The sequence below is a fragment of the Centruroides vittatus genome, unplaced genomic scaffold (assembly GCF_030686945.1).
Source record: "Centruroides vittatus isolate TY-2023 unplaced genomic scaffold, ASM3068694v2 contig_10, whole genome shotgun sequence".
Classification (NCBI taxonomy): domain Eukaryota; kingdom Metazoa; phylum Arthropoda; class Arachnida; order Scorpiones; family Buthidae; genus Centruroides; species Centruroides vittatus.
Window position 1 is genome coordinate 5,359,439 of NW_027120658.1, and position 288,358 is coordinate 5,647,796.

A 288,358-nucleotide genomic window follows, 5' to 3' on the forward strand; every position below is an offset into this window, starting at 1 on the left:
TTCAGTATATACAGCATGCATTTCAAATTCGTATATAATCCAAGCTGATAAAATTCTTTAAATATATGTATATATTTATATTTTAAATTATAAAAAATGTATTTATTTATATTTAAAGACTCAAAATATATCTTTTTGAATATAACTTTCTTATAAAATTATAATATAAACTTATCTAAATAAATAAGAAAATCTAATGCAGATATTCTTTCAGGAGATATCTGTCAACTACAAAAATAAGAATATTCTCATAAAACTTTATTTTTCTACTAAAAAAATTATTTATATTAAAAATTTTAAAAGAAATTTTCATATATTTGCATTATTAAAATCTAAACAAAAATTTTTTTAATGTAATAACTTATAAATAAAATAAGAGTATATTTTACTCGTTTAGTTTTTTAAAAATCATTTAAAAATAACTTTCAGAAAATTAATGTATTATACACCGCTTTACCTCATAAAATAGAAAATTTATGACTCATAACAGAGTTTCCCATTTAACATAATCATTTTCTTAATTAACGATTCGTCATTTTTTCCCTCCTTTCATTTCTCCAACTTTTATTATTATTATTATTATTTAAAGAATAATATATATTTAAAAATATATAAATTTAATAAAAATATGATAAAATAAGTAAAAATATTTTTTAAAAATATATTTTCCCTTAATTTATACGTTTACGAAGGGAATTATTTAACTAATTGACAAATTGAAGCGTTTATATTGTGAATACGTCGGAATCACAGAACTACTTTAATTTTCTCTTTACTCATTCTCTTCTCATGCTAATTGGCCCATTATTTGATTTATTATTCTGACTCCTTTACCTCTATCAACAAAATAATTTAATTAATATACTACATTATTTTATATATATTTATATTTAATTTAAATTAATTTTTTTACAATTAATGTATGTATACACAAGTCTATTCTTTAAATAAAAAAATAGCCTACCTGTTCTATAATTTATAGAATTAATTATAACTTTTTATTCAAAGTTTAAATATATTTTTTAAACTTTAATTTGTAATATAATATTAAATCAATAAGTCATAGAAGAGATTAAAATATAAACAATTTTTTACTTTTTTCCTTGCTTAATTTTAATAATTTTAAAGCATTATGTTAACATTTTTTGGAGTTTTTAATAAGTTTTAACACAAAAAAAAATCATTAAAAATTATAAAAATCTTAAATTTTCTTCCTTACATCTCATGACATAAATCATTAAAAAAATTTAATATCCAATAAAAAATATATTAAAATAAATTATTTTTTTGTGTAAAGCGCTCATTAAATGTAAAATATTTGATACTTATAACAATTTTTAATGCTTAAAAAATAGTAAAAGACGATATGAAATTTAAAATTAATTGGTTTTTTAATGTATATATATTTCACTCACCTAAAAATAATTTCAAGTAGATTTAATTTAACTTATATATATTCAGATAAGGATAATAAATATACGAACGTGAATTCATAAAATTCACACTTTTAATAATGATCTTAAAAAATTATTTATTTTTATTTATTTTTTTTAAGTATTAAAAAATATATTTTTTAATATAAAAAAATTAACTTTTTAATATATTTTTTAATTCTTGGAAAATTCATATTAAAAATAACTTAAAATTAAATATTAAAAAACTTTAATAAGCCTTATTTCTTTTTATTTACTTCAAATTTATATTTTAAAAAATTCAAAATAAAAATCTAAAACATAAACTAATTATCCAGTTGAATTTTTATCAAGTAGAAGAATCATATTGATAGAAATTAAGGAGGGGAAATTACAACATGTAGATAATGTTGGATACTTTTTCATTAAAAATGAATAAAAATTACAAATTAAATAGTAAAAAAACATAAAAAAACTAAATATATATTGTATTGTAAATTAGTAATTTTTTATTTAAAGCATTGCCACTTAGAAAGTATATCAATCATTGTATCCTTTGAGATATTTAAATGTTGTAGAAATCAAGTCAACTGATATCACTTTAATTAATGAATAAAGAAGAAAAAAAAGTAAAGAAAATATATTTAAAAATAGGAAATAAATAAATAAAGACTACATAAACTACAATTAATGTTTCTTTGATTGGTCTTCATTAAAATTGCTTAGAAAAATCCAATAAGTAACACAGAATTTTTGTGTTTTTGAATGGAAAAAAATGCAATACAATTAATTTAGATTTTATTTTAATTAAAAAATATTTTTGTTAATTATCTTTTTAATTAACATTTAGCTAAATGATAAATTTATTGTTTTATAATTATTTTAATTTAAAAAATTAATAAATGTAAATTGCTTATAAAGTAAGGTTAATTTTCTAATTATTTTTTTCTTTTTAATTAAAAATTTATTTTAAAAAGTAATTTATCTTTTATATATTTATATATATTAAATTTATTAGTAAAAAAATCGAATATTAATAATTAAATAAATTAAAAACTTATAGTATATACAATATATAAAAAATATATAAATTTATAATTTAAATATTTTAACAACATTAATCAATAAATTTTACACAAATTTCAATAGATTTTTAATCAAATAATAATCATAATTATGTTAAATAAAATTCATAATATGTTATAACAATTCAATTCAATTCAATTCAAAATTTATTCGTAATAAGGCGATAGCCAGTTACAAAGGATGTTTTTGACAACAATCGCTTGTTATTAATGTTAAAAAATACACTAGCAACACAAGTCAAACCAAGCATTATATTCCACATTTAGTTACCAATTATAATTAATTGTTATAACATCATAATTTACATTTTTAATCAAATTTTCTGTTTATTAAACTCGTAATTAAGCAACAAAAGCGGATAATTATAATTCATTTTTTAGTTTTAAAAGTTTAAAATTTCATATTAATCATACTTGACTAGAAACAAAGAAGAGAGAAGAACATTCTCCTCTTATAATCCTTTTGATACAGATCCGCATCAGATAAGCAACTTTTTATGCTTAAATTATTTATTTAAAATTTAAGAAGGAAAACATGAGTTTATATAACTGATATGTTTATTTTCGAATATATAAAAAATTTATTTATTTATAAAAGACTGAACTACTTAATTAAAAGTAAAAAATTAATATAAAATTAATTCTAATTTAAGAAACAAAACATAAATTTATATAATTGATAAATATATTTTGAATTTGTAGAAAATTAATTAATTTATAAAAGAATTAAGATGATAAACTTATCAATTTGAATTTTTCTTTCCATCATATGACATTAATCTTTCGTTAGAGGAGGATGACTTCTGAAAAAATACCAAACTGTTAATTATCTTTTAACTAATGACTTTGAATGCTCGCAACAATTGAATATAAGCGAGAAGATATTCGTTATCTTTGATATATGAACGATCATCATTATCATATTTGATAAACATTTTAAGATATTATGATGATAAACTATATTAAACAATTGAAATATTAAGAATGATTAACTACTTGATGTTAGTGAAGTGTAATTATTTATTAAGCAAATTGTCGGTTGAAAAAAATAATCACTTAATATCACTAAATTTTCTTTTAAAAGATTAAATTAATACATAATCCTTCAATTGCAGTTCGAGAGTTGCCGGTTGGGAATAAATGTAGAATATAACTTTAAATATTTCATTAATAAAAGAATAAAATTAAACTTCTGAAATACCTTATAAATTATATTGACTAATTTGTGAAGATTATTAAAATATTTTAACGTAATTTTTAAATTTTAGCCATTAATGAGCAGCTAATTAGGTTTAACTTTTGCAACTAGTAGATCGCGACCTACCAATTTGATACTTTTATAAATTCGAAGATACGTCTAGATTCTTAAAAAGGAGTGTAGTAAATAATAAATTATTATACGGAATTAACTATTTATAACATTTATTTTTGATTTTTATACATTAAATCAGTGTTTTCTAAACATTTTAATTCTAAAACATCTCCCAACATCCTTACATAAAAAAATGCAGTTTGTAACCACAAGGAGATCGTGATCCCTCGATTGAAAAAGCTTAGATAATGCAATTATTTAAATAACTTACATTAATAATTTGATACTCCCTTTTATGAAATTTTTTACCATTTATTAGCATTAATGACTTTAATGAAGAGAGGAGGGAAAAAAACTAATTAATTGGTTTAATTATCAGTTTTTTTTATAAAAGATAATCGATTCCTTAATTATTACTACTAATTTAAATTTTGATGCAGTTAGAGTCTAAAAATAACTGCATTATTATATAGCATATTTTAATATATATATTAAACATAAAAGAATTTTTTAGAAGAGAAATTTCGATTTTTGCGTATAAGTAGGACAGAGTACGGCGAGGAAAGTGACAGGTATAGAATTGTTGACAAATTTTCTTCAGTTAGTTTCATAAAGTCGAATTTTTTTCCATTGAATAACGTTTAAATTTATTTTTTAAACATTTTCTTTTATAGTTATTACTGAAAAAATATACGCTTTATCAATAAAAATACTACTTTTATTCACTCCAGAACTTCCCTACTAAATACGTAAATACTTTTGTGTACAAGTTATTTATTTACAAAATATTTTAAAAATTAATTTTTAAAAATATTTTTATATATTTAGCTCATGCAATAATTTAAAAAGATTATTTACATAAGAATTGTGTGATGTGAGGAAAAATTGGAAAAACGGGTAGGTTCCGCCATCTGTTGAAGATAAAATAACTTAAATAAGTATTATATATATATTTAATTTTATTAATTAAATTAATAAAATATTTACTAATCAGATCTTTAAAAAAACATATTATTTTACTTTATATTATTTTAAAATCACATTTAAATTAATTTAATTAATTGATTTGTTTGTAAGTTGCACTATAAACGTTGATATTAATTAAAGTCCTATAATAATTTTCCAATTAAAAATGAATTATAATTTTAAATATATTTAATTTATCAATTAATAAATTTATTTTTAATTAATTTATCAATTATATTTTTAATGTTAATTCCTATTGGAGCCAAAGCATCTTAGAAATTCTAGTAAAAGAAAACTATTGATAACTTAACTAAAAATATTGTATTTTTTTTAAAGAAAAGAAAATAATATCATTAAATATTTCTTAAAACTTAAAAAAAAGTTACTAATTTTTTATATACCTTATTTTATATAGGAGCAATTCCTTTGTTTGCCTTTAACTAGTCTTTAAAATTGATCATGTCATCACTCATAATATGCATAAAAGAAAAGAATATTTAAAAAAATACTTTAGAAAATGAAAACTTTCTTCATTAACCATGTGACTGATGAATGATTATAAAATTCTTCACCACAAATCATGATATTGTCGTCTATAGATTATAAATGTCACTGTTTTCTATTATTCATTATTCAAAGGATTTTTAGCATACATAAACACAGTACACTACTGAATTGGTGTTGGAGATTAATAGTTCAACTTCTGTATAAATTCTTTCTGTCTTACTTATTATTGATTATTCTGTCATCGAAATGTTATATTCATGAAAAACTATGAAAGCTTAATTTGTAATGATTTTCCAATAGGAAAGGAAAAAAGGAAACAATCTTTACAAATTAAGTTTTTGTTGTATTTTTCTTTTACATTTTTAAATATAAAATTACTAATATTCGTGTTTAAATCGGCTAAAGTACAGTCAAACCTCTGAACGACGGCAACTGACAAAAAAATAAACAAAAATGGCCGTTGTTAGAAGGTTGTTCAGCATGCATTTTAAATAGAAACGTTCCTAATAAATGGCCGTCGTTTACAGGTGGATCTTATTGGAAGTTCGACTGTATATTATGTAGTAATTAAGTAAACACAATATCTTAAAAAATAATTAATGAAATAATTATTTAAAAATTATTTTAATAAAATTAATTATAATATATTAAAAAGTTGTATAATAATTAGTTTTTATGACAATTTTACGTTATTTTCTACTGTGAATAACATTGAAATATTTATAATTTATATACGTGTTAATTTTAATTATTATTTTTCCTAATTTAAATAGAAGATTTATAAATAATTAAAAAATGAAACTTCTTTCTTAAAATATAACTTTACGGCATAAAATTATTTTTACATTTTAATTATTTACTTTAAAAATAATTTAAGTGTATTGTAATTAAAAATAATGATTATTTTTTCAATTATTTTGTCAACAATTTTACTTTATTTTCTATCATAATTGTCATAAAAATATTCATAAACTATGTTGTAACACATATATAATTTAATCTTAAATACAATTTAACTTTTTCGGATGGTTATATAAATAATTAAATATATAATTTAATTGAATTTTCAAATTCATAAGAATAATATAGAAAAATTAATATATTATATTTAATTTTTATCTGAGAGATAAACTTATTCATCCTAATACTTCCGCATCCTCCAAGGAGTTTCGAATATCATAATTATTTATACATTAAAAACTGATGTAAATCTAAATTTTGTGTGGCTTTTTTTATTTTTAATTCGATATTTTTTCTTAATTTAGAATTAGAAACGATTCTTTATTAATTTATTTATGATTAATTTGAGTAATTGCTTCCTTCTAACGCATGTTTAACACTTTTATAAGAGTAATTGTAAGTACATTATTTACAGAAAAAACTGTGTAAACCGGAATTCAGTTTGCAAGGTTTCCGCTTTAAACAGGTTCCACTGTATTTTATATTATAGTATATGTTAGAATGATATCGTAGATCAATAAACTATAACAGGAAATTCAGTAGATCTGATAGAAAATATAACTGATACGTATGAATAACCTAGTTCATATACTAGAATTCTTTAAAAAAAAAAAAAAAATTCATAAGTACTTAAAAGTCATAAATAATAAAATTTTATAAGTAGAAGTTTATAATAAGTAAGAATTAATTAGTAAAAATTACTAATTAATTAAGTTATAACTAACAACTTATAGAGTAAATTATGGCTTTCGTATTAATAGCATTTTAGGCTTGTTTACATTAAAATTTCTACTTCAATTCATTCCTTTCTTTAACGAATGTTTAAAAATTATTTTAAAATTTCCTAAAGTGTATAAATTATATATAAATATTAATACAAGTTACTGAATTATCCGTCAAATTTGATGGAAATCGTGCGTGCCAAATTGAATAATGTATATAAGATAAATGGAAGTGAAAGTGATTTCCACGCTATTGTTTTGATAGAAATGTCCATCGGGGTCTTCGATTGTTCTCATTGAATTTAAATGATCCGTATGACATGTAAACCCAATGTAATGTTGTGACAATTTGATAATTACTTATTTTCATGCGATTAATCAAGTTTGTTCGATAAGAAAATGAATAATTTGCAGAAAATTAATAGACTTATACAACCAACCCTTTAATATACAGATGAAACTTATAATTATTGATCTGTATAGGGATGGTAAAACATAATAAGGCTCGTATCGTGTGGATAGTAGATTGCTTTTTTATAATGTAAAATAAATTTTCAATAGAAATAATTTGAAATTACCATGATGAAAACTTTTATATCTTATGAACTGTATACAACTGTTAAGTTACATGAAATATGTATACAATATTAATTTTATAAATACTATATTTTATACGTTGCATACTATTCTATATATTAATTTTTATAACGTACAGTATTCTACACACAGTCCACTATTCATATATGAATTTTTTTACACTATATGCAATTTTATATATTTCATTGTAAATAGTATAAAATTATATATCCAAAAGAAAATTTATAATTATATTTTATAAAGAGCAAAAATTTAATTTATTTAAAATATTCTTCAATTAATAAATAATTTTAATTTAAAAAAATACACTTTATACTATAATTAGTTTAAAATAAAATTTTAATTAAATTTCTCAAAACTCTATCTTCTCTTTATACATGTTAATCTGATAAGTGTAATTTTGCAACTTTTTAATGTTAAAATTTTACTTTTACTTTACGTCATAAACTACAGGATCTCATATTTAATAAATTAAATTCGTCTGTCTGTGCGTGTATATAAATATTTTAACTTTAACAAACTAAAGAAGCATACAAATAAATAAAGTTGACTTTTGGAAGTTTAAAATATATATTTATATAAAAAAAAGTATTGAGAATTTTTTGAAACTTTGAGTAAAGAGTAATCAATAGTATAGTGATATATGATTCTGATGGTTTGAGTTGACATATTCTTCCCTGAAGAGCGTTATTCTTTAGAAAGTTTATATAAACTCTTAAATTTAAGCGCTCTCTTTCATCACATGCAGTTTGTTATATTAAATAAAAAATATTTGTTGAGATTTATCATAATACTTTATCACTATCTGCTCAATAAGCAGTTCTGCAAACGTAAGGAAAAAATTAGAGTAAATATTTCTACAATTTTCTTTTTATTAGAAGTCGGAAAATAATGAGAAATCAATTTAATTTAGAAAAGATACCTCGAGCGTATTATTATTAATGCATTCAGTGTGTAAACTTCCAAATTCATACATTATTTTATAAATAATTTTGTGATTTTTTTAAAAAGAAAGTGGCCATAAATACGAATTATTATTCAACTTTCTCTCAGAAGTATTTATTTTGCAATGAAAGATGTAATATTATTTACCTACATAAAGATATATTACAAAGTTGTAAACGGTTTTTGTTAGAATATTTAACTAATTTTCTTACGCAAACAGTTGTAAAATTTAATATAAAAATTTTTATAGTCTTTTCTCTACTCAAATGTAATTTTCTTGATGTAAATATTTTATTTTATTTATTTATTTATTTTTTTCATTTACTTCATAAATGCTTTTCTATCTAACTGAAATGAATTTTTGTTTTGATTATCTTCTCTAGGAATCTGTACAGAATTTTAAACAAGATTAATTTTATTAAAAATGTTAGGAAATCGAATTAAAAACTTTACTTTTAAATCTGAATTTAATATTTATTTGTTTAAAAATATTTGAGTCGTTACAAAATGCAGAATTTCGTTCTTCCACTTCTTGAAATGAAAGAATATTTGATATTAGAATTTATCATCCTTATTTTCAAAAGTATAATTTTTAAAATAAGGTAGATCAACGGGAAGAATTAATTTACAAGTTATTCGATCATATTTAACTTTATTATTGAGCCATTAAATCATAATAATAATAATCTGAACGTATAATAGGAATAACAGCAGATATTACCTTAAATAAATACAAAAAATAGAACGTCAATATTTTAAAAGTAGTGTAATTTTATAGTTTTTTAACATTATTATTTAAAAAATTTCTAGATAATTAATTCTAATGTTAAATGGCTATTCTAAATCATTATTTGTCTTGTATCGATAGATTCTAACGCCTGTAAATGGGTTTTCACCTCTTAACACAGCTGTCAAGTTGTGAAGTAAACAAGTACTTTTCACTATACTTAGTTGTGAAAATAACTTTATATGATTTACTTAAATAATACGAAAACATGTAATGGTAATTAATATTTAATTTTATTTAACTTTGGCTAAAACTTCTACTTTTACAATATTTTTCTTTGTTTTATCCAATCGATAACATAACGTTAATACAGGAAAAACTTTTAAGGAATTAATACTATTTTTTCACTTTTTTTTTGTATTTGAGCTAGAAACAAGATTCATAAGTTACTTTCAGTGTTTCAAAGATAACAATTTTATGGATAACGGAGTATAATGTCACGAATCTTGACATTTCAAATCATTTATTTTCCTAAATTCTCCCTTCGTGAAGAAACTTTTGTAATAATTTCGATTATTTAATGTTTTTTATGACTTAAAACATAATTTTAACTAAAAAGTTAGATTTAATTGCATATAAAGTTTAAGTTACTAATTAAGGCTTTTCAAATAATATAATATTTTAAATTGTTTTGTTATTTCAGCTTTTAATAATCGATGAAACATTTAAATTTAAAAAATTAATGTACTCATTATAAAATTAACAAAAAAAATTCGATTAATCTTATAATATTTTATTAATTTTATCAATCTATAATTTAAATTTAATTTAATAAATTTTATCAATTTATTTTATAGACTGATAAAATTATAAATTTGAGCCCAACCGCAAGCAAACTTGAATTAACTCTCGTAGAATTTTCCTACATTTTTAGATTAAATAGTATGTTTTTTTTAAATATCTGTTTAAGATCTTTTTTTATTTTTAGTTTCCTATTTCATTTAGACTCCTTTTCCTCCTCATAGAATAAACCAGGAAAATCCGTCTTGTCCTATGAGGAAGAGAAGTAGCTAAGGAGAGGAAAATAAATCTGAGAAAAAGAGGAACTTAAATTAAGAAAACAGAATCTAAGAAAATATTTAAAAACAGAAATAATTAACTATAATAATTTAGAAAAAATTAAGGAGGATTTAAGAGGGTCTAAATACTACAGCTAAAAATATTTTACAAGAGTCTACACAAAATTCTGAAGATTCCATAACCAACAGGAACATTAAAATGCTTCAATTTAGCTTTTCTTCGCCTCCATGTCATTCGATTAACATAAAAACAACTTCAAAAAACATGTTTATCATGAAATATACGAAGGTTATATATCCATCATCTCTATCTCTTTAAAGTATGACAATACGTGTATATTAACTATACATCTACTTAACTCATTAATGTATTCCACGTTAATGTATCATTTTTAATGGATAAAAAACTTTTATAAAGGCAAAAGTTAAGAAAGTTTATTATACCCCTGATACAAAAATACGTACTGAGCTGTCATTTAATATAATAATTTTTAACAATAACAAGGAAACCATCAAGAAAAACTTCAATGATTCTTATAAATCCAGATGATCTTTTGAGAAATCCTTAATATCATAGATTTATAAAATATTATTAAAAATAAATTAAAATATAATTTAGTTAAATCAAATGTTTGGAGAATTTAAGAAATCTCTTTTTATTCTGTTCAAATTTCACTAAAAATAAAATTTTTGGTGATTTTAGTAGCTAATTCATTTATAAGGATACTTTGTATTTAAGTTTATCTATCGTTTTATAGATTTGTTGTATCAAATGATTGTTTAACCTATATATAGAATAAATCATTATTCAATAGACTTATATGATCAAAACTGAGACAGGATGATCCAGTTGTCTCATATCTTCGACAAATCTAAGATAATTTTGGCAATTTTCGAATTATTCTAATCAGAAAAAGTGCTTTAAAATTTAGTTTAGAAAATTATTTTTGCTTTGAATTTTTTAAAAATGTTTTTAATGAATTATTTCTAAATTTTTTGACTAAATTTACTGTGGAATTTCTTGTAAGTTGCACATATAATTTTCATAGCAGATACGAAAAAAATACTTAAAATTTCAATAAATTTTTATAAAATTCAGTATAATCTTTATTACTTTAAAACAAAAAGCTTGTTTAATTTATCAGTGTAAAGTTGCGATAAAAACATATTTATTTTAAACGGGAAATTTAGGTTTTCATCTTATTATTTTGGCTCATAAAAGAGAATTTATCACATAAATATGAAATTGTTAATAAAGTAAGATCTATGAAAATAATATTTAATTCTGCTTTACGATATATTGAATTTTACTGAAAACATTATCTATAAATATTTGTAATTTTACGAATATTATAAATCAACGAATACCTTCATCCTTCTAACAGCTTTTTATCCTGCATCCTTCATTCTATGCCTTCATCTTTCATTCTTAATTAATATTAGTCTTCAAACCTCATGGTAAGTCCTTATACAATATATTTCTTACTCTCTTTTATATTAATTAAATTGAAATAGTTAATAAATTTATATATATTAGCTGATCTATTTAAATTAATAATATAAGAATCATTTCTATTGGAACTGTAAGAATATGAAAAATTATATTAATGACTCGAGTGAAATTATTTAAATTTCTGTTTTATGTTAATGCATTTAATAAATTATTGTCTTTAGAATTTTATGTATTTTTAATTTATTATTACAATGAAACTTATTTAAATACGTCCACAAGAAGCTCTAACTTCACTCCTTGAAAACAAATTCCTTTATTTTCACTCTTCTTTGTGTAAAAATTACTATTTTTGTGCATTTTTCAACTTTCAGGATCGTATTTAAATGGATTTAACAATTATAAATTCTATAAATAATTTTTTGTTGTTATATTTTCCAATTGTTCTGCCTCTAGAACGCATTAGTACATTAAAGGAATCTTTGATCTTCTGTGAATTACGCACCTGGAGCTGTATATATTTAGTTATTTCAGTTTGGATTTATATTTAGAAACATGTATTTTTAATTTCAAATTAATTTATTGACTGGTTTATAATACAAACTTTCTTTAGAATCGATTTTAAATTAAATATTACTAAAAGCTTTTTCATAAACATTTAAGTAGTGCATTAGGGTGAAATGAAAATTAATTCATATATTACATTTAAAAAAAAATGTGACCTCATATAACTATAAATTGTGTTTATGTAAAAGTGAATAGATTCGTCCGACAAATGTAAAAGATATGCATTAATAACGGATCTACTGGGAAATTAAAATGAACATTTTTAACATGGTCACTGCATCACTCGATATCTTGTGTATGAAAGAAGGGAAAGATAAGAATAAATAAGAAGAAAAGCCCTCCTTTCTTTGAAGAAAAAGTTATTTTTGGAAAAGAAAAGTGCATAAAATCTAAATAATCTTCAGAGAATAAACAGAATCTTTAAAGACATAAGTCATTAGAATAAGTTTTAAATTAGAATTTTGTTTCGAAGTAAACATTTCTTTCATTGTGATGCAGTCGAGATTTATTCTTATTTTCCTGAAATTTTGGATAAGAAACGAATCATTCTTATAGATTAATGATAAAAATTATGTTATGTTATATCGCATTTATTTACAATATTCTGATACTTAAAATGAATTATACAGTAATATAAGATATAAAATGTTACAAAAGCACTAAAATATATAATACCGGAGTATTTAAAATACAATTTAAGTAATGCTTAGAATATATGATGGCTGATATATTTAGAAAATGTTTTAAAATTAAGGAGCAGTTATTTATTGTGACATCATCACAATACTGGGCTGGAAGTTTTCGTCACAATGCACTTAAGTTTAGTAGCATCTTGCTCCTGTACATTATACTTTCCTGTTAACAATGAAATCAAGCCGGCCATCTAACTAACTCCATTCATGAGAAAATTTTGAATTGAAATAACGTGACTTTTGACCAAAACCAGAAGTTCGTATATACTTTCCCCTAAGCTTTCAGTATTTGGTCTTCACTTTCATCTATCTAACACCGTTCTCGAGATGAAGGAAGGACAGATAACAGAAGGAATTTAAAAATCTACAATTTTTTCAAATTCCAGCCCAATATAAATATGTAATAACAAAGAATGGCTATTTCTTACAATTATTCGAACACGTGCACACAAACACGCCGGATAACTCTGTTTTCTGGTGTGTTTGGTGTTTTCTGTACAAAAGAATGATATAATGCTAGAGGTGCGCCACCTTTTGGAAACATGTTTGTTATCCTAATACCTCTGATGCAACAGAATTGATGTTTTTCAGTTTTGAAAGTCCTTTCGTAAACACATTTGCTATCATTCCATTTGTTGGCAAATATTTAATCACTATGTTTTCTCTACTAAGAACCCAACGGACGAAATGGTGTTTGATATCCATATGCTTGTGGTGAAGACATGATTTACAAAGTTGTTGTCTAGGCGTTGTGCATCTTGACTGTCATTATTTCTGTGTTCTGCATCCCTAGTTCATTTAAGATTTTGTTAGTGTTATGTATTCCTCTTCGACACTAGAAAAAGTGCATTATTTTCGTGCTTCCCACAATGTAGTAGCATCATCCAATTTGAATGGAATCTATCTAAAATAAGATACATTAATCGTGCAATTATCCCAGTTTATATCTACGAAACCTTCAACCGGTTTCCTATCCTTAAATATTAGACAATAGTTTATTTTTTCACACAGATAATATAAGACCCCATTGTCTGTTCTCCAATGATCTTTGTTATAGCAATTTTTGAATGGAGGAAGTTCGCCGATTGTATGCTCAAAATATTATATTTATTTCAAATTTCTTTTCTTCTACTGCCTTTCTTTTTAACGTAAGGCCACAGATTTTCGTTTGTACCATTTTATGTTCTAGAGATAAAAATGTATTGTTTAGTCTTTTACATCACTGGCGTCAAGACTTCTTAAACCATTTTATAGTTTATATCCTTTATTATCTTAAGCTGTTGTAACACTTGTTCTGCTTCCTTTTTCATAAACTTGTCACTATGCCTTATTAACTCAGTTAGACTTTGTGATCTCAGGGTCGGTGTCTCTTTGACACTACGTCAGGATGTTTCACCGCCGAGTCGCTAAGGACCCGGAGGCCGAGACGGCGAGTTATTACGTCACGCGAGAGGTCGCGGGTAAGCGGTTAAATTAGAGTAGAGGTAAGGAGAGAGAAACGAGGAAGTGATTTACTTGGGATCCCTTTTAACTAGTAATAATTATTTAATATTGACAAAAGTAAATACAGGTATACAGGTGGTATTAAACATGGTGACCGTTTTCAATGGTCTTAGCGCGACCGGTCATATTTGTGTCATTCCGAGAGAGAGAGTTTACAAACGAATCGTGTGTTGATAAATACCTGGTTAAGAGACTTGATAGGGAGAGACTGGATTTCTTGATTAGAGGTATGGCAGACGAGTCCGATCAATAGTCCGATGGAATAGTCCACAGAGAAGTGTCCAACGACTCACCAGGTTGGGGATCTGAAATACGCTTGAGTTTTTCGGAGATTTTTTGCGATTAATTTTTTCCATAAGATTGGAGCAAGATTTGAACAATTAGATGACGACTGCCTGGGTTTGTCATCGCCCCCTTTTTATTTGGACCTTCTCTTGGGTTTTTTCCATGAGATCAGGAGAGGGTTGTTAAGGGTCTGGCGTCCAATAGTTGAAGTTTATATCGAAGGTTCTGAGTGATACACTAAATGGGTCATCTTCAACAAGAAAACAGGTTCGTGGGAATTAATTTTTATGGATTTTAACTTTGCTTTTTGATAAAACGATGGAATTTTAAACGGTTGAAATTTAGAGTGATTAAAGTTTAAGATAAAATTTTCGTCTATTCGCTCTTCACAACTTACCTCTATAGAATTTTGTATTTCCATATACTGTGCAAGAATTTCTCTAGAGCGCCATTTAAGAACGCTGTTTTCACGTCTTGCTAGTTGATTTAGTTATTCCTAGTCCAACAGTTAAAGCCACAATTTTTGGACTGAACTTAGAAGAAAACAAGCGCATAATTTTCAGTGTTTGCTACTTCTTGGATGATCAGCCTTCCGGAAGGTCTTTTAACGATAAATGGCTCTACTGGTGGGCCCTTTGATTGAATGGCCTGATATTGTGTTACGCAATTTTCACGGTTTCCTTACCGGTTCTAAAAATTTTTGGTCTTCATTTGACTCTTACCTTGCGCTATTGGTCTCGTTTTTTTTCCGAATTATATTTTCTGTAGTTTCTGTTTCATTGGATAGATTCTCATCATCTTTTAATTCGTCATGATGGTCTACTCTTTCTTCCATTAAAAAATATTTTAATGATCTAACGTTTATCAACTTCATCAGGGACTTTTGAATCACACATCTTGCATATTAAGAAAGGAGTGATATTTTTTCCGCAACACTGTTTTGTTGAGGCGTATGTAGGATGCTCAACTTCCTTTCTGTTCCACTTTTCTGGAGGAAGCTAGAGAATTTGTTTTTGAAAAAAATATTTTTACAAGAATCCGATGCCACAGGGACTTTTAATCAATTTACATATTCGTGAGCAAAGAAGAGCCTCAAAAGGAAGGTCAACTCTGCTCACGTTAATTGTGATAATTGTATAATTAAAAGTAATACAATTATTTGTCCTTCCTAACGCCACATGTTTGAATGGGCAATCTCTACTAGTGGTCATCTTCTGTTCTACATAGGAAAACAGATTTTGTACCATTTACCCATTCAGACAGGTATTACAAGGGTATAAGTTTGCACTTCAGTTTCAATATGGCGTTACGTTTAATTAATTTCTGTTGGACTTACTTTGTTTGGGTGAATCCCCGTGCCATAACTCAACCATCAGCCTTTACTACGAATGCCATCATGTTTTGTACTTGATAAGATTGTTTTTTGGCCATAATCTTGCTTCTGAAACGTTTTTATTGACATTTTACTATATGTTACTAGCATTATTTCTAAAACTTCTGATATTGCAAACGTTTTCTGAAATTAGAGAATTACAGGAGTTCGTCGATTCTTTTCCATATCTAGAGTCACTCTCTTCGATTATTTTAATCGAATTAAAATAATTCAAGAGAGTTTTGGTTTAGATTGATCGTCTAGGGTCTACTGTAAATTTTCGAATTTCTCCAGTAGACGGTCAACATATTGTCGTTAATGTCGGGGTCGAGTCCTACAATTTGTCTACAATGTTTGAAAAACAGTTTATTTTTTCATGGGTATCGTCTTTACTTTTCACTTTAGGCCATTCAAAGTTAGTTGCTATCACAAATTTGTCCCTCGAGCAGGATTTTTCGATTGTTATATATTCTGGAGTTTGCTTTGGATCTCTTTCGACATTCTACGGCCCTTATTTGTTTTAACGATGAACGACTTGTGGATAAGATTAATTTAGATTTAGACTTTTTTATCGTTGATTTCTCATATAAAAATTTCGTTTATTCCTGCTGGTCTTTATTTGCACCATTTAAATAATACCTAAGGTAATTCTTTATCAGAAAAGTTTGAACCCGAATCTTTTAAGTGTTGAAGTTTTCTCTCCCCAGAGGATCTATTCTCATGGACATCGTTATCTTTCAACGGCTGTCAACACTTATTGGAACAGTCTTTTCCCAAAAAAGGCTTTTCTTTACAGTTTAGGCGAGTCCTGGGTCTACAGCATGTTTCATAATGTTAATATAAAGAATAACGTCTATGGCTTACACGATTCGATACACTTAGGTATGTGTTGAGGCACAGACACATACACACCAGGCAACACTTTCCTCCCTTACATAATACATATTAATACAAGTATTAAATACAGGGATTATCACTGTTTTATTTAGAGCTTTCTGATATTTTCATATCCATATCACCGTTAACATAAATGCACATTCGATCACTCCTGCAATGTGTTACGCAGAAATGCACTGTTATCAGTGTATTGTACAGTGAAGCACTTACCTGTCGTATTTGCCGATCTGTTCCGGGATTCCACTTGCTATTTCTGAATGTACTGAAAAATAATACTACATATTTATTATCTACACTGATTGCCTCATTACTTTTTGAAATAGCTAGCAGGGAAAGACTTCGGTTACCATCCTGTACCTGTATATACGATTCTCACATATTCAAAAGGCTCTAGCAAAGAAACTAGCCATTTTCAAGCTTCGTGCCCATTGAGACTTTTCATGAGTTAGTTAAGAACTATAACATAATAAAATCTCAGCCAATTTCATTGAGGGTCAAAACTCATAATAATTGTGTGGGGTCCTTTATAATCTTAATATAATAATCGAGTTTAAATTAATTTTGTATGTTTTAAAATATTAACCATGTTATATTACACTAATTTTTAATATTTTTCATAAATAAGTTTAAAATTAATTTAATTTTAAAGAATTTGTAATAAATCGAATTAAAATAAATTATCTATTAATTTATTATATATAGTTCTTTACTTATTAAATTCTATTTAAATGTAATTTATTAACATCATTAAAACCTTATTTGGGATAATAATTTAATGTATTTAACAAATTTTAAGATAATGACGAATTTATAAACTTACAAACAAACAAAACATCGAGATTATATTGTGTTTGAGTAATGAAATTATAGTTTTAAAATGTTAATATCGCAACTTAATATCACTTTAATGCTATTAAAATATATGAAAAAAGAACTCTAATTAAAATTATTTTTTTTAAGTATTCTGAATATCGACGTAATCAAAAAATACTTTTAATTATTTATTAATAAAACTTCTCTTGTTAGGCGATCTAAAATGGGAAAAATAGTAGATTTTTTATGCTTTTTTATAACAGTAATTGCTTATTATAATAATTGGAAATGTTTTAACGTGTATTAAACACTCACGTTCACTTAGTTTTATTAAATAGTTAGAAAAAATCCGAAATATATGAAGTATATATCTACATATTTGAACAATATACAAACATTTTCAAACAGTTATCATCATCAGCTACTGTTGTTGATGATAATGATGATGATGATGACTATGGGGTGCTTCTAAGAGACAAGAAAACCAATGATATATTCGGTTTCATAAAACCAACTATGTCATTGGTCTGCTTACTTAGTTGCTTGACACTTAGAAGCAACTATGATGATGGTTATGATTATCGTTGTCATTATCAACATTAATGGTAAAATTGTCACTGTCATCTTTTTTAAAACTGTTACCATAAACATCTAAAAAGTTATCATTCAAAAATGAGATACAAATCATTAAAATAAAAAATTCTTTATTGAAATGTTACAATTTTTCAAATTTTTTGTAGGCTAATTTATGTAAACTCTATAGACTCAGAGTTCATTTCACTTTCATTTCCTCCTTTCGGACGTATCACTCACGTTCTTCTCTTCAATGTTTTTAAACTCAAGTCGAAAACATTCTTTTTACTTTTTCCTTAAACAGAATATAAATAAAAGTCCTTGCATTCTGCTACGATTTCCTGTTTTAAAAATTTGCCAATGACAATTGAACAAATTCTGAAACTTGAAATAACAAAAGAAAATTCTGCAATGCAAAAACAATTTTTTAAAATTATCTGTAACTTTGTCGGCTCTTGATCTTCAGTTACAATATCTTAAACTGAGATAAAAGTTTTTTGAACAACGTCGGCATCTTCTCTGTAGCATACAGTGGACTTTTAGTAATTCAATAAGATTCAGTAATTGGCTATCCTCACTGAATACTATTTGGATGGAATTAGTAAGTGAGGTACTGAAGTCCCTATAATCGATTCTGTAATTGTTTCTTTGTGTGGGAAGTTTTGGCATCATCAAAGCTTCTATTTTTCTATGATTAGATCTTCTCTATTGACAATATAACCTAAACATATAATCTCTTTTATTTCTCATTGACATTTCTTTGAAGAAATTTTAAGATGAGCTTTCTCGAGACGGTTGAGTATCTTCTCTACCAGCGTTTTGTCATCTTCAAAATTGGAGATGTATAATATCAAATTATCTAAATAGATGAATACGTCATCTTGCGAGTCACAAAATAGTTTCTCCGTCGTATGTTGAAAACAAGCGGGTACATTGGTTAAACAGAAATACATTTTTAGGAATTCAAAAAGTCCGTCGGCAGCTTTCTTCACATCTGGAGCCATAGGAATTTGCCAGTATCCTGATTTTGAATTCAATTTTCGAAAAATATTGGGCATTGTGTAGACGATCCAAAATATCATCGATTCTAGGCAATGGATACGAATCTCTAATCAACTTTTTATTTAACTCTCTATAATCTATACACAAACTTATAGGTGTAGTCGAATGCGGTGGTTGCTTCTCTAAGATTACAGTAACAGCATAAATTGTTTTAGATTTACGTATGATACATAGTCGTAATATCTCTTGAATTATTTTTTATGAATTTTCTCTCAGTCCATATGCAATGATGAGGTGGTTTCTTAAAGAGTTTTTCATCAGTAAGTTTTTTGTAATTTAGAATTCTAGTATATGTTCCAAAATCATGTATCATTTTTTCCAGTCGTCTCACAGTGGACAAGAGAGCTAAAGACTGGCAAAACATCAAAAAACGAAATGCTAAATACTGAATGAATTTCAATAGACCACAAACTGAACATTAAAAAAATCCAGCAACGAGTTGCCTAACTTTCCCGGCAACATTTAAAACTGTATGTGTGGAGCCATCTGTTATGATATTTTATTTATCAAGTTTTTATATTTTTTACTGTTATAAAGTGGAAAAAGCTTAATTTTCAGGTAGGGATGGATTTTATAAAATTGTAAATTCTAATAACGAGTAAAATCGTCATTAAATTCGACCCCGCTCGAGATTTGACACATAATCTCCTTTAATCCCCCTCGACCGTTAATCGCAAAATTTAATAGCAACAATCCCCTAATACAGAAACTTTCCTGCAAAATTTCAGAAATTTTCGACAAAAGTTATTAAGCTTCAAACAGGGTAAACAAAATCGTGCCCCCCACACAGGGAAAAAAAGCCCTATTTTTTGATTTTTTTAAACTTGTTTTTGTGGTGTGTTGAGGCAGTAATTTTTGAACAATTGAAACATTTTTATGAAACCTTCCTGTTCAAGTATGTAATTACATTTTATTAACCTGAGTCTGTATTTAAGAGTATTTATATATATTAAAAACAGTGCATAAACGTAAAGTTAAAATTTTAACATTGAGAAATTATTTTATGGACATTGGTCTTATTATGTTCCGAGGTAGTCCACGTGTTAATTCTTTTATATCAATTAGTCTTTAATCCCTTTTTAATATATATAATACAATATACTTTTTATATGATTTAAATATTTTATTGGTTAATGGTTTTTATCATTTTATTATTATTTTAATGATATTAATTGGTTTATAAATGTGTGAGTCCATGATAACCCTTCAATAAAATTATGTACTACGTATTTGTAAAATGTATATTGTATTATATGTTGATTCTTTGTTTTCCGAATAAATGTTGATTATAGCGATAAAGTAACGTTTATTTATGTATTTATTTATAAATAAGGAATCAGAACTCTAAGCATAAATAGATTATGGAAATAAAATTTGACGCAATACATTTGATGCTGTAGTTAACGTTTTTAATTTACGTTTAACTTAACCAAAAATAGTGTAAAATCCCATCTCGCTTTCTAATTCGGCTGCAAATCTGGTTTCGGTTGGACCTTACCTGTCTGTGAGAAATGTATCGATATCGAAAGTAAAGTACCGATACCAGTATCGGTATCGAGTAGAAAAAGTATTCGGTACCGAAGGAAAGTATTGATTCTGTATCGGTATCAGTAGTATCGGGACGTCCCTAAGCTTAACCCAGGTTTAAGCATATGAATATTTTTGACTTCTTTCACTAAAAGTCTTACCTGGTTCCTTGTATTCTTTTTTCATAGATTTCTCTATCTTGATTGACTGCGCCATTAATATCTATTCATTCGTTTTCTTTGTACTTTTTCTCCTCTCGAACGTATCTATCGCATTCTTCTCTTCGTTGTTTCTAAATTCAAATTCGAAAATATTCTTTTTACCTTTCTTCTTTTTCTTTGAACTAAAATAAATAAAAATCTTTACAATTTTTTAAGTTTTCCAATCTTAAAAGCTCTTCTTTCTGTATATCAAGTAAAGAATTTATAAAGTGTTTTAAAATCATACATGAATAATTTTAATTTTTAAAATAATTCAGTAATTTTAATCATAATAAAATAAAGAATTTTATCTCTAAACACTTCACTCTTAATATCTAAAAATCCTTTTAAAAATATATTTATAAAAATATTTTCAGATATTTAATTTACATAATTTATAAATCTATTTATTTGTTAAAAAATAAATTAGATTAAATATTAATTTTTTAGAGAAAAAACTTAATAAGTTCGTGAAGTTTTAATTGAATTATTTCTTAAATTTTGTGAATAAATATTATTCCATATAAAAAACATTTATATATTAATTTAATAATACGAAAATATTCTTTTGACATTTCATTTACTTATAATGAAGTACTGTTTCCATAAATATTCCTTAATTTTATTCATTTTATTTATTTATATTAATTATTAATAGTTATTAAATAAATAAAATTCTTTAAGGAAAGGCTTAAATAAATAAAATTCTTTAAGGAAAGGAAATCAAATTACTGTATCAACAAACAATATAAATAATTAAAATTAAATATTGAAAGCTTCCAATAAGGAAAAATATGAGAAAAAGTTCATAAAATTTTACTTTTAAAATTCTTTATACAATACTAATTTATATTTTATATTTAAATTTGAATATTTAAGTAAATATTTCTTCCGGATAAGATTTTTATGGAAAAATTCTGTCGTGTTAAATATCAATTAAACTAATTAATTTTTTAGTTAATTTTTAAGAAAATTTGTCAATAAAATTAAATTTTAGAAGATTCTCTTCAATATGATTTACATAATTTTCGAGATTTAATGAATGTATAATACATTTTTTATATTAAAAATATGTTTTAATGCATATTTTTATAGTAGTAAGTCTAAAAAATTTAAATGTACACAAATCTAACATTTTAAAAAGATTAAAAAATAAACTTTTAATATTTTTTATTGAAATAACCATATAATATATACTCATTTCATATATCGTAAATCTATTTTCTAAATAAACTTCAATAAATAGAAATAAAATTGAACTTTTTATGTAATTCTAAGTCTTATTTTTGTTTTTAAACAGAAGATATTGAAAGTGTATGAACCTTATGTCCACTCAGGAAAAAACGAAGATCTAGAGAAGAGGAAAATAAATACATTCGAGTTATTTGAGAATCAAACCATGTTATAGTAATATATATATATATATATATAATTCTATTATATTCGATATTATTTAGTAGCAATGTTGCTGTAGCCATGGGTTCGGCTCTCATTAGAATTGGTGCATAAACCACTTATTTACACTATTTATTTATTAATAAATCAGGTTTTTATTGAGTTAAATCGTATTTCTTTCTTCTTAAATTTATATTTTCTGTAAAAAATACAATTAAAATGCTTTCATTAAACCAAATTACCAAATTTTATTTAACTATTATACTGGTTTTTTATAATTAAACCTCAATACGATTTAAACATAAAAGAATTTAATTAAAGTAAATTTTAAAATAGAATTAATTTAATTTTAGTTTTGCTTGAACACGAGCTTCTAAGGCATTATCTTTACTCGAACATTTGCTTCAGAGCCTATCAGAGGTGTTATCTTCACTTGAACACCTGCTTCACAGATTTATCTTTACTTGTATATCTTCTTTAGACGTGTCATATTTACTTGTACATCTGCTTCAAAGGGTTATATTAACTTGTACACTGGCTTCAGAGGTGTTATATTTATTTGGACACCCGCTTCAAATGCGTTATCTTTATTAGAAACAACAGAAAACTTCAAACTGTTTCCAGATGCAATAGAGATCATTTAATTTTTTTCCAAATATAAAATATTCTTAGAATTTCAGTTTTGTTTACGACTTTCAGAATAACATAAATTCAGAAAATATTTCAGAAATATTTATTTTAACTTTTTACATCGACGACATTGATCATTTCACCAAAGTGAAAATGTTTATTTAGGTTGTAACATTTTATATCACTCTTTATTATCACAATAAAAAACATTCTTATAGAACTATTTATATATGTTTTCGAAATTTCAAATAATAAAATCCAATAAATAAAATTAATTACTCGATAGGTTTTGTGATTCTTCTTCTTTCGAAAACTTTCATGATGTAATCATTCTAGAAGAAATAAAATTTAAGTTAAGTTTATTACATTTTTAACTGTCAAGATTTATATTCGAGAATTGCATTTTAACATTTTTCATTCTCAGTGACTATATAAATTTTTAATAAAAATATTTTTGTATAACATTAAAAATTGTACTTAACCAAATTTATTGTTAAATAACCTTTAAATTATACTTTTAACTTACAGACAAATGTATCAACTGGGAACTGAACCCAGCATTCATCTAATAAGTAAATGCAGTGGGTTCGTTTCCCAGTTATATTTATCTAACATTTTCACATTTTGATTGATTTGGATAAATAAAGATAGCCTAATTATATAGTAAATTTATTTCGATTTTATTAATTTTTATATGAAAATATATAGCAATTCTGTTTAAAATTTCATGTTTATGAATTTTTATGTACGTTATTCTGCGTGTACAGTACATTTTGTATTATATGCATTATTGCCATTATTTTTTTTCCTTTAGCATTATAATTTAAAATTTCACAGTGGCATACAAAACTTTAAATTGGGGGCCGCAGACAAACAAGACATCTGTCTAAGGTCCTTAAATCTAATAGGTTACAAATGAATTTCGGTTGACTTACTGCTTGATAATGCATACATTTCAAACATTAGCTCCTGTATTAAAATCAAATAATACTGTGATATTAAAAACAGTCATTTAAAGATTAGTTGCCCCAATAATTATTATTCCCTATGCCTTCTATGATATACGTCTAGCTCAATTGTTTATTCCTTAAACAGGACCGCTTTGAAGGGAAGGTTGTTATGGATTTCCCGAAGAACCGAAATCAGCAGTGGAATAGTAACTTTAAAGTGTTGATAATATTAGAAAATGAATAATTCAATGTAGGTATTTTTATATTAATTAATAAATTACAACAAATAATTGCTTATTAGTGTTTTGGCATGTCATATACGTTTTAAAGCGATTGAAAAAATTGTTACAACACATGTAGGCTATCTGCAATTCTTTTCCCGATGCAGTACTACCACCATAATCTTTATACTACTAACATCCTAACAATAAAATGAGACACTATTATAACCCTACTGTATGCAAACCGAGTGGTCATCCACTCTAGCAATTTTACAAATCGCATACAGCTTTAAATTACTTTAAATTATTCACAATCACTTACTTGAAGGCCATAAAATTGGTTCATTTAAAACCCTAAATCAGGGGTGTCCAACCTTTTTGTTTCACTGGGCCACATTGGAAGAAATCATGGAGTTATGGGCCACAAGTATATTTTATATACTTGTGGCCCAATCTTTAAATATATTTGTATATTTAATTTAAGGATTAACATATCTAGATTATAGTAATAAGTATTAAAATTTTATCACGAAAAAGGATATTTAAAAAATTACTTTTACAGACACTTTCAATTTTTACTTAGAAATAGATAAATTCATTTATTATAAAAGAGACAAACAAAAATTAATCTGAAAAACACAAATATTTGTTTTATTTGGGTTTCTAATTAATAAAAAACGACGAAACACCATTTTAAAGTGCATTTTTATTCAACTAATATATTTGTAAATAATATGTAGCCTAAACAGTAGCCAATGCACCAAATGATTTTTTTTTCGCCAAACTAAAATGAAGGGTAGCCAAATTTGGCGCAAAGTAGCCAAATCTTGCAATACTAGAAGGAATACTAAATAAAGCTGGAGTTGAAACTCAAAGGATTATAGACTCAAATGCGGGGAAAAGAGAAGAAAAACAAAAGATAAAGAAGTGAGGAAGGTTGGAATATTAATATTTGCATAACAGATCTATTTAACCTTTCTCACTACTTTTTATCTTTTGGCCTTTCTCTGTTTTTCCTTAATTTGGGGACTATAATCCTTTGAGTCACAACTCCTGCTTTATTTAGTATTCCTTTCTCATTCACACATTTCCAAATATTTGAAAACATTTCTTTTCCACTCAAAAATAAAATATTTATAAAGGTTTACAGCTTTGTGAAAGTTCTTTGTTAAATTTATGCCGTTGAAATAAATAAATGATAAAAAAATTTAAAAATTTGTCGGTTTTGTTTACACGTTTATTGGGCCGCATTGGAACTTGCCTTGGGCTGCATGCGGGTTGGACGTCCCTGCCCTAAATCCTAGACGAAATGATGTCTACGCGTCATTTTTATTTTGATTAGTAAATAAGCTATATGTACAATTTATGAAATGCTCAGAGGCTTGGTGATACTTCCACATCTCTATCTCTTCTCGGTATATTACATGGTGTTGTCCCACAGACTACCGAATGGGCAGCTTCCCTGTGCATTGGTGAGTCATTCTTGAAACCAAATATACACTCTTGTAACTCTCTTAGTGCTCTTTGAGCGGAAAGAGAGTGTCTCCTTAACTGCCAACTTTTACAAAAAAAAAAAAAAAAAAAAAGATGTCTACGCGTCATTATTTTTCTTCTTGCTCATTCTAGTCCGCGTGCTAAGAGGGCTTTTTTTTCCAATATAATTGTGGGTTTAGCATACCCACAATGGGGTCTGTCTGTGGTGAGAGACAGGGTCAAACTTTCATCATCTGGGACAGACCATTCTCGAAAGATTCGTATAGTATTTTGACCGCCTGGATTCGATCCCAGGACCCCAAAGCAGTAGTAACCGCCTCAGTCATTCTGCCGTCACAATTATTCAGTGGTCAAGTAATATATTGATCCAGTGATTCAATTGAAACATTAATTCAGAGATCATCCGGACATATTTTAAGATTTCATGGAATGAAATCTTAAAATATATATCTTCTTATACTTTTGATTAAGAATGGGTTTTTACAAATAAAATTCCATATCTTTATTCCATTTTTGATAAATTTATCTAACTAAATGAATTATAAACTCTTCTAAAATCGATTATATCGATAACAAATTTCTAAATGCTTACATGTTGATTAATAGACATCCAATATTAAATTTACATGATACGTCATAATTAATAATTATTGTATCATTTCATTCTAAACGGAACTTTTCATCTTCTTATTTATTATTTAGAAGAAAAGATAAAAGTAAGAAAAATATTATTTTTTCATAAAATATAATTTTGTTTTTCTTGAGTATATGTTTGTAAAATTTAATTTCTTAGTGGATTTATAAATATTCGAAAATTGAGAAATATAAGAATTGATGAATGTTAACATCGGTAACAATGTGAGCTTTCATATACTTTATGTTGTTACCAATGGCAAAACGCCTATAGGAGCTTTTGAAGCTAAGCCACCATTTCTAAATGTTAAATTTTATCATAAAATTGAAAATTTTAATCTAGTATATCGAAAAGACCATAAAATTCGCGAATTGTGATTTACATTTTTTTCTGACCAATAGATGGCGTGCGTGTGAGAAACAAGGCTAATCTTCGATAGCCTCATCTGGTAACAGCTACCAAATTTTTTATTTTATTTGAAGTTCGTTTAAATTTCATCGCGCAAAATTTTTTTAAAAAAGAAAATAAACTCCAAATATTCAAAATGCTATTTATTTCACTGCTTTATTGGTGGAATTAAAAGATAAAAACATTCACAAAATTTTGAGTACTTTCAAATCTTTCTATTTATTACCAGGAAAATATTAAATAACGTTAAAACAAGACAACATTCGTATAAATTTTCATGAAATTAAATTTTAATTCTAAAATTTTCCCTAATGATAAATCGAAAGGTTTGCAAGTACTTGACTATATCTTGTGATTTAATTCCGAATTTGATATATGAAACGGCGTGTTTCGAAATACATTGTTTGAAATACCGTTTAACAAATTATATAAATTTCATTAATAAAAAAATTATCAATTGATTTCACTATATTTTTTGCCTCCGAGACGATAAACGTATGCATTATTTGACGTGTTCAAAAAGTACTGTATTCAATACTAACACAGTAAAACGTGTGTAAATATTTTCAATAAAAACAATTAAAAACCTCACAGTTATATGATGTAACGGCTGGATGATCGAGCAGGTGACAGCCTACCGCTTTGAAGAACTCTAGATCAAATCCTTACAGGTTAAAAACTCCAGAAAATTTTCAGGATTAGTCTATGCAGATATGTCGGGTCTCGCTGCCTCCATTGTAAGCCTGACCGAATCCATAGTGGTCTTGCTAAAAGAGATCCTATCAGTGCCCACGGGACAGAGAAAGTTTAAAAAACATCATAAGATGTTCATAAATTTAATCTTTTTACCTTTTATCTAAGTTATAATTTGGCGAGAATGTTTTAACCGAATTTTGGGTTAAAACAATGTGGGTCATTGGTTAACATTTCATAAAAGTTGGCTTGAATATTTAAGAACGACAAGAGATTATAAGTCGAAACCATTACAGATGTACTCGTTTTGATGAATCGGTGTACACTTTTACTTCAGTCTGACGTCACTTTGAAAATCTATTGTTACAAAAAGTAAAAATGACGTCAAAGTGACATAAAAGTATACAGTACATTTTTTCAGAAGCAATACTTTTTGAGATGCTATAAATTAACTGTAGTAAGAAATTAAAAAACGTTAGTGAAAGCAAACTTTTTAGGCATAAAGAAGCGCAAATGAATTTGTTTTTCTTTAGAATTTGATGTAAAGAAACCAAAATTCATCTTTTGTTTGAACTACAATTTGAATTAAATTTTGCGTTTTAAATTATTTCACGTTAAGGACTATTTTGATAAATCTTATAAAAGTTTTCACTTGTTTCTCCGATTTTGTCCAACTCTTAAAGGTTAGTTTGAGTTTTATGTAAGTAAAGTATTATCTCATTGAGAAATCAAATCTTCGTTTAATCTACAAAATATAGGATTTCTTTGGATCATTCACAAGAAAATACCATAATTTTTATAAAGGGCTCTTTAAAAAATACAAATATAGTCAAACCTCTGAATTACCGCCAAATAAAAAACGTTCTCTGTTTAGAAGTGACCGTTTTTGGAGATTTAACTGTATTGTAAAAAAAGGTTTTAAACACTACGAACCTAAAAATGTTGATAATTTGTTTATAAATATGAGACAAGGTTGAATGAAGGTCTAATGATATTTAGTAGAAAATACATTAATGTTGCATACACTGAACATTATTTCTATATTCTTTTAACGTTGCATAGTATTTGAATCTCCCGAAATGAAATAAAAATTTTTTAGGAAAATATATGGTTTATTGTGAACCATTCAATTGAATATTCTACGGGATGGTAGAAAGTAAGTAGGCATTGAGAAATCGCTGTAATTCTATGCTTCTAACTCAAATAAGATGAAAATTATTTGATTTGTACTTTATTTAGTGAAAATTTGAATGCATGCCTGAAAATTTAATAAAGGATCCGGAACTATCCCCGTTCAGATCGTGATATAAATGGATGGCCACTTCTCTGTGCTTCTGCAATCGAACCTGTAGTCATTTAGCTTCGAATGACAATTCTTGATTGTTTACAGATGGATTGTGGTATAAAATCTCTTTTCCATACGTCACCACCTCTGCACAGCAGCCACTGATTTCCATACCTCATAGTATGCAGCGATTGTTTGCTCGTTTCTGAACAGACAAGCAGTTGGCTATTCTCAATCAGTGCCCCGTTAATGAGGAATTATAAAGTTTCATTGATTGATGTACATGAACGTATAAATGATATTATGATTGAATTATTATTGCAAAAATTATAGTGATTTCTCAATGGTTAATTTGTTTTCATTCGTTTTATATACTGAAATATAAGATGCTACTAATCTACCTGATGCTAACTAGAATGACTATTTGATCAGGTAGAATGATCTACCTGGTGCTAACTAGAATGACTAGAATTGTTATTGAAGGAAGTAGAGAATATTTACTCGGTATTTTTCAACATAATTTTCTACTTATATTTTTCCAACACTCAAGATGCATTAAAGTACCTTGTTTACGTAAATCTTTGATATAAGATATTGATTTTTGCACGCTTTAATAACTCCTCATCATATAAGATGATCATCTTGAAATCCTTTTCAAATTGTTTCGTTTATTTGTAAATGTTTTCTAAACTTTCTAAAAACACGAATTCTTTCAAACATTTTTGACATTTAATTTCTCTAAAATATTAAAAACAATAAATCACTCGTGTCCATTTCCTTTTTTTCTCAATTACTTCTTAAATCTACAATTTTCTTTCCAAGAAAACAGTGACTTTAATGTATTTCTGAATTATTTACTTGTTGTGTAAAAACTTTATTGTATTTTGATTGTATTTAAATTGTATTTAACTGCATTTTAATTATATCTGGTTGTATTTTAACTGTATTTAATTTAAACTTTATTGTAATTTATTGTGTAAAAACTGTATAAATATGAAATTAATTTTTAAAATTTGTTTATAAAATATTATTGTATCTTGCTAATTAAACTCTCGTTTATTTTTTTAAATCTTTATTTAGTTTTCTATCAAGATTATCGACTAGAAATGCTATAATTTTTTATATTTTTCTCGATTAATCAAGACAAATTTTCCCCAACATTCTTTCGTCTTGGACATTAATTTTTCTAAAAAAATCCTTTACAATTAACCGAATGTTTCATTAGTTTCTTAAGCTTTTTTACAACTAAAAAAATATTCTTCTATTTTCTAAGAATATTTTCTAATTTTCATCATTTTTTTCTCCATTAATTTACTTTAAATTTTTTATATTTTTATATGGTTTGTTCCATAGAAGCAATTTCTGTACCCGAATTCCTTATAAATTTTAATGGATATAGAATTGAAACTCGTCTTATATTTCCAAATTATAACCGTTAGACCTAAACAAAAAAGAAAACTCGAAAGTAATTAAATAGTTATATCTCGTTAGACTTAACCTCTTGCTGATGTCAATAGAAAACAACAGGATTAATACTTAATGAAAAGACAATCTCTAGACATTAATTGGCAGATAAACTTTTGCTTTCATGAATTGAAGAAATTAATGGCAGAACTGAATTCATTCTGTAAAGAAAAATAGCAAAAATATTCTTACTTTTAAACGTTTTTGGCTGTAATGTACGTTGACACCATTCTCTAAATTGCTAAAAATTAAATTACTTATGCATGCATACGAAATTATCCATGTAAAACCTATCAAATACGGTGAAAACCTTATCTAATCCCTATTTTATATAATCAAAATCGCATATAATCTCTACTTTATGTTACTAAACCCTACTTTAAATAATCAGAGCATTATTTAATCTCTGCTTTATCTAATCAAAACTTGATGTAATCCTTACTTTGTGTGATCAGAACCTTATGCAAACTCTACTTTATACAAATAGATCTTAATGCAATAATTAATTTTTTTAAAATCTTTTACTGTTCAGTACTATGTCGGTCCAAAATAGGATTTATGTCAGCAATTATCACCAATTCGCACGTGAAATTGAAGCGTACTCTCGTGAAGTTTGCTGGTTTAGTTGACCCATTTTGGCATAAATCAATCGAAACTTAAAATAGGTACGCTTAATTAATTAATTGTTATTCGATCTTCCATTTAAGCGCCCAAATGGCGATTATTGATAATTCTTCAGTGAGATTCTCTAATATCTGATACACGGCCAATTCTTCAGTATTTATTCCTTCATAAATATCAATTTTTTTTACTCTTTAAAATACTCATTTTATTATTTAATAAATATTTTAAGATTGTAAATTATATTTTTTCCTTCTATCATTAGAAGAGACGATAGAAGAGAGGAAGAGAGACAAGAAAGAAGAGAGAATATCCCTGTCTTCTGCTTCAAAAAAATACTATTTTAATAGCGATTTTGAAATTATATTTATAAAATTTTCAACAAATATTTCTGTCTTAATATATTTTTAATTTTTTACAAGAATATTTTACTGTTATAACGATTTTAAAAAATCCGGTTAAGTATAATGCGTGTTGGAGAGAAACATTGATCCAAAATGGTGTATAATGATTAAATATATCATCCGCCATTAATTTACAAACATTTACTATAGTTCATTTACATAATATTATGTATGACATAGGAGTTACATATAGAGTTATAAGGCCTTTACGGGACTTTATTCCACATTGCTGAGTTAATACTCCAAAATCCATTGCATCTGTTGGTTGTTGCATCTAATCCATACAAGAATATCCTTCCAATGCAAGTAATGAAATCAATTTTATATATTACAGAATTAAAATTTTTAACAAAACTATAAAATTTCACGTAGAGACAAGACATATAAACCTGAAAATTCACTAAAATTCTTCTGAAAGTTTTTGCCCTTGAGACACTAATCTACATTATTGTTTTTAATAAAACTTAAACAAAATAAAGAATATTGAATTGAATTTTTGTTTTTATTCTTGTAATATTAATTTAACACGAGACAAGATATGAAAATATTTATATTTTTATATACATTTGTATTCAATTTTTGTAAGTAGTTTCATCTTATTTGATTTGAAAGGGAGAAATACTTTTGGTATTTTTTTTTCAATTACATAATCTATCCACATACATATTATCCTTTTGTTATAATTTCCAATAATATCAGAAAATTTCACATTTGATTTTATTAGAAAAACAAATAAGAAATCAAACAAAATAAAAAATAAAATCTAAAAAATAAGGGACACGTTTTTCTCTAATTCTAATAACAAATTATCGATTAAAACAGATTTTTGGTAGTTTAGACCTTTTTAAACAGAAAAAACACCCTTTATACGTTCTAATTTAAGTATAAGACAGTTTTTGAAAAATTGGGGTGGCCCAAGAGTCACGTAACCATGTTTTATATTTGTGTTCGGGTGTAAAAGCTTAAAGAGTTATATCTTAAAAAGTATACCTCATGGTTTTACATTTTAAAGTGATTACCATTTAATGGAGGGCCTCCATTCAGTCACGAGTCTAAATTCACCCTTCCCTAGTGTTTATTTGAATATAAACTGACACGTGAGTTTTAGAACAATGTAATTTTAGTGTTCACACCATTAAGTATTTTACAAGTTTTACAGCAGTTAACTGACGTTAGGACCACCCTACAGTTTATTCAACAATCAATTAATAATACCGATTTAATAAAATTAATTTAAAAAAAACCATTAAATTCTCATTTAAATATTGACAATTAAGGGGGAGGAGGGACAGGAAAGAAATTATTGTGACTTAAAAATACAGAAATAAATTAAATCTATTTAATTTATTTCTGTATTGTGTTAAAAACTTTCTCGATTTTATTCGAATAAAATATTTTTCTATTTATATTTTATTAACAATAAAAGAAGAGGGGAGTAAAAGTTAATTGAGAAAGACTAAATGTGTTTTCGTTTAAGATAATGCTCGGGGCTGTAAAATTAATTTTCCCCTCTCCCCTCTCTTTTTTTTAATGTATATAAACTAGAAGATGATTATCATGCATAAGAGTTAGTCGCGTGCAAATTAAATTTTGTAGATAATCTTCAGTTGTTTTATAGTTTGTGATAAATTATTCCTGATTAAAAATCTATAGAAGTATATGGTAATTCTTAAAAGTTTTAAGTTAACTTTTTTTTTTTCATTTTTCTTTAGTTTCTGTGCTTAGAATTACATTATCTATGAAGCTTTAAGCGCTTTAAATTCCTCATTTATTAATAATAAATGGGGAATTTAGAGCATTTTTAGAAGCACAATTTGCATATTTTGCAATCTGTTACCAAATAAAAGTTGTTTTAGTATTAATTTTCTTTTAATCAAATAAACCAGAAAATATTGTTTGGTTGCTTTTTTTAAAGTTAAGACTATTTTATGGGATTTAATTTAAACTTTATTATATTTTTATTGAGAAAATTTAAAGGAAATAACTCTTATTTCGTATAAAACAACAAAATAATGCTTATAAAAATATAAAATATTGATTAAATCAGTAAAAAAAAGTAATAGTTCTTTAATAATGAAGTGTTTTCATGTTACAGTCAGACCTACAATAACGGCCACTTCTAAACAGCGGGAAATTTTTCAGGAATTTTTGAGCAGAAATGCATACAAAATTACCTCCAAACATCGGCCATTTAAGTTTCTATCAGTGTCCGTTGTTCAAAGGTTTGATCTGCAAAATTTAATTAAATAAGCAAATAATGCTTATAAAAATATATCAAATCCTTATTTTTATCATTGGTAAAGTTTAAATTTAATTATTTACATAATTTTGATTAAAAATTAATAATAATAAATCGAATTTTCTCCTTAAAATTCACTTAATTTCCATGTAAAAGCGGCAATCCGAGAGACTTCAACATGGAAGAAGTATTGATAAATTTATATATAAAATAATATACTGCATAAAACATTGCATAGATTCGTACTCCATGACAAATCTATGAATTCCATGATTTATCATCGAAATTTTTTCCGATTTTTTGGATCTTTCATGTCAAAGAAACATTCATAATCCAATATATAATAAATCTTCTTTCCATCAAAGACGTGTCTCTTGTCTGGATGTTTTGGCATGTCTCTGGGTTGAATCAAAAAGACATCTTTCATCTCTCTACTCGCCCCCACCTGACTTTATCCCAAATAAAAATAAATATTTGTAATTATTTTTCACGTGAAGAATACAAGGGAATGTAAATTCTTGATTACATTTTATCTTCATTTTTTGTGTAATCAATTATTTTAAAAAATTAAATAATATTATGTACATTTAAACAGTGTAAAAATAATTAAATGTTTTGAATATATTTCTCCATTTTTTTAAAAAAATATTCTAAGTAATCGTAAAGTGTCGCCCTCTAGTAGCGATAAACGTAAACGTGAATGTCCAAAATTAAAATTTCTTTAAAAATTAGTTTAAAATCTTTAATAACTGAAAAAATGTATTTAGTGATTTAATTCTGATTATTTTTAAATTAAGATTAAATTGTTATAATATTTAATTTTAGTTTAGAAAATTATAACTTTTGTTTTGTTTATTTATTATTTTTTTACATTAAAATCTTTAGAAAATCAGAAATATAATTTTTTGGATTTTTCAATGATTTTTTAAAAAGTTAACTGGATCACTGCCAAAATTCTGACAGTTCAACGAAAAGTAAAGTATCTTGAATGCCAGCGTGTCACTTGATACAAACTGACTTCATATTTCAGTTCAACTACCGAAGACAAAATCGTGTTTTTTGTTTCATTATTTACAAAATATCAATTTAAATCTTTTAAATTATTAATTTTAAATTATATTTATTGCTTATATTTTAATAATTTATTTTTCTTTTTTAAATATAATTTTGTTAAGTGACGTATAAACCATAATTCGAAATTATTTTTTCAAATTAACGTACAAATTCAGTCAATTTGACGTCACATCTTATTTCTACGAAACGTAATAATGACGTCAAATTTATTTATTCAATGCAATCTACATATTTACGTCAGACGCGCGACATTATTACATCAGTTTTACGTCATTATTACATTCTGTGAAGATGAGATGTGACGTCAAATTGACGTAAATGCGTGAGTTATTCTGAGCAAATGAATTCGACGTCATGTTTCATTTCAGTTAAATGTAATAATGACGTCAAATTGACGTAACTATGCGAATTATTTGAAAAAATTTTTCCTTAATTTTAGATGCATTAAAATTGAAAAACAATTTTTAATTATTTCTTTATAAATAAAATTCGATTTTAAAATTTTTAAAATTTAATTGCTGGTGTAAATTTATTATTTACAGAAATGATCAAACCATATTTTTTTATCTGTAATTTTTTTTTCAGCAAATGTTCATAAATTCATATAATACAACTTTTTTTTGTTTACATTTAATAATTTTATGTAAAAACCTATCATATAATAAAATCCAATACAACATGTAAATATACAAAACAATTCTATAGGATCAAATGTATATGTATATATATATATATTCATATATATATATATATATAAATGTACAAAAATTCACTCTTGTCTATCATAATTCCCCTAAAAGTGTCACATTGAAAAATTTGAGTCAAAATTACGAACACTGTGAAAAAGCCAAAATAATTAACGTCATATATATATACATATATGTGTATATATATACTGTATATATATATATATAAATGAAAAATCATTTTTGCTTCATATTTTTGGTACTTTAACCAAAATTTCTGGGGGGTTTTTTACTAAAAAATGTGCCTTTTGCTGTTACTAAATTCGGATTATTTCTATTTGTGTACATTGTTTTTTTCTTTTTTTTATATTCTAGAAGATTTTTAATTCTATTTTTCAGTATGTTCTATTATTCAGTTCTATAGTAAACTATATAATAATGAAAAGTATGAATATCATACAAAATGAGCAATAATTATTCTTTTCTCTTGTTGTTTTTTTTTCCTTTGTTGTAAAGTACAAAGCATCATAAATTTCTTCTTTTTTTAAAGATTTAACTACCCGTAATATATAATTTTGTGATCTTCTTTAATATATTCCCTCTTGCTTCGAACTCAATATATGTGTTAAAAATTAAAAAATAAATGAATGAAAATGGCTGACACTTCAATTCTTTCGTAAACCATTAAGATAATATTTTGGTTTCTATCGATCCTTTTTTTTTTCTTCAATGCATCATAGTTTCGTGTAGAAAATTAAATGGTTTTTCCACTTCTTTTCCGCCATAAAAGTTGACATATGGTATATTATATAGTAATATGAGTAGATAAACAACTGTATAGATAAAACTTTTATATCATACAATTTGGCCAATCAACTGGAATGGTAACAATCATGGAATGAATTAAAGACTAGTGGAGGAGAAATAGTCCATAGATTGTATAATGTGATTTATGAACAGAGCAAATATATATATGTATGTATACATACATATACATACCTAAAAATCCTGTTTATATGTATATATACATGCATATATATACATATCAAAATTCAAACTTTACATCCAAATATTTTGTCGCAATATCACATATGGTAGTTCTTGTCTTCATTTTTTTGTTTGTTTGTTTGTTTTTAAACATCACACAACACTTTCTCTTCCTATTTTCATCAGAGGCATTTCATACGAAGAGCATCTTATGTCTTCGTCTTCTTCAATGTTTCCGCTTTGTTGCATATAACATTTTGGATCCAGTTTTCTATATACAGTAGGCTGTTCTTTTCTCCTGATTGATAAGGACGAAATGTGATTTTTTGGAGAACTTAGTTCGACGTAAGTTACTTCTTCTGACTGTAAAATTTAAAAGAAATTTAATTAATATATTTTTCTTTAACAATAAGCATTAATTTTCTTTAAACAAATCTAATATTATGGAAATAACGGTAAATAATTTTACAGCATTTACTGTTATTTCTCTATTTTTAAGTGGGATTTTATTTATTTCTCTTATTTTATATCGTGTTTACTCTTATACCTTATTTTTTATCTTCAGTTTACTGTTATTCCGTTCGTTTTACGTTCATTTTACTACGCTTCTTCTTTTTTATGTTCAATTTAATCTTTGGTTCCTACGTTCGTTTTACTGTTAACTCGATATATTTCGAGTTTACTGTTATTTTTCTCATTTTTATGTTCAGTTTACAGTTAGCATTTTATTTTAAGCTCAACTAAATATTTTCCCTTTTTATTATATACATTTTACAGCTATCCCCCTTCTATTTTTGTTGAATTTACTGTTACCTTTTTATTTTCGTGTTTAATTTATAATTATTTCCTTATTTCTTTATTCAGTTTACTGTTATACCTTTTTCTTACATTCGGGTTACTGTTTACCGTTTATTTACTGTTTATTTACTGTTATTCCCTCCTTTTTATATTCAGCTTACTGTTATCCTTTTATTTTTAGATTCAGTTTACTGTTATTCCCTTCTTTCATTCAGTTATCCCCTTATTTTCATGTGGAATTTACTGTCGCTCCTTTCAGCTTCATACCAAATTTACTGTCTGAACAAATCAATGAGATCATGAAAGGTTAAACAAGAAAATTACCATTGCATTACCTTTATTAATTAAGTACGCATTTTAATTGTATACAGTGTTCATGATGCATGTTACAATATTTCATTCCTAAATATCCTAAATTTATAGCGATTAATAAATTATCGTTAAAACAGCAATTTAATGAACAACAGCAAACCACAAAATGCTGTTTTCCAAATTAATAATTCTGTATTAAATTCCAATATAAATATATACCCTATTACAAATTATCCTTTCAAATGATACAATTATAATAAGGGAAACAAGTCGAGAGCATCGCTTTTATAGCATCATTTATATAATAATAATAATTAATTATAGAACCTAATAATTTATTAATATTTTGTATAAATTATTAATAAATTTGATGTTTTATAAAATAAATTAATAATAATAATAATTTATTGTGATACACAGACATTAAAGACAGCTTACACTTCTCTAATAATTCGTCAAGAAAGCTTATTATAATTTCTAGTTAAATATAATTAAATTCTATCAATTTAAAATCTTAAATATGAATTTCAAAGAATAAGAAAATGAAATATTAAAATAAAAATTCTCATTCCCCCTGAAAATCTGATTGAACCAAGAGCTTTATCAGCAATGTGCATCACAGCAAATAATCGAATTTTGCATATTCCAGATAATTTTTTCGACTTAATTTCTCTTTAAATTGAACATTTAATAATATTTTTAACCGCAAACAATCTGATGAAATAATATAACTTTTATTTTGAATTAATTTAAAATAATAAAACACTCCTCAGTTTACATTAACACCCATTTCACCTTACATTAATTAATTCTTTCTGAAAAACACACAATAAATTCTAAAAAATTCTACTTTTAATTGTAAAAAATAAAAATACCATAATATTTATAATATTTTATGTATATTTTTCTATAAATTATTTTATAAATAACATAATATATGAAAATTTAAATATCTACGTTTTATAATTTATTATTTATAAATATTTATGAGTTATTACTCTTTTAATAAATTGTATTATAAATAATATAAAAAGGAATTATTATTATTCATTTACATTTTTTAAAGGTAAATTTATAAAGTTTCGTTAGGATCAGAAGAATTTTATTCATTATTTTAAAATAATTCATGAATATTTATTATAAAAAATATCATCACAAAAACATAAAAATTTCTTAAAAACTTAATAAATTTTTTATTTATTCTTCATAATAAAAACTTAATAAAAAAAATTACTTTTTAAAATAATTTTAAAATTTTTTATTTAAATGTTTTCCCTGTTATTATAAGTATTTTTATATCTAACTTTATGCAAATTTTTTCAATTTTCATAATTATAATATTGAATTAATTATTAATAAATTATATTTATTTATTTTAAACAGAAATAAATCTTAAGGAATGATTTTTTTACGATTAAATTCTTTCTTATTTTATTGAATTTTTCAATAAAAAAGCAGTAAAAAGTATAAGTTTAATAATTTAATATTAAAAAAAATTATTTTAAAATTTAAAATTAAATTTTCAAACAAAATTAAAATGTAGAATTAGTAAATTCTAGAAAAAATTAATTAAAAATATAACATATACATATTTTTTTATTAATTCCTTCTAGAATTAAAGTTTTGTTTTAAAAAATTACTCTTATAAAATTAAAATTTTTACATAAAAATTACACAAAAGTGTTTAAAACATTTATATGAACTAGTAATTAATAAATTCTTTAATTTTTAGTAAAAATATCACATTTAATTTTTTTTAATTAATTTAAATAGGGACATCTTACAAGAAACTTTTAGAAATTATTTAATTATAAGTTAGTGCTTATGCATATATGAATTTTATGGAAGTAATACAATATCCATTTAAGTATTGGCTAATTTTAAAAGTAAATAACATATAGCAGAATCCATCGAAGAGAATTGATATCACTCTTGTGGATGCGTGACAATGATGAAAGAGGTGACAATGTTGCTTTTTTATCATTACACAAAGCTGTCTATTGATCTTAAAACTCGGATTACTCTTTGTCTATATCTTGTATCGTGTTATATTTGCTTTTAAAACGAATGGTTCCTTTTAAAGTAGCATATAATCATGTTTCAGCTTCGATAAATAAAAGTACAAATATATCTATATTACAACTATTATTGGCTGAAAAAAGAAGTGTCTCTACCGAAAAGTACTTACAAATTTAATTTTATATCTTTAGTAGAGCAATTTATCAAAAAAATGTAGAAAAAAATCTTATTTTTCTTTCATATTCTGACGTGTTAACATCATCTCGATTTCCTGCTAATATTGCTAAATTTTTGCTGTCTTGCATTCTTCAAGTTAATTTTATAAGCGAAATGTGATAGAAATTTTATTTTAAAATATTATAAGAAATTTTCCACACTTGTTAAATTATAAATAAGCTAATCCTGATCATTCTCAATACGTTTAGAATTACTTTCTTAATTTTTCTATTGTGCTCTAAGTTAATTTATCAAAAAATTAATGGTGTTTCCTTTCCTTATTTTCTATTTTTATTGTTAAAAAGCGCTTATTATCTATCTAAAATGGCAAACTAATCCATAAAATGGACATAAAATAGCAAACAATGAAACTGGAGTAAGAAATTGTAGAGCAAATCACGGAGTGAAATCAGATATGATGGCAATAGTTCCTTCAATAAAACAATATTTATTGTAATTAAATAGGTTTAAGATACTTTCTCAACTTTTAAAACTCACTAGAAAAAGTATTTCAATTAAATAAATTTAATTTATTGGTAATAATAGCAATTAACTTACATTTATTTACGAATTTTATGGTAGTATAATGATTTATTTATCAAAATACTCATAAAATATATGTTCGAAAATTAAGAATTGTTAATATAAACTAAATAAAATTAATTTATGTTCGACGTTAAGATTTCATATATATATATATATATATATATATATAATACAATAGTAATGAGGAGTAAGTGTGTAGAATAGTAAATTTGCAAATCTACCTTCTAGAGCAATTCAAACTGCTGGCCATTAATTCAAAGAAAGAATTGCATAATATTATCGAGGATACAAATCAAAAAATTTCTAAAAACAGACATTTTGACTAGTATAATAAATTGTATAAAATTTAAAACTGGTCTAAAAGAAATACTTCCTTCGTGAGATTGATTTCTCTTTCATTACATTCGTGGTTCTGTTGCAATGCACACGCGATCAATTATATTTTATAAAATTACATTGGAAAACGAGTAAAACAGTTTTATGTGGATGAATATTATAAATGAGCCTATTTTGTTTCAACATTAAACACAGAATGATATACAGTAATATTGCATTTATTAATGCAGCTTATGAGTAGTTTCACGCGATGAATATCTGTCACGATTATAATCCAACTGTGTAATGTATTTACTAATGCACTAAATTCTGCTTTATTCCCTGTTATAGACTTTCATGTAGAAACGAGACCCTATTATTCCGTGTAATGTAGTGCGATCGAAGAGGGATTATTAACATATTCTAATTACTGTCAACTTATTAATACCCTTAGATTTTCAGTGCAACAGTTTAAATTTGTGCATTAAAAGTTTATTTATTTACTAAACGTGTGCTTTTTCTGACACAAAAACAAGAAAAACACATTCATGTCCCCTATACACAAGCATTAAGATAGAAGCCTAATCTACATGTTAGCATGTGGATTAAGCTTTTATCTTAATGCTCATGTATACATTCTAACATATTTAGTTTTTCTAATGTCATATAATTAGAAATGATTGCGTAATTTTGAAGAGTATACACTTTTAGATCTTTTTTCATTATTTTTAGAAATATTTTGAAAGAAAAGTGTTTATTCAGTATTCAGACTGATACACCACAGCATATGTTATACAGCTTGGTGAAGGAGAAGTTCAGGAAAAACCAGAAAAAGAAAAACATCTTATTGTGATCAAACAGATGGATATGGAAAGATTGGAATGGTAGATTGAGGTAACACAACGTGGGCGATGTGCAAGGAGAGGTGCCTCCCGGAAGGACCTTCTATGAAAAGCTGTTCCCTATTTAAGTATTAAATAAGTGATGAAAACCTGAAAAACCCCACGTGGCCAGCACGTTGGTAAGCGAGAACCAGCGACCAATATTCAGTGGTTATACCCAATAGGTGAGAGGATTTGGAAAAAACACGCTGCCCACCAGCCATAGGTTGAGGAAAGATCCAAAGAAATAAATTTAAAAAATACTAATCTAAATGTACATATGTAAAATAATTTATAAATTAAGAATAAAATATAAAGAAATATAAAACTTAATAATTTATATATTTATAATAAGCATTTCATTCTAAATATACTAATCGATAAGAATTCATTTCAAAACTTTTAACTTATGAAAATACATTTTACTTTAAGTATAATTTTACTGTAAAGATAAATATAATAAATAAATGTAATATTAAATCTTATTAAACTCGAAAACTTTATTAAAAGTTAATTTTTAATAAACCTTTTGAATTATCAAAGATAAAGAATTAACTTTTACTTAATCTTCTTTACTAAAAATTTATTTTATATTATTTAAAATTAACGTTTATTTTTTTAAATAAATATTCTTTGTTTTCCTAAAATAGTGACTTTATTTTACTTATAAAAACTTTTAGAAAGAAAGACATATGCTAGAACTTAACACACTTGACACTGGAATATATTCTTGAAGACATGCTTTATATAAGCAAATAATTTATAGATAAAAACAAGAATTTAGAAAAAATTGCGTGCATTAAAGTAAGAAAGATGACAGACTAAAAGTTAAGATTTTAAAATTTTGACAAGGACTATCAAAAATACTATAAACAATGATGCACTACATACTTCTTAATAGCTCTTAATAGTTCTTAAGCATGTTTAAGAAACAATTAATATCCTTAAAGATTTTATACTGAAAATTATAAAACTTCAACCATTAATTATGTTTTTAATTATATTATACCTTAAATTTCTTATTTAGCGAGTAAATAAGTTTAATTTTCAATCAAAAATTTAAAAAAATGAAGTAGAATTTAAAATTTTAATATTTTTAGTTTGTAAATAATTTATTAACAATTTTATAACTAAAATTACTAATGTTTTTTAAATTCTTCATGATGAACATTATATTTATATGAAGATAAAGATTTACACGACATTTCCTCAAAAAAATTGCTTTTAAAATAATGTTCCATCGATTACCATTCAACTGACTTATACGTCTATCAAGGCCACGCTGTACAAATTAATTCATTTTTTCTACAATTTGTAAAAAAATATATATAAAAAAACAAATAGGCGGCTCAACTTGTCTTAAATTTGAATTTTGAATTTGAATTTAACGAATTAACATCCGTTAGATTCAAATTCAAAATTTAAATTTAAGACACGTTGCGCCGCCTATTCTGTTTTTTATTTAATTATTACGTTTTCAGTATAAAATTCGCTTTACAAATATAGAATTTATTACTTCAATTATAAACAAATATTATTAAAAATGATTAATTATTTAATAAAAATTTAACTAACTTATATTTATAAACAAATCATTAAAATGGTTATTTATAAGTTTCATAAAACAATTAAAAATTATAATGTTCTACTAAATAAAATTAATTTTTTAAAAAATATATACATAATTTTATTTATTAAAATTTCATTGAATTTAATTAAAAATTTGATAAGATATTTTAAATATCCTATTTTGTTTTCGAAAAATTTCACATTAACTAGGTGCTATATTTAATCGTTTAATTTACTGAACGGTTTTAAAGTTTATCTTATTAATTATCGCGTGTTAATTCGTTTGATTATTTTTTTATTTAACTTTTATAATTATAATATATGTAATGTATTAAATAAATAAACAAGCAATTTTAATACATTCTTTGGTATGTCATGTAATGCAATGTACCGTAGTCTTTTGATAGAGTCGGCTCATCAACGTTTCGGTGTAATTGAAGTCGGTGCTTCAGATATCGACCCCTTTGATTTTCTTCTTTGCTCATAGAACTTAATAATTTTATCATATTAGCAAACAATTTTCTCTCAGGATTTTCTCTTTGTTGTTTTACTTCTTAAGTAAAAGGGGTAATGCATCAAAAGTTAAGCGCATGATTTGAAGCTAAATGTAACATTCTCTATGCAATAATGACTGATTGATATAGTTTACTATAATAATAAATCAAATAAGAAGACATAACTATTGTTTCCTTAAGAGGAATTAGTTTAAAATGATGTTCAAATCGATTACTACCCAGCCGACTTATTTATGTAAATGTCGCGCTTTAAAATTAATTAATTTTTAATCATTTTCATGAAAAAATAAATTAAGCTGCGTTGTTTCTTTTAAATTTTGAATTTTAGTTGTATTGTTGCCAGATATTAAAGGGTCTCAACATTAAACTGTGCTGAGGCCTGTTAATTCTGGCTTAAATAAACATACAAATACGTTGATCTGCTAATAATATAAGAAGAAAAATTTTCTACAGTAATTGACTTATTTTAATAAGATTTAAATCGATTTTATTTAATTATTTTATAAAATGCATTTTATATACAAAAATTCATACCATAATTATCTTTTCATAAACCACTTTACAAGATTATTTCTTAAATAAGCCAAATTAAGGCAAAAACTCCAAAGTTTCATCAATATCTTTCACTTTTATATACAAAATTTAGCTGTTTTATACCTAAATTATTACAGAAAATTTAGTGAGCAGCGAATATTTGAAATTTTAAATTAATTTTATAATTTAAATATCAAGTTAACTTGAGATATCGATTTTATCAAGTGATAAATGGTGAATTTTAACAGTAATTTCTCATAATTTTAATAAATATATTGTAATAATTCAATATTTTAAAAATATTTGTATAAAACTAAATTACAAAATTTTATTTTAATTAAGTGAACGTAGCAAAATAAAATAATTAATTAAAAAAAATAAATTCTATTTAAACTGCCGCAATTTAAGTATTTATGTGTAAAAAATACTGCAAAGCATAGTGAAAAATATTAATATTTTCTTTCAAGTTTAATACAAATAAATATAATAAAATTATAGATGCTTTTTAACCGTAAAATGTCAAAAATTATTTTAAAAAAAGTAAAAATAGTGTAATAAAAATAAATATTCTGTTAGTGTATTAATTTAAATCTATCGTATAACCCATCTACACTTTGTATGTAAATTTTCGACATTTATAGTGACAGAACTATATTAACGTCATTAACTCTCTATAGGATTTGATAGCACTACAGAGTCCTATACAGAGGTTAGTTTCCTCTATAATGATCCGAGTTGCACGTAACAAGAGCTCGTTAACGTTACAGCAATAATAGTGAACACATCAAATTTACCTCTAAATGTTTAAATGCAATATTCAATCTCTTTTAAACTACTTTAAGAAAAAGATACATGTACATTTTTATTTATGTTTAGAAATCTTTAGTTCAATTTATTTTATTTTATTAATAAAATAAAGTAATGAAACCTGAAATGTACTGTGATATATTGTGTGAATGTCTTAATATACAGTCCATTAACTTTTTAATTTTTTAGATTCGTTTCCCAACTGGTAGGTCGTGATCTCTAGAGTCTACATGTCTTGATGATTGCAGAAGGCTGCAAAGGGAGGTGATTTAGTAATTAAAAAAAAAAACTGATAAACACTGTTCTAGGTAGAATACTCTTTGATTTATATTAATTAATCTAAACGATAGACTTTATATAATTAAAATATTTTAAAATTAACATCAAATTATATTTGTTTATTTTATAAATTTTGAGATATTTGTAACGACTTATACGCAACATAAACACGATTTTCTGTATCGTTCCGTCGTTTAATGGCTTAAAAGCCTCACTTAATTAAATTTGATTTACTGATTACACTTAATTTACTAATTAATAAAGTAAAAAACACACCATTAAAAAATTTATATTAAATTCTGTTTATTTTTCGGTATAAAATGTTAATAATCAATTTAAAAAACATGAAAATATATTGGAAATTTTAGAATTAGTATTATTATTTTATTAATTTATTACTGAAGTAATAATATAATCAGAAAGTTTCATTATATTTTTATTTTCTGATGGTATGAAAAATAAATGATGTACAGCCCAGGATAGCGAAATGACCTCATTAATTGACTAAATGTAATGTGTCTTGGTAAGCGAATTTTTTCCCCTTTATTTTTTCTTTTTTTAAGATCAGAAATCGATGGCGGATCTTGTAAAGGAGATAGGTGTCTTGGTTAGCACATTTGGTAACGTGTCAGTACAGAAAAGTGATGCGCTAACCAATACATTGTCCTATGGTTGAGAAGATAATTAAAGTTTACAACTTGTTGTTACAGTAAAGACTTCATCAAGAAGCTCCAAGATTTAAAAAAAAATCCAGAATTTTCTTTTTTTTTCCTCAAGAAAACTATGTAATCCGTAACAATAAATCATTTTTTACATATTTTTTTCATTTAAATTGCCGCAATTTAAGTATTTATGTGTGGAAAAATACTGTAAAAAATGAGGGTAAATGTTAATATTTTAAACTAAATTTAATACAAAATATGGAATTAGAAATTTAAGTTATATAAATTCATTTTATGACTTTTCTCATACGTTGAATTAAATGTACTGTACATAATATATGTTCAATATGTAAATGAATTTCCATGCATAATTTATACGCTTTAACATCTTTCTAACAAATTAGAATATTTTAACTTAAGAAAAATCGATATAGAGTATTAATTTATTAACTTAATAATTTATTTTTCACTTAAAAATCTCTTTAAATTTATACTCGTCAACCTCTAAAGTTGTCGACATTAGTCCAAATGCCATTACGGGGGGTCGCGACCTACTGTTTGAGAAACACTTCTGTAAAGTATTTCGTAAAGTCATTCAAGGTTAAATTAATAATAATAATATTAATTTAAATTTAATAACTTACATAATATTAAATCAGAAGTTAATTAATTAAATTTCTTTCAGACTACATTAATGAAAAATAAATGTTTTTATATAAAAAGTAATTAAGATTACATTAATTGAAATGTTTTTCTTTTTTTTTTAAATTAAAGAAATTTAAAAAAATCTTATTTAATTTTATTTTTATACGTAATTTTTAATGATTGAATCGAGTTTATTGTAGCAACTAACACTTAAACAAATGTCATAACTAATTTAATTACTTTTAATTAATTATTAAAAACTATAATCAAAATGTTGTATAAAAATTAAATTAAATTAAATTAAGATTATATTATTGATATCATAACTTGAAAATAATACAAATAATGAACTACTTATCAACGTGTAGATCGCGAACTACATTGGAAAACTCATTAATATCTAAACATGTATAGATTATTAATAGACGATTAAAAATATTAAAATTTTATACAAATTCTGTACTAATTTAATTATTTTTAGTTAAATATCATGTAAAAATCTATTTAATATAATCTAATCAACTGCTTCTCAACACGTAGGTCGCGAACTACATCAGATATGTCGGGAAATAAGGTACGATTTTACAGTTTTATTGTGAATAAAACAATTTTAAAAAATTTAAAAAGTGTTATTAATTTAAACAAAATAGTAAATTTATATTTAAACATTAAATTCATGTTTAAAAAATTGTTTTGATTGAAAATATTTACATTTGAGAAACTTTAAACAGAACAAATTATATTTAATAAGTTAAATTAAATTTATAAATGTTTTTAAAAATTAATTTATTTGTTGATGATAATTAATGGTTTAATTATAAACTTTGCAAATGACAAATTGAATAAAATATGCAAATGACAAATTGAATAAAATATCAACAAATAAATAATAAAAATTCGTCACGTGTTTATGTGGAAAAATTTTCTTTAATTATATAATTATAAAATTAATTAGTAAATAAATCAGGTATTAAATTACTCAAAACTTTAAATATTCTATTTTAAAATAAACGGAATTATCTGTGAGATATTCTTCTTTAAATCTTCTTATCAGCTACAAATTGAGGAATCGGGACCTCCTAGAATCTTGTATATACCTTGGATTATTTTTATGTTTATGGGACTAGTTAAAGAGTGTAATTCACTCGATACCAACCACAAATACTGTATTCAGATTATCTAGAGTATTGAACAAGCACACTTCAGAAAGTGATGCATAACCTATTGTTAGCTCACGTTATAAGCAAAGAGATTATATTGATCAGTTTGTTTAAGTATCGAAATTTGTGGATAGTAATGTTTGACTTTAGGAGATATCTTAAGGTTATTACTAGCGATTTTATTTCATTTTTTTCTTTTTATAATTTTACTCTTATTCCACTTTACACAATCGATTTAAAAATTAATGCTGTTTAATTATAAAATAAAATGCAGTTTCATAAATCATTATTTATTTAAATAACGAACACACTAATTTATTTATAGTTCATGTATTCTGGATATTTTTAAACTAAAGTTTATAACTATTCAAGTATTAGTTCGTGATCTACTGGGGGTGGTAAATAGTATAAGTAATAAAATAATGTTTTTGTTGTTATAAAAAATTTGGTATAATTTACAATATTTTTTAAGGTTGGAAATTAATTCATATTCGGGTTATTTTATAGAATTAAGTTTACAGTCTATCAATCAATAGTTCGCGATCTCCTTCGGGTTTCAACTAATAAAAAACGAATAAATTAATAATTATTTTAACATTTTTGAATATTTACTAATAATTTAAACACTTCTCTAGCGATAAACCATATCCGTAAGCTAATTTTGGTTAATTTTCCAGCAAAAATAATAGATATAAACACCTTGCATCTGTTTTAATATAATAAATAAGTATAAATTTAAATAGAAAGAAACAAATGTTTTTATTGATAGAATGGATTTAAAATATGTTTTAAATACAGATTTAATTTATATGTATATTTATTTTAAGAAATTAGAGCGAAAAATTGTTTAAAAAAAAGATTTAAAAATGAGTTAAAGATAACATCTTAAACAAGAAGTACACTTGTGTGAAGTAGAAGAAAAAGAAAGGAGGAAAGGAAAAAACGTGAAGAACGAACAGGTTGATGATAACCACAGAAAAGTTGTAATGAGTGAAAATCTACAATAGTGCAAACTAAGATAAATGCCATTATCAACATAAAATCAAGAGCCAATTACGTTTGCACGAAAATTATCTTAATCTATCGTAAATTGGCTCTTCTATTATCGAGTCACGTTTCGATAAGAAAACTCACCGTCACTTATTGAGGTTTACAAAAATATTTCTTAATTAGATATTTTAATATTTTTGTATTAAAACTCTTATCTTAATGAGGATTCATAACGTTTGTATAAGTATATTCGAATTTATTTATTGTTAAAATTATTAACAATTTACTTTACTTCTTAAGTTAAATTTTATATATAATTATATACTTAAACGCTTTATTTTATTAATTTTTAAAATTAATTAGAATTGCTTCGGAATAATGTCAGAAAAAAGAGAGCTTTTCAATCTTTTACCACGTCGAAATACGTGATTGTATATTAGTAGTTCGCGATCTACGATTTGAGAGAATTATGCATGCAAAATTAAATATCATAGTTGGAGATATTGCCATAAATCACTGTCATTTTAAGATAAATGAATAAGGAAGCATTTAATTTATTTATAAGGAGTTATATTCAATGATACAATTTATACATATTAATAATTCATTTAATTCCTTTTATTGTATTTAACTAAATGTAACTTATCATTAAATTTCTGTTTAAAATTTAACATATGGCTGAGAAATTATATAACAAAATAACGTGGAAATTAATAATATTTATTTTAAATATTTTTCAATGAATTTTTATGAAAGTTTTATTTATTTTAAATTAAATTTTTCTCTCATAAACACGCTTAAATTTCATCAAATTACGAATGATAAATATATTAAAAAGTATATTTTTGGCAAAGTTTATCACCAAAAATGTATTCAAATGTTATAATTAGCGTTATAAAAGTCGAATTTATACAGAATTCATTACGTAAACATCTATATATCATTTAGGAAGTTGCATTAATGTTGTTAAATTTACTCAGAATCTCTCTAAGATATCTTCCTTTAAAAGTAATAAGACTTGTTACTCGTTGTATTATCCTAATTAGATGAATCTAATTATATTAATAAATTGTATTCTCTTCATTCATTAGCTCATACATATAACTATTGATTTCTAATTAGTGAAATGTGAAAATAAATACAAAAAATATCCTTTATTCAATTACAATTTTTCTTTTTTCTATAAATTATAAATATAAATATTTTAAAAATCAATTTATATTGTTGAAGTTTATTAGATCAAAATTTCTTCTTAAAAACATAAAATTTAAATATTTATTCTATTAAAACTGCCATTTTTCAGCTTTAATTGGGCCGCAATTTGAAAATTTCAGATCTGTGAATTTCCACTGTATGCGTTTGTCTGTCTGTTCGTTCTTCATTAATCTCGAGAACAAAAGTAGGTAGGTGAAAATCAATAATAGATATGGAAAGCTTAGGGGCAGGAGACCCCGATTAACTATATGCTAATTTCCGGTTAATTTAATAAATATATTTCTATACGAACAATTATTAACTGTGACATTGTTTCAAAGCAAGGTTGTAATTTTTCATGTTCTTAATTTTAGTAATCCCCTGTCTTTCCCCTGTAAATCATACTTTTCCTGTTAACAATACAGTCATGCCAGTCATCTCCGTTCAAGGGAAAATTTTTTAATTGAAAGAACGTGATTTCCGGTTCAAACCGGAAGTTCTTATATAGTTAATCGGGTCTTCCTGTCCCTAGTCTTTCCATATCTGGTCTTGACGTTCATATATCTAACTCCGTTCTGGAGATTAAAGAAGGAGAGTCAGACAAACGAACGGACGCCAGTGAAAATTCATAAGTTTACAAGTTTTAAAAATTGCAGCCGAATAACTAGTTTATTTTTAAATTAATTTTATGCATTAAAAAAAAAAACATTATTCTGACAAGGGGTCAGCGACCTTCACCTGACTGGAAAAGGATCCATGGAACAAAAAATAAATAAATAAATAAATAATAAAGGTTAAGAACCCCTTCTTTTTTATCTTATTTATCAAAATCTATTTTTTAAACTATATATATATATATATTTAAACTTAATATTAAGTAAAGTTATTAAACATTTTTAAAGATAATCTAAAAATATTATTTGAAAGATAGCCTTAAAGAATAAAGAAATTTATCTGAAAAAATTGCCTAAAAAGTTTCAGGGAAAAATTTTTATGAAATTATTCAAATGTTATTCTGTTAGTCATTCAGGCGTTTAAGCAATTTATGCTACAAAATTCTGCCAACAAGTTATAAAATAGCCAGTAAAATTTATATGCAAATTATTATTTTTTTAAATAAATGTATTTTATCCAAGGAAATTTGTAAGCTGTATCAATTATTTATTAAGAAAAATTATATTTATCTCTCTATTATTGTAAATTATTGTTGTTATTATTATTATTATTATTATATAATTAAACAAATATTCACTATTGAATTGTTAATATAGTAGCTAGAGGTTAGTGAAAAATTTATATTATATTTATTAAATAAGAAAAAATATATATATAATAAAATTTAAATGCTTAAATATATTTTTTTAAATTTTAAAAAGTTAATCCATTTGAAGGGGTGATTCATTGAACAGCTGTATTGTACAGTACAGTACATTGCAAGTGCTGCCATCTGTTGTTAGTAAGGAAATGTTTGCCTTCCTTACATTAATTTTCTTTTTATTACAAATATAAAAAGTATACATCATTTACTTAATTGGAAATACATTAATTAAATGTTTAATTTCTAAGTTTATAATAAAAGAATAAATAAAAATGATTAAAATTAAAATTTTATTATTCATTTTTTAAATGTAATAAAATAAAATTAAATTTATTTTGCTCAAAATATTATTTATAATACACTTTAAGTACTTATATAATTGATAAGATGAAATTTTATAATTGGAACATTTATTATAGCTTAAATTATTTGAAGTCATTATCTAAAAAGGTTTATATTTAATTATAAACTCAGCATTTTTTTATAATTTTTTTATTTGATTTCACAATAAAACAACAATTTTTCTTCTTCCTTTTTTTATAATGAACTATTAAATAAATAAAAAGTTTAGAATTTAAGTTAAAAATAAAAATTTAACTGAAACTTTTCAACCAACCAAGTTGAATGTTAGTTCTAAAAATACAGAAAAATATATAGAATTTCTTTTTTTCCAGAAGTTTTAATGATTCTTTTTTGCTTTTATTCCATAAATATTTTTTAAAAATTTGACTGTTTAAAGGTAAATAAGCCCTTATTTGTATATCGTTTATTAAAGAATCACTATCAGGTGAATATATATGTATATATATTTATTTTTTCTATTTTAATGTTTACTTTATCTGATGATCTCATTTTTTGCTTCAATAAAGTTATATATATATATATATTAAACTACTGTAAATGTTTTAAAGATATACATTAAAAAAAATTTAAATTGTTTTCTTTGAATACTTAAAAGAGAATGTCAACTTTATTTTCTTTTAAAAAATTTCAGATACTTTTCTTTTTTCCTCTCCCTCTCTTACATTATCATTTTTTCTTGATTTATCTCTCTCTCCTGTCTTTCTTCATGGTCTACTGCATTTTTGCCAATAACCCAAAAAATCAATTTTTATAAATTGATTTTACGAATATATTATAAAAGATAAAATATTTTATGCTAGATAAATTATAACTAAATTGTATCTAAATTAAAACTCCTTCCTCTTTATAAGTTTTGCTGTATAATCACTAAAATGCATAATAAATAATATACATTTATATTCATAAATGCTAAAAATATTAATTATTATTTAAATGGTAAAATAAAATAAATAATTTCTTTTCATTTTAAATTTTATTGTACACATATATAAGTATACAGTACATTCAACTGTATATATTAAATTCATTATTCTCATTTAAAACATTTTAAAATGTATATAAAAATAATATATAAATTATATACATATTATAAAAATGGGTGTTATACTAATGTATAAGTATGTAATATAATATATTTATATATAATTGTATATTTGTTTGTGTTTGTGTGTGTTTATGTGTGTGTAATAATATAAAATATAATAATATTTAATATATATATGCATGTATATATATGTATATATATTTTTTTATTTTTTTTTATTTTATTTTTATTTTTATTTATTTTAATATTTTATTTTATTTTATTTTTTATTTTTATAAATATATTAAACATATTCTTATTTTAAATTAAATTTTTTAAATTAAAATTCTATTGTTATTTTAAAAATTTGAATATAGATATTTAAAATAAACAATAAAATATAAACTTATATGAAATTCTAAGGTTATATCTTATGCATATACGCTTGAAAGATTATAAAGTCAGGTTTTATAATTTATTTTATTTTAAAGTTTTTCTTATGTTTTGACTAGAATTATTTTTAAAAGTAATTTATATTAAAAATAAATTTTAAAAAATATATATTCATTAATGTAATTTTGTTGTAATTCGTTTGTTTATTTATTTTTTTTAATTATTAAAATTAAATGACAGAAAGGAAAGACAGTAAATTCCCGAAATAAATAAATAATAATAAAATTTTTAAAATTTTACAAAAAAACAAATATTTATTTAAATTAAATTTTCTAAGAGAAAAGTTTTATTTAATTAGAAAACAATTTATTTTCTTATAAGAGTAAGAATTTTTATACTTTTTTATTAAAAATAATAATAATAAAAATTAAATGAAGTAAACCTGGATTTGTCACAAAAGAATTCATATTTATATATTATTATTATTTGCTTAACATTTTAATTAAAAATTAATTTATTATTTATTACTATAGTTTATTGTTCTTGAATATTTTAACATTTATCATATAGGATTAATTTGTCATTTTGACTTTTAAATTGTATATATTTGAGTAATTATGACAAATGCATTCAGAAGAATTTAATTTATAAATATTTTTTAATTTATTAAATTCCATCGTTTAAGCTAATATTAAGAAATTTCAATTTTATTAAATATACAGCGATAACAAACTTCACAATTAGGAAATCGCGATCCCCAGAGAATTTGTAATTTCTCAATATTTCAAAAGGAAATAAAACTTTAAAATATTTCTATATTCTTTTTATATATAATAATAAAATAAAATTTTTAAAAAATTCACGTATTGATTATTGTATTTTTAAAAATTTCGTTTATCTATAAGAATATTTATCCAAATAAATTAATAAAGTATATAAGAAAAAATTCATTGATATATTCATTTTTTAACTATTTTTAAAGTACTGTGCAACATTTATTCGTGAATAAATATATTTGAAGAGCACAGGTACTATAAAACGTCTTATTATTTAAGTAAATCCGTGAACTTACCTATCTTATATATATATAAACGTTTGTGTGTGTGTGTGTGTGTGTGTGTGTGTGTGTGTGTGGTGTGTGTGTTGTTGTGTGTGTGTGTGTGTGTGTGTGTGTGTGTGTGTGTGTGTGTGTGTGTACTGTACATATATAGAGCTGTATAAAATAGCAATTCAATGGTTGTACCTTCCACTATTTTAAAATTTCCAAAAAAAAGTCATCCTTCAAAAAAAGCTGAAGAAATGAGATGAAAGGCAAAATGTTGCTTTATCTTCAAAACAAATAAAAACAAGTAGAAATTCTACTGTTAAGGCGAAACAGATTGCCTATTTTACATACAATTTTAAATTTTCTACTCTCTCTTTATATATATATAGCTTCAATATATTTTCAATATTAAATCGAAATTGAGATATGAACAAGGTAACAAAAAAAAGAAAAAAAAATGAAAATGAACAGCAACTCTACGACGTTTATTTTTTATTTAGAATATTTATATATTATTTTATAAATATTTGAATGTACTTCTTTATTAATTATTTTATAAATTAACTTTTTTAATTATTTTATCATAAAAATATATTTTATTCTCAATTTAGTAATAGTAGGAATTAATAATAAAAAAATTAAACAATTTAGAATTATCTAAATTTAGTATTCTGTATAAAAATAATTTATAATTATAATTAAATTATTTATTAGTTTATTTATAGTAATAATTTCTTTAAAACTTCATTATTAAAAATGATTAAATTACTTTAGTAGCTTAATACTTTTTAATTTTTTTATAAGTTTTAATTATTAAAAAGGCTTATTTTTTAATTAAATTTTATTAATTTCTTTATTTTAAATATCATTTTAACATATATTTAATTTGTTTATGCTGTTGTCTCAACCAGTCGATCGCGAATTACTTTGCTTAATGTGTGTCAGTAACTAAGAGAAAAGGGTTGAGAAACATTGTTTAAACTAGATTATCTTCTCTTAAATCTCTTAATAACTTTCAATGGTATTGATTATTTTCTGTTTAAAATTCTATGAAAATTAACTGAAAATGTTTGCCAAGAATAATCAACTGGAAACTTTGAAGTTAATTGATTGCTAATGAATTATATGATCCTATGTTTAACTTTTGCTTACGTTAAATTGAAGTTTTCCTGATTTAATATCACGATATTATAAAACTTCAATTCTCTATTAACTATGAAAAGTGTGAATTAAATAATTAAATAAATCCCATTTAAATATTTTATAAAAACAATTGATGATGAATTATGGCATCGTGATGAGCGGTATGTTTCTCGATTTTTGATCTGTTAGTTTGTCTGTCCAGCCACAATCAAACTGAAGCATGGTTTATATGGCTGATATGTGAGGCTTTGAGGGCCTCATATTTTTAAATGTGATACATATAAAATAAAAATAAAAGGCTTTGAGGCTTTTATATGTATCATTTTAGTGGGAGAGACCTGTTATATATTATGGCTTAGGGCCAAAACAAGTCTAAGTCTAGCACTGAAATGTTTCAGATGCAATTTGAACAACTGTAAGAGGTAAATTACTGAAAATTTTATAAGTTTAGTTAAAATTTTATTATTAAATATTAATAATATAGAAAATATTTATGTTCAAGTAAACATTAATTTTTAAAATCATTCCTAATTTGAATTGAAGTTGGCTGTAAAGAATTTACCAATGTAACATAGAGATGCGCATTATTAAATCAGATGTATACGTATATCAAAGAAATTCAGAAAATGCAAAAAAATTTATATACTAATAAATAAAAAAAGTTGATTTTACAGAAATTTCTTTCTGTAACAAATGGAAGATTGCTGTATCTTCAACATTGCTAAGTTATTCATATGACCTTCCCATTGGAAACATGTAAAATAAAATATCATACTCTATATATTTATCAAAGAAGGGAAAAGTTTCCTTTCTCTTTTCTAGACGAAAGGAAATTGAACTTAGTTATTATTCTAATAAAATTTATGATGTACTCCTCTACCACCACAAATAAAAGCACTGTACTATAATTTCATATAAATAAGTTTGATAAATTTCCGGAAGAATCTTTGTTGATAGGAACATACTTGGATTGAAAACTCGTTACTTTAATAATTTATTATTAAAAATATTTCTAAAAAATAACTTAAAAGTAGATTTAAGGCATAATTTTTCGATTTAATTAATAAAATTGCTTTTTTACCAGCATAAAAGATGTGCAATTTCGATTACTTAATTATTATTTAACCGCTTTAATTTTCTAAATAAAATTTTAATTAATTTAATTAAGAATACTTATAATCATAGAGAAAAACATTAATTTTATAGTAATCTTAAAATCCTTTTTTTATGGAAAGGAGAGCTTTAATAAGAGGATGTGCAGAGAATCTCAATAAGCTCCTATCTTACCTTAAATTCTAAATTCAGATGGCAAACAATCTAGACTATATTGGTACATGAACTGTTTGAAATTTTCAACATTTCGAATTCTCCTGGTTAGATCACAATATACTGTAAGTACCTTATTGTCAAAGAAGAAAGAAAAGACATAAGAAGATATATCCAGAGGATTAGAAATTTTTTTCCAACTTTAAACAGTTTGTGTGTCAATACAATTTTTTTCAGTAAAATTTTCGAAAATTCTAAAAAAAAAACTGAAAAATTAAATTTAAATACTGTTATTCTATATTTTTATATATTACTTCTTCCTCGGGTTTATTCTTATTCCCTAAAATATCATAGGAAAATTGCTTTCTATAACAATACATCTATGGGTAAGATAAAAAATAAATAATTTTTTTATTAAATAATAATTTACATTTTATTATACAGCCAAACTTCGATAAAGCGCCACCCCGATAAAGCGCTAATAAATACTGGCGAACGGATCTTTCCCATAAATATTAAATAGACCACCTTTCACTATCTGTGAATTACTAAAGTTCTGTTCGATTGGTTGAGATATTGCACATTTTTTACGTAAGTTTGACGTCATTCTTTAGAATTTCTCAATATAAAATTGAAGAGATGACATCAAATCGACGAATAGTGTATTGCAAACAGCATTGTGACTATATCGCATTGATTTTTAAACTCGAACTCGTACGTAGACCTCGCTACTACATATAAACTCTTATCACTTGAGGTTACTCAGTATAGCACCACACTCGATTTAATACCGGATGGTGCTATATCGAGTTATGACTATATTTTTTTGTTATAAAATTATAATAGAAATACTGTATTTTAATTTTTAAAAATTTAAAGCACAATAAAGATAAATAAATATAACATTAAATTGTAAGAGAACTCTCTTGCAATTTAACGTTATATTTCTTTATCTTTATTGTTTGCTCAGGAGGAGACTCATATTGCGTGCGGCATCCCCCTTTCTAATAGTTTGTAAATAAATAGATAAATAAATAATTGTTAAATTAATTTTAAAATGTTAATAAAATGCAAACTAGAGTAAAAATTAAACAATCGAAGTAAGCATTTTATTCTGATAGGCATATAAATAATTTATTTAAAAAATTTAAGTATTTAATATCATTTAAATGAATGTTTTATTTGAATTCTTATCTAAAGTAATCATTCAAATAAAAATCCGTGTACTCTTCTCATCTCCAAATCAATGTATTTGATTAATCAATTCGACTGTTTGTTAAATTTTAAATTCAATCAACGGGCAGAAATTAACATTATTACTCGATTTCTAACAATTGGAAGAGACCGTTGATATGTTAAAACTTGTTTAAACTTGTTAAATCTTGCATATTTTTGTTTTTTTATTTCAAATTGTAAAGTTTATTGCGTAATTTTTAGAAAAACTATTAAAGAATAATTCATTTTTCTCTGCTATTCTTTCAGAATTTGTATTTAATTAACTTGCTGCTTGTGTATATAAGTATGTATGTATATTATATAATAAAACATCGATAATTTAATTTTTTGATGAAAAATATATAATAAAAATAAAATTTCTTTAGTATTATAATAAATTTCCAATTGCTAACTTTCTTATTGAATATTTCATACTTTTGCAGAAATAATAAATAAAATAATCTTGTTAAAGAATGAATAAAGTAATTTTCAATTCAAAATGGAAGTTTTTCATGCATAGACTCCTTTATATAACAAATGTAATTTCTCCCCACTCAAAAAAAACAAAAAAATAAAATTAATATGTGGCATTCTTCATTAAATATATATTTTATAGAGTGATCTATTTAGAATTTCATTTTCTTTAGAATTTATATAAATAAAATAAAATGTTATGCATCTATCTTTCAAAATTAGTTCTTTAAAGGTTAAAATAGTTTATAAACTTTCGTGTATTTTGTTAACTTGTTTAGTTCTTGATTATATTATATGTTAATGAGAAGCACCAAAGTAATCATCGATCGATGTTTAAAGTTGATTAAATTTAATATACAAGTAAATTAGAAATTCCTGATCTAAAATTTTGTATATTAATATTTAAAATGTTTGATATCGTTCTTTAGTTTTATAATAATGAATTATATTGTGATTTTGTTTTTTAAATTTGTTGTTCTGCATGAATAATTAAGTTATATTGGTTTTTCATGTTATGGATATTTTAATACAATGTATTTAAATCCTACTGTTTTGTTATTGTATTTAACAGCAATAACCAAGATATAAGAAGTATATTCTAGGTGTTGCTCTTAGTTTGCTGCAGAAACACACTAGAATTAACACATAATAATGTAAACATACAACATTGATATAGTACTGTACATATTATTTGCACACGTTAACACTGGGTATGTGTAAAGAATGTCCAGAAATTTACTTTATCTTTATTAGAATAGTAAAATAAATATGTAAATATAGTGTTTAAATGCACAGCAAACGAGCAGATCACTTTTCACTTTCCCGGCTGTTATATACAGTATAATAAAGGGAAAGTATGGCCTCGGTCAAAAATGACTCAAGATTTTTATATTTTTGGATTCAGGAGACCTAGAAATGTCGAAAATGCAAAAAATTTCGTGTTTTTTCTGTATGAATAAATGTTAGTTTGTGGGACATGATTTTGTTTATTCGACTTGAAGCTTAATAACTCCTATGCCTTTTGTCGAAAATTTACAGGAAGATTTGTGTATTAGAGGCATTGATTCTATTAAATTTTGGTGATTAAAGATCAAGGGGATAGGGAGATAGAGGGGGGTCACTTGTATGTCATCTCGAGTAGAGTCGGACTTAAACGAATAAAACAAAACCATTTTGTTTTATTCGTTTACGACAACGCGACATAATGGGCGATTAGCAGAGGGAAATGCCTCCCAGGAGGTCCTTTATGGGAAATTTGCCCCTATTTACATGTTACTAATACGAAGAAAACCCGGAAAACTCTATGAAGCCAGTTCGCTGGCGAGGCGCGAAACCACGACCAAATAGCTAGTGTTCAGTGGTTTTATCCACTCGACCATGGTGGTTGGTTGACTTTAGGAAGATTTTACTAGTTATTAGCATTTATATATATATTACAAAACTCATCTCTACCCTTAAAATTAAGCTTTTCGCCATTTTAAAATAAAATCTTACAATAGATGTGCCACACACACAATTTTTAAAGTTTGGCAGGGAAAGTTACACAACTCGTTGCTGGATTATTAATATCGATAATACTGTAAAAGAAACTTTTCTAAAAAAATAATATTGTATTACAATTAAATCTGATATTAGATTTTTAAAATATTATAATGAAATTTAATTTAATTTAAAAGGAATCTTTAAGAAAAACATAAAAAAAGTATAAAATTTCATGGATGTTTGAACACTGTTTCTACTTCTTCCTATTAAATTAAGTAGATATCGGGAAAATTTGAGCCTGGAGAATAAACAATTGTAATAACTTTGATACTCAATTTTGAAAGTTGAAGCACACTGACCTAACACGAACAGGGGATCACTTTTTTATTCTGGACCTCGCTGTTCTTTCACTCTTTATAACAGCACAATGTCTAGAATAAAGAATTGGGTGTGTGAAACGACTATGTCACCTGTTATCATCATCAGTAAGAGAACAGCTTTAGATGTTTTTCCTTTACAGGAACCATAGAACTACGTATTAAACAAACTCCTTATATAAAAAAGACACCATTTAAAAAATTAAAATAGTAAAAATTTAAGACAAAATTCGATCAGTAAGATAATTTAGATTAAAAATTTTAATTACAAGTAAAGATCATTTCACTTCGAATTGATTTTTCAGATTCTTTTGAAGTATTTTCATAATTTAAAAGCTGGGATTTCATCATAAATTGATTTTAATTAAATTATTTATTGAAAAAATGGGAAAAATTCTAAAAATCTTTACAAAAAGAATCGATCTTCTACTTGTTTTTAAAATTAATTTACATATTTAATCTTTACATAAATTCAGAAACTTTATTTAAAATTTTAAAAGGTGTTTAATGTTCTTCCCATCCGAAACTACATTCATTTATCATAATTAAATACAACAGTCAACCTCTACTATAAGGTCATAAAAGTATTTTTGTATCCCAATTTAAAACAATGTAGCACTAAAATTACTAAAGTGATGATACTGTTAAACGTTAATATTTTTATAATGTAAAATTACAATAGAAATTTAATAAAATATAAATAATCATAATACTTGTAGCATTATATTAAAGATAATGGATGGATGTTTGCTACTCATTTTAGATAATTAAGTCGTCATTAAACAGTTATACGATATGAGAATTATGCTAATATGCATATTGCATAGTTTCAAATATTTTCAACTGATCGTGTTTCAACAATAAAAATTCTTTCCCCAATCAATATAAACATGAAAAATTTTATTAGAATTGTGAAGAAATTTTTCTGTATTTTTCATATATTCCTCAAGATCTAACTAGTGCTTTGAAGAATATGTAAAATTCCTCAATGTTGCTGGATGATTTCAATTTTCAGGGTGTAATGCTCAATAGGAAAAATATACAGGAATTTTTGTTCTTTCTATGTCGTGTTTACTTAATTTTGTTTTAATTTTTAAAGAAATGGGTATAAATTTGAATGTTTTCCCTTCAATTTTGTTTTATTATTTAACTCAATTAACACTTTTTAAGTATAAGATAATATTGGTATATGTTGTTCAACATTTATACAATATAAAAAAATTCAGCAACAAGTTTCTTAACTTTCCTGGCAACATTTGGTGGTGCCATCTGTTGCGATATCTCATTAAAAAGTTTTTATGTTTTTAATTATTATAAAATGCCAAAAAAAAACTTATTTTTGAGGGAAGGGATGGATTTTATAATAAAAAAAATTGTAAATGCAAATAACGAGTAAAATCGTTATTAATTCAGACCCCACTCGAGATATGACACGCAACACCGTTTATCTCCTCACTCCTCGACCTTTAATCACCAAAATTTAATACCGTCAATATGTACAAATGAAACGTTTGTTGCTTGCAGCGCAAAAATGCCACAGTGATAAGGTTTTTTTTTTTGTATTTTATCTCAATGTAAAGAGCCTTAAGTTTTCCATTAATTTATTATATTTTATACTGTAAAGATATATACAATATAATAAGTATAGGCCTATATATGTACATTATAGACTTATCCCAAAGTAAATAAGCATAATTTCGAGTTAAAGTTTTAAATATTTTACTTTTATTTCATATATACCGGTTATCGCGATTAAAATACCCATATTCAACGTTCTACAGAGATATTTAGTAGTTCAAGTGCAACCAAATTTGGTACGGTGACATTTCAGGACAATCGGAAGTTATTAAAGTATAATAGTACGAAAACTCACCACTGTAGCATTTTTGGCGCTGCAAGCAACAAACGTTTCATTTGTACATAATAGCAAGGTTGCGGCCGACGTTTTCAGCGCGAAAACGTGTACGTCGGACGTTCAGCGCACGACGTACACGTAGCCTAGAAGTTTGACAATGGCGTTTGGAACATCAGTAGGATCATGCTCGACGTTCCAAACTTCTACGCTTACAAGAAGGCAGCACTGAACGTCCGACGTACACGTTTTCGCGTTGAAAACTTTAGCCGCAATCTCACTAATACTTACGCTATACAGACTCTAACGATGTTCAATCAGTTTCCCATTCTACAGGTGTAAAACCTGAAGGCGATGAACAATATGTTCAACAGCCAATGTAACTCATCCTGTGTGATGCTTCTCACATGCAGTGTAATACTGTCTTTCATGGTTGCCAAATTTGCGGCATGTCCTCGATAAATTACACTTTTTAAGTGCCCATATAAGCAACAATCACACGGATTAAAAACAAATCTGACTTATTTTTCATAACATGCAGCGCCAAAAGTACCTTAGTGGAGAGATTTTGCACTAATTTTTTATAGAAATGACTTCCAAGCATTCTGAAATTCCATCATGCCTAGTTTTATTACGTTTAGACTTATTATTCTAAATATCTCTCTGGACAGCGTTAAATAGGGGTAATTTAATTAAGATTATCCGATATATTAAACAAAATGGAAATTCTGATTTCAATGCAAACATTTTTTTTATTTCATAATGAAACAGAAAGAAGTTAAAAGAAATTAAAATTTCATATATTTATCCCTTCATAATTAAATTAAACTATATAAATAAAGAATAAAATATATTTTTTGTAAATATTTTTAATAATTAATTATTTAAAAATATTAAATTTCTAATAAAATAATAAGTTTCTAACATTCTTAAACGATTAATTCTTTTAAAAATGTTAGAAAATTAGCTCAATTTTTTTATTTTTATTGTTTAAATTTAACTATGTACAGTATAAATCGAATAAATCCATCCATTTTATAAAAATAATTATATCTTAAAGTAAATACGATTGATGTACACAAGTTCCTATAATAATCTAAAAGTTATTATTTTCTATTTGAAATAATGGGGGAGGGCAATGTACTGTTTACTCTAATAAACAAATAAAATAAAGTAGAATTTGACCAATATATTGAACACTTTTTCCTTGATTTTTCTTCCTAAATTTAACCTCAATAGCATATACAGTACAGTAATACAACAGAAGTTATATTGAAGAAATTCTTTCGTGATGGAAGAAAAAGATAAATATAAAAATATATAATGATTTTTATAAACTAAAAAAAATAAATTTATCTTTATGCTTTTTCATATAAAAAAATGTTTTTCTTTCAGGAATTTTTCACAAAGAATTTCTAATTTATTTTATTTTATTTTTTAACTTAATAATATTATTTGCAATTTAAAGTTACAAATAACGAGCAAAAGTTATTATGACATCGTCACAATGCCGGCTACAATTTTAAATTATATCTTTAATTTAAAAAATATATGCTCTTTAAGATTAAGGAAGTCCAGACTGACAGACAGATGACAAATTTAAGCCCAATTAGTTTTTTCAGGCAGAATTTATATATAAAATAAAGCAAATATAGCTTAAGGCCTCCTTCTACAAAACCATAAAACACCAGTCGTGGGTTCGGGCCTCACCAACGGACTGGCCACGTGAATTTTTGAAGATTTTCTGTGGCTAACACCTAAACAGGAACCAGCTTTACATAGAAAGTCCACCCAGGAGGCAGGACTTTCTATAGGAAACTGAGGCCTTAAGCAGTAGACTCGTAAGTCTTAAAATCCTCATTCATTGAGGCTATATCTTAAGGTCTCATGCTACGAGGGTACAGATTAAGGCCCCATTGAACGAGAAATGCAAGTTAAGAGGTTACACCTTCAGGCCTTGTGTTTTTATATTTGTTATTTATTTGGTTTTACATGCTACAGTTTAATGTTGCAACAAATCTAAATCAACTCTGCGTTAATTAATAACATTAAAAATAAAATAAATAAATAAATTAGAAAAAAACATTAAAATAATTTATACCTTAACACAAATTACATAAATTTTAATTCATATATTTAACTCCCCAAAAATATTTACTTTAGTAATTAAAACTGATATTTTTTCTAATTAAACATCAATTAATTTCAATGATTTCTGTGTAAATTTCATGTCCAATTAATAATGTTATTTGTTTTAATTACAATTAAGGAATTAATGAATTTTAAAAATATTTCTTCCCTCTCCACATTATTTACTCTAATTTTTATATGTAAATATTTTCTATAAATTCATTTATCTTAATAAATTTTATGGTTAAAATGCGTTTTTATATGTAAAATTTAAATGTTTATTTTGTAATATTTTATTTTAGAAAAATAGAAATTAATTTTTTTTTTTTTTAATGTTTTTAAAAATAGGTTAAGACAAATCACCATGAAAGTTAATAGTTGCCAAACGGATATTTAATGATTTCTATATACAAGAAACTGGAGATGTCAACATAATGAATAGGTTTAATTAAAATATTCCCTGGGGTTGTGACAAGTACCTTATTATCAGAAAATAAAAGTTTGAGAGAATCTTTTACTAAAAGATTATTTGACAATCTTTCAGGAAATTTACTATTAAGACAATAATTAAATATAATAATTTAGTTTCTCCTAAAGGAATTTGTAATTTTTCTGTAAAACTGAGGGAAAAAATCGCCTTTTTTTACCAACAAAAAAAGCACAAAATTGAAAAAACGAGTGTTTCTTTTCTGTAGAATTTCAAGATTTTTTAATAATGAAATTAGCATAAAATTAAAATTTCTATGCTAATTCCTTAGAAAATTATTAATTTTTTAATACAAATTTATTGAAACTTAATATTACAAGAGATATAATAAACAGGGTGACCCAAAAGTTATTTAAACGTTCTCTGCTTTGTGTGTTACAACTTGTGAACATGAAGGTTGAAATAAATTTGGAACGACCTTTCTCTATTTAATTATATCAATTTAATAAAATTCTAATTAATTTTGTAAAAAAAACCTGTAATTATAATAATATATTATTTAGTAATAAATACAGAGTGAGCCGGTGATCCAAAAGTCTGTAGCAAAGACTGTGTTCCTGTCTTATTTTCTACCTAATTCTATTAAAATTACATTGACTATGCAATTATTTATAAAATAAGATAAAATTTAACTATTATACTAGTTAACTGGCTTTTGGGAAACCCTGTATTTAATGACATATACTACATTATATGTGAATGCAGGCTCAAAATTAAATTGATGTAAAGTACTTGTTATGTAAGTTTATGCAAACTATTAGGGATAATATACACACAAGTTACTAATACTGATGATGATGAAGATGGACGTACGCAAATATCTCATCTTGTAACACAAACAGCAAACTACCGAACTATAACTTTACTATTTAATTCATTTAGAGTATATTAAATGTTGAAAACAATATTTTGAACTTATTTGAAAATAATAATAACAATAATAAATATTTCAAATTATTGGTTTTTATTATGTAAAACCGAAAATGTGCTTAACGATGCTTTTTAATTAAATATCAAACGTGAAAGCAATTATAATAACAAAAGTACATATATTTATATATTTATAACTTTCTGAACTTAATAATTTTAATAAACTTTACAAATTTTAAGTATAAACTACATATTTTTGAAGTTAGAAGACAATATATAGGAAGAGAAACACGTTTGATTCTATATAGGAACCGAACCCCAATGCCTTGAAAAAAGATGTGAGTTAAGTTCCCATTCGGAAATTAAAACAATAAATTTGTTTTCATTGCTTGAATAGTTCAATTTAACCTTACTCAGGGAATAATAATCAAAAACATAGACCAAGCATTCCTTTTATTATCATATTCCAAGATTAAACTTCGTATCTTCATAATATACAAAATTCTCAAACAAACACCTGACTCAAAACACAAAAACCTTAAATTAACAAGTGACTTAATATATTTATAGAAAGGTCTTAAAAAAGACTTGGTATTTCTAAAAAACTAATAACTTCTTTGAATGTCATACAAACATATAATTCTTATTCCTCCAGCTATATATAGAACCAATTCATTCCTAGGCACGTTATTTAAAATTTAAATTGTATTCGGGCACAAGTTTAATTCAATCCTCATTCTTCTTCAAGTGTACAAAGATTATCATTTTATATCTGACAATCCGACTTTCCATGAAGATATTTGTCGTATTTGATGTTTTCTCCCCTTTTAATATACCATTATTTGTGGTCAAAAGTACAACGGTCTTGAATAAACACGTGACTTGTATTTTTGAATTTTAGTGTTTTATTAATAAATCAGGTACTCATTAATTTTACAAAAAAATTTTCCAATTTTTAAAAATATTTCTATTTTAATTATAAGTATTTTCCAAAATTTTATGTACTTATAAGATCTCATTTAGATTTTGAAATTATATAAAATCTTTTCTAAAGTATTTTAAAACTACGTGTAAATTTAATTAATAGTAATTATACTTTTATTCTAATTACAACTACTTTAGAATTGTATTCAACTCCACTCTTTCTCAATTATACTCCAAACCATCACAGAAAAATAAAAGAAACTTGAATTATTCTACAAAAATACCCACTTATAAAACTTTTTAAAAATTTAATTTTAATTAAAGTCTTTAAATTAATTAAAATTAGAAACATATTCAATCACTTCATTTATATATTTTAATGTCATTAATATACAAGATACATAAATAATATAATAGTTTAAGAGAGAATATTTATTAGAAAATTTCAAATAAATTAACGAAATTTATCGAATTAATATTTAAATAAGCTTATATATAAAGTATTAACAAATATATTTTGTTTAAATTTTAAATTATTTTACGTGTATTTTAAAAGTTAAACAATAATTATCTTTTGTAAATTTGTTAGAAAATTTCATTTAATATGCTAAAATTCATTGATTTAAATCATTAAAACTGATGTATCTTTGCATTGATTTTATGTATTAGAATCGTTTTCATAAATCAAAACTTTTAAACAAAATTATATTGATTTTCCTAAGGATAAAATAATAAAAATAATTTATCTTTCCCCAAAATATATACATTCTGTTCGATCGAATTAAAGTAAAATTTATCAAATTCAAAAGTTTTATTTGTTTATTTTCATAATTTAGAATAAATTAATCTGAAAATTGTTCACAAATATTAAAAATCCAACAAACAGTTGTGTAACTTTCCCGGCAAAAAAAAATAAAATTGTGTGTGACGCCATCTGTTATGACATTTTAAAAATTTTTTATATTATTAATTATTATAAAATGGCAAAAGCTTAATTTTAAGGGTAGAGATGAGTTTTATAAATAATTGAAAATGCTCGACCCCACTAGAGATATGACACATGACTCTCTAATGACCCCCTCTATCTCTCCACTACCTGGACCTTTAGCCACACCAATATTTAGTAACATCAATGCCCCTAATACACAAACCTCTCTGCAAAATTTCAGAAATTTTTGACTAAAGGCGTAGGAGTTATTAAGCTTTAAAGAGCTGACTCGATATAGTGAATTTTCAAAAGACTGTGCTAAACTATTCACCATATACATAGAGAATAACAGAAATCAATAAAAGTAGTTTAGTATAAAGTGGAAATTTGCTATATCGAGTGGTTAATTTATCATGAGCCCCAAAATAGTGAATTATTTTGTTGGTCCTTGCTGTTCTTTCTGTATATAGTCAACTCTTGATAGCGAATTGTTTAGCACAGTCCTTTTGCGAGTTCACTGTATTTTATATAAATTATTCTGAGTATAATTCAAGCTGATATATATTAAAAGGATTTATGAGAATAATAATTGTCCCTCGTATATTCTAATAAATTTAAAATAATTTTTTCTTATTTTTTCCCTGAAAATTCACGAATAAAAAATAAAAATCTACAGTAAAAATATCGCCTAAAGGATTGAGATGATTTCTAGGAAAAAACTTTTAGGAAAGAAATTAATATATAATAAATTAAATTATATATTAACTTAACTTATTAGTTTTTAATATAATATATGAATTATTTTATTATTCAGTTAAAATATAATAAAAATTAACTTCTTGAATTTTCTCTAAAACTTTGAAAATAAAAATAAAAAGCCAATTTCGATGAGCAACTTTAATTAATTAAGAAATAATAACAATAAAACAATAATAGAATGTATACTATTATGACGTCGTCACAATGTCGGGCTGCAATTTTTAATTATACGTTAATTTTAAAAAATCACTTGACTTCTGGTACAGACTTGGAACCATCGACCTCTTAGCTTTCCGTATCTGGTCTCTATTTTCATCTATCTAGCTCCATTCTCGAGGTTAACGAAGGACAGACAGAGGAACAGACGACGGCGAGAATGCGATTCGAAAATTTCAGTCCAACATTTAATAAATAATAAACAGTTTACAACATAAAAAAGTTAGTAAATCCTAAATCCAAAAACACCATTTAAAAGTTTATATATTAAAATATAAATATTTATATTAATAAATTCTGTAATTTTAAACACGGAAAAAAAAATAATATATCGACGATATTTGAAAATACATTTATTTTTCAAGATATAAAATGCGTTTGAGATGACATTTGATTCTCATGAGTAATAAAACATGGCAAATCCATTTGTATTCGTTCTTATCTGACAAATACTCAATTTGTGTTAGAAAAATAGTTCTATTTTCTCAAAAACATTATACTAAAAATAAACAAATAAAATAAAAAATAATAATAATAAAATAAAGATTTTATTATGCTATTTTTACATAAGTTTAACAATGGAATTCATACAAATCATTTATAAATTGTATTACTTTAAAGTATTTAAAAATAATAAAACAAAATAGTATTAATTTTGTATGTGTGTCCTGTGAATTTAAAATCGTTTAGATGTATATAAAATGCTTAAAATTTTATTTAAATAATTTAATTATTTTGATGAAATTTTCTTGAAAATGAGTTTTAGGTTTTTCTTAATTTATATGCAAATTATTATTTTTATTTCTTATTTATTTTTAGTTTTAAACTATGTGAAAGTTTGGTGTTATCTGATAGTTTGATGCGATACGTTGTGTTACAGAATATTTTATTAATAAATTATTTATGAATTTTTAAGTTTTTCCTTGGTGGTGGACTGTTTTTTTTACCTGCTCGTATCCTCAAAAATTCATTATTTGTGCATTTTTTAGAAATATCAATATTAGCTAATTTTTAATTTTCTCTCACTGGAAGCATAAACATATCAATTTTTATTAAAAAAAAACATTATATCGGAGATTCGTGAATATTAGTTGTCTGTATACAGTTCCATTCAAATTAGTTATCTGTACATAGTTCTGTGCATTCTAGTTACCTGTATATAATTCTATGCATTTTAGTTGCCTGCACAAAGAGTTCTATTTAAATTAGTTGCTTGTACATAGTTCTATTCATCCTAATTGTCTGTACACAGTTCCGTACATCTTAGTTGCCTGTACACGGTTCTATTCTAATTAATTGCCTGTACATAATTCTGCGTCAGTTGCTTCTATATTAGTTCCATATTTCTTAGTTTTTTTCATATTTAGTTCTAATGAAGCTTGCAAATTAAATATAACTTAAGATAAAGAAATATATAATTTTACTCCTATGCTGTAGTTTTTAAATATAGACTATAATATAAAAATAAAATATATTATTAAAATTCAGCCTATATCTTCATAAAGAATGTACAATATATATATTGTAGACGTGATAATTTAATAAAATTGTTTTAAAAAAATGTAATATTTAAAGAAAAATTTCATATTTTATTACAATTTTATTTAAAATAACAAATCTCAAAAATATAAATATAATTTCTAAATTAAAACATTAATTTTTAAGCGTTACAATTAATTAATTTTAAATGAGAAATGTATAAAATTAAAATTTATTAAAATCTTCAAGAAAACATTTAAAAATACATTATTTAAACTAAATAAATGTTTAAATTGAGAGCAATACTCAAATATTTAATAAAAATTTAATAAACTAATAAAATTTTTATAATTATAAGCATACTTTTAACGTAAATTTTTAAGCATTCGACAGCAAAAATATGACATTTATAGATATTAGAATGCTATAAAATTGTATTTTTTAAAATATATATATATATTAAAATAATTTTATATGTAAAAATGATTAAATTTTCGATTTAACATTCCCTTCAGAAAATTTATGTTATTTAAAGCGTAAAAATTGATTTATATATCTATGAATCCTATCGCGATAAATCAAATTTATTTAAAAGATTTCTGTAACATTTCTTGACTCACATCATGACTACGTTTTTAGAAAAAAAATTCGAGTAAAGGAAAATAAAAAATAAAAAAAAAGTCGAGAACCGTCAATAAATCCAAATCATTCCGATTACCTTCCATCATATTTTTGTGTCCAATAAAAAAGCTGTTAAAGTTGTTCAGCATTTTCAAGTAGTGAAAAGAAGACTGGATAAGATAGATAACTCGACATCAGACATAAAGATCAACAGGGAGGAAATACAACATTTTTAGTTGAAAAGCAAAATTGTAATAAAAAATAAAAAAATTCTATGGCAATAATATATAAAAATACTCGATAAAACAGAAATGAATCTTAAAAATCGATTGTGTAAAATTGTATAAAAATTGAATTTATATATTTTACTTAAATTATTAAAGATAATTGTACCTAGAATCTACTATAAAAAATATAATAGGTCAGCAGTCCTCGACTGGTGGTATGAGTATCTTTTGTGGTACGTAAGAAGGATCAATTAGTGCTTCGAGTCCAAAGGCTGAGAGAATAAACGAGTGAAAAAGGTTGAGAATAGCGTAGAAATACAAGTTTTAATTTAAATATTATCCTTAAATTTTCAAGAATGATTACATTCCAGTTATATTTAATGACAATTATCCTTAAGAAATTTAAGGATAATTGTCATTAAGTTTAATTAGAATCGACTAGAAAAATGAAATAATAGATCATTAGTTCTCAACTGGTAGTACGCGTACTCCTTGCGATACATAAGAAAAATCAAGTACTGTTTCGAATCTACAGGCAGAAGGCTCAAAGGGTAGGCGAGTGAAAAAGGTTGAGAATTACAGCATTATGTAATTATTCTAGAGTAAGGAGTGTCAATGTGTTTTGCCTGTCGACCCCTTTCCAAAAATACATTTAATTATCTGGTCCCCTTCTATATTGATAAAATATGAATAAATTATAAATAGGATGAAACAAAATTCGAAGTAGAAATTAATTATATATATATATTTATTTATTTATTTTAATTAAGGATAAATAAAAATGTAAAATTATGTTTTATTTGATAAAATGTAAGTATATAGTGTATGAATTACTATTTTTATTGTATTTTTAACTATAATAAAAATAAATTTGTCCAGTGACCCCAAATGACCCCTAGTAATTTATCGATCCCAGATAACTCGTTTGATCTCCCAAGGAGTCAAACCAGTTATCTGGGGGGTGGGTCGATAACTCATTTATCCAGATTGGAAATACCCAGGATAGGCCCAGATAATTCGTTTTGAGCAGGTTGGGAACACCTGTTCTAGCCTATACAATTATACGTTTGTATTAACGATAATAATATTTTTCTATTGAAAAATATAGCAGAAATTATTAAATTTTTGTAATATTTCGAACAGGAAAAAAATTTACTTTATTCTCTTCTTGTATCAGCATCAAGAACTTGTTTTTCTGTTTACGCTTCATAAATTTTCATATAAAAGAAAAGATTTATTTACTTTTCCCCCCTTAAAACATGCAAAAATTCTATTTTGTATATAAAACAGATATTCAGAATATATGAAGAAGAATAATTTAGCCACTATTTATACTTTTTACAGCATAAATAGTGACTAAAATTACACTTCTTCACAAGCTAGATGTAATTCAACTTGTATTAACGCTGTGTTAAAGGCAGCATAAACAGATAAAAACTTCCAATTTCAATAAAAAAAAGTAAATAAATAAAAAATAAAAAACTAATAAACAAAATAATTAGAAAACACAAAAAAAGACAATAAAATTACATTATTTTATTAGATTTCTGGAATAAAATCCATTAAAAATGACGATAAAAATTTACGAGGATGGCAAAATGTTTATATCTAATTAATAAAATCATTATAAATATTTTATATAAGGAAAATATATATATTACGTTAATATTAAGGATAGTTGCACAACTAATTAATTAGTTACGAAGAACATGTGCAATGTCCTTAATAATCAATTAATTATCAAACTGCAATTTGTATTCTATATTACAGGATCATATCTTTCCTTCTAATATAACATATCGCGGAGAAAATTGCTTAAGAAAAAGATAAAATATGTCGTCTTGCCCATAGCCAGAGGTAAGATGACAAATTATGTATTTTATGAAAGTTATGATACGATTATATCATTCGTGAGAGCAAAGAAGACATCTTTTCTTGTAGAATTTCTCGACAAAAATCCTTTAAGAATGCATCAACCAATTGAAAGAATCTCGATGTTTTTGTGTAAATTTATAATTTAATTAAATTTTTTTTTAGTAAAATCACGATTTTGTAATGTTTTTAATTAGTAAACATTTATTATAATAAAATAAAATAACGTTATTTACTACTTAAGTAAGAAACTCGCAACATAAATCTATAAAAATCCAACAACAGGTTGTGAACATTCCCGGCAAGAGTTAAAATTGGGTGTGGTGCCATCTGTTACGAAATTTTATTTTTAAAAGTTTTTATATTACTAGTTGTTATGAAATTGGTAAAAAAGATTAATTTTGAGGGTAGGGATGAGTTTCATCGAGTTTTATCGAGTTTTAACGAGTAAAATCGTCATTAAGTCCGACCACAGTCGAGGTATGAAAAGTGACCGCCATTATCTCCTCACCCTCTTGACCTTTAAATAGCAAAATTTAACAGCATCAATTCCTTTAATACATAAACTTCCCAGCAAAATTTCAGAAATGTTTGACAAGAGACATACGAGTTATTCAGCTACAAAGCGGATAAACAAAGTCGTTTCCCCATACACATCCGCACTAACATCTATACATACAGAATTTCTTGACGTTTCTGGATCTACCGAGTCCAAAAATGTAAAAATCTGGGGGGGGGGTGATTTATCTTAACTAAAAATAAACACAATAAAAGTTATTTTAATTAACTTTAATTTTTTAAAAGGTTAAAACTTGTACGCGAATACCTCGCAAGATAAGATTTTCAATTTACAAAGACTTTTTGCGATTGCAATTTAAAATTTATTTAATTAAATTTTTAAAAGTAGCTAAATGTAAATAAAAATGTTAAAGATTTTTATACGAATAAACCAAGTTAAAAATGTATAAAAACGGGTTTTGTATCATATAATTTATTAAATTCTAATACTAAAAGATATTGTTGAACGATTATTTGTGTAAATATTTTATAATTGTTTTATAGTGAATTTTATGTATTTTTTAATACATAAAATCGATAAATTCATTATGAAATTTGTTCTAAAAGTATTGTACTGTGCTGAATTTTTAAAAGTTTTTGTCAATAAGATTAATTTTAAATAAGTACGTGGGGAAAATACTTTTATACCAGCGTACATGTTTATTCGTAAATAGCATTTTGAATTTAGTTAGACTCCCTTTAGGCTCTCTACCATAAAAATAAAATACAATAACATAGAATACGAGCAATTATTTATTGTAACGTCGTCACAATGCAGGGCTGCAATCTTATTTAATTAAATTGCTTAAATTAAATATGGGTGCATATACTTTTGGAATCAAACTGATCCAAGATTACTTTGATCGTTGTAATCGTGTATACAAACGAACTATAGCGATTTGACCAATCCCTATCAGCATAAACAAACGCCAACTAGGATCAACTGGATCGCGATCAAACTGATCCGGCGGAGAGTAGAATAGTTTGGATCGGATAAAAATGATTAAAGATGACGGCCTCCATGGTTAAAGTCAAGCTTACAGTTGACAGCAAAGAAATGTGTTTAAATATTGATAATAAAAAGTATTTAAAACTTATAAATGGTAAGTAAAAACTTTCCCATGCAAGAATGCATGGCTGCACTTTCCCATTTTAACGTTTTGTGAACAATTTTACTCACAGAGTAAATTCGATTCGATCCTGCTTGTATACTTTCTACCAACTAACACACATAACAGAAGCGATCTGTATTAAGTGACAAAGATTGATCCAATCTTATAGATCGATCCATCTGAAATGAAAAGTATAAGCACCCCACATTTAACCTGAATTTCAGTCTTGTATATCATACTTCTCCCGATAACAATTGAGTCATGCCGATTATCTATCTAACTCCATTCTAGAGAAAATTTTGAATTGAAATCATCCATCTGATCTCGATTTTCACCTAACTCTGTTCTAGAGATTAACGAAAGACACACAGACGGTCAACAATGGGAATATACAGGTCTGAAATTTGAAAACTGCAATCCAATAATATATGCAGACGCTTTTCCCAAGTGAAAACAGCCGCGATTACTAAAATATTCCGTATACAAATAGTCTCATCAACGAAATTCATCGTATTAATAGTTGGAGTAGTTAGAGAGTAAGGTATGTAGCCATAATCTCGTCCACAGCACAAGAACAAGAACAATACATTTATTCTATTCAAGTCTGAAGTACTGACAGCCGGACAGCAGATACTGCAAAACGTCATTCTACCGTTCTGGAGAGACCTGATCAAATTTGGAAAATCGAAAATTCCAACCATTTTTCTGTGTATCCTGAATATTGTTGGTCTCCATCCTCACCACCTCCATTGTGGGTATGGCCGAATCCATAATGGGTATAGGAAATTGAAGTGGCGGCAAGATCCAAAGTGTAAAAAAAATTGAAAGTATTGGTTATTAATAAAGTGCCAGGGTGAATTTAGGGGGTACAGCTGAGCTCTAAATCCACCCTTTGAAGGCTTTGTACCGCATATTGTACCCCTCTAAAGATTTCTGAATCCACTGTTGACTGTATCCAAATGGATAAAACCACTAAACACTGGTCATGAGTTTGCGCCTCACTAACGTCCTGTTCACGTAAAGTTTTCCGAATTTGTTTCACTTATCTAACACCTAAAGGACCAGTTTCTCATAGAAGGCTCTCCAGGTGGGCGTTGCTTTACTGTATTCCATCACTCCACTCGTAATTAATAAACTTGCTGGTAAAAAGTGTTCATTGTACGTGTATTTTAAACTTCGTCCATCAGATTCCTCGTTAAGATTAATCTATCTACGTTAAAATATTTAAAAAGTACAGAAATAACGTTTATTTAAAGCTCTTTCTATCTACAAAATCTAAAATAAATTCCCCAAAACTTCGACATAAGCCATTTTTTGTTGAAATTTTTTAGTAATTCTCTCATTATTATTATTTTTTTAATTTGTAAGAAGTTTTATACAATATAAGGCTCGTGTAGTATCATTTTTATTAATCCCCACGGTCATATTCAGTGATAACGTCAATAATAAAGTACTGATAAGCACGATGACCAAAGATACAGCACGAGATTACTAGAATCTGAACCGGATTCGATCTTGGATTCCCCATTGTTGAAAGCAACACCTTATCTCTATCTAATCGATAGTTAGTCGTTAACAAGAGCAGATAGGATAAACGTGTTTCAATAATGTGCTAACCAGAGACGTGGGTCTTTATCCCAAACAAAATTTAATTATTTTCATTGGAATAAGAACTCACATCTCTGGTTAACTTGTGTTTAAAATTTAATTATCAATTTTAAAAGTTTATACAGATGATGCTGATTAAAATAATTAATTTACAAGCACAATATAGCACCTCTCTAAACACTCTAAACAGTGTTACCCTCATAATGCGCCACTGAATACTGTAAACAGATCTTCACAAACGTTAGAGAATCCTTTAGTATCTGCAAATAATTAGAGATCTGTTCGATTGGTTGATGTATTGCATATTTTTTACGTAAATTTTACGTCATTCTTTACACTTTATTTTTATAAAATTGAAGAGATGACGTCAAATTGATGCGAATGTGTTCACTATTAATGTATTGCAAACACCAGAATTAAATCATGTGACTCTCATCATCTCAAACTCGTGTGTTCACCTCGTTACTGTAGTTTGTAATACTTCAATTTAGCGTCACAATGTTTTTAGTGCTAATTTCAGAGCGCTAAATCGAGGTTTGAATGTTTTAGATTTAAGAAATTCTCGTAGAGTATAGAGTTACACAAGCTATCAATTTAATATCAGAATCAAAATATTTTATTAAACAATCTTCAGAATTGTAGAAGAGTTTTTATTAAGTTCTTGTAATTTTAATTGGAAATGTTTTCTTAAATGCACTTTAAATCATTCTCGGTGTTTTTAATATGCTACGAAGGAACACGTACTCTTTAATATTAAACTTTGATATCGACTTCACATTTTATTTCTACAGGAAACACAGAATTTTTTTATTAATTTTGTTCAAATTTAATAATTTTATTCTATTATATCAACTACAACCATTTATTAATTTAATAACAGCTTGAAAAATCCGTTGTTTCTTTAGTTTATTGTACAAAATCTATTGTTCTTTTGACATTTTATTTTCGATATTTATAACATTTTAGAACTTACCTTTTGTATAAATTTCACTTAAATTAATTACTTACAATTAAATAAATACAGCCAAAATCGATACTGAGCCCCCTGAATAGCGCTATCCTCTTAAAGTTCCAAGCATCCGTTAACGAATCCTCCCCGAAAATATTAATTAAATAGTTCTTTAGTACTTGCCAGTTACTAAATTCACTCCTTTTCGATAACTTTCAAACGTTAAATCGAGGAAACGGTTTCTCTAAATCGAAATTTGGCTGTATTTATTTTTAATGCTTTCAACAAACACCCGATATAACATCAGAAATAAACGATAGCTTATTTAATTAATTTATAAGTATTATTACTTGAAAATTAATTAATACTTAGTAATTACAGTTCAATCATTTGATTTAAATCATTTAATCCTCCATATAACGAAAAATTATTTAATATAATGAGCAACACTCTACAGTACTGTACATCTATTATCTACAGCCTATACTATATAATGTGATATATAATTTTTACATATATAAACTCATGATATGTATATGTGAGTACGGTATACTGTAACTGCAATTTAACGTCTCTAAAATTGACATTAAACCTAGGGTGACGATAAAACGAAACACCTCAAATGAAACTGTTACGTCTGTACACGTGATTTGGTGCTAACAAAGCGTTTTATAGAAGATACTTTGGCGCTTTACCAGGATGGCGTTATATTGAGATTTGACGTTATTTGTGCATTATTTAAATTTAAAATAAATGTTATTTTTCTTTATTATATATTTATTTATTTCTATTTCTTCGCGTATCTGTGTATAATCTTCTCTCTTAGACAACAGTAAAGGTATAAAAATATTATATTTATACAATAATTTTATTCAATTTATATTATTTTCTACGATTTAAAAATAATTTTAAACGTCATTTTTCTTATAAAAAATACGTTTTAAAACACCATTTTATTTGTCAAAATGTCTTATTTTCATCTTATCAATTTTTTCTTCTCTTCGCCATTGATTTTGGTTTAGGAAAAAATAAGTAAAAATAATAAAATTGATTTCAAAATATTAAAATTTTTATTATATTCTAAATTCTAAATAATATTATTTATAAATTTAATTTTATTTAAATTAAATATACAAGTAAAAATTCCTAAACAGGATTCAATTCTTAAAATTCTGTTCTTATTTAAATTGTTGCTTATAAACAAAATTTCACTGAAAATTTCGAAAATTAATAAGTTTTTTATTATTATTATTATTTAAAAAGTTTCCTTCCTGGGTTATCTGTATGGCAGGAAATTTGCATTTTAGTTAATAAAGAACAATAAAGAAAACAATTAATAGCTCGAATAAACCAGATGGTGCATGCATTCTCGGCTCTTACATTAAAGAAAACAGCTATTAAACAGCTTTAAATACAGCTTTTAAAAAAACTATTTAAAGCGTTTAAATAAAAATTAAAATATAATTAATTAATTATAGATATTATACACTAAAATTTCATTATTATTCTAAAATTTTAATTAAATAATACACTAGCTTATGTTAGCTTAACTTAGGTGTATTGTACCTTTTAATACTTTATTTCAGCCAAAATAAAATGTAATTTAAATTATTTAAATTATTTTTTTCCTATTTTTTTTCTTAGTAAAATTTTCGTTTTATCGAATGTTTAACCTTTAAAAATTTACCATTTCGGTTCGGTTGTTAAGGAAAATGGACAAAGTTAAAGTGTTTACAATGGTAGAAATTTCGTGAAATTTTTTGTTATATCAAACATTCTCTTGATATAGCAAAATATATTTAATGTCCTAAAAATATTTTAGTGTTATTTGCGAGGGAGGCATGCAGTAAATTGCCAATTTTGTAGAGTAAGGATGATAATGAACAATCCTCCATCATCATTGAATGTTCGTGAGCTTATAAATGGGTTAATTATTAAAAAAACAAATAAAGAAATTTATTCTCACATAAAATATAAAATTAGGAATCTCATCTGAGTTTATATATAAATATTTAAACTTAGATAAAAAAAACTTTACTAAAAAATTCCTAACTCTAATAATCGGGAATATGAAATGGGCAGGTATGTATTTTTCTTCTAACAGAATTCTTGACTTTATCTGGAGGTCATTTAATCATATCTTGATAAAAAGCGTATATATATAATACATATTGATGTTGGAAATCACCAATATATAATACATACGTTTCTTGAATCGTTATGAATGTTATATTAGAAAAATCCAGGAATAGATGACATACGTTAAATATTTATTAAAATCATATAATTTAAAATTTAATTAATTTATACTATGATATTTATCTACAAAAATTTCGTAGGAAACATTAATTATTCATTAAAAATACTTTTTTCTAACATATTTAAGCAGACTGATAAACAGAAATTTTTCATCCTCCGCATCAGAGGAGGATCAAAGGATGTAACTTATCTTAGATAAGTTTGGCAATTTACTGTTGCATTTTTTAGTAACATTATTTTATTTTCCTTTATAATTTAATAAATATAAAATTTTTAAACTCACATTTTATATTGATAAGTACACATTCGATAATTCATGAAATTTCTGATTACAAAAATATAAATAAATTATTTTATGTTTAATGTTTCAGAAAAAATAAATTCTGATACAATAAAACCTGTCCAAAACGGAAACTGAATGGAAACCTGTCTAAATGGGTAAAATATTCCGGTTTATGCAGGTTTTATTGCATTTCTAATTTGTATATATTTATTTACGAATTATTTATAAAAAATTTGAAATTTTAGCGTAGAGAGAGATAATTCTAAATTAAAACTTTCCTTAGTTGGTATCGATTTGCAAATATTTTAAAAAGATCACTATTCATTGTGTTTTTAGACTTAAAACACGAATAAATTTTTTAAATTCCCCTAAATCTATTTTAGGGGCGATAAAACAAACTGTTAATATTTTTTCTCTTGACATGCAACATTATCAAGAAGAAAAAAAATATCAGCAGCATGCTTTATCGCCTGGCAACATTGTCAAGGAAGAAAATTTTAAAGGTTAAATACGATGTATCGTCACTAAATTACACATTATTGTCTGTACTGAAGGTTTATCTTTAACATTCATTGTTAATGTTTCATATATATATATATATATAGCTTCAAATATTTTGTATTGCACAGCATAAAAGAGATAAATAGTTATTCTGTCGTAAAATTAGTTAATATTTTAAAATTAAACACAATCTTAGACAAACCTTCCTTTGATAAATTACAAGTTTAGTTCGTCGAATTTAATTATAAAGCATAGTGTCGCTATGTTTTTTTTTTTTTTTTAATGTATAGAAAGCCAACTTTTTACATAGATCTGGAATTGATTTTTCTGAAATATTTTAGAATTTCATAAATATAGCTTATCATAATAATAGCTAACAATATGTAAACAAAACATTGTACAGTCTGCTTGTAAATTCTGACAAAAAAACCTGGAGAACATTCCCAGAAAATAGAATTTTAACAGAAAGAATAAAAGAACAAGCACCACTATTGTGATATTATTAACATTTCAGTTCATAACATTAAACATACAGAATTTATAACGAAATTCTACTCGTATACAACCCCCTATACGTCCTTAAAAGCTCAGTTAATATAGCAAGAATATACATTTTTATGTTAAGCAAATTAAATAAAATTATTTAAAGAAAAAAACATGTACTACGCGATATCTGAAGCATTGATACACGTTTTTGATAAATATAATATTTGCATTTATATCAGATGTGTTGAAAGGCATTCTGTTGACAAGTATATCAATGCTGAACAGAAAGATCTTGGTTTCAGCATCCAAGTCACTTATCAACCAAGATCTTGGTTGATAAGTGACGTCTGTTTAACAAATACTTTTACATATTAACACAAAAAAGGTTCAATAAATCACAGATATCGCTTTTAAATAAGCACTTTTGATATGATAAATCCATTAAAAATGACTGAGAAAGGTAAATTCAAGAATTTCATAGAATAATATGCCAAAATTTCAAAAAAATTTCCTCAATAGAGCATTTTTATATCCTTATATTTGAGGAAGTATTAATATTATACATCTAATAGCATAATCCATAAGTTTACTCTCTCGTATTTAATGCTTTATTCATACAAAAAAATTAGTATTTTTAAATATGGCATCGCGAGATGCCTGTCATATATTTACAATTATCTTTCAATAAACAAATTATTTTAAAATTGGCTTTTATATACAAAATAGTTTTTTCTAATTCCTCACCTGGAATTACTTATGCTTGCATACTTGACCTAGGATATTTCACGATATAGTAATAAAATTAAGTAATTATAAGTATTGTTAATATTAATTATACAGTACATAATTATTTAAATTTATAAATATAATCTTTAGAAATAATAAAGTATATTTCTCTCTCTTCATTTAAATAATAAACCTAAAAAATGAAGCCATTTTGTTATTAAGAGCATGCATAATTACTTAAATATAACAGAATATGCCATTGACTTATTCATAGTGGGCCTATGCTTAGAATATATCCCAAACATATTTAGTAGTAAGTCTGTGGGCGGATATATTGTATTGTACTTGACTATTGACATTCAGGTCAAGTACTGTATATCAGACTATTGACATTCACGTCATATCAGAATTTAAGTGTACAGCTTGTCGTTGTGGCAGACAAATTTGTATGTTTATGCATTATTCTTACATCTACATATTTTTGCATACACATCTTGAATAATATTACATTTTTAACATTTTTATTTAATTATATATATACTTTAATATTTATATACTGGCCAAGATAGCTTATAATTACAAATATGTATCAGGAGACTAAAAATTTTAAAATTTATATTTTTATTGCCTTTTATGAATCATGCATTAGGTATATCTGAAATATGTAAATCCTGTATATAATATTATTGAATAATATGACCCAAATTACGTCAAAAGTTATACTTGTTATTTGTTCTATTCGAATTTTTTCAGTTCCTTTAGTATTCAACTCAAGATTGTGTTTCCTGTACAAGTCAACGAAATAATATATAAAGTAAACAAAATACAAATAATAAAACGACTGTCATAAATTAAATTACACTCAATATAACTCTACTACGAGAAAAAAAGAAAACTTCTGGATATCTTTCAGTTTATAGAACAAAATATAAGACAATAATCAAAAAAAGTTTATAATATAATAAATTTATACTAAATAAATACATTTAAAATTTCTTATATGCTCATTATGGACAAGAGAATGCAGTTTTGTGAGAAATTTCCTTGAATATAGTGGATTCTATTTGAGAAAGTTATACACGAAACTGTATATAATTTCCTCAAACATTAAAATTGCAGAAAGTATATAATTGTAATCAGTGTAAAGTATTTTATGAGTGTTGAAGCATAGATTTGTTGGTATGTATTAGTACATAATCTTAATATAATATATATATATATATACACACATACATGAAAAAATATGTATGCATAATATTGTGTGCTTGAGTTTGGATGTGCACTATGATACAATATGTAAAATATAGAATATATACGTGTATGTATGTATGTATGCATGTCTAATGTATAATATTTAGTGCAGATAGCGTTAACAGAAAATACTTTTAACATTACAAATATAGTGAATATATATATTTCAATTTTAATGATTCTAAAAAAGATAATTGTATAGATATTATATATGTATAATATCTGATATAATGATATATATATATATATATATATATATATATCCATACAATTACTTGCATAAAAATTTGGATAATTTAAACAATAATTTATTATTTTTTTCTAAGATCAAATTGTTCTTCTGGACAAAAATATCTTTTTTATTGGGTACTCTCTTCTACAGACTTAAGTCGTTAGATTGTAACATTTATCCTCAAAAACTTACATCATTATATGATACTTATCTTCAAAAAAAAAATACGAGAGGGTGGAGTTAGAGCTGTGATATATGAAGGGAAAAAAGGCTAGAATGTCATTTGATACAAAATTTGTAACATAGATAAATTAATAGAAAACCACCCCAAAAAAAAGTATTAAAAAAATTTATGATAAAATGAAGCAATTGTTAGAGTTCAAAGTATTTTATTTTTGTAATTTCTTTATCCTCCCCTCAGTTAACTCAATCATGTAAAAGTAATAATGACTTTTTGGAATTTGATATATTCGTTTGATCATACTATTGGAATGCAAAAGGAGGAAACAAATAATAAAATAAAAGAACTTAAATTAGATGAACAAACGATCAATGATATTAAACAAATAGAAGATAAATTTAACTGATATTTTGCAATATAGAATAATAAATACAGAAATTTCATCGATTCATACATAAATAAAAATTTGAAAATTTCATCAATGAGTAATTTTATTATTGAGAAAATAACAACTCTAACTTATTTACTTTATTTATTTTTTAATATAAAATTCTTCAATAAATTTTAAAATAATGAGTTCGAGTTACGATAAAATGTCATGTTTATATTTTAATCAATTTCCAGACAACGTGTCTTCCAAGTTTAACATTTGATTATTCTATCAATAAACCAAACTAAATTTTCTGTTCATCTTGGAAAAAAAACCAAATTTATTATTGTACAATATTAAAAAAGACATTTATACAAGATTATAAACCAATATTTCTGATCTGTTGTTTTTACACAGTCATATGATTACTTCTACACAGTTTATATGATCGATTTTCCAGAAAATAAATATAAATTTAATTAATTTATCGATAATTTAGATATTAATTTTTCTAATTTTATTTATACATATATTTTCTTAATTACTATAACAATATTCTTTTGTTTTTCTATTATAGTTGGGGAGTTGTGAACTCCTAGTTGGGTAGACTTTTTTATATAAATGTTGGTGCTTTTTTGTAATAAATTATTTACATCTATATAAAAACATAAAAAACATTTAAATTATTAAAAATATTCGCAAAAAAATCTTAATTTAATCAAAGGAATAATTAGAAAAATAATTTAGCAATGTAAATATATTTTAAAAATTCTTCTCAAATTATTAACTACTAAATAAATAAATTTGTTAATTTAAAAACTTTTATAACATTTTAAAATGATAAAAATGTGATATATAAGCATACATAAATGCTAATTTTTTAAATAAATTATTTTAGTAACGGAGTTAAGAATTTATATTTCCTCTTTCTCATCCTCTCACTCTTCTTATCTTCAGCCTAGACCATTGAGTAGGATCAACCCCCTAATATATAACATAAAAACATGAAAATAAAATATAAAAACATATAAAATATATAACAAAACATAACATAACATAAAAACATATAAAATAAAATATAAAGCTTAGAAATATGTTACTTATACGAGAACATTTATAAGTTTATATAATAAATAAAGGTTTCCAACATATTAAGTTTACTTATATATTTAATATTCCAGTGAATGAATTTACTATTCCTGAGTAGACTAATATATATAATTCTTACTTTGACCTTTCCTACCTGATAGACTAATATATATAATTCTTACTTTGACCTTTCCTACCTGATAGACTAATATATATAATTCTTACTTTGTTTATATGAAAATTAGATATTTGAGACAAAATATAGTAGAGATGCATTCCATATTCTCAATATAAGTTACTGTATAAGTTCTAATAAATTACTCAAGATATACATGTTAAAAAATAAAATATTTATATAACCTATGCTCTTAGCCATTCGGCGAATATTTTGTAAATATTTTATCATTTGCAATGTATCGAGATCATAAAAAATACATTCATTCCAAAAATTTGATACATAACTGTCCACTTTATTTTGATTTATTTTACTTCTAATGAAAGTTTTCTTTGAAAGTGATAATAGGATTTACTACTACCGAAAATTACTGACTTTTATAAAATATACTTTTTACTACTTTTACCGAATTCATTTATTCACTTTATAGCTTTGCATTAGATTTTTAAAAGAAGGAAATATATAAATATAAATATATATATACTTTAAAAGTTATCTACTTTCTAACAATAAAAATATATAAGAAAAGTTTTTCTGTTGTTGGTAAATTGGCCAATTTTGGTTAAAGGAAACCATTTTTTCAGTTGAAATTTGGTTTTGTTTGAAGTTCTAAATTACCCCGAATTTCATTCAAAAACGGTTTATTATAACGTGAATAAGTTTCCAAATTTTAGAAAAATACTACATTATTTTAAATTTATTATCTTATAAGATAAATTACTTTATAAATCAAGTTAACTGACGTATATTTTACTTAAATACACCCCTACCAAACGGAATAAGTTACTTCCAAACACATTCTGTTCGGTAAGAGTTTACTTTAATATTTTGTTTTATTAAAAAAAATATCTTTGTAAAAACGTGTTTTTAAAATATGAAATTTAACATAGAGTTGTTGTTTTGCTAATGGATAAGTTTAATGGCAAAGAATTTCTATAGGGACTATCAAATAACACATACCTTATCGAAGGTAGAGTGGTTAACTTTTCTTGCTTCAATGCTACCCTCCGTCGATGGATCGCTCCAATGTCTGCTAATAGTCCTGCTGCCTAGAGAGATACAAAACGAATTTGATTTGATTTCATAATAAATGATTCCAAAATAATCGTTTCATTGAAGTTTCGGATCACTTCTTAACAACTGTGTACCGATATGAAAATCGATGCTCTTTATTTATCTTTGATGTATAATGCAACATCGGGATTAACTTGCTTACAAGAAGGTTGCTCTTGATAAGATATTTACATGAAGAAAATAAGGACTTAAGAGGATTTCCCCCCTCTTATTAAAGACAAGAATTCTTTATATTTTACGACAAACAGCACTATAGTAAGATGATCTTTAGTAAATTATATTATTATTTTTTTTCGTGTTTTCTATTATGAATTTAGTCGTTTTTTTCATGAAAAAGTAAGTTATAAGAAGTTTATTATTTGTTAAAAAAATTATTTGCATTTTAGATTAGTATTGAAGTAACATTTTTAATATAAAGAAAAATGTATATGCTATATCCTGAAGATATATATATATAACAACATAACAAAGAATAATAGATATTTTCATGTCATAAATCTAAATATATAGTATATATTTCTATATGTACAAGTAAGATATGACATTTTTCTTGAAAAAATTTACCATTGTATAGATATATTTTACTTTTAAAAATTATATTTTAGAGCAGGATTCCCAACCTGGTTGCTAGTGACCCTTGAGATGTCATTCGATTTATCTACACAGTCGATAAATTACTGTGGCTCGTTTGGGGTGGAAGATTTACTTTTATTTTATTTAAAAATCTATTCAATTCTAATTTTAATTTACAGTATACTTTTTATATTAATATAAAACAAGAATAAATTACAAATAGGTTGAAATAAAACTAATTTGGCAAAGGGATCGACAAGCAAGAAAGGTTGGAGAATCCTAATTAGAGGATTTAAAATCGATTATTTATTTATATTTTTATCAATTTTCTATGTAAAATAAAGTTAAATTATAATTTATCATTGAATATTTTTTAGCTTTAATTTGTTATAAATATTTTAGGGGGCGTTTTTCACACTTGATTTAGCAATGTGCCTCCCTCTATCGATAAGTTTCAAACATATATTTGTGAAAATTAATGTTAAAAAATACTATATATACTTCAATATTTAAATATTTTAAAAATTAAATTAAATTAAATTAAATTTATAAAATTTATTTATTAATTTTTAAATTCTTTTTTTAAGTAAATAAAAATAGAATTGAAAAATTTTAATTCAAAACATTTTAAATTCGCTTCCACCTTTTTGAATCTTTTTTATTTTATTCTTTCTTTTAAATAAATAAGTGCAACATTTTTTTAAATTAAAAATATTAAAAAGTGTTTTATTTTCTAAAATTCAGATATTATTTTGAATAATTTTAAAAAAGAATTATTTAAATTATCATTTTTTTAGTGTTAATAATTACAAATTTCGAATTAATGACGTTTAAAATAATAAATTTTTATTAAATCAACGAATAGATTAAGTTTTATAAATAAAATGAATATTTTAATATAATAAGATTATGATCAGGAAGAGAAAATTCATAAAGCATTTAAATAATAATAATAATAAAAATTAAAAAATAATCGATAGAATTAAATGAAAAAAACTAATTTATTATGACCTACATAAGAAAGTAATTTATACGATTTACATTAATGAATATCAATATGATTTACAAGTAATAATTCAACTTAAACGAAATAAATGTTAAGTTTTTTTAAGAAAGAGCAAATTTATCTTCGAATAAACCTTCGAATTATCTACATAAACCTTTCGAAATTCTTAAATTTTTCTATATTATAATTAATGGCACTTTACGTCTTCAAATAATTGATTCAATGTGTACTAAAAGTCAATATCTATATCCTCTTTAACTATTGTACTAATATTTTAAATGAGTTCCAAGAGTCGCCATCAATATTATATATGGAAGCATTCACCTTACGAGTGTCATTTTGCTGGAACAATAAGATTCGACCGTCTAAGAAATATTTTTCTCTACTGGATCGATTCCTTTCTGTGTAACAAACAGAAAATATGACGTCAGTCCTGACGTCATTCAGGCTATTGGCAATGGATTTCCTTTTCCCACAGGAATAAAACATCCCAAGCCGTTAAGTGATTCTCTTAATTCCTTTTCTTTCTTCTTTCTATACTAATCTCTTAAAGCAGTTTCTTCTCCCTTTTTTTTTAAAAAAGTTAGTTACAGTTATTAATTAATAATTAGAACACTAAAAGGATGTGTATGATTTAGTTTAATTTATGATCAATACTTATAATCATATGCAAAATGAGTTATTTTAAGAGCTCTCATACATTTTGAGTGTTTTAGTTAATGTTTATATTACACCTATAGTTACATGTAAATATGAAAGCGGTGTAATGATTGGATTATATTTACTTACAGTTCACATCCACGCAACATAATCTTGTGAAATGTCACTAAACATTATAATTGTATTAATCACTCGACTATCATATGTTTAGATTGAATGTCACACTTAATCATTATTAAGTATCTTTCGTTTTACAAGAGGGTTTAAACCGATGACTTTCTTATCAGAATAATTATATGTTTTCATTAAATAATTGATTTTTTAAAATTCATTTTTACCTGCATAGTTAGAGCGACTATCTGTATTTGTTGGTATGATGTCTGGTCCCTTTTCTTCACCTTCTAACATATCATCCGTATCTTTTTTCAATGGAGTTTCGCATCTAAAAAAATCGAATTGATAAAAATATAATCTATCAAAAAATCCATTTATATTTTATTTACTTTATACATTATATTAATTCATAATAAATTATCCATAAATCTCGAAATATGTTTACGCACGTCTTAAATTGTTTATATAAATTTCTAATGGAGTGTATTAAAGATTAAAATGAGTAATCCCGTTTAGAATCTATACATTGGAAGATTATAAACATCAAATACGAATTATAGTTATAATTTATTATCGTAAGTTTATATTATGCGTAATAATAATTTATATGATCCGCCGTGTATATAAATAATTTAATTTTTTATAAATTCCCAAGATGTTTTAATAGTTACAACGTAAATATACTGTGTACCTTTTTATGTAATTTGTACTTTTAAAAAATAAGCAATTGAACGTAAACATAATGCTGGAAAATAAGCACAAAATAATTTTAAAAAATCAAAAATATAGAAAATAAAATAAAATTTTTAATATTCTCAATAGGAGAAACTTGATTTTTTCTATCTTCAAGTTATTTTTACTATTAAATATCCTTCTTAATAGATTTAAAAACTATTAAGAAGTGTCCTAACATTTAAAAAACCTGAAAGTTTCTTACATTACAAAATGTACAGTCATACAGACGAACTAAATTTAAACATTTGTCTCTATATAAAATGCAATCTTTAAAAAAATAAAGCTTAATAAATTTACAATTTCCTCCAAATGAACGAAATAATTACAAAATAACGTGCCTGAATACATTAAAATTCTGTTATATAAATTCTTTTTTTTAGATATATTTACAAAATATTTCTAAGTTAAATTATTAAAGTTCAGAAGTAGACATAGGAGAAATCTATGATAGCTTTGCCTATTCACAAAATTTTACACAGGAAGGCATCACATCAGTCAAAAGCAGGGAGGCTGTCCTGAACAGATGCTCCATATTTGTTCGATAAATAGGAGTGGTGCTTATGGCTATATATCAATCAGATGGGGGTTATGTGAATGGCTTAATAACTTAAACTATAGGAACAATAATGAATTTTTATTGTCAATAATTCGAACAATAATAATAATAAATGAAAATTTATCATCATCAATGATAATATAAAGCATTAGAGACTTGACACAAATGTTTCTCTAATGCTTTATATGTATCTAAATGCATTAAGAAAATAATTTGTGACTAAATTATTCCAGCAAATATCCAATTTATTTATTTATTTAAATCAAGAATCGTATTAAACAATACATTCATCATTATTCATACAATATATTTAAGTCATTTATTATAATTTTTCTAGTAATAAATGATTTAAATAATAATTAATTATATATTTTATTTAATAAAATGTATTTATAATTTATTATATTTTAATTAAAATATTTCTTAAATATTTCAAAAAGTTTTTATTTAGTTAATTAAAATTTAATTAAATGTAAAAATAAAATAATCATTCAATAATTCAAAATAATTTATTATAATTAAAATTATTATCATCTTGTTTCTAATTTAAATTTAACAAAATGCTTATATTATTATTCTTATTAAATAAAATAATTAATTAAATAAAATATAATTTAACATTTGTATAAAATAAAAAATATAACTTTAAAATAAATAATATAATTTTTTAATATTTAAAGTCTATTTAATTTATTCTTAATTTTACAAAGTTATAAAAAAAGAATTTTTATATTTTAAATATATTAAGATAAAACTTTTTAAAGTTTATGTAAAGTGCCAAAATATTTAAAATTTTAGAATAATTAATAAATCATTAGAAGCATAAGTAATAATTTATTATATATTTTAGCACTTAAAATAATTTCTACTTACTTATCTGCAACTCCTGGAGAATTTCTGGTGCCTAAAAACATTAGATTGTTAGCTTTTTATCTTTTACGTTTATTAAAGTAAATATTTAAGAAAAAATTTTATTAATTTACGTCGAATTTTTTATAAAAAAGTAAAAATAAAAATAATAAAAAATATCTTAATCGATCTTAAGTGAAAGAACAATGAAAACATTTCTCATCTGACAATGTTTTTTATTAAAAAAAATAATATAATAAAATATAAAAAATTTTTTTGATTAATGTTCATGTGTTTTACATGAGTATACACTCCACGGATTAATTACCATCAAGAAATAAAATATTCTATTTTAGCAACTTAAAATGCAAAATACTTTCATCGCACACCATCTGTTAATACTATCGACATGTTGCTAAGCAACATTAATTTTGATTTAAATATGGAAGCTCAAGAAGAAAATTAAGAAGGTGGAAAAAAATAATAATAAAAAGAAGAAGAAATGCTTTTGTAATCAATCATGTAAAGTATTTGTTAAATATTCTTTAAAAGTTGTTGTAAAAATGTTCTTCTCTTACCTTGTCTCTTACGTTTCTTTCGTACTTGTAGAAAAACTGTGATAATTACTGTTATGATAACTAAAATGATGACAACAGAAATAAGGAGACCTAACACTGGTCTAATAATGATGATACCTTCCATTCCTGAAATTAAAAATCAAATAATTTACTGTAAAATCTTTAAAAAATTGATTTAATATTATTATTATTTTTATAAAAAGAACAGAAAGAGTTAACAGACTGTAAATAAATCCTTTCTCTATTGTAGTAAAACTTATATAAATTATATTATTATTAGATTTAATTAATTCAGGAATGGAAGGAATCATTATTATTGGATTTTATTCAAGTGTAATTAATAATAATAATAATAATTCCTTCTACTGTTTAAAAACAAAAAGTAAATTAAATAATTTACTAAAAAGTTCTTTAATATTATTGTAGAAAAAAGAAGAGTTAATTTAAATTAACATATTTTAATAGAAATTCTCTTTATTTTAGTAAGCTTTATATAAAGGGATACATTATTATTGTTACACTTTAATTAATTCAGGAATTATTATTGCATTTTTATATAGGAATAATAATAATCGCTTCCATATTAAAATTAAAGAAAAAACATTAAATACATTACTAAAAAATTCTAAATATTATTATTACAAGAAGAAGAGAAATCCATTGAAATCAACAGATTTCAAATGAATTCTTTATATTGTAATATGATTTATATAAAAGATATTCTGTGAAATAGTCCATAAAATTGTAAATTACTCAAAAGACATTGAATACAATTTATTAATATTATATTGTTAGAAAAAAAATTTACACAATTGAATTTTTTACATAACAATCGAATACAGAATATAGATAGATAACATAAAAAAAAAATAAGTGAATCGATACCTCTCTCACTCACTCTCTCACTCTGGTTATTTTATCCTATACACTATTCAGAATCCTAACAGAAAATCAGACTTGAATAGAATACGAATATGAATCCATTTGCGAATTTTCAGTGATGCAATTTTCTAAGTTATAAAAAATAAGAAGTAAAAAAGAAAAATTTCGCTGACGTTTCTGATGATATCTTGACTGTGCGACAACAAATGTTGTAGGGATTTTGGGGATTGAGACTTGTATAACGTCTGCATATTTCAGTCACATCTGGAGATGTGTCTCTAACGTATCAGCAGCATTAAAAATCGGTCTTATGCTTTTGGTATCTGTTATGTTTCAATAGAAATACAAATATTTCTCGATGGTTACCGGATACTTACAATATGAAAAGGGATATAAAAAGAAGAGTTTTCGTCTAAATTTTATCAGATAAATGTTGATTTGAATTATAATATATAAATTCTACAATTTACACTTGGTAATTACCTTCATAAATATTAATTTCACGAAACAAAACTTATAAAAATAAAATGAATTTCTGTTGAAAAATTAAAAAAATATATATATATAGAAAGAAAGTACACTCTGCACATTAATAGGACTGGTAAGAGGAAAGCACTAGACTGATGAAAATATCAAAGATGCATTAAATTAATTTAGAAAATAGGCTAAATATTTAAAATATTTTCGAATTTCTACCTGAAAACATTTTATTTTATAATATATTACTGTCATTTTAATGCATTACATAAACAGTTGCAAGTTAAAAATGATGAAGAAATCTGACAAAACTACTTTTCGTAGCTATAATCATAGTAGTAGTAAAGGCAGTAGTAGTGAATGTGGAATATTGAATACATAATTTTGTCATGACTTAGCGTGTTCTGTCGCCAGATATTTCGTTTCATTAAAGATTTTAGTAGATTCATAACTATTTCGTAAGTAAAAGAAAGGAAGGAAGTAAAAGGAATATACATAATCTGCATTTAAAGAATGTAAATTAATATATCATGAATATATTATCATCACGAATATATCACGTGTATGTCACGAACAGAACCATCATGAATTTCTTTTTTCTCCTGTTTAAATTAAGATTCCGTTAGAGATATTTTATTTTAAAATAATTTAATCCCGTTCAGACGGAACTTAAACAAATTATTCGACATCTCTTTCCCATTTATCAATTTTCTAGAAAATTATCGAGTAATCTGCCGACAAAGAATTATTATTTTAGATAAATCAAAGATATTGTACATACAGATTGACACATTTTATCAATTCTTATATAAATTTTCTTTGATTTATTAAAATTGTAATTTATAACTTCTAAAACTTATTTTTATTTTTTATTAAAAATTCTAAATTAAAGTTATTCTACGTCTAAAACGTCGGATCTTAATTCTAGTTGCAGACACGGTAATAAGTCTTGCAAATATTTTTTTTTAATGGTGTTTTCTGAATTACTTAATTTAATTACAACCTTATTAACATATCTGGAGTATTTCCAGATTCAATTTATTGATTAATATAATAATAAGATAAATTGTAATATATTTAAATTATTTTTTCTATAATTTAAAAATAAAATGACATATAATTTGTAATATAAAAATTAGTTTTATACGTGTTAAAGGGGGTGAGAAATGGAGGGATGAAACTATAAAAATCGCAATTTTCCACCCTTGATTTTGTTTGTATTTTATTATTAAATTTTATAATTTTTTACATTATTTAATTAAAAGTATTCTGTAGAGACAGCAATAAATAATAACTTAACGTATTGTACATGGTGAACAGAAGCAATAATTCAATGTTTCACCATATTTAAACATTTTAAATGTAAGCTATTGATTTAATTTTAGTATATAAAGATAAATATAATATATTTGACTGTAAGGATGCTTTATCCATTGGATGAAAGTAATGGAATTACATCACCAAATTACAATAATTGATTGTAAATCTTTATTCTTTATGTTAAAATAAATAAATATACGGGGAAATTTGTATAATATTTTGCTTGTAAAACAGTTATATTTACTTATTTTAATGGCTGATAATGGTTTTCTCTTTGTTTTTTCTAGTCATTAGCTGCATACAAAACTATAAACATTTATTCATTTAAATTCTTTTTGAAGTAATTATAACGATTTTAATTATCAAATAAAAACCAAAAAATCGCTTAAAACATTCGACATAAAATAATTTAAACATAATTCCAAGTTAAGTATCCAACATAAAGGATTTAAACTTAAAATTTGAATAATTATTCGTGATTTTTCGTGCCTTAAATTGATATAAAGTATTGATTCTTTATTAATTTAAATTTAATATATAAATATTTAAAGATATTTCCTTAAAAAATTATCAAATAATATAAAGAAGTCGTTAGATTTTACGAGATTTCTCTTATGAATTTTCTGCAAATTTCTTCCTATCAGAGAAAGACTTAGAAATGAAAATTATCATTTGACAAAGGAATGATATTAAATTTAATAACATGACGAAAACAATCTCATTAAACTTAATGCTTATTGATATTGCCACTATAATTATTATTGTTAACAATATTCGTTTCCTCAAATAATAAAATGCAATTTTTACAATGAGAATATCTTAAAAATACACACATATATATAAATAAAAATATTTAAATAATATTACACAATATTATTATTATTTAAAATTTTTAAATAATCGAAATCATTATACTTAAAGGGGTACAATTATTATCTTTTCGGCCAACTTCGTTATTAATTTAAACATAAAGTCTATCATTAAATAAGACATTAATAAAGTTAATTTATATATTAATTTATTAATTTTTGGGAAAATAATTAATTAAAATGATTAATTAATTTTGTGAATGTCTTAATTACGTAATTTTTAAATATTTTACGTTAAAATTTTAATATTTTTTTAATTAAAAACTATGTAAAAATACTTGTAAAAATCTGTTTTCTGTAAGAAGAATCGTGATAAAATCTATTGACATGTTTTTTTTTTAAATTTTAAAGTATGATTAATTACATTAAAATCAAGAAAGAAAATGTTGGAAAGTAAAAATTTTCTTGTTGACTCGAAGCTTCGAAATCTTTATTTTCTATTCAAACATTAACAATTCAATCTTATTCTTTTATTAAGATTGAAAAATAGAGATTGAAACGTTAACGATGAAAATTAGAAAAATCTAAATTAAGTTCCTTTAACTTAACATTTATTTTAAGATAATTATTTTTAAATTAAAAAATTAGAATTAAATACTTTTTGTAATTAAATAATTAACAATTCAGTTGTATAATTAAAACGTCTTTTTTGAAATTAATTTTATAAACAAGACGTGAAAAAATGGTAGTAAGTACGAATAAAATTATAATTTAAATAAGAAACATTCCTACTTAATATCAACCATTTATATTTAAATTATAAGTTTATATATATATATATATATATATAAACTTATAATTTATTATATATATATATATATTATTATTATTATTATTTGAGTTACAGTTACAGACAGACATTCGTACTTACTACAGTTCATAATTTAACTAATTTCAAATTTAAACATAAATAGCTGTGTTGAAGTATGATTTAACTAATAAAATATATGTATTTATAATTTAAATATGAATTTTTTAAATATATTTAAAATAAAATTGGAAAGTTTTTTTTATATTAATTTTTAATAATATTTTAAAGTAATATTAATGTTTGTACAATGCTCAAGAATTGTTTTAATGTCCTCTTCTAATTTTATTGACTCATAACTTTAAATTATAAAAATATATAAGATTATTTTTAATGCTTAAAATTCACATCGTAGGAATTAATTCTGTTATTTTTTTTCGGCTTCTTATTGTTTAAATTCATTGTAAAAAATGATATTATAAATGAAAAATCATGTATATTATTTTTTCTCTTACAAAATAATACAGTTATTGTTTAAATTCGAAACAAATTACTATTTTCGAATTATTACTTTACTTAATTCTTTTTTATTACCTTTAATCCTATGTTTTATACATTTTTTTTTTCTTTTAATAAATGAATTTTTGAATATTTAATTTAGTAGATTCTTATGTATTAAGGTTTCTTCTCCAATAAAAAAAACAAATTATCTTAAAATGCTTATCTATTTAATCATTGACATCCTTATACACAATCATTTTCCTTAATGGAAAAAACAAAGAATTGCCAGACATTCAACTTGATCAATAGAAAGAACTCTAACAAGTATAATTTGAATTACAATAAATTTTGAAAGAACTTGTATGAAAGAATTTCTGTGATTTGTTACTTTTATAATATTCATATATGTTATATATATATATATATACACTTTTATCAAGCTTGAAAATTCATATATATGTATGTACATAGAATAAACGTGTATACTTATATTTAGATACATTATATACATATAAGTGTGCGATTTGAAGAGGAATTGGGAATTTTTCCTTCTACTTTCATATCCCCCGCTGTGCAGAAATGGGGTGTGCCAACCGTGGATAGCTTCTTTATCAAACTCGTCAGTGTGAAGTTTAATTTTACACAAAGTACAAACTTGTTTTCTAGGTGTAAGTATGTAATCATCATTTGTGACGTCTAAATTGTACGTGTTTTTTCAACAGAAATGGTTAGCAGCCATTTTGTTTGCTCTCATTCCTTTCGCTTTGTTCTTTTGACTACTGTTGTCGATACTACTGGACAGTAACGTTTAGAAATGTTTAAGATAAACATACCTAATGATCTCCTCCTGGACTAGAAACCTGGTGGAGAATTGCTCAGAGGTGTCCTTTTAGTGTTGAATGTTTTAAAGTGGTTCTAAAACCTGTTACAATACACGTAAGCTATCTTAATTAATTTCTAATTCTTTTAGAACTGCAATAGTAGTATTACCATGATCTTAGACCCACCTCCCCTAAATGAGAAACTAATTAGGCCTATAGGAGTGATCATCCCCTCTAGAAATTTCACAAATAGCACACTGTATATACGTGATTAAAACACTTGCATACACACACTCACTACGTATATGTGAATGTATTAATTAATATATATTGTGTATGTATCTGTAAGTCTGCTTGAGTAAACATCACATGTAACTACTGTATATATATTTTAAGTCGAGACGAATTTCAAGCTTGATAAATATTTTAAAAACTTATTTTTAATAACAAATAATTTGAAAAATAATATTTTAAAAGTCATAATGATGATTTATCAATAATTAATTTATAAAAATAAATAAAATACTTATATTAATTACGAAAACAATTTTTAAATCTACGAAAGGTGTGTTACGTAATTTTAACTATTAAAAAAATGTTTTATCGTTAATTATAAATAATAAAAATCAATATTGTTAAAGTGTGTCGACTGTATTTTTTGAGGTTTTTTAAAAATAATTTAAGTGAATTTTCAGGTGTAAAAAATGTTTGAAAGTGAAGCAAATTTTTGCGAATAACGAAGTGTCACGTACAATACTTTCTGCGAGAAAAAATAATAAATAAATAAAGATGTGTAAAGAGCATTTTAGCATCAGCAAAGTCATTAAAATTTAACACACATTAATAGAAGTTATCTTGCCTGTTAATTTTGCGGCACGTTGTAACGTGCTGGCTGACAGATAGTAAGGCATGCTTTTTCCTTTAGAATTGACAGAATAGATCATTATTCTGTAAGTCCTTCCACTCGATAAGCCATGAAGTTGAAAAAATGGATGCACCGACGTCGTGTTCATTTGTAGTCTAGACAGCAATTCGTCGTAAATTTCTATGTTAAATATTTGCATCAATCCACCATCGTATCCCTCTATGCAATCAATAAGCAATGATTCTTCAGTTTCGTTTAAAACTGTACAGTTCTGTACAATGTCCGGTGGTGCTGAAAAAATATCCAAAACTATATCTGCAATTCCTATACTCTTTTTTTTTATATTGTACTTTCTACTTCTTAAATATAGTATTTAATTTTTATTTTATTTCAAAAAAAGACGAGTAAACTCTACTCACCCCTCCCTAAAGAACACCCGGAATAATACTTTAATAAATATTTTTAAAAATAAAGAAAAATACTATACTACATGCTAAATTTTGTAATTATTTATGTAATTTATTGGCTTAATTTTTGTTTTTTTTAATATTAAAACATTATAAATTATATTGCTGTATATAACACAGTGAAATAATTTATCATTATTAATGACTGTCTCTAAATGTTGTCAAATCAGACATTATTTTTCTTAAAAAAAAAAAATAAAATAAATTAAGTCATAGTAAATGATGAAAGAAGGATGAAGGAAACAAAATGTCTGTATCTAACTGCTATTAATCCCCATGGTAAGATATTTGGCTTAAATGTTTCAGTTGCAAGATTCCATCTCCTGAGACCAAAATTAATTCCACTACTAGGTGTAATCAATTTACTTCTAAATATATTATATATTATACTCCAGGAAAATACTGTAATCAAATGATAAATGATTACAATATATCTTTCATATAAAAATATATATATTTAATAAAATAATAAATGTTTAGAATGTTTACTGATTTGAAAATTTTTAAAAATTTATTGATTGAACAAGGTTATTTTTATTTGTATTTAAGCTTCCGTATTAAAATATATCATACAAAAACGAGCAAAAATTATTGTGTCATTATCACAATGCCAGATTGCAATTTTTAATCATGTTTTTAATTTATTTAATGTAATATATAAGATCCAGATCTCACATTTTTAGTGTCTTGCCCCCGTACATCATGCTTTTCCTATTAGCAGTAGAATCGTGCCTGTCATCTATCTAACTCATTTCAGGGGAAAAATTTTGAATTGAATTCACGTGACTTCCGATATAGAGCGGAAGTTCTTATACAGCTAATCGGGGCCTTCTGCCCCTAAAATTTCTTATCTAATCTCTATTTTCATCTGCCTAACATCTTTCTTGAGCTTAAGGAAGGACAGACAAACAGACAGAGGGAACTTATAGATTTACAATTTTTTCAAATTTCATCACAAAAACTGGTGACGTTTTAGTAAATATAAAATAAAAAAATTAAATGATTTATTTCCAATAAAAAATAGTCAAATATAATAAAATTTTATATACATAAAATGATAGATACGCGATTTATTTCCCATTCAATAGTACATAAATAGTAAAAGAGCGCCATAAAAAATATCAGAATATTTATTTATTTTTTATGGACGTAGATATGTATAGAGTGGTATATTATATAAAAATGTTTACCCACTCACACTATCGTACAGAATAACTCATCTAATGATGACTATCACAAAGAAACATCGTAAGGATCAGAGGTCAACAATCTATAAATATTTATCAACACTCTTATTGGAGAAAGGCGTTTCTGAAATCAGCCATGGCAGAGATAAGAAGCAACAACTTGACCAATCGGTTGAACGTCAATAAACTTATTTTACTCCAGCTCACTATTAAAGAGCAAAATGCAACTTAAGTCAATATGATGTTCACCAAAGGAACATAGGAAACAAATAGCACAGCATCGATTTCCAATAAGCTGTTTCCTGGAATGTTAGCCTCGGGTTAGATAAGAACCAACGAACAATAGGCGTTGATATATCTTCGTCGTTAGACTTAGTTCCGGACTTCACCTGTGCAAGTGCCTATAAATGCTGATCCACAATTTCCTGATTTCTCATCTCGAATCACCGTGTTAAATAACCTGTTCTTTATTTATTTTTTCGACATTTTGTGTAAATTTAATGCGATTTCAATCGATTTATTACGCTCAAAATTAATGTTTTCTTCGATTAGAATAGTAGAAATTAATTAATAAATCGTTTAATTTAAAATTCGGTGTTAAAATACACGTATGAGATAAATGGAAGTGTAAATACCGTTGACGTGGATGAAGAAATTAATCAACAAAATTAATTCGTTTAATAATTCGTAATTAATAATATAATTTATCAATTCTTTGAATGTTTTAAATAAAAATACAGTCAAACACCTCGATATAGCGCCATTTTTACAGCACGCTCTCGAGTTATTAAGTGTACAATTTTGTATTGTAAACGATATCAAGTGTTTTTCAAATGTTTACGTGGATCACTAATATATAATTTATATTATTTTATATACTGCAGTTTGATTTAGCACAAATTTCAGAGGAGGTAGCGCTAAATCGAAGTTTGACTGCGTGTAATAAAAGATACAATTACAAAAAAAAAATATTGACTTAATTTTTTTCCCTTTCACTAAACGCAAGTATAAAGATTTTACTTCTTAAAAATAAAATTACGATATTTTTCTTTTTTATATAATTCAATACTTGCTAAATAACGATATTTTAGTTAAATATTGAAATTCTATAAATGCAGAAGCACGTGTCGTGTTACGCCATTTGTTGGAAGACAAAGCGCATAGAAAATAAAGAAATTTATTAGAATAATCAAGTATTTGTCAAAGATAAATATAAAAAACGAAAAGATAAAGATGAAGGAATTTAGGACCGAGAAAGAACAACATGTAAGTGTAAAGAACAACATGTAAGTATTCTTGTCAATAAACGAAAAAGAACACCAAGTGTGAATCAAATAGCACATGACAGACGATGAGAGATCTGATCAATAGATGAGGTGTTGTGTAAGCTCTGAAAATTCGGTTGACTCTTGACCTCGGGTCATTGATCTTTTATCTTTCCATTTTTCTATTTTTGACATTAAACACTATTTACAACAATACAGCAATTTACAGTGAATAATTTATAATTAATCTATATTAAAACACGAGCAATGATGTATATCATTTATTAAATCATTTATAACCGAAAAATTGAAAAAATTCGATAGTAAAAACTGTCCTTAATTTAGTCTATTGTATAGGAATTAGAGTAAATAATTCCCTAATTCCTATACAATAGAGTAAATTAAAGACAATTTTTACTATCAATTTATTTTTTTTAATAAAAAAATATGCAAACCAGAATAACTTCCTACAAATTTAATGTTATAAAAGCGGGATTATTAATTATATATTATATAAATTCAGATAAAAAAAATCGTTAAATTTTTATCAAAGAAATTGTGAAAAATATATTAAAATTTCCTTACAGATAATCATCTTTTTCTAGATATTAAAGGGAAAAAAGGCACAAAGAAGTGGAAAAATTGATTGTTGTGGAAAAAAATAAAATCCAATGAGAAAAGAAAATGTTCGGATGATATCTGGTGTAAATAGTTTTTTTATTGACCTTTTTTTATATTGCTGCAGTAACTATATCCAGACAAGACAATCCTATTCTATCTAAGGATGGAATCGTGTAATGAAATATGGCATTTTCTAATAAACTCCAGATAGAAAATTTCGCATTCTGCTATAATTTATGATATATTTATATATATATATATATATATAAAAATTTAACAGTTCGTCGTTCTTTACAAAATAAAACTAAATATATTTTTTTTGAAATTTTAAATTTATCACCGATTCATAAACATACATCGTCTCGTGTATACAATACGCAAATAAACAAAATTTCCATATTGTATACAATACAGTAATTCTTGTTTATTTAAACAAATTCTTTTTTAAACTGTAAAACTTTTTATCAAATATTTTAATAAATAGATTAGTAAAATTTATCCATTCGATATTTCAGAAAATTTAAGATTTTCTAAAATCATTAAGTCTACAAAAATTCGTATCTTAGCAATTATATATGTTAATAATATATGAATTATTTATAAAAATAATTTAGTAAAATATGGAATTTTATTTTCTGATTTAAAAATTGCCATTTTTTTCGTCTTAATAATTAATAAATAATTCATCTCTTATACAATTTTCCCTTTGTTAAACGTATATATTGATGAATTTTTCATCTATTGATTTATCTGACGATCGATTTTTCATCTAAATCGTTAATGAAGAGATTGAGCAAAGTGGAAGTTAAGAAGAAAGAACTCTTGTAATTGCATTGATACAAAAAACATTATCCACATATCAAATGAATTAGATTTATGATCCATTTTGAAATCCCCTTCTTTACGTTATTATAAGTATTAAATGGAATTCAATACTTATTAAAGAAGCATTAAATAGAATCAGTAAAATAAAAATCCAAAAAAATATATATATTTTGTTTTTTCCCTTCTTAAAGCTTGACCAGATGTGTACTAAGAAGTGACATCCTCTACAACATGCTCTACCATTGGAAATACATTAGCCCTTATAGAAAATATTAAAATTTCAAATTATAAATCTGTTCTTGACAATTATATTAATTAATTTATCAAATTTATTAAATTTATAAATCATAGAATTAATTTGCACTCTATATATTATCTTATTTTTAGGGAGCAATTTGAAATTATATTCATGAAAGGATACAAGGAATGGATTACTACATTCTGTTGAATTTGTAGTTTCAATAGAAATAATAAAAATTTCTTTTAAAAATTGTTATATAGTGAAAATATAGAAGAGGATAGAACGGATCGAATGGAAAAATCTCATATTTTTACTTTATGAGCTGGAAACATCAACATGTGAGAATGTGATGCTGATAGAGTAGCCACGTAGTCAAAATTTATTTTTTTTTTACTAAAAATTCGACAAAAATTTCAAATATTATTAGTAAATTTTACAGTTTCTGCTTTAAAAATCGAATTGTAATTTAGTAAATAATTATTTAATGTTATATTTTTATACTGTTATAATCATTCAGTGTTTTAAGCAACGGAAAAGTACCATTATAATTATAAGAATATTAATTATATATATGAAATAATGGAGAAAGTATGACCAAAATTACAATTACGATAATGATTTATAGCTTATGTAACTCTCTTAAACAATTTTTTTCAACATACTCAACATTTGCTGGTGTACAAGTAAGAAAAAGGTATTCGATTACTCCTGTATAATGTTTAATCATGCTGCACCTTATATAAATTAATATAAACAATTACTTTAATTTATAGCATAAATTTATATTATGTTAGAAAAATTTCAGACAAGGAAAGTATCTGTTTAGAATCGATCGTCAGATAGTCTGATTGGAATTGACCACCTAAACACCTAAGCTGATGCAATCTGATTGGAACTGCACTTAGAGACTTATAAGTTAGATTAACAAAACAATTATTTTGAATAAAAATAATAAGAAATCCGAGGATTATATTAACTAAAGAATTTATATTAAAATAATAAATAAAATTTTCCATAATGTCATGCTTGTAGAGTTACTTCATTCTCAATTGTCAGTTTTAATTACAAGAATTTTTCAATTTTGTATTAACAATTTCAACATTCATTATAAGTTACTGGTATTTTAAATCTTTCAAGCGAACAATAAACTATCTACAATGATACTCAAAGATTAAAATCTCAGGAGTATCAGAATAAAATTGGTACTCACAAAATTAATTATCATCAGAAACTTCTTTTAGTGTTAAATCTACCTTTGAATACAACATCTTAAAATTAGTTGTTGAACTAAGAAATCTTATCCTAGTGAATGGTATCTACTGGATTACTTTAACTTTGTTATCCGTTCGTTTACTGAACGGTTAATAATATATTGAGAATAATTGAAAATTTCTATTTTTAAATATATTATTATAAATTATTTGCTTATAACCTTTGAATTATTATTAAAATTTTATTTTATGTTCATTTTAGTTTGGTTTGATGGGATACAACAACGCAACACATGGGCAACCTGCCAAAGGGGGAGACTTTCTATGGGAAACTGGCCCCTGTTTAAGTGTTAGACACGTGAATCAATCTCGGATAATTCCCGGCTAGCCCGTGGTGAAGCAAGAACCCACCACATTTAATGATGCAGAACTTTATAATTCACCTATTGACTTAACTAAGGATTTAGTGTCGTTTATTGCTTCTTGCCCATCGTTTAAACATAAATTGATGAAGTTTAATAAACTAAGCATAAATATAGCTATGCTTTTTTTTAGAAAAAAATAATAGATTTTTCGAGGTCGGACGTATTCTTTTTGAACTCGAACCAATCGATGTGGTATCTTAATACGAAATTCTAGACGCGATATCACCAATTTTGAAACATGATATTAAAACATTTTATGTTTTTACTTAATTGCTTTTCTATCTTACATACACTTTATACAGTTTAATATTACTGTTATGAATTCAGTACACTACTCTTATTTATCAATCCAAACTGACGGCATATTATTAACACTTGAAGAATATAAAATGCTTATTTATTCATCTTCTGTTCTATTTAAATGGTTCAGTTCCGGATTACATACGCACGAAAACACTAAACTTTATCCTGTTCCAGACAATTATATCAAAAAAATCATTTCTCAACCAAATTCTGTTTTGTACTTTGTTCTACTCTTGCATAATGTAATTCTAAATTCTGCAACTCTCGGTGGTATTCAGTTACTAACAACTTAAGGATTTGGGAATTTCTTTGAAACTGCTAATATCCTCTTCTTTAAATTGATCTCCTTCCTCACTTTTTATATTAAGAATTCAGTTAGTCATTCATGAAAACATATTTCACTTCAAATATTTAGAATTTCTATTTTTTATATTTTTCTTTTCACGAAATTTGTTCTCTAACATCCATCCAAGAATTATGCCCCGAATAAATTGAGGGTAAAAATGATTATTGCATGTATTAAATTAACAAATGATGGAAATTAATTTAAAATAAATATCATGAATAATTCAATTATTCTAAATTTTTATTTTAATGGTTGCTGTCCGCAAGGAGCCTCGCTGACAGACATCCATTAAAATTAAATTTTCAAGACCGTGATAAGCACGATTTCCTTGTGTGACTACATACCGTCGCATTTATGCTCGTTTCAGGTATATAATTAACAATTTTTAATAATAAACTACGTCCTATCACAGTAACGTCACTACTAACGTTATAAAACGTAATATTTGTGAGCCATACGTGACAACACGTACGATGTAATGCGTATTATTTGAGTTATATCTCAGAATTTCCGGATACACATACATACAGATAAACGTTCTGCTATATATTTATACATGTTTAAGGATTTATGCAATACATTCGAGTAGAAAAACAGTCACGAGCTGGAAAAAATCATTCTAAAATTGATTGTCACGCAATTCAATTTTGTTTTCATACTTTAATTGCTTAAATTATTTTCGATATTTTAAAACAAATAATTACTCAAATTTTTAAATTTATAAAAGTTATTTAATTATTTCTAAGGAGTAAAAAGCATTTAAAAATGAATTAATCAATCGAAAAATCGGAATTTTTTGATATTAAAACTTAAATTTATTAAATAAATAATATAATATATTTATACAAATTTATTAAAATTATTTTTTTTGTAAGTAGAATGAATTTTAAAATATATTTTTCTCGTTATATTCGAGTAGGAAGGGTGAAGTTATGGCTATTTTTCTCATATAGGATTTCAAAGGGTGTAAAATAACATCTCTGAGAGAAAATTCATAGAAAATTATACTTTAAAAAAGTAGTAGATCCATATAACAAGTAAATTAACCGGTCGTTTATTCTAAATAAAAGTTCGTTATAAATTAACTGAAAAATTATGTTTAATTATAATATAATAAAACTTTCGTATAGTTGTAGTATTTCCTTAGGTCAGCACCCCCCAACTTATGCTACAGTCTGGTAAGTAATATACTGTAAACCTATCATTATGATATATGATCACACTACATTTGAAGATAATACTATAAGTAAGACAATGTATGCAACTGTATTATATGTAACTGTGACTGTAACCGAAGCTAACACTATATGTAAAGATAATACTTCGTGCTATACGTATAGGGCCTTCATTTACAGATCCTGACATTTAAGGGGCCTTATACATTTTCCAATTTTATCATTTAACAACATATAACTTAATATTTATTTATTTATTACTTCTAAAAATTGAAATTATGGTTCATATAATGTTTAGTGTTGATAGATTCATAACCAATTAGTGTAAACTCCCAATTTAATTAACACTACTCTACACTTTACTATTAAGTTTCAATAGTAAATTTAACTTGTATATCATCGTCATCATCATCAACATCACTTAATTACAAATATATTTCAAAAGGTAATTAGTTCAAAGACATACCAATCCACAAGAATGTAACTTATTGAAATCTAGACGAAAAGCACTTTCTCCTAATTATATCATAAATTCAACATCAATACGAATTAGTCACGTACGTTATACATAAAATTGCTGATGTTTGAATATCATACTTTGAAGAGCATTTTGTAAAGTATTCACTAAGTCGAACCCAATATATATATAATAAATTCATATTAACAGATTGATGTAACTTGCTTTAAATTCGGAATATGTTTACACTATAAAGTCCTTCAGTCACAGTGTTCATAAAGCATAAGAAATGTTAAAACTTCTAAATTTAAATAATTTAATATTAATAATACTAATAATAATTCTTTAATATAATATTTTATATGTAAATGACATTTTAACCTCTTTGTGAATAAGTGCAGCGGCATTAACATTAATAGCACAATTGTTCATCTTGCAATATCTTCTGATGACTTTGTCCTAGTTGCTGCCTAATAAGAAAGGAAAATTAATGAATTATCTGATTTGCTGCCGTAATAATGACTGTTTTTCATCAATCCAAATATATTTAAAACTGATATTTATAACGAAGGAAATTAAGATTTTTTTATGGCTCCTATCGTAAAAATATCGCATCTAGAACTGAATTTTTTGAAGTTTTGTTTGTAAACCATCTCAATTATCGTCACTTCGATCATAAAATGAATTATAACGCTCTAATTATAATTATTTTTCTTCATTATACTAAGCTCACAGTGGCTGAATGGATTGAACATTGGGAGTTGGTCGCGGGTGTGCACCTCACCACAGGGTTGGCTACATGAAGTTTCCCGGGTTTTCTTCACGTGTGTAACACTTAAAAATAGAAAACCCTCCCGGGAGACACCACCTTGACAGATCGAACGCTTTGTTGGAAGATGGCAGATTCTTCACAAATCTAAAAAAGGTCTTTATTTTCATCAAAAATCATGAAAATCAATGTCAAGTATACATTTATCTTTGTAATTGAATGTCGCTTATCCTTTAATAAAAGTCTAAACAAATTTAATTGTTACACTGCAGCAATTCTGAAAAGTTTCGATATTGCTTTCAACACACCATTTAAGCATAACGTCGACTGGAATAAAATTCAAAATGTTCTAATAGTAAACACTATAACTCATTCTAAATGGGAAAATATCACAAAAATTCAACATTTATCATTCGCAGTTGCTATTCTCTTATTTTTTCCATCAGATACTCCAGCTCACTACGCTTACAATCACCTTAGCCATCAAGAAAAGACCCCATATTTATGCTCTTTCTTTCACTTTTTTCAATCGAAAATAATCATTTGTGACGAATAATTAATTATTTTCTTATTTTGGCTCTAATCATCGTTACATTAACCAAGTATTTTCGGACAATTAACAATTCTTAGCATTAAATACAATCAATCAATCACGCCAATTCTTCCGTTTTCCTTCACGACATTCCGAAAGTCCCCATTTTAGCGATTCGTATTTTTTATGAATTATTTTTTACATTCAATTAAAAATTATCATCGTGTAAACAATTGAAATAACTCGTGACAATGTTATAAATATTATAAATACAAATTTGTATCTTGACTACAGTTTAATCTCTGTAAGTGTATACATATCTTGAAAATATATATAAGTAGAGGGATAGCCCAAAAGTAGTTAACAACGTTGTATTGGCCGGAACAAAGACATAAGTTAACAATTTTATTACTTACGAACTTTGCAGAGTCGTTTGAATACGATAAAAATTTAGCATTTAAAATGATTAACTGATTTTTGGCCACCCTTTATTGTGAAATTATTTCTCGTCCTTTCCTCAGAAAGTTGCAATTGTTAATGAATATGCTAATTAATTCATTCATAATTATAGAAGCACGAAATTACCATACCCAAAAGTTAAAATTGCCATATTTGCATCGGTTTTTTATACATTTTTTTTTTAAATGACAAATTATATTTTTATGTGTTTCTATTCAACTTCGCAATCAATTTTTAGTGTGTTGGATTTGGAGCAGTCTAGAGAATAACGTTATCCCGAAATTCGGGACCATAACGATTTGAAACACATTACCTGTCACAAGAAAATGATCTTTTCAAATCCACAGTATAGTGATGATCTCAGCCAAGTCCATTTCCAAAACTGACTGATTTGCTTTTTCTAAAGGAGTAAGGTTACATCCAAAAAACCTACAATTTAACCCTGAAACTATTTCCCGAATCCTCTTTAAATAAAATAATTTCAAATAAAATCATATAAACACTTCGAGATTTGAAACTAGAATCCTTATTTTACCATACTTTCAACAGAATCAAATCATTTTCTTCATACCTAAGAAATATAATTGAAACCCGAGACACGTGTGCACCATAATTGACCATTTGGTCCTATATTTTATTGGGGGCAAAAACTTTTATAAATATATAAGAATTAAGTACAATTAATAATTTTTAATTAAAATTTCATAAAGGCACGTTTATTGATAATAATAATTTAATAAATATGCATGAATTTCGAATTAAAACGTGTATAGTAAAAACCTGTGTAAACCAGTATCGCACGGTACCGATTTTTTCCGGTTTGGCAGGTTTCCCTTTTGAGCAGGTTTTTAACAGAAAATTGCTCCGTTCTGAAGCATTTTGCCCATTTTCCGTTTTAAACAGGTTTTTTTAACGTAAAAAATTGCTTCGTTCCGAAGAATTTTGTCTGTTTAGGCAGGATTCCGTTTTGTACAGGTTTTACTGTATATTAATTAAACATGTTTATTAATTTATATGATTTTCTATACAGTTCATTTATAAAAATTTATTTATTATTGCATTTCAGTAAAGTTTATAACAAAAAATTATGTATTTTTCACCTGTTTTAACAAAATAAAGAAATTTAATTTACTTTTACTTGTTTTTATTTGTAAACACGCGAAAGGAAAAGAGAAATATTTATCAAAAAGATTCATTCGATTGATGAATCCGATGTGATTTGTTTACTGAAAACTGAAGAAAGTTTAATATATAAAAAAAAAAATTAAAAATCAAAATTCAATTTTTAGCAGAAGAATTTTAACACAAGAGAAATCTGTATAAGATTACTCTCATTTGAAATTCGACCAGATATATGAATTTCTCGGGGATTTTAAAGGAGAAAAATCTGAGAAAATTTCATAATAAAAATCACTTGTAAATAAAATTTTATGTAAAGATACGAGAGACTCGTCAATCATATGTTTAATGGGGAAGATTCAACGTTACTCAAAATTCGTACATGCTTAACAAGATCAAGAAGACCTTTTGTTGTTCTTTATAGGCTGATATTAAGATTATTCAGCTGCCAAATATATCTGTCAGTGCTTAGAATCTCTTCCTTGTCAAGGAAATCAATGGAAAGCTGCAATCGAATAAAGACGACCTGAAGCTTAAAACATGATCTAAACTGCTTGAGCTTCTCAAAACGAAAAGAGGTTAAAATGTATGGTTTACAGCGAAGAAAAGATACTTCAGAAACATCTGCTATCAAACAAATCACTAGTCATGTGATGTCATTAGACCAGATAATTCGCTAGATAATTTGAAGAACAACACGGGGAGTCTATTGTTCTTTGTACCACTAATAAAATCAATATGTTAATTATCATCTTTAATTTCATTTCGGGTTTCATCTGTTGCTACGCGTTTGTTTTAACATAATTATCACTTAATTCTCTTCATTTATATACACAATAATCAAGAAACTTTTAGTGGTAAACATTATTATAAAATGCATAAATTATTTTTTAAATTTTATTTCTCGAACGTCCAATAAAGGCAACCTGTAAACAACGGCGATTTTCAGAAACATTTTTGACAAAATAACCTCTGAACAACGGCCAGTTTTTATGTTCACGTCAGTGGCCGTCGTTTAGGTGTTTGACTTTAATAAAATAAATATTTTGAATTTGTATAAATGTGGTTTCATTATATTTTTCTTTCATTTTAATATATTGTACAATGCTTTAATATGTAGACATCTTGCATTATTAAGTGCAATATTTGTACAGTATTATAACATGAATATTTTAAAATGTACGCTTCATTTGCAGGATTGGACTTGTGGCCCTAATCTATAACATGTAACGGGCCCTCTCCACGTACAGTACCAAGTAATGATGCATGTAAAAATGCTGTAGATTCATAAAGCAAAGCCCTAAACAGAAGCTTTGTTCAGCTTATATGCAAATATGGCTTTGTGATTTTATGTAGGTGTACATAATAAATAAAATAAGAAAATATCGTGCCTAATTTTCATCAGAATTTCTTTTTTGCTCATTTACATTTCAATGAAATGAATTCACACACTTCGTTCAGAGCAATAAATTTAATTTATTCCAAAAAAATATATATGTATTTGTTTATTTACTTTAGAAAAAAATATTTGTCTACCTTAGAATAAAATATATTAAGATATATTGAAAATTTAAGTTAATACAGCATATTTCACAGCATATATATATATATATAAAAGTTAATTATAGTTATATTCCTCTTATGCAGATAAGTACAAAATTCAATCTACAAGAAAAATGAAATAAAATAATGAAAATTAATGAATATTTTCGTATTTTACTAAAATAAATATATACATGTATTTTATTTTTCTATTCATTTTTATTTTGAATACAAAAAGTACAGGATGGACCAAGAGTCAGTTAACCATCGTAGAACTAAATTCTAAAATTGTTTTTTCATTACAATTAATTATATTTTCTAAAAAAAAACAATTACGTTTACAAGTGTATATGCAGAACTGAGGGCCTTAATTTAGAGGCCGTTCACCCTCCACTAAAGTAGTAATAAGTCTGAAAGCGAGAGGCCTGAAATTTTGTTTTCATAGAGTGAGGCCCTAAAACGTAGCTGTTTAGCTTTCATGTAAATCAAATATTTCAAAATATTTTTATAAAAATTGATTAAAAAATTAAAATTTTAAGCGGTTAAAAAAACAAATTAAATTTTATCAAAAATTTTTGAATAAATTTTTATCAAAATTGTAAAGAAAAATTACATTACAATATAAATAATAAAAATGTTATTATTATATTAATATATTATTATAATTTTATTTTTTAAATAAATATAAAAATAAAATAACACAAAAAAATAAATATTTTGTATTATTTTCGTTAATAAATTTTTACTTTAAAAAATGTTTATAATTTTAAAAAAATTTAATAAATCTATTGTTTTTTAAAATAATTTAATAAAATAAAAAGAAATTAGACTAAAATAAATAAATATAGAAAATTAATTAATTATGTTTATTAAATTCAAAACTTTATAATTATAAATAAATAAATAAATAAATAAAAATTTAATAAAATTTTTATGAAATATAAAAATATTTTAATAATTTTAAATGTGAAAAATAATGCCTTCATTCGTTTATATTTTATAACATTGGAATGGATAAAATGAAGTAAATGAGTAGTCATTATCATTCTTTTCACTAACTTTAATCAATTATTTATAATAAACAGCTTGTTAAATTAATATTAGAAGTAATTTTCTAACTTTACAATAAATAAGTTGATTTATCTGTTTAATAAATATGTATATTACTATTGATTATTTCATTACTTTAGTACACGAGTAAAGAAAATGGGATTAAGCTATCTAACTCCTTAATACAAATGGAATGTGTTAAAAGGTTATCCAAGCTCAGGCATTGATCTTTGAAAAATGATAATGATGCCATTGTAACGCTTAATATGGTCAGCACATCCAAGTAAATCCTATTTTTGGGGGGTGTAGTCAATGCATTCCAATAGAATCACTACATTCCTATATTTTTGTATGTGCTGATCCTCTTGCCCTTTTATAATAGAAATGAGTTAGATTCACTGTAATAATCCCTAAATTTCTTGTTTTATTTCAAATTTATTCAGTGTTATTAGGACGACGTCTTTTCTTTGATGTGAGATAACTTTGTTATCGTAATTTCAATAGAACTCCTATAAATGTATCCAGAATTGATAGAGAAGTTTAAGCTATATTTATTGATTTTAAAATCTTTGATTCATTGTAGATTTCTACAGATTTTTTAAATTTATCTCTCAAATCTGTTTCAACAACTGATTTCTTTTTTTTAAATAAAGAAGTAAGTCCTCACTTAATGTGCACACCACTGGTCTAGTAGATAAAACCACTGAAACTGGAATTTTTGTAAATTCGCTACATATTATTGAATATACAGACATATATTAAATTGAACTATATTGTAATATAAACCACCATCTTCGAAAAATTCTAGAAAGTTCCCGAATTCCCAAATTTTAATTGGACATGGGTTTGCATCTCACCAATGGGTGCAGTTTTCCGGGTTTTCTTCACATTGGTAGCACAAAAATAGGAGCCAGTTTTTCATAGAAAGTACTCCTGGAGACATTTCCTCTTGACAGATCGTTCTCGTGTCGTGTTACCATACATAAACCAACCAACAAACAAACTCCTCGATTGATTCTGAATATATTTATTAATTCTAGATCATTGTGAAAAACCAAAAACTTCAGGAAATCTGTAGAAATTACCTCTTAACTCAGCTTTACACTTGTCATTTTTTGATACAAAGAAGTGTCAGTATCATAATTCGAAATAGAACTCCTCGATTAATTTTAAATGAAATTATATTTACAGATTTTAGAACTTTGAATAATTTAATAAAACCTTTATTTCAATATTTATAAACTTTTAGAATTTTTGAAGAAAAATTCAAGTAATACTCTGTTCACAAGTAGTGGCGTAAATGGTTTAACTATTCTCGTCCTAATAATAATTATTAATTATATTTACTGAAGAGAAGAGAATAGTAATATTTACTCGATTTTAACTTTTCATTATTTAATAAATATTGCAGAGAATGACATAAAAATATGATTTGTTGTATTCTATGAAGTTATTCTCATGCGAATAATGTGTCATGAGAATAACGCAAAGAAATCAGCAATAATAAATTAATTAAGACATGGACTGTAAGAAACTGTAATTCTTTTTTACATTTAAAATTTATTTTACTAAATTTTAATATATTTAACTCAAAAATCTGTTTAAATTATCAATTACTCATGCTTTAACGATTATATGTACGTATTTTAATTTATTTGCATACCTTATAAGCTTCTTTCCTTTTACTATTTATATTATTATTTTTTTTTATTTTTAAAAGTAATATATATATATATAATAGTGCATAATTTTTATACAACATGTATAAAAAATATTTTCGTGAAAATAAATGCTAGTTTGATTGATACGAATGTTTTGAATTGGACTAAACATCATTTTAAGTGGGATCGTCTGTATGTCTGTGACCCAGCTATTTTCTCCTCCATACCTGAAAAATGGCTTATCAAATTAAGACCATTTCGGTATCAAAAATTTGTCATAATCATGCGATGACATTTATTGATTTTTCGATACTGCCATACAGGATACGGAAGTTATTAACCAATTTCTTTCTCGCTCGTTTCATATTGCATCCATATATTTCTCTTTTTAAAATTGTTTATAAATGTTTTTTTTTCAATTTTAAAGCAATTTTTAGTACATTTTTTTAAAATTGTAAATTTAAGTCTGCTTCATTTATTTGCTGATGATTATGATTTCATAATTAAATTAAAGCTAATAAAATATAGATTTGTAGGATAATTTATTGTTTATTTTATAATTTTATTCTGGGATTATTTGTATGTATTAAATGTAAATCTTAAGTTTATGAAAATTGAATATATGGAATAAAAGATAATTAACTTTGCTTCTGGCATAAAACTTAAACTTCTGAATATAATAGAGATAAATGTAATGCTATTAAGAAAAATTAAAGGTAAATATTTTGGACTTATTAATAACTTCAACATTCTTCACAGAAATACTTAATTTAACCATTGTAATTTATATAACTTTATCAGTCTAAGTACAGTGTATAAACTTATAATAATAAAAAGACATTATCCAAAGTATATTATTAACTTAGATAAAGTATTTTGGATATAAATCTAATGTAAAAAGCCCTAGAGTAACGTCAAAAAATATTAGCATAATACATTGTAAAGAATTTTTATATGATACATAAAATACAATGGCTCTATAGGACTATCTTATTTACAAGATCGTTATATTTTTCAGAAAATATTAAAAAAGAAAAAAAATTTAAACATTGAAAAAAGTAATATTTAAATAAATACAGGAGTATTTTAATTCTATTTAATTTAATAAAGTCAAAACACCGGATCTATTATAAAAACACCAGAATAATGGATTGAATCTGAATGAATTAGTTCAATTGAAATAATCAACATTGGAATCAGTTCTTCTATTGAGAAAAATGAGAACGATTAGGAGTCACGTGTCTCTATACTTCTTTGTTGATCCATTGTTCAATTTGTCTGATGTATGTTTATAATAATTTTAATCATAAATCCTGAGATTTTAGGTTTGATATTTATTTGTTAGACTGAAATTTTCAAATGACAGACCTATAAGTTTCCAGTGTCGTCCGTCTGTTTGTCTGTTCTTCGTTAATCTCGAGAACGGAGTTAAATGAAAATCCACACCCAGGAATGGGAAGTTTAAGAGCTGGAGACCCGATTACTGTTTACGAAATTCCGCTCTGGATCGGAAGTCACGTGACATTTTTAGATGAAAAGATAATTAAACATTGCAACCTGGCACTGTGACAATGTCACAATAAATAATTGCTTTTATACTCACTTACACTTATATAAAATCCCTTGCATTAGTGAAATTCGCAAACACTTTTCAATGGTTCAATTAATGTTCAATGACCCTTAAATGCTGTAAAATTGTCTTTATAGAGAATAAATTAATTTTAAAAAAATTAAATTCTAATCTTTATTACTTAAATAAATGTATTTTCCTTGTTCAACGATTTCGATTCTATCAATTTACCAGAATTAAGTTTTATTTAAATCTAAATAAACGCATAATTTAACATATTTGAATTAATTCGAATTTGTTATTTTCTTCGTTCTCGAGTTTGAATCGGAAAGAAATTTTCATTTTTTAAATTTATTTTTTACAATTTCTTTCTGATCAAGAACTTCAAAACGACAATTCTTTATCATCAAATTACTTTTATTGAAATCTTGAGTTGCATCCTCTGGATATTTGGAATTTAGTTCTCTTCTAAACAATTTTAATGCAATGAAAAAAATAAAATTCTTTTCAGAAACTAGACTGCATACATTTAATTTTGTTTTAAATTGGAAATACTTGGATATTTCTGAGAGAATTCCTTGACTTTTAAATTTAAATTATATCTCAATTTTGAAACCATCACGGTTACTCAACCATGACAGTTACTCAAAGATCATAATTTATTCAGTAAAGAATAAAAAATAAAATTACATGACTTAGATAATTATTTATATATTACACTATTTATTTTTTGTTTTTTCGTTCAATTATCTTCATTAAGGTAGAGTCACGAAGAAACAAACATTTAAAAATTAATTAATTTAAAAATATATCTTTTCGATACATTTTTCGAACGCTAATTCTTATAATTTTCTTTATATTCTGTATAATATTTCAGCAATAACGATAGATTAATAAAAGAATATTGCCTATCTTTTGATATTAACTGACTGATACCTACTGAAAACAGCGCCTAATTTCAATGCCTGTTAAACATATATTTAATATTTGAATATTTAACACAAGATTAATAAAATGTGTGCTTAGATTTATATATTAAACGTTACTTTAGGCAATATTAACTATAGGGAGGCCCAAAATCAGTTAATCATTGCAAGGACTAAGTTGCCGACCACATTATTTACTAAAGTTGTTTAAAATGAGATCTTTCTCACTCAGTACACAAACTAAAATGCTTTGCTATATTTTCACAAATGTCTAACTTACTTGCACACCCTGCCCTTTATAAATACTTGCATATTTTGCAACTGACCTTTATGAATACTCGCACATCTTACAGTTTACATTGATGAATTATTTGCACATCCTGTTAATGACCTTTATAAATTACTTGCACACGCTGCAACTGACCCTTATGAATTACCTGCACACTCTGCAACTGACCATTTGACCACTTTTAAGAACTTTAAAGATTCTTTGACACAATATTGTGTGTGTGTAAACGAAAAAATCAGAAATATTCGCTATTTATTTTATACGTTAACTCTATGTATAGCTCACATTAAAAGAAGACAAATATTATAATAAAAATTTTAAAATTTAAATAAAGGATCTTGAAATTTTGCCAATAAAAGTCTTAAAATGTGCCGAAACATTTTAGAAACTTACTCAAAAATTATTACTATTTAAATCTATGTCCAAATATATAAATTGCATATAATTAATAAATAGATCGACAATTTTATATTATAAATTAATACATAAAACTTAATTTATATAACATTACATTCAAACATATCTTGATAATTATTAAACATAAAGTTAATTTAATTTCAAATTCATAAAAAATTTATTAATAATTCAAATAGTTAAATATTTATTAATGTAAAAAGTATTAAACTGTTTTTTTTTCATTCTATATAATATTACAACTTTAAAAAAATTAAATAAATTAGAGAAAAATATATTTAACTTTAGAAAAATTATACACATATTTTTTATACACATATATATTTTTTAATTTAAAAAATAAAAAATATGCGCTGAGTAATTCGTAAAGAAGTGCTCATTTCCTTTCAAGTATAAAAATGAGTAGATACCTAGAGGAGATACTCATTTCAAATAGGTCTAAGATAAAGAAGAAACCCGAGAGGCCTTAAAATTCTTTTAAACTGCACAAAGGAAGACCATTATGAATAACATAAAACGTTAACACATTTTTGGATGGACTTTTATTGGTATCGATGTTATGAAATAAAATGCTGAGAAAGTGTTGTTAAAATTCGAGATAAAAGAGTGATTAACAATTTTTCCCTTTTATCTCCATATCATAAAAACTTCACATATTCTACCAGAAAAACTTTTTATATATCTTTTTAATAATTGTAAATTTGTGGAAAATAGTGAATATTTCTAGCGCTTTATCCAGATATCATCGTAAGGATGCATGGGTTTTGCACATAAAAAATCCGCATTTAAGTATTTATTCTCGCTTTACCAGATTGATGCTATTCAGGAAGGCGCTAATCCAGGTTTGTATTTAATTTATATGTATTTTGTACGAATGTGTGTAATTACTTTTAGGTTTATATAAAAACAAACCTCGATCTAGCACCTTTCTAAATAGCGTCCGTCACCCTCGTAAAGCAACAATAAACACTTGTGTACGCATTTTCCTCAAATTGCATGATGATTTGCATTGTAAACGAGTGCTATCGCCGAATCATGTGACTGTCGAACGTTGTTATACATAATTCTTAATGTGTAAGATGGTTCAGTTTAGCGCTACACCCAATATACTACTAGTTTAAGAAGCAAACAAATGGTAACGCTAAATCGAGGTTTGAATGTACGTATATAAAAACACGCCTAAAAGTATATTTCAAGAAGAAAAACGTCTTATTAAGGTGACAAATGTCTCGTGCCCACTTCCTGAATGCTCCTATGAATATTTTACTATTGTAAACCGTTTCCTTAAAATCAGAATTAAAAAATATATATTTACATTTAGAAATATCAATCACTTTAAATTAAGTAATTAGTTGACTAATTTGACTCGGTAGCTTATAGTTTTCTTTATTCATTAAAGAGAAAATCCATAATTACACACAGTCGTAAAGGAAACAAAAAGAATTTTTAGAAAGTTGGAAAGAAAATTATACGAAAACGTTCTAATGATTACCACAACGCAATTTCTGAAAGAAATAAAATACTACTTTCTGCTACTCATCGTAAATTTTAACATTGGGAAACAAAGCTTCTAAAACGATAAGGTCTCTCCTCCACACACTGTTTAGTTCCTAATGAGAAAAGTGAGGCGAGTAGAAAGTAGTGTGACCAGATAAATCTTTACAAGCTAACACAATAAAGAAGTTAAAGAAAATAAGTCAATTTAAAGCAATTTAGCTTTTTTTACCTCCTTATAAAAACTTTATCTTATATACAATTGAAAACTTTTAAATTTGCTTGATTACCAAAAATATATTCATATAATTTATTTGAATTTTTAACACATATTTTCAACGCGAAGTGTATTAAATAAAGCTTAAATATAAAGAATAATGCTTTTTTTATGTATTTAAAATACATTTATATCATTTTTCAATGTTAAAATTTGAATAAGTAGAAAGGAAAACGATAATAATGATTACTTTTATAAGTTCTGCTTATTGGAGGGTTCATTTTACAATGAGTCTATTGTTATCTTTAAGCAATTTTTAAAAAATGTAGATCTATAAATTCCCACTGTCGTCTGTCTGTCTGCCCTTCCTTTATCTGAAGAACGGTATTAGATAGATGAAAACCGAGACCAAATATAAAAAAACTCAGGGACAGAAGACCCCGATTAACTATATATAAACTTCTGATCTTACCTAGAAATCACGTGATTATAATTCAAAATTGTTTCCCATAACAGAGTAACATGATTACCGGCATGACTGTTGTTATCAGGAAAAGTATGATGTACAGGGGAAGACAGTACTAATTTGAAATGCGAGAACATATATTTTAAATTAAATAAAATATATGTTCTCGAACATAATTAAAAATCCCAGCCAGGCATTGTAACGAAGTCACAATAATTTTTGCTCGTTAAACTTTTACCTTGTTATATTATATAATAAAACAATGAAAATCTATGTCCATTTTCTGTATCTATATTTCGTCATGGACATATTTTTGTCTTTAAGTTGTGTTCTCTAAATTATAACATAATACCTAGAATTCTATTTTTAAGTATATTTTTATTATATTTTCTAAATATTTTAGTGTTTAGAGATTTAACAGCAGCGTACGTAAGGGTTCCGTCCATTTGTCTGTCCGTATTTTCTCCAAGAATATCTCGAAAACTATTTCATATGATAATCTGAAGTGTTTATGTTAATTCTAGTGATCAATCTATACTATTAAAGTACAAGCTGTATCGATATTCAACTATAATCAAGAGAAAATGGTATCTTAGAATACTTCTCCTAACAAAAATACCTTTAAGTTGATATAAATATTATAATTCTTTACATTAATAAAAGTTTATTCCTACTTTCACACAATTTTCCCTCTTCTAGTCATAATGATTTACTCTTTGAAAGTAATTTTTTAAAAATTGACAGTGCTGATTTGTAATATATTTTTTTTAAATATATTTTAACAAATATCTTAGATTAAATTTAGGGAAAAAAATCTATAAAAAATAATCAAGATATTTAGGAAAATTTTACAAAATAATTTCGATAAGTGCATAAGAAACTAATATTTTTATATACGATAGCGAAAAGATGCGGATGAAAATGCATCCGGAAACAATTTATCAGGATTTTTTGGAAAATAATTCGTTGTTTTTCAATCCAAAACAAGCTTTATCCTGGAGATAAAATATTTTATTTGACAGTGAAGATATCGAGAATGATTAAAATCGATTCCAACTAAGCAACAGGAATCTTATCTTCCAACAGATGGCACCAATAATGGACCAATCAATAGTCATGGGAATCATAAAACAATATTAAACCATTGCTTATCAGAGAAAAATATCATATTCTTATTTTGAAATTATGTTTCTCTTCCAAGAAAATAACATTAATTTTAAACAGAATTTAAATCAAATTTCGTTTATTTTTAAGAGGAAAGTGTAGAAAACTCGAAATTTTCCTTCAGTTTTCTTCCAAGTTCAGTGTCTAAATTTGATTTTATAATCAAATTTTTTATGCTTAAATCGAAAATTAAGATATAAAATGATAATATTTACGTAAAATATATTCAATTTTGCATTTCTGACGTCAATAAATCGAATTATATTAAAAAATATATATATAGAAAGATTCGAGCTTAAATATTTGAATTTTTTTTTGTCTTCAAGTTTTTAATTCGATCTAATTTATTTAATAATTTAATTATAATTAAAATATTTTGATATTTAAAAATTTGCAATAATTATTTTAATCTATTAATTAGAAAATATTAACTTTGTGTTTTCAATTTTTAATACTTTGAATATTAAAATTTAAAATTCTGTTTTAATAATATTTAATCCCTAAATATTTTTTCCATTTTTTTAAATCAGAAAAATCAAATACAATGTTTAAAGAGTTTCAATCATTACAATTAATAAATGAATACAATTTAATTAGGTATAACTCGATTATATCTTTGCATAAAACTAAATTATAATACAATTATTTCTTTTTATAATATAATTTGATTTGAACACAGTTTAATTGGATAATAAATATTTTATTTTATTTTTTTTTCGTCGGAAATGACAATTTTCTTGTTTACTTCGCTCAATTATTTTTTCGTAACACGTTAGAAAATATTTATTTATTCATTCTACGTAATGTTAAATAGATCAGAGATTATTAACAATAAATTTATGTGAAAAAATCAATGTACAGAGTATCCTCAAAAGTCAGTTTGTGTTTCCGAGTTGTGTGTTTCAGTGTGAGAACGAATCGTTAACAGGGTTTAGAATAATGTGCTTTTTCGCTTTTCCCTTTACAAAATTCACGAAAATCACAAAAATTATTATTAAATATTTGAATATAATAACAGTTTAGGCTTTATAATATGTTAACTGACTATAGGTTGACCACCCTATATTTTTAATAACTATAAAACTGAATATAGTTAGATTTTATTTTACTTTATTATTATTATTATTTATCTATATAATTTACTGATTTATTTTTTTGTAATTTGTTGTAATATTAAAAATATTTATTATTTTTCATCGAGAAGACTTAATTAAATTAATTTGAAAATTTTTAATTAATTTTTTTTCCTCCTCTAATGTTAATTAAGTCGTGTAAAATTATCCGTAGATAACTGATACTTTCATGAAAAATAATAATTCGTATTTAAAGAAAATGTTAAATTAAATAACATAAAAATAAAATTTACAAATTGAATAAGGAAAGAAATAAGATTTTCGAGATTCAATTTTGATATTAATAATGATGTATTCGTTGTCAATTTAAATGGCATCTAATATATATCATTCTATAATTCATCTTAATTATATTTTATAATTAATATATATTATTATATTTATTTTAGTATAAACAGTTTAGATTTCTTTATAAATCACTGTATAATTTTAAACACAAAATAGAATTAAAAAATAAATATTTTCTGTACTCTTAAGAATATTTTAAATATTTGAATTATTAAAAAATAATATTTAAAATATTCCAAACAATTTATTAATCTTGGATAGAATATAACTAATAAATCTAATTTTATAACAGTAATTTACAGCATAATACATATAACTACAGCATAATTTCTGTATAAGTAGAATGTCGTGTTATATTATATTGATTTTCTTGAGTAAATTAATAAAATGCATATAATAATCGATAAAATGTTATTCATATCGTAATTTATTTATTAAAATAAACGTTAAAAATTAAGTAATAAACATATACCAAAATCGTTTTTATTCAGTTTAATTTATCAATATTATTATATTTAGTCTTTCAATTTATTCTCAATAATAAACACTGTAACAGTTATTGCAGCTTACAAGAATTTCCCATCATAAAATGATTTTCTAACGAAATTTTTTGATGAAATAGTGGCTAGAGTGTTACAATTAGGTTACTATTTTTATAGAAACTTGCTCTTTACTCCTCTGGAGTAATATAGACTTGGGAACTATTTTAGTTGATATCTCATAAGCTATTTGGCAATAGATTTTTGAAATTTTGAACAAAGATGCACTTTAACTCCTTACAAGAGATAAGTATCTTTCGCTCATCATTTTCTCTAGAAGGAGAGGAACGTGCCTTAAGCACAGTTGAGAACTCATTCTCTACTCAACCTGAACTTTTAGATATAGATATAGTTTTTGGAAGAAAATATACTCTTCATTTATTGACAACTGATGACATAATTCCGTTATTGTACAATTATCCGATTTATATTATTTTATAATTTAATTTATAATCAAATCTAATTTTCATGATTATAAATATATTAACACCCATCAAAATTATTTACAGTGTTAAGCATATAAATATTAATAAATCTTATGGGAAATTTATGGAAGAACGAGCAAAAATTTTAATCATATTTTTTAATTTATTTAATTTAAAATATATGCTCTCTATTTCAAATTAGTAGTGTCTTCTTCCTGTACATCATAATTTTCCTGATAACAGCAGAGTCATGCCGGTCATTTATGTAATTCTGTTCTGGGAAAACATTTTTGAATTTAAATCATGTGGCTTCCGGTATAGACCGGTATAGTTAATCGGGGCCTCCTGCCCTTACTCTTTCCATATGTGGTCTCATTTTCATCTATCTTACGTCGTTCTCGATATTGACGAACACACAAACCTACGACTGGAATTTATAGATCTACAATTTTTTCAAATTGCAGCCCAATGAAGATTTTTACCTAAAATATCCTTTTATCTGATAGTCCTTTAAAGATATTAATAATTTAAAAGTATTTCCCACGTTAATAACTACGTATCGACCTTTAATAACCTTAGTATATATAAAATAACATAAATTTTCAAAGAAAAAAATATTAAAAATTATAATTAATCTTTGATAAGAAGAAATTAATATGTACGTATTAATTTTTTCTCATAAATATAAAATTCTTATTTAATGAAACGTAAGCAAATATACGAATTGTTATTACAATATTTACCATATCGAATAGTTCTATTCAATTTTCTAAATCAGAATTCGAGTCAAATCTCTGCTATAAATGTCATATTACATCAGGTGTTCTAGATAAGTCATAGCTGCCTGAATCTCTTGACAATACAACCATTGGAGGATTGAAATGAGTTCGGGAATAGCAAAGGTGCATTTATCATACAAAACTGTCCATCTAAAAACAATATTTCATTTGTAATACTTGCTTATACAGGCACTTTATTAGCACCTATATATTACTGCTTTATTTGTTTCTGTAGTGTGTCATTAGTGACTTATTAACAGCTATATTTAGGGTTTAGATCAGTCCTTTATATATAATAAGTAAGACACTATATATATTTTATTAGTGCCTACGCTGTCTTGTGTAGCAATGATGTTTAATCAATAGAATGACTTAATAAAACTCGCTATATTAATTAAGTATTGGGACTAAATAAAGGCATTTTTGTTTATTCTTTCAGACTATTAAACATTGAAAAAATTGTAGTTTCTATATAGAATCCTAATTTGAGTTAATATACTGAAAAACTTAAAAATTTATGCGTATATTCTTATTGAAATTTGTCCTTAATTTGTTAATTTACGTTTATTATCTACGTATCTTAAATTATTTATGTAGGTGCATATTACAGTAGCGATATTGTAGGCTCCAATTAGAAAATGCAAACCTACATTCATCCCTATAGGGTTATGGATGAAGACTAAACTATAAATTATTGTACATACTTATGAATAAGTATGTTTGTCACATTCAAATTTTCTTCCTGTACTGATTTTTTTCTTAATTCTTCTGTTTACAAAATAAGAGGACCAGGGCCCCATGGTCCCCTCACTGGTTACCCTACTAATAATGCATATAAGCTATATCTTTACTTATGTATAATGAATACTTATTTATTTATCAACACTAAATTCATAACATTCATTTACTAAATGAAAAACTTTTCTACAAAAATAAGAAATATGAAAAGAAGTAATAAATAAATACAGTAAATATACAGCATTTTATATAGTCTCTATGCAGTATCTATATATAAACGTTCTCCTAATAAAGTTTGCTATACATTTATAAACTTATTAATCAAATTTCCATTTTTTTAAGTGAAAATTAAATTATTTCAGATATAAATATAATTTAGGAAGCAATAAATCAACAAAAGATCAAGTTATTTTAAGAGAAAATAACGACAGGAAAAGTGTTACACACCATACTTTTTATGAGTAAAAATTAAAAATTTTTGAAGTCTGATCAAGATTTAAAGTATAAATATGAATTTTCATCACCATAATCTTTCGATAATAAATTTTTAGAACTTCACAAAAGTACATCTACTATAATTAAATCCTTAAATTATCTCTCGTATTTTAAATAGGAATATTCATACTCACATTAAATATACCCTATAAACAGCATTCACGTTTTAATAATTTACAAGATTATGCTTATAAATAAACATTTTTTAAAGTCAAAAATTGACATGTATCTGTATAAAATAAATATATAAAGGAGATATTATAATATTTATTAAATAATTATCAAAATTTTGAGTTAGTGTATGAAACGGTACATTAGAAGAGCATTTTCTTGGTAATTTATTATGGCCAATATACATTTTCAAATATGTCTGAAATATTTATTCACGTTACTAGACAATTGTAATGCTCCAGTTATTTTCGATGTTACAAATTTTGTAATATTAGAAATTACATTTTCTATCAATTCTAAAAGCAATTCAAAAATATTTATTGAGTGATAAATATTTTCAATCAATTTTTTAAAAAATTTTCGTCAAAGAAAATGAAGAGAAATGTGTTTTGAATTTAAAAACTTTTAGTTTTAAATTTATTATATTTATTAAAATTTAAGTTTAATTTTGTTTTATTTTAAATTATATTTTAGGTAAATTAATAGGAATTAATTCTTAACTTTTTTTTTACTACAAAAATATATAAAAATTATTTTAGTAAATATATTTAATTTAGTAAAATTTACTTTAAAAATATTTTAAATTTTATTGTAAAATTGATAATTTTTTATTAAAAATAATTATAGTTTTCTTAATATAAAATTATCAATTTTACAATAAAATTTAAAGTAGATTAATTTTAAAATTAGAAATTTATAAGCTTCTTTAACATAAATATCTTTAGAAATTATTTTAGTGATTAATTCTAATTTAACAACATTTTTACAATTGTTTATAATATAAATTTATTAATTTTATAATAAATTTTGGTTTATCTAATTAGAATAATCAAACTTGCAATAAATCTTATACATTAAGGAATGCATATTTTAGCTAAATCCTCATAAAAATTAGGTTTAAATGAGTTAAATATGTTTTTATTATGAGAATTTATTATAAATTTTCTTTTTATTTTATTTTTTATTTTACATAAAAACAAAAATCTTGTTTAACTTGTTCCAAAACATCATAACTTACATTTAAATAAAATTACACATATTTATCCAATTTCTTAGATTAAATCCTGAATCAAATATTTACATTTATATTTCAGTAATATTTTTTAAAAATAAAATATAATATAGAAAAAAAAATTTATTCAGATTTTATGAATTTAAATTACACATTATCATAGAGTCGACTTAAAAAAATCATCTTTACTTTCATAAAATAGTTATTTTATTTTTATTTATAAAATAATAAATAAATATTATATATTCTTTGTTATACAAGACTTTTTTAGAACATTCTTAAGAAATTTTCAATTGATGAAAATAAAAATAATGTCTTTCTTCATTAATATTCCTTTGTAAAGTAAGAAATTAAAATTATATATTCCTTATAATATAGAAAATTTTTAGATATTTTTAAAATAAATATTTAATAGAAAAATATGGAAGTATTTACTTTTTATTCTTGTAATTATTTATAAAAATAAATCTTATAGTATTCAAGAATATTTTAGAAATTTTATGCATTTTTTCTTATAAATTTTCAATTGACAAATATAAATATCATGTAACTAATAAGCTATAGAACCTGTTTAATTCTTTTTTATGTTTAACTAAGAGAGTAAAAACAAGTGTATACTGAAAGACTTAAATTTATCTTTGTATACTAGTATATTTATCAATTAACAGGACTTATTATACTGGAAAATTATGGATGCAGATATTTAGTCTTACAGATCAGAAATAATATTTTTTATTTAGTTCATCTGGTAAATTTTTGCTGATACTTACTGGTAAGCTCAAAGTTAACAATTTTATGGCTTCCATTTTACATTTCTTTAAATACCATATTTCTGTTTTTAAGTTTATTATTTCTTCAGCTGTATTCCCCATTCTCTGCGTTTTCCAATTTTCCAGAAATTCGGCTATAGATTATTAAATATCATTCAATTATTATGCCTTTGTGTCTTTTATCATAACTTAAATTTATCTTTGTATACTAGTACATTTATCAATTAACAGGACTTAAATTAATATACCAGGTGAACTAAATAAAAAATATTATTTCTGATCTGTAAGACTAAATATCTGCAACCACAATTTTCCAGTATAATAAGTCCTGTTAATTGATAAATGTACTAGTATACAAAGATAAATTTAAGTTATGATAAAAGACACAAAGGCATAATAATTGTATTCTGAAAGAAACTTTAATTATAATATATATCTATCGTAAAAAATTATTATATGTAATTTATTTGCTTCCTGTAACAGGGTTATAACCTTTTGTACCACGAGCATCCACAAAAAGTTTTTCAGGAAGAGGCAAAGCTTAGAGACAAATAATTATTTCAATAAATTTTCACTTAATTATTTAAATTTTTGGGGTTTTTCACAAGTAAATTATAGGAAATAATACGGCAACAATACAAAAAGACAGAAACAGTGTCCCATAGTCGATGGTATTTTTTGTTTTATTTTATACGTCAAAGAGACACGTGGGCAATCTGCCGAAGGGGTGCATCCCACTATGAGAAACTAGTTCCTATTTAGATGGTACTAATGTAAAAAACAGGGAAAACTCCATGTTCGAAAGGCACGAACCCACGATCAACTACCAGTGTTCAGTAGTTTTCTTCTATTCGGTTCTAGTGTAAAGTTACATATCTCAATCACTGTTACGATTATAATTTGTAGAATTTTTTATTCGATTCCGGGGAGGGGAAGTGCCCCGTTTGCTCCCTCTACAGACGCCCCACTGCCCTTTGAATCATAATGGTTAGGAACAAGTAAATAGTACCTGTATATAGTAACTGTATATTTTATTTTACTTTCTCCCTTTACAAGCACCATTTTCTTTTTAAGTTTATTTTAACAATTTACCTTAAGATTGGCGCAGCATGACCCATGAGGCCCTTGAGACATAAAACAGCAGCAAAACAAATAAATAAATATCAAATCATCATTCTTCACTCCATTAATTTTTATATTATTTCAATCTTTCTCTATAAAGTAACTATTATTCAAAAATTGAAAAAAATAATAATAATTTAAGAAATATTTAATTGACAAATATAAAAATAATTATCTTTTTCCTCCAGTAATTTTTCTCTGTTATTTCATTCATTAACTAGGCTTATAAATAAAAATTAAATTGTTACTGATGCTGCATATACAAAGATATTTCCCTGGAGCTTACTAAATATCAATAAATAAATTAAAGTACTTTAATATATATAAATTTTTTGTAATTTTCTAACAAACTTCTTTTAAAATTTCTTTACTTTAATTCATAAATATTCACATAATGGTTTTTAAATTGATTGAAAGTAATTAATAAGAATTATCCTCTCCCTCTTTCTCTCTAAGAAATTTAATAATAATGCCTTAAGAGGAAATAAAATTTAATAACACTTATAAATCATCTTAAATTTATAATAAATAATTTAATTTTTTTTATTTTTAAGGAAGAGTATTTAAATGCCATTTTATTGTTTTAAAAAATAAATATATTATTGTATTATTATTGTTTACAAACGCTTTAATCCCTATTTAACACAATTAAATATATTAATTACATTCCATGTTTATATAGATTCTATTTATTTATAATCAATATTAATTTTATAAATATATATTTACATGAAAATTGTAATTATTTGAATATTTAATAACTAAAATATTATATAATTTTAATAAAAAATCCATTTCATTCTTAAGAAGTTTAATATATAAAAAGTTTATAAGAGCTTTAAAAATGTAAAATTATTTAAAAATTTCAACCTTTTTAAATAGATTTATTAATATTTTTATTAAGTAAATTATATTTAATTATATTAAATGTCAACTTTAAAATATTGAAAACACGTCATTAAAATATTTAATACTGTAAATTTAATATTCATTATTATTATTTTTTTATTACATTTAATTTAACGATTTATTAAGTATCGATAAATGTGTTTAAAATGTTTATTTTTATTTATTTAATTATTAATTATAATCTTTTATAAAATTTTTAAAGCTTTTTTACGAATTAACTTTGATTCTTATAGGTTTAAAAATGTCATTTTTTAATTAGTAAGATTTAATATTAATATTTAATTATATTAATTCTATTGTTTTTAAATAATATTAAAAGTATATCTTTGCTGAATTTAATAGAAGAAATTGTTCCAAACTCAGTTTGCAATTCATGTTCGCAAATGGGATTAGAACCTGAGCTAGATTTATGAATATTATGGTTCCTATGCCGAAACACACACTGAGGAGGCCTTCTGAAAAACTATGCCCACTAAAAACAACACAGTAATTCAACAACAAAAAAAAATATAATAATAATTTAAAACATTCAATAATTTTAAGCATAAATGTTATAAGTAGCATATAAAAATATACACGAAATGTTACAATTTTGAAAAGGTGCATATATATTATTTTTTATTTAATTTTTCTTCCACGAATTATTGAATAATTTCATTGATTTTCTTTCAACAGCTAATGAAAAATTTTAGCAACTAATGAAAAATCGTTTCTCTCTTAATGATCAGAAAATGAAATTTTATTGATTGTTGTTGCTTTACAATAGCCAAACATTCGTTCTGATATCACATAATTGTCTATGTAAATAATCTATAAAGATAATAGGTAATAAGGGATTTTCTTTTATCTTCTTCCAAAGTTTTTGACTCCAAATATTTGATTATAATCCAACAATTCTCTCGTTGAACTGCTCACTTGTCGAACTTAATTCTGCTATTTTCTTTAATATTTTATAAGGGGATACACACAAGACGTAACATTTTATTATAAATCTACTTAAATTTAATTTTATTTCTTTTATAAATTAAATTGTTAAAGATTTTAAGATTTATTTTAAATAAAACCATGATTATCTATGAAATAAATTCGACTTTTTTTAAATGCTGGATTTATATTTTTAATATTAAGAATTTAGAGAATATTATAAGTATAGTTTTCGATATTAAATATCGATTTTTATGAACTTGTTAACTGTTTAACTGATTAAAATGGTATTGAAAGAGTTAAATTCGTGATTTTTAATTACAAAATTTTAAATATATTAGCGAAATTTGTATTATTTAAGACTAAAAATACGAAATTATAAAGTTCTAATTATTATTTTTTAATTAAATTAATGATGATAACCGTAATATAAACCAATATTAATTAATAATTTAAATGATATTTAGCATTTATATTCATTTTTATCGTCATAAACCTGCACTAATTACATTTAATTACAATTACTACAACGTTGTAATTTGCTACTATTATGATTTTACATTTTTATTTCATTATTCTATTTAACTTGCAGCTTAATTAATGTGTGTGAAATGAAAAACAAATTGGCATAATAATGAAGAGATTATATTATTAAGTTGCTTAATGAAAAATGTTTTGATATGATTTCATGACATTTTCTTATTTTATGAGAATGATTTTTGTTTCGAAGATACTTTTTATGTAATAATTTCAAATTTTAATGTATTTTTTGTAGAGAAAATTGTTTAAAATAGTAAAATTGACTTTAATTTGATCACTCAGTTAATAATGAATGCTGCTTTTAGTACTTAAGAGAGTTACTTATTGAATAGTTTGTGTACAGGATGCTGCTCTATACTATACTATACTATACAGAATATACTATTGACTATTTTATATTGGAGATGCTGCTCAATACTCTCCTATTCTATACAATTCTATATAGAATATATCATTGTATATTCTATACAATTTACAATTTATAAGGAGGTTCGACACGTGATATCTCTCCGGAGCTCCAGATCTACTGGGTAAGCAATAGTAATAAAAATACATAAATAAATTGGAAAATATGTTGCATTGAAATAAACTTTTGAATTTAAATTCATTGCTAGTGATTTTATAATAAAGTATAAATATTTTACTGGATTTTTATACATAAGTATTCAAATTAAAAATTATTTTAAGCAGTTTCTGATAAAGAAAAATAAGTTGTAAATATAATAAAATTTAATTTCTTAACGGTTTAGAAATTTCAAATTTTTAAATACCTTTTCTTATTCACTTAATTAAATTTAGATTTAAAATAAAAGTAGATAATTGCTTTGGGTTTATAGAAGAATGTTTTATTATAAAGTAAAGGTATAAATTTATTTTCTTAACGAAAGCAAACACAATTTAATCAATAAAATAAATAAATATAATTAGATAATAATATTTTTAAATTTATTTAATATTTTTACTCTGAATTTTTATTTGAAAAATATCTTTTTAAATGTATTTTATTGTTTTATTAATAAATTGATCCAACTTTGAATAAAAATTAATAATTATTATTATTTCACGAATTATTAATCACATTTAGAAAATCGATTTTAATTATATTGTTCAGAAATTATCTATTTTAACAATTAATTAATATTCTACATAAATAAAAACATAGTTTTAAACAAATTAAGGTATTTTAAGTCTATATTCTTGTGTTGTGTAAGTGTACACGTGTGTATGAACAGTATACACAGGAGTGGATTTAGAATTGTGACTCTAAGTTATAACATATAAATGATCTTCCTCTTCGTCGAATAATGATAAATTTAAGAGTGTGATGCCCTATAGTTTAGCTATACATAAGCTAAGCTATAGGGCATCACACTCTTAGCTTATGTATAAATACAACCCCTGTAAAAAGGCAGGGTTAAATGTAAACTTGTTAGGCCCTAAACTGTAGGTCCTTTATACCCCACCAATAAATAAATAAATAAATTTAAATGCCCAAGGTCCTAAGCTGTAGCTTTTTAAACTTACATATAAATCTATCCTTTTACAAAGTTATTTATGACGCTACTAATATACATATTTTTTACATCAAAATATGCCAAATATTCCAAAATATTTGTTATTTTCCTAAATATAAAACCATTTCTAAAAATATTATTTTATTTTCTATAATTAACATTAAATATTTATTATCTATAATGTATAGATCATTAAAACAGTATATATACATATATGTTTATATATATTGTATGTATAATAGCCAAATTAATTTTATCATTCCTCAAATTCTGTTCCGAGGTAATTCATAAACAAGTGTTAAGCATTAATCAATCAAGAGCTGAATATGCAAGGTTTGTTACGTTATGTTAACTACTAAATGTGGAAATATAACATAACTGATGTTAGAAAATGTCATTAATTTGATTACTATACGAATTTAAATTGCTTAAACTAGAATATTTTCTTTAAATATCAAAATTAACATTATAAACATAATTATAACAGGCTATTATTAATAATTGTTAATTTATAGTCATTTAGCTTAATTTATATTAAACAGAAAGGATCTGCAAGTACAAATAAGTTTACTAAATAAATATTTACCGGCTGGAATTATGGAAAAATTGCAAGATTCGTGTTGAATTCCAACGTTGTTCTTCGCTTGGCAAATAAGGGAACCGTAATCATCGTCTGTCCTTGGTGTATAAGTAGTCACACTTCTCATTCCTTCTTTTGTAAAAGCGACTATTTCCATCACTCTAGCAGAATTATTGAACATCCAATAGAAAGTAACATCATTTGGATCAGCATCTACTTCGCAAACTACTCGAACAGCCTCATTCAGACTCACTCCATACACAGTTTTCGATGATGAACAAACAGGAGCATCTGAGAATAAATAGAATTTCATTCATCTTAAGTTTCAAAACTTTATTCAAAAAACTTTCCTTTTATCAATTTTTAATGCACGTATCAATCTTGTATTTGGAAGAAAAAAATGTTTTCTACATACTCTTACTACTATACAAATCAAATTTACTATGAAAAATAAATAAAATCTCACTCATAATAATAATTATTATTATTATTTGTTAGTTTAAGCTTTTAATTAATTTGTAAGTAAATAAATTTATAACTCAGTACTTAAAAAAAAAATTATATGTATATACATAAAAAAGAGGGAATTTGTTATAGTGGAAGCGTTGTTGAAAGAAGTCTTTTGTTGAATAGATAGCTGGGCAGCTTATGATATAAAAAAATGTATGAAAAGATCAATATTTTTCAACAAAATCTAGAATATTTGCGATTAGGTTTGTAGTACGTATCGAAAATACATCAGATATACAGTACGATGTTTCTTGCTTTTCTTATGAGAATATCCACAGCAATACTATGAGTAAAAAAAGCATTTAGATGTAAAATTCCAGAGAATATTTTCGTATAAATATGCATTTCAAAACACGTAAAATTTCCCTTCATATAAATATAAATTTCATTAGTTTCTTCATTCTTTAATTAATAATTTATATTTGATATCTATATTTTTTCCTATTAAAATATTAAATAGAATTCTTAAATTTGTATGAATTATTAAATAAATTTAAAGTAATTAATTTATTTAATAATAAATAAAAATTAATATAGAATCAGTTACTAAAATATAAAAACAAAATTATGTAATAGTAATCCAATGCTTAATAGCAAAATTTTAAATAATAAAATTAAAATCTTCATTAATTTTAATTAAATATTTATTTTTTCTTATTCTACTTTTTAATTTTTTTTTCTCATCCATTACCAACATCATTTCGTATCAGATCAATCCAATAATGAGTTTTCTATGAGCTGTTAATGCTATAAAAATGAAAGCATACTAAAGTTAAAGAGTATTTATTCCTACATAAATATTAATTATATAATTAGGAGGAATTAAATATATTTTGCAATAACTTTAAGAAATTAATATTATTTTACATGCTCATCAAGCTCTAAAAACGCACTTCAAAATACATTATTTGTTAACGTTTACTTGTTAATTTTTACCATAGAAAATCCAAGGGATTGTAAGCAAAGGTTGAGCAGAATGCGTAGTGTAAATCGATCGAAGGAGCGAGAGAAGAATAAGGATGAACGGGAATCGATCCCGGATCCTTCTGGAATGATATCAACCAGCTGACCTTAATGTTTATGAACTGTAAGAGTTTTTATTATTTTTTTTTCATAAAGAATCTTAATTTTTCTTTTATATTTTCCTAATTTATAAACATTATATAAAAGTTGGCATCTGTATATTATTTATTGTAATATTTTGATTTTTTAATTAAAATAAATTACGTATTTTATAAATTATATAGCAGAAAAATAAACGCGCAATGACAACAGTAAATAGAGAATTTTAATTAAATTTATGACTGAATTAATTACTCGTATCTTAAAATTGCTTTAAGGTTTTCTGAATAATTTGTATTGTTAATTACTAAACAACTATATTAAGTAATGAGTAAGTTGATAAGCAACAAATTACTTACTGCTTTTCATTTTATTGTTATTTTTACTCCAGTTAAAATTATTTAATAAGAACATTTTTTAATTTAAATATAATTATTACAAATGTTTAATTATAGAAAATTGATCAAATTTTTTCTAAATTATTACCAAATGATACTAACTTTAGGGCATTTTATAAGCTATTTTATAAGCAATAATTTCTTGTAAAATAATGTATTTTTTTAAAAGATATTTTACTTTAATAGCAATAAAGTTAATCAATTAATCTTCTTAATTTGCATTTTGATAGTATTGTTTAATATTTACCATCAAGTAAGAGAGAATAGGAAGATTTCTAATTAAATAGTATTGTAATTATTCTTTACAATTAATGCTTTTGTAAATCAAAAATTTACAAAGAATCTTGTAAGAACAATGTAAATAATTACAAAAAAATTTTAAAGAAATTAATTTACTTCTTTTGTTTGATAATAATTATAAAAATATACATTATAAAAGAATATAACTCAATTTATACTTTAGTTTTATAAACGAATAATTAAATATTTTAATTATAAAAAATTTACTTTTTAAAATTGTATTGAGATAAAATGATGTATAAAATTTAAAAAGAAAATTTATTTCATTTATTTTTTATTGCTTATGAAATAGATATAACTGTAACTACACATATAAAAATATTTGTATATGTATATTTAAAGATCAATTTGAATTTCTAGATATAAATTCGCGAGCAGAAGAACATTTTAAGAGCCGGATTGATATATATGTAGCAATATATAGTTTATTTTCTTTTTTTTTAATTTTTAATTGCTTTATTTTTTGAATAAGTTGGAAACTTTTATTCCTTATATCATCAATGTCAACTATAAAGTTTTATCTTTTAGTATCTGACCATTTTCATCAGATATTTTCTCCTGAGAATTTGGTAAATTCTCAAACCATTATTCGCGAAATGTAACCATCGATCACTCTTTTTCACGCATGCCAAAATTTTTCAGTACAGTAAATAGCACTCTAAAACTCCATTTCACTAAAACATCATATCCTTACCTATCATTACTCGCAGTAACTCGGCCCCAACAATATGCTATTCTCAAATACCTTATGAATATTTCCCTTTTGCAACACCTCCTGGCAACATACTTCTTGTAGAATATTTCCGAATCGATTTCCATTAACCACAGCAACGATACTGGTAGGTGTCATGATAACTTCCGCATCACGTAAACATCACTCACTGAATCACGTCAAGAATTGTTACAAGTAAATGGATGCTTTAGCACAATTTTCGTTGTAAAGGATGAACAATAATTCCTACACCTAAACAAGACGTCATTAATTTCTAATTTATAACACAAGGGAAAAAAATCGCATACTTATTCTTAAAATATTACTTTTTTGTGTGTATTAACTTCCTAAATTTATTAATATATAAAAGTTACTTCGAAAAATGCTTTCTTGAGCTTCTTACACTCAAAAATACAAAATTAAGTTACAATTTTTACATAGTTTAGATGCGAGTTACATTCTTTGTAACAGGAAATTCTTCGCATGATTTAATTAAATTTCGAAAATATAGAATGTCGAATAGTTTTATATTATCGATTATTTTGATAAGGAAAGACCAATTTTTCATCTTAGTTAAAATATGATTTGTTTGCTCGATTCATTAAATATACTGAACATTTTCCTATAACTTTCAATGCAATTTATCTCCAGCATCATAAAATGATTACACTCTTTATAGGAACGAAGACTTTGTAATTACTTTAGATATTTTATTTTTCTGTTTAAAATTTTATAAGATTATTTTTTAAAATTACAGAAATATACAAAATCGTTTCCTGGATATTTTTGATTTCGAATTCAAAATTCTATAACTGAAACTGCATCATTAAAATCATTATGGGAGAATATTTATTTAGATCCAGCCATTGTCCTTTTTTTAAATATAATAAATTTAACTTAAAGATTTAATTTTCTAATTTCGTTTACTCTTCTTCTTTTTTATTTTGGAAGGAAAATGGTCCCAACTTTTACCAAATAACAATCGAAGGTTACATTAACGACAGCTGCATTACGTAAATACTTTTGTAAATAGCCATTCGCTTGTAAAGAAAGAAGATTTCTAATGTAGCGAGAAATGCTGATCAAAGTAATAATGCTCCTTCTATACAGTCTGGAAATAACCTATTCGATGAATTATGCACGATAACTGACATTCTGGTCTCCTTAAAACTATCCTCTACTACAACAAAGGGATGAGATTCATTTTCACTATCGAAAAATCGGAAAGAAAGAAAAACATTGGTGAATTAAATAGTCAATGTTTTTAGGAAACTAAGTAATGCAGAAACGTTATAAATAACACCAAACTATTGTAGATTCAACACGTTTTTTTTAGATAAATATCTTCAGGTAAGTGCAAAACATATTGTTATTAATACTCTGACAAGATGACATCTTTTATAACATACCTCTTGAATATCATAGACGTAGAGGTAATGTCTCGCAAAACGATTCGAAACATTAATAACAGATAATAAAAGACTAGTGAATTATTGTTCTCTCTCTCACACACACAGACACACACATACACACACATACACACACACACAGAGCTTCGCAGTTCACTGAGTTAAAGAAGTACTACAATGCGTCGTCCTGTTGCTATATATCATCTCCAATTTTTGTACACAGAAAACATATAGAAATGCTTTTGCTTTTTATAAAGTAATCTCTCTTATAAATCATTTTTAAAATGTTACTTGCAAAGGAATGCTTACAAATCATTTTTCTATTGCAATGCTTTCAAATGAGAGTATTTTTTTTTATTATTATTTTTCCTCTCTTCTTTATTTTCTGATTGTTACCTTTCAAATTTTATTATTTGTCTTCTTTGTGCATACATTAAAAGAAAGTTTGCTTACAGATTTAATTTTGAACTTTGATAATAAAAGACTTAATTTATCGATTGGAATATTGTTTAAAACTGAATTTTTCTTCGCTCCTTTATTTTTTATCTTTTCAGTCTTTTGAATAAATGAATTTTTACATTTTTCTTAAAATATTTTGTAAAATTGTTTGATAAAATATTAATTTATGCAATAAGAATTTTTCCACTGGTTATTTTTTATGTTATTATAAATAAATATTAATTGTTGTGTTTGCTTTATCAACAGTTATTTTTTTTTATTGTTGATGGTGCGCTTTCAGTTCAAACTAAAAAAAAATATTAGATTATATTTTGGATTTGAATTGAATTTCGATTTTATTATTTACGTGCAGAGAATTTATTTGCAGAAACGATTTGACTATTTGATGAAAGACAATGATTTTTGATTTGTATAATTATCAAACCATTTGGTAAACAAAAGCCATTGAATGAACTCAATTTATTGCTGGAGGCTAATGCCCTTGTTATCCATTAAGTAAATATTGTCAACGTAATACAAAATGTGTAATGTATCATCATAGAGAACATAAATATAATTTCCAAATTAAATGATAGAAATTTTTAATACATTAATCATAAAATCCATACCTTTTACATTTGCATCTATTTTTAGTACAATTTTGATTAAAATTTTCATCATCTTTCGTCGATGTTTCTTTGACGTTAACATAAAATCAAATTTGCATTACGTATTTATGATTGATCAGACGTTTAAATTAATTGGATTTTTCCATAATTTGAATGGCTATTTTCGATAAATTACAATTATTTATTTATTTTTTGTTTCAAAATATGCATCAACTTCTGTCATGGATAAATTGGACTGCAATGTATACGTTCGTACTTTAATGAAAATAATGTAAACCAAGAAATATATCATTTTGATTAATTAAATAATATATTTCGTTTTTCATATTTTAATATTTTAAAAATATATGAGGGGGATTACACTCTTGCTCTAGTATTTCACTATATGCATTTCATTCTTGTGGTTACCACATCATAGAGTAAATATAAGAATTAGCCGTAGTTAATGGTAATTTTTAAAACATAGATAAAGTATATTGAAATTCCAGCAGAGATATTTTCAGTCACAATGAAATGGTTCCTCTTTAAACTCACAACTCTATATAGTACAGGATAGGTAGGATATCACTATTGTAGATAGAAGAGTATTAAACTGGAAACAACTATCAGCTATAAAAGGCTATAAATAAAATATTTATTAGTAATTATGTTTATATAAAATTTGTTATGCACACGAATTTTACAACTATGGATTATGCAATCATCATCATTATCATTATCTTCAATGCAATTATGGATTAGAAACAATTTAATCCATAAGTATACTGATGATGGTGAAAGTATATATGCTTTTTACACTATATAAATGATTGAAAGCGTAAATAGTGAATAAAATTCATTAAAAGTGAAATGAATCTTTGGTTTTCTTTATAAAAACATTAGTAATTCCTTTTCAAAATATTGTAAAAAAAAGATTTTTTTGCGTAAAGGCGCGTGTATAAATTTAAACCACAGCAATTTAATTTATACGAAGTTCATAGAAAAATTTAGCAAAAATTGCAATTATTAATTTTAAAACATTTTATTTTTACACGAATATTAACAATATAACAAATCTGTTTTAGTTAATCCTATTGAGAAATACAGATTAACGGAACTTTCATCAGATATTATTCTAAATATCTCAACAACGACAAAATCAATACAATTCACACCACTCGAAAATCCAAACTGCTTTCCATAAATAATGAAAATTCTAAAAATAACAACAACAACAATAATATAAATCGAATAAAATTTTATATAAATTTTGATTATTTTTAATCGTAATAATTAATTTTAATATGATATTTTACAAAGAGCATTCTACATTATAAGAAATGTGTCTTTAAGTTTTCTTTTTTTTTAAATTTGAGCCATTCTAAATGGAAAAACGAAATTAAAGTAATTCAAAAATTATTTATAATTTTATTTCTGTAATTTAGAATGTTTAAATATTAAAAAATAAGAGATTAAAGACCCATTTTCTTCATTGCGAACTTAATATACATTTAACGCTCCTTACATTTAATGTTCTTTGTAAAAGATCGTGTAAAATATCATGAAAATAAATTAATACCATAAAAAATATTAATATACAAATAAATTTTTAATGATAATAATTGATTTCAATGTAGCCTATATTATGAACACCCATAAATTACGTAACACAGATATTGTTGGGTGGGTATTGTAGGTAATCATTACGATACATTACAACAGGGTGGAATGTTTATAAAAACGTAATAGAATAATTCATTTATGTTTCCGAAGTGTTACTTAGCGAACTGTACTGTTTAAGTCCCCGCTTTGTACGTTTTACACGTAATTAATAAAATAATACAACGTTCAGTATCCCCGTGTTATATATAATTCCTTATTACAATTAAGGACATTGATTGAGAATATCGTTACGTAATTGTGGGGAGTATATGTTGCTGCATTATTGAATATTACAGGGGGTAGGAAAATAGTTTTAAAAATATAAAAATAACGTTACGTAATTTGTGAATGGAGCTGTAAACGTGTAGTAAATTCTGTAATGTAAGAAATGAGGTTTAATTTCTAAATGTTGACATATTTCAATTTTAACAATAAAATTATATTTCACGATAAGAGCTGATTTTTAAATGTTATATATTACGAAGAACACAGTATGAAGCATTAAATGAATGTCAATGTCTAGAACATAGGGAATGGGCCTTTTATCTTGTTTTTTTTTAATTTTGACACATTCTAAATTGTCAAAAATTTGAAATTTCTCATTTGTTATCTCTAAATTCTAAAAAATAATAAAAAAACGCAATTTTTAGAGTGGAATTCATATTACTGAAAATATTTAAAAATGCCAAAATGTTTAAAATAAAAATGTCATTCTGTCAAAACCGTTTTCAAATACAGAAACTAAACAATTTCTTATCTTATTATTATTATTATTTTTATTACATTTTCTTAAAATAATAATAATAAAAATTTATAATAAGATTGTTAATTAAAAATGAAAATTTTATTTCATTAAAAGTTCATATTTAAAAAAGTGTAAAGATTTATAAAATAAATAAATATACATATACTGTATATTTCTTAATTAAATTTAAAACAGTAATAATAAAATTAGTTTTATTTTTATGAATTTTATTAAGTTTTCATTCAATTAAAATGATACACGTCCTTTAAAATTTTATTTTTTAAACTCAAATATGACTCATTGAACATTGAAAAGTTTCCTTTATTTTATTTATTTATCTTTTTTGATAAATATTAATAAAAATATTGACATTTATTAAAAAGATAATAAGCTAAAAAACAATTGTTCAATATTTAATTTAATATACGTAATTTTATTAATTGTAAAGGTTTCATTTACTTAATTTTCGAGAAATCTAAACGGATAGAAACTCAGACAGACGGAGGGAAGGGTAAACAAACTGAATATAAAATTTCAATTGTTTAGCTTTTATAGTTTCCAACGAATTTTTGGATAAATAAAACATACAAACGAATAAAATAGGTCAAAACTTCAAGTTTATAGCATTTTTAGTTTTCAAGAAATCTTGTGAACAAATATCAGAAAAATGAATAGGATACAAAATTTCGATTTCATTTCCTCTGATTTTCAATAAATTTTGTGAACAGAAAACCAGACAGCCTTAGAAAATTGATACAAAACTTCACTCTCTCCCTCTCGATTTGTCAGAGTCTTAAGAATGATAAATCAGTTTTCTGATTTCATTCACATAATCTTAAAATTATTTATGACGGATTTACACACGAGATAAACAAACTACAGCTTAGGGCCTTACATTACAAATTTGGGGCCTCGAAATTTTAAATTTATTATTATTTTCTGGAGGACTAAAGGGCACTTTATGTTAGAGTTTAGAACCGTAATCCGTTCTTGCATATAAGTTGAACGAGCTGCAGATTAGATGGTTTCATGCATTTAAATTTATTATTTGGTGATGGGCAACAAGTCTGCACACGGTCATGCATCTAAATTATAATCTTATCATCTAATTTTATTAAATAAATTAGAATTTAATATACGAAGAGAGATTTCAAATGGTAATTACATCTTATTGGTAAGTAGACATCATTGCTGTGTCCTCCTCCCTCTTGATTTTTTGCGGAACAGGAATATATTCCTCTATTTGTCCGTTGCACTTTTTCTAAGACCAGGGATTGGTTGCTGATCACAATACCAGCCATAATATCATTGTGCAGTTCACTTCCATTGAAGTACCATTGGATATTATTGATCCACGGATTAGATCGAATATGACATTCCAAGTGGACATCATCACCTTCTTGCAAATGTTTTCTTTGCAGCGTTTTTCCAATCTGTAGAGTAACTTGAGGTCGATCTGTGATAAAATAGCATGTAATATATATATATATATATATGTACTGCACTGTAGAAAAATATTTTTAGGATATACTAGAAAATACAAAAAAGCTATTTTACTCGAATATAAGCAATGAGATTGCCAATGGGTTACGTTCTAGAGGGACTATGTTTGAAGATTTACCTTTAACATTGAAAAATTTATATGTTTGAAAATTGTTACGCTATGTAAACTATAAAAAAATGAAAATATTTTTATAGTTTTCAATTTTGTACTGTTATATAGAAATTTTAAAGCATATATTTTAGTATAGCGTATTTATATATATATATATATATATATATATATATATATATATATATTATAGGCCTGTACATTGCTATATTTTTTATTATTACAAATTAAATATATTAATAAATTTTACCATAAATTTAATGGATAAATATGTATAAAAAGTTAATTAAGTTATCATTTTAGCACATATTTCATGTTATAACTAATAAATAAACATATAAAAAATTAAAATTGTTGTTTATAAAATAAAAATACAATTTCTCTTCCTTTTTCTATTAGAAATAACTCAATATATCCAATAAATAAATATCTAAGTATGACGATATTAAATCTCAATTGAATTTAATTTCAAATAAATATGATAAATACGCATTTTTTATATAAAAATATAATTTTAATACGAATAAAATTCCATTATTTGCAAGCAAATTAAATGAATATTCTTTTATAATCGCATATTAAATATAAGCACGAAGTATCCTTTAAGTATCCTTCTTATGCAACATATCCTTCAAATAAAACTATCTGTTCACTGAAGGATATGTTTGATATGCTTCACTCCACTTGAAATTAAAAAATATTTTCAGCATTTTTAACCATGGTTAACTGAAATTTAATTAAAATCAGTTATTATTAGTTAGTTAGATATCTTCTCTTATAACGAATTAATTCCTACATGAAATTTTGCTTACAAATTTTACTCCGTATAATCTCATAAAATTAAACAATGTAAATAATCAATTAAAGATTCTTTTATTATATTTTTATTCTAAATTTAACTAACGTTTATATTAAAAATTTTTAATTATATTATAACCTTTGATCTTATCTTATCAAATCCTATCTGATCTTTCTCTTCGTAAAATTTTATTTAAAATAATTAAATAAATAAAATTACATTTTCATATCCATTTTCTAATATTAAACTTTAAAATTCTATTTCTAAATTGTAAATTTAACATAATTTTTTTTAATTAAACAGAATCTTTGCGTAATTTAGATATACAATTACACACTTTAACACGTTCAAAGATCCAAAATTTATGTATATTTTACCATTAAATATATTATATTATATTTCATATGAAGCAGATTATATAAATTTACATTAAAAATCTCTTATATTTTTAAACTGTCAGTTTAATCTCATTTAATGCACGTATATAAGCATATACTAAAGTTAAATCTGAAGCAAGGAAAATAATTTTGTATCAAAGACCTTATCCTTAAATTAATGTAATAAGTAGTAAGCGCTTATACTATTATTAAAGTCAGTACAGTAGTATTTCAAATAACTTTATCCTATAATCCTATCGTTTTATTAGATATCGTGTTTTCAATAGAGGAAGGTGGAAAGGATAGATTTTTTCTTTTATATTTGTATAAAGTTGCTTTTTTTAAAGAGAAATCTGGCACATATTAGATACTTACAATGTATCTCTAACTTCCAGCCATCTTCTAAAGCACTGCTAGGGATTAAAGGGTTATAGACACGACAATAGAAATATTTTCCGTCGTCTTCTATAGTGGGCGTGAACACGATTGTACTACTGCTGTCATCGCTAGGAGTCTCAGTTTTTATTTGTTCGCTGCCTTTCCACCAAGCTATCACTACTTTTGGACGGGCTCCACTTGTTACACATGTGTATTCCGTCTCCTTTCCTGCAGACAATGGGCGTTGTTTTGGTTGAACCTCTACAGTGCTCGGTTTCACTAAAAAAAGAGTATAAAAGATAATCTAGATGTGTTCGTTTTATTGCCACTCTGAAAAACTAGAAGCTCAACTGTGGTTCTTCCCATCTCGTGCCAAGATGATGAGGATGAAACTGAGAAGGAGGAAGAAAACGAGAAAGAAAGAAGAGAAGAGAAGAGAATGAGGATGATATGTGAGAAGAAAAGGAAAAAGGGGTGAAGATGATGATGATAATGATAATTATGGAGAACAAAGAGGAAAACAAAAAGGAGTAGGAAACGGAAAACGAGAAAGTAAAGGCGAATGAGAATAATTGAGCGGAGGAAAAGAAGGAAGGGATAAAGAAGAAGAAAGATAAAATAAAGTAGAAAAAGGAGAAGAGATATTTTAACATTTCTACCTTCTCCGAGTCTTTTAATTTACAATTGTATCCGTATTGCAAACCTAATTACATTTTAAAATATTTCATTCATATATACTGTGAAATTTTGCCGAATCAAATGTAAAATTCCCTCCTTTGAAAATTCTAAATAGCAAACGTTATAAATTAGTTAAGACAATAAAGTAATTTCACTATTAATTACTTTGTAATTTAAGTAAAAATAACTGAATATTCATCATATAATTTATTAAACAATTCAACATGATATTAAAATTTTGAGTTCATTTATAATTTCACTACTTAATTAAGACAGTTATAGTAACATTTTAATAAATATTGAATTATTCATTTTCATTGAATATGGAATAGAACTTTACACTCTAATTCTCTATCAGTAAATGTGATATTAAGGCTTTAGATTGTATCAATTACTATATTGAAAAGTTTTTAATAAAACGTCTGTATGTCGATCTGTTTCTGATAACCCGATCAAATTCTATTTGTCTTCAGATTTTTGGTAGCAGAGTGAAGTTATCATAACCTAAGATTGTGGAGTGATAACCTAGCAATCTTGCACGCTAATGGTTGCAGTAATTGTGCAGCTGCTGCAAATAGAGTTGATATCTAACTTATGAAAAAATGGGACAGTTGTTTAAAGAAAATGTCTTCCTTTTTTAGATATATATATTTTTTATTTTATGATGTCCTCTTTTCTTTAAAATTTATTTTAAACTTCAACAAAATCAACTTATTTTACTTTACAGTTTTTTTATTTATTTTATTTCTTCTGATGTCTCACTTGATTATCTTGTACCCAAGCTGGCGTTACTGATATTAACTTTCAACTTCCATTTTTTTTTTTTTTTTATTTCGACATTTACAGAAACACTAAATCAATTTCTTAATTCAAAAATATATAAAGTTTTTTGCTTTCAATTTATTAAATTTGTTAGAAAGAAATACAATACAAAAGACAAAAGTTAATTCTTTTAGTTATTAGTTAATATATACATTAGTTAAGTAAGAATATAAGACAATAATTTTATCCAAGTCACTTTTCTACTTACAATTGAGATCTAGTGTGATGTAACTGGAAGCAGAGACAGTTATATTATTATTGATGGCTTGACAAGTAAGAACAACCAACAAATCTTCTCTCCTCAGCTTTTCTATGGTCAGGTCATTTCGAACAATTGTGTCTCCAGAATCGTAAGTGTATGTGTCATCTACTAATAAATAATCCCTCCACCATGTGACAGAAGGTCGAGGTTTGCCTGAAGTGTAAGAATATATGGAAAAATATATAGAAAATTGTTACCAAAAGTAAAAATATTCAATTAATAAATTCATAAATAAAAAAATGAAATTCATAAATTTCTCTTCTACATTTAATGGTGTATTTAATTAATAGTAATTTTGTATTATAGCGGTATTTTCAATTATAGTACGCCATAACTATAATAATGATAATAATGTATTATAATAATTAAACATAATATGGGACATAATACTGTACATATAATAAGAGGCGAATCACAATAATCAAACATATAGCTGAACATATAATTCTATATAGTTCAATTATTGTGGGTTGATATGCTCTACAAAATTACACGTAAGCTAAATAACTAAACGCTCACACTTTTAAATGTATTAATATCTGATGAAGATTGATTATTTGGTGGTTGATGGAATAAAGCAATGCAACACTTAGGAGTTTTGCATTCCGAATGAGGATATCTCTTGGGAGGCATTTCTATGGAAACTAGACCCTATTCAGGTGTTAGACACGTGAATTAAACATACTGCACGTGGCCAGTCCGTTTGTCAGGCGCGAACCCATGACTAACCAGTGTTCATTGGTTCTGAAGAAGGGAGAAGGGTTTCTTGCAATATGTAATTTAGGGTTTGTTGTAATCTTAAACTTAGTCTAGAACCACAAAACAAGCCCTAAAACTCACAACTTGTAACAATAATATTTATCTTGAATCAATTGTAAAGAAGTTCTTTAACAATAATTAACTTTGACAAAAGTAATATTCTTGCTATTGTTCTCCTCAAGCATTAAGGAGAACAATGTAGTAGTACAATATTGAATTGTAATAATACATCTGTAAGAATAGAGCCATAATAATTGAATGTTTTGTTTGTATTTGAGGTAACTATTATTGAGTAGTATTACGTTTAGAATCAATAGGTTAAATTCTTTTCATTAAAAATGTACTGTATATTGTAACGCTTTTAATTGTTATATTCTCACAAGAGAATGATTTAATTCAGGAAGTGACTAAAGATAGGAAAATGCCACTAAAACATTAAACAAATGAATGAGGTTAAAGAAGGAATAAAACTCGATCCTTCTGCTGAAAATACTTTTTAAACAGTTTAATAAATGGACTTTAAAAAAAATAGAAGTTTTTCTCGGTCACTCTGCAAGCATAACTTCTTTCAGACTCGATTTATTAAACTTTTTAATATTTCACTAGAAAAAAGTCCCCATGAAGTATTTTTTAATTTAACTATATATGCTGGAACCACGCCATATTCTCATTACATTTCTACAAAGGCAGGACAAACAAAACAAAGTGAGATGCGATGCATTAGAAATGGTATCTTAATGTTGAGAATGCATCATAATTTAACATTCAAAAAAGAAAAAACACACACACATATATATATATATATATATTTAAAAAAGAAATTGCTTCCCTATTCCATCAATTGCAAATCACTATCTAGTAATGTTCGGTCTATCGACCTTAAGATAGTTAACGTTTACTCATAGTATTTTAGAAATTTTTTAGAAACTAATAGCGGTTTTGATTGAGATAGTCAAGTTATTTTTTCAAAGTGGATACGATGTAATTGACCGTATTAAATCTGCTACTTAGTACGTATCTTCTGTTAGTAGAAATAGCCGTGGGATATCGGACCATTTCTCATCCATCACTTTAAATGGTCATCATAGTACTGACGATCCAAAGCTGCCATCGGCAGTGAGACTGTGAAAGAGACTGTTATCTAAGAACTTCACTTGTGACAACTCTTTTAAGAACAAGACTTAATGGACAACTCTATACGAATTACATAATACAATTGAGCACAACAATCAACTTTTCTTCAGATCGCTTGTATTGTGTATCTTTTTATCTTCAACTCCCCTTTATTGAAAGAAAAAAAATTACAAAAGAAAGAAAAATAATATATATATATAAAAAACCTAGTTCAATTTCTGAAACTCAAAAATACAACTTCATACAATTGTTCTTTTCTTCAATTTTGAATTCTCTTCCCTTCTTTTCATTTAAAAATCACACCAGAAGGGAAGTTTAAAAAAATAATAATAATAATTAAATAAATTTAAAAGATCAAATTTTGTTAATCTTTACCGAATTTTAAATGCTGAATTTATATTTTCTAAAAGTAAATTTTTCGAGATTAGTTTCGATGATTTGTTATATATTAAAATATTTTTATTTTAATGAAACGAGTCGAGAAGTTTAGAATCAATAGAGATTTATTTTTTGCATTATTAAATCGATATCCATCTTCTGAAAGTATTTTAAACACTTTTAAAGATCTGATACAGCTTGAAGTTTAATTATATAAATTTGTTATTGTATTAATTATTATAAAGTTAGGCCTGTTTTTGCACAGAAGCTAAATAAGCCCTCGAGTTACGAGTCTCTAGCTTAGAGCCTCACATTTTTACATTTAGGCCTGTCATTACTTAATAAAGGAAAATGGTTTGCTATGTGTTATAGTTTAGGGCCTCATATTTTTACGTGTATCGTTATTTAATGGAGGGGAAGGGCCTGTTATGTGTTATGGCTTAGGTCCACAACAAATCTGTGTAGTAGCAGCGTAGAGTAGCAACAACAGCAGTAATAATAAATTAAATTCTAACAAAATGAGAAAAATTTAAGATTTAAAAAAAACTCGATTTAACAAATCTTTTAAGAGAAGAGAAGCTTTTAAAATCATAAAATTTACTTATTCTAAAATGTAAATCTGTTATTCGAGAGCATTAAAAGAATTAGTTTAATGATTAAACAGCAACGGCTGCAAAGGATTTTTTCGTATTTAACAATGAATAATGATTAAAATTATCATAAATCATAAAACATAATGATATTAAATTGAGGAAAAGGGAAGTCAAATTAGATAAAAAGCATCGTAAATACTTATCACATAAGTTTAGCAACGATTTCGTACGCGATATAAATATTAAGAAAAGTAATTTGTTGTCCCCCTTATGATACCTTTCAATCAGTAAGATAAGTATTGGAACGAATTGTAAAATAGCTTTTTAACAGGAGGTGATAATTCTTATCAAAACTTAAAGGGCCACCCCTCCCCGTCATTATCTGCTCATCATTTGCATAATGTATAAAATTTTTCCAACGTTTTCTCTAACTCATTTACACAATATTTCGATCTAAATAAGAAAAATAAATTAGAAAACTTAAATAATATGAAAACATTTGTATATGAAGAAAATTACATATTTTATTCTTTATAATAGCCCATTGTTAGTTATAAGTATCTTCCATTAAAATAAAAATGATTTTAAATGTATTTAGAAACTGGTCACGCTTACGTTTCCTTAATCCTCTACATTACAGAAATTTCCAAATAGTTTAAATAACAGATTTATATATATATATAAACTTTAAATTTTTAAAATAAAATCGATTCTCATATTATTTATTTATTTATTTATTTATACGAATACAGTCCGGACGATGAACTGAATAGGATTTATGTTATATTATAACTGTGGTGTTTGTATTATATATTTTTACGGTGTTTTACAATTATTTACTTATTACTGTATACATAAAAATTGAATCTAATTGTATACGTTATCAATTTATTGTCCATCTACTTTTCATTCACCCTGTTTAACAGCAACACCTATAAGAATGTCATATTTTTTATAATCTCTAAGTAAAATATATACATATATATGTGTGTGTTTCAGCTTATGTATATACAGTATATACACTCAAACGTCTAATCAACGACTACTGATGAAATTCAAAAAATGGCCGTTGTTTGGAGGTGGCCATTTTGTACGCATTTCAAAAGAAACGTTTCAGATAAATTGTCCGCCGTTTAGAGGTGGCCGTTATTAGAGATTTAACTAAGTATATATAGGTCTATTTATAATTTAGTTTATAATTTAAATTTTGTAATTCATTTTGTATACTTTTAATATTTGCTTTTTTAGTTTTAATAATTTTATTTATAAATTTCATATAATAGAACAATTTTAAAGTATTTCGATTCATTGAAAACAATTACTATTTAACGTAATACCCTTTCTAGTAATAAAGTCGGACGTATTATGCAAATTAGAAGAGCAGTTTTGTAATGCTTTTCGCGATATGCGTTATAAATGATTATTTAATTTCAAACTAAGTGCAACTAGCAATTAATGCTTAAACACTAAGGTCGATTTCAATAAGTGTAAATCACATTATATTCATAATATTTTAAATTAAATTAACAATCAGTTGAATTCCTGTTTTATTTCACTCCAATCTGTATACATTTATATAATTTTTTATTAAAATAAATAAATATAAATAAAAAGTGATAATTATTTTCTTGATTTTAATTTCATTACAAAAATTCATTTGCTTTATAAATACAATTCACTTAATTACAATTAATTCGGTAAAGTAAATTAGTAAAAGTAGTAAATTCACTAATTTAGTTACCAGAAAAAAAAACACGAAAGCGTTACAAATTATGTCAAATTGATGATTTTAATAGATGGCCTAGAAGTTCAATTAACCCTTTTTTTTAAACCAAGACAGCCAGAAATTTGTGAAAATATCTAAATATTAAAGCAATGCGTTCTACCATAGTTTTGGGCCACCCTTTAAATGTACAGTACAGTACGTATACATTTTAAATATAATAGTAAATCCCCGTTATAGTGAATAATTCTTGCTATTCTTTATGTATATTGCTGTAAACCCGATTTAACTCAATCTTATAAACATTTACCATATCGAGAATCCTTGTACTATACATATAAAGGATAGCTCAAAAATCTCTTAACTATTATTAATAATTCAAATGTTTATATTATTTTTAATTTATTTATTCCATAATTTAAAAACGTATGATAAAATTTAACAAATGATTTAAAACCAGAGGAATATGTGCAACTAAACAAGAGTACAATGAGGATTTACATGTCGTCTAGCAATTCACGTGGCTGGTAATTTGTTAAAATATATAAGTTTCATGAAGGTGGATGAATTATGATGCACATGTGACAGTAGGACATCGACTACATTAAACATCTTTATACTAAAAGAGATTTGCCATTCGAAACATCTTTTTGTTGACACCATACACTAACTTCATTTTTCATACATCTAGCATTTGACAGTAAATCCAATTCAAGTTTCCTTTCAAGTCAAGAAATTTAAGATTAAAAAATTACAAAAATCTCATTTCCTGTCATTCCTTCTCCTATCTTCTGTTTATATATGTATGCATTTTTTTCATTTATTTATTTTAAATTTCGAATTTTTTAAAAGAATAATACTTCACAGATATGTTTAATATTTGTTTTTCTCATTTCTTTTGATTTTTTTGTTTAGAATTTAATAACTACAACTCGTGTAAATATGAAGAACAAACTCTAAAACCTGACAAACGATCAATCAACTTTAAAAATACAATTAAACCTGTCCAAAACGGAACTTGAATAAAACGGAAACCTGCCTAAACGGGAAGAATTCGTCGGAATAGAACGACTTTTTACTGTAAAACCTGTCCAAAATGGAATCTGAATAAAGTGGAAACCTGCCAAACCGAAAAAAACTATATATATTCGATACCGTGCGATTCCGTTTTACACAGGTTTTACTGCACATATAAAACGTTTAATTTTTATTATTACAACTAACTTATCAAAATTTAAAAATAAAAATACATTTAAACAGTTCTTAAATTATACTTTTTCTTGGTTTTATTTATTTAATTATTATTATTTTTTTAATTTTTAGAGGATCTAAAAAATTTAATTTTAATTATTTTCTTTCTTAATTTAATTTAATTTTTATGGCTTAATAAATTAATTAGTTTTTAACTTAAAAAATAGTATTTAATAAAGTTAAAGCAATTATTTATTTATTTTTTAATTTAAATTACAATAAATATAAATTATATACTATATTCTAAAAAAGTTATTTTAAACTTTATATCTTTAATACTTCAATAAAATTTTTTAATAAATTTGGATCTAAATTATTAAATCTGAGAACCAAATAATTTATTATTAATGTTACATTTTTACAATGTTACAATGACTTTCTTAATACTGTCAAACCTCCCAAAAATGGCCACCTCTTGACAGCGGCCATTTTCTTTCAGGATCTTGTTTTGTAACGAAAATGTATAAAAACAGATAACCTGTAAATAACTACCACCTCCCAACAACGGCCATTATTCCGTGTTACGGTTATGGCCGTTGTTTAGAGATTAAACTGTAATTAAATGACGTCATTATACAGTAATTAAATTAATTAAAAGTGTAAAATGTTTTGGATTTTTTCTTTATAAAACGAAATTTTGCTTATAAATTTTCTATTGAAAGGATTTTGATCGGGAATTTTTATTAAAAGTAAACAATTTCGAGAAGCAAATTATCCAATAAAAAAATAGCAAAGTAAATCCCTAAAAATAGATTTTTATGCAGAATTTTATGCAAAATTATTATGCAAATTATAAGCAATTTCATTGGCGTGTTTATATAATATTTGTTAAAAGAAATTCATTATTCTATGACAAAAATTCCAAGACGTATCAGGAATCGCAAATTAAATATATTGTGAACAAACAATTTGATTAAATTTACATGATTTGATTATTAACATATATTTTACATTATAAAATATTACATTAGAGTACGGTAAAATGATGAGAATAATATATTTTATATTTTTATTTTATTAATTTACAAGTGACAATGAATTGGATAATTCATCTGAGTATATTATACTGCTTCATCGACTAAAAGTCACAAAAAAAAATGTAAATTAATGAAGTTATTTTAAGAAAAATTCTTGTTAATTTATAGTAAACTTTATAAAAGTCAAGATAAATATATAATAATTATAATATATTAAGAGATTTATTAAAAATTAAAGTAAAATTAACCGAAAATTATTCGATTAGACGCGTAAAAATCCAGTATAAAAATTTTACGTCGTTAATTACATTATAAAAATTATTATGAATAATTAATTCTTATTTTTATTAATATCTTAAGTTAATTATAATTAATTTTTATAATTAAAAAAATTAATATTTCTTACAAGAAAGCATAAGAAATAAGAAATAAACCATTAAATTCCTAAGCTTTGTTATTATAAGAATTGTTGATTTTTTTTAATTGTAAAATTAATTATAAGTAACTCAACACAATTACAGAATATTTCATAAATGTATTAAATTGTAAAGTTAATTATAATAAACTTTACAATTAAATAAAATCAATAATTCTTATGAGAAATGTAAGGATTTTGATAATAAATTACTAATAATTGTTATAAATTTAAGAAATTTTTTATATTTTTGTAAAATAAAAAATAAAAACAATTTTATTATATTTTTATATTCATGGTTTAATAGCAAAAAGTGAAAAAATCTAATAAATTTTTCAGTAAATTTAACTCTGAAAATAACCCCTCTATTTTACATGTCTGTGACAGTGTGTCAGAATTTTGTATTACAATGTGAGAAAAATCAATATACTGCCGAAACAAGAAAACAAAAAACAGGGAAAAATCAAAAAAGAGGAAGAAAACGTTGTCATAATAGTAAAAAAAAAAGAAAAAAAAATATATATTATATTTTTAGTCTTTTGTAAAAATGTCATACATATCAAAAATGTTAACTTAAATGTTATTTTATTTTGTCGTTTTATTTTTATAGAATTAAAATTAAGAATGTTCACAGGGAAAAAAATCATGTTTTTATGTTTTTTTTAGTTGTAAAATATAATTTATTTTTTATATAATTCGAACGGTGTATAATTATCATAAATAACTCTATTAATGAACTTACATACATTAAAACCTGTGTAAACCGGAATAGCACCGTACCGGATATTTTTTCCGTTTAGGCAGGTTTTACTATATATTATTGTGCTACAATTTTTCAAATTGTAGATCTATAAATTTCTACTGTCTGTCCGTCCTTCCTTAGTCTCGAGAAAGGAGTTAGATAGATGAAAGACGAGGGCAGATTTAGAAAACATAGAAAAAGAAGGCAAAGATTAACTATATAAAAACTTCCTTTGTATATCGAAAATCGTGTAATTTTAATTCAAATATGTTTTCCCTATTTTACATAGATGACCGGCATGACTATTGTTATCAGGAAAAGTATTACGTACAGGGGCAAAACACTAATAATTTGAGGTGGAGAGCATATATTTTAAATTCAATAAATTAAAAATACGATTAAAAATTGCAGAAAAATTATTATGATATCGTCGCAATGAGTTTTTCTTGTTGTTCCGTATGAATTCCAGAAAAATATTTGCAATTTAACGCTAAATTAAAATAATTAAATTTACTTTTATGGTATAATTTATTAATTTCTGATTTATTTTTGTTACCAGCATTCGTCGATGCTTATTTTACTAAAATTAAGATCAGCGAATTAAAACGATAAATATTTACTTTAAATGTCAAGTATACTTTTCTATATAAATTCTAGAAAAATATATTCATTATAATGCAAAATTATTGTAATTAAATCTATTATTAAAGAGTAATATACAAATATCCCTGACTTATTTTTTTAATTATGAGCGCTACTTAATAATAATTTTCTAGCGTAAGAACAGAGTAAGAAAATAAATATTTATATTAATTACAAAATATAAGTTTATTTTTCTATAAATTCTAGAAAAGAAATATGTTAATTAAATTTATAATTACAGTTCGATACGTGAACTTTCTCGTGTCTGTAGCTATAGTCACTGGTTAATATTTACTTCTAGTTTGGGGGTATCGATTCTTATTGCTGTATTTATGTAATAATGCATGATTATTATAATATATTAATTTATATTCTGTAACTAAAGGCATCCCTAATACTTTTTTTACCGTTTAAAATAGATTTGTTGTAGATTCTTCTTTGAAGTGAAGCGTTTTCTTTCGTCCTATATGACCAGACTTCCGTGTCGATGATGGCAAAGTGATAAATGGTGAGCACACCTCACTGGCTTGTTCGGACGTAAGTTTCGGCCCCCTTCTTAAGCATACTTTTTCTATAACGTGGTTGATTGCTGCTGTGTCACCGAACTCTGCACAAGAAGAATCCCTTTTCACATGCTAAACTCAAAAAGATGTCTTCATTTTTTACGCTTTGTAGCACACATTTCAATACTTTCCAATACAGTATTGATTAACTTTATTTCATAAACACTTCACGTATTCAAAAATAAAACGATTTCATATACTTTCTAAATTTAGAAACTTATAGTAAATAAAATTTATTTATTAATTTTCAAATATTAAATTTGAAAATTTCTTGATTTAACATTAATGACTTTTGCTATTAAGAGTGATTGATCGTAAATTGTTTTAACTTTTACAGTATTTTATTCGTATAATTGGTTAGTTTAAGTAAGAGATAATTAGATATTCTCCATTATACAAAATTCTAAATCTGTTCTCTTGATGAGATGTGTGAATAAAGTTTTCGCTGGGGAGATGATAACATCATAATGCAGATAGAATGATATCGTGTTGCAAGAATTTTGTTGATAAAAATAAATTTTTCTATGTTTCACCAGCATCCTTTATGTATAAGGATATTTAAATAAATATATATATATGCGTAAACTGGAATCGCTCCTTTTTCCGGTTTAAACAAGTTTATTTTTAACATAGAAAATCTCTCCATTTCGATGAATTTTTCTTATTTAGACAGGTTTCCGTTTTATTCGGGTTCCGTTTTGGACAGGTTTTGCTGTATTCCATTCATAAATCAGTTTATAAAAAATTAAATTAGCGCGTAAATATCGTTCTGTACGTGAAATTCTTCAAAAATTTTCGATTATTTTAATTATAATTAATATAAAACAAAACGAATTGTAGTTTAGAACGTGATTTAGATTTGTTGAGGCCCTTTTATGATGTATAATAAGCCCTTTTCACCCGGTAAATAGTAATAAATTTAAAAATACGATGCTCTTTCAGGCTTTATACTTGCTTAGTTTATGTTAATATTAGATATTATTTCATGAGATTGTTTTTCTAATAAACAAAATAAACTCTACAAAATTTCATGAAATTTTTTTAATTATTAGCATCAGAAACATAGTCTAAAACTGCAAAAATGTAGAGAATATCCCATATTAAGAAAGCTGAATAAAATCTACTTTAACTGGTGTTATAAACGAATTTTCTTTTTATTATAAAAACTTCAGAATAAACGAAAATAAATTAATTAAATCATAAAATATAAAAGTTTTCTTCGCCAGAAATTATTTTTGCTTTCAAAACTTGAATATTTTTACTAAATTATTTTTCCTTAAAATTAAATAAATTGAATATCCTCATAGGGATATACTTTATATAAAAATATGAAAGTCGTCTACTTAAATAGAGAAAATTCGTCGAAGCAAGTAAAAAAAGCTCTTATTTTACTTCACATAAGTTATGTTTTTTTATTAATAACTTAATTTATATAATTTATCTTAGAATATATTACGATAAAACTATAAAATAAGACAAAATTTTAGAAGAAAAGATAAATTTTAAGCTATTCTTTTCATATTATCAACCTGTAAAATATTCCTGAAAAATTTATAAAGATATAACGAGTTATTTTCTATAAAATTAAATAAACTTTCAAGTTAAAAAATAATTAATTATATTTATTTCAATAAAAATAATTTTTTCACGTTTTTTTTTAAGCTTAAAATATTCTAAACTAATTTTACTACTTAAAAATGTATATATAATATTTTTCATTTGCTTTTTAAACAATTATCTGGAAAATTTTAAATGGTCTTCGAGATATTTATCAAATAATTCGAACAGACACAAAGACGGACATCTTCAAATATAGCCTTTATAACATTTTTGAATGGCGAAAAAATAATATAATTAAGTGGATAAGTTGCTTAATTTCTTTAGCTTTCGGGTAAGTTTTCTTCCAATGATTTACTTTTATTCACAGTCATTACCTGACATTCTTTCTCTTCTGGCTTATTATGTTGTAATTTATCGCCCTATAAGTTTGGTCTTCATACATCTCCCTGGGATTGAGAAGCTACCTGACAATTGTTGTTTATCTCGTATATTCTATATCCAGCTGCTACATCCACTACAAATTATTCTGTTTATGTTTCATAAATATTTCTATTACTATTATTATTATTATTATTATTATCATCATCATAATTTATAAATTTATTCGATTACTATAATTATTATTATCGCCTTTTATTGGAATCGCCCGTAACAAATTTTTATGAACATCAAATTGATATTATGTCGAATTAATTGAAAAGATTTTAGTTGTAATTACGTTTTATTAATAATATTTTAATTATTATTAAAATGTATTTTAAATGTTCTCTTAAAATTTTACAATTATTACAACTTGTAATTTAATTTAATGATATAAATCTCTTAATGGAGGATATCGTTAATAATCTCTTCGGGATATCTAGAAAATAGGAATTTTTAAAAGAAACTCTTTGATTTAAACATATAAGAAAATAATAATAATATTATTCAAACATAAACTTGATAATAAATCAATATTTACATTATCATTCCTTTATATAAATCCATTGAATTTCAATATACATCATCTCCCTCCATGCATCAATTCTTAGAATATCGAGATTTTTTAGATACTGTTTTTATATTTTATCGATGTTTTTAAATCAATATACATTTAATATAATTTAAATATATTATTTTAACTCGTTTCTTTCGCGAATTTCTTTGTACATTTCTTGGCATGTTTGCCGAATCGTCATCCTTTATTGATGAGCCGAACTGGCACGTGTTGAGACCTAAACTGATATATAAGAGGCTAATAAGCCTTTAATTCCATTAAATATAGAGGCTATATATGTCCTAAATTATACTATATAACAAGTTAAAAGGCTTTTTTTTCTTCTTTAAACTATATCCTCTTCAGGCGCTAAAGTTTGCTTGTGTGTAAATCTGGCTCTGTTCCAAGTATATATTACATAAAAACTTTAAAACTATATTAGAATTTATTGTCAGAATATACGAGAAAAAATTATTGTGACGTCATCACAATGCTGGGCTGCAATTTTTAATATAAAATATATGCTCTCCATCTCAAATTAGTTGTGTCTTACCCCTGTACATCATTCTTTTCCTGACAACAAGAGAGCCATGCCGGTCATCTATATAACTCAGTTCTGGTAAAAAATATTTGAATTAAACCGCAGCCCAATAAAAATCTCTTAAATAAGTTAATTTGTAAGCATTATTAACTAAAAAATATATACTTTAAAGACATTTATTTGTCGATTTGTGATGAATCATAGTGTTCAAGTCCCTGTTCAGCAATTACGAACGTTCGCACGTGACAATTTATGTTCAAATATTTATCCGTTATCTTCTTTCAAGTTTAAAATATTCCAATTTCTTTCGTATTTACATAAAAGCACGTTAAAACGAATTAAAATCGATAAGTAATTGCTGTCATTTGCCATAAGCAACCGCATAGAACTCGATATTACTAACTTAGAAAATTGTTTAACTTAAAATGTATGAGTTTATTACACAAGACAGAACATCTTTGACGTAACATAAATATAATACAGCTAATTAAAGATCGATTACAGCAATCAAACATCTATTTATACACGAGTTAAACGTTTGAATACAACAGCAAAAGCAGGTGCTGAGATGTTTGAAATCATGAATAATCAGCACGTGATGCAATATCTTTTAATAATGAAATTTTAATTAATAAATGAGTGATAATATTTATCCATATTGAAATTTTATAAAATTATAATTAATTTTATATAAATATATTTTAAATTTTTATATACATATTTTTAATGTTTTTTAATTCCATTTATGTCACTAAATTATTTTTAAAAATGGGGAGAGATCCATAAAAATGTTTAAAATAAATAATTTTAACGTTTAAAACTATTTTAATATAATAAAAAAAATCGAATGAATATTATTGTGAAAATTTTTAATCATTTTAATTTAATAAATCGCGTGATTTTGGGCTTTAATATTTAATTTAAAATCACGTGACTTCCGGTCCAGACCGGAAGGTACTATATAGTTAATCAGAGCATCTAGACCCTAAACTTTTCCATATCTGGTTTCGACTTTCGTTTATCCATCTCTATTTTCGAAATTAACAAAGGACGGATTGACACACAGACGAACGACAGTGAGAATGAATAAGTCTAACTTGAAAATTGCAGCCCAATATTTGAAATTTTAATAAATATTTTAGCAAATTTTTAAATATTTATTAAATGAAAATCTAAATATAAAAAAACGCATTTTAATTCTATATTTCCGGATTGTTTTTATATTTATAGCGAAGTAATTTATTGCTACTTTTTAAAAAATACAAAAAAATATTGTACTTTATTTGTTTTTAATGTGAAATTTTATAATTTTTATACCTTTATTCCCTTTGATATTTGCAAAATAACTGATTTAAGTATGCTCTTTAAAGAAACATAGCGTGAACGATTGAGCTTTAATACAGGTCTAGTTTAGTATATAACCTCTATCATTTCTTTATCTATAGAATGTTATAAATTAAATTTAATCACAAATAAATAAGATGTGTAGATAATTGAATAATGTCGTTTACGAAAGATAAATTTTTGTTATCTTCGTGCAAAAATTCTGGAGATACATGTACACAGCTTCATATTTAAATATGCTAATTTCAATCAGTTATAATGTCAGAAAACAGACTGAAATTTTATATTATTTGACTATTGAAAATTATATATTCAGCAATTCTTTTTATATAAATAACGAAGTTATCAGATTGTTTATAAAGTGAAAACTTAAATCAGACCTTTCACAAATATAAAAAAAATATATATATTTTAAAGAAATGTTCTCAGAAGGGTAAGAGTCCATTTTTAAAGTATTTTCAGTAGTTTTCATGCTAATTAGTAGCACAGTAAGGTTTTTAAATATCTTTATAAACTATTTTAAATATGAAAAAATATATACTTGACTTAAATTGTGTTTTATACGTGTATAAACAGCTGATATCTAGAGGAATAGTGGCATTACCATTCAAGTAACACACGAAGAAACGTTACAAGAGTATTATAATTAATTATTTTCACTTAAAAATCATCATCTGTGTAATTTTTAACTCAGTTTTTTACAAAAAGACGTATCTGAATTGAGAAATTTGTTTACTATTTATCGTCGAATTAAGTCACAAAAGGATACTTACAAAAACACACAAGGAATTTTTATTTTTATATTATATAAATTAATTCCCTTTACATTTAACAAAATATTCTTAGGAAATTAAGAAAAGAAGATGAAGAAGGAGGAGGAGGAGGAGGAGGATGAGGGAAAAAATTATTTACTTTAATGAAAGTATCTAATTCCTGAACAAAGAATAAGTAAATTATAGTATGTAAAAACGATAGTGTGTGTTATTACATACTTCAATCAAGATTACTTGTTGTCTATTTAGAGATCGAAAGTTAATTACTACAGATAGTAGAGAGAAAAGACTAGATGTCATTAGAACAATCTTTGTTCATACAACCATTTATCTTACGTCATAGATAGACTGGTGTTTTCTTCTGTCAAGAGAAAGTTCTTAGCCTATATTTTAGTTTTACCCACAAGAATTACACACTATCAAAATATTATGAAAACGTTAATTGTACGTTTATCTCATTAAAGATCTTGGATAAAAATGTCTTTAAGTAATAAAAATATTTATGAGCAAATTAGTCAAATCATTCTATCAACTATTTATTTCTTTCGTCGTAAGCTCGAGTGAATTAATAATTAAAGCAAAGATAAAACAATTATATCGGCCAGACTGCTGATAGGGAAATAAATATTGTTGACGTTCGTATATACAATCAAACCTCGATGCTGCGCCCTCCTAATTAGCACCATTCTGGTAATGAATACTCGTGAACGAATCTTGTCCCCAAATATTAAATGGAGAACCATTCGGTACCATGTACGACACTTTGTAGTCCTCGTTACTACGTGAGTTCCCTCTGTTTAGCGCCACACTCAATTTAATGCCAATGCTAATTTTAGTGCAAAGAAATAGTGTTATATCGAAGTTTGGCTGTGTATTTATATATAATTGAATTTTTTCTAGTAAATTTGAATAAATTAACATTTTATTTTGTTTGATTTGCATTTTAATTAATCCAACAATCATTTATTTCTTTAGCAAGATGTTTGCGAATATTAAAAAAAATGTCTAGGTATAAAAAAGAATTAGTTTGTAATTATGAGATTTAAAGAATTTTGAAATATTTCCTTATTATTATTAATTTTTTCTGTAATTAATTAATGACACTTGATGATTAATTCATTCAGAAAATCATAAATAAAAGAATTTTCCAGCTATTTTTTCCAACATTCATCCGAGATGAAGCGAGAGAAAACATCTTGTGATGAAGATTTACAAAAACAAAAAAATATATATTAATTTGAAAACAATTCTTAAAAATTATTTTCTTCAATTAAAAATATTATTCAGAAGCACTCGAAATAATAATTTTAAAGTATGAAAAGTATTTAAAGGAGATACGCAATGTTGTAGTAGTTAAATCATAGTTCACACAAGTAGATAAATTCAAACTTTGCAAGTTATCCTTGAGTTACTGAGAAGATTTATGCTATTAAATGTCATTTTAAGCTGAAGATTATAAAGGAGATTAAAACTAAATCTCTGGATGACATAATTTTAATACAGTTCTATATGCATATTGATTATACCATAATCCAAATAATCTCACGCGTCAAAATATAGTTACTTGAACATATTTTAAAATATACCACTTTAATTTTCAATGTAAATTGTAGGTTAATCAATGTATTTTCTTAAAAAATTTGTATTTAACCTTTAATTCGTGGAGTTTTATACGGATTTTTTATGCAAATTTTTACCGAAAAATTAAATGCCCAAAATATTGAATGCCGGCGCATATGTGTCTATCCAAAGAAAGAAATTATGATTCAAGCTCTATCCTGCTTGGATCCGAATTAATACTTTTTGTTGAATCTTTAACTTAAACGTTAATTCGGATTCAAATAATAGAAAAAATATATAATTTTTTAAAGATTTGTTTTTCCTTTGGCTTAGACATCTGATACACTAAAGACACATTCTTGTGTCAGAATAGTGTACATTTTTATATCAATTTGACGTCATTATTACATTCTTCTATATGAAAATTGCAAAAATGACGTCAATCTTGACGTAAATCTGTACACTATTCTGACGCAACGAATGCACCGTAAGAATATTGTTTGTTAATTAAGAATATTATCCACTTGGTTGTTTCACGAACAGAAATAAACAGAAACATGATGAAATTAAGGATGTATACTAATTATACAATTGAAAAGATATAAAAAAACTGTAACATTATTTTTTATATGAAGAAAAGTTTTTTTAAAGGTAGGATTTGAGCATTAAACTATATTTTTAACAAGGAACAGCACTATTTTAGAACGTAGAGATCAGTCAACAGGAGGAAAAAAAAACGAAAGTTAAGAAGAAAATACTGTGAGCTACACAAAGAAGAGAGGATTAAACAGAACGTATAAAGTGAAAGGTATTAGAGAATTAAGAAATTAACGTTGCAGAATATATCAAAGTATAAATAAACAGAAAACTAGAGCTAAGAACACAGATTGAAAGGCTTTCATTTAGTAGAAAACGTTTTAAAAAAATGTCAAGATTCTCTTACAAAAAGTGGAATGTTGCAAATTGGACATGTATAATTTATTCGAATGTAATTAGAATTAATTATATAGATTCTGACGGAGGAAAATAAACGCGGTTAAAACTTAAATCGATTAATTTGAAGTACATGACTCCAACACAAATTCGATGAAGGAAAATTATAATATAGGGATGACTAACTACGTACAAATCAGGAGTGACGTGTCGTGGATACAGATATTCACACAGAAATATCGGATATCCTGTGGGGTGGTACACTTCTAGCTATAACTTTGTTTTTAACACAACTAACGATCTATATCGAGAGTTATAAATTGGTTGCATGACCATAGCATTCGGCTTTACAAATGTCCATCCCTTCTGTATTCGAATCCTATCGATCACTCTGGGGACTTCCTGAAAAGACTTTTATATGATTCTCCTGATGATCCGATTTCCCTGTGTAAAGAACAGGAATGAGGATTTAAAAAAAAATTAAAATTATAACTTTTCTTCTCTATTTTTGATTAATAATCTCTTTTATTTTTTAATTTTACAGCTTACTGATGGGATTTTGGAAGCGGATACTTGAAAAAAAATTAAACTAGAAATCCTTTAGATAGTGATAAGAGATCGAATACGAATAAAGTGTAATGTTAAAAAGTAATTTCCATCATCGTTAAATACTTCTTAATATAAACAGGAACATTTATCATCTACTTTTGATTGGATTTACTTTCAGTTCTATCTTGGAGAGTCAATAGATCCATATGTTGTCTCTCAGTCCATCCATCCGTGTGTTATTAAGATAGTAGTCGAAGGGTTCATTCGATTGTCATCAGATTTTTTTAAATCTGAGAGATTAATTCTTATAGATCTTCGATATCCAAAAGAAAAAATATATAATAAAAAAACAATTATGTAACTCGTATATTAAGAGATTTAAGTAATCGTTCAGCTTTCATTTTGCTGTCAACAAAATAATTTCTTGTCTGATTTTAAGTTAAAAATTTACGATATTTATAATTAATACGAGCTCTTAAAACTTTTAAACCGTTATATTGATTAATTTAAGTAGGAAGTTAATTATCTTAAATTTTATATTAAAAGTTTTCTTGTCTTCAGCCATTTATAAACTTTCATTTATTGATACGAATCAGGTGAAGATAAACTAATCATAATATATATGTATATACATATTAAAAAATATGAAATTTTTCACTTAAAAACATACAAAAAAATCCATCATAAGAATGTTACAGATAAGAATTGGAACACCTAAAAAGAGAATTTATCAGTAAAAATCCTAAGAAAGAAAAATGTTTTTGAAGAATTGGTCTCATACGATTATTGAAAAATCATTATCGTTCTGTATACACAGTAAAGTTTAATGATATTTTTAACATGTAAAAGTGAATTAAATGTATCCAGAATTAAATATAATTTCTAAGAATATATACAGAAATTTTCAGACAAATTTTTAAATATTTATAGCTTAAAATTATTTTTAAAACAAGCAATAAATATTGTTACATTTTAATAATTTTAGAAAACTGAATGATGCATTTATTAAAATATTTCAACTTAAAAAATATTTAATTCATATAATAATAAATTATTTTCAATTGAAATTCGTTATAATTTAAAATGTTCTTATGCAGATAAACCGTTGTAAGAATGTTTTTTTAAAAAAATGTTTTAAAATATTAATTATCAATTTTTAATTTTAATAAAAAGTAAAATTAATTTTTAAAAATACAAAAAATTCTAATAAAACTTAATAATTTAAGGTTATAATATGACATTTCTAATGGAAACAAATTGAAGGTTCTATTTTTCTTCATTTTTCTGTATTTTACAAAAAAAATAAAAACATAAAAAAATAAAGTAAAAAGGATGAAATGAAGAGAATAACGAAAATAGGCAATTATTTCTGAAAGTATATTCAATATTTTAGCTTTAAAAATATATATTTTTTATAAAGAATCTATTTTTATAATTGAAAAAAATACAATTTTCTACGTAAACAAATAATGGGTTTGTTGGTGGATATATATATATTGTCCACAACAAAAAATATATATATATTTGTAAGCAAATTTATTTTTCTTGGTGGTCGATACACTTCAATTGAACTACTGCTTACAAAAAAAACAGAAAAAAGAAAAAATATATATATGATATTCTCTATACCAAATTTATAAAAATTAATCAAACTTTTAGTTAATTGGAAACATTCATTTGTTTTTAATGTTTATTTTTAACTCTTAACCGAAAAAATAAATAATATAAAATATTTATACGTTAAAAAAGTGTTTTTCATATATTTTTCTATCACGTTATATACAAAAAATATATTTTTTATAAGATATAACCAAGATAAAAGATCAAATTTAGAAGAAAACACTATATAAAGGGTATATTTTTTGCTAAATTTTGGATATATTTTTTACAATATTTGTAATTTAATGAATTTAATGTTTTTTTTTATTTATTTATTCATTCCTTTATATAGGTGTGTGTATGTGTGTGTGTGTAACCTTCAAACGTAAATAAAAGTAGATAGAAGGACAAGAAATTCTGAAAATGTCTATAATAAAAACATCTGTTCGAAAAGTCAAAATTTATATTTTATTTTGACTTAAAGCAATAAGGGATTGAAGGGCATTTAGATCCTTTCAATTTCAAATCTTCTTAGTGATGAGAAGAATCGAGAGAAAAGAGGAGGAGGAAGAGAAGGAAGAAAAAAAGAAAAATAAATCGCAATTTTGCTTTGAGGCACTTCAATTATACTAAGACCAAAATGCATTAGTGCAATTAAGAATAATGACAAATACCGTTTCGTCGAAGTAGCTGTGCTTTCTACAACACGAAAATATCTACAATTTTATTGGAATTACATCGAATAAACTTTAGATTTTCTTATAAATTCAAGATTTTTTTCATGATTCTCTTTCATAATTTTGAATTTAATTAAATTATCCAGCATTAAAAACAGTTGCTAACTAATCAAACTCGCAAAGTGTATTTACAGGTAAGAGAATTCTTTAATGTATAAAATGTTTATAAATTATAAATTAATTAATAAAATAATTGATTCATTTTATATAAAATTTATTATAATCAATAAATTGTAACATTTAGAATTAATGTTTATTATTTACAAATCGCGCAATTTTTACATTAAAAATGCGTTTTTAATTAAATATATAATATTAATTTAAAAATATATATATATATATGTAATAAAAAATTAATATTTTAAGAATTTTTTAGTAAATTTTATAGTATATATATCAATATATATATTTGTTTTAAACGTAAATAAAATTTATTTACTCTAATAAAATATATGTATACATTATCTCCTATATAAATGTAATATTTTTAAGGGATATCTATAGTTTATATTGAACATTCACTTTATTTTTCTGCCCTATTTAGCCTCAAGTTTTGAACTGTAATAATTCCACTCTCGGTATGTTGTTGTTATTTTTTTCTTTCTTCGCATTCATACAAATGATGTTTTCTCCAATATATGTTTATATATCTATGAAAGTTGCTTGAAAAATTACATGTTAGCTGAATGATACATTTATAAAGAAGGTTGAGAGAACATTACATCAGCAGAAGTGAATCTAAGAAAGAATTGTTGTCCGAGCAAGAGGATACTCGCGACTCACCAAGCAACCAGTTTGCCTCCAGCCATTCCTTTCTAAAATCGATGTTTCACTTTGCTAAGAAACATGAACCGAAATTGAGCAAGAATTTTTATACTTTAATAACTCTATAATTGTAACTGAACTATAGTAACAATATCTATTTCAAGTTATTTTTGTTATATATAGATTTAGGAGCTGGCAACTTAACAATTGTGCACATTCCCTACATTTTAAAACATGTTTACAGGCATGAAATGCTTATAATTTTTGTTATTCATCATATTAAGAATGGTTACAATTATATTGTATAAGATTATCATCATGGCCCTCAAACTATATGATGATAAAGATGATGATGATGATGATGCATGTTTAAAAAAAAACAAGCAAGTAATTATGTCACTCATGCGTTAAGAATGAATGCAGAGATTACATTCCATGAGATTATCATCCTTAAAATGTAGGATGTTTAATTTAGTGTTTAATGTAAAATTTTTTACTGGTACGGGTACAAGAACATGGAAAAAAAAGCACTTAAAACTTCAATATTTTATGCAAAAGCATTGATAATAATTTTATTGGATATGCAATATAGAGAAAGCTAATGCGAATTTTATAAGCTTATACCGAAATAACTTATTCAGAAAGATTCAGAAAATATTTCATTTATGAGATTTTTAAATTTTAAATTATTATGATGAAGTTATTTTTACTGATTTTTTTAAAGTTTTATTTATTTATTTTTCAAAAATATATAAAGCCTTCTTCTGTAGACTACAACAATAGAAAATAATTTATTTTATATAGATTAAAGCTTAATAAATAATAAATAAATGATTATAAAACCCTTTTAGGATATCGTAGATGATATCATTAGATATCGGATATTAGGATATCGTAGATGATTTTATTAGAGTAACGAATATTAATATTTAAAAAGGTTTCAGACGAAAAAGAAAAGGTAACTCTCTCTCTTATACTTATATATATTAGAAAATTAATTAGTAATAATATAATAGAATCAACTCTAACAACTAACACTTTGTTTACACATTTAAATTAGGTAAATATAATAAACGGAATAATCGATAATTTAATATTTTACTCTTAAAAAATTGTAATTATGTATTAATTAAGGTATAGAAATAATAAATAAACTTTTACAATTTTTATAATTAATTAATTTAGAACACAATTATTTATTTTTATATAAAATTATATTATATATATTTTAATTTTTAAGAGTATAAAGTAGATATTCAACAGAAGTAATTTTAGAATTACAAAAAAAATGAAATAAAATACAAGATAAAATATGATTAAATATTATCTTTACTTTTATTGTTATTAAGCTGTAAAACAGACTTTTATATTACGTCAAGGGAATATTTCGTACATAAACCCAAAATATCATCTGTACAACACGAATGTTTGGATTTATAGCCATAATAAGCTTTTAAAACTGTGCTTATATTAATCCTCTTGAACTTTATACTTATATTGAGTATCGATTTAATAAAAAAAACATCAAATATAAAATGTACAAAAAAAATTTAGAATTAAATCTGAATAGTTTAACGCCTAAAAAATACTTTAAATTCTTTCTAAACTTGAATTTCTGATCACAGATCCATAGCATCACTCTGAAGATGCGGATGCTGTAAAGATGCTGATGAAACTAATAAAATCTAAATTAATTTATTTACTATAAAGAATTTAATCACGATATTTTTTAAAATAAAAACAAATTAAAGATCTTTTTAAAAATGTCAAAATTATAAATAAAAGTAACATTTAAATCTGTGTTCTTTATATTGATAAAAATAAAATAGAATAAAATAAGGAATGATTGATTTAAAATAAAGCAGATTATTCAATATTTATATTTCCATTTATTTTACTTAAATAATGGAAATCAATCTGTAAAAAGGGGGTGGAAGAAGGAGTTGGAAAGGTTTTTTATAATTTAATTGCTTTTACTATCCAACATGGTTTTGTTCTTTTGAGAAAGGCATCCGATATTTTACGTCTTTCAGGAAAATCTTTAGTTCTTGTTGTGATGATTCCCAAAGCATTCTTCTTATGTTGTAAAGAAAGCGATAAGGTCAAATGAATAAAATGCTGACTGACATTGACTATTTTTCTATTATGTATGTAGAAAACTCTCTATTCTCTACACACATTTAGAACTCATTAAAAATATACGAGTTTTTATTATAAATTTATAACTTAAAACATTAAATAAAACTAAGAGTTAAATTTTTAAAACTATTTTATAAACTAATAATTACTGTGGGTATAAATAATAAATAATTCACATGTTAAATATACTTAATAAAATCGGCATGAAGTATTATGTAAAATATTATAGGAAATTATGGTAATTATACGATGGTACTATATAACTATAAACATTGTTATCTTCCTTTATGTATTATATATGTATTGGTAGACATATTTGTTGTGCACTAGTACACACAAATACAACTGTAGAATACACTGGGTAGTGTTTTCTGATAATATTTATTCCGAAAACACAACCTAGTGTATTGTGTCACATAATGCTTTGAAGTGTTTTATTTTTTGGTGTTCTTAAATAATACTATCTTATATTGGTTTTTGAGTGTTTATTACATAATTAGTTTATTGTAGTTTTTCACATATTAATTTAGTGTTTATTTTTGTATTGTTTTAGTATCTTATTCCCATGTTGTTTGTGTTTTATTCTTATATTTTAAAACATTTCTATTTTTAATATTGATTTTCGTAATGTAGTATCTTATTCTCTTATTATTTTAGTGTTTTATTTTCGTATTGTTCTGTGTTTATTCTTTTATTATTTTATATTCATTCTTATATTGTTTTATTGTTTTATTTTGATATCGTGTCAGTGTTTTATTCTTATATTATTGTAGTATTTATTCTATTGTTACCTTGATCTATTCCAATATTATTCTAATGTTTAATTTAATTTTCAAATATTTTTAATATCAAACACTACTTTGCTTGTATATTTTGGTGTTTCATCTCTATATTTAGTGTTAGAATTATTGTATTTAAATACAAAGCACTTTATTCTTAAAATAAGCAAAAAATATTTTTCTATTTACTAAAATATGAAAAGCTTTGATAAAAAAATTCAATTTTAATTCAATTTTATTATAAATAAAGATATAAAAGATTTGATTAGAAGAATATTAAATGAAATGTCTTTTTTTTTGTTATAAAATCTTCACAAAATAAATAAATTTATTCGTGAACTTAATAATTTTTCTCTTTTTTTTACACGTAAAAACTACATTAATAATTTTTAAAGAATACAAAACTCATAATTTTATATTTAATCAACAAAATTGTTTATTTATTTTTAAAATTTATATTAAATTATAAGTGAATTTATTGAATTCTTTTATTAAAATAAAAGCGAGATTTTAAATAAAAATAATTAAATATAAAAAAAATATAGTTTATTTTCTTTTTATTTTAGAAATTAAACTAAAAAAATAAGATATTATTTTTGAATTTAAAATATAATTTTTGTCACATTGCCAATATTATATATTTTTTTACAGAATTTAGACATAATAAAAGAAAAAATATATTATTTTTGTTAATAAATACATCAAAAATATGGTAAAAATGTTTTTTAAAATATTATTTACACACCCAATAAATAATTTGAGAAAAAATAAAGTGGAATTAATTTAATTTTATACATTTTAAACAGTACTTAAAGTGCTAATAACTTATCAAATTTCAAGCTTATTTTTAAATAAAAATTGTAAAAAATTCGACTTTATTATTATTTTTTATATTATTATTTCTTGTTTCTTTAGATTTAACATTTTTGAATTTTATTTGGTTTTTTTCTTTTTACAAATTTTCTCGTCACATATTTCTCGACACTTACAATACTTTTCTAATATTTTGTCCGTGCTTGTTACTCCATACTTTGTTCATTGGAATTCAATACTGCTGTTTCCATCTCGTCAATTTACGTAATATCGTTGCATTAAGTTTAAAGCGTAAACGTTTTATATATATATATATATATTTTTTTTTTAAGGTAGCACCATTGGTTTAAAATAATATATATATATATATATATATAAATCTAGAGTAGCGCTTTCTGCATTTAAAATTCACATTTGGATAAAATAATACTTGAAAAAAACTGTTGCAAACAGAATAATTTTTTTCTATTTTTTGTCTTTTTTTTCCCTTACTTGAAATGTGACTATTACTGTCTTAACATATAAATATAGCAAATCATTAGTTGTCTAGAACATTTTTACCATTACATTCGGAGTTGTCACTTTGATTATACACCATCCCTTATCATTAATGTAAATTCCAAGTGATTTCCGATATCAGGAGCTATCCTCCATAAAAATTGGATAGACTGTGTACTGGTTAGTGTTTATCTTACTATTATTGATTACATCACAAAATAAAAATAATCTCAATTTATATTTGTATATAAACATTTTCTTGGGGGGAAGAATTAACACCGTCATTTACCATTATATTAATAATAAAAAATAATAGTAAAATTTGTAAATGGTTAAATGCAATTATTTTTTTTTATAATTACAGATAAAGTAATTAAATTTATTTATATTATTAATTTTGATTTAAATTAATAATGTATGAAGCTTCTCTCAAAGAATGTTGCAGTTTATTTCCAGGTCACGAATTGTTGTTCAGTTGAGATAAATATTTCATATATATAATAACGCACTACTACATTCGTGGTAATTAACTCTATTGTGTTTAATATTATACTCATTATTCTTATATTTCGCTTATTTATCCTTATAGAAATATCAGAATTTTTTTATATTTTCATATTTAATTTATTATATATTTCGGTCATTTAAAATTAAATATTATACTTAGAATATTAGTTTAATTAGTTCAGAATATAATATTAAACAGCTCTTTACGTACTAAGTACTTCTAAGTACTTCTTTAGAATACTGATTTTTAGAAGAAAATGCTTAGAGTATTTATTTTTCTTCTTAAAATTAGCAATGCTAAGCAGTATTTAAGTACTTTACTTAATGTAAGGTACTTAAATTTAGTGTTTAGATTTAGAATGTTTAGAATTAAAATTGGGTTTAGACTTAGAATACATGTTTTTTAATTGCTTAGATCAGCCTACATATTAAATATATATGTTTTTACAATAAAATTATTATGTTCTACTTATAATATTTATTTTTAGATAAAATTATTTAGAATTAATTTATTATTTTTATTTATTTTTTAAACTACTTCTACACAAAATCTCTATTTTTTTTAAACAGCATTTTATTTCGTGTAAATAAGTAAGAATATTTCTTATTTACATTCAGAATATTTTCATATTAAAAATATTGTTTACAATCTTTTTAAGTATAAATTATTTATTTTTAGAATAAAACTACTTAAATACAATTTAGAATTGTTTATTTTATTTATTAATAATTTAAATAAAAAAAAATTCTGTTTAAAATTCGCTTAGATACAGAATATTTTAGAAGATAATACGTATATTGCATTTATCCTCAGAATATTTAATTTATAAAAGAAACTTCATTAAAGTTAGATAAATAAAACTCGATTATTTGTCGAAATTATACAATAAATTGAAGTATGATATATTTTGATTGCTATCACACAAACCGAATAATCGATACGAAGAATGCAAAGATACATTAAACATCTTGCATGGGTGAGCATTGCCACTCAGATAGCCTGAAGATAAGAAATGCAGCCAAGTTTAGACAGTAAATACAATATATCTCCACTATTTACAGTAATATTGATGCAATTAAATCTCTCCCCGCTCTTTCTGATACTTACTTAAAAGATTAATTTTAAATAAAAACTCAATAAAATAATAAATAATACAAATTGATTTATAAATTCTAAATGCAAAACATGTTTATCATACTTTAGCATAAAGTATATAATGTTTATTTATTTTACTAAGTTCATTTATATTTTAAGGAAAACAGTTTTTTTCGAATAAATGAATTATTAATAAATAAAGCACTGTTAAAAATTTATTCCTATTTTCAAAAAACACTTGTTAATAATTAATTCCGTTGTTAGAAAAGTATAACGCCTGGGGTTGCTATAGATTATAACTTGATATAAATACGTAAATATTTTTAATAAAAATTCGATTTTTTAAAGTAAAATAATAATAACTTTATACTATAAAAATCTATTTTCTCCCTCGTATAATTCGATACGTGTATATATAGGCTATATACTTGTATTACTAGTAGTAGTAGTTATAGTAGTGTTGCATTCCTGATTGCTTGGAAAGATATGCTGAAGCTATTCCAACGATTTTTATCAATACAGCCACCATCTTCTTATGATAAGAAATCACGAAAAGTCAATTCACGTATGAATCCTCGAGAGCTTACCCTGGTAAGAATTGTCAGTAAAGCTTACCTCCTTCGGCTTCACACGTTAGAACTAGTGATTCGCCTTCATTGTAAGGTCCAATGAGTCCTTTCACTTGTTTCCCACTCGAATCTTTGATGACTGGCTTTGATGGAGGAACTGAACCATAAAAATAAAATTTTACTACTTATGACAAATAAAGAAAAGGTAAAAATAATAATAAATAAAAAGTCAAATGTAATTAGCTTATTAGTTATTTATTTACTTTTTTCCTATTTAAATTCTCAAATTATGATAAATTTCGCGGTTGACATTATCAAACCCGACCGTCGTTTACTAATTAAAACCTCTATTAACAGCGTCATCTGAGTAGGACGTTCGTGTCGATAATAGTCCAACTTAATTCACCAACACGTTCATATATATTCAGCTATGTTAAACAGTTAACTAGTGAATTATATTTTAACAAAACCAATAAATTTGATAACAGTTTAAAAATTTGTTAAAACTTTCATATAAAAATCAATAGTAGCGTATAAAATGTGGTTGCAGTAGTAGTAGTAGGAGGAGGAGGAGGCTACATAACTACTGAATTATTTAGTTTCGTGCTTGGTCTTTATATATATATAAATATATAAAATAAAATAATAAAAAAATCTATCAGTATGATATTGTGTGAGGAAAGTAATACGTCATGACAAGTTAAAATGGATTCCTAATGGATTACTGGTATCTGAATAATTTAATGACAGTTAGAGTTTAAAGTTAATGTAAGGTTGTTTAATTCAATAAATTTATTTTAAATATTTTATATACATATTGTCAAAGAAGTTGCATCTTGAAAAAGCATTTAATGTCCTTTCTTTCTTCTTTTTTTAACCTAATATTAAGATAGAATGTTGAGGTAGAGTAATGCAACAGCCACGAGACACAAAGTGCTGAATCCATCGATTTGTCCAAATGTATAAGACCAGAAAGTATCTTTTTTTTAAGTATAGAATGTTTCAGATATATCTCTGTGATATTTCCCAACAGTATATGTTGTCATGATTCTGTTTTGTGTAATGCATTGTTTGATAAATTGAGTGGTGCATTCGGGCAGGGATAATTGTTTGCAGCAAATAAAAATGACTTTAAAATGCAAAAAATAAAAATAAAAAATAATGAGAGTAGAATTTCTCGTTTGGTAAACATAAATAATCATCTAAGCATACTTTATGTATACACATAAATATTTACACTAGTTAATGAACGTATCGATATCGTATAAACTTTACTTTATTATTTTGTACAGAACTCATTAACTAAACTCCATCGTAGATAAATATTTCATTTAAAAAAGTAATTTGATAATTATGTAGATGTTTGCTTGCGTGTTTAAAACAGAAAATTCAAAATATTGTAAAATCCATAATTCATCAGACTCTTTAAATAAAAGTTATTACTTATATCACGAGATTAAGTCAGCAGCTAAATAACTAAAATCACCATTTTTGTTAAACAATTAAAATATATATATATATATATAAATATATATTTTTTTACATTATTTTCTACAGTAATTAATTATTTTAACATTCATTTATTTAAAAAAAAGAGAGAGAGACAGAGAAATGAATTAAAATATGATAACACATTTCAACCATAAAGATTAAAAAAAATTTGCAAACTCATGAAAGCTTACAATTTGTTTTAAAATTAATAACATTTACCTTCATTTATCAAGAATATTGCATTAAAATAAAAATGAAAAAAATGTAAAAAAAGTTTCGCAGTTTTGGCAATAATTCGATATAACTAGATAAATGAACTTCGATGTGGGAGCAATTTTCTACACTATTTAAATTTTCTGCTCTTCGTCACTTCAGCTAAATATCTTCTCAATTTTTAATATATTTTTTTTTATTTTGTTTCTGAATTTTATTTATGTCTAATGTTTTTATCGTTTTCTTCGATACAAATTTTGTATGTAATAAGCTTGCTGTAATTAATTTTAATTCCGTTGATAATTAGAAAACGAAATTTAAATATGCATGTAATGTTTCTCAACTGGTAAGTCGCGAACACTTACACGACTCGAGTTAATGTTACGAATATACTACTTACAAACTAATATTATAAATGTTCTAACGTAATAATAATATAGATAGATTTTTAATATACTGTTTAATATACTACTAATATAATGTTATGAATGCACTAATGTCACCTGTGCACTTCTAGCAAGGTAATGTTACGAATGTTCTTGTGGTACACTAAGACTATATACATTCCTAATATGCGAATGTTACAAATATAATTATAAAATACTATTGTTTGCACCCACAAATACACCTACACCTACACATCATCCGCATACAAACACGCTTCTAGTACATTAACATTACGAATGTTCTAATACACTAATACAATAAAACCTGTGTAAACCGGAACAGCGAGATTCCGGTTTACACAGGTTTTACAGGCTTTACTGTAGTAAGACCTTTAATACGTCAAATTAGGAAAATTCAACTTGTCGAATTTTCCTAATTTGAGGTATTAGAAGAAGAAAACAAAAACAAAAAAAAAATAAATTTATTTTCTTAAATAATAATAGTAATATTTAAAAATGACACCAGAGAAAAAATATATTCTGGAAAATTTCCACAAAATATCTAAGAAAACATTTCTATATTGTATAGATTTTACTTTCTGATCAAGTCAATAAATTCGAACGTTTGAGAATGTTTTATCTTATTGTATTGAATCAACTAATACATAATTTACAAGTAACAAATGTTGGAATTTTCTTATTTTCACATTTTAATTTAAATATTTTAACTCTCGTATATATGGAAAACAAACACAACTTTAGATATTACCAAACATAAAATTTAGTTTAAAATAAAATTATTAATGTATTTTCCGAAAAAAAAAAATTTGAAATTTCTACAGAAACTCTTGTGATTGCTCTTTCTATTTATGGAAAGTTTCCCTTTTATCTTATACAAGTTTAAGTTAAAATTATAAAAAGCATAACATTAACACGTATGTAATGCATAAAAATATAATACATTTTATTTGGTGAGCTTCATTCGAATCTTATGTGTACTTTATTCTAAAAAAATAATCCAAAAATACGTAGATTTTACGGTTTCTTTATGTACAGACACACATACGCACACATATATATAATGTGCTTGAGAATTTAGATTTTTTTTAGAAGCGTTTATATTTAAGAATATTTTAGTTCGTAAAATGTAAACATTTTATATATTGTTCTGTTGTTTTTTCAGGGAAAAAACTATATTTTGTTTTAGTATTTTGTACATCTGCACAACTTTTTGTTTACAGTAAACAATATTTGTAGAAATCTCCCCCCTCTCTCTTTATTGTCTGATACCATTTCTAAGATTAAAACCCTCAGGATGTCAAAATTCTTCATTTATTTATTTATTGTTTTGAATTTAAATCAATTTTAGATAATATTAAACCTAATTTTCTTACAATATAAATAATATACACTGTACAGTACATTCTACATAAAAAATAAATATATAGCAAGCCTGAGGTGAGGTAAATACGATTTTAAAGTACAAAATTCTTATAAAAATTGAATTAATTGATTAAACTATATTTACTAACACATTAAAATTAAACTTTATTAATATAAATTTATCTTATCTTCTAAATTCCATTATAATCTTCCAAGCATCACCTATGTACTTAAATTGGTAGTTCTGTCAATATTATGATTGTATCAATACCGGATTATCTAAATATTTAAAGCTCATATGTATACAATATCAATTTTAAATAACTTATCTTAAAATGTCATTAATTTATAAGTTACTTCTTGTATTTTTATTTAGAAAATTTTAAATTTCTTAACACAAAACATTTAATATTTTGTTTTTTTATGATAAATATATAAATAATTTATTATAACTTTAGTATTTTTTAACATATGTATCTAGTATAAAATGATTGTTTCATATATATAATTTACATGAAATTTGTTTATTTTTCTTACATTTTCTTTTCTGTAGAAGCTTAAATTATACAATTTTCAATTTTAAAGCTTTCTCTTTCGATAATGCTGTATCAACTATTTTACTTCTATCATGCTATTTAAATTATTTATTCTTGGTAAAAGTATTTAAATTATTTATTTTAAAGAATTTCTGTATAAGAAAATGTTCTTTTTGAATTCGAAAAATATATTTATAGTCCATATTTTTATCAAAGTAAAGCAGAGAAACTCTCATCTGTTATCTTGTGCTTAGTAAAAGCTCAATCGTTTTACTTTAAAAAAATTATTAATTTATAATATTTATTTAAATAAAATAAGTTTTATAATAAATAAACTTTTAAAGAAATTAAGTTTATTCAAGTTATTTTTTGAAATTAAAATCAAACAAACTCGTCTGTCATCATGCATTTCTAAAGAACCCATTTTCTTAGGTTATGTAACATGCAAAATTATTAAGTAATGTTTATTTTAAATAAATAAATAAATAAAACGAGTTTTGTAATAAATAAACTTAAAAATTTAACTTTATTTACATTATTTTTTAAAATTAAAATCAAGTGAATTCATCTTGTTCTATAAATTTTTGAGTTCTAAAGAACTCAAAAAGTTATACAACTCGTAAAATTATTAATTTATAATATTTTTAGAAATAACAAGTAAAGCTACAAATTTTTTAATATATAAATTAATTTTTTCTATAACTTTTTTCAAATTATTATGTTTAAATCATCGATTTTCTTGAAAAAGATCCTAAAAGTTATCTACATAAGCTGGTATTTATATTAAATTCAATTTTTTATAATGATCTGTCTTAATAAATCAAAATAGAATTGATTAAACATTCATATTTAAGCTTTTTACAATATTTATACGGTAAAATATGTAAATTTTTTAGAATATTTATCGCAATAACCATTCTTTTTTCTTGTATATAAGCTGATTATCCTTCTGAGTGATGCTCAAAATTACATCAAATCCATCACATTTACCATGGAAAAATTTTCATTTATTAATTTTTCTTTTCATATTATAAACAAAAATTTTGAAAATTTTTTTTGTTTTAATTTTGTAGAAAATATTTATATATAAATATAAATTATTTGCTAATATAAGTTCACATAAATTTTCTTCTTTAATAGTGGAATGTAATATAAAATATATTGATAAAATATGACTACCTTTTAGTTAAAAATATTAAACTATCTTTCAGAATTTTATAGCTATGATAAAAAGGAATAAAAATACTTTTTAAAGTTATCAATAAATCAAACATAAATGTAATTTTACATATAAAAAATATCTATATAAGGCTATTTAAAGTATTATTTTTTATGCAGATCCCAGCAAATATAATAAATAAAATTATTTAAAATTAGAAATAAATAAAAATATTTTATGTATAATTTAATCTTAAAATTCTTCTGTAATATGCCTAATACAATATACTTATATTATATCTTTTGTAGCAATTTTTTGATTGAATTTTAAAGTTTTGATATATAACAATTTATAGCCACTGTATATTATAAAAATTATTTTTTAAAAATCAAGAATTTTATGTGACTCGAGGGGTGTTTAAATAATTTTTAAGAAAATAACTTGTTAACTTAATAAACTGTTGAATAAATTATGCTAATTGAGTGTTTTTTTAATGTAAAATATATTATATATTAATATGAAAATTTATTCTTTAAATGGAAATTTAATCAGCTTTATTTTGATAAATTATTATATTTTTATTAATTATTAGAGTTATTATTACAGTAATTAAAATTCTTGATTTAAAAGAAAAATAATTTTAATGTATAATTACTGTAATTTGTGTTACATTTTAACTTTAATAATGCATTAAAAATTGCTATAAAAGATATATTTTTATAAAAGATTTTTAAAATAAAAAAAAGTTTTTATGTAATTTATTCTAATTTTAAATAATTTAAATTATATATATTTTTAAATATATTAAGGTTATGTAAATAATGAAGGTTATATAAAAAATTACAAGTAAACAGTATATAAATTAAGTTATAAATTTTTTTTTTTACTAGTTATTAAATTCAAAACTTAGTTTCGAAGTTTTAATGAGGATTTTTTGTAAATTTTTATCAATTTTGTTAAAGTTAGTGAATTAAATTTACATAAAAACTTTACAATAAATTTATTTACAAGAATTTCAGTACACTAAATCGTGTAGAAAAATATACTTCAGTACCTCAAAAATGTATAAAAAAATTAATATAAAATTTATTTTTATAATTTAAATAATAAAATATTTAGTAGAGCAACAACAATTTTATATTGTATTAAATTATCTAAATAATACATTTAGACACGTGAGTATTATCTGTAAAGTGATATTATTTCGTTGTCAATTTAATTTAATATATAACTTGACCGATCCCATTTTACATTTGAGTAAGCTTAACTTTATTTATATGAATAAGATTATTTTTACGAGTGATTCCCCTAATTATCCATAGATTAGTATTTTGATACACAAGAATAATAAGTTATGTTCAATTAGCATCAAAAGATGTCCCCCCTTCCCTTTTGTAAAGGGTTATTTTCCTTTAAACACCAGGCTATTCATTCATTTGATGAACGATTAACTTTTGGAACAAAATATGATTTATGAAGACAATCTGTAAAGTCGTCAGAACAAATTTATTACATGTCAGCATCTTTCCATGTGGAAGAAGAATGCCTCACATATCAAGCACTAAACTAAAACTGGTGAAAGAAACACTGTATTTTTTCCTGTTTTAAAAAGCTATATACACAATTTCCTGTTCTTCAAGCTTTATGATTAGAAAGAAGAAGAAGAAGAAGAAGGAAGCTAATTTTCTAAAATAAGAAATCTTATATATTTTAATTAACTTTTTTATTTTAATAAAATATAGGAGAGAAATAGAGAGAAAGAGAGAGCGAGAAAAAAATGGAGAAATGTATCTTTCAATCCCATCAACAAATTATTATTGATTACGATTTCATAAAGATTACAAGCTATTTAAGTTGAAAGTAAACATGATACATTTACAATAAAAGAAAAAAGTACATTCTAATAAATCATTTTTGAAATTGGAAAAAATATAATAAAAAATAAATATAGGAAAATAAAATATATAACCGTTGATGCTACAAGAGACTATGATGTAGTTGGATGTAGAAGATGATACTGGTGATGAATTTATTGTATTTTGTGATAAATGAGATTATTTGTTACTGATAAATTATTGACTCGTACTCAATTCTTTTATATATATTTATTTATTTACTTAAATTTTAACAATAATATTGAGATGGTAAGTTAAACAAACAATCATGGTCGTTGTGTACTTAATATTTCATTTAAAATTGGCAAAGAATCAACTTAACAACTGAAAATTAAACCTTAAAAAATGTAATTTCTTTCACAGAAATTAAAGAAATAATTTTCAATTTTTAAATACTCTTTCTTCTTATAAACAGTATTAAAAATTTGATGAGAAGATAGTATTTTAATTTATTTAGAAAATTACTTTAGAATTTATAAACTATATTATATATTGTTTTTTGTTTTCTTTTGAATGAATTCAAAATTTAAATTTTTGGTTAAAATAAACAACGTAAACACGATTTTTACCATGTAAATGTGAAATATGTTGGGTTATAAGAGAGGAGATGGATACAGCTCAGGTGTAAAAAATGTCATAGATTAAACATACGTTTAGGAGATGTTCTATGGTTGATACAAATCCGAAAGGACAGGAGAGAAATGGTAATGTATATACCATATGTATCCCTACGTATAGATTTATGGTAGCAGTAAAACTCAAAAAACGGTGACTAAACTTGACATATACAGAATTATATGAAGCATTTTATAAGCTATTTGTGCAATCCAGTTAACAAACATGTTGGTAAGTTGAAAGTAAATCGTAAAAAGAAGCTAAGAATAAATCGAAATTTTGTATGAAAGTTGTTGTTAATAAAAGAACTACGACTTACGTTATAAAATTACCTATAAAAATGTTTATATTTTAATTTAATTTATTTATAAATATATTATTAAGCTCGTTTTTATAACAGGTTTATATGGAGTCTATACATTTTTATCTACATCAATTTTTTTCTTTAAAATATTTAAATAAAACTGCATTAATTTTGTTATTTACACATAAAGAATGTCGCTAATAATATTTTTAAAATAAAATAAACATTAAAAATTTTGCGTATAATTAATAATTTTAGTGAAGTAAAACATTATTTTTAAATAATTTTATAAATGTTATGAGTTTAAACTATTTTAAAAAGTAAACTAAATTACATTTTTAAAAAAATAATATTTTATTATATTAATTATACACAAAATTTTTTGCTTTATGCTTTATTACATATTAAATTAAAATTTAATTTTTTTATTTAAATATTTTTTAAACATTAAAAATATATTATTATAATACAATTATAACAAAATATGATATTTAATTTGTAAATTATATTTATAATAACAATTTAAATTTATCATTTAAAATATGTTAATTATATTTTTGTTATATACTTTTTAAATACTTATATTATACAGTATAATAATATAAATTAAATTATTTTTATTATTAATAATTGTAAGTAAATAATATTTAACAAAAACAATAATGTTTCAGCTTAATTTTAAACTATTTGCTAGAGGTATTGTAGTAAATTAAATTCCAATTTTTATTTTAAATTAATGGGATATTTAAAAAAATCTTATTGTTAATCCCATTAAATAATTATTTTATTACAGATTTTAAATTACTTCTCTTTTTAAAAAAGAAATACAAAATAAAAATTAAGTAAAAAGTAATTTTATTTTAAAAAGAAAATAATAATATAATTTTAAAGCAAAGCATTTAATTTTAAATGATATTTTTTATATATAATTTTTTTTAAATTTTTATGTTTTAAAAATAATAATTAATCTGAATGAAGAAGAGAAGGTTAGAAGAGATTATTTTCTTATTTTCAAAACAGAGAATTTAAAAAAACATTTATAAAAACCTAACTTTTAAGAGGAAAATAATGAAAAAATTTAAGGTAAGTTCTACAGAATATTTTACATTTCCTACGATTTTATAGCGATTATATTTATATTAAACACCAAGGGAGCACTTACTTACCAATGACTTTCAGTGAAATGACTGTATTCACAGTTCGAGCTGTATGAAAATCCACTCGACATCTGTATTCACCACTATCATCCTCTTCAACTGGATCCAATTGCAAAAAGGCTGGTCGATTAATCATATTGAAATAAGCTCGATTTTCCAGTTCACTGCTTGATGATTGTCTTGCTTGTTCTATTTTACCATAACGAGCATCTAATGTGTATATTGGTGTTGGAGCTTCGTCTTTGTACCACAGAATTAAGGCCACGCTGTCATCAGCAGAGGGAGGCGATATGTCACAAGGCAGGGCTACTTTTCCCCGAACTACTGCTGTGTAAAGGATCGAAGCTACATCATAAAAAAGAAATAAAAATTTAAAAAATAATAAATAATTTCGTACCACTTATCATGTAAGATCATTGAAAATTTTATATGTATAAAGTTTTAAAGCAAATTATTTAAATGTTACGATTAAAAGTAAGTTTACTTAATTTCTTAAAGTTTGAAGTCAATACTGTAACTAGCTAATTAACGTCAAATTTATAATTAATGATAACATTAATTATTTATTATAAAATTTGCTATCGACACCAAATTAAAATTTTCACATTAAAAATATTTTTAAGAAATTTAAATTAGTTTATATAGAAAGTAATTTTTTTAAAATTAATTGTTAAAATTTCTTTAAAACATTTTAAAGAAAAATAAACAATATATACACACACACACACATACATAAATACACATAAAATACATAAAAACGTTTACAAAAACACACGTTGTGTACGTGTGAGTACCTTAAAAATACAATGCACATTAATATATAGTCGACTCATAAGAGAAGTTTTATAAAAAAAAATTATTTAATCAAAAAAATTGTTTATAGTTTTTAGTAAATATGCAAATAGAATTTATTTTCTTTTTGAAAACATTTATTTTCCAGTAGTTATTGTTCTTTTAAAAACTCATTTTATAAAAGAACTTTTCATATAAAAAGAGTGTGTTCAAAGCACCGATGAAATTTCTTCTCTCTCTATTATACAACCTGTTCAATATTCTGTCATCGCAACATGTCTTGCATACACTGACATTCGACATTTTACTTCCCTTCAACTTATGGTTGAAAATATAAAATTTAAACTAAAAAAAAAGTAAAATATCATAAGAACATTACGTAATATGGAAACAACGGATCGTTAATGTAATATTGGTAGAGCACAAATGGATAGTAAAAACATTTATATAGCAGTATTAAAGTTTCTTAAATAAATATCTCCAGTAATAATTTTTCAATTTTTAAATTAGATTTTTTAAAATAAAATTTATGTATTGAAACTAATTTATAAATATAATATATATATATTAAATTTCGTGTTGTACAGTACAAAAATATATAAAAATACATATTTACGTATGTAAATTAGCAACGTTCCAAACGATTAAACACGTAAAAATTTCTTTAACTCTAAGCGTGTATCTGTGTAATTTTTCTGTGTATTTAAGCTTTAAATATTTTAATTTATTTTTATTTTATTTAAATTCGGTTTTTTTGCGAAAATTAAAATAATGTTTGCTAGTTTCCTTTGTAGAATAATATCAAGATTTCATGAAGAAAAATATATCCTTCAGCAAAGCAGACAGCCTGCTGAACATAAACTTTATGATTGCAATATTCTTACTGACAGTTGGAGACAGATACGATGCATTCTGGACCATTCCATCGATAAATTTAAGACAACTATCAAAAGAGAGTGAATTGCAACGTGCTCTGAGTTCGGCAACTTTTCTAGCAGACTTTATTGCATTTTGTGGTACTTCTCAATAGTAGAAAGCACACCTTGAACCATTACTAAGGTTCACAAGAGATCACCCGATACTTTACTTGCGAATCTTCCACCAAAACGCGATAACAATCTTACATGTGACATTTTCCAGATACGTAATCATAATTAATTTACTTGAATTACCACATTATACGAAATATAACTAATTCTGTAAAATTATGGCCACTCTATCATCGTAATTTCTTTCGAATTACGCATTACGTGATGATTTTCAAATATTTTAATTTAATAAATTATTTGTTTTAACATTTACTACAGTTTTATAATACATTTTCGATAGATTAAACCGGAAATATTCTTGTAGGAAATGTATTTTATATAAAAGATTTCCAGGAATTTCTAGAAAAGATAAATTCTTTTATGCTATTGAAGAAGTTATGAAGACTATTTTCAAATATTCTGTAGAGTTTTCTACTCTATAAAAAAATAAATAAATAAATATATTTAAATTGTGTTCGAGACAAAATTTCTAATCAAAATCATTGCACGTGTTATGAATAATATTCTGTATAATTTTTTTAAAGATAAAGTATGGTACATAGACTTTTTTTAGAAAATAAAATACTATTTTTAGCAGGCACAAAGTAATTTTCTTCACTTATGCACTTTTACAATTGATAACAATCCGAAAACGAATGATCGAATCCTTTCGAAATTTAGAAGAAAATGACGTTGACCTCTCGATTTTCTTGATGAAAGTTCCTTTTCCTGATTAAATAAAAATGAAATTTTCGTTTCTCATAGAGATAGTGGTAAAGGTAATAATATTAACGATCAATGGTTGGCAATCTAAGATTCATGTTTCAGATTGACCCAACACAATTTATCAGCTAGTTTCTTTTTCCTCTTCTTATTTTTTCTTTTTATTTATAAATTTCTATATTTAAAATGCATCATTTCTATAAAATTTTGTAAAAATTTCATTTAAAATTTAAAATATTAAGAATTTTATGCAACAAATTTACATGTTGAACCTGAGTTAAATGCGGAAAAAAATCAATAATTATCAATGTGAATTTTTCATTTTTTTCCATGATTAAATAGACTTATGAGGCTTATTTTATCGAAAGTAACTAAGGAAAATGATTAATATTATAATTTCTACGATGTATATATTGATAAAGCTATCAGATTAAGAACATATTAATTCTTAAATTACATATATATAAATATAGCTATTTTACTCTAAAATATATAAAAGTATTAAAAAATTCAATTAATTTAGTAAAAATAAGCAACTTTAAATCAATTTTTAACATGTATTTTTCTTCCTCATCCTCTTATAATCAACTAAATAATGACTTTTAATGGAGTTATTAATTATGTCAAACAGTAGAAAATACTTTAAAATATTTTTTAATAAAAGAAATTTATTTACAGTTATTTAATTTATTTATCCTCTTATACATCAATACACCTTCTTAAATTGAATAACGATTATTATTAATTTTTTTATCGTAAAAATATTCATTAATAAATATTTTAGCTCATTAAACACAGAATTTTGAAAGAATAATTTACATAAAAAACGATTTATTAAAGTAAATTTTACTGTAAAAAAACCAAAAACTTGATTATAAATCCCATAAATCATTTGAGAGTTATTTCTAAATGAAGAATTTTTTTTTTACTTTTATTACAAATTTTTTTGTAACTTTTTTTAGTTTGTAATTTCTATTAATAATGGGATATACGACGAAAGTGGTATCCAAACTATATATTTCAGTTGTAACCCGATTATTGGTTTTCTCATCTTCAATAATCCTCCGTGACACTTTGTGGATGGAGAAGCTTAAATAAGTGCAAACAATATTGTCGATAATTGCTGCATCAAGTTCTATCATTTGGCACTGTCTTGATTATTATAGAAAAATATCTCCTTCGTGATTTCTAAACTTCGAATTATCTACAATTTCTCTTCCACAAAAAAAAATTAATAATATTATTATTATTATTATTATGAATTATCAATTTTATAAAATATTAGCATCATTTAAGTAAGTATAATCTTACATCCTTGTAATCAAAATAATATATTTTCTACTTTAATGATTGATTATTTTTGTATTTTTTCTTACATTTTTTCACTGTTTAGTTTATAAATAAAGTGTATTTTTTTATTTTTGAATAAGAATTTAAGATATTTTTTATGGAGTATCTTCATGATCTTTCGTATCATAAATAGAGCAGCATCATTGATCCGGAGTTGTTACGGCTAGACACGCATAAAACCAATGTTTATTTGAATATTTTAAAAGGTTTACAAGAATTTTTGAAGTTTTTTTTTAAACATATTTTTACATTTTCCCCTCGACATCATTAACTCGAAGAAGAAAAGTATAATTTGTAAAATTGGCTTTATTTCTTTTAAATATTAAAATATTATTTTTATTTATTTTCTTATCGTCTATATATCTTTATTTTACGATTAGTTAAGAGTGTAGGAAATTAAAAGTTTTTATTTTTATTGAACAAATACAGATATTAACTACTAACCATATCAAAATGTCAGAGGATGTGCAGACTGAAATTACTGCCAAAAGATATGCTAATGAAGAAGATCGTTAAGCTAATCGTCAGATCAGAAACTCATCTTCGTAGAAAATATTAGAAAGCTATTTAATACATCCGAAGACTCTGATCATTTAAACGATCCTTTTTTGAAATTTATACGTTTCGTTTATGGGTTTTCAAAACTTTTTTCTTCTTTTTTTTGTACATTCTATCGAATTTTTTCGCCATATTTTCATTGATATATACGTAAAAATTTTTAAATTTATTTTAAAAATATAAAACTTTACATTAAACATATATATAATTAATTTAATTAAGTGAAAAGTAACGTTATGTCCAAGCTTCTCAGTGTCCACGTAAGCCATTTTTTGCATATTCTATTGAATTTTGTGGATTATTTTCTTTAATAAACACGTAAAAATTTTAAATTTTATTAAAATTATAAAGCCTCGTTCTATAAACAGCATAAAATTTTTAAAATATTGCTTAATATAATTAAAATATGATGTTATTCCTAAGCTTCAAAGTGAAGAAAATACATAAACTATTTGTTGTTTTAAATATAAAATTGTATCATACTCGGGAAAAATTCAAGTAAATAAAAATGAATATATATATATATATATATGTGTGATTTAAAATAAAAGATTCCTTTTCAAGAATTTTTATTTTATAATTTAAAACATTAATGATTAATGATATACAATATGAGTGTTGTAATTTTCTGGTAAGAGTTTCACGTAAAAATTGGAATTTTTAGCTTGCAATTTCTTTCATTTTTCCCCTACTTATAAAAATAATTTATGCAGCTTAAAAATAGTTTGTATCTCTATTGAGTAGAATAAAAATGTAGTTTTAAATGTAATATAGTGCTTTTCTACGAAATGCAATTCTCTTGGCAAAGTCTTTTTGAAGCACCTGATCCATTATTTAAATTTTTTTTATATGCTATCCAGATTTCTAAGTAAAACTCGTTATAAACTTATGCAGGAGTTAAGAAAGTTCTTATGAATTTCAATTAATATAGATCTATAAAAATAGATTTAGCTTCAATTTATAACTATTTTTATCATATATTTGGTAATAGTTATAACTTTATTAACGATTTATGAAGTTATATCTTACTGGTGAATATTTTTGTGATAATTATCCAGCAGAGAAAGATAATACAAATTTAATTTAATTCTAGTTGGATTATAAATAATTACGATTTTTCACTAAAATTGGAAAAATTAGAACTGTCAAAGGGTATTTTATCCTTAAAACTATCTTGTAAATTATTCTTTAAGGCGAAAATTTAAAGAAAAAAATCAAGCTTGAAGCTTACAAATTAATCAGAAATTCGAAGAAATTCAAGTTTTAAAGCTTACAATTAATCTAATTTCATAGAGAAAAAGATGTTAATTAAATTTTTATGGAGCAAATTCCACCGTAAAATTTGTAAAATAAAGAAACTAATCATGAAAAAAATCGAAATTTCATATTATTAATTTGTTGTTTATCACAAGAATAATCATAAAAAATATACATATAAATAAAAATTACTGAGTAGGTATTGGCAAAGAGTAAATTTTAAATAAATTTTTAAAAAATACTTTAATTTTATTAATTAAATATCAGCATGCCTGTGTTCTTTAATATTAATGATATGTCAGTCGGATATATCTAAGACAATACCAAGGGAGTCAAAAGTATGTAGTGTTGTAGTATTTGGCAATGTACAGTACCAATCGATTGAATTCAGGAGCTGCTACAATTTTATAAAAAGAAAATAACAAAAGAATGTACTGATTATTTATGGGAACTTGTTAGAAATTCTTAATCAGTTGAATTTTTTTAAAAATAAAATCAAATAAAACATAAAAAATACAATGCTTCACGATTGTTTTTAAATCTAAGAATAAGCTTTAAGTGTAAGAATAATGAACAAAATCTTATTTATTCCTGTAATATTTAATTTATAAAACGTTCTATACGTTAATCTGTAGCTACTATTTTAAAATTTTATTTTATTATTATTTTCTTAGGCTCTATATAATATGTTTGTGTGTAAGAACGAGTGTCATGTAGTTACTTACGTGTATATATATATATATATATATAAATTTTTATAGTATTTTTTTTTATTAAATAACTACAACATCTTCCCGAAATCAAATTTCCTGCCTTTTCCCAATATACGAGTCAGAATATTTAATAAGAAAATTGTTATTTGATGATACAGGAGACGGAAAAATAACATTAATAAATAACTGAAGAAGCTGATAGAGGATAAGTAATAGAATATTTTCTTTTAATAAAATTATTTTCTTTTCTAATATTTACTATTATATATATGTGTGTGTGTGTGTATGTGTGTATATACATCTATTTACTAATAAAAAAATTTGAAAAATATTAAAATTAAAATACGAATCAGTTATGGTAACTTGTTAAAGATGTCCTCTCACAGAAGAGTTTGGACCTGTGCCTCAAGAACACAGTACTACAATACATTGTTCTTTCTGTATTTCTTATATATTATTTGCATTTCAAAATATATCATAGGGCATCTCTTGTCCTCTGAGAAGTCCTGTAACGTATTTTTTTTAGTAAATCTAAATTATCAATTAAATTATTATTAGTATTTTACTCAAGAGATGCTATTCAAACGTTCAAGAAAATAATAGCAAATCAATTTCCGCTTGATAGACACCTTTTTCCCTTAGTAATAACAATGCCTAATTAAACTTTAAATAAAGGATGTAAGTGATCACTAGTGTTTTTTTAATAGCTGAAGGATATATTTAAGACATTTCGCAATCAAATTCAAATTATCTTAATTTTTTGCATGTTAAATGTCTTGCAAAATTTTTAGAATTTTATTCTTTATATATATATATATATATATATATATATATATATTTCAAAAATTAAATTTTGATTGTTATGAATTGATATAGAGGTATCTTATGTCTACTCTGAATGTTAGTAAATCTGGGATAGGAATGGGAAGTTAATAATCTTACTTCCTGGTTAATAATCCTTCCTGAAATAAACACTTTATACGTTCCTCGATGTTAATCCTTTATCGAACAAGTATTTTAATATATTTGTTCCTTTATGTTACACCTTCTTGGATAAATACTTTCATACGTATGCTTCCTGATGATAATCCTTCCTGAAATCAGCATTTTAAGATATTAATTTCCTGACGTAAGTCTTCTTGGAATAACTATTTATAATATATTTCTTCCTTGATGTTACACATTCTTGTAATAACACTTTTATGTATTTGTATCCTGACGTTAATCCTTTGTAGTAGGTATTTTAATATATTCGTTCCTTGAACCTAATACTTCCTGGAATAAGCATTTTAATTTATTTGTTCCTTCATATTAATCCTTCCTGAAATAAATATTTTATCGTATTTTATCCTAAAATAAGAGATTATATAATATTCATCTCGGATACCATCGTATTCTAAAATATAGATTTTTCCATATCCTTCCTGCATATTAACCTTACCTTGGATTAAGGATTTTATTGTGTTTTATCATGGATTTGAATATATAAATATCATGAATTATTATTAGTTAACATCCTGTATAAGTATATTTCAGCAACGAAGAAAAGAACCACATTATGTCTGATTTAAATTACCGAAAAAAACAATATAAATTTGTAAAACTTTCGATCAAAATACTTGTAAAGTAAAAAATAATAATAATAATAATAATTTAATTTATGAAATTCAAATTGATATTAAAAAAAACGTATTGCAACCCTTAAAAACTTCAAATAAATCCTTTAATTTGATAAATATTTTGATTATTTCCTGTATAAAAACAGTTAAGAATAAATTACTTCAAACTTTTTCTATGTTATAAATAAAAATTCCATTAACGCAACATTTATCAATTTTTATTATTAGTATTGCCTCAATAAATTACAATTGTTTACAAATTGAATAAAAATAAAGAAGAATAGCAAAGAGCTTCGTTATTTATTATATTGTGTATTGTCTATGTCATTTACGACACCTTCTGGTTTTCGTGCAAACTCGCCGCAGTTTTCTATATTATCAGGAACCATAAGTACAGAAAGTCAGTTTAACCTGTCGGGAATATATCTACTGAAGTCCTAAAGGAATTTTTTTTTTCCTTTCCAAACTTCATGCACTGTTATTTTTCTGCCTTACTTTGACGTCCATTTATTTCGAGAAAGAAGAAAAAATAAAAATGATTACAGGTCAAGAAACTAACACCAATAACCCCAAAATAACTCCTATACTTTCTATCAATCACTTTAACCAAAATTGTCTCTAATAGCTTGTGAAGAGAATGATATACTTCAGAGATTTAAGTGTAACTCTTAAGACTTTGAGATAATCTTAAACTTGTTTCAACACGTTTGAATGTGTTATGTAAAAAAAAATTATTTAATCGTGTTTACACGCGATAAACATTATTTAATCTATTCAAAACGTGTGTAAATATATCTAACATCTCATAAACATGTTTAAACGTGTCTAAACTTGTCGAAAATGAATATTTAAGCATATTCAAAACAATCGAAGTAAGTTTACGTGCTTGAAACATTATTTTAGTGATCCGAAACATGTCTAGACTAGTAAATCGATATTTTAAAACACCGTAAACCTGTTTAAGCGTGTCTAAACTCGTCAAGAATACTTAAGTATATTGGAAACGTCTTGTAGCAAGTCTGGGCAAGTTCGTCACTAAGTAAGAAATTCAAAAATACATCTGATCATGTCAATCACGTTTAAAAACATAGAAAAACATGTTCAAACATTTCATTCGTAAAATATTTAAAGAAGATGAAAATATTTTTGAAATGTCAAGGTGATAAAACATATCTGAACGGACGGATAAACGTGTTCAGACACGTTTCAGCACGATCACAGATGATTATTTTGTATAGATATTAATTAATTCTCGTTTATCCCGGTGTCATTCATACATTATTTAACAACAATATGCTTAAAATAAACACTTTCCCTGATAATAAATTTAAACAAAGTAAAAGTTTATCTAACGAATATTAATAATGTCTTCAACAATTTATGAGCTGTCTGGAGTCGTTTTCAAAATATTAATTGCTTCTTATAAATCCAGATTGCAGTTCAAATATTTAATTACAAATTGCTGCTAGTCGGGAAGAAGAAAATAAAAAAAATCATGCACACACACACACACTCACACACATGTAAATTAATATTCTACTTTAATAAATTATTCCAATCTTTTCTATGAATTATAATTAAAATAAGAGTATAATTAGATAAATCATTTATCTTTAATTCATGAATATTTTGATGAAGTTTAATAGAAGTATTAATTTTTTAAAAACTATTTTTAAATTAGAAAATCGTTTGAAAAACATTCGATCTGTCAGTAACTCCTTAGAGACTTGTCTCAACTTCTTAGACTTTTTCCCCTCTTCCTTCTTCTGGTACAAACTTTCTAAGATTATTGTTAGAAAGCGTAGTTTGAGGTCTCTTTCAGATCTAACAAGTTACAATCTCGGAACTTTTTCTTTCCTTGAATTGGAAATGTCTAGTAAACATTCACCAATAACTCATGCAGCCGTTTAAATGGAAATATACAAAAGCAATTTTTTTTTGTCCATGCAGAAAGTATTTTCTAAAGTAAATATTCTATCATAAAATATAATTGATGCAATTCGAAATTTCAATATCTATAATACAACTTTTTATCGTAAAGTATAAAATAAAAACTAGAATATTTTATTAATTCGAATATAATGAGCACCCTTTTCACGTGTTTTTGAACTTAAATTTGAGGCGCTTCTTAGCATAAATACTTTCTATGGAAAATCTGATAGAGGCCATCCACAATTACAAGTACAGTATGGTTTAAGGGGGTGGAGTGGATCTGAAAAGTATATCATTGTACACAATGGAGAGGAAGGAGTGGAGGCATTGCCTACGTGGGGTATTTTAACATACGAATTTTTTCTTATACTTGTCATGTCATGTGAATAAACTATCAGTTAGAAAATATTTTCAGAAGTTTTCAGTCATTTCTTCAACGTCAGAGAGGTTTATAAACTATTTTCACGTAATTAAAGGGGAGAGTGTTTGCCAAAAGTATGCCATTGTTCACAACAGGAAGGGAGATCAAAAGTGCATAAAAACTTTAAACACAATTAATGGAAAATACCACATTTCTTAAAATCGGAGTGTTTCTTTGCATTTTTTCACGCGACTCTTAAGTTAAAATTAGGATGCTTCCTGAATTTAGAATATTCTTTGTCACTTTACAGAAGTCCGTATTTAGTAAAACTTTTATAATATTTCCTGTTTATTTTATATTTTCTATTAAATATACTTTGTTTTAAATACATTACTAGCGTTTTTGAGCTTTAATAATTTTTCTAAAACTATGCTTAAAGGAAGTTGACGAATGTTTCACAAGTTAGTATTTTTAATCTGTAATAGTATAAGCACTTAACTTTGATATATAAATACGTTCCTTAACTGTTTGCTTACGTAATGGAGCCGACAAATGTTAAATTACACAAAACTAGAATAAGGTTTTTTAGTTTTTAAAAATATCGCTTGTTTTGTAATCTTATCCTATTGGGGAAGCAAGATTAAGAACACATCGGGGCAATTTGACACACGATTTAAAAATACAGACAAATGTCAATTATATTTACATTTGCGTCAATGCCTCTTAGGGACGTCCGCTCTTTTTATTTTTTAAATGATAAAATTAAAAGAAAAGAAGCGAAATACGGACATACAGGAATTTACAGGAGTAAATCTTAGGTGAATTTTCCTCTATTTTCATAGCTCATGCCACAAACTTTTGCATTTACAACATTGAATCCACTCCTCCTCTAGTGAATATGATGCCTTATTAGATTTTGAAACATCTTTGTCTTGATTAGCTATCACGATAAATGCTAAGGCATTTTGACGAATCTTCCACATGCCTCAGTCGTCTTGATCCGTGTTCAACAATGAAAGCTTTCATTATTGCAAAGTTAAGCTTAATTATCAAGGGACGAATTTTGCATCGAAATGAAAGCTAATACCTGATGTAACGCTGAAAAATTCATTTTGTTACTATACAAAATAGTGTACTGAAGGAAAACTCCCAAAGTTTTTACTGATTGGAAACCGAACTTTTAAGCATAACAACTAAAGTACTGTACAGTACATATAAGAAACCAACCAATCTTTGTCAAATGAGACCTGTTGATGCAAACTGATGTTTACACCAGACAGGTGCTCCCATTTATGTCTAGATTGGCTTAGAACATGGTTCCTCATCTCGCCTCGTCTTCCCCTACTTCTAATTATCTACTGAAAAACGATTTTTAAAAGTCGAGATCTTTCTCAAGTTCTATAGGGAATACTATCTTATAGAGAATTTTTGGACTGCTCAAGCAATTAATTCTCACTAATAAGAATTAATTTCTTGAGCACGTCTAAAAGTTCTGTAAAATTTCGAAATAATATTCCATAAAGTATTATTTTATAGATAATTATTACATAATATGCCATTGCTTAATTTACAACAAAATTCGCAATCAAGACGAAATTTTAAGTAGATTTTTAAAAAAAATTTAAGCAGTTAGACAATTAAAAATACAAAAATCTTATTTTAAAATGTTACAAATTAATAAAATTTTTATAAAATTCAAAAAATGATATTTTTATGAATATTATATAAAGCGTGTGAATACTATTTTTACACGTTCGAAATATAATTTTAAAACATATTTTATTTATTTATTTACATAAAATAATTCATAAAATCCAGCTCGAATCTAACATAAATATAAAATATTTAAATAAATTTCATTTAAAATTTAAATCAAATTTATAAATTTAAGAGTTTTATTATAAGAGGAAGAGGAGGAAGAAGAAGAGAAAGAGTGTTACGTATCGATTAAAAACTAAATCAAAAAATTATTTAATTAGTGAAATTTATTTAAAATATCCGCTTTATCTTGTTATATGCTTGAAATATTATCTAAAACTCGCAGTTTACTCACAGAGATATATGTCGTCGTAGTGAGTTGAAAAGATCGTAAATCAAGCAAACGTTATGTTAATTAGACCGCAGGTTTGCGAGCGCATTATGAACATCCCTAAAGACAAAACTATTCTTTAAATTTATTTCCCTTGTATAATTAAATTGTGAAAAGTTTATATATAAGTTTTTATAAAACGCAATTCTTTCCTTTATTTTATTTTATTTTTTTTTATTGGAAGAAGAGGAGGGAATTTCGATTTTGTAACTTATTCACTATCTACAGTTACGGATGGTTATTTTCTGACCATCTATCAATTCGATTTTATTCTTCCATTTAAACATTAAAGAAAAGTTAGAAAACATTTCCTGTTGTTTTTAACATGGCATCTGGTTGTAAATCCCTTCGTAATCCCTCAACAAATAACAAATGGAAGCGTGGCACGTTATATCTAAACTTACAGAACAGCAATTCCATTGAAATAGTAATTCTAAGCATTTTACAGGAAACTTTATATCTATAAATTATTATTATTATTTTTTATCTAGAATAAAAACTTTATAGCGCGAGCAATCGTTGTTGCATAACTAATTAAAGATTAAATTTTATTTAAAACAGTGTTTACAAACTACTTTTATTTTTTATCTGTTGATTCCAGAATTTTCGAGAAAGGTTTCTCGACGGATAATGCACTATTTATAACCTAGAATCCCGAATTTTAGTTATTCTATAAGATTCAAATGAGAGAAGGAAGTTAAACATCCGAGATCATCCATCGTCTTTATAGCAAAATACCACAAGGTATACCTCTGTATAAATAAATACTCGCAATGCGACAGAAAGAGATACGACATGACCTTTCACTTTTACTCAACCATCCAAACTAAACGTAATAGGCACTCTGTTCCGGTAGAAAGTCAAAATGCAGACATACTGGCTGGAGTCCTATAGGGGGTGATGCTAAAAATATTGAGATTTAAAGATTGCTTTACTTTGGACATTATTCTCTTGGCAACGATAAAGTTTTAAAGAAGAAAACTTCTGATACTCCTCCATTCTCTTTAAATCTATTCATTGCAATCCATAAAAGAAATGCCTAGGTTGTCTCGTTTTGTTTTCAAGTACTTATTTGAACTAAATTAGTAAGAAGTTTTTAGAATAACATTGGATAGAAATCATTAAAATTAAAATATTCAAGCTGAATAAGAAAAAGAAAAGGGGGAAAAAAGAGAGAATCTTCTCGAATGACATTTTCTTTTTAATCATTGGATTTGGCCTGAAGCAAGGAAACCAAACAAGGTGTTTACAAAGCGAAAAATCAGTAGACTGATTATGAAAGTACAGTAATTTGTTTTAAAGAAACTGATAGTGAAATCGTCGACAGAAATATATCTAAACTTAATCTGCCATAAATGAAAGTTGATGATATCGTGATTTTTTTCTTTTCTTGATGGATAGGTTTTGATAGCTTTTATTGAATGGATTTGCTAAAGTTGGGGTAATAAATGATAGGAATTGTTGTATAGTAAAAACACATTTTTTTTCAATCACGCTTATAAAATTTGTTACAGTTCTGTAGAATAAAATTCGTAAATAAAATCAGAACATTTATGAATCTGTATTGAAATATTGTATCTGGATGTATGATCCTTTTTTTCGGGTCACACGATGTCTTGAACAGAAAGCAATCAATCAATCGTTCCATAAAAAATAACTCGTAAAAATATATTCATAAAAGAACTTTCGATAGTAACAACATCTAATTACAATATCTTAGATTAAGTTCTAATAATAAAAGATCAATATTTCTACTTTAAACTTAACATAAATTATTTCTCAACATTGCAAATGTATAGAATTATATCGTATTGCTGACAATATAAGCAGCATTGTGCTATTTCAGCTTTCAGAAAAAAATAATATAAAGTTTATTTTATATAAATGTACATGTTTCCATAATATTTTAAGAAATATTCTCTTTAATTTTATACGTTAACATTATAATACTTTCACGAATAATGTATGATACAAGCCCATAAAATATCCTTAGCTATAATAATGTTTATAACAATTCTTGGAAACTCTACGAGGCTATTTAAGTAGATAAACTCTTTAGTAGATAAAAATTAATACTTAATTTGAACTGACAAAAGAAACTTTACCTTGTAAAAATTCATTAACGTTGTAATGCTAACGAAAAAAGAAGATAAATAGAAATGAATTGAAACATTAAAAATTAATTCTTGTTAAATTTTGCATCTGAGGCTGTTACCGTGTACATGTTTAGGAAATGAAGCTTGAAGAACTTTCCTTACTAACTATTTTGTATTCCGCATGGAAGGTCACGGGTCATTACAACACTATCTAAACTCTATGTCATAAAGGAGAAGTAATTTGATTTAATGTTCACCGTATTAAGGTGTATTATTCATTTAATTCCTTTTTATACTGCCAGACATATAACGCTTCGTCATTTCCAATATAAATTTATTCTATACTGTTTTCGTTTCCTTTAAGAATTTAACAATTATCCTTTAATAGTTTTTTTCTTTCTTCCCTCTTCTGTAATTTTTATATAAATAGAGTTAAACAAATTTTAAATAGTACTTTCCTTCCGTGATGTTTAAAAACTATTTAGGGAATTGAGGTTTTGCAATTCAGATCAAAGACAGTTTTTACATTTCTGATATAACTTGGGCAGGTAAAGAAAAGACTAAAAGATTTGTTGGTTTCTTTATCGTCAAGGGAGAGTTTATTTCTCTTCCTATAAAATCTTGCAGGTTTTAGGACTCTTTTTGTACAATTTCTCAGGAGCCCTATCACTTAAAACAATGATCCCAAGATAGTCAAAATTCTCGATACATGCAAATGATTACCATCGACAGTGAATACACAAAATCTCTTGAGAGAATACTCAATTCTACGCTTGATCGAATCCAAACTTGTCATATACGGTACAACAGAGATTTTCTTTAGATGGAAAACAAATGAAACAGTTTCTTGCAACATGCAGGGTCACAACTTGGAGAAGAAAATGTAATATTTGATGTGAAGTAAGAAATTTTTTCACAACTATAATAAGATTTTCTATAGAAAAAAAACTTAAGAATAAAAGAATTTAAAAAATCGTAATTAATCTCCATAAAATATTGATATTTATATATAAAATGTAAGGATAATTCTTTGCAATATGAAGAGGTTCTGTGATAAACGAGTAAGGATTATACAAGACAATATAATAAAAGAAATAAAATATAATGCAATAAATAATTTTCAACATTCCATTTTATTCTAAGCGATGCGAATAAAAATAATTGTAATTGAGAAACTTTTATTGTACTTTAAAAAAATAGGTAAAATAAAAATGAGGAAAATTTATATTGAAATAGAAAAGTATGTCCAGAAGTTTTTGTCCATGTTCACCAGATATTCGAATATATGGGCTAAAAACTGGAGGTGTGCCAGAGGATGAGTGACCTCGTGCGAAGTCTGATGGTTTCAGGTTATAATAGGGTTGCTTACTGCGGCGACACTTACGGTTTTATGTGTCTACCATCTCACCATAATTGCACTTTTGCTTCATTCTTAATACTTCTCTCTTACAGAATGGAATTGGTTTGTAACAATTAATCCTCCAAATAACGCTTGGGGTTATTGCCTATTCTCTTTTGTTTCATTTTGTTAGAAAAATTCTTTTTTAAATTTAAATAATTCGAAGCAATTGGCCAGACCTCCTATCCTTTTGTTGACAATAATTCCATCTGGAATTCTTATTCCGGAACGAATTAATCACAAACTGTTCCTATTACTGCTCAGATCGAAACGAGTGAAGCGTAATGGAATCGAAATTTAATGGCAAAATATACATTTATATATTTTTTAAAATAGTTTAATTCGTAATTTTTGTTTCTCTAGATTTTTTTTAATGGTGGAATATAAGTGATGTGCTGAAGTCCTTTAAAATTAGCCGTTGTAACTCGAACCCACAGTTGAAAGAAACGAGGTTTTTCTTAACGGATTTCTAAGAGCTCAAGTAGAGTGATGTGTCTTTTTTAGATTTGTAGCGTTGAAAAAGCCATCGTATAACACATTCCGTACATTGTTAAGAATAATACTTTTAATCAAATGTCAAATTATACTCTTATACAAAAGTGGAATTTACATTTTATTGACAAACCTCATATTCTTGATAACTGAATTTCGTATTCATAAGATGAATTAGCTCGATTGCGTACCTATAGAATGTTTATATTGAAAAATCACCAGGGAATTTTCCTCCCGTTTATTATATCTAAATAAAGATTTCACTATTCACTTCAATTCATAAATCACATGCAAAGAAAAGCATCTATTAATTCTCGCAGAGAAATTCTAAATCTATAATTAATATCGTAAATATATTTTTAATTATTTTATATTAACAATTGGCAAGTTATTGACGTGTTTCCAAGAACAATCATTGAAAATTCTCTTGAGTTATATTAATGACATTAGATTCGTGAAGTAACAACAATTTGATAATTATGATAAACGACTTAGAATATTCATTTCAAAAACCAAAGATCGATCTAAAAACCGCGATGGACATTAATATATTGAAATAATATCTAAAATAAATTAGCGATAATCACGTAAATAAATTGGAGAAAAAAATTATATTAATAAAATTCAAAATAGAAAAGAAATGATTTATTTTTAGTTTATTTTTCTTTAAAAATAAACCTTTAAAACTTTTACAAATTTATAAATTCTGTGTGTTTTGTTTAATACAAATAGTCGTTTTCTTGGATCGATTTTACATCATTGATGCAGGATTGTGGCTGCGGATATACACAGCTATTTCTTACATTACCTGTTAGATATTTTGAATTTCAGATATTACCTTACAGTTTATATAGAAAATTAAAATTTGATAAAGTTTCTAGGCATTTAATACTTTCGTTTAATTTTATTTCCGTCCAGTTGACCATATTCTCATTATTAAAATGCCCGCTTTACATGAGAATAATGTTTAAGGCATTTTAAGTCAGTTCCAGTTAATGTGGCATTAAATAATGATGAAGGAATTAGGAAATTAAGAAATAAAATTATTATATATATATAAAAAGAACCAATTTTTCTACATTATTAGACTTTTCGAATTAGTTTATTCAAATTAATTCAATCATTTCTATGTATATATGCAGTGTTCCTACGATAAATGAGTACTTAATTGAAACCGTTATTAAATAGGTTGTTTGCATCGAAGACAGTTATAGCAAGTAGTTATATATTCTCCTTTCTACTGCTAATTTATTAATTATATTTACAGTAAATTTTTTCCTGTTTTCGATACAAGAGACATGATGTCTCTTGTAGTGAAACAGGAAAAAATTTACTGTTGTTGAAATATTGTTGTTGCAAAGCAACAACAATATTTCAATTAAAAAAACAGAGAAATTATTAATTACAAGAGAAAATTTGCGTTTTTTATTACGTATTATATCAATAAAACAATAAAAAAGCAAATAACATTTTTAGCAATTCCTATAAATGTAAACATTGCTTAATTTACTGTTATATCATTGCATCTTATAAAACAATTATTTATCTATATTTACACAATTTTTTATATATATCCTTATAAAAATTCTCCAGTAAAACTAAGAATTTAATACTAGTATTTCTTTAAAAATGATTAAAAATTGATGCAAATTTTATTTTAAATAAGTTAAAAGTTCCTATAAATATAAACAATTTATTTATTATGTTATTTATTATTATATCATTGCATTTATACAGAATATATATTTATATTTACACAATATTTTTAATGTATAATTTACAAAAATTCTCGAGCAAACTTGCAAATTTAAATTTTATAAAAATTTATATCTTTAACAAAATATTAAATACAATAAATTAAATATTAAATTCTGTTTATTAATTTATTTAAAAATAAAACATTTATGTAATAATAAATGATTTTTTTTTAGAAGTGTGAAATAACTATTTACGTTTACATATATTATATAAAAAATATTTTAAAAAATTATTTAAATAAAAATATCTCATTGAATTGCTCTTGTGGGTCATAGAATATCAATAAAAGCGGAAAATGTCATATTTGGTTAATATTTCCCTTGATATTATTAAAGAAAGTAAGTTTTTCAATCTCAGTTTATAAAATAAATATAAGAATTTAGAAAACAGTATCTATTTTTAAAGTATACACGAATTTGTATATGTTATTAACAAATTAATTCACATGAAAATGTGAAAAATATCTCACTTTTTTTCTAATTTTACTCATAATCTGATATTCTAAGCGTTATTCGTTATTAAAGAAAATATATAAATAATATATAAAGTGTTATATATTTTTATTTGTTTAAGAAGTTTTTATGTATTAAATTTGGTTAGTTTAAAAAATAAATTTTGATTTTTTATTGCTATGAATAAATTCATTAATACTCATACAATTTCATTATATTACATATTACTTGATGAAGAATTATATTTTATTGTAGATGCAATTTAGTTGTATTCATAAATAACACAAAAAGTACAATAATAATATCAAGTTTATAAGTACAAGAACAATTTCCTCATTAAGATATACCACAAAAGTGGTTTTTTGAGTTAAAAAAACACTTAAATGCTCTGACAACATTTAACGTAAAACACTTCAAAACTATTGTTTCAATTATAAATTATCACAAAATATAAATAAAAACTTTATACTTAGACTGTACTACCGAAGTAATTCACATCATGATTCATTACGACTAATGTACACAATTACTTAATTTTAATCATAAAGTTACTTTTCCACGATAAACTGATATAATAAAACCTTGATAGTTTTCTCTTAAAAGAAAAGGGAAACAAATTAAATAAGCTCTTATCTTAATCTAGATAGAAAGATTTTATTCGTTATTTTTCTATTTTTTGCATTAAAATTCATTCAGAATGACCATATAACTGTTAAAAAGTTTATAATTATTTAACGAGTGTACGATATTTAAAAGACTTTTTTACAAATTCAAAGCAGCAAAGAAAATATTTTCAAAACTTCATTGACACACACACACACTTACACACACGAAAAAAATTCATTGATAAAGTGAAGGAATATTCAAATGATGTGATTTACTTTGTGGGTAATGACTTGTTGCCATTTAAAATTGTTCTTAATGAAATTGTGCGGTGAGAGTAATAAATATAGTTGCTTACATATCGCATGCCTTCTCATCATTTGTGAATCCTTTTTGACTACCTTTACTTGGCAACCTTTGATGATTCTTAATCAAGCTTCTTTAATGAAGTAGCTCTTTTCTTCAGTAATACAGCTCCCTTGTGGTTCACGCATTATAATAAATTGCTTTTGGTAAGAAAAGAACTCGGAAATTGGATTATTATGAAGATTTCATAATCCTTTATTGGGATTTTTTCACTTTCATTACATATGAATAACGTTTTTCCTTCAATATCCGAAGCGAATTCACAATATAAAATCATGCTTTTTTGCAAGTATCTTATGTTGTATTTACGGAAACGAACTTAAACTTTAGACGAACAAAAGTTGTAAATCTTCGACAGACATCATAATTACGATTTTCATATTATTGCTGTCAGTGCATCGACCACTACTAACTCTATTAGATAATTATCAAATTCCAAATGCCTGTCATTGTCACAGGAAGGACTGACCCTATCGGTTTTGACATGGTTGGAATCGTTAGATCACTTACTATATTCTCTCGTGGCAAACAAGCAAATTATCGTCACCTTTAACGGTGCTTGTATAAATCAACTAGAATATTCGCTTTATTCTATACGGTACCAATCTGACAAGGTATGTTTACTTACCCCACGGCTGCTCGTTTGTAGCTTGTCCTTCCACCCAGCCACATAGTCCGGTTAGAAGTACCCAGAGGCTAGTAAGAAATTGATTGGCCTGAAACACCATGGAGAAGATGGTATGGAAGAAGCAGAAATCTGCTTCCTGTTCTAAAGTCATACATCCGACTGCAGTTGAGACGTAGACTATAGAAGAAATCCGACGTAAACTGTTTAAAAACGTCACTGTGTATGATGTATATGTAGCAGTGGTGATTTCCACTCCAGCACACATTCCGAGCGATAGTTGTAGCCAGAACGATGACTGTAACCTGCACCAGCTGCTTTTTATCGAACGCCTGGAATTCAATTCCAATTCGCACAACAGTCACTAGAGGGCCTTACGAGCACGGAGCTTGGCGCTTTGTCCCAGCTGACACAGCATTCAGCAGTATTTTAATGACTGAGAACACATATAATGCGGGTATTGTTGTGATTGGCATCATTTGTATTAAATGTGGAAATGTACGAATCAACTGAAAACAACTCCCCTGAATAAAGATCTTATTGCTTTCCAAATGTTTGAAAAATAACTAGCAGCAAAGCCACTTCTTTGTTTCTGTTAATGAGCAGTTTCTTGCGGTTAATGCCATGTTATTTTTTTAAAAAAAATACAAACACTCCAACTCAAAAAATATTAAAAGAAACTAATCATTAGTTAGAGTTAAGTCATAACTTTTCTACTAATTATTCTCTATAAGTAGACTAAATTTATATAATGGTGTAACATAAGTCCGTTACTAAGTTTTAAGAAGTCTTACAAGAAAAAATAAAGAAGGAAATTAAAAGTACATTAAAATTTTTTGAACGTTTTAGTACTTTTTTTACTTTCACTTCTTCATCATTTTTAAAGATTTATATTGTATTTTTAGCATTTTTATAATAGAAAAATCAAGAAAGCATATAAAATGTTAGTCATGAAAAACAAATTTTCAAAAACATTTTAAAATTTAATAATCATTATGTTACACAAACAATATAATTATACCTTGTATGTATAACATTACTGTACATTATGCACATTATTATACTGTGTATATAGTTTATGTTCATAAGCTAATGTAATTTGATATCAAAATTAGGGATAGCTTTCGATTATGTAACTTATTTCCTGATTGCCCGTTCGTTATACTTATCTTCCTGTTGTCACATTATCCGCTCCCATTATGCTTAACTTTAATGATTTAAATCTCGATTAATCATATGAAATGATGGACATTTTTAATTTATGCTTATATGATAATAAAGTATTTTAAATAATATTCCTTTGAAGAAACTAGTGCAACTACCTGGAAAAGTATGCAATAATATTACTGTTATTGCTATCATTATCATTTAAAAATCGATATTAAAATAAAAATTCTAATTAAAATAATGTTATTAAGATATAAGTGAATAAATTCCTTAATTTAGTAATAAAATAAAAATCATTGAAAGTTTTGAAATTTTCATGATATACATTATAAATCGAATTGAAATTTTATGGCACATTAAATTTGATTATTATTTATCTTTTATTCTATAATTTAATATTAATTTTAAATCATGAAAAGCACAAGAATTAATAAGTATAACTTATTATTCATAAATCTATTCTGAAAACTTAAATGCTCCAAGGAAAAACATTGCAGACGTATTAACAGTTAATTTACTTATAATTATGTTCTGAATAAACTTATATTTCTTTATAATATTAAATAAGTTTAATGCAATTTAAAAACCTTAGAAAATAAAAATTTCCAATTAAATATTAAAATTTTATGGTTTTATTTTTGAAAATTGACTTTATAGCCATAATGTTTTTCGAAACCGAATATTTTTAGTTACGAAATTTATAACTGAAAATATTTTTTAAAATTTTCGTTAATTCGTTAATAAGAATTTTTTAAAAAGTATTTAACTAAATTTAGTCGGAAAATTAACGAAATTTGTGATTAAACATGTATTTACAATTCTAAAATAATTCTTTAACAAGTACAGATACATACAGTATATAGTACATTATAATTAAAATATAATATAAAATACTATGTTTTAATATTGTTTTACTGTATTTACACAATATTTAATACGGTATAATAAATAAAGTATTTGAATAAAAATGAAAATGTATATAAATATTTCTTTATATTTTTGTTTACATATTTTCTGTCTTAAAGAATTTTTTGTTTTAAAGTAAATAAATAAATACATTTAATTATTTTTATCACTTTAAATCATTTGTGATGAAGATAACGATAAAAATGATTTTTAATCAATATATTTAATTAAATCTTTTCACGAATTTACATAACTATTCATAAACATGCAAAGTTTACTATATACAAAGATGAATTTCATAAAATAAATGTACGCAAAGGAGAATTAAAATCAATTGATATCTTCAGATGTATAAAATCATTTTGCGATTTTTCTACATCTGAATATTATGATGATGATTAAATGACATCGATTTATCATGAAAATTTTTGCTTGTGATAATGCCTGGTACCTTAAGATAATGTCGTTAAATAGGTAATGAAAAATTTAAAATGCGGAAACATCTTTATAGGCTGTTCAAAGCAGCATGAAATTCGATTTTACTTTCTTCAAAAAATGGAAAGAAAAAATAATCTTATACAAAAGTAGTAAGTAATTTGTTATTTAAAATAAATGAATATAAATTTCATATATATAAAAAAAACCATTTCCATTTCTGTAACTTAAAGAAAGGTTTATTTCCCTCAACTCTTGAAAAATATCAATTGCAAAGAAACGATTGCTTGATGTTGAAGTTGATGAGCCTTCCACAGATGTTTCTGACATATTGTCATCAATTATTGGACGAGAATGAAACTAGAAAGAATCTAATGAATGTGTCGAGGAAGCTTTCTCTCTATAGATATGCCATACATGGTTAAATTTCAGTTAATGGATACATTGGCTTTCTTGAGCAATATCGCAACTTAATGCTATCAATTCAAATCATAACTGAATTTTACATTAACAAATGAATATTAAACATGCAGATAATATATTATGTTATTAAAAAAATTAAATTACAATAAAAAATATTCCGATTTAAACAAAATTTTTAACCTCTCTCATAAACACGTTCGTTATAAAAGATCGATTTTTTAAGAAGAAAATCTTATTTGAATTTATTATCTATTTAACTAAACATAAAGATTTTCGATAGAAACTTTTTAATATAAAAAAATATCATTTGATATCGAAGAAATTTCATTCCGATGATATTCTTGAAAACAATCTATCATTCAAGAGTTTTACTTTATGGTCAAGATAATGTTATTTTGCATTCGATGTGATATACTGATATTCAATACAAATATTATATATTAATGATTCATTTTTTTTTATTATTTCGTTCTTTATTTCTCGATATTATCGTCATAAATTTCTCTGACATGATTTCAATTTATTTGAATATTTTCCTATTAAAAACTATTACTTCCTTTTTTTTTGAATTTTTAAAAAACGGTAATAAAATCTTCTTCGTTGTCTTATTTCAAATTATTCTAATGTTACGTTATTTATTTTAATGAAATTTCTCTGAAGGAAATGAAATTTCAATAATTTCAAATAATTTTATTTAAGATTTTTATCGATGTTTATAATATTTGGAATACGAGGAGGAAGAAAACGATTCTCTTTAAAAGAAGTAAACATTATTATTATCATTTTTATATAAAAAAATATCAAAAATAAGTATTTAATACTTTTTCCTTCTTCGAATAAAATATTTCTTAACTGAATTTTAAAATAAATTATAAAATTGAAAAAAATATTTATAAATGAAGAATTTAGTAAAGTTGATGGTATAAAAATCTAGATTATATTTATTAAACAAAAATTTAAACAAAAATTGTTTAAATTTAATTAAATTATATATATATATATATTCATTATTATAAATTTTTTATTAATAAAAATAAAATTAATATTAAATGATTTATCTAGCTAGTCTATCATTTAGAAAATTCAAAAATATTTATATATATTCTAATGTAAAATTTAAAAATTCGATTAAATATTTAAACTTCTAATTATAAACAATTTATTATTTATTAAATATAATAAAAATTATATGAGAATTTTCTTATAAGAATATTTATATTTAAAAACATTTTCATATTTTAAATTTAATTTTTTTTAATGATTTGTTCTCAATCTTAAAGAAAGTATCCAAACTATCCAAAGTTTCCTACTTAAGTATTGTGTTCCATATATTTGTTTATTCAAAATAAATGTAATTAAGTATGCGTATGCATCGTTCATAATGCATAAATCTAAATAAATATTTATTAAAATAACTCTCAAAAGCATTAAATTTGTAATATCTTAGTTAGAAAGTTGCAAAAATTGTTGAAGATATTTAAGTATTATGTAGAACAATAAATTTAAATATTCAAGGGATTCTGCTATTCATACCTCTTGAATTTTTGAACGCACTGTTGATCCTCTATGTAAAAAATTCGTTAATTATGTTATTTTATGATCAAGGTCGCTTATGCTGCCAAATGCAATTTTGCCTTTTATGAAAAAGAAAATTCTTCTGTGTCCATCCATTAATACAAAAACATTTAGTTCTAGGTTAGGGATATACAACAGGAAAAAAAAAACGTATTTAAATTTGATTTTGATACAATTTTATTAAGATATCATTTTAAAAGAAATTCAATTTTCAATAAAAAAAAGAGTGCAGAAAAAATTTAAAAGTTCGATGAAAGAAAGAAGAAAATTTTTACATCACAGAAAAGTTGTCTTGCAGAAGTCTCTCACCCCAGAGGTGCGTGTTAACAACTACTGATAGAGAAGTGGAACGAATGTTAAACAATAAAATATAATGTTTATAGAAAAATATTATTTAAAAATTGTTTTTTATGATTATCTTTTCTAAATTTAAACACTAATTATTATCAAGGTACCATTTTTACATTCGGTATTTTCCATTCTAATCCCTTATTTTAAATTTTAATTTTGTTTATTCGCTTTATAAATTTAAAAGTGTTTGTTAAATCTTTATAGAAATATTAATTTTCTTTTTCAATTTATTATTATTTAACTTTATTAATTTTTAAAATAACAATAATAATGAAATCAAAGTTTTAAAATATTTATCAATAAAAATAAGTATATTAATAATATTAGTGTTTATATACTCAATTTTTCTAGTTTAAACACATAAAAATAATATTTTCTCTATAAACTTTATTTATATTTAATAAAATTAACAAAAATTGTTTTCTAATGATTAGATTTTCGACAAAATATATTAAAAAAGAGCTTTATCTTTATCTTAGAAGAGATCAAGAAAACAACAAGATTATTTAATCGCAAGTCCAAAGCTAAAGAAAATTTCATAATGTCCTAGTGCCATTTTTCTTTTCCCAATTTAGATTGAATTCCCTTTAGAATTGATTAGAACAAGAAGGCTAAGAACTCTAATAAAACTTTCTACAACTTCAACCATTGAGAAATTTTATTATAAGACAGAAATCTACCACCAAGACACTTACAGAAATGCTATCATTTTTTCTTAATAAGTAGTATTTTTTTCTATTTTATCAAAGAATAATATAATTAATTTTAATTATTTTTTGTATTTTTAAATTAATTTTTCTTCTTATTTTAAATTATAAAAGGATTATTAGTGAATAAAAAACAAAAACCAAAAAATCTTTTTCTTGCAAAATTCATAAAAATCACTTAAAAATAATAAAAAAAATATTTATAGAAAAAACATTACAGATTTTTTAAACATTAAACTGATAATAAAAAATACGTTGACTTTTTATTTATTCATTATTTTTCATTCTCTCGGTTGATATAAATTTTTTGCGAGAAAAAAACTCATCATTAGTGGAGTTTTTTATTATTAATAATAAAAAATATTTTAAATTTATAAATTAAGTAAAAATCTTCATAAAATTTACATTAAAAATTCTTATTATTCTATTCAATTATCACGTTTCTCATTTGTAAAATATTACTCTTAATAACTGAAAAAAAACAATAATTCTTATTACGCAATAAAAGTATCAAAAACCTTAAAATTCACTAAAAAATAAATTATACATTAAAAATATTATAATAAATATTTAATAAATAAGTCAATTTATAAACAAAATAATAATAAAAAGGATGAGGAGGAAGAGGAGGATGGAGAGAAGGGAGAGAGGAGACGGAAAAAGATGTTTATGTATTTAAATTTAATAAGATTATGTAGCATTAAAAATAATGAAAAAATAATTTATTTTATATAAATAAATAAACAAAATAAAAATCGTATTTATTTATTTACAATAATTTTTAATATACAAATAAAAAAAAACAATTTTTTATAGACACTTCAGTAAAGTAACAAGTTGATGAGTTTATCTCACTTCAATTATTTTATGCGATTTAGTTCACTTACACATATATATATTTTTATATAAACAACGTGTTAAGAATTTTCACAGTGTACTGTTGAGAAAAAAATACATATATATATATATGTTACTGTAAATATGTTGTCCTTTCAGGAAAACTGAAAGTAAAAATTTGTCCAGTTAATGGAACAAGCGAGTTGTTTTGCTAGGAAATTTATGAAACATGTAAGCACCGCTAAACCAAAATATTAATGTTTTTACGTTAAACATACATTTTAAAAAATGGAAAATTTTTATTATTAATCAGTTTATGTACACATAAAGTATAGTACATTTACTAGGTTCATGTACATTAAAACATCTGTCATGTATAGAAGTATTATAGAATATTATAGAATATTTAAGTAGTAAGTAATAAATATATATATTTTAAAAAATTCCAATAAAACTAAATATACATAATTTACAGAAATTTATTTATTTATTTTATTTTGTAAATTTATTTAAATAACTTCTTTAAAAGAGAATTGTTTTTTTTTTTTTTTACTCTTTAAATAGTAATTTTTATCATTACCTTAAGTAATACTTAGAATTAAATTATTTTAGAAGAATAAATTTAAATGTTTTATATTAAATAAGAGTTAATTTAGTACATAAAAAGTTAATTTAATTTATTTTATTTTTAAAACTTAAAGGAATAACTTAAATCTTTTTATATGGATGATTTTTGAAGAAAATTATTAAAGTGGTATATAAGAATAAAGTTATTTTAATATTTACATGTATAAAATAAGAAAGTAAAGAGATATTATATAAAATTTTAAAATTTTTGAAAAATTAAATGGGATGGATTATTTATTATATTTCTTTTTATTTTTGAGTCTATTTTTTTCTTAGAGGAGGTTCCTTCTAAAAAATATCTTATATATATATGAATATAAGAGAAAATAAATTTTCTATTCAGCAATAAATTGCACTCGTAGGAATAGTTGATGTTATGAAATGAAAACTTGGATTTAAACAAAATATACTTTAGTCAGAATTATTTATTGAGTCATCAATTTTGAGCTGTTCTTGGACAATACAATAAGGAAAACTAGAATTAGAGAAGGATGAGATTAAATCATTGAATTGGATTTTCTTCAGTAAATTGATCTGATTTTGTCAAATAGAAACAAAAATAAAATTGTCTAAGAATAAACTACAAGAATATTAAACAGTGACTTTATAACTTGGTTCAATCTTCTAAAAAATAAATTTATTTTTAAAAAAGATTAATGATTATATCGGATTTTACTTCATATCATAATAATGAATTTCTGTAATAAAATATTAGATACTTTAAGTAACTATATATATATGTTCTTGAAAAAAATAATAATAATAAATTTTTTTGATATTGGAATTAGCATTGTCTCAACAAATTTTTGAAGTTATATTTATATTATTTTTTCCAAAGGATTGATTATTTACGCATTAAATCTTTTACTTTTTTCAATAATTAATAATATTTTTAATTAAAATAAAATACAAAGTTAATTTTAAAAGGGATTGAAAAGTACTTTTGCAGGTATAAATTTCATTTTTTTGGAATTTTTAATTATTTTTTAAAATATATTTAAGCACTTTAAAAATATAAAATAATTAATTTTATAGTTAGAAAATGTATTAAAAAATTTAAATTATTTATATTAATTAAGTATATAACATATTAATATATAAAATTAAAAAATATTAATATTAATTATTTTAGAAAATATTAACTATTGTAATTTAATTGTGAAAGAAAGTAAAAGTGTAATCCCTGTGTGCTAAGTCACTAAGACATATTTTGTATTAGATGGCGAGCTTCTTGTTTGGTCTGCTATATCTCTGTGTGGCACGGTGTCTCCCCTCGTCCAGCTTTTATTCATGTTACATATAATTGCACATTTCTGTGCATCGTTAGATTCGTTTATTTGCTTCATTTTATGATAATAATTAAGTGAAACAATCTTCAAGAATATAAATTATATATTGTAAAAATAGAAATTTTGGTGAAATTTTTACTTTGCTGACATGTTGAAAGATGTGAAATATTAGAACTTTTGAATACAATCACAAGACAGCTGATGGTTTTATATTGTTTATGTTTGTTTACATAAGAGAAACATGTGATATTTGAATATTAAAAGAAAATACAATTTTCTTTTATATTTGCCTTCTTGTCACATCCTATCAGAAATTTCAAAAAACAAAAAACAATCTCAAACAACTGCCTAAACTTCCAGTTCTTAAGTTTTTCAAGATAATATAGAATTAATTTTTTTTAAATTTCAATGTAAAAAAATTATAAAGATTTTAAAATTAAATAAGATCTATATTATATAATTAATAAAATAAATTTATTATTAGTACATTGTTATAATGAATATTTTAAAAATAATAAAATTTTACAAATCAAAATAATATTGTTTGCTTTAATAATATATTATATACATCATTTATATGAAGACTATAGAACATACAGAACAGCACTCAAGTATATAATTCCAGATTGTAAGTGATATATAGTTAATTAAGTGGTATTATGTACAACAATGTCATTCTATTAAGAGTGATTAAAATGATTGAATTCGTTGTATTTTCTAGGACATGATTAAATATCAATTTTAAACGATGCAAATTTTACAGATTTTTCTTTCTAATTCTAGATTTTGTATTTTAAAATGTATCTACAATATGTCAACATATATTAGTTTCAGTGAATATTTTGAAAGTTACTTATGCTTGTCTTTTTGTATCTATTCATCAATCAATCACTCATCCCTCTTGAGAGCAGACAGACCATAATGCTATTCTCTGTTCAATAATTTAAACAGAAATCCTAGAAATTTACTAAATCGTCAATACCTTACAAAAATTTAGACAGAATTTACCTTCTATCTCATACTTGTATTTTCTCATTTATCTTAACAATTCTCAATTTATATGTGTCTTATTTATATTATTCATTAATTCTCTAAAAGTAATTCCTTCTTTATCATTTTATATTATTTACTTTTCATTATTTAAAATTATAATAATATAATTTAATAATGAAAATATAATATGTCATATAGCTTAAAATTTTTAGAATAATTTATAAAACTTTTAAAGTTATCTTCTTTAATTTTATTGAACTTTTATGTTATGAAATTATAATTCATAATATTAAATTACAGAATTATTATTAAACTTTATTTATTTTTCTTCTGAGGAGTTTTCAGATTTATTTTCAAAGCTTTAATTATTTAAAAATATTATAAAAATTTAACTTCAGTAAAATTCTTAATTTAATTCATAAATAATCAACTTAATAAAACTCATTTAAGGTGAAAGTTTTAATTTAATTTAGTTTGTTTAATTTATATTTTCCTTTAACATATGTAAATATATTTTTATTTAACTATATTTATGTATTTATGTACTACAATATGAATTTATGTAAAATAATTAATTTTAAAGTTATTTATAAACAGGAGTTACTCGTGAAATTATATGGCATTATTTTGTATGAGTGGAAGTCTTTCAATACCATGAAATGCACTTTATCGCATCAAAATTTAAAGATCAAAACCGTTAGTACAAGTGTACTGGATACAAGTAAACATTCGTCAGAAACGATCTGTTTTGGATACGCATCACAAATCATTAAAATGAAATCAGAGCCAATCCTGTAAATCAGGCTTCTCCTTTTAACCGAATTACTTAAAGTTCCATTCACCATCACGCCTTGAATACTATTAAAGTACCAAATGCTGAATTTTTAACTGGTAATAATATATTTTTAATCATTTTACATTAACCATTTTAAAAAATTGATAAAAGTAATAAAATTCTAAAAAATTAAATGCCTACTTATATAATGATTTAAAACACGAGATAATAACTACATTTTCTCTACTGAAACGAATAAAATTCTGTACAAAAATATAAAAGATAAATCAGTAATATAATTCTTAATAGCTAAGTTTATAATAATATAATTAAATAAAGACATTTAAACCACGTATTAATAGCCAGAAATCAAGTTATCTACACGACCTTGCAGGGTATGGTTCTTGCTTATCACTAGGTGCATCCGGAATCGATTCCCATTGACCCCAAACGATATAGTTTCACCAATAGTAGTAATGTCTATTCTATCGAGTTTATCACGATATTTGATATAACAAACCAGTGAGAAGTCGAAATACTAAGGCCAGCAACATCATTATGTGTCATGGCATCATATAAAACTTTATTTTAAAATTTTGACATTTTAGACAAACTGAAAATTTCAAATTTATTCTATTTTATAGTAGTCAATTGATATTGTCTCAATTGGTTTTTCAAGATATCAAGAAGCTACTTTTTACAATTTATAGGACTATTACATCCATTTCCTTTGGACATATTTTTTAGAAAAAAAAATATTTTATTATTTTTTTTCTTTCAACTTTTCAGCATAATATTTTCGGTGTGAAGATAGATATGTAATGTATTTTTATGATTTCTTTTTCGCCTTCTTTTTTCTAACTTTAAAAATAACTTATAAATTTTAAATTAAATAAATATACCTTCTTTTAAAATACAAAAGTTTAAAAGTTTTATTTCTTAAGTAACGACACTTCCTGAGAGAAATTAATTATTATATAAAGCATAATTATAATGGATCATAGAAAGTTACAGTTATGAAATATTTATACATTTATTTTTAAATAATTACTTTTATTTTAATAAACATATATACATTATATAACTTTATTCCACTTATTATTTATTTACTATAATATATATATAGATAGATATTTAAGAGAAAATAAAAATTTATATAATTATTTAAAAATGAATAAATGTATATAAATATCATTCATTTTTATCATATATATAAAGAATTTTTAAAATATTTTAATTTAAAATAAATATAAATTTGAATTATTTTGAAAACTTTCAATTTTTTATACAAGTAAATTTATGAAGAATTTTATAACTTAATAAAAAAAATTATTCATTATACATTGAATTATATTCGTTATAATCTTAGAATATAATAAAAAATATCTACTTAAAAATGAAAAAAATTGATACGAAATTTTCGACGTATCACACTTTATTAATAAAGCACTGGACAATAATTAGTAAATAAAATCTTGACTGGAAATGGCATAAAATTCCCAGTAGATTTATTTTAATTGATAGAATAAATCTTCGACATACTGATAAAGTGCTGTAAATTTATTTTAGCGTTATTCAAACTTATTAAAAGTCAAATCCTACTGGATCAAAATGTCATAATTAGTAATTTTATTGGTCAGTTGATGGCTGGAAATCATTCATTCCATTAGTAATAAAGGTATTTTGTAAACCGTGTTAAGTTTTACTATTATTTTTTAAATGTTTTTAAAATAAATATTGTTCTCAAAAAATTAATCTATAAAAGTAGAAAAATAAATTGATTTTTTAAAGCATATTTAGGATCGATGGACGATACGCAACACATAGGAGGTTGCGTATCGTCCATCGGGGTTTACTCCTTCCAGGAGTAAACTACGTGTTACACACACACAAAAGAAAAGAAAAAAACCTGGAAAACTTCACGTGGCTAGCCTGTTAGTCGGGTGCGAATCCACGATCAGTGTTTAGTGTTTTTCCACCCCCCCCCACTGGTGGAAATTTTTAATCACATATATAAGTATATAGTATGTATACTTTTGTATTAAATCTATGTTATATACGGGACTGAATACTTACATTGTTTAATATCTCACGATGGCACAGTCACATTTGAATAACACGTAATGTATCATAAAGCATACCTCAATCGACTGCTTTGTCATGAAATAAAGAATCGTACCGTTCGTGTTTCATGCTCATCTTTTCATTTTATACGGAGATACTCCACATAATAATTGTTAAGTCCAGAGTGAATTACCATGTAAAAAATAAAGGAACTCATAATCAGTAATTTTGTAGTTCAAATCATTTATTTTGTTAAGCTTTACAATTATTTTTAATATATCTTTATTACAAATATTTTTCCTAATTTGTAAATATTATTACAAATCGATTTTTCCTGTGTTTACATTGACTACGTATACTTTTGTGTTGGATCTATGTAATATAAAGGAAACTATATCCTCGGCTGTGATGATCATTCTATCTTTGGGAGGTTATGAGGAACGTAAAAATTCCTCTCACTCTTACACAAGCTCTTTTTTTAGAAGCTATAAGGTTCTAGAAAGTGAGTTTCGTTGGAATAAAATTCCTACAGTGAGTATCAGACACGCTTTATCGGATCAAAATCAAGGGATTGAACTGACAATCCTATGTGCAGTGTAAAGCCTTTTCGATAAAATATCAATAAATGTATATAATCCTTTTGGACTAACTTTATTGTCTTTTAAAATGGATTGTAAAAATATAATAGTCACATTATTATGCAAATATTTCATTAATTTCGTTTGATAGTTAAAGGATAAAATATAGAAAATCACTTGTTTAATGTTAGTGTAATAAATGAAGTTAAATTCTGGTTTCGGATACCTGTAATCAAATTATATAGTAGAAATTATGAGAAAACAAATTTAGTTAGTGATGATGAGAGGGGATATTATTTATACAACAGAGAAGGAAAGTTATGGTAGTCTGATAAGTTAAATGATGTCATACTAAATATATCTGTAGATATGTAAAATTGATTATGCTATTTTTAATTACAATTATTATTCATTTTTAATTAAATTTACGATAATGAAACTGAATAATTTATGTAAAATTCTCTGAAGATGAACTCGTGATAACAAAGATGATTAGAAAATCTGAGTAGATAGATACGTACTACAAACCAATAATTTTTCGTGTTTAAAAAGTTAAAAGTATTAAAAATTGGTGCAAAATTATCACTCAAATATTTATTCTTCTATTATTTACTTTAAAATAATTAAATTTTAAAAAATAAGCGTTAAAAATAGAGTTTGATTGCATTCACTTGTAAAACGATTCATCTTAGTATTTAAATTCAACTAAAAATTTATCAGAATTATTTTCACAATTCTAAAGATTTGATATATGCTGCAATATGAGTAATTTTAAATATTGCTCCAAAGAAATAGAACTAAATGAATTGATATCCAAACTGGAATACTGAAGAAGTAAAACATTTACGACAATGAAACTGAATAATTTCCATTCGATTCCAATGCCATTAAAGGACAATGATTCATTTTGTGATGGAACCGGTAAAGATTGTTAGAAGTAGAAGTGATACTTAAGTAGCAGAAGAGTCTTACACCCCGAGGAAATCAATCTGGAAAATGATGTCCAGCTTGATATTCTTTACGTGGCAGGATTCAGATCAATGCAATCTTTTACCCTTTCTAAATATCAATTTTCTTGTTATTTGGGCCTATAACAATGTCGTTACGCAAGACAAATCTTGGCAATGAATTAATTTTTCTTCTAACTCTTCCATCTTATTGAAATCCATTGGAAATATGTCGTATACAGATACTCTTTGATTAAAAATAAGTATTTCCTGTTGGTTTTATGCTGATCTCATTAATCTCCAGTAAAATTAACACTGCTTACACATTAAATCAATATTGGGTTCACGCTTTAAAATGTAAAAATGTTTTAAAATATTTATTTATAATTTATATATATGTATATTCGCGTAAATCTCTTCTACACAAAGCTGATGGTCCTCTGTTGATGATTGTTGAAAAAAACTGAAAATGGCCACCAAAGAATTAATAAATCTTCATAAATATGCCTTAAAATTGTAAATATAATAATTTAGAAGTGAATTAACCATGTTCCAGTGGAATCTTGATGATGAGCAAGGAGAGGTTTGCCACAGCTATTATCAATGATTCAATACGAATAATATAGTAAAAAAAATTATTTTTAAAGAAAAAATATATATTTTATGGCATTAAATTGCAATAAAACGGTGTTATAATATATAAAATTCACGACAGACGTATAAAATATATCACTTTAGAACCTTTTAATGCATAATTTTTCTTATGGACTGTCTCAATTCTTTGAAAGAGAAGAGGAATAAGCGCATATATTATTGAGAATACTTTACGACTAAATATTTAACAATGTAGATATTTATCATTTTAAACATTTAAATTTAAACCATAAAAATATTAATTACAATTTCTGCGGTTTAATCTTTGGTTATAAGACGAAAAAAATACAAGTCACGATATTCTAGAAAGGGCTATTTTCCACAATTTCATTGATGCGGCAGATTGCCTACTCATAATGTTCACTCGAGCAAGCTAATCGATGTAGATGCTGCCCAACAAAACTCTTAAATAAAAGCATCCGTTTGGTTGGAGAAGATATTGAAAGGCAAAATATAGTTGGTCACGATACGAGATTATCAGATATTGCCTTGAGGTGGAACGCATTGAAACTTTTATTATCAGGACCATGAGGTTTGTGCAAGACATAAACTCTATGGGACCACCTATAACTATTATAATTAATATTTGTTGCTCTATTTCCTCTGTACTCAAAGAAATCGAGTGCGAGGTATGTACAACTACATAACTAGATTATAAAAAAGAAATTATCGATTGTTCGAAAAATATTTTAAAAAAGAAATAATAGTCCTATATTTTAAATAAATTAAACAGTATTTTATCATTTTTAATTTTCTATTAATCTTAATTTCTTAATTAAAATTCGAAGAAAATTTTTTCATCTTAAATATTACGAAAGAAAAAGTAAATTTAAATATATACAGATCTTTTAAATACAAATTTATTTCTACTTGGAATTTGTATGTTTTTAATTTAAACATTATTAATTAATTAATTATTTTGTTTATTTACTTTATACATTTACTTCACTTATTTACTTTACACACTTCACTTAATTATTTTATTTATTTTCTTTTCCAGCTTATGCTAAATACTTACTTATTTTTCTTATCACTTTCTTTTATTTATTTATTTATTTTATCTACTTTTATTGAATTTTTCATTTATCTACTTACTTTTACTAAAAAAATATATAAAAATTAATATAGTCATTTCTGCTTTAATACTTCAGATTTTGAAGATGCCCGTCCGCATCAAGATCCTAATTAGGATTTGTAACATGGATCTTTGGAGAACTTTGCTACAAATCTTGATGAAGAACTGCAAACCTTATGATTTGCAACATGACTTAACGAATCTTCGCAAAGTGCTCCAAAAATATGATTTTAACAAGATCTTGGAAAGAAATGCCATAAAATTAATTATTTATAACATGGATCTTCAAAGATCTCTGTTAAAAATAATAATATTTAAAGTATTTATTTACCGTTAAGATTTTTTTAGATTTTTAAAGTGACGATTTACTGAATTAATTCATAAGAATAAATTTATGTTTATCATGTATAAAACTGTTTCAATGACAAGTCGATTCTCTTGCACTGAAACTATATAACTGTAGCCTATATATACACTAGAAAGTTTGTCAGTCATAAAAATGTTATATTTTCTGTCACCGAATAAAAGAAACAATAAAGAAAAAATGCACTATAATAAAATCTTATTGTTAGTTTTACTTGCTATACTTATCCTGCATTACTTTAACAAATATCTCTTTAATTTAAATACATATAAAAATTATATAATATAAATTTTTATCAAAAATTAGAAAAAAACAATTTAATAATATATAATTTAATTAATTTAATATAATTTAACTATTTTAAAATTTGACGATTTTATTTAATATATATTAATTTTTTTATTATAAAAACTATTTTTGTATTTTTAAAATTAATATTTTTAATAATAAGGAAATTATATAGTCTCATTTATCGTACAATTAATATTTTCATGATTGACATGGAAATAAGTTATTATTTTAATTTATATATATATATATATATATAAATAAAGAAATAATGAAAAGGAAAATAAAGTAGAAGTAAGTAAAGGAAATAGCAAAATTTTCCTTTACCCTTCGTTCTGTGCGTATATATAATAAAATAACAACACATACACGCCAATAACTTTATGAATTCTATTAATTTCTTTATATAAATTTAGAAATAATCATTTGTTTACTATAAAATTATATATAATAAAAGATAAATATCACGTTGATTTGAAATTTTCATTAATTCCACACCTGAACAAACGTGTTTAAATGACTTTTCCCTTGATTTTATTTAAGAAAAGGATTAAATTGTCTTATAAATTTGCTGAAAAATATAACCATTAATAATATTAAAATAAAACTTATGACTTTTATAAAATTTCTTCATTTATTTTTCGAGGTATCAAATTAATAAAACAATTAAAAGCAGTAAAAATCATGCAAGAAGAAAACGAAATTCGAACCATGTTTATTGTTAAATCAAGAATTTGAAAATATAAAGTTTAATTTCGATCATTTGTAATTAAGTAAACAATTTTAATCATTCTTTAATTTTTGTTGTAATGTTCTTAATTTATAATTTATATATTTTCTTTATAACTTTAATTCATTTTAATAATGTGCCTAAATTAATTTTAAAATTACATACAATTTGGCGTAATTAATTAAATAATTTTTTGTTTACATAAATTTAGACTTGATTTAGACGAATACCAAGCATAAAAATCATTCATGTATTTGTAAATTTTAAAAAAAAATCCTTCTAGGTTATCAAGAAATACAACTTCAATCAGATTTCTTTGCATTCTTTACAAATCTTTCTTCTAACAATGAAATAGCCACGTTAGAATTAGAGAAAATGAGAATTCATAGCTTTACTCAACGAATTCTTTCATCTTATTTCCAAGCGAATCTCCAGATAAATTTTCATATATCTAACGCATAAAAAATTCTATTCTAAATCATTAAAAAAATTAATAAATCTACATTATAACCAAATTAAAATATCATTTTAAAATATATATATATTTTAATAAAATTCTGCATCACATCTCTCGAGAGATATGATGCAGAATTTAATATAAACTTTTACAGTTTACTAAAAGTTTGAGAGCATAGAAAATATATCAAATTATCGAAAAAATTTCATAATACAATGGTAATTCTATACTTATATTCTCATTCTACTTATTCTCATTCAATTCTACTTATATTCTCATTCGAGCTATAAAATATTACAACTAAAAAATAATAATAACTTACGTTAAAATTTATACAAATTCCTATTTAAATTAGCGAATTTTATAAATATCCATCAGCGATTTTAATTGAAAAATTGAAGTAAATGTTAAAAAGATACTGTCAAAACTATTGTCAGGTTGTTAAACAGAAAGTAGAATTTGATATCATTTCAATAACCTCTGGCTTAAATAAATAAAATAAATGCCATTTCGCTTTTAATTATCAAAACTTGTGTAATTTTCTACGCGAATTTTTAATATAGAAATTAATTTTTTTAAATGTAATAATTATCTTGTGAAGAACAAAAGGAATTATATTTATAAAAATGTTTCTATTTTTGAAGTTTTGTGAACATTTCATCTTTTAACAATAAATCTTACTTGAAGCGCACAGTATCAATTGTCATTTACATCTGTTTGAATTTCTATTTTCAGTCGTTTAACTTTATCTGCGATTGGCATATGATATAACAAAATTTTAGAATACCTTTTTTAAAATTTTCAATTTGTATTTTCTTTTTAATTCTTAAAAATACTCTGAAATATATTAGTTATATATATATATAAAGAAAAAAATGACAAAATTTATTTCCCTCTCCTTTTTTTAATTAAAGAAAATTTTGTTATTAAAAATTCGAATAATATCTATTGAAAACAACTCTTGCAGGGGAATATCGATCAAATTATAAAATAAAAAATATCTTTTATTCTTAAAGAAATAAGTTAGCTCGAGTTCTAATGAGAAATGGGAAGTCACTTCATAAAGCTTACCAATTTAATTCTTTTTTTTCCTAACTCTTTCTTTTACAATTGATCATATTTTATCATATAAATATAAATTTGAAAGTCTAGATTCTATGAAAAGTCATCTAAAGACTACAAAAAATATTCATTTTTCCAATTGATGCATAAAATGTGGATGATTCAATTCATTTTTCTAAATTTTTTTACTTCCCTCTTCTGCAATTATTATTGAAAATTTGCAACTGGATAGAATAATATAATTGAATATTCAATTAATTTTATTATTTAACTTCTCACAAACTATCTTTTCAACCTTATTTTAGAAGAACTGAAGAGTTAATATTTAAGGATCCGCGATCTACTCGTTGGGAAACTTAGTTCTGCCTTAAATATTTCTTTGTTGATTTCCTCTGTAAAATCTCTAGTTGATCAATGTTTTGTAGCATTTAAAAATAATAAATTATTAAATGAGAGTTTTAATAATGTTATTTAATTGTTTGTTCTTTTTTAATTTCTATTTTTAATCATTTTCGTTGACTATTACGAATCTAAAGCTTTCAACAAAAAAATGATGATATAAAAACGATGTTTTGCAGAATTAAAGTTATTTTTGGGATTCAGGAAGAGTTGAAATATCATAAAAGATAATTTGATGGTTTTTCTCGTATCTCTTACTGAGTGAGAAATTTTGGCAAAGGATTCAAGGAAGAGATTTTCTCGTCGTTATCGGATTTTCTTGTCATATTTTGACATCTTGAATACTTCATCAAAAAACCTACAATAAAAATTCCTGTTTCCCTTTCAAAAAATACAATTTCTCTATCTTTGTATAATGACTATTGGATTAATTTTCATTTCTTTTAAAGTATACAAAAATTTAGAAAAAGTGAAACAAGATCTTCTCACAAGTTAAATCTCCTTTCAGTAATATAAATTTTTCAATAAATTATTAAATATTTACATATTTAAATATAAATATACATATTTAGATGTTATTTATATAAATCAATTCAAAATCGATTAAAATTTTTCCAAAATTTGCTTTAAAGTTTCATAATAATATACTATATCAAAGTATTCTGCTTAATCTTTAAATATTTGTTAATTAATTGTATTAAGTATTTAATAATATATTTTTTCAAAATTAATAGTATATAATTAAAAATTAATAGGTGTTTTTCTGTTTATGGTGAGACTACAGTCATTTATACTTAAGGATATATTGATCTATTGTTAATGTTGGTATCAAGGTTGTAAAAATGTTTTGATTACTCCATCATTGCTCATCATTATGCGGTTGCTTACATAGAAACGTCTTCTAAGAAGGCTTTAATGTGAAATCCTTTGGCCCAGAAAACTAATGATGCAAACGTGAAAATTTTCAATAGAACTTTGCCAACAACTTTTTGTATATCTTTGCTATAGTTTAGTTAAGATATGAACAAAAATTTGTATAAAAAATTAATAATGGTCCTAGTTAAACTTTTAAGCGTTTTATAAAAAAAATCATTATATTTTTAAAGTGTTAATAAGTATTTTGAAAAATAAGCTGGATATCTTGTTTAAAAAATATATTTTAAAAATAGATGTAGATGGAAAACCTGCATCCTGCTTAACAGAAAAACAACAATTACAGGGGCAACAAATGCGGTCCAGCATTTCGATTCTAGAGCTCTGGATAGCGTTAAGCCAAAAATGTCTGGCAATGTAATAGAATTTCCCTGTTTTAAAATAAATTTTAATAATATATTAAACAAAGACAAATTACTTTAATTTTTTAACAGTTGTACAGGCTGTGTGCACTTATTTATTATTAAAATATAATAAAATATGTCGTTTTATCCGAGCCACATTCTCAATTAACAGATAATATAAATTATATAAATTATTTATATGTATTTGACAAGTTTAATAAATTTAGAATAGTGTCTCTGTACATAAATATCAATTCGATGTTTACTTTTCCTTAGGAGGATACAAAAATTTTACTATAGAAAATGCGGATGAAACGAACGTTTTGAATTGTTGCATTTCCTAAATTTATAGTTGAATGCTAAAGAAAATAAAAATTTGAATCAATCCTTTTCACAACAGTGTTTATTGTGAGAGAGATATTTTTGAAAAATGCACAGAAACCAGAAATCTCGAAATCGATTCACAGAAACATGCCAAAGTTTAGCTTCTGAGTCGAGAATAAGTGAAGAAATGTTTATCATTCGCATTTTCGGATGTTTTAACGCCAAATATTTTACTAAATTTAAACAATTCTCTACATTAAAATATACAAAAATTAATTATATATAAGGAATACTTTAATTCACGACTAAAATTTAATGCATAAATTAAGCGAAGCCACAAGAAATTGCGATTAAAAAAGCTTGTTTAATTGAGTAATTTTACATTAATATACGTGATAAATAATCCTAAATACGTTGTAATTTTATTTATAAAATGTACGAGTAATTAGGAGGATACCCCCTCTTTGTATGCTTAAGATTATAAGGAGTATGATATAAATTACATCGACTATTCACTATAGATAAGATACGTAATTTTGTTACATAAATTAATATTTTTAAAAATTAAAAATAAGTAAAAGTTCACGTGATCGAGTTCAAAAATGGAAACACGGAGTTAAATATAAAGTATTGAGATTCTCAATTTGGACAAGTGACTTCAAATTATATAAAGTCTAAGTAGAGATAAGCAAATAATGACAACACTACCTATTTGGTACACGTGCTCACAGGTAGTGGTAGTTGGCTCAATGCCAAACACGTGACGAACCAAAAGACGAAGAAATGACGTAGTCTGATGCTTACTGCAGCCGGCAATACAAATAGTATAACAGGCGTTTGTTAAGGATCTACATTGAACAAAAGTATATATTCGGCATGTATATGGGATATTTTAACATATTTGTTTAAAAATAATCATCATCATCGGTTGTGGTGTCATTGGAAAAATACATGACGAAAGCAAGCTCGATCTGACGCATTCTCTGTCAACTAGAACCATCGACATTATGGTAGTTACGACGCAGTAGCCGATAGCAGAAATGTCATCTGGTTAAATTGTATTTTCTTTGAACAGGTAAGATTATCTCGCATAGATAAATGGCAGAAACCTGCCCTTTATTACGTTACTTCAATAAGTTTAATTCGTGAAAATTTCAGTCGATTCCTTTTTTACTCTTCTCTTTTCTATGACGACAAACACACCCCCTATAAGGTTTAAATATTAAAAAATCACCCCCCTTTTAGCAAGAAATAAATTAAAATAAATGTATTAATATCTTTCAATATTGCTAGAGATTACGTCATACATCATAACACATTCTACTTAACAGCGTACGTGTTCTTTAACGAAATAATATTTAATATATATACATGTAAACTATAAAATTAATTATAAAATATGGCAAAATATTCAAAACCCCGCCTTATATACTAGAAACAAAAAGCACTAAAAGTTATATTTTATAAGTTAGAAACCTGTTTATAGAATAAAAATATATATTTAATTCTAAACACGAATAATCATTAGAAGAATATAAATGCTGATAGATAAATATAAAAGCGAGCGACGAACAAAAAAAAAAAAAAAATGCAGTGCCACGTCATTATCGATACAAATCCGGGAGGAGCTGAGTCGATTGACCTTGAACTTGAAAACACTGCAGTGTGAGGTACGCTGCGCATGCTCATTTGATAGAATGACTCTGCTACCTTGAACACACTAATGGATAGACGTATAACTGCACTGCTATGACGTGTTGCCGAGTGGGATGAAATGCTAGAATAGCTGCATTGGATACGCAGTCTTTTATTCCTCTTAACTCTGTGCTCTTAGCAACAAAATTGTATTTATATATATATATTTTTTAAAGCTCCTATTATAAAATATATAAAAATTGTCTATATATTTTAATGTAAATATGTGTATTTTTTAAATTTACTTTCGTAATAGACTTATGTGCGTGTGTACAGTACGTGTGTCTATACGTAGCTAAATTATCTCTATTATATGAAATTTTCTAAATCTTATAATACAAAATGAACTTAGTAACAAAATTATGTTTATTTTCCGAGCTCTGTTATATAATTTATAGTATAAATGTGCTTATATTTACAATGAAATTGTTTTTATTATATTCTATAAAATTTCCTATATTATTTGAATACAAGCATGTAAATATTTACCTCCATTACACCAGTATATCTATAGTTACTTCTATAATATATATGATGAAATTGCTTGGAAATTTAAAGACTATAATATATAAAATTTTATACTTTATAATAGAAATGCGTGCTTATTTAACCATATAATATGCTTATTTTTTATATTCATTTTCTAAAATATAAAAAAATTAATTTAAAAAATTATATTTATTAGTGTTGAGTATAGGTTTCATAGTAGTCTATATTTTCCTCACTCTCCTAGAGATTAAATCTGAAAAATTTGATGAAGATAAGGGGGAAGTGTATAAAGAGTAGACATTTAGACATACAGACAGACGTTCTATTTTATATATATAGATTACATCTATATTTTTTATACTTTATAATACAAAGTGTAGGCCTATTTAGCAACAAAATTACCGTACATTTATTTTAAGTTTTATAAACACTTTTATAAAAATAAATATAACCTTTAATAGTAAAATTGCCTTTATAACGAATAATAAAATTATTCGAAATTTAAAGAATTTAATTTTATTGTTATATATTTCTTAAATAAAATATTGAATTTTCTCTATTATAATATATAATTTTCTGTGTTTTTATAACATAAAATGCATTTTATTCAAATAAGACCTAACGAAGTTACCTCGAAATTTATTAAAATATATTTTTAAAAAATTTATTTTTATAACATAAATAAATCGTTAATAATTTCATTATTTATGATAAAGTGTCTTTATTTATTACGTCATTAAATCGTTCTATTGTTAATGTATTAATTCTATTGTTAGATTTATTAATTGAATTTTACTTGGCGCAAATTTCATACTTGGCGCAATTTTTTTTAATTATTTATTTAATTAATTACTTTCCCCTCCACTGGTGTTTATTTTAAGCGAAAAATTAATCTTATTTCTATTACGAAACTATTATCAGAATGGGTTTTTGGCATTTATTACCCTTTGTAACACTTTACTGTGATTCTGTTAATGACGTCATTGACATTTCGCCATTACAAAATGACGTAACTGCAATTTCTTTTTGTTGATAAAAGCTTAAAATATAAAGGAAAATATTCACCTCCAACGAGTTTACGTTGTATTAATTAAAATATATTTCAAATATAACCAGTACAGTGCGTGTATTTCAAGTGTTTTTCACCTGAAATCCACGTATTGTAATGTTACAATAGACAGAATTTCGAGTCAATTAGCACGTTATACAAGAAAATATAATTGAAAACTGACTTTTTTTTCTTCTGTTAATCAAAAATTAACACATTTATCTCGTAACTATTGGGGATATAAGTCATTGTTAGTTCATTTAATGTCAATTTTGAGCAACGTATTTATTTATAATATTTTTCACTTAATACTGAAAATCAATCATCTTTAGCTGTCATCCTGTCATTGAAAAGTGTAGTTGACGTTGCATCCGCTTTTGCATGTTGATAAATGAGAAAGTCCAATCGATAGGCAGTACAGTCCTGTATATCTTCAACCATCTCTCCCCCCATTGTTACCTAGGATAGAAAACTTATTAAGAGTGCTTCTCTCTCTCTCTCCTCGTTCTCTCTCCCTACTTTTTTTATTTTTATTTTATTTTATTAATCTTTTTGCAAGTAGAAGCGCGTTTGAATGTGCACTTTATCGATTTCATTTTGGTGAATTGGTTCTGTTAGTTCTAGTGGTTCTTTGACAAGATACTATCTACTAGCACCGTTTTGAAAATGTGTTAAGGTTTTTAAAAGCTGCAGTTCAAACTTTGATAATTCTTTGCAGCTTTATTGATTTTATGTCCTTCGATTTTGCTCATGACTTCAAATATTAAAGAAAAAAAAACAAATTTTTTTTTTATTAAAAAAAATTTAGAAATCTCTTCACCTGTTTAGAATTACTTTAAAATTTATTATCCTCCCTTTAATTATAAAAATTTATTTTAAAAAATAATAAAAAAACTACTTCAAAATTTATGACAATTTTTTATTTTGTCAATTTTAGAAGCAAAAATGTTTTAAAAATTAAATTTCTATTACACAATATAAATAATATGAATATTGTAATTAAATTAATAATAATATTAATAATAAATTATCAATGTTTCACTTATTTTAATTTGCTTAAATTCTTATTCAATAATTCAAAACGATATATTAATTAAAGCTGCTAATAACAATAAAAAATTAAATATATTTAATATAATAATTTAATTCGGAAACTAAATTATTATTATTATTATTATTATTAAAAAAATGTTTACCAATTTATTTAATATTTATGTAAATGGAATATTTTTAAATTTCTAATAAAATTTTAATAAAAATTCTCTTAATATAGGTTATTTTAAGTTCGTTTCTTTTTAAATTTGTTAATAATAATAATAATAAATAGAAACTTTTTAATAATTTTAAGCTTAAAACACGAGGAAAATAGAATATATTCTAAACTTATATATATATTATATTTAAAAAAAAAAATCATTTAAACAGTAGCAGGAAAACCAGGAATATGTTTATGATCCTCTGATGCATGAGACGTGTATTAAATTTAAAATTTGTGATTTTTTTTAATATTATTTTAAAAAATTATTATTATTTTGTTAAATTAAAATATAAATTTATTTTTAGAAATATTTTTACATTTTTTTACAAAAAAATCACAATTGAATTTATATAAAATGAGATTTTTTATCAAAAAAATTTATCTTCAGTATGCAGATTTTTAATATTATAGATGGAAGTTAGCTGTATAAAAGTGTTGGAATTTCTTTTATTTTATAGTTTTTTTCAAAGCAACAATTGGCGAATATTATTTTTTGTTTTTATTATTTTTATTTTTTCAATTCTTGATTTGTTATATTTATTATAAAGTAGAATTACTGGAAAATAGAATAGTTTGCGATATTATTTTAGACATAAGCTACTTTTCTTAGTGGCAGCTGAGCAATTTCCCAGGATATGTTTATTTTCTGATAGCAATTTTTTATTTATTTATTTTATTCCATTTTTTTTATTTTAAATATTCGATCAAGTTATATATATTACAGATCAATTTTCAACATATCCATGTTTTGCAAATAGAAATGGAATATATATTTCTTTTCTTCTACTTCTCCTTCCTCTTCCTCTTCATCTTCATTTTTTGTTTTTTTTTTTTAGAAAATCGTTTGGAAAATTGCTCGGAATCACATAAAAAATTGCACTCCTTCCCAAGAACTATACAATGATTTTTACTGATGTTGCAATAATTCTTATACCGTTAGGCTAATTAAATATTTTTAAATTTGATTTTTAAAATTATTATTTTATTTTATATTTATAAAAATATTTTTTATTTAAATTTAACTGTCTTAAAGTTCTATACGTAACTGTCAACTGGTGTTTAATTCGATTAGAGGTATTCTTCTTGCTCCTGTAGACTATATATATATATATTAAATTGTCACCTAGTTAATTTATAAAAATTATATTATAAAAAGTGAGTATTTTATTTGTGAAAACTTAATAAATAATTATCTTGTAGCTGCTGCCTAGAGAGAATCATCAAGAGCGATCATCCATCCCCTCTTAGACCTTTTAACTGCTGCACTGTTATCTTGATTGGAATATATATTATTTTTTTAGTTTACACGTAGCAGACAGTTCGACAGACAGATAAGAGAAACAGATGTACTCATAACAGTAATAATTTTCAAAAAATTCGTTTAATAAAATTAACCATTTATAAAAGAAGGAAACACGTTAAAAGTCTTTATTTTTCTGTATTACATTAAAAAAAAAAAAAAGTATAATTTAACACTAAACCATGTCAAATTCAAGGAATATAACTTTAACTATAACAGTATATAATTACTTACTCAACTGTTAGACTTAATGAATGTAATTTTGACAATTGTTGGCTGTGACCTTCCTTCCATTTTTTTCTATGATCTTTTAAGTCTAAAAATATAATTCTAAAATGATGCGGTAAAGGTCAAAAAACAGCTTCTGATTATTAACAAATAACCTTTTAAATGTTATTTTTTTATTCTCGAAAGTTTCTAGAAAATAATAGACATTTTTAATCAAGAAGGGGGAGGTTTTTTTTAAAGTGATTTTTATTAGAATTATGCGCTTCATTAGAAAAAGAATGTCGGCTTTATTCTTGCTACATTTTTATTCAGAGAATGACAAAAAGAAACAGGAAATTTCGATCATTTTTTACGATTATACACTTAATCAAAACCCGAAATTTTAGAATTATTACACAGAAAAAAAAAAGTTAATTTTCTAATTTTTTAAAACGTCTTACACTAAGCGAAGACGAAGATTGAATTAATTTATATATTTAAAGGGATTAATATTTTATAAAAATTATTATTTTAATCTTTTATGACGTAAGTAATGTTAAATTTATTTGTAACAATCGAATTTTTGCGGTTATGATGATCGCTAAAAATTCATTTTATTGTCAACGTGAATGTAAACTGTAATCATCATAAAAATATAATTCTTCCTGTTTTTTTTTACTATTATTTAATTTAGATTATTTACTTTTTTTATATATATAATAGTGAGATATATTTTGAATATTTACAAATTATCTTTTATTATTTTACTACTTAGAAATTAAATTTTGATTTTAATGGTGAAATTTTTTATGAATTAATTTAATGATAAAGTTGATTTGTTTTTGATTTGAAAATTTTATTTATTTATTAATATGCCTGTGTCTGTGTGTCTGTCTGTCTCTTAAATAATTTAGAAAAATGTAATATTTTTTTATTTTTTCAAATTTTCTCCTCTGAAAAAATAGAAAAATTTTTAAAATATTTGTATTTTAGTATTTTTAATTCGATAAAAAAATAAAATAATTTTGTATTTTTTAACTAATTTTTTTCATATCTTTAAACTGTAATTTTTGTATTTAAATGTATAGGTTTGTATTTTTATAATTTGTGTGTTTTTTTTATATTTTTAATTTTTAAATTTAATTTTAAATTTTGTATTTTTTCTTAGTTTTAAGTGAAAATTGAAATTTTGTGTATCTTTTAAATTATAAATTTGTGTTTGTTTTTCCATTTAAAATACTGTTAATTCGAACCTTGCGGATTTAAATTTTAAAAAATTCAAAATAAATTTTGTATTTTTTAAAACTGTTTTTTTTTAATCAACTGCGCTCGAGAAAGGGTTTTAAATTCGGTAATTCGAAATTTGAACAGTACACAAGTAATTTAAAGTAGTAAAATGATTTAATTAATTCGTCTCGTTAATTGTTTACGATAATCTTAATTGGCCTTTTCTATCTCGTATATTTACATTTCAAATGTTAAAGCGCCTATTGTACACAAAATTAAATTCGCTGTTCTTTGAAGAACACTATAAAAATTTTTTAATAAAAAAAAATAATAATAAAAGGAGAAATGCACGAAGAACAATAATTATTTATGCAAATGCTTCATAGAAAATCTTTAGAAAATTAAGTGGATATTTCTATTAAAATTTTATAAATTATTAAAGAAAATTAAATAATTTATAAAATTATTCAAATGTTTGTGTTTAAAGTCTTATTCTTCGTATTAAAAATCTGTGGTGAGCATACAAATTAAAGGATAATGTTAAGGATCGATTAAGTGTGTGTTTGGTTAGTTATATTTTTTTTTTTTTTTTTTTTGGATTAAAAATACTTCTAATTATATTTTATCTTTTCGAATGTCTGTTTGTCTATTCAACAAATAGCTAAAAAGTCATTTAAGATGGAAAGAAACTTGATATCCATGGACGTCTGCTGAAAATTTTCCAGAGGGGGGGGAGCTTGAAGATAAATAATTACCTCAATATATTTTTATTTAATTCTTTTAGGTTTTCACTTACAAGTAGAGTATGGAATATAGTATAAAAGGGCAGAGGGTTACATATCTCAATCCCTTTTGCGATTATAATTTGTGTAATGTGATATGAAAAATTTTATTTTTGTCTTCTAATTATATATATATATATATATATATATATATATATATATATATATAATGAGCCTATACAAGGCCTTAAAAATCTTTTGATTTCTCCCACATTTAATCAGTTGAATTCATTCAAGCAATATCAAATTTAATTCTTAACTGTCAAAATTATCAATAATGATCAGAATTTGTTTAAAATTTAAATGGAAAATGTTTGAAACGTTTTAGCCGATATGATGCTGTTTTCAAGCATCATATTGGCTAAAAAATAAAGATGATCATTCGATTATATGCTTAACTTTCATTGAATTTATTTAAATTTTATATTTATATTAAATGTTTATATTTATAAACATTTATACAATTTAGAAACATAAATGTTTTGATGAATTTATACGAATGAAATATTTTTAAAGAAGAAGAATTAAAAGTAATGATTAGCATTCATCTGACAAGTTGATGCATCAAAATTAATTTTCAAGTTAACTTTATGATTTTGTTTTCATTTTATTCAATTAACGAATTAAAAAATTATATATATTTAAGAAAAAACGGGAAATATAATGAAAATTTAATATATAAAATTACCCTTTGAAGCTATTCAATCATTCGATTTTATAAACTTTTACCCTTTAATGTTCGAATATCATTAAACTGATAGGTTTTGTTTCCGTTTGTAAACAGTTAAATCATCATTTTGTCAATCGCTGGAAGGAAGAAAACCACTATTAAACTTGACTTTTACATATCTATAGTCGCATTTCTGTAAATAGCGTTTAAAAATTATTTTTAAATCGAATTCAACGGCTATTATAAAATAAAAAAGAAGCATTATTTTGTGATCATTCGTGCTGATCTATGCACAGTGATTATGTGGATTTCTCACGAGAGATCGATTCCGTTTGATTCAATGATCCGGCCAAAATTGAACAAAATGATATAAATCTTGCAGAATGGATTCCTAGAAAGGGTGCAATAATTTAATTTTAACATTTCTAAAAAGTCTTAAAGTTTCAATTATCATATTATTTAAAAAAATACTTCCAATCCGTTAAGTGTGCTGATCTGCATGATGTTTTTTAATGGAAATATTATTCCGAATAATAATTGACTTTTTTTCAGAGTTTGTTATTGAAGTAAACGAAATATACTTTCATTTATTCGGGGTGTTCCAGGTAAAAGTCGTGAATTGCTTTTAGATGGACGTGTTTTTCTTTTGTATAGTGAAAACATAAGAAAAATTATGGTTAATTATAAGAATTTGAATTAGACTACAATTAGGTCTTTAGTTAACTGGCTTTAGGGTCACCCTGTTATTAAAAAATTCGATAGTAGATTTTATATGCATATAAAATACAAAAAGTACAATTTTTCTCTTTTCTTTACCTTTACTTTTCGGAATTGCTTTAAGAAAAAACACGTTGAATTTTTACAATTTATCCTTTTTCACAGTGGGGGAAAAAAGCATACAAAAAATTATATATCGATTTGTAATTGGAATCTTCTCTTTTAAAGCATGGCTTAATCTAGGGACGATTTACTCTACTGATCTACCGCGGTTGGATATCAAAGAATTAAAAATAAAAAAATAAAAAATAAATTCACTAATAAGTATTTTTTATTTTTTTAAATCTCATCTTACCAACGATTTTTTATACAATTTTTTTTTGTATCAAATAATCAATATGCAAGAATTCGAAGAGATTTATACAAAATATTTCCTCGAAAACTTGTTTATTTTTTTTTCCTTTGGATGTTTCTACAAAGGTTTGTTTGTTTTCTTTTTTGTATTCGCTTCGTTAATCTTGACCAAAATTCTTTTCTGTAGACGGAAAACGTAATAAATCAATAGGAAAGTTATAAACTTTTTCATAGGTATGAGATATGTACGAATCATTGCATTCCAATATCCAAATGCTCGTAAATTTGTAAGTTGCAACAAAGAAATAATGAATATTCGAGTAAGAAAATATGGATTTTTAGTAGAAAAGTCAACAAATTAGTGTACCGATTGATGATCATCTTTTAAAAAATGATTGGTATCATCGATTAGAATCCAATTTCCGAATACGAATTGCATGTGGCAAAGACAATGTCCTGAAGTAGAGCAACTTGACTTTAAAAAATAAACTTACAATATTGAAAATTTGATATAGATCAATTTTTATTGTTAGAAACATAAGATCTATAACTAATATTGTTTCAATCAATCTTTTCAACGTCATCAATTCATTTTTTTTTTTGGGGAAGGGGGCTGGAAAACTATCTTTTTGCAAAAGAAAAAGAAGAAAATGATTCGTCGCTCGAGAAAGAAATACCTATCGAATAAGCCGTTTTATCAGTTTGTTTGATTTTCTAACTTCAGAGTTATCTAAAGTTTACTGGATTACTCTAGAGGTTGCAATCTTTCCAAGAAATAACATCATCGTGCAGAAAGTTTGCCTTTTTTTCACCCCCCTCAGATAACAAAAGTTGCGCGCCTTCGAGTAGATTTGCAGAGTTTAAGAGATAGAATGCTTGGTATTTTCCATTCTCTTTAATAATTTATTGAAAAATAGGTTCTAATTGTCTAAGTAAGAAAACAATTAAACAAAACTCAAGAAAGCAGTTACTTCTTTAATGTACAAAAGGAAAAAAGAGAAGGAGAATAAATCTACCAAAAAAAAAAAAAAATGTTTTTGGTCTTTGCAAATCGATAATTTCGGAAAGTACATCAGCCTCAAAAATGATTTTTCTAAGAAAAATATCTTAATGTTAGACAATATTTCATCGAATCGCATCTTTATTGACTATATATATATATTGAAGATTTTGGGCTCTTTTCCAGATCCGTATTGTTTTCCAATCTCTTCTACCAGAGATTGATCTTTTGCTTCCCTGCATAGCACCTATTTTAGACCAGGATAATTTATAAAACATATCCTAATTAATGTTTTTATTGCTTGAAGCATCATAAAAGAAGAATTGATTTAGTACATATGATGAAGGGGGAAAAAAATCTATCGATCTTTTTGCATTTCTAGACATTTTTAAACTTAAAAAAATTGCAGTTTTACCGAACGAGACTTTCATCTTTCTATATATAAAAAAAAAACTTTGTAAAGGTATGGTATTTTATATCTTATTACCTTCTTTAAAGTAAAAGAAGAAATGATTTAACAAAAGAAAAAATATTACTTTTATAAATGGTCTCGAAACACTAAATCCAAAATGTTTTCTAAAAAGGCAGTTAGATATTTTGATAAAATTCTTATATTCTCGTATTAAATTTTATATATATATATATATATATATATATATATATACATATAGTGAGCTTGAAAAAACAATAAATGGAATGTAATACATAAAGTAAATATTTAAAATATTTCATCAAAAAAATTTGTCTTTTTGATTTTCCATTTCTTTCCTAAGAATTTAATATATTGAAACATCGATAGTAATTAAGTTTTAGCAAATTTTAAAATTTAAAAAGGAAAAGGTAAATTTTTTTATTAACATCTGAATTTGAATTTATTAAAAAAGAAGGTCATTTTTCTGCCTGGAGAAATATTACAGAATGATTTGATTAAACACGCTTTTGTCAATAATGTTTACAATAAGTTTTCGATACTGTATATGCCAGAAGCATTCCAGAAGTTCCTTTCTAATGTTTAAAAAATAAAAACCTAAAAAGGAATAAAAATTCTTTACTCGAAGGGAAATGTTTTCCTAGATCAATGAAATAAGTTTCAGTTTTCCTTTTTTCTCCCCCTCTTCTTCTTCCTCCTATAAATATTATTATGTTCTGTATAACTTGTAGATATCCACCACAATCACTTAAATATATAAAATCCATTTTGGACTTATAATGCAGCCTATCAGCTTACGCATGAATTATCTATATCGAAGTAACGATAACAAGTTTATGAGGTAAACATTTCTCATTACGTACTTCACATCATATTCTTAATAAATAAAATATTTACCAACATTTCTGCCGCGGAAACGTCCATCATTCCAATTTTCCATTACAAAGAAAGCCGCGAATCATTGTTTAATTCGTTTAATTTACGGTTCAAATGTAATTTGCATATTTAAAGAAGGCAAACTCATTTGAATTTTATAAATAGGGTCTGTGTTTTATTTATGGAAAAGTATAAAAATTGCATACTCAGTAGAAATACCCATACTTTATAAAAGTTTAATATGCTTTCAGTTTCTGTACTTATATATATATATATATATATATATATATATATATTTCCTATTTTTTTCCTCTTGCAAGCGCATCTGTATTCTTCGATCCAATGAAAGCAAGCGGCTTGTTTCCTAAAAGACATGTCGTGATACTCTTACATTTTCTATTTCTCTCCTTTTGTGTTGTTCTATATCGAACAATAACATCTACCAAAACTTATTATTGAATTCTTTGTCAAATGTTTCGCAATAAATGGATTTTAACAGATATATAATCCATACATCTCTATAGTTTTCTAAACAAAATGTATTTATTTTCCAGCGCGTGATACCCCGAAGAAAAAAAAATTCATTTCCAGGACAAAAATAATGATTTAATGCCTTAAATTTTTTATTACCAAACACTCAAAAATCTCATTTTTTTACCGTTCATAATAACACATTTACAGATTAAATTTACATTAAAAATTCTCTTGTACTTCGTGGTGGTAAATTATTATAGTCTCCAGGAATCTATTTTTTTCTTTTGTATATATATATATATATATTATTTTATTTTTTATTTTTTTTAAAGGAAACATAATGAATTCTACTTCGCTATCTTTTCTGAAAACAAAATTCTAGGTTCTCAGAGGGATACTGTATATCGATATCTTGTGATTTCTCTCACTTCACGCTGTAGTTTCTTGAAAGAAAATTTATTTTCTAGTCATTACCGACGAATCCACATAAGAATAAAAAAAAAAAAATAGAAATTTATTTTTCCTTCTTTCTTCCTATTTTAAATTTCGTTTCGCTGTTTTAAAAATCGTTTAAAAATTTTAATTTATATTATACATTATGAGCTAATTGAAGAATCTTTGTTAAATTATAAATTTAGTGCATCTTAATTTCTACACAAATTATTTATTTACAGGACAATTACTATAAATATTAATAGCTACTCGAATTCTTCGTTAATATAAATTTTATATTTCGAAGTAATTTCGTTAGGGAATTTTTTTCAACTTAAAAAAAGTTTTATATCGGTTTTAAAATTTAAAAATTTTTAAATGTAAAAATTTCTAACGATGTAGCGAGTACCTTTCGAAAATTTAAAAATTTATGAGGTGGTTGCTGATTGGTCAAATTTCATTTTAGCATAGTTGATATTAGGCCAATGAATAGCCACGTCTCAAATTTGTTGGCTACAGATTTGATTAAAATTCAGGTAAAAATCTCTGTTTACATTTCTATTTTCTTCACTTCAAAAAAAAACAAGAAAAAAAATTACTTAAATTCTAAATTCAGAATTTCTGTTTGTAAATTATATAAAATGAATATAAAATATTTTAAAAAACTGTGTTTTATAAAAATATTTTATATGATTTAATAAATTCAATAAATGTATAATTATTAAAAATTAATTAAGTCAGAAAAAGGAATACATTTTTAATAACCATGACTTTTTGATACAAGGTTGCCCAAGAGTCACTTTGAAGTCTTAATTCTGTCTTATTTAAGCAATTTATTACTTAAAAATTATTTTTATAAAAATTTGTTGGTTTCGAGAGCCTTCTTGTTTAATATTTACAAATTTCATTCGAATTTCTTACAAAAAGAAAGACGGTAAACTAACTTTGGATCGCCTCGTATTTATTGATCAATCCACTATTGAATTTTAAATATTTTTATTCTGTTCTTTTAATAAAAATTCGAGAAAAACAATTAGACAATGTCTTCGAGATCAATAGTAAAATCGAAACTTGGATGGACGGGGAAATTTGCGAAAGTTTTCTAATTGTTTGTATGTGTGCACATTAAATCTCAATTAGAAAACAATCAGTGGAAATCTTATTAATGCAGAACTCTTTACAAAATTATGAAATCTTGCTATTTGAATATTCCTTAATAAGTTTACTGTTCTTTAGCGGCTCATCATTTCTCATTTAATGTTTTATTTGATCTCTAAATTACTGTTTGTTATCAAACGATAATTTCCAAGCAGTTTCAACAGAAATTCATTAACGAAATAAAACCACTGTACCCTATTGTAATTACTGTTACTATCGAAATAAACTGTATTTAATGTATTCTGTTGTAACAAATGGGGGGGATTGGCAATGCTACCTCGCATGTATACGACACTACCTTTTAATATATCTATCCAAGAAAATTATTTAAATAACTTCTAATTAAATGAATAATTATCAAAAATAAACGACAGGAATTATTTTTAAAAATAAAGGATATATATATATATAAGAATAATCAAAAATGAATTAATTTAATTATAAAGAAAAATGCAAATTTTCGATTAATTCTCGGGTATTTAAAAGGGGGATCGATTAATTTTATTTAATCTCCTGACGCGTGTTTACGTCATTCAATTTTTTTAAATTTAAAAGGAAAAAAAATTCTTTTATTCTAAACAAAATGCCTTTCTAAAAACTGACGGACGAAATTATAAATTAAATAATAAAAGACCATTTGTTAGGTTCTGAATGGAGGGGTGGAAACGATTTAAAAAATATGCACGAAAGTAAAATCGGTACCTCGATAATTACTCACACCGCACGTGAATAATTGTTGAATTTTTATTGAATACAAAATTTAAAAAAAAAAATAGTAGTTTAACTTCATCGTCATTTGAATTTTAGTCGAATTTACCTTGAAGATAGGATCAGCTCGTCTAGTTTGAGTAATTGGCTGACAAAGTGTCTTTCTATATGTCCCGAAACTCCATGGCCTGCAGTCACCTTTCACTTCTTTTCTCCAGATACTTAGCACCTTTTATATATTCTATCACCAAAGGGTATCCAATTTCATAACATGTAAACGTCAGATTACCTTTAATACGACTAATAACACGTAACAGAACGAGATTATTTAACTGTATAAGTATTAATTATTAAAAAGAAAATCATTGCAGTGTTTATTTCATTTTATTTAAGAAATTACGTTTTATGATTTAATAATTACGAGTTAATTTTTTAGATATTTTATGCTTCAAGTAATATTTAGAAATGTAAAAGATTTAAATATTTGCACGGAAAATAATGCAGGAAATTTTTTAAATAACTAACAAAACACTAATTCTAAACACTAGAGGAGTTTTTAAAAATTATTTTCCTTGTTTGATTCTTGATATTGAAATATATTTTCCTTATATTTTTAATGTATAAGTATCTTAAATGTTTTCTTCCTAACATATATAGGGGAATCTGGCCTAAAATGACTCACTGGGGTAAAACGATACACTAGTTATATCTGGAAAAAAAAGCTAGTATGCTGCTCAGAAGGTAGCAGAAACGATCATTACAAAAGTTTTGACATCACGAAGGGTCTTTTGTTAAAGTAAAAAAAAAAATCAAGAAAAAGTCTTCTCTGCAATATAATAATGTATGTGTATGCCATTTTTATCATTGTAGACTTAATTTTAAAATAATTGAAAGTAATGATTTCAAATACAAGTAATGTTCTTTACAAATAGCAACTAACCATTCCCCATCTCTGCAAGTTATGTTTCATTATACGTATTCACTGAGGGTAAAATAAGATCAGTTGCTTGACTATGTTGTAGGGCTTTGACTGAACGTTCAAGTTGCAGGCTAATATTTTATGTATTGATATCGAGTAATTGTGAATCAATTTATATTATTTATATATCACCTATCAAATTTTCTTACCATAATATAAAGACAGTTAGAAATTACAAAAGGAAGTCATAGATACAATCCGAGGACTAAATACGGTCATTCTAACCTGGCGAAACATGGCTTAAATGTGAGAAATGTTCTTTGTGGACACACAATAAATGTTTGGGCCTCACAAGAAAAAGAATAATTTTATACGCGATTTACGCAAGAATTTATTCGGATGTATCGTTTTACCCCAGCAACTACGGTAAAATGAAACAATATTATTATTTTTTGAGACACTTGTTACTTAAAAACAGTCTAAATTTTTCAGTTCTTGTTATTATTATATTGACTAATACAAATAATACTAATATTACATATCAATAAATTATTAAACATCTTATCTAAGAAAATATTTTTTTGTTTACATTTTCCGTAGTGTGTGTCACGTAGTATCCAAAATCGAATGTAGACTTGTGGCTTTAAAATACAACAAAGGGCCTTCCCTCTCGTTATCAAATAAATATAAAATTGTGAGGCTCTAAATTATACAATATTCTTGTAATTTAAGCTAAACAAATTATAGCGTAGGCCTTCGTATAAATCGTTCCCTGAAACCTAATTGTTTACACTCTATAACTAATTTTTTAATATGTCTATTTACAGAATATTTAAGTTTACTAAATTCGTAATAAATGGTCAAATTATTAGAAAATTAAGTGGAATTTCATCTATTATTCTTCTTTCTAATCACAAATTTAATTCTATAAAAATAAAATTTCGACTTCTATAAAAGTAACTAAATATTAAATACCTCATTATTGTAATAAACGAGTTAAATTTTAATTATTAAAGTATATAACCGAATTTGTTTACTCTTGAAATTATTCCAGAAGAGGTAAAACGTCTCATACGAGATAATGATTCGGAGTTGTCATTTCCTTTACCGAAATTTTCCTTACTTTATGTAATTAAATGTCGGCTATGACAATATTAAATACATTTAATCCATTAAAATTCATAATTGCTTCAATTATATCAAGAAGTTCATCGGATTTTAGACGTAACATCTAATTTATATCATTCTACACTTCGCTTCCTGAATTATAGATTTTCTATTTCTAGAAATATAAATTTAGAATTAATTCCCTAGAAAACTTAATTCTGAAAAATAAAAACTGATCCATTTTTTTTCTAGTTTTCTATTTTAAAAATCCTGTGTTTTACGTAACAGAAATAGGAAGGAAAATACAATAAATAAATAATAAAAAAAAGGTTGATATTGGATTTTCAATATAAGAATCTGTGACAAATTAATGTGAAAAAGTATTTAAACGAGTTTGAGCATCTCCAAAATTGCATTGAAACTTCTGCCTAGACCAGAAAAGTCATTTAACTGAATATAGAAATAGCTTTCGCCTTAGGCTCGTTCCATTAATAAAATAGCAAGCTGGAGTACGTGACTTTTACTTGTTTTGATTCTTATTTTGAAAGCAATATATTTGAAAAGTTTCCATATCTTTTAAGTAAGATATTCTTACTAAAAACGTACGTACTTATTATTGTTGTTATTATTATTGTTATACGAAAAATATCTCTAAATTTTTTAACATTTAGAATTTCCACATCCCTCTCTCTCTCTCTTAAATCTTTTATATACGAAGCTAATATTCTAAACCTAACGTTAAATATTTTATATTATTAAAGACATTTTTGAGGTTTATAAATTTAATTTATAATTTTCTAATAAATTTTAATTTTAAAAAAAAGCTATCGAAGAACTGTTAGATAGTAAGAAAATGCGTAACTTAAGAGGATAAAATAAGCAGAAAATTAATTTTTAAAAAATACCGCATAATTTTAGAGAAATTATTAATTCGTTATAAGTTAAAAGTTATACTAATTAATTTTACATTTCATCCATATGCACTTTTCTGTAAATTATATAACTAATTGATTATTTCAATAATAACAATAGTGTTTAGTGTCATCCCTTAATAACAGACTCCGTGTCATCAATTCTCGCGTGTAGAAGGAATTTCAACCCAACACTGATATAATTAATATAAGTGTCATTCTATCTTTTACATTCAAAGTGTTCAGTAACTGTACATCCGGATATAAATGATTAGATTTCTCGTTTCTCAATTTTATATATCCACACACAAAGACATACACCTATACACCTACACATACACACGCACAATCGTTTTTTTTTTCTTTTATATTGGGGTTGTTTTTGTAATTTTCTCGTAGACAATTTCTGTTGTTGTCTATCGGCAGTTCCTGAGAAGGGGCTGAGTACCACTCTGAGTTCACATGTTAGTCTGTTGTGAACACAGCTGGTGGTATCTCAGTTACCTCCCAGACTACTTCGACTGTCTGATCAGGTGGATCAAATCAAGAGTTAATATCTTCTTCGGAATGTCTGCATCAGTGTTTGGCAGTGTGGTTAGCTGGTTGTTAAATGAAAACAACAACCACTATCTACATTGCCGGAAACTGGTGATGAACGCTTCTTCGAAAGGAAACAATAAAAATAAAAATATATATAATAATACAAAAAAGTCGATTTTTATTGAAAAATAATAATAATTTATAAAACATTAGAGAAATGTTTAAAAAATAATAATTTTATAATAGAAATTCTTCATAATTCTTCGGTCTTTACAGCTAATTTCTCCAAGGGTACAACTGGAAAAATATTTTAAAACATTATGTAAAATATTAGCTATTAAATGTATTTTTTTTAAAATGCAAAAATGTTGAAATTATTCTCACCCGGCAAATTAAAATTTATTACAATTAAGTGCATATTCGATTACAGCTTCGATTTTAAGTAATGCGCTTATTTACAAATGAACCGTGCTGAAGTATTATTAGGAAGGATACCCGAAAACTTTTAAATAATTTATTGCACCGTCAAAAGGATTTGGTTCTTAACAAAGGCTTATCAAGAGGCTACCTTGTCGTTTACTGCCTGAAAGATTTGGAAGCTTTCCAAGTTTATATTGTTAAAACCATGTGCTCTTCACAATTGTACTACAAACAATTCAGCTATTTAACACTTCTAACAAAAGTTTCTTCCCTTAATGCAACTACTACGCGAAACAAAACGTTTTTTTTTTACATTTATTTTTTTGGTTTTTTCCCTTTCCTTCTTATGCCACACGCTTCAAATCTGTATTAATAATTATTTTCCCCAACCACGAGAAAAAAAAGGTTATAAAAATATTTTTCAATTATTCTACAATTTATCTGCAAATTTATTATTCCGGAAAAAACTGAAGTAATTCAGAAATCGATATTAGAAACAGGACATAATTAGCTGCAGAAGTTTTGTTTCTTGCCTTTAGCAATTTTGCTCCTTTCCCAAATGACATAATCCATGTGCCAGAGAACAAACCCAATCGCAATAACTATTATTTACTTTTTATCAACAATCTTGGCATTTCTATTTCTATCAAGGTTATTAGAGAAAATAACACCGAAGTAATAAATTAATACGTAAAACAAAAAGTTAATTTTATTCCGTTTCGGTAATATATTGCAATTTTTAAATAAAAAGAGAATTAATTATAAAAGTAAATAAGAAGAAATTTACCTGTTAATTTCACTGGAGTCGAAATAATTGTTGGATTTTCTTCGTCTCCGGTTATTTCACACACCCATTGACCTTCGTCTCGGCTTTTTTCTACTGAAATAATCCTAAGACTGCAAACACCTGAGGAAGTATCACCAACCCATTGTAAATGCTTGTGTTTGACGAAATTATAACCGATGTTTCGCCCGTCTTTCAGCCATACACAATCACCAATTGGGTTCTCTACCACGCACTCTAATGTAACTGAGTCTCCTTCGTTTACAGATTGAGACTGTGGTAATTGAAGAAACGATTGTCTTCCCACTAAAACAAGAAGTATTTTGAATTTTAAAAAAATAAAAAAATAATATTAAAAAAAATTGAAAAAAAATCTTACCCAACTTAACGGTCTGAACGGTTTTATTGATGACTGAACTTAACCAGTCACTTAACAGTTGTATATTTTCTTTCTCTGCGTTTTTATCTCCAGTAGTGTTGAGTAGAGACGTGTTAAACCAGGCATTTTCATTCTGAATCGATATATTTTAATACAATATTAGATACGGTGTTTAAAAGATTCATGATGTTTAAAATTAAATGCTGCACAGAGCATCGAAGGCACGCTTTTGTACCAATCTACGAATGCATTTCGTTGATTTAAACAGTAAAGAATTCTTCAACATATAAAATTTTATCCGGAATTATTCCCCTTGTGCTCCTTTTAATTGCAATGGAGATTTTGGGTATTTTGCCATTCGTCGGCAGTTGATATTTAGTATAAAAGGATTTCCTAAACAATCGTCCCCGTCGACCTCAATTTTTACTCTTACAATTACATTTAATTTAAGACCATTAAAACTTTTGCAATTTAGAAAATATTGTATTGCTACGAAGAGGAATTTTAATATTGAGATTTTCGTAGCCGAGTACAAATAGTAATATTGCTAAGAAGAATATTTCCAAAAGCAGTTAATTCTAATTACGTTTCGTTGCAGTTTCCGGATTTATTAAATATATTGATTATTAATATAAAAGGAAAGCATTTGTGAGTTTTAACCATTATCAGACTAAGGGACGTTTCTTTGTCGCCATTCAGTAATTGCAAACCATCAGAACAGAGTTTTTTTCTTTTATTTTAAGTCTTCTAGAGTAAGTGACAAAGAATTTTTTGAAAATTATAATTTAACTCGAGAGGGAACATTTGAACAGATTGTATTCAAAATTAAGCTAAAATTTATAGGCTATAAAGTTACATATGCCAACTGTCTAGCACCATTCTATTGAAATTTAAATAAAACTCCTCAAGTTTTGCATTTATTCGAAGTAAATCTTCGATTATATAAAGTCGAAAAAACAGAATTATACGCTGGTTTACCAGATATTTACACATCTAGAAATTTTCAATATAAGGTGAAGCTTTGGTTATACAAAAGAAAATGTAGGACAAATGTTGCAGAGTTTTCCACATGCTTTGGTAAAGATATCGATGCCAGTTCCTATGTTCACTCGAGGGTTTTTGTGTAAGTGTTTCGCAAGAAACATTTACAACGCCCCAAAAAAAATTCGAGCTATTTTCTTTTTGCCTTTTTCTTCTTTCCTATGCACGTGTACGCTTAAAACATTTATAAAAATTCGATTTCTTCTTGTACTGAATTAAAAAAAAACACCTCATTGATTGCTCCATCGTAATGCAATTTTGTAATCTTGGAAATTATCATCTAATTAGGACATAATCGCAGGAAACATTCCGCAAATATCCATAATAAATCCCATACAGTGGTGTATATCACGTCTCGTAATTTCACGTTGATTAAATTCTATCAGCGCCAACTATTTACGCGTATTTGCTTTAGTACACTTCAACTATTTTACCAATTTTGATGCATTATTCAAGGCGAACAAAAGAGGTTAAAATAATTTGTATTTACCATCTTTCTTTAACGAAAATTCTTTTATTTTTATCCCTTTTCCCCCTTTAATCGTGCCGTAATTACGTAACCTGAATAATAGTAATTTTTAATGGTTATTTATTGCCGTGTTTTACCACTTTAAGCATTACGGTTCCATCTTTTCCTCCTCCCCCCTCTGAACTAAATTACAATTAGTATCTTTAAATACATTTATATTGTGTTGTTTAGAAAATAAATATTCCGAAGAATTTTCGGTTTATTAAATTACAAAATTCTCGCGAAATTAATCTAAACTGATTTCTACATAAATTATTACTAATCGGTTCGATAATTATCGCGAGGAAAATTACATTTACGAAATTGCAATATTGCCAAACTCGACAGAATTGAGAGCATTTCGTTACACAAACGTTGCCACTTTTGGATACCTTACAAAAATTTAATAGCCTGGTGCTTTTAAAATTGGGTTCTGCTAGTTTTCTGAATATTTATATATTCATTGCTGTACGCCGTTTTCGGAATTAATTTATTATATTTTTTCGAATTTCCAATAAAATTTAATACTAAAAAATGCTTTTAATAAATACGCAACTTAGTTTAGAAAACGTAAAATGTCGCGGGTTCGGATCCCACTAGGAGTGGCAAAGTACAGTACATCTGTACATTAACGCAGTGGTGTAACCGTCTCTGTAAAAGGGGGGCATTCAATTTGTGGAAATCTAATCTAATAAAATCTATTAGATTTATTTTTTATATATATTATTTAATCATAAATCTAATAAAAACATACAGGAAAAGGGCTTACATGTGTATAAGTCCTGTATATAATGAAGGATCTATTTATCTTTAACTATTAAAAAATCACAAGAATAAATAATCATTAAGCATTCGTCACGAATTTTTGTGTGACGAATGCTTAATGAAGAGGGGGATTAAGGGGGAATATTCCGCCCCCTTATTCTTTTGTACGGGCGTGCAATTTATACGCTTGGTGTTATTTTATTTATGAACAACGCCATCCACTCGTCAAGAATATATTAATTTACTGGATATTCCATAAAAATGAATTAAATTAAGAATTTTCAGCATAAATTCTGTCGAAAATCACTCGATAACAAGTTGAAAAGATACCGAAACAACATTAAAATCTCTATCAGACATATGAAAACCAAATGAATATCGATTTGGCGAAAACATTAACCAGAAAGCGTGCAGCTAATAAAGACATCAGTCGAGGCTAGATAAACTTTTAATATTAATTATTATAAATCATATTAATGACGATTTAATCGCTATATAAAATATGTTTTAAAAGGTCATTTAATTTTAATCATTGAAGAAAAGTCATTTAAGTTCAAAGCAAAGTAAATTCTCTTCTTATTAAATTAAAAGCCATCATCGTTTACTTATCTTACAAAAAGATGCTAATTTTTCTCCTAATTTTTGATTATGTTAACAATTCGTAAATAAAGAAGAGTATCGAGAATATCATTCACCTAATTTTTTTTACAGAAATTAAGTCAAAAATAAATATTTTGTTTATGAAACGTTGAATTATTTATCTACGGAATTCTGGGGTGCTTTTCCCCCTTTTTCTTTGTTTTCCTCCCCCCTCTCTTGGATGGAAATATGTTTTACAAAAATTCTAAAAACTATCGGGTGGAAAGTAAACAGAGAAAAATATTTTGGATTCATCGATTTAACTTTCAAATTTGTAAGGAAAAATCGATAGTATTTATAAACGATGTTTTAAACTTTGTATTCGACTGGTTTTTAAAATCTGATGTAAGTCTTTTCAAACGTTACAAGATTATCAATCAAGATGGTTGATGTAAGATCTTACAAGGACTTACCGTAGTTAAATTGACAGTTCCAAAGGCAGGTAATATAGGAGGTATCCCTAATGTGCTCTCCAATACATCCATCATCTGTAAGCAAATATCCATTCGATACAAAAATATAATTGGTACACTACGTTGCAACGTAAAAAATGAAGAAGAAGAAGAAATAGGTATTAATGTAACATTACTTACAATGTGCATAGCTGGAAAAGTATCAGGCTCTATCCAGACAATATTTAATTGCTGGAATTCCGTGTTGTTGGTGTTATTGCGGATTATTTTGGATAAGAGACGGTAAAAATAAGCTCCTATTGGAGACTGCTGCTCTCCTATAGATAAGACTAGAATCCGGTTTTCATCAAAAAGCTGAAAAGAGAATATTATTATAATATATATATACACACATACACTGAAGTTCCTACACAATTTTCTGCGTGAAGTAATAATAAAGAAAAGGATTCTTTGTTAATATTGAACTGGAATACTATTTCTGTATCAAGAATAATTTAGTTTCCGGGAAGTATTTTGTGGAAGCGCAACTTCGATTTTTTTTCCTCTTCACCTTTTTGTGAGCGCTGAAAGAACTGGTCGATATAGGTGAATCACATTTTCTAAATATCACTTAGTAATGGTACAGAAAGTGCTTTTAAATAATGTTATTCACGTTGCTAAGGTATTAAATATAACAAGAAATCATGCTTATTTTCATATATTTTTTAGGAATTTGATATTACTGAAGGATCGTGAAGATTATGCTCCGTCAGTTTAGTGAGTACAGCTCCTTTATGACCTTGTATAAATGCTCGGACATCTTCAACAGAAGCTGGCTATATCAAAAAAAAAAAAAAATATATATATATATATATATATATATATATATAAGTTAGTTGAAGAATATTTAAAAAAGGGAATTCAATAATATGCTTACATTGGCTGGACAGGGTATGGGAGTTTTTTCTAGAGAACGATACAAGTTTATTTGTCCAACTGTATCAAGTTTCAGATGCTTGGCAACCTGTTCGGGGGGACCGTTGTTATCTTAATGACTCCGTGCAGACAAATTATGCCATAGTGAAAGATAAACGACCTACCGTTCGATCAAACACGACATAAAATGGGACTTCGGGGCTGAATTGAGAAGAAGCATCTTCGAATGCTTTGTAATCTGAAAAGATTTATATCTATATAAAATTTACTTTCGAGATGATGATAATTATTTTAGTTTTTACTCTAAAAAAAATATATATATATATATATATATTCTCAACTTTCGATTACAAGTTTATAAATTCCTCCTCTCTTCTTAATAAATAGTGGATATTTAAAACGGGGTTTAAAACTGAGAAGAGAGTAAATTACTGAGTTTAAATGTACTGTACGCAATAGCGAGGTGCAATCTATTAATATGACTCTAAACAACGGGTTCTACATTGATCAGGTTGTAAACTAAGCTCCAATACTCTTGATTAAACTAATAATAATAATAAATCATGTGCTAGTCGCATTAAAGTATCCGACTACTGCCTCCAAATGATTTATTGTAATTTTGCAAAACGTCGAATTTTCAAAAATCACAATTTTTCTTCATTTTCCTCCGACAATTTATAAATTTCTCATTTAAAATTTAAAGTGATTTTCGTTATAATTAATTAAATATTCATTTTTCTAACAAAATCTTTTTGTTGATTTCTCTCGACTCACCAGCGGTATTCTTCATAAAGAATCCAACAACTCGCGGTTGTTCAACAGCATCAAAAGCTATTTTGTCCAATTTTCCCGTAATGATATTTATTTGAGTTGAGTTCAACTGAAATGAAAAAAAAATAGAAGAAAAAAAAAGACGAAGAAAAACATGTAATTCCTATAGAATTCAATAGAGGAGTGAATCAATGTAATAAATTTATCTTCTACCAGATTAACATAAAATGGCAACAATTTTATTACTAGAAAGCCAATAATAATTGAAATATTTATTTATAATTATCACAAACTATTTAATTAATTAAAGTTTTTATTTTAATGTTTAAAATAAATTAAATGACGATAAATAGTGACATTTTTCCCTGATACATTAATTAACTTTCGCACTACTCCACATAAAAAACTGTATATTTTTTATGAGTGAAAATGTTTAGAAAAATGAATAGAAGAAAATTATTCACAAACTATAATCCGACACTTAATAATAATATTCAAACGAAATGAATTTTGATCATTTTAATATTCAAAGTTGACTGATTACGTTCAAAGTTTCACGTAACATAGAAGAAATTAATGTGGTTATTTAAATATTAAAGTCAAATTTTAAGCGATTTCATGAAATATCTTGTTTTTCAGATTATTTAAAAATCTTTAGCTTAATTTATCTTCCATTATTTCTTGTAATTTCAAATTTTGACAAGAAGAGAAATATAACATTGCCCTAAAGAATAGCCTATTATTAGGAATTCAACCACATAAAAACAATATTACTTTATCATTTTATATACTTTTCACATTAATAAATTCATTAGCATTAGAATTTGTACGTAATTAATATTTTCCATAACATTTTCTTAATTAAAACTCGATAGAATGTTAATATTTACAGCCGAAATACTACTTAATAAACTCGAGAATTTACAATCACATTTTAAAAGTCTTCCTGATCACTTTTAAAATTTTATTCCTTTTATTGCAAATCTATAAAACTATATTATTAACATAAATCTCGAAAAAAATAAAATAAAATTTACATTTAAAGCTTACCTTGAGTATAAACGACAAGAGAGAATTTGCTGATCGATGTCCAAAATAACGGTACTTTCTGGCATTCTTGTAAATATATACATCTCCAGATTTTAATTGTTCATCTGTCAAAATTACCAAACCCTTAACCACATTGTGTAAATTATAGAACCATGAACATGTTTCATACAGATAAGAATAAGTTATTGTGCAAGAGAATTAATAGGAATCCTACTGTCAGAGCGAAATGACCATTCATCTATCTTTGTCTGTAAATGCAGGGGGAGAAGGAGGTAGTTATGAGTTTTCTAAAAATTATTCTAAAAAGAAAAATGGTCGAATCGTATCAAAACACTTTTGTTTTTCATAAATGGAAATGCGGAATTTTGACGTTCTGAATATCATTGAATTCACTTGCACGATAAAACCCGTCGAGCTGCATAAACATCATCAACCTCTTTTATCTAAAAAAAAATCTTCCTTTTAATACATTTATCCCCCGAAAAAAAGAACCCTCTTCCGATCAAACAGCATTAATTTAAAACTAAAAATATATATCTTTTAATTTACGTTATGGAGAGTAAATTCGATTGATTCGTTACATAAACATTTACCGAAATTGCTGATGGAAATTAGATTTAGATGTGTTTGAGTTAGCAGTTTTGACAAGAAAATCGACTTATTGACGGTGGTGTGGGCCACCCCCTACATCCTCCCGCATCCGAATGAGCTCACCTGCTAAGAATTCTTTGATGACAGAAACGTCAGCTTCACAGATTAGAACATTTCTTTTACGCAGGACTTGGGCAGTCACCTGAAGAGATAAACAGCAAAAATGAGAGGAAAAAGCGCACAAGATAGCTTTATCGTTTCGCTTGATGTTCAGTTAAAAATGCTATTTAAAAAAAAAAAAAAACTAATTCAGACAACCAAAGCCATTTTAAAAACGTATTATTAACGAACAAATTAATTCGAAGATGTTGCGAGCTACAATGTATTTATAACGAGTAATTTATGCTGGGATTTTTACTCGTTTAGACTGAGAATTTTAATAATATTTTGGAAAGTAAATTAATATAATATTAAATATTCTTTTTATATTTTTCAGAAATTGCTTAATAATTATTTTTTTAAAAAAAAAGACATCATCTATCATATTGAAAAGGTCGAGTGTATAATTATTGCATATTTCTTTTTAAATACATAATTACGAGTGTAAGAAAATATTGCAAATTAATAAAAATCTGATACATTTGAACAAGTTTACTTATAAAATAAAATGAAATTTCGTATATTAAATCTATAAAGTTCGTATCTATAGATAATTAAAATTCTGCTGAGTGTATCTTTCCTTTAAAACCAGCCACAATTACTGATGGACGTCGACGTACCCAACCTTGAACACGTTCAATCAGTATCAAAACAAATGTAATCTAGAGCACGTACTCGTGTCAGAAATCAATTAAATTCGACTGTATTAAAGCACGATCTACAATTTACCTCAAGCACGTGCACGACTATCTTGAACATATATTAAGCTCGTATTCGTAGATACCTTTTGTTGAACACGATCCACAATTACTGCTCAACACGAGCCAATACCGCGAGTTCAACTAACCTCAAACACGAGTTCAATTATTAATGAACAATGGTAAACACGAGCTCAACTGTTTAATAAAGAGCACGACTGTTCTGAAATCGCAAGCCACAGTTTTCGTGAACACGTGAACGACTATCTTGAGCATAAATTTAACTGTTCCTGTGCGGAAATTTTATTGTCATAAACATAAACCAGCTCATTAATTATTTTAAAAAATAGAACGAATTAACTTACGATCTAATTTAATATCGAAGTCAATATTTAGATATTTAGGAAAAAAAAACGTAAAAGAAAATTGTTGAATATTTAAGAAACGAAAAAAAAAAATTCCTTCACAACTCTAAACAAATTTAATTAATTTAATTCATGGTCAGGACTAAACGAAATGGTCTGCTCAATTAGTTAAAAGTAATTGGACTTTTTTTTTTAATCTAGAAGCGATTTTATATGAAGAGATTCTAATAAGTTCATTTCAAAGTCGTTTAAATAATTGAATGGGAATATCAAAATTAAAAAAAGATTTTTCTTAAAATAAAAATATCCAGATAAATGGTTTATTGTTGTTATAAGAGATAAGTTATCATTTAACTTAGCTGAAATACAGATTAAAGCATTTATAGAAGAAAATCATGGTTTAATCAATTTAAAATTTAAAAAAAAATGCTGAAGTGTTATTTCTATAAATTGTGAAATTTTCTAAACTTAAAATTTTTGTAAACAAACAAATTTTATGCATACGTTTATATGAGTTACGTGTATATTCATTTGGCTCATAAGTTCGTAGTTATGTGACTCATAACTGGCTGTGCACAAAATACGTTCTTCTGAGTCACCTGTTCGCAATTTATGTATATAAATTAATGACTCATGCCACGAAATTTTCTTTATACGAACGAAAAACTGTTCAAAAATAATTTATTTTTCACAAAAACGAAGATTTATAAGTCTATTTCGAACTTGTAGAAAACTGCAATTTTCTATAAAATCTTCAAGTTATAAACAATTAAAACTTTCATGAAATCTACAAAAATTAAAAAATAAATTACAATATTTTATGAAATCTACAAGTTATAGAAAATTTTAATATTCTATAACATGTAGATTTCAAAATGTATTGACATTTTTATTCTTCAATTCAATTTTTTTTCCTGGAAAATTTAGTAATTAAAAACACACACACACACACACACACACCAGTGTAATATATAAACCAATAATACACTAACAAAAGCTTGTACTTTGTCTGATAGACGTTGATATTAACCTTGAACTTCATACTTGAATTATCCTGTATCTAACGTATGCATTAAGGAGGGGAAATGAAATTCTTATCTGTATTTTATAAAACAACTACTCGAAGATTTATATAGAGATATTTACGAGTTTGTTTTAAAATAAATAACTATTTTAACACGATGTCCTTTACTGTAAACTATTCAACGTTTGATTCGCGAAACGTTTTGATTCCTCAATAAATTTCCATTATCGTCACTAGATGGCGATAGATGTAAATACTTTAACAAATGAGCGCAAAATCGACCAAAATAATAGCCTACTTATAGCCACACATGAAACGATCCAAATTTCTCAAATTGACAATTTCTAGTGAATTAGAGCGTGACGTCGAAAGAACATCAATTGACCTCGGATGAATTTCCTTTTTTTAATAATTTTTTTTCCTGGAAATTAAATGTTTACACCAAAATTTTGGTCATGATAAATAGATTCTCGAGAAAAAAAAATCGCAAGAATCCTAGGTTAATTTTTAAAGATAAAAAATTAAAAATTTAATGTTTATTATTTGGAATTGTCTGCAAAGTGCTACTTTCTTCATTCCAAGTAATTTGGCCTAATCGGCTTTTCGCACCATTTGTTCCCTCCCTCTACTTTTTTTTTTGGTTACAGATTTTGTTTTGTTCTCTAATAAGCTGTTAGCTTGTTTTCTACTAAATCCTTAAAAAGTAAAATGAAAAAAATAAGACAAAAGCTCGTTATAAAGTTTTTTGAGTGATGCAAAATCGGATATTCAAATCAGTCGGCAGTAATTTGAGCCATTCATTATTTATTCAAGATTTATGCAATATTTTACATAATTCATACCCTAAAATAATACGCGTATACAAGAAAAATTTACAGTAAAATCTCTCAGTTCCAATTATATTTTAATGGAATAAAAGTACTTTTATTTTTAAAGAAGTAATCTGATGACATACTTGCCGATCTCTTTTATAAAGTAATTGATGTAAAGAGTCCAAGTACTTTGTTATTTACACATAGTTTGAATATAATTAAAGAATTTAGTTTTTAAAAAAGCTTTATAACTTTTTAATTTTTATTCATTTTAAATAAATTAATAAAAGTTTACATGCATATTTTACAGCAATACAGTTATAGTAAACAATTATAATTGTCGATACTGCTAAAAGCTAATCAATTTTTCAAGAAATATTATTCATTTTTAGAGTATAACTTTTTAAATTATTAAAATATTAAATGTATAACACCTGAAATTTCAGAAATATATTCGATTTTTGCTTATATTTATAAAAGAAAAAAAATGGCGGCCTTTACGGGTTACGACAGCTGTTTTTAGCTCGATTCAAAGCTGTAAATCACGAATTACACCCAGCAGAAAAATATAAAAATTCATATATAAATATATTAAAATTTTAAATTATTTTTTCATACTTGCTACATATTTTATTATAGAAAATATTAAATATAGATCTAACAATATAGTAACACATAATAAAAGTAATTTCTTTATTCAGTTATAGAATAAGAACTCTATAATATTAAAAAAAGATTCTTTTAATAAAAAATGACTTCATATATATATATATATATATATATTTCTTATATTCTGAATCATAACAACGTTCCTTAAGAAACCCATTTCATTTGGATATAACAAATCCTCATGTGTCATACTGTACAAGTAGACTTTGACATGTAATTTGCTAGAGTTTGTTCACCTGCTATAGCAAATATATGTGCAAAAATCAAATCACAAATCATATCTGTATGATTTGAAGCTTCTTGAAGCCTATAATTTTTTTATTTTTTTTGGAGAGTTATGCTACTCCACCCCAATTCGGACGTGAACTAAAAGTTGAATTACATGGCAAAAGTAGAGATTCGATTGAATGAATAATATTTTTCGAATCTATCCATCAAGTTAATTCTGGAGATCAAAAATTACCAGAAATAAATCTTTAAAAAACACCCCAAAAAATAAAAAATAAAAATATCACTTTAAATAGAGTTTACATATTAGAACGGGTTCTTTAATATTTTATAAATAATTTTAATACCAAAAATATAATTTATATTATTTTCTATACACGATTTTACTTCATAAACTGTAAAAAGTGAGAGATATGTCTTCAGATACAACACACATTTAATATAAAGGATTTTTTCTCTTCATATATAAATCACTCCCAGACTTATATAAACATTGGAATCTAACAAATCGAAATTTGTGGTTGCAGTAAAAACTTACTAAAAGAAGAGAAAAGTAAGAGAAAAGTAGAAAAAATAACTGCAATTCATTTCTTGATATACAATCAAATTTTCTAAATGGTCATAAGTAATGATATTAAAGTACTGAGGATATATGTAACAAAAGAATATAACAAAACATTTCATTGGCTATCAAAGATATTTAACGAATAAATTTATAAAAAAACAAAGATAATCAGTCAATTTATTTTGATAAGATGCAACATTTTTATTACACAACAGAAAACAATAGTGGGTGGATTCGTTTCTTTCACAACACCTATTTTCTGGTTGATTTTTGTTGATAACATCTGACAACCTTTATCAGATACCATTTGCCTTTTATTAAACTTATGTAGACGTAGCAAAAATTACTTTTATAAAACATTGTCAAGAAATTTAAAAAGGTCAAAGTTTAAATTATTATTTTCATATATACAAATAAGCAAAGTCTATAATTAACTTTCTTTAAATATAATTAAAATTTCGAAAGTTATCATTACGATTTACAGCCGTAAAAACTCAATTATCGCAATTATAATATTATAAAGTAGAATTTTTAATTATTGGAAAGGAAAATAAAAACTAAATTTAAATTTATTAATAATTTGTTTGTATATTTTATAAAAAATTTATAATTAAAAATAAACATATTGATTAAGATTCTAACGAACAAAAATGCTAATTACTACTTTTTAATAGAAGAAGAAAAAAAATTTTTTTGCAGAATAAACTTTTAAATATTTAAAATAATAATTTGAAATTCATCAAGTCATTAAATTTTAATAAATTTAACAATTAATTACTATTTAAGTAAGTGATAGTAATTAATTTTTATTTAAATCTCGTTAGAAAGATGTCGAGCAGATAATTTTCCAAAGTACTTACTTGGGTGAAGCTGTCCAAATCGTCAGAACATCCAGTAGATTGATGTGTCGTCGTGAAAGCGACGACTACTATTTCTGCAGAACTGACAACAGACGTGAAATTGTCTGCTCCTATGGTGCAGACACGTTTGACACCGTCATGTTTTGGTAGTTGAAGGTAAGTTAACAGCTGGCCGTGACAGATGGAGAAAAGAAGTATGACCAAACCCAAGCTCAACCTACTCATGTCGTCAGTCGACGAATCAAGGGAATTATCCGCCTCGTACAATGTTATTTATACTGTTTTCGCCTCTTCTATCAAAATATCTTATCCGGAAATACGAAAGCGTAAAGGGAAGTAAATACGTCATTTCCTATTTCAAAATTACAACCTTTAATCATAGAAGTTATCTAGTAATTTTTATATAGAAAATAATAAATTTTTTCCTTCTATAATAAATATATAAATCATCGTCTAACCCTCCCCCCTTAGCTTTAAATTGTATAACAAACACCTTTTTTACGTTATTATTATTATTTAAACTATAAAAATAATAAAATATGTTTAGTGATCTTAGATTAATAGTTATGCATTAGTTATTAATGTCGTTATTAATGACTGTAATGTTTGCCAAAGAAGTTTCCATTATTCTAAGTTGCAGATCCGAAAGTAATAAAGGAAGATAACGATATGTATTTTCGCGAAAACTACATCATTACTAGAGATGAACAATTTTTATTACTTTCATAAAAAGAAAAGTCGAATTTTTGTACAAATAACATTCCTTGTAATCAAATATACAACATTTTCTCGGCTAAACAGAGAAATTTTGCTAGAAAAACTAGAATAATTATTTGTTTTAACTACAAATGAATTTTAATTATGTGTGTAGGTCTATATATATATACACAAACACATACACACATATCGCTACACATTTGTGTGTGTCTGTATATATATTATATTATTTTATGTGTAATTTTGATTAAATACTATACTGTCAAACCTCGATGTAGCGACAGCATTTGTTCGCTTGGCACTAAATCCGAATTAAAGCCTCAAACAAGAAGAATTATAAAGTATATATAATAATGAAGTCTACGTACAAGTTGGAGTTTGTGAGTTTATAAGTCATGTAATTCGATGATGAACAAAATTTCACGTAAGTATTGAAGGAATACTCGATATAACATTTATGGGGAAAGCATTCTTTGTCATTTTACGAGGGAGCACTATATCGAGGTTTTGGCTGTACTACATTAAGTAGTATTTTGTATTATAAGGTATATTAATGGTAGTGTAGTGTATTTTAGGGTGTATTAAAAGCAGTGTAGTGCAGTGTAGCAAAATTTTAAATTAGATACTACTGTGTAACTTATTTATTTTATAGTATTTTAAAAAAATATAATTTTGGAGTAATATTTTATGTAAATAGTACTATATTCAACAAATAATACCGTAAAAAATAATAATAATGTTTGTAATATTTGTTGATAATACACGATGTATTTTTTTACATGAAAGTTTGTAAAATATGTAAAGAAAAAATAAAATAAAATTTATTATGGTCTTTAAAATGTTTAAAGTGTTTCGACATTAATTACTAACAACATGGAGATTTACGCTTAACATCTTTATGGGTGATGATCTTTTGTTGTTTTCTGACGTCACGAATTGTTACGCTCTTTAATCATAATAATTTATTTTCGAAATTAAATTTTCTCGAATAAATTTCTTTTTAATTTTCATACAATTTACAAAACATTAATTCTTTTATCTTTCTTTCATCTGCTACACCACGTAATTGCGACTAAGAAGTGTTATTCATTTATATTATTACTGTACATTATCAAACGTTAACTGAATCACATCATTTATGTATAAATTAACTAATATATTATATTAGTTAATTTATTATATTAGTTAATATATCTGTAAATGATACGTTCGTTTTCTATTAATCAAAATTTCATTAGTTAATTTCTATGATGATGATTCTCCCTCTTTATAATTATTTCTAATTTGATATCATCGAGGCATACAATAAAATTAGCTTGATTGAATTTTATTATTGTTCTTTAAGGCCATTTTATGAAGATAAACGCCATTAAATTCGATAAATTTTCTAAGAAATTCTGATAAAATTCTTTTATTCTTTGTCTTATCTTTCAATAAAATTAATAGAATTTTACTTATTTACTAATTAAAATTTATTTGAAGGATGTAAACAAAAATTAATTATGTATAAATCTGCACATTTTTCATTCGTTAGGAATTTTTATCCATGCATAATTTTGATTACTTATTCTACATTTTCTATAAATTTAATGTAATTCTTGTGTGGCTATAAATGTAAAATGTACCCTCGAGTTCTATATAATTTACATTGAAGTGAGGTTTTCGTTACGGAGCGTGAAATCTAGAATATAAATTATATTAGAAAATTGGATGTTGTATGAAAAATTCAACATTAAAAAAAAATAAAAATCTCTTTAATAAGATTATAAAGTTTATAATAAAGTATAAAATATATTTTTAATTTATTAAATTAATTAATTATACGATTAAATTTACTTTCATACAAGGAGAGAAACTGTGAAGAAGGAAAAAAAACTATACACAAAAGAAGTTTTTCAATCAAGTTGAATAAAAATCTTAAAAAGAAAATGATTTTAAAGAACCAAGTTAATTTTGGTGATCATTAAATGCAAATTAGCTCCGAACTCTTCAAAGAAATAGCATTTAGATTAGAATTATAGTAGATCACAATTTGCTTGGATGCTATCTTGTTACTGTTTTAATGATTTGAAAGTAGATTGAATTAAAGAATTCTTTTATTACTGTTTCTTCGTTTCACAAATTTAAATATTGTTCAAGTGCTAAATAGGTTAAGATAAATGAACACAATTCAGAAAAATAATTATCTACTTTCACTTCTTATAGTAACTTAATACGCATTTTTCTCATATTACTATTTACAACACCTTCAGTTTTCAAGCTAAAAATATAAATTTTAAGTAAAAAAATATAGAAAATACGTTAAATTATATGGTTGGTAAAGGGTAATTCTTTATAAAATTGTCTAAATAAATTAATTTAGTAGTATAGGGGTGAAGATCTAATTCTTTCAGTTTAGTAAAATTTTGCGGATGGACAACAGACTGGGCGTTTATAATGCTTTCAATTATTTCAATTTATGAAGGAGCTAGGATATTGTACTATTAACACGATTAGCGGTATGATTTCGTATAAAACTATAAGAACAGGCGGTCATTGTACAGCTTCGTTAGTTTTATCAGAATAGTACCCACTTCTATGTCATTTTGAAGGCACTCCTATATTGTTTCTAATGAGGAAGTTTAAAATTACGTCAAATTAGCGTTAAAGTGCACGTTATTCTGATTTTTAAAAATAATTTCAGCAACGAGTTGCATAACTTTCCTGGCAAACACATTTAAATTGTGTGTGTCGCCATCTGTTACGGAGTTCTATTTTAAACTTTTTATATTGTCAATTATTATAAAATGGCCTAAAGCCTAATTTTAATGATAGAAATGAGTTTTATTTAAAAAAAAATTATAAATGCAAGTAACGAGTAAAGTCTTCATTAAGTCCTATCCTTCTTGAGATACGTCACATGACCCCTTCTATCTCCCCACCCCCTCGACCTTTAACAACCAAAATTTATTAATATTAATTCTCCTAATACACAAACCTTCCTGCAAAATTTCAGAAATTTTCGAAGAAGAGCACAGGAGTTACTACGCTTTAAACAGTAAAACAAAATCGTGCCGCTCCACACACAGACATACGTACATAAAAAAAACCCCAACTTTTTTTGCATTTCTCGATGTTTCAAGGTGTCCTAAGTCCAAATATGTAAAAAATCTTGGAGGTCATTTTTGACTGACTGTCATATTTTCCATCTGCTATATATAAAAGCTAGAAAAATGAAAATTAATGTATCTCGTTATAAAGGGTCATTGGAATAAGTTTGTACATAAATTTTGTTATTTTATACATATATATCTGAAATTACATATAAAACTACATTTTAAAAAGATAACGTATTAACGTTATGTTTTGTTATATTTTATCTATTCACAATTTCGGTGAAAGGAACATATTCCAAGTCTTCTCTCCCCTGTATACCCTTACAGAAACTAGTATAATTAGTGACGAATTATAAAAATAACTCACATCTAAAGCATAATGATAATTCCCAATTTCAACACTATTAATTTGATTAATATCCTAGTAATTTTACTAACAAATAGATACACGAACGTATAACGCTAATTTTACTTTTAATCAAATATTAATAAAAGCAGAAGTGACACATATTTATTCCTGTTTTATATCTTAACTATTTTAAGTAATTAACAAACAGATCGTGTAGAAAAATGGGAAAATAAATAAAATAAGTAGATAAAAATCATTGTTAGAAACATTTATTACTCCATATTAACATGCGACATCACTCTCCATCCCCCTTCACTTCCCACTTATCTAATATACTGTTTACAGTTTTGCGTAAAGAATAACCTATAATTATGTAACTGCTGTTTTCTAGGTAACAGATGGCATTCTCTTTTGTTTCTTTTCAGCATCTTAAGTAAGTTCTTCCTTATATATATTTTTTTCTTTTATATTACTAAACCAAACTCTCAATTATCCGAATTAGAATATTACAGCGTAATAAAACGTCTGGAAACGGGTGTAATTTCCAAACAAAACTCAATTAAAATGCTTAATATTATATTATACAAAAGGAAGTATTATTATATATTGATTTTACAGGGAGCCCCCCCTTTAAATAACATGAAAAGGATGCGTATGAAGAGTAAGGTAATGAATACTAGTTAAGCTGTTGATAGGATTATAACATACAACACGCACTTATATGTGTATAGTAGTTTGTCTATGCTATCCTTTGTTTGTTCATGATCATTTATGCATTTTCAATCCAACTAATTTACTCTGTTTGCTTTCCTTTAAACTGATATTGTTAGATCTATTTAATACCAAACATAACATTAAATTTAATGCGAAAACACATCCTGAACATTCAGATAATCCAGAAAAATAATATTTTTAATTAATATTATCTTTAAATATAATATAACTGGATAATTTTTAAGTGTTTATGTATTAAAATTTTTACAATTTTAAGTGTGAAGTAGTTATATTTAATATCTTATCTGGCACATAAATCACATTTAGTTAATTAAAATATGTCATAATCTTATTATTTACAAGAAAAACAAATTTTAAAATAAATTTAGACGACTTTTACATGTCAATATATTTTATAATTTTAATAGTATAAAAATTATATTTATAAGAAAAAATATAAAAATCCAATATCTTATGGATTATGTTAAAAACCTTATAAAAATAACTATCGTTTATGTAAATAATGTTTATTCATTTAAAATAAAAAGGAATAAATCTCGATGCTTTTAAATATAAATATTTTGTATATTTTATCATTTTAATAATAGAAAAGTTGTTTATAAAAGAGAAAAATATAAAATTCAATATCTTTAATTAAACTTAATTAAAATCTTATATACACGCATCTCCCTTGTAAATATTGTTTATTAATTATAAAAATAATGACTCTAGATAAGTTGTCAATGTTTAAATTTTACATATTTTATACTTTTTAAAGTAAAGTAATTGTTTATAAATGGAATAAATATTTTAAAATTCAGCAACTTAACTGAACCTGAATCGCTTCTCATTAATTAAAAATCTTATAAAGCAACGTTATAATTATAAATAATTAATATTATTTTTAAAAATAAAATTTAAAATTTGTATATATATTAATTTTTGACTTAAATAAGCAATAATATAAGTATCAATAGACGTCAAGATTCGTGGAAATGTTATCATTCTAGTGTAAGAGCTACTGGCATAAAATGAATTCCTATCCATATTACCATATTCTCTTAATTATAATTTCCTATTACCAATCTGAATTGGACAGAATGGAATTTATAATAAATTATAGAGTTTATAATTTGCATACGTACGTAAGATGAATGCATTTATGTAGAACTGAGTTATCTTTAATTCTTATTTAATAAATTTTATGGCTTTTGAATCTCTTTCTCCCACTTTCTATTACTTTATTTTATTTTATTTTTTTCAACTTAAAATAAATTTCTATTCTAATTAAAGTCAGCCAATCTCGGAATGTAATTAAGAAAAGACTAATTTAACTAATACAAAGGGCTTTACGAAATGAAACTATGTCATCAGCACTGGAGGATGTGATGTACAAACTGAAACAATGCTTTAGAATAGCCAACTTAGATTTAAATACTCGAGAGACTTAACTCTATCGAGATTTAACTAGAAGTAAAATATATATATTTTTAAAAATTTAATGTTTTCTCAAAGCTTTGTTCTAATAGGAAACATAGAAAAACGTCAGAGTAATGTCATAGATTGGAACTTACTAATTAAAATATGAACGATATAATTGAAAATTTATTAAAATTTTATGTAAAAAAATAACAAGAAAATGTACAGTACTTTGAATATTGATTAATCGTTAGTTTATTTATTTTAAACTTAAATAAAATATATAAAAATTGCTTAGAGAAAGTTATCACGCAGTCTTTTTAAAGGGCAATATATCAGAAAGCAATAAAAGTGATACAGTTTAATGTCTTTTCTTCTGATACTTCTACAGAAATTTCGTCGGAAACTCGAGTTATTTTTGAAGAAAAATTCATAAGAGTATTCAATAAAGTGTTCCTTTAAAAAAAGTAAATATGAATTTTATACAGTATCAAAAATACACGAGTTAACCAAAAAAAATGGACGTATCGAGTATTTTAATGAAAACTCGGGTAATTTTGAAGAAAAATTAATGAAGTGTTAAATAATTTGGTGAAAATTCAAGTTTAGTTGAAGATAAAAAAATTCGTTAAAATAATTTAAACTAAATGAGAATTTTATACAATATCAAAGCTCGAGTTGTTCCAAAAAAAAAAAGCTTTATGAGAATATTGAAATTCGAGTCATTTTGAGGAGAAATTTAATGAATAATTTGCTAAAAGTTCAAATAATGTCGAAGAAATTCGGTAAAAAAATTATATGAAAATTTTCTACTATTTTAGCATTAATTATAGTTTATAATTTATTACAGTTTTATGAATATTTTAATGATTAATTGTATGAAACGATAGAAAGATTACGAAGCTGTTAGGTCCTCAACTGGAAATGCATTATTCTACTAAAATGCCAGAGGGATAAAATTAGTCTCATTGGAATGAGACATTCTAAGCACAATAAAGGCGTTAGAGAACAATAGTTTCGTTTAAACGTTTAATGATCTTATCATCAATGTAATTAAACCTTGCTTGAGATTTATAATAATACACTTTTTACATAAATTTACAGCAAAAAAGTTCATAAATCCAATAATAATGATTGTATTTGTTTATATTAACAGACGTCAATTTGTATTAGAAGTACGCATTATACATCATTTTTTATTAACTTTACTTCATATATTATTCAAATATTGCATATATTCTCATTATATACGTAAAAAATACGGTATAATGAGAATATATACAATATTCGAATTTTATTTTATATATAAATAAAGGATATAGAGAAGAAATAAAGTTTAGAATTTCACATTAAAGTAAGAGATTTATATATGAAAAAAGCTGCGAAAACGAAATGTAATGTCGTAAATGTGTACTGGATAAAATATATCTTATTCTTTCAAAAAATAAATTAAATTATAGTAAATATAAAAAAATTTTCAACTACTATTTTAGAATAAGTTTCAATCAATAATACTTTAAAAGAAGAAAAAAAAATTCATTTGAAAGGACATGAACTACCTCAACCTGTCAAGAATCAGCATTGATGGAGATAAAGAATTTCAGTGTTTACTTTGCGGTAAAATTCTTTATTTTCATCTTATTTTTCTTCAAATCTTCTTGTAAAATAATTTACAATAAAGTTTAAAGTAATTCTTTGCATCAATTATGACTTGGTGATGCATATGCAATGAGGCATTTGATGAAACAACGAATTTGCCAAGTATCAATCCTAAAGTACTGACTACGTTTGTAAAATTAATTCTAATTTTCAAATGAGGTTATTAACCTTCTGTCAACTTCGATAATATTCAAAATGGAGACAAATTTGAAGCTGAAGTTTATTCTAAAAATATAAATTATTTATTTATTAAATATATACATATTCTAATTTCATTATTATACTAATTTATATAATTATTTTTTACCTGTTTAAGAAAATATTAAATTATAACGTTAAAAATCATCATAAAAATTGAAGATTATATTGAGTTCAATTATAGAATTATTTTAAAAATCTGTTTGTTTGATGTATTATTAGAAAATATAATGTTTTTTTCAATATGTTTCATCATAAAGATAATATTTTCTAAAAATATATTAAACAAACATATATAAATTTAATAAAATTAATTAATTATTAAGCTTTGAATACACAGGAAACACCTATTAACAAAAAATTTGGGGACTCTTATAACTTAGAATTCACGAAACTCTTGGGACTCGTGAACAGATTTCAGAGAGTCAATGTACTTAGATAAGAAGAGATTACATCTTTATTTTTACTGAACTCTACCTAAAATTTAGCCTTTTCTTCAATTATGAATGTAAACAACAAACCACCGTAGAGTATTAAGAGTAACTGAGACTTTGCCAACAGTATAAATTACAAATGTTTTCGTATAGCATTATAGTTTCGGTTCATTATTATATCAAAAATTTTATCTTTTAATATTCTGATAACTGTATTTCGCTGCAATTGGTTTCTTTCTTATTCCCAAGTGTTTTATTTTAAACATTTAAAACACTGTTATGTAAAGGATTCCATAGAATTCACCAGATTACCGAACGGGTCCGTGGCAGAAAAAACGCTATCAACCATTAATCTAGACAAATTTATACAAAAAACACAAATAAAAATTATATAAATTCTGGTAAAATTCGAAGCTATACTGTAATCTATTGGTGATTTCTAATAACCACATTTCAATAATTCAAGATTTCAAGAAAGAATATTCTTATTTTTAAACCCAAATTCACTTATTTATAAAGATTTTTTTTAGCTTTAAATTACTTATAAATGATATAACTACATAAAGCTATAAAATTTCTATCTAATAAAGTGAATGTTTACAATTAAAATTATCCCATCACAATGACGAGTTATCCTTTCGGCAAAAAAGGCAATTTCCTGTGGTTCCACCAACAGGAGGCATCAAACCAATCTTTTGTAAGAAAATTCCCTCAGAAAATTCCCTCAAAGAAATATGTCTGTAATTAACACTGTACACAGGAACCCCTAATTCAAATTTGCCTGGGCCCCATGAATGTATAACGCGACACTGTCCACCAGTGGCCGAATGGGAAAGCACCGAACATTGGTCGTGGGTTCGTGCCTCACCAATCGCTGTCCACGTAGAGTTTACCAGATTATCTTCACGTGTCAAACATCTAAATGGGGGCCACTTTCCTACAGAAAATCCACTTAGAAAACACCCCTCTTGGCAGATGGTCCTGGATTTCTGTTACCGTATCCCATTAAACTAAATCAATCAGAAAAAAAATTAAAAACTCACGTATCTTTTTTTTATAAAATATCATTTTAAATTGTATTATTCATTCCTTACATATAAATGTACTTCAACAGAATGTATTATTTGCTAAATTTATTTATTTTTATACCTTTTTATTGTATAAAGTCTTCGTAAATATTGATTTTACTCACCAAAAAATAAATATTGTTATTATATATGAAGACAAATTCGAAAATAAATTAAATAAATGCAATGATTGCCGAAAAGTAATTTTATTTACAATAAACATACGTTTGAAATTATTAAAATACATTCAAATAACTCAGGGAAGCGAAAGGTATTTGATATTATTCCTAACTTGGATACGATCCAGTTAAGCAAACTTTAAATAAATTTAAATTAATGAACTTCCACGTCATATATATCGGAATTTTTAAGGTAATCTTCATTCTAATGCTGTTAATTTTCCATTCTTATGATATTCTAAAGAGTATCCTTAATGAGAATTATGTAAGCTTCGTGAAATTCTTACATTGCTTTTGAATTATTATTATTATTATTATCATCTTAAATAACACTCTAATGTAGAAAAAAGATCTTCATGTTCAATATTAAATTTTTATCCAGAAGTAAATATTTATAAACAGCGCGATCAAAAAGTCAGAAACAACTTTAAAAAAATTCGTATTTCACATGAGGTTTCGCAGAAAGATTCGAAAGGACACAACTTGGGAATTTTTTTTTTTATGTATGGACATTTTATATAAATTTTAGTTGCAATTTCTGCTAGTAGATAGCGCCATTTAGAGAGTGGAGACATTATTTACGTCACAAAGTGATTTGATAAAAAGCAGAGTTGTTAGAGAGTGTACATGCGGAAATGTTGTGTGATTGTTTACGAGCACCACTAATGGCTACAATTTTCGTAAAATGTTTATATTTGTAAAACACTCGGTGTCGTTCTGAATATTTCTGTGAAAGCTTCATGTTTCTATGGTCAAAATTAACTGAGATACAAATTTTTAAATTTTCTAACATTTTGGATAGCTGAATAGATAAAACCCATGAACGTGTTCCCTCTTATCATCGAGTTGGTCACGTGTTTTCTGGAATTTCTTCGCGTGTCTAATACCTAAATTCGGGCCAGTGCTCCATAAAAACTCCTCCAAAAAGATATCCCTCTTGGCAGATCGCCCTTCTGTAAATTGCTTTATTCTATCAATCCAATCTAATTTTGGTTAATTATACTGCATTTTTACAATACAACGTGGCCCAAATAAGCTTGGTTATTAACAACTTCTTTCATTTTAACTTAATAATTTAAGATATAAAATTAAAATCTAAATTAAAAAAATAAATCACAGACATTAACACCCAACACGCATTTACATTTTTTGGCACACGCTGTATTTGAAAGTACACAAATTGGCCTAATTTCCTATAGAATAAAATATCTAGAAATAAATAAAAGAAATGTTTTTTGCCGTAATAAAAATCATAAAAAAAAGTTGGAATACATTTTTTTTTTTAATTTTCATAATGCACCGTCGAATTTATTCTTGCAATTTGTAAAATTTGCCGCATTGGAGTGTGGATTTTTAAATAATTTTTCAGCGATTTATATTGATTTTGCTTTTTACTCAATTGATTTTCTTGCATATTTTAAAATAGTGCAATGTAAAAGGAATAAATCAGATTGATGCGAAGAAATTTGCGCATTTTCAATACTTTGCCTTAGAAGTCTTGTTGCATATTTTATAAAGTTTCCTTTTAAATTCTCACTTTATTTATTTATAAATTTTGTATTAAATTAATTATAAATTCTCATCTGAATGTTTAATATTAACAAGAAGCGAAATTCGTTGTGTCAAAATATTACACTTTTTCCGAATTTGACGTCATTTGTATGTTTTTTTTATGAGGTAATAATGACGTCAATTTGACGCTTAGGTACAACGTAAATTTTAAATTGTGTAATGTCAACTTAGATTAAATATGCATTTTCTATGTGAGAATAGTGGAGAGCCTAGTTTTACGTCACTATGACATCATTTCAATGTTTTGTGTAAGTGTAAAATGACGTCAAATTTACGTAATAGCCTGCACTATTCTAACAAAACGAATACATCTTAAATTTTACTGTTTACCTTTACAAACTACACCTTTTTACTTTTAAACTTTACACCTTAAATGTCAATATAGGTATGTGAACTATATAATTTATGGTTAATTTGCATTAATTTTACGTAAAGATTCATAAAATTAATAAATGCCAAAACTATTTTTCTTCTTTTCTATTTAATTTTACTATTTGTCAGTTTGTTCTGTCAAAAAAAAAAAAAAATTACCAACAGGGGCAAAACTGGCGTTATAGTATCGAAGAATCCATTGTCATGTGATATATGCAACTGTATTCTTAAGTAACTTTATCTTCAAAATTTCTTCCTTAATTTAAAAATATTTTAGTGCTTTGAAGTCCACGATCGACTTTTTAAAGGTGCAGTTGTTTAGTACACTTTTTCGTCAGTTTGACGTCATTCTTATATTTTTTGTAAGAGGAAAATTCAAAATGACGTCAAATTTACGTAATAGGGTGCATTCTAACAAAACGAATGCACCTGTACAGTGATTGATCTTTTGTACATGCTTGAAATTCTGTTTGTTTGATAATATTAAAGTGGTGTTCTGCTTCAATCGTTCTAGAAATGTTTTCACTTTTGCAGATGAGTAATACAAAATGACACAATAAAGCAAAATTAAATTCTCTCTTAATACATAAATTAATATATTTTAAAGTTAATTAATAACAATAATTTTATTTATTTTTTACTATTTAAGAGCATCTTAATCTATTTTATTACACAAATATGTATTTTATGTGTGATTCTCTTAAAGTTAACATTTAAATAGAGGTCATTTTCCATAGAAAGTAATCCTGAGAAGCATATCCTTAGCATATCGCCCATATGTTTGTACAGTACCTTATTCCATTAACCCAATCCATGTATAGATATGTTTTCTGTAATATAATTCTTCAAATAATCTTTAATATAAAAAATATTTTCGACATTTAATATAAAATAGAACCCCATAAACTGCTCAAACTACTGTATTGGTACACCTATTTTGATCTAATTTCGTGTATTTAAAACTCCAAAATGAAAATATTTACCTTTCTTCATACACGATTTGGCTTAATCATTACATCCAAATGATCCTTTTATTCTTATCATTATAGCGCCATTATTTCCCCCAGTGGTAATTATTAAAAGTAAATAATTCTTTACGCAATTTCCTTCCACGTGTTTAAACAACACCAAAATAGTTGCAAATACGAGAATTTTAATTATAATTAAGTAGTGTATAAATATATCCATATTTGTATACGTAATATATCATAATTACTTAATTATTCTGTGTATAAAATAATCGTAAATACAGTATCCTGTTCTCTTTATTTTTACTTATGATTTAAATTATTATTATGATTTTTTTATATTTTTGTCACGTGTTTTTGATAGTTTTGTCCACTCGAAGCATTTTTTTAAAGTTATAAATTTTGTACAGATGAGTTTTATCCAGAAAACAGACTCAAAAATACATATTAAAGCTGTAAAAGTGACATCCAAATTCCCATAAATTGGGCGGAGGCATTCATCTTAAAAAATCAAATATAAAATTTCTTTATCTGGAAACATTTTTTGGACGTTTCCTCAACAAAATTAATGATTATTATTTTTAAAAAAGACAAAAAAAAATCAGTTTAAAGATATACCTTGTGTTATTTTCTAGTGGCATCTCTCGATATGTTTCATAAAAAATACAAAAAAACTTGATGTATTTTTAGAAATTTCTAAAACATAACTTCAGATTTAATCAATAATATACTGTATATATATATTAGTAAATAATAAATTATTTTCGATTTTATTTTATATCAATCAATAAAATAAACTTAATCTCTTAAAGGCAAGAAAAATGATAAATTCTCTTATATAAAATCAATATTTTTAAGTAAATAACTTAAAACACCCATTAATTATAGCGTTAAAAGAAAATTAAATATAAATTTAATTAATTTATAATTTTTTATAAAAGTACATTTCAGTATTTTATCTAAAAAACAGTTTTTTTCAAATAATTTTTTTGAATAAGTAAATAGAAATATAATTGTAAAATTTGGTTTAAAGATTCTATCAATTTGCATACAAGTTTTTTAAAATTTATTTTATTTTTAAATTTAATTAAAGTTTATGTAAAATTATATTTAAGAATATAATACAGAATTTTATTAGTTAAATCGTACGCACTGCTGAGATCCTTCGAATTTTTTTCGTGTTTTATCTAAAAATAAAAACAATTTTTTGAAAAATTAATTAAAATTATATCGTTCAAATTTTTTAAAAATAAATATTAATTTCTAGAAAATTTTTGCCTAAATTGCCTCTAAAATAGGGAAAAATCACTATAAAATTTGGTTAAATTCCTTTTAAAACTTACTTCCTTAAATTTCCTGTAAAAATAGGGGAAATTCTCTATAAAATATTTGGTTAAGATTCCCTATAAAATAGGGAATTTAACCGAAATTTTTACTAAAAAGGCGTACGAAAAACAGTTGAAAAAATTTAAATTTTTATCTGAAAAGTTTAAAATAAAAATAGAAAAAAATCAATTTATTTAAAATTTTTGATAAAAGTTAAGAGAATTTTTTTTTAGAAATTTCCCAAACTTTTTTAAGTGACACATCAAAGGGGTAAAGTAATTTACTTAAGTGAAAAGTTGAAAATAAAGTAGGATATGGATAATAATTAAAATTTTAATCAACCAATCAACTCTTTCCAGTAGAAACGTCTTAATTATTCTTACAGTTAATTATCTTTTCATTAACGCTGCTTTATGACCAGCAATATAGATAATACTTTTACACGCAATCTTTATTATAATCGCTACTATTCGTTTCATAAAATTATCATTGTCTATAAATTTTAGAAAACTTTTCTGCAACGAATTGCTTAATGTTGTCAAGTTTAAAATTACATATGCAAACAACCCCATTTATAGTGTTTTTATGCCTGATTACCTTATTATAAACGCTATAAAATTGCTTTATTTCTAAAATATTTATGTGAAATATTCTTTACGTTCATCTGTTTAATCTTAAAAGTAAAAAGAATTATAATGAGTGGAATAAATGTACATTTGCTTACTTTTTCTATGAACTTTTCTTAAACTAAATCTACGATTCAAATTATTTTTTCTATTATTTATATTATTATAACCTAAGAATTTTATGTTGTAATTTTTAATTATTGTTAATTTCTTAGACTCTGTTTACGAACTTTGAAGCTACTTTATCTAAGAATATTGTAAATTTACATTGTACATTTGTAAACTTCATTAATTTTACGGTTTATTACTGTAAAATTAATGAAGTTTCTTGAGGATAAAGAATATTGTAAAAAAAAAAAAAAACTACGAAGTTATTACGTGAAGAACCGTGTGTTATTATGTCTAAGACACATCACATAACTCTTCTTACAGTTAGACATAGTATAGCTGTTACACAGGACTGAACTTGTTATAACTTATAACAAGTCCTTCCTTTCCACCAAATAATGATACATGCAAAGATATAAGGCCCTAAGCTGTGGACTCATAATGCGAGGTCATTAGCTTATGCGCAAATCAGACCCTCTGTATAAAGTTACTATGCTTAACCACACCGTGAAGCTGTAACATAAAAAATTGTGAAGTTACTACAATGAAAAACTATGTAGCTTCGTGTAAGAAGAATAATTCTTAGACGTCATCTACATAATTCTTAGACAAAGCTAAAAAATTCTTAGACACGAAATTCTTTTACATAATTCTTAGACAAAGTAAACAGTTCTTAGACATACTAAATAACCTTTAAATATAAAATTTTTTATTGTAATTTAAATATTTTCTGCTACAAATACACCAATAAAAAAAATGTCGTATTAATTTTAAAACGTAACACAGTAAATTGTCGTAATGACAATTCACTCAATTATTTAAAGTATTTAATTAATTTAGCATTACTTCTGAAAAATTTTAAGTATATATTTTTAGTTTTTAAATAATTTTTTTTTTATTAGAATGAGATAAGAGGTTCACTTGTTGCCTCGTTTGTATTATTTTAACAAAACATCTCAATCGTCGACATGCCTTTTCCTCTTCCACCCGAGGATAAATACGAGAAATTTTATTTCTCTGGTGTGATAAGAGAGGGAAGCTATCGCTAGACGACACCATTAAACTCGTTTGTGACGACCAGAAAGGAATGATAGGATTACCCAACTTCTTTCTTCGTCAAATCGTTATTTAAGCGTTAATTTGGATGTGACCTTCTGAACAAAATTGCACAAGCAGATGTTACGCAAATAAATAAATAAAAAATGTTTCTCTTTGGCTTAAAATTGATATATTTTTCATTACTGTAAGTTGTTTCATTAAAGGTATTTTTAAATTTGCACGGTGATGAAAAATACAGTAAGCCATTTATGATTTATTGTGGAGAATAAAGTAATTACAGATACTTTAATTTTTAATCTTTTATAAGGAGATAATGTTTTATTATGCAAAAAATACACTGTACGTTTATTTAAAAATCTGTTTTCGTAAGGAGAACCTATTCGGATCGTCATATTAAAAAAAAATCTAGCAACGTGTTGGGTAACTTTCCCGGCAACAATATATAAACTTGTGTGTCGCCATCTGTTATATTTTATTATAGAATTTTTTTTACATTATTAATTATTATAAAATGGCAAAAAGCGTAATTTTGAGGGTAGAGATGAGTTTTATATATATATAAAAATTGTAAATGCTAATATCGAGTAAAATCTTTGTAAAGTCCGACTCCACTCGAGATACAACGCACGACTTTTAACAATTAAATTCTAATAAACAAACCTCCATGCAAAATTTCAGAAATTTTTAACAAAAGGCACAGGAATTATTAAACTTTAAATTGGGTAAACAAAATCGTGCCCCCCACACCCACTAACATCCATATATACAGAAAAAACCCAATTTTTTTGTTTTTTTCGCATTTCTCGACGTTTCAGGGTTTTCTGATTCCAAAAATATAGAAATGGTTCAAGAAATTACCCCTCTGGAGGTCTTTTTGACCGTCAAGGGGATCGCCATATTTTTCCTGTTATATATAACAGCCGAAGAAGTAAAAGAGTTTGAATAATTTAGAATATGTGACAATGGTTCTCAACCTGTGTTCCACGAAACACAGATGCTCTGCAAACTCTCCTCGAGTGTCTCTCAAAAAAACAAAGAAATTTAAAGGTTTTATTGCAAATTAATTCCAATACATGCTACAACAATATACTACTATATTCTTAGACAATTCTATGTTTCTATTTTATTCAATACAATAAAGTTTATTAGTTTATTACTTCCTTGTTTCGTGAGAATAGTGAACGTGAAATTGCTTATCGATTTTTGAATCTATGGATGCTAATGTTCCACGCAATAAAAGAGTATATGAATGGTATCGTGCTACTTTATCAAGAAGAACTATACTTGGATAAATATCTAAAATATATAACACCAATATAATTAAGTTAAATTTTTATCTGAAGAGGACTACGACTGCTTTTCTGTATGAGAATTTTGATGGCACACAGATAGGAAAGTATACTTTATATGAAGAATAATTCTATTTCCATGAAGTAATGATAATTTTGTTATTTTGAGGTAAATCTATGGTGTATCACTTTAAAATATTGATATTGATTTTGTCTTTTATGTTTCCTTTCCAATATCCTAATCAATGTGTGTTACTGCTTTTACATAAATTGCAATTTCTATATAAAATTAACTGAACTTTTATATTTAATACAATACAATAAAAATAGTTAAAATACATAATATATTTGATATAAATTGCATTTTGTTTAGTCGTAAAATAAAAAATTTTCGTCAAAAATCTCTGTTTCCTTTAGTTATAAATCAATTTAAAATGCAAAAATAAAATTGATAAACTTTATTTTTAATTTTACAGCAGATTGTATTTAATAAAATTAATTCGAAAATTTTGATATATTTTTTTTTTTTTTCTTTCTTAATAAATCTTTGTGCAGATTCTTTAAGATAATTGGCATTAATTACTTCAATATAAGAAGATCTTCGGGCATTTACGTCATTCATTAATTTTTTTATTCGTTATTTTTAAATTATTTTCTGGTAATTATAATGGCATTATAATTTATTATCTACTCTTGTATGTTATGAGGAGACAGGCCTAGTAACTAATCCTAACAAGTTAAAAATTGTATTAAAGTGGAATATTATTTCAAATTCTGGAAATTTTTTATTTTTCGCTCTTTTATTAATCTGAATTTCTTGATATATTCATCAAAAATTGTGGGAAATGCTTAGAAAATAAAGAATTTCAGATAATCACACGCTTAATTTATGATTTTTATAACAATCTTTCCCGTATTTTCACTTAATTAAGTTCTTATGTATAAAAATTTTCAATTTAGTGTGAGTATAATTAAGACATTTAGATAGAAATAAAAGAAATGACAGATTTTACTTGGATATTTTACAATTTATATTTGAGAATGTTTATCTCTTTAGCTCTATCGATCTCGATTCTGCTATTTTAGATAGCAGAATAAACAATTTCTATTGAAGTACAGCAATTATCATAGCGTACGTCGTTTATATAACAGGCCAAAGACTTTTATATAAACGATCCACACTATCCACAGACTGATAAAGAACACGCCAAAACCTACTTCATTGACATATCTGATCCTAATAAATGTGATTCACAGCAAAAATACACTAGAAAGATTGTCGGATATACAGATCTGTGCATTGAAAACAAGGGTCAACAATGAGATAAATAATGCAGTCCTATTAATTTTTATACCATAAATATCATTCCTTGAATAGTATGTGGCTTTTAGACTTATACAGTTAAACAACAAAAAGAAGCTATTTTAAACACTTAGAGCAATTCAATTCTTAAATTCTGGTATCACAAACCAATATCTCATGCTAATATGTGAAAAGCACTACCTAGTATTTGATATTACAGAAGTAGTGTAAAATTAAAAGACGAATCTCTTATTGTACTGTACTTAATTAAATGGGGAAAATAACGTCACACAGAAACAAAAACATGTGATTAAGCCGTTTATAATAACGCAAAAAATTACATATATATATTACAACGTGTAATAATCATATATTGGTTGCACAAGTCTGAAAAAATTTGATGTTCATCAATATTAGATCATTGATTTCTAACCTAAGAGAGATCTATAATATACTAGGAATACCGCGCGACTGTCCTGTTGCGATAGAATTCAGACAAGGCGTTGCGTTTTTATAATTAAAAAATTTTTAAATTAGTATTAGTACATAGAAATTATCTTTTGCTTCATCTAAACTCAGCGCTGACAGGTATTTGAATGTGTAAGGGCGTGTGTGTGTGTATGAATGTGTGAGAGTGACAGAGAGTGTGTGTGTATGATCAGAAGAAAATCTTTATAATCGGTCGGTGTCGATTGCTTTGTTCTTGTGTTTTGTTTATTTTTGGCGCCCATTTCTTGTTATGCACGCGCAATCACGTCAGGGAGCAAGGGCATGGTCACTTTGTTCCCACTATATCTCGAAAACGAAGCCACAGACTCTCATTTTTTATTACTTTTAGATTCCTTATCGCAATTAATGGAAAATGGTAAAGTTTAATCAAAATCGATGGATAAAATTTTGAGAACGAACTCAATTCTGTAAGCTACACAGAAGAGGCTACGTAAAGGCACTGCCTCAAATATTACATTATTATTCTTATTTATTTACTTATTTTTTGCTTTAACATATTTCCATATTGGAAATGAGAAGATATATAAGAATATGGCACACTTTCAAGATTTACGAACTATAGTACGTTGATGCTATTTCATTTTATTAAAATTCTTGATAATATCAGTAATATATAACACTCATTGACTATGGAAGATGCTTCAAAGAGAAAAGAAAACTTTCTTTTATTAATTGTATAAATATTTCATAGAATATCTTTAATAATATTCCAGTACATTCACGTTATCAAACGAAGTATCTACAATCACGAATCCGTTTTATTTTTTAAAATTTTATTTTTATATTCTCATTGATTTTTATTATTTTTATCTCCGTGATTGCTTCACGTACTTAAACAAAATGAATCCTGATTTTTATAGTTTATGTCTTATTTTTCTTATTTATTTTTCAATTAGCTAAAAAAATAATAATGTAAATTATACTTTAATGATCAGAACTGGACTTAGACTTGGCCCTAAGCTATAACAGATATCATTATTTTGTGGATGGTCCTTCTCCTCTAACAATTAATGATACGTGTAAAAATATGAGGCTCTAATTGACTCATAAAACGAAACCCTAGGCTACAGCACGTTTAGCTTATATGCAAATCTGTCCCAGAATATAATGATGGATACCATTAAGAATCCTCAAAATTGCTTTTTGATTATTAAATTCATTAGTATTCCTCTAAAGAATACTCCTTAAAGGCATCCAATATTACTCTAAAAGATTGTATATTCTTTAGAGTGATACTAATTACTTTTAAAAAAGTGTAACTAAATCCCATTATACTCTTTTTTAATTAATTATACTCTAAAGAATGTAGAGAGTGATTAGCTCTTATATGTTTTAAGATACAACATAAAAGAGTTAAGACATTAAATAATTAAACCCTAGTGTAATTATTTAAGAGGTGTTAAGTAATTCAACTCTTTAGAGTATAATTGAATAATATAGAAAAAGTATTTTATGTACAGTAAAACCTGTGTCTAAAACGGAATCTTAATAAAACATAAACTTGTCTAAACGGGAAAAATATTCCGTGTCATAGGAGTCCGCTCTACACAGGTTTCACTGTTTACTCTAAATTAGTGATTCCCACAGTGGGCACCACCCTCTTGAGGGTGGTAGTGCCCACTGTAGTAGAAGAATCAAGAGGGCTAGAAGGGGGTGTTGAAAGACAAACGGGGGTAAAAATTCATGTTGAACAAACAGACAAACAAAACATTATAAGAAATATATGTAGTAAAAGGGGGTGGTAGCCTGAAAAGTTTGGGAAACACTGCTCTAAATGCTTTAAAATTGTATGATAGAAGTTTAATGACAATATAAATTTATTTTGATTATTTTCTAGTAATTAAATTTGTTTCTACGTTAAATTTCTTTAATAACATTTTAAAAATGATTCATATAATTGCTTATAGAAAAACTTGAATTTTTAAGGAGAAAAATATTTGAAATTTTTAAGGTAAAAAAAAAACTATGTAAAGAAAATAAGTACAAGTAAACAAATGACATTTTACAAAAATAAATTCGCTTGACAAAATAGGTCTTAGTAGATCCTTTTACAAATATTTAAAACGTTAAAAATATATATCATGTGAAAACTTTTAAGACTTTTTTCCCCACTTTTTCCTATGATAAATTGTCGGAGGTTTTTCCTTTTATACCAAATTCTTCCTTAGTTTATTGTAAAAACGTACTTTTATCGTTTGTAAAATGAATTATATTTCTACTTTATCCCCCTTAAAAAAATCTGTAAAAACTATAATAATTTAATTTGGTAAGCGTGACTTAAAAGAAATTATTTGAAATACTAAGTACACTATAAAAAATGATAAGCTTACTTTAAATAAGATTATGTATATTTTGAATTAATGTCGTGTTCATGAAAGCATTAATACAAAAAATATTTTAAAATAAATTTCAGATATTTAATTGAATTATTTTCTACTTTTGTAAAGTTTTGTGTGTGAGAGTTTCTGGAATCCTTCTTTCAATTCGTATCACAATCAATAGAAGTTAACAATTATTTAATAATGTGTAGATCCTCTTCTACTATCAATAACATTCCACACATGTTTGGTATAGTGTTAGCTAATTTTTCTAGTTTACGGTCTGGAATTTTTTCCAACAATTAAACAATTACTTGTCTCATTTTAGCGTGGGTTTAGTAAAATTTACCTACATAAATTTTCTATACGATTTAAATCTGTGCTTTTTGCATTTTTCAGAAACTTTAATTAAATTTCTAAGATTGCTGCATGAGAAATTACTCATATCATTATGTTCTTTGATTATTTTAATTGTTCCTTTAATCGTTCTGTTTGTGTTTTCATTCTTTCTCTGCTGTTTGGGATTTGAAAAATTTAATATGTTGTGTTATGAAAATAATAACTTGCAATAGAAAAATTGCAGGGTATCTTAAATGTATATCCTGCAATTGTTTTGTTGCTTAGTTCATTACAATTTTCCTGGGATTACTCTCTAAAAATCTTTTAACTTTTCGTTTTACTAAATTGCTTACTCTCCTTTTGTTTAGACGACTTGCAATCACACATTTATATAATTCGAATTTAATTTTCTTAATAGTTTTGTTACTAATTTCCAAAGCTTTTGAATATTACTTATTGCTACGGCCATTAACAGCGTTATTTATAAATGACAGTACTTTTTCCTCAGATGGCCTAATGGCCAAGTCTAATTTAGATAGCAGCCTACTTCTCTGAGGGATCAGAGATCGAATCCGGACGGGTGCCCAGAGCAAAACATTCCTGGTCAGTGGCGCATTATTTTAGAACAGAAAGATCAATTGCCTGGGACTCCCACAAAAAAGGCCTCTAAACCAATCTTTTATAAAAACTATTTCCCCCAAAACAATTCGCCTGGAAGGAAAATGTCTAAAGTCAACACTGTACATGGGCCTTCCTAATTCAAATTTGCCTGTGCCCCATGAAGCTGTAAAGTGCCACTGTTCTTGTGGCCATCCAGGAATTTTTCAGGGGTGGTCAGTCCGGATATTTCGAGCCCAATTCCTCTCCACCCGGCCGCCCCCATTGTGACCCTGGTCGAACTCATAGAGGGCTTGTTAAAAATAGGGTCCTCTCAGTGTCCATAGAGAGAAGATAGTTAAAAAAAAAAACCCCTTCATCTTCAGTTAATTCATGAATTTTGACATATAAAACTATTCCAGATTTATAAAAATTTAATAAATATTCAAAAACACTACATACATCCTATATATTTTCTTGCTGAAATTCATTAATAAACATTTGAAAGAGGTCAAACGGATCTCTAATTACGTGATTCTATTAAAGTGTATATTCGGTAATTTAAGTTTAATAACTTGACCTTGAGCTGAGGTCACAAATGCCATCGTCAGAGGAAGGATGTCGTTATAACACTGGGTCAGAATCATAGCACTTTATTGTTAAGTGTATATGAAGCTTGTGGAAATATTTGATGAATCAATCACTTTAGATAACAAATTGCTATTGCAATTTCTGCTTTTTATCTATAGTATTGTTTGTTTGGATCTCTATCTTGAAGATTAAATGGGGTGTATTTGCAGTCTGCAAGACTAATCGATTTTGATGTGAAAAATGTGTGTTTGTCTGAAATATTCCCTCTTTGTGTCTGTCCGTTTGTTATGTTGGCTTTTATGTACAAGCTATCTCCTTCATTCTAAATGAAGAGAGTTAACTTCTCAATAGAAAAGTTTTGCTGATTTCTCTATTTTAGTAATATTATTTTCATTTTTCTTTCGGAAATTGCTTAAATTCCTATAAATTTAGGCACGATATTAATAGGCAATTTGTCGATTAATCTTTAATTTTCTTTTTAATCCGTGTTTAATGTGTCATCGTTACAGAAATTACAATTTTTGTAGGAGCCTCTCTCTCTTTTATCCTTTTGAAATTGGAAACAGGCAGCCAATTTCTCTTTTAATGTATTATGTTTTGCATTAGCTAACTCAAATTCCATTTTTATAACTATATCTTTCAAAAATGCCGTTCTTCTTAATGTAGAAAACCCATTAGAAAACTGATGCGAGATTGAAAAAGAATTCCATGGAATATATTTACGTTTCTATAAATGTACTACAGTGATGAAACCTGTCTAAAACGGAATCTGAACAGAACTAAACCTATTCAAACAGAAAATAAACTTTGGAACCGAGCGATATTTTATATTAAATTTTATTATAAACCTGTCTAACGCGGAAACGAAACGGGTTTCAGGATACCAAGAACGTACTTAACCTGAATAAAACGGAAAACTAACATTTCACTCGTGACAAATAAACAAAATCGCCTTTAGTTATGACGTCAGCACTGACAAGTAAAAGTAATAAACTGTATTCCAAGGACAATTCTTCTCATCTTGTCAGAAAAACGAAGGCTACGTGAAGGGGAAGCCCGTGAAGGGGAAGGGTCTTTGTTGAAATTCACCAGAGTGTAGAATCGAATGAATTTCAAGCAAAGAATATAATTCGCTGAAAACAATGAGAATTGGTGAAACACTTACCAATTCGATTGTACGGAGAAGTTAGTAACTAATTTTTATTTAATTATTTAATTTTTGGATGTTTTTCATAAGTAGATTATAGAATACATTATATCCTCGACCATGGGTGCATCAAAGTGCACACATGGTCGAGGATATAATGTAAGTTTCACATATCTCAATCACTTTTACGATCATAGTTTGTGGAATCGAGTAAAGAATTCTACAAATTTTGCCCTCCTATGCCCTCCTATGATGAACAATAACGTTCATCCATAAGTTATTTTTCATTTTGATTATAGTAATAATTATGTTTTCCAGTTGAAATATTGTTGTTACGCAAATATGGATTTGTATACATTCCAATACATATCAAACGAATAAATCAAGAAGCAAAATTCACTTTTAAAACTAGTTATGTTTGTATTTAGCTTTACCAGAAAAAAAAGAAAATGATTTTTATAATAGTCATGTTTTTGTGTAGACAAGTTATGACAATGTTTACAATAAATTATTTTATAAGCTTAATAAAAGTTTGAAGCTTTGTTATCAATTTGCTATTCCATACACTTCTCTTACGAGAAAATTAAATGATATTTTTATTTCTTATTGATTGTATACGTGTGATTTTTTATCGTAGATAATTTTTTACGCTCTATTCTTTTATTTAATGGCTAGAGATAGTGATAATCGAGAATTTCAGACGAATCTTTTGATACTTATAGTAATGATACAAAAACATCGTTAATTAAAGTATTAAGCTTGTATGTAAAATTAATTAATCTGTTATAAAAAAGAACATATGTATAACATTACATTATTTTTATATAGGAGCTCAAGAATAAATTTATTTAGAGAATATCACGACAACATATTTTTAAAGTACAAAAAACGAAATATAAGATGATTCAGACAGGGCTGTATTTAGACATTTATCATTGGAGGAGCGTGGATCATAAGTGAAAGATATTTTATTTTGTTACGGCATTTTTATGATACAATGGATATGTTTGTTTGTTATATTACGATGGAAGTTTTGGCTGGATCCAGGAACTGATTTTGCCGATTGTTACCTACGGCTTATACCAATAGTTCATACAAAAAGCCAGTCAAGAAGGCTGGCTCTCCTCCCTATTCTCTCCATATTTCATACCCTTTCTTTATACTGCTGTATTTCTTTTTATTCCAAACATATATATATATATTTCTTTTGTTTTTTGTGGCTTGACTTTGACGGCTATTTAGTAGAATCACAGATATTGATGGGTGTCTCGTCCATTCAAACCACCCAGCAGTTTCACCCCTGGATCCAGACAAAAATTCCACCGTTATGTACAAACAAATATGTCCGTTATAACGTAAAAGTTCCATAAAATAAAATAAAATATTTTCCATTTATGATCCATAAGGCCTTCTGAAAATATATTTCCAAATTATCTTTTAAAGATATCAACAATAAAAGTTATGGTGAATGTTTTTATGATATCATCAATACATTTAAAAATTTCAGAAAAATTGTAGAATATTTATGTACAGTACATTTTGATTTGTTTATTATAATGAACATTCTTAATAATAATAATAATAATAAAGAAATCTGGAATACAGACCACAAAAAAATATTAAGTGATTCACGTTCCAAAGAAATACAGGGTAAATCAATATTCATACAAAAACACAGACCGTTTGAAAGGGTACTCGTGATATTTGTATGTTCAGTACATAACATCAGGCGTGTTAACATGCATTTTTAAGTGCATTCAGCCACATAGATCATATCTTGTGATTTATAAATGTCTGCATAATAAAGCATACTCTTTGTCTTTGTATGGAAACTTTTGAATCAACCTGCATATAATTGAAGAAAAAATTCCTACGTTATTTCAGGACTGTCACTGGTTTTTATTTGACTGTATCTGTAAAATTTACATTTAAATATTGTATAAAAATTTGCTGAAAAAAAGCAAAATAAAATTTCTACGAGAAATCGTAGACACAAACAGCCCCGTGGCTCCTAAAGAGATATATATCAATTGTAATGAAATCGGGACTTAAAAAGTTAAGCTATACTTACAAGACATAAAAATAGGCTATTTTCTGTCGAAATGGGAAAAATTATTGTCGTATGAGTCAACAGATCGACAATGATAAAACGACACTGGCTCACAATAGTGTCTCATCGATATTAATTCATTTGGATTTTGTCACCAGAAATGGCATTGAACTAACCTCCAAACACCTTTTAAATTAACTAATTTTATGAAATTAAGAGAATTTCTTTCTACATCTTCCATATTCATTTCAGAAATCAAAAAGATTCGTAAATACCATTTAAATAATAATTAAAACAGCTTAACAAAAAAATATATTTATCATATTACTTTTGATTAATTTTTCTTTATTTATGATTAATTTCTTGTATTTTTTTAATTATTTTTCAAAGAAAATTCGATAGGGTATGGTATCCTGACAATCATTTCAAGTGTGATGACACACGTTCACCCATCATCTGCTTCGATTACAATTGACCAACGAGTCGCAACTCCCTAATAGAGTGGTTTACCTCAATCATCTGATTGAACTCGTGTAATTTTCTTCTCTCCAGTTTCTGAATTATAATTCTATTTTGGCAGTTTTCCATGACATATTTCCAATATCACGATAGACGATCTCTGTATTGCCATTCGAGTACTTTCTTCGATTTGTTAAATATTTAATCGAGTATACGTGGTTAAGAGAAAATAATAGAAAATCTATTTTATTTCTAAAAGTTAAAAGGAAAAATTTTGTTAAAGACTGAAAAAAAAATTAAATGAAAAACAACGAAATAGATGATTTTTTAAGTTTTCAACACAATTGACAAGTTTAAACATGTTTAAGCTTTTCTGTTATTATGAATTGGCAAGTTGAAACGTGCTTAAACATGTCAATTCATGAAAAAATGTGAAACTCGTTAAAATGACAAATAAACTTCATATACGAAGAGGAATAAAGATGTAATATGTAAAAATTTATTACTTTTTGAAGTGTGGAAGAGATAAATGCATTTTATATAAGAGAGGATTTAAATGAAGAAAAAATATACATTTAAAATATTTTTAATTATAAACTAAATAGACTGTATTTTATTAAGCAAAGCAAAGCTGGACTTAGTTTTATTATGGTCTTAAGATATAACATATTATAGAACTTTTTCCTCCATCAAATACTAATACATGTAACGAGCTATTATTTATTGTGACGTCGTCACAATGCCGGGCTGTAATTTTTAATCATATTTTTCATTTATTTAGTTTAAAATATATCTCTCCACCTCACATTAGTAGTGTTTTGCCCCTGTATATCATACTTTTGATGATAACAGAGTCATGCCATCTATGTAACTCCGTTCAGGGAAAACGTTTTGAATTGAAATCATGTGACTTCCGGTTTAAACTGGACGTTAATGTACAGTTAATAGGGCCTCCTACTCACAAACTTTCCACATCTGGTCTTGAATTTCATTTATCTAACAGCATTCTCGAGCTTAAGGAGAGATAGACAGACAAACAACAATAGGAATTTATAGGTCTACAGTTTATTCAAATTGCAGCCCAAAAATGTGAGGCCCTGAAATATAGCCTCATAACGCGAAGCACTAAGCTGCAGTTTGCTTAGCTTAGGTAAAAATTAGGCCCCGCTTACAAGAAATCTTTAACATAGAATAAGATGTTTTAAATATAATTATTTAAGTTAGACAGATAATGACCATTCACCCTTATCAGAAAATAATCATGCTTTAAACTTTAGGTAATAAAATTAATTTATATACAAATATTAACCTTCTAAAATCGCATATATTTTCCGAATTAAAGAAATGTGAGATCGTTTCAACATGAATTTTACTGAATTAATATTGATTTTTCCGTGTGTTAATTGTTATTTTCTAAAAGAATTATATATTATCTCTTCAGCTCCTTATATGTTCGTCTAAATAAAAGTAATACCATAGAAAGAGGTCGATACGATGCTCCTAGTAGAATTAAATGGCAATTGTGTAGTAATATCCAGTGACGCCTTCTGTTAGTGCCACGTATCGATCTTACGACGTTGACGTTACTTGAGATTTGCCTACAACTTGTTTTCCAGAAATAATCTTCTCCTGTAACTGTCTTCAGAATATACGAAGAATATTATCGAGGCATTCACCTTTCGACTGGCTTTAAATTGTCTTTATAAGGAATGTAAATCAGTTGACATTGCCTTAGCAACCATCTTGTATAATTGCTCAACAGAAGACTTTTGTTTAAATTAATTATTGTTTGCTTTCAATATTTTTACGATTAAAGCACTTATAATTGCTTTTACATAAATAAATATTATTACAAAATTATAATTAATTTATTAACTGATATGGATAAATATCAGTTAGATAAATACAATTAAATCATTGAAACAACACTTTTCATTTTTACTAATTAAAATGCATTACAAATGTAGATTAGTAACGAACGATTTTACTTATTATACATCACTTTGTCATTCTCGAATTAGGTTATACCTGGATGGAATTGTTTCCAATGGTAAATTTAACTATTTAATTTGAAATTTTCAGCATTTTTATTAATAAACTCTATGAAAACTTATAATATCATAGATTAAATTCATCGTTTTAATCATAACAATAATGTACAGTATATATTCTGTGAGCATCCAAATACCGACAGCAACGTATGTAAGATGTGCCATCTTGCATACATTGCTGTCAGAATTTGGATGCTCATAGAATTTATACACTATTATTGTTAATATAAAATTACCATAATTCTTTTATAGTCTTCAGAAAATTTGAAGATAAAGATTTTTTTTTTTTTTTTTTTTTGAATTGAATTTACAACAAGCAAGTTTTAGATAGTCAAAAAGTCTATAAAATGAAAAATTGGTCGATATTTTCTTTCTATATTATAAAAATGTTTTTGTATTCTTTGAATTCCTTTCTTATAAAAAAATAGATATTTTTGAAGACATGCTACTTCAGCAAGTTTACAAGATTATCCTTCAAACAACATCATCACGTCTTACTTTCTTTTTACTTATCGCCTCTTACAAAGCACGTATTGTATACATCAAATCGTTCTTTAACAGCATAAATAAATTTTAAGCTAAATTAACATGAAAAAATTGAAGAAAAATTTAGAATTAAGTTGATTTTGTTTTATTTTAAGTTTTTGAATATACAAAATAAATATATAAAACACTTAACTACGTACAAATCTGCTCTTGCAGTCAATCCACTGTTAACAGCACAAGATTGCGGTTGAAAGATGTTCATGTAACAATATTAAATAAACCAGAAAAAATATTTATGAGGAAGAAAATATGTTAAACTATATTTAAGCAATCTGTTTGTTTTAATAACTTAATTAATTAAATATCAATTAAGCTATAATTTAGCTTTCGAGTTATTGGACAATTGTATTGTTAGCTCAATAAATATTGATATTAATTTTTAATAATTTTAATTTAAAAAAATTCATAATTAGAAATATATTTTTGAAATATTTTAATACATCCAACAAGTTTCGGAATTATTCGCGTGCATATTTTATAACATGTTCAGTACATTCAATAAGTAAATGATAGCGATCACGCATACATAACACGCGTGAAATATAACCACGCTTTCATGAATAAAGTAAAATAATATTTGAACAATTTGTGGACATTTCTAAACTAAATAAACCAGAAAAAATCGAACTTAATTATTGAATTAATTACGTCTAAAATAAATTTTTAATTATACCTTCAAATATAAACTTTATATTTGATATTATTATAGATTAATAAACGAAGAGGTTGAAGTAATAATTACAGACGTATTTTATACGTAATTAAATTTGATTTTTTTTGGTTTATTTAATTTAGGAATGTTCACAAATTGTTCAAATATTATTTTACTTTATGCATGAAAGCGTAGTTATATTGCATGCGTGTATGATGTCTATTGTTCATTTATTGAATGTAATATAAATAATGTAAATTTTTGTATGAAAGATCACTTTTACCGTAAAATCGAAGTAAATTAGATTAAATACATAATAAACGCTGTGAATTTTTTACTTTGCACACAGAATAGGTATTAGATATTTTTTTCTATCAAAACTCAGTTTTTATACTTTCGTAGGATTCACACAACTATCAAAACTTGTAATATCTTTTCATGTATTCTTACCCTTACGAAATCATTCTGCACTTTCTCTTCCTTCACACCAGATGTTCTATTTTTCTCTTCAGTTTTCAATTGTTTTCTAAACACTACAATATATTTTCTCTCTCTCTCTTCCTTCTCTTCGCTATCTGTTCTTCTTGAATTTGTTAATTTAAAATTTTACTTTTTTGTTCAATTAAAATTTTACATGCTCTTTTATTGAATATACTTTGCCTTATCAATCTTTATTATTACTCTTAGTAAATATTTTATTTTTTGAAAAATTAATTTTAAGTTCTATTCCCAAATGTAATGTTAATATATTATAAAATGTAAAGATAATACAAAGAATTGTATGTTTAACTTGAAGAAATGTATTACTGTATGTCTAATTTTTAGTTTATTTAAATTTAAACTTTATTTATTTAAATCTACAAGCAGTTTTGGACGGATTTAACAAGTACTTATATATTATTTTGCTATATTTTGCTGGTATTTGAAAAAATATTACAAATGTTGCTAAATAAAATTTAAAAACTTTATCCTTAAAGCTGCAAAAATATTATAAAATACGTTTAAATAAACAAAACTTTGTATAAAAATCAATTGTTTTACATTAATTAACATTTTGGTATGGTCATTCTATGGAAAGTTGCACCATGAAAAAATTGGTCCTCTAGCAGTTTATTTGTCAAAAATTGTGTTATGTGGTATTTATGAACGTTACAAATATTATTTCACTCAAATTTAACAAGTACATTTTCATAAATCCATTAAAATTCATGAAAGATTTCTGAAGAGTAGTAACATTAGCAACAGAATAACGTTATCTTGGTGTTACTATGCTTACATGTTCATTAACTGTACATGTAACTAACTTGTGATCTTGTGATATTAAATTATACATACGAACAGCGAACTATTCATATACAAATCATTTTTCAAACTATAGATGTGTTTGTGTTATAAATCTATTATGATCAATCTTCTTGAGAATAATAATGAATAATAAATACGTAGAAAGATAAATCACGCTTTTATCCCTATTAATTAATCTTACGAAAAAGAATAGTAAGATATAGGGGTGTCATTTCTTTTTATCTTAATATATTGACATCGTAAATAAATTATACAAGAATAAGCAAGCGATCAAATTACTATTTATATAGTATATATATATAACCAAAATACTGTATATGCCATTGCCTTAAATGCTATTTTATATTTAATAAAATTGTTACATTATATTTTCAGCATTTAAAAAATTGTAAAATACGTGCAATTATATTATCAAAATTGCACGTATAAATCTAAAAACAGCAATTTTCTTTCTTTTTTTGCATTAAAAATTCCAAAAGAGTGTCGTCGTATACAATATAATGGCGAATAAATCTGAAATTTTCAAATTCTTATTTATAAGAAACAAACTACAATAAACTTAGTTCCTTTTTTCTTATTAGTTTCCCTTGGTAGCGAATTACTATCCAGAAACCTGCTGTTGTGATCAACTGAGTCCAGCAAAATTAGATTAGGTCATTTGCCTGATCAATAGAATAGCTAACGCACCTGCTTCTAATGATCTCTGATAATTCGTAAAAGATTCGAGATTCTATCGATACTACAGCGACAGGTGTACTTTTGATCGTCTTTATTCGTATTTGACGTATCGTAACTTTTTTGGACACAGAATTGATTTTGCTTTGGGCTTCTTTGCGTGATTTACGATTTAAGCCATCCCCCATTCTGTCAACTGTCAGCATCGCCACCATCTTTTTTTTTTTTCCTTATTTTTTTCTTCGTGCGTACAACCAATCACTTTTGATATATTCAATTTTTTCGACCTTTTATTCGGTTCTTAAAAGATGCAAATTTCATATAGGATCTGTATGACTTCTATTTATATCTCCCTCTTTTATTATGTTTATTCTATACTTTCGTTCTTAAATTTATGGCTTTTAAATATTCCCCTAATTCCTTTATAAACCTATATATAAAATTGTATATATATATAATTATGAAAGGCTATAAATAAATATATTAAGAGTGAGTATATCGAATGTAACGAAGCCAAATAATAACAGATAAATTCTCGAATATAAATTTACTTATAAACTTTTTTCCTCGTTGAAATTCATCATATATGAATGCAAAGTATGCTTATATATAGTAAAATATAAATTATATTCGTGGCTGGATTAATCATTAATCCAACCAAATAATCACCTGCTTAAGGTATTATGGAAAAAGGCACAAATTTTTCATTGCCTGATTTACCATGGACCGTATGATGCAAAACTGGAACTGGTGCAGCTGAACCAGGGTCACAAAAAGGGGTCCACGATAAATGAAAACAATTAAAGTATTTGCTGGTATCATTCATTTCGAAAAATAAAATTTTATTTTATGTTTTATTGTTGTTTATATTTTGAATTAGACATACTGTATATGAGGGCATCAAAATCTTTTAAGTGCTTAGGGCATCTAAAAGTCTTAATCCGATTTGGTTATATTTACTATGCACGAATAAGTGTTCATTATTCATATCTAGAGCAGTTTTATTTTTTTATTTTGCTTATTACTGATTAGATTTATTTTTATTCAGTGCTGTAAAGACGTAAGAATCGTGTATACATCGTTACATTTTTGCATGACAAAATGTACTAAGACATCAATTTGATATAAAAGCATAAATTATTCTGATAAAACAAATTCAATTAACGTAAAACAATCCAAAAAATATAAAAATACAATTAACTGATCAATTTTGGATCATTTTAAAATATATTTTATCCAAAAATGTATTTTTATTTATATACAGAAAGTATATAAAGATACGCTTTCAAAAATATAAATGTTTTCCAATATAATTTCGAATTAAATTTTTTTAAAATGTTATTAAAAAATAAGTAAAATTAATTAATATTACTTTCTTCATTATTTATTAATTATTCAACTGTTATTTTAACTAAATAGTTAAAATAACAATTGAATAATTATGGAATTTTATCAAATTAAAAATTAGTTTAACATATAAATTAAATCTTAATTTAAGCAATTAAAAGCAATTTAATTAAGGATAATTTTTTTAACTTTTATTTTATTTAAAAATTAAATATATTTTACAAGATCTACAACTAATTAAACTCCAATTAAGATCCTTAAAAATAAATTAAACCAATACAAAATTCATCATTTAAAAATAAAACCGAAACTACATTTACATTTTAAATACTTTCTGATATGTTAAATTTTATATAAATAGACTATATATTTACTGTAAATAAAATCTAAAAAATAAAAATAAAAATGTATTTTATATTAAAGAAACTATATTTTTATATGAAAAAAACGAGGTTTTATTTAAACTCATTTACAATTTTTACATAAAACTAATGAATATTTTATGAAGGAAAAAAATATTATTTAACTGTACTTATCTAAACAATTCTTTTTACATTTTTTTCTTTGAATAAATCCAAACATCTTTATTCGAATTTTCATAATTTAATATAAAATCTCGATTTCTTTAAAATGTAATAACAAATCAACTGCACTTTTATTTATTTTATATATATATTTTCTACATATTTCTATCAAGTTTTTATTTATTTTTAAGAAAAATTCCAGTATCTCTTCGAAATTCTTTATTTTTTTCCTACTTTCTATTCGGTTTTATTTTATTTTTTAGTAATAAGCTTTAATACCTTTTTATATTTTTCTCCTTACATCATTAGAAATTCTTCTCAATTATTCTCATAATGAACTTTTCTCGTTCTTCTCCTGATTATTCATTAAATAATTAAATTCTAAATTCTTCTTTATTTTTATATAAGTTTTATTATTTAAAATTTTTATTTTTATTTATTATAATGGCCCGAGTAATTTATTCAATTTTTAATATATATATATATATATATATATATATATTGTCAAAATTTTTTTAAAAAAATCGGTGTGCTTGTCTGTCTGTATGTATGTATATACGTATATAGTTTGGATGATAAACTAAATTATCATACCGTTAAATTGACTTACAAAATATTTTATGCAAATAGCTGTTCATTATTAATTGCGAGTGCTTTACCACCTGAAAGTAATTTTCGGGAGTTGAGTTTCTGTAATTAAACATATCCTCTTTAATTAAATTTTTGCACAATGGAAGAATTTCGTTTCTTGAATGTATACGTTTTCCAGCGAGACTATTTATATAAGGACTATAGTAATTGTGTGATGATAATTTCAATTTTTTCTTTTAATTAGATACAATCGTGTTAAAAACATTAGCAATTTAAACAAATAATTTTAAAAAAAAATTTTTCAAAAATATTTTTAATAAATAAAATTATTTCTAATTTTTTTAGATATTTAAATAACTAATTTTATATGCTACCGGTTAACCAAAACTCATTAATTGATCTTCTACAATCACTTAATTGCTGATAACATATATTTTAACTCAGAGAATACAAAAGAATACATTTTAATTTATAGGCTAAAAAGAATTTTAGTATTGAGCTAATGAAAATATCATGTAAAGACTATAATGTAGTTAAATCTAAATCAAAATGGCAATTTTCGAAATGATTTTATTAACTATAAAACATTTCCTGTTGTCCCTTTTAAAGACAACAGCTTACTTTACTTACTTCAACTCACTTTAAGACATTGAATTCTATTTTATCTTACTCAGTTTCATCCTCATTGATCTCACAAAACGTTGGAAATTCTTTTCTCCCGTCTAAATGTAAGAAATCTTTATCATATTGACCTTTCACTCTTAAAATATATATTGTTTAGCATATTTTATATGAAAAAAAAATATTCTCTGAAGGAATATATATATGTATAATAATAAAAATTATTCTTTAATAAGTTGTACAGTGTTTAATTGAGCTTCTAAGATTAATATAGACGTTTCAACTTCAAAAAACCTGTTTAGAAACCCTACTCATCATAAAAACCATAATTATAAATAAAAACGAAGCAATTTCACTTCTTATTCTACAAAAATATTCTTTGATTAACAAACTTTAATCGTTATTAATTTATATTAAAATCCCCAAAAATTAAAGTTTTAAAATAAGGAATTCTCAAATTTTATACATAAAAATACATAATATACCGGTAAATATTCTATAAAATATTTTTATTAAATATATTCATTTACTAATAAAACGAATTTATTTATATTTGTATTTTTTACATAAAAAATAAATATATTTTATTGTATTTTGTTGATCTTACGTAAAATAATTTATCGAAAATTCTTTAACTTAAGTAATGACTAATATATAAAGAGTATGACACTTGTTGTATTCTATTAATTTCTTCCATTTTGGTTTAATCTAAATGGTTTTCTCTTGTATATCCTAAAACGAATTGCGAGAAAAGAAAAAAAAAGTGGATGAACTGATTTCATGATTAGTGAATCCATCTTCTTTCAGAAATAAAAAGAACGAATGATGAAATGTAGTTATTAGTGAACAAAGTTTCGGCAAACAATATTCTTATTATTTCTTTTAATCGTTGCAGAAACATTAAAGATACTATTTATACTATAAACTGAGAGTCGTATTTTTAATATATTTTTGAAGAATATATAAAAAAAAACTTTAATTTAAATATTATTTTCTTAAATATAACACAATTCGACCTAATGCGCACGCAAATATCAACTTTTGCGCATATTACCACATTTTAAAATCTTTTAAAGTGTTGCCAATTCTTTTAAACATAATTTTAAATAAATAGATTTTTCCGCTTGACAAATCGAATAAGCTAGCGACATCTAGTGTCGTGGCAGAAATTTGTAGTTCGAGATTAAAAAAAAAAAAAAAAAATGTAGGGAAAGAAAATTTAGGACGTTTTCATAACAACTAAAGCGTACGAATAGAAATTTTTACGCTATAAAATAAAATATATATTTTAATAATTTTTTAAATATTTTTTTCTTGCATTTATTTTATTAATTTTAAAATGATTTAATAACATGATAAAAGTTTGAAATCATTAATTTTAATTTACTTTTCC

General features: G+C 24.8%; 2 protein-coding genes and 1 long non-coding RNA gene across 4 annotated transcripts; 1 reads left to right on the forward strand and 2 right to left on the reverse strand.

Moving 5' to 3' along the window:
• Positions 1-36,287: 36,287 nt before the first annotated feature.
• Positions 36,288-200,244, reverse strand: LOC136976645 (protein turtle-like). Of its 2 annotated transcripts, none has more exons than XM_067272031.1 (13): positions 199,930-200,244; positions 179,723-180,058; positions 170,621-170,731; positions 143,606-143,812; positions 141,895-142,176; positions 139,897-140,187; positions 130,894-131,178; positions 96,748-97,044; positions 90,271-90,396; positions 89,717-89,747; positions 87,777-87,880; positions 85,086-85,174; positions 36,288-36,801 (listed from the first exon to the last, which is right to left on the reverse strand). In XM_067272031.1, exons 1-13 carry the CDS (start codon positions 200,192-200,194, stop codon positions 36,592-36,594), a joined length of 2,634 nt encoding a protein of 877 aa, XP_067128132.1. In that variant the 5' UTR covers positions 200,195-200,244; the 3' UTR covers positions 36,288-36,591. The 2 variants fall into 2 exon arrangements, with proteins under 2 accessions (XP_067128132.1, XP_067128196.1); XM_067272095.1 differs by lacking the exon at positions 36,288-36,801 and adding an exon at positions 83,784-83,845.
• A 20,604-nt stretch (positions 200,245-220,848) lies between these two features.
• LOC136976888 (uncharacterized) lies at positions 220,849-226,134 on the forward strand. Its single transcript, XR_010881001.1, has 2 exons — positions 220,849-221,305; positions 225,921-226,134. It is a non-coding gene; the product is annotated as an uncharacterized lncRNA (long non-coding RNA).
• A 12,553-nt stretch (positions 226,135-238,687) lies between these two features.
• LOC136976792 (calsequestrin-1-like) lies at positions 238,688-252,443 on the reverse strand. The gene is made up of 12 exons (XM_067272200.1): positions 252,189-252,443; positions 246,932-247,010; positions 246,218-246,321; positions 245,171-245,276; positions 244,561-244,634; positions 244,398-244,484; positions 244,204-244,296; positions 243,662-243,835; positions 243,482-243,556; positions 240,116-240,248; positions 239,740-240,042; positions 238,688-238,829 (listed from the first exon to the last, which is right to left on the reverse strand). The coding sequence occupies exons 1-12, from the start codon at positions 252,411-252,413 to the stop codon at positions 238,786-238,788; spliced, it is 1,497 nt and encodes a 498-aa protein (XP_067128301.1). The 5' UTR covers positions 252,414-252,443; the 3' UTR covers positions 238,688-238,785.
• Between the last annotated feature and the right edge of the window lie 35,915 nt (positions 252,444-288,358).

Bases quoted from the DNA above. Each gene is read 5' to 3' on its own strand.
- LOC136976645 (XM_067272031.1), bottom strand. From the start codon at position 200,194: ATGTGTGCTGGAGTGGAAATCACCACTGCTACATATACATCATACACA. The intron at 140,188-141,894 runs GTAAGTATCTAA...ATTTTATCACAG, and splicing joins CTGGAAGTTAGAGATACATT to ATCGACCTCAAGTTACTCTA. The intron at 97,045-130,893 runs GTAAATATTTAT...ATATTTTTTCAG, and splicing joins TTTTTCCATAATTCCAGCCG to CACCACCGGACATTGTACAG.
- LOC136976792 (XM_067272200.1), bottom strand. From the start codon at position 252,413: ATGAGTAGGTTGAGCTTGGGTTTGGTCATACTTCTTTTCTCCATCTGT. The intron at 244,485-244,560 runs GTAGGTCGTTTA...CCCCCCGAACAG, and splicing joins ATGTCGTGTTTGATCGAACG to GTTGCCAAGCATCTGAAACT. The intron at 238,830-239,739 runs GTAAATTTCTTC...ATATTTTTCCAG, and splicing joins GACTCCAGTGAAATTAACAG to TTGTACCCTTGGAGAAATTA.